Genomic DNA, 288,358 nt, shown 5'->3' with positions numbered 1-288,358 from the left:
AAGAAAATCAAGTGGAACAGCAGATTCAAGGCTCAACTCCCAGGATTCAACTCAAATACTCAAATTGCGGACCAGTCTGAATTGCTCAGCGACAGAGCTACAGCCTTTCTGAACATCCAGAGGTAGTTGGCTCAATTGTTGCTGTAAAGTTGAGAAGAACTGAGAGCTGATCGTTGGATTTGGTAACATGGAGGATATCAATGGCTTGGCAATGGTAGTTTCACTGAGTGTGTCAAAATAGATAGGAACAAGGAAACAGGACAATTGGTATAAGTAACTCTTGAGGAGGTTACCATACAACAAAGCAGATACATGAGGAAGTGGGAGACAGAAAGATAGGACATTTTTATTTTAAGAAGGGAAATATTAGAGCATGTCTGTATGCAAACGACAGATCCTGAAGAAAGGGAGGAAATAGTGATATGAGAGCAGTGGAGAAAACTAGAGTAGAAAAACCTTTAGTGGTGTCAGACAGATGGAACCCAGAGTCCAGAAGAGGGGTTGACTTTAGACAGGATCAGAGACAGTTCCCCTCTCGTGGTAGGTGGGAAAGCAGAGGGTCACGGATACAAGGGTGGTAGGCTGACTGATCAGGAGGTGGGAAGACATGAAAGATCTCCTCAGGTTGCTTTGTATAGTATTGTAAAAGAATGACAAACAGTCATCATTTGAGAGTGAAGACAGAAGTTGGAGGAGAAAGGTGTGAACAGCTGTCTGGGAAAGATAATTGGTTAGGGAATGAGCTGGGACTGCCTGGTAGAAGGGCACCCATGAGGTCACATGGGTGCAGCAGATCCGTCAGCAGAGCTGTGTTATTCCCTACATTCAGTTCAGAATAATGGTAATTGGATTAAGCCAAAGACGGGGCTTTGCTAGGAAGGCTCAGCAAAAGGGAGAAGGACAGGTGGCCACAATATATGGAAAGGAATCGTTTAGTGATGCTTCAGGGAATCTAACCTGGGCAAGAAAAGAAGCAAGGACCTGAGCTGTTTGATGGGAAAAAGGTGGGAATTCGCAGGAAAGAATTTGACGGCACCGGTTAAGATGAAAACAAGGATACCCTGTGGCATGGCCATGTCTTGCAGAAAAAAAAAAAAAAAAACAAACAAAAAAAATTTATCTGTGCATAGGGAAGTGTTCAAAAATGTTCACTGTAGCATCGTTTGAAATTGAAAACAAACAAATGGAAAAACCAAATGCCTATCAACAGAAATATGTGTTTTAAATAATGATGGTATTCACATCGTATAATAACATGTGGAAGTGAAAATGATGAACTAGTGTTGCAGGCCAGCAGGGACGACTCTCATATTATATCAAGAGAAAATAAAAGGAAGTCCTAAAGGAAGACAGTCTGTATGATCCCAGTAATTAGAAGTTTAAAAGCATGCAAACCTGAGCGGTATTGTGTAGAGAGATAAAAGAAAAAAAGTAATGAGTGAGAATGGTAGTTATTAATACAAAGTCTAGATAGTAGTTATCTAGGGGATGTAGTTGGGAAGGCTATGTAATGGGATTTAATGCTCTTGGTAATATTTTATATCTATAGTTAGATAGTAGATATACGACTGTTGTGTTATTCTTTATATTGTTCGTATGTGTGAAATGATTTTTGACATATTTCAAAATAATAATGATTTTTTAAAATAATGCCAATGGATTAGCAGTATCTGGGAAGTAAAGGTACTGTTGGAGTGGGCATATTAGGGAAATCCTGGAGTTGTAATCAGAGACAGGGCACTTAAAATGGGGATTGCTGAGGTGGTGCAGTTACAGATATTGAAAGGCCTTGAGAATATATAGCAAAGGTGTGGTGGAGAAAAACATGAGTGGACATAAAGGGGTCTGGGAACTGGGAAGCCAGGGTTTTGGATGGATAATCTACGTGGATGTTGAAGGATGTGAGTAACAGAGCTGGAAGTATAGCGCTATTCCTAATGTAAAATAAATTGACAATGAATGTTTATCAAAATGAACTGAATTTCTTCAAATAAATTATTGATAATCCTCTTCATTCTAGGTCTCTTTTTTATTTTTCTTCAGTGTAAAGTATCAAGGGTTGGTTGAACATTGTTCCACACACACAGAGACACACACATACACACACGTCTATTGGACCCTTGAGTCCTTCAGTAAAAATTCCTAAGTTATTTACTTCCCATGAGGGAAATAGTTACATGTGGATGTGATGGTATGGCTGACTGTCACCTGCATGCTTATGCCTACAATTTTAAATGTCAGATGAAAGCATCTTGAATGGAGAGCGAGGAGTCAGTGTGATGAGTGAAAGATCACTGGATTATTTGTACTGACCACAGCACCTATTTTTACAAAAATCAAAAAAAGAAAAAAGAAAAAAAACCCAAAACAACAAATCTCACACACAAGAGCATGTATGTGTGCTGGTGGCGAGGAGGGGTCAGTGCAGGAGGCAGCGTTTGGTGAAAATACATTTTAAAAAGCATATTTTATAAAATAAAACGCTCAGAGGGATAAATAAGGTAGAAGGTAGTTCTTTTTTTAAATCCAGACTGCTGATCTCCAAATGGTGATTAAGCTTTTTAAATCGGGAAATTCTCTTAATCAGGTCGTCATGGCTGGGTACGGTGGCTTATACCTGTAATACCTGCAATCTGGGAGGCTGAGTTGCATGATCACTTGAGTCCAAGAGTTTAAGATGCCTGGGCAACATGGTGAAACCCCTTCTCTACAACAAACAAAAATTAGTCGGACGTGGTGGCATGTGCCTATAGTCCAAGCTACTTGGGAGGCTGAGGTGGGAGGATTGTTTGAGCCTAGGAGGTTGAGGCTGCAGTGAGCTATGATCATGCCACTGCACTCTAGTCCAGGTGACAGAGTGAGACCCTGTCTCAAAAAAAAAAAAAAAAAAAAAAAAAAAAAAAAAAAGATAGTTATAAATCAAGGAGTACTTTTTTTTCTGAAGCTCTATTCCCTGAATCTATATTTTACTACAAAATCTGGAGATAGATACTGATATGGTTTGACTGTGTCCCCACCCAAATCTCATCTTGAATTCCCACATGTTGTGGGAGGGACCCAGTGAGAGGTAATTGAATCATGGGGGCAAGTCTTTCCCATGCTTTTCTCGTGATAGTCTCACGAGATCTGATGGTTTTAAAAAGAGGAGTTCCCTGCACAAGCTCTCTCTCTCTGCCTGATGCCATTCATGCAAGACGTGACTTGCTCCTGCTTGCCTTCCGCCATGATTGTGAGGCTTCCCCGCCATAATTGGAAAAGTATAATTTTCCAATTAAACTTCTTTCTTTTGTAAATTGCCCAGTCTCAGATTTGTCTTTATCAGCAGCGTGAAAACAGACTAATACAGATACATTTTCACCGACCATGAAGCCCAGCACCTATCACACCTTAACACACAGGTAAGCCGCGTCCATGGGCTTATGAAATCATGGGCAGGAAGGTTGCTTTGAAAGTGTGGAAAGTCTCTTCACTTACCACCAGCAGCCTCTCAATACTGGAACTTAGGGCAGCAGATTTCTTTTTGGTTTGATCTATCTGTAATCATACAAGGTGCGGTTCTACACATTACAGATGAAAAAAGGAGTGAGGGTACAAAAAGCTTGAGTGATTTCCAGTCCCTTGAAGGACTTAAAAGCTTTTCAAATTGATCTCTGAGCTTCAATTGCATCATCTGTAAGATGAGAGTCGACTGATCTATAAGATCTATTTTAGTCATAAAATACATTAAATTTTAAAAATGTAGCTGGGGGCACCATTGTTGAATAACTCAGGAAATTGATATATAGTATATACGGCTACACAGACAAGCAATTACAACCACATGATATAGGATAGCATGTGATTGCTAAATTAATGATACTCCCAGAAGTGCTGGAAAATAAACTTTATGAGTCAGACTATCTGGTATGATAAATATTGATTGCATATAACAGTTTCTTGGTAAATATTATACTAGCTTTAAAGATGGTTGAGAAAAGTTTCTAGATAAATATAGCAAAATCTTGTAGGATTATAAAAACCACTTCTTCTGACACCTCTACATGAAAAATTGTTTTATTTAATTTCTTTCTTTATTTGAGACAGGTTCTCACTCTGACACCCAGGCTGGAGTGCAGTGGCACAATCACAGCTCACTGCAGCCTTGACACCACGGGCCCAAGCAATCGTCCCACCTCAGCCTCCCAAGTAGCTGGGGTTACAGGTACACACCGCCACACGTGGCTAATTTTTGTGTTTTTTGTAGAGACGAGGTTCTGCTATGATGCCTTGGCTGGTCTCAAACTCCCGAGGGCAAGCAATCCTCCCGCCTCAGCCTCCCAAAGTGCTGGGATTAGAGGCATAAGCCACTGCACCTGGTTGAAAAGTGACTTTTAAGAATGCAAAAGATTCTCTAGCAACAACCAAGTAAGGAAAGGGCATAGCATTATTCCATAAACATCAAAGAATGATGGCTATAAAAAGAAACAGAAAATTCGGAAGTGCTATGGTTCCGCCTCCGGAAGAAGTACTAAGGAAGGAAGACCACTCCACGTTATGAGATTCTCATAATTCCCTACCATTCTGAGAAAAGTGGACTAAGGCTGATAAGACAGTCTTGGGACAAACCAAGGAAAAATTACTTAAGGAGTAGAAATCTTCTAAAAGTAAGAAGTCAATCCATATAGTCTTAAACTAAAGCATATACCTGTAGTTAAAAATACAGTGATCATTTATTATAATAATTATTACGTCTCCAATCTCACGTTTAGCAATTGTTTCAGTTTAATGTCAGTTTATTTTTCTTTTCTTTTCTTCTCTTTTCTTTCTTTTTTTTTTTCTTGAGACAGTCTCTCTCTGTCACCCAGGCAGGAGTACAGTGGCATGATCTCAGCTCACTGCAACCTCTGCCTCCCAGGTTCAAGTGATTCTTCTGCCTCAGCCCCCAGAGTAGCTGGGACTACAGGCACCCGCCACCACACCCGGCTAATTTTTTGTATTTTTAGTAGAGATGGGGTTTCACCATGTTAGCCAGGATGGTCTCGATCTCCTGCCCTCGTGATCCACCCGCCTCAGCCTCCCAATGTGTTGGGATTACAGGCGTGAGCCACTGCACCTTGCCTGTTTTTCTTCTTTCAAGTTTAAGTGAAATTGTGATTTTTTAAAAGTAAGTAGCTTCTATAGAATTATTTCATTTTTAAACAATCATTTGACTTGCTGGTTATTTATCTACAGATCTTTCTATCCATCCATTTATCTAACTGTCCATAACAAATAGCAGTGAGTAGGCTACACTGCAGCACTTTTAAACAATTTTTTTTTTTTTTTTTTTTTTTTTTTTTGAGAGAGAGAGTCTGGCTGTGTAACCCAGGCTGGAGTGCAGTGGCACAATCTCTGCTCACTGCAACCTCCACCCCTTGGGCTCAAGTCATCCTCCCACCGTGGCCTCCTGGGTAGCTGGATACAGGCTACTGCACCACCACCACCGGGTAAGTTTTGTATTTTTTGTGGAGATGCAATCTCACTATGTTGCCCAGGCTGGTCTCGAGCTCCCGAACTCATGCAGTCCTCTTGCCTTGGCCTCCCAAAGTGCTGGAATTACAGGCATGAGCCACCACACGGAGCTTTTAAACAATTTTGAGAACATATTTTTAAATTAGAAAGTTTCTAGTACGAAGGCAAATGTCTCACTTCTTCTAGCAGAACAGAAGTTCTGACAACACTGGGACCACTTTGCCTCTTGGCAATCGCCTGCTTTACCTGAGAAATACCTGTGCCCTCCGGGTGGGGCATGTCTTCTTCAGTTCGCCACAGTTGCCATCACTCTTCTTGTTCTCCCAGCAAGGAAAGCATTGGTTGCAATATATCATCTTGCTTGCACTGTAGTTTAAAAAAATTTTTGTTAGAGTAGAGAAATATTTCTCCATACCTTGTGGAAAAGCTCAAGGTAGACTGAAAGGATTCAGTGACTTTCCTTACATCAGTGTCAACCATGGAAATTCCTCTTGACTCCTGAAGGCACTTTAGTTTGCAATATAGGCTTACAGTGACATCTAGAATGATGTTCGCCAAGGATCAATCTAATTTTTTTTCCTTGGGGAGATGTGATTTTGTGGGAGTTGTTAGTTTCTTCTTTGCTCTTTCCTGCATTTCATGATTTTTCTTTATGGTGAAAATGCATCATTTTTAGTTTTCAAAATAGGGCAATATTAAATATATATATACACACACACCTGCATGTATGACTATATATATATGTGTTTATATAAATATACATATGTGCATACATAAATGTCTATGTTTATGTGTGTATATATACACATACACACATATATATATGATGGAAAGTGGTGAGGGAAAATTATTCAAAGTATTCTTATAAGAGAGAGGAGTACAGAACCCTTGGAGACAGTCTATGTACCTTCCCCTGAGTTAATAAATCGAGATTTTCCATTCGTAATCTTCAAATACAGCTCTAGGGAGTCTCCCACATGTATATGTAAAAGTAAATGTGACTCATAAATGGAGTATTCATTTATCAGGCATTACGACTTTTCAGGATTTCTGCAACAGCAGCAGGAAAACAAATGATTTTTTTTTTTAATACCACAGAAGGAAAACTTCTTAAAAAGTGAGATCTATTCCAGGGGAAACCACATCCAGGTTTGGGAGCTGTTTCTTCTTTTTTCCTGTAGAGAGACTGATGAGGAGCTCCATCTGAATCTATAATGAGGTTTCATTTAAGTTGTATTTAATCAATCTTCCTGGCAGTTGTGTTTAATTTACAAAGGTGTATCATTTACCCCCTTCAAATTATTCAATTCAGTCCCCAGACGCTGTCTCCAATGTACTGCAAGCCAGGAGATGATGAATGAGCAGAAGGAGGAAAGGTAGCAATTTCATAGCTGTTATACTTTCAAATTAGAGCTTTTCACTAGATTTTTTTCTTTTTAAAAAAAATCTAACAGCATTATTGACGTCTTTTACATTATAATTGACCCTAGCAACTTTAAACTACTCTAACTGTGCTGAAATAGGTAATCAATAAGGATCACAAAACACAAAAGCAACGAAGATTAAAATGTAGTATTTTCAAGAAATTATCTGCTTCAAAATTATACCAGCCAATCAAAAGCTGTTTCTTACTTTGAAGGCTATGGTGAGAGAGGTAGGGAGTGTTTGGATGGAGGCATAATGTTGTGCTTTGTAATCCAGTCTTTGCATTTCATTTCTGCACTTTCTATCTTGCAGATTGTTTTATCCATTCCTTCCCTTGTCAGCTGAGGGAGGGATTGTGCTTCTCACAGGGTAAGGACTGAATCATTGGTAACTAGTGCATACTAGTTCCCACGTACCATAACCTCCTTTGAGACAGAGTCTGGCTCTGTTGCCCAGACTGGAGTGCAGTGGCACGATCTTGGTTCACTGCAATCCCCATCTCCCAGGTTCAAGTGATTCTCCGAGTAGCTGGGATTACAAGCGCCCACCACTACACCCGGCTATATAACCACCTGTCTGAAAAGACAAATGTTTCTTTGTCCTGAATCAAAGTTTCGCTACAAGCTTTATCATTGCCTACTCAGCTTTTAGATGAATTCCTTAATTCCCACAATATATAACAAAGACGAAAGAAATCAATCATTTTTTAGCCACACAGGAATATTTTTATTATACCCACGAAGTAATTAATATATGAATTAACATAATAATTAAGCTATAATATATTAAGTGTATCTATGCATATATAATGAACCAATACATGTAAAGCACATATTGCTCAATTTGCATTAAGTACGATGATGATGATGATGAAGATGATGATGATTAATTTTTCATTCAACAAATATTTCTTGAGTTCCTACTACATGTCCTGCACTGTCCTACTGCGGGGTTTTATCAGTGAATAAAACAGACAAAAATTTCTGCCTTCATGGAGGTTATATTGTAATGAAGAAGTTAAATGATTAAATAAGTACATGATATAGGGTGCTGGGAGGTGATAAGCCCTATTGAGAAAAATGTTAAGACCAAGGAGGATAAAGAGTACTGGGGGACGGTAAGAGGTGGTTGGTTTGTAATTTTGAATAAGTGGCCAGAGGAGACCTGCTAAGAAGGCAAGATGCCAGCAGACCTAAAGGAACCAAAGGAAGGATCCAGGAAGGTATCTGGAAGAAATATGTTCCAGGCAGAGGGAAGAGCACGTATCTGGAACAGCAAGGAGGCCAAAGTGGCTAATGCTGAGGGAAAACAGGCAAGAAGTAGGAGGGTAATTCCTCTGCATTCTATGAAGGAAAAGGTTGTATAAATGCAACACCCACTGTATTAGTCAGATAGGGCTTCAATAACAAACACCACAGATGGCGCAGCTTAGACCACAGAGGTTTATTTTCTCACTGTTCTGGAGGAGTCCTAGATCAGGTGTCAGCAGAGCTGGTTCATTCTGAAGCCTCCCTCCTTGTCTGGTAGATGGCACCTTCTCCCGGTGTCCTCACATGGGATTCCCTGTGTGTGTGTCTGCATCCCCCTCTCCTCTTCTTCTAAGGACGCCATTTAGACTGGATTAGAGCCCACTCCCAGGATCCCATTTTAACTGAATTATCTCTTTAAAGACGCATCTCCAAATACGATCATCATCTGAAGCACTAAAGTTTGGGACTTCGACATAGGAATTTGGGGCTGGGTGACACGGTGCAGCACGGAACACTCATGCTAACTTTTCCTGTGGCCACTCATACTGTGGTGGAACTGCCCTGCAATGCGGCTTCCTTCTTACTTTGTGAGTCTGGTTACAAAACTCCAGTATCAGGTGACCCACTGCCTCACTTCCGTTCTGTGGGAATTGCTTAACAGCGTATACTTTCTGACTGCTGTTATCAAGGTTGCCAGGGTTACCAGGGCTCATCACAGGACCAGTTTTGGGTGATGAGTCAGCTATACAAAACGAAGTCATCACAAACATTTTCCTGAGAAATTGCTCAGAAAGGGTGAGGTGTTAGGTGCTACAAGGCATCTAGCCAAGTTAATGAAACATGTAAATCAAGAACTAGTAAAAATTAACTACTATTATCTATGGAAATATCAACATGAATGAAGCATTGACCAGAATAATCACTATGAACTTTCCTTCTTTCAGATATTCAATTGCTTTATAAGAAGTAAACTGTCTACAATTAAAATTATTTTTAGGAGCATGGCCCTCAGAAGGTATTTCTGAAAGTGGTATAGTGAGTGACAGAGCTGAATTCAAAACAAGGTCTGTAGTCTTCCACATCCATGATCCGTAAATCTAGATTTTTTTTTTTTTTTTGAGACAGAGTCTCGCCCTGTCACCCAGTCAGGAGTACAGTGGTGTGATCACAGCTCACTGCAGCCTTGACCCCCTGGGGCTCAAACAGTCCTCCCACCTCAGCCTCCAGAGAAGCTGAGACCACAGACATGTACCACCACACCTAGCTAATTTTTTTAAATTTTTATTTATTTATTTATTTATTGTAGCAACTGTTCTCGCTTTGTTGCCCGGGCTGGTCTAGAACTCCTGGGCTAAAGTAAGCCCCTCATCTTGGACTCCCAAAGTTCTGGGACTTACAGTTGTGAGCCACCATGCCCTGCCAAATCTAGATTAATTGTGGGGTAGTTATGAGGTTACTAAACAATGTATCAGACCTTCTGCTGGTGGCCCCGCCAGCTTCTAAGGCTATTTCACAGCAGTTACAGGGAAATTCGCCAGGTATTTCTAGCACAGTATGTAAACTGCAGGAATTCAGTGGCAATTATAGGTCCTCTTTTTCTATTATTAACATAGGGAATTTAAATAATCTGGGGGAAGAGATCAAGGTTAAGAGAAAATATTGTGTGATCATGAAAATTGTATTTATTGAACATTCATATGCCACTATGCAAACATTTAAAAAATGAGTAAAGACAGTTTCTGACAAGGTCTTTCCAATAGCTAAATATGGTTAAATCCATCTTCAGCAGGCACATTACTTTTCATCATATATGCTTGGGAAATCATTTGCAGGAATTAAGATCTTAGGCTGAAATGAAACTATGCAACGGGCAATCAAAATGAGGTGCCTCGCCAGACGACCCAGGTGCCAGCAATCTTAACTCATCAGGAATGATTTGTCTTACTTAAAAACTCAGCAGAATCAGAACAGATTTTTTTAAATGCTTCTGAAACTTTGATGTGACATTTTTTCCATAGGATCCAATTTCTTCGTGTTGTATTTGATCAACGTTGGCAACCCCCTAGGTTTATTAACAGGCGGTGTTGACAGGTTAATTACAGGAGGAAATTAGCACACATCAGAGATCTAGGTGATCACTCCTACTCACAATCGCCTTTCATTGTAAGTGACTTGCTGCAGCTTCTCACCCACGCCTGGGAAAAAGGGTTTGGACAACACAGAAACTGCACAAAACCCAGCTCCCTTCCCTAGGGAAGGAGCTGTGTCCTCACTAGACATTTGGCAGAGGCTTCTTTGAGTGCATGAAATATTGAGGATAACTAAACACAGCGTTCCGGTTCCCTAGGACTGCCATACCAAAGCACCACAGACTGGTTGGCTTAAACAATATAAATGTATTATTTCACAGTTCTGGAGGCTGGAAATCCAAACTCAAGGTGTTTGCAAGGCCACGTTTCCTCTAAAGATGCCAGGGAAGGAGCTATTCCAGGCCTCTTTCCAAGCTTCTCAAAATTACTTGGCTTGTGGCAACATAACTCCAGTCTTCATGTGCATTCTCTCTCTCTCTCTCTGTCTCTGTGTGTGTGTGTGTGTGCGCGTGTGTGTGTGCGTGTGTGTGTGTGTATGTGTGTTCAAATTTCCCCTTTTGGATGGGCGTGGTAGCTGATGCCTGTAATCCCAGCACTTCGGGAGGCTGAGGAGGGAGGATCACCTGAGCTCAGGAGTTCAAGACCGGCCTGGACAATATGATGAAACCCCGTCTCTACTAAAATGCAAAAAAATTAGCCAGGCGTGGTGGCAGGCACCTGTAATCCCGGCTACCTCAGGAGGCTGAGGCAGGAGAATCACTTAAACCCAGGAGGTGGAGGTTGCAGTGAGCTTAGATCGCGTGACTGCACTCCAGCCTGGATGACAGAGCGAGACTCTGTCTCCAAGAAAAAACAAAAACAAAAATAAATTTCTTCTTTGTACAAAGACACCAGTCAGATTGGATTAGGACCCATCCTAATGACAACCTCATGTTAACTTGATTACCTTTCCCTGTCTCCATATAAGGTCACGTTTTGAGGTACCTGGTATTAGGACTTCAACACATGAATTTTGGGGGGGACACAAGACAACCCATAATACACCCTGTTACTATCCAATGAATGATGGCTCCAGCAGCTGAAGTTGCAGAGCAAAGAGGCAGGCGCCATGCTGTGTGCTAAAACTACGGGTTTCAGCGTCACATAGACCTGGATATGGATCCTGACCTGTTCATCTATGATCTGCGCCCTTAGGGAAGTCACTTGATTAATTGTCCAAAAGCAGTTCATAATCATCTAGTGCATTTTAAGTGATTTTTAAAAATCCATTCATTTTATACACTTAACAAATATGTACTTTACAAATATTAATTTATATAATCCTTATGACAACCCAAGGGGTAGGTATGATTGTCACACAGAAGGTGCCCAGAAGTTGAGTACCTTAACCTCAGTCACACAACCAGCAAGAAACAGAGGCACAATCCCAAAAGAGTAGCCTTGCCCAAGACCCGAGGACTTAACCACTGTACCGTGTAGTACATCATGCCCCATGTAGCTTTGTTCGAATTTTTTTACTGGCTTCCCATTTGACTCAGAGGGAGAGCCAGGTCCTTAGAGTAGCTTATGAAACTGTAGGAGACATCACCCCTGCCAGCTGTGTGATCTCATCTCTGATCACTTCCCCCTCATCACCTCTGCTCCAGCCAAAACACAATCCTGAATACACAGGCACTCTCTGCCCCGGTGCCTTTGCACTTGTTGCTCCCTCTGGCTATCATGCTTTTCCACCAGCTTTCATAGGACCTGCTCTAGTTCTCTCCAGTGCCCCCGTGTCGTTACATTTTTGTGTCACTGATTACCTCCTGAGGTCATACATGTTTATTGTTTGCTTGTATATTGCTGCTCTCCCTTCACCCCTCCGGAACCTTCATGAGGGTCATGAATATACACGTTTTAATACAGGTAATGCAAGTAATTGGACACTCATGAGCTTCAGGAGTCTTTGCATGTTTGTTCACTGCTGTAATTCCAACACTTAGCATGCAGTAGTTACTCAGTAAATATTTGTGAATGGATATGTGAATTAATGAATTAGGTGACTATTACTAGGCCTGGTCTGTAGATCATGCTCAATAAATAATGACTGCGATTTTTTTTTAGTGAGGAAACCAGAAGTTGCTGAAAATAGCACAGAATGAGGTTAAAAACCAAAGGTTCTTGGTCGGGGAATTTTTTGTCTTAATGTTTAGGATGATGCATGTTGCTGAAATTCACCATGCATCAGGCTCGGGCACAGTGCCTGGGATGTAAGAAGCACTCCGTAGATAAGGGTGAGGAAAGCGGGGGAAAGGGAGGGAGAAAGGAGAGGATAGACGGGGAAGGGGAGGTAAAAGAGGAAGACAGGGAAGGGAGGAAGTTTGAACACCTGCTATGTGCTGTGCAGGGTGCTGTGGTGCTGGCAACACAAAGATGAAAAACTGGGTTGAGCCCAAGAGAAACTCTGTGTCTGGTAGCTGGGAAGTGTCCCATGATAGACAGTACAGTATGACAAAGCCACTCTACTGGGTGTGTCCATCTGACTGTCTGCATGGAAGTGTCCTCAGAGTGCTTCCGTTCTTCATTCCTTACTTATGAGGGGAAGGGATCTGAACCCCTGAACTTCACAACTTAGCTACTTTTTTTTTTTAGACAGAGTTTCACTCTATTGCCCAGGCTGGAGTGCAGTGGTGCAATCTCAGCTCACTGCAACCTCTGCCACTGCGCCCAGCTAATTTTTGTATTTTTAGTAAAGACAGGATTTCTTCATGTTGGTCAGGCTGGTCTCGAACTCCTGACCTCAGATGATCCACCCGCCTTGGCCCCCCAAAATGCTGGGATTACAGACATGAGCCACTGCACCTGGCCTGAACTTCACATTTTAAGCCACAATTGTACCAAGATCCACGTGAAACTTCTTAGACATGAGTGACCTTCAGAGACATTTTCTATCCTCAGGGATACAGGGTAGATTGCTCAGTCTGATGGCAATTCGTTTTCTCACTGCCTTGCAAAAGTCTAGATAAATTATTTTCTGAAGCACTTTTTTTGGTCTCTTCCTGCTGTTCTCAGCAAAGAAAAACAATAGCTTGCCAGGGACTCTGGGTGCCCATGTCACCTCTATAATAATAAACTATCACATGGAAAGGCTGGCAGAGGCAAACTCACTCACTCCATAGGAAATTCATTTTGGCTTGACAATTCCAGATGTTTCAAAGAAAAATAGGCCAAACTCAGGTTATAATGTCTGACTAATGAAAACTATGCCGACTGCTACTCTTCACTGGTCTGAAAGCAGAGCCAGTGTTAACTGGTAACTGTTCACAGGGATCCTTCGTCTACCCGACCCCAGCATTCTCCTGTGGAATGTGCTTATCAGCATCAAAAGTCACCACATTCCAAACGAATCTTTCTGGGACAGAGAGTGTAAAAGCGAAGCTACCATATAAGGTCATTTCCAGCTGCCACAGTGCTGTTTTCAGGGACAAAGCTCCCTGTGTCAGACCCTTCTCCCACCAAATCCAGGGCAAAATGGAGAGACTTCTTCTGGGATGACATAGTTTAGAGTCCGACCACAAAATGCAGAAATGAGTTGTCACTAATGATGTCTGACATCACTGTGCATTCAACATCTGAAAATGTGTGTCCTTTTTTGGAATCTAGAAAGCCAACCCTTTGGGGCACAGTTCACAAATGCACATTCTATGTTTACATTCATTACGGACTGTGGATTTCAGAAGGTGTGTCCTATGATGACTTAACTCTCAAAAAAAATGAAAGAAGAGGGAATTCTGATTTCTAGGTAGCTTTCTAGTGACTGTAACTCTTCGGACACTTGGCTAATGCTCATGCTACAGAAGATGGGTCAAGAGAAGAGAGAACGGGAACCAGCACCCATAGTGTTTGAGGTAGGGGGTGGGTGGGTTGAATTTACCTTCCTTGGAATATGTTTTTAAATTTAATACTAAAATGAATTTGCATTCTCGGGATATGTACCAACTCCTTGGTTTATCCAACCAACATTTATCTGACATGAAAGGATTGGAAGGAAAGAGAAAAGGAACAGGAAGAGAAAAAGTCATCCAGAAATGTCCTAAATGAAGTATCAAGGCATAATTAAGAATGGATTCGGCCTGTAATCCCAGCACTTTGGGAGGCCGAGACGGGCGGATCACGAGGTCAGGAGATCGAGACCATCCTGGCTAACATGGTGAAACCCCGTCTCTACTAAAAATACAAAAATTAGCCAGGCGCAGTGGCGGGCACCTGTAGTCCCAGCTACACGGGAGGCTGAGGCAGGAGAATGGCGTGAACCCGGGAGGCGGAGCTTGCAGTGAGTGGAGATCGCACCGCTGCACTCCAGCCTGGGCGACAGAGCGAGACTCCGTCTCAAAAAAAATAAAAAGAATGGATTCAACCTAAAATAGTCATTTTTCCATTTCCAACAAGAAAATGAGAAATGCACTCCAAATTATGAAGTAGAATAAATCTCTCAAAATAATAAAATATGGGTTGGGCGCAGTGACTCCTGACAATAATTTTAGCACTTTGAGAGGCCAAGACAGGAGAATCACTTGAGCCCAGGAGTTTGAGGCCAGCCTAAGCAACATGATGAAACCCCAACTCTACCAAAAGAAAAAAAAAATTAGCCTATAGTCCCAGCTACTTGGGAGGCTAAGGTAGGAGGATCACCTGAGCCCCGGGAGGTCAAGGCTGCAGTGGATCGCATCACTGCACTCCAGCCTGGCAACAAAATGAGACCCTGTCTCAAAAAATATATAAATAAAATAAAATATAGAAGAAAAGAGTTTATGATAGAAGGTAGTAGAAAATTAAAATTTGTCCCATGTAGTATCTAAAGTTGTTTTAATTTTTTTATTCTTAGGAAACTAAAAAATACATGTTTTTCCAAATCACTGAGCTGCAGAAGAATAATTTCTTAAATGTAGAGGGAACCATTCTTGTAATAATGGGATGCATTTGGATTTTTTCCCATTTCCTTTTATCCTCCAACTCAGCAAAAGCTTATTTTGATGGCATTCTCATGAGATCCTCATATAAAGCCATAAAACCAACCTATAATGTTTTCAATGTTAGAAAAAACTTTTTCAAAAGAAATTTTTAATATTGGATATATGTAAGAGTTATTTTTTTCACTCCCCAACTAAGCTTTTTGCAAGTGCCCCTTAATGAAAACAAAATAAGATGAAAATAAGTCTGAGAGTATACAGTCCATAGAACAGTATTAGGATCAAAAGAGAAGATAAAATAGGTTTTCAGAGTAGCCTATTAGCAACTTCTCAAGTCATTAGTAAAAGCTGAAATTGTAAGTATGGAATTCATCTCGGGATTCTCCAATACTATGGACCATGCTTTATACACATTCAAAAAATGTTTGTTTGTTTGTTTGTTTGTTTGTTTTAGATGGGTCTCCCTTTGTCATCCAGGCTGGCGTGCAGTGGCACAATCATGGATCACTGCAGTCTCCACCTCCCAGGCTCAAGTGATCCTCTTACCTCAGCCTCCCAAGTAGCTGGGATTACAGGTGTGTGCCACCACACCCAGCTAATTTTTGCATTTTTTATAGAAACGGAATTTCCCCGTGTTGCCCAGGCTCGTCTCAAACTCCTGGACTCAAACAACTTACCCACCTCAGCCTCCCAAAGTGCTGAGATTATAGGTGTGAGCCATTGCAACCAGTCTTGTTTGATTTTAAATAAAGAGAAATAAGCTTCTAGAGAAAGAAAAGCATGTGTTTGAAAATGCCTAGATTAAGAACAGAACATGAGAAGACCTATATCATTCAACCATGATTTATTGGCCATCTACTAACTTCCCTTCTCTGCTCTAGGCTTGTAAGCTACCAGGTCTCAAAAGAATGATGACGCATTCAATCAATGGCTCAGTATTCATCTCTAGGTTCATGCTTCTCAATCTGGGCTAGGCATGGCTTAGGTCAAGTTGTGTGCCAAGGATTACATAAGGCCAAAAAATGAATGTGAAGCATTTATCTGCAGTGCTCATTTTATACCAAGAATTTTTGGGGAAGGGTTATTAACACAATGGTGATACTATAAAGTAGAATGCAAAAGTCATGTAATTTTTAAAATAAAATGAGAAGATTTCAAATATATTCCAGGCATGAGGCAGACTGTTTGAAGCTACCTGTTTATTCCCTTTGGCTTGAGAGATGCTTTGGTGGAAAGTCTAAGAAGCATATCTCTGGGTCCCTTTAAATGAATCTGGAATGCCCAGTGGAAGTGCTTGCAGGATGCGTAAAAGAGAGCTACCTCAAATAATAGCCTTCTAGACTCCAGTCTCCAGGCTTTTTCAAAGCCTGCCCCACATGTGCATGGTTCTGATGCAGGACAGGTGAGCCCCAGAAGTGGAGCTTAGGCCACGCGAGTTCTTAGCTTTGCCCAGGAAAGAATTCAAGGGCAAGCTGGAGGTAGAAGAAAACAACTTTATTGAAGCAGCAGTGTTATGGCTCCATGACTGCTCCTGAAGAGCAGGGCTACCCCGTAGGCAGAGGGTAGCAGTTCAGGGCAGTCTTACAGTCATATTCATGCCCAATTTTAATTACATACAGATTAAGGGGCAGTTTATGCAGAAATTTCTAGGGAAGGGGTAGTAACTTTGGAGTCTTGCCATGGAAAGGGGAAGTAACTCCCAGGTGCTGCCATGGCAATAGTAAATTGACACGACACACTTGTGGGCTGTCTGATGGAAAGCTGCTTCTGCCCCCGGCCCTGTATTTGCTGGTCCTCGATCTGGTCCCATGTCTGAGCCCAGCCTCTAGAGTCAAGTCCTGCCTCCTACCTCAGTTTGACCCAATTCTCCAGCAGTCTTGGCCTCCATCTTTACAACATTTCTCATCTCTTAGGCCCCATCTCAAGTCCAGGCTTCAAAATCAGAGTGGGGATTCCCAAGTCCAACTTAGTCCATCCTCTCTATTATCTGAATATTGAAGGTAAATGGGTTTCCATGCCCCACCACAGCCGGGACAGCAGCCAGCTTCCTGGGCATGGTGATGAGACCAGCACAACCCTGATTTAGGCAAGCAAAGGTTGGGCTCTGCACCAGAACTTCTACCAGAAGGGCTAGATGTGTACAACATATAGCTTTTATGTTTTTCACTCATACAACATATAGCTTTTATATTTTCCTCTCAAATAACCTGACATAGTACACTCAAATTGTCTCATAATAGGTAAAGAGAAGAAAATGTTTGCTTGTAAAAATTGACAGTGGCTCATGCCTGTAATCCCAGATTTTGGGAGGCTGAGTCGGGCAGATCACCTGAGGTCAGGAGTTTGAGACCAGCCCGGCTAACATGGAGAAAACCCATCTCTACTAAAAATACAAAATTAGCCAGGTGTGGTGGCACATGCCTGTAATCCCAGCTACTCGGGAGGCTGAGGCAGGAGAATCACTTGAACCTGGGAAGCGGAGGTTGTGGTGAGCTGAGATCAAGCCATTGCACTGAGGCCTGGGCAACAACAGCAAAACACCATCTCAAAAAAAAAAAAGAGAGAAAAAAAGGATTGACAGTCATTACAACAAAAAGGCAGGGATTAGTCCGTTCTCACACTGCTATCAAGACATACCTAAGACTGAGTAATGTATAGGGAAAAGAGGTTTAACTGGCTCATGATTCCACAGGGTATGTAAGAAGCATGGCAGGGGAGGTCTCTCTACACATGCACTGCGCTAAGAACTAAGCAGTGGTTTGCATCTCACACACAGTATAGTAACAACCAAAAGTTATTTGTGGCACCATCTCACAGATGAGTAAACTGAAGATTCATATCCAGATCTCCCTGGCTCCACAGTCCAGATATATGATCTTTCTACATTGTATCACCTCTCCCAAAATAATTTTCTGACTGTTCTGGTGAGTTCATTTCAGTCGATGTTTGTGCAGATCCATTCAGGGCCAGGATTTTGGTAAATGCTTAGGAAAGAAAAATAAATAAGAGGGTATACTTTTCTTCTGTTTACAGTTGAGTAGAGAATTCTGAATTTTAAATGGATCTTTTTAATAAAGTTGCTCATTAAATAACTAAATTCTATCCTCCTGAAATTTTGACAACCTTAAGATGCCTTCTCAGATCCTCCAAGACTAGGTTTGGGGTCTCCTCAATGTGCTTCCGGAGTATCATAGGCCAGCCCCCATCACAGCTCATAGCACACCACGTGGAAATCGGCCATTTCTATTCTTTATCCGTATTCTACTTTACTGTTAGATTCTTTGAGACAAAAGTTGAATTTGATTTCTTCTTTCTCTCTAAGACCTATCCCTGTAAGACAGTTAGAAAGGACCAAAACATTTTGTCAAATGAATAAATACATTTTCTATTCACTAAATTAACTGTTCCAATTTATTTGTGAAACCTGATTTTCAGACCATCCCTCAACTCCCTATCACCACTACCTAAACTATCTATCTTTAAATTAGCTCTAGTTTCTTGTTATCTCATTTAAAGGAGACCTGAGACAGCACTCTAGCTATGTCCTAATAACGCACCCTATGTTATCCTCGGAGTTAAACTTTGTTTAGTAGCCAAGGCACTCTATGTGGGATTTAATGAGTTAGTAGTATTCATTGTGATTGCTGGGAATTATGAGCAAGAATGATAGTAAGTATGCATCAGTCCTGTGTAGTGACTGGCATCCTCTCTTCTGGTAGGTTCCAATGTCATTCTGTTGTAACAGATGTTAAATATGATTTGAACCAGGAAAGTATAATCAAGGTAATGAAGATGCCATGAACAAATAAGCAATTACTGTTTTAATAATTGACAGACTGTAAGGACCTTGACCACAAGAAACATTTCTTGTCATCTTTGGACTCCTGGCACAGTGACTGCTGCCTGCAAAGACATCCAGGCCTTGACCATTTCTGACCACCTCCATTGTGACATCCTGGTTCAAGCCACCAACACCTCTCCACTGTGTTAACACAAGAGCTTCTTAATTGGTCTTCTTGCTTCTGTCGTTGGCCTGTGTGATGGTTAATTATATTTGTCAACTTAACTAGGCCCAGACAGTTGGTCAAACCTTATTCTAGATACTTCCTTGAAGGTATTTTTTAGATGAGGTGAACATTTAAGCAGTAGACTCTGAATGAAGCAGATTGCCCCAGAAGCGTTCTTTTCCCTGAGATCTATATGGCTCTCTCTTTCATTGCCTTTGGACTGCTCTTGCCTCCCCAGGAAATTCTTCCTTAATCACTAGTTAAATCTCACATGTACTGTGCTCTCCACCAGCACTCTCATCCTTATTACGCAGCCTTATTTTTCCCTGTAGCACCTGTCACCTTCTCACATACGCTATCATTTATTTATTTCCTACGGGGCTCTCCTCACCACTACAATGGAAGCTGCATGAGGGAAGGGGCCTTTTATTCCCAGCCTGCTAGAGGCACTTGGTACTTATTGAATGAATGAATAAATAAATACCTTCTGCTCCCAGGAAAATTATCACTTATATGTTCTCTTTGCATCTTCAAATTTTCTCTTTTAACTCTTTTCTGTCAGCATTTTAAAAATCTGCAGGATTCCCCATTTTAACAAAACAAAATAAGACAACAAAGACCAACAATGAATTTTTTCTATGGTTTTATTGTTAGTTCTCTACGCTGTTCATCTTATACCATCTCCCTGGGTGACTTCATCAAGACCCTGGCTTTCAGCCATGATATGCTGATGATATCCGTATAAAGATGTCCGTATATAACGACCATATAGAGACTATGGTCTCTAGCCCAGCCCGCTCTTCTGGAGTTGTAAGTTCAGGCAGCTGACTAATATGCATCCTCTGTGTGCTTCACAAGCATCTCAAACTCAACCTTTCCAACATTGAGGCCAATAGCATTCCCCTAATCACCTATGCTTTTAGGCAGTAGCCTGTATATGACAGCCATGTCCAGCCAACTGGTCCAAGTCAGAAACCCAGGTTCCCTTATACCTCCTCCCTCTTCTTCACTCCAAAATCTAAATTTCTATGACATTCTTTCCATTTTACTTCCTAAATAGCTTTCAAAGCCATCTGTTTTCAAGGGCCAGCTCAGACCCTCACCACTTTTTGTTTCTATGACTACCCATCCTTTTAACAGTCCGTCTTTCCTCTTGCCTGTTCCCTACCATCTTAATCCATTACGGCTGCCACAAGTGATCCCTCTGAAATGCAAATCAGGTCCTGCCATACCTCAGCTTAAAACCTTTCCTTGGCTCCCACATAATTCAGAAGACAGTCTAAAATCTTCTATGATCCAAATCCAACCTACCCTTCCCACCTTGTTTCCTGCCATCTCCCTTCTGCTCTACAGTTTTCTTTTCTTTACTTTTTTTTTTGAGACAGAGTCTCACTCTGTTGTCCAGGCTAGAGTGCAGTGGCTTGACCTCGGCTCACTTCAACCTCTGCCTCCCAGGTTCAAGTGATTCTCCTGCCTTAGCCTCCTGAGTGGCTGGGATTACAGGCGCATGCCACCACACCTGGCTAATTTTTGTAGTTTTTAGTAGAGACGGGGTTTCGCTATGTTAGCCAGGCTGGTCTCAAACTCCTGAGCTCAGGTGATCTGCCTGCCTCAGCCTCCCAAAGTGCTGGGATTACAGGTATGAGCCGCTGCGCTCAGCTTCTACACTTTTCCCATGTCAAAATGAACGCAGGTCCCCATCCACTTCATCCCAGTAGTCGTTCTTGCTTTCATTCATGCTGACACTCTGCCTGGAACTCCCAACTCTCTTTTAATTGGCAAGGCCAGACGTACTTATTCTTAAAGACTCTCCTCATGTGACTTCCTCTTTAGGATGATTTAGAGACTCTTTCTTTGAGGTGTCACAGCATCACACACATGATGCCTCTAGTAGCTTCTATTACCCTGCATTGAAGTTGATTTACTTACTACCTCCATCTTTCTAAACTTCACATTTTTTGAGAGCAAGGAATATGTCTTTATACATTTTTTATTCCTCATTCTTAGCTCAGTTCCTGGCATAAAGTAAGTACTCAATAAATCTCATTTAATTGTAATAATGATTTTCTTGTCAGTTCCTAGCATAGCATAAAGCTAAATAGATCTTAGTTAAATGAAATAAATGGAATGTGACATGCCAGGCAGTTTGAGATCGAGGGAGGTGACTTCACTGAGAGCCTAGGAAGAGGGTTCTAACATGGGGATGGCGGATGAAGCCTCCTCTTCTGTCTCTGCGGGGACAATGTGGCAGAAATGAAAATTGCAATTCACTCAAGCCTGTAATCCCAGCACTTTGGGAGGCCGAGACGGGCGGATCACGAGGTCAGGAGATCGAGACCATCCTGGCGAACACCGTGAAACCCCGTCTCTACTAAAAAATACAAAAAACTAGCCGGGCGAGGTGGCGGGCGCCTGTAGTCCCAGCTACTCGGGAGGCTGAGGCAGGAGAATGGCGTAAACCTGGGAGGCGGAGCTTGCAGTGAGCTGAGATCCCGCCACTGCACTCCAGCCCGGGCTACAGAGCGAGACTCTGTCTCAAAAAAAAAAAAAAAAAAAAAAAAAAAAAAAAATTGCAATTCAGAGCAGTGACTGGGGTCACAAATGATGACGTGATGACGGGAAGGAAGGAAGGAAGGAAGGATTTTTGAAGCAAGAAGTTATGTCAACATCGAACCTCACATCACCCTAATGAAAGTTTTCATTTGCAGGGAAAATAAAAGAGTAGTTATTTGGAGATATTCCAAAGCTGTGGGATAGAGACAACAGGATCAGTGGCTACAGAGGAGAACTTGAATGCATGTCAAGGAGAATGCCTAGTCCACACCCAAGAACCCTTCTGGAGTAATGATAGAAATGGAGAAACTGAGATTCTGCTGGCTGAGGGCTGAACTGCCAAAGGTGACTTGTAATGTATACATACAAGTTCATGGATTAAATGTCTAAACAGAACATACCTCTTATTGGAATTCCATTGACATCACTTGTACTAGAGGAAGCTTCTCAACCACAAAGTAGAAGAGGATGTATGCAACTGTCTAAGTGTAGGAATTGTGTGATCAGCTAAACATGGGAATGATGTTATTTTCTCCAAGTCACTGGTCACATATTTGAATACAAAAAGTCAAGGACAGGGCCCTTTGCCACAAGACTGAGGCTTCCTTTTAGTTTGTCATCAATAGGGACCAGTGGTTCCACATACTACTAATTGGTCTGATTGTAATCCAGCCTTAGTTGCAAGATTATTACAAGAGACCGTATCAAATGCCTAGCTGAACTCCCTTTACCCTGTGTTTATGGCAGTGGGCTTTATGAAGTTCCGCAAAGGTGAACTGATAGCTATTCTAGTAGATCTCTGAACTTCTGTCTTATCCAGTAGAGTAGCTCTTCTAGAAACTTCTTTATATATTCAGATACGGGTAAACATCTCAATTTTTTTTTTAAGTACATAAACCAGTTATCTGTGACATCAACCAATTTAGCAATTTGACTTAAAAAGGAAACTAGGAGAGTTTAGCATACTCATGATTATGGTACACAGGTCGGTTCAGAGTCATCATGATTTCCTTTCTGAGGACAACCAGTAGTTGAATCTGGAGTCAAATAGATGTATTCTGTGTGCCAACTTTTCTGCTTACAAGCTATATCACTCCCAGGCAAGTTCCTTAAATTCCTCTTGGGCCTCAGTTTCATCTGTAAAATGTGTATAGCACCAGTTAATTGTATTATTGTGTGGATTAAACTAGATGTAAAATTGTAGAGGAATCCTGGCATATTGGAAGGTTTTTTAAAATTAATCCACTCTAAAATTTTTTTAACTGCTGACATCTTGCCTGCATGATGCCTGGGTATCTATACAAGTCAGAATCCTCATTTCCCCCGTTTTGAAATCAGAAAATTTCCCTGTTTTAATCATCTGGCCACTCTGTGTTCTCTGTTCATTTATTTATCTGCATATATTTACTGGGCACTTGCTCTATACCAGGCAGTGTTCTAGAAGCTGAAATACAGCAGTGAATGAAAGAGACCAGGCCTGTGCTCTCAGGGGGCTCGTCCAGTAGATAGATTAGTTCCACTTTGGAACAAGTCAAATGCCAAAGACTATCAATGATTTCATCACCGAGAAATGTAATTTATCTGCGGTCAGAGATGAAAACGTATTTCTAACACCTTGATATTCTCTTAAGTATCCTTTTCTTTCTTGAATTCAGTTTTTCTTGTGAGGAAATTTCTTCTCTCTTTTCCAGTTTTAAGATCATTCTTCTTTATAGAGAACAAAGACAAAATAAGAATTGCGTAATTTGATTTTCTTTATATTAATATTTTCCCAGCTTCCCTTGGCAGTGTCTGTCCTTTTTGGCTCTTCTTTGTGCTCTGAATATAGTTTTCAAAGCCCTTTGGCTTTCTCTACCTCATTCTGTTGTAAGAGTCCTGACAACAGCTAGTTATGTTTTTTCGTTGTTGTTTGTTTGTTTTTGAGACACAGTCTCGCTCTGTCGCCCAGGCTGGAGTGCAGTGGCACGATCTCTGCTCACTGAAACCTCCGCCTCCTAGGTTCAAGCGATTCTCCAACCTCAGCCTCCCAAGTAGCTGGGATTACAGGCACCTGCCATCATGCCTGGTTAATTTTGGTATTTTTAGTAGAGATAGGGTTTCATCATGTTGGCCAGGTTGGTCTCAAACTCCTGACCTCAAGTGACCCACCCACCTCGGCCTCCCAAAGTGCTGAGATTACAGGGATGAGCCACTGCTCCAGGCTTGTTTGTCCTTTGTGGTAGGCTCTTTGTAATCTGAATTTATGAATAAATATCTGAGTTTATCAGAGACCTCCTGGCTGGTCATAATGGTCAGTGCTGTAGCACTCCCTTTACTTAATTTAGTTATGTGGTAGGTTCTCTCTGTCTCTCTCTCTCTCTCTGTCTCTCTCCTCTCCTCTCCTTTAGATCTTTGCCTGAAGAACTAAAATTTTATAACTTCCTTCCTAAAATCTGATATCATAATAATTCTCTAGACCCATGCTGGCCAGTGGTAGCCACATATACAATTATAAATTTTCTAGAAGTCACATTATAAAAGTAAATAAAATAGGTAACATTAATTTTAATAGGTTTAATTCAACCTACTATTTTAAAATATTTACATTTCAACATATAATCAATAAACATCATTAATGATATATTTTGAATTCTTTTCTTTTTGTTCTGAGTCCTCAAAATCACATATGTATTTTTGAACTTACAGCACATCTCAATTCAGACCAGCCCCATTTCAAGGATTCAATTGCCACATGCACCTACTTAACACATCTCTAGACCCATCATGCAAAAGCTATTCATGCTACCCATTATTTCCTTTAATACTGAATTAATTATTTCTTGTTAAAGCATTTGGTTAGTAAAAACCATGACAAAGCATTAAAATCCCTTAAGTTCTAAAACTGAGCCAGTCTGAAGTAGTATCTGTCATATTATGTGCTCAAGTCTGTGACTTTTTCCTCGTCTCTTTCTCATAACTTGCATGTTAATGCACCTAACAATATCATTTGAAATACTTAGCATCTTAGTAGGGGGTCACTAAACATCTCTGCTTTCCATTGCTTTTCATCTGTAGTGTCTTAGCTTGTCATTAAAAAACATAGCAGATTAATTGAGCTTTAACGATATTCCACAAACAAACAAATTGCAAGATGTTTGATCGCATTAATAAGCAAATAAATGCAAAATGAAAGAACAATTGGGAGCCATTTTAGTCTATTAATTTAGCAATTTACTTTTAAATGACTACATCTAATGAGGATAAGACCTTGAAAACTGTTTTTCTGCACACCGTTAATGATTTTGTCACAACATTTTAAGAAAACATTTTGACAATATGAGTCAGTAATGTTAAAAATATTTATCCCATTGATTCTGTAATCATCCTTCATGGAATTTATCCTATAGAAATTATCAGTGATATTGACAATGATATTCATATGGAATGCTTTCTTCAGAATTATTTATAAAAGCAAAAAGTGAAAACAACCTCACTGTCCAAAATGGAAAATAGGATAAGTAAATTACACTGTTCATTAGGCAGCATATTGACTATGTATTAAAATTATAATAATGAAAAACTTTCAGGAATAATAAAAATATAAGAATAATATGTTAAGCGAAAAGCATATAATTAAATTACACAGGCCAGCTGCTGTGGCTCACACCTGTAATCCCAACACTTTGGGAGGCTGATGGGGGAGGATCGCTTGAGAAAATATTTGCAAACTATGCATCCAACAGAGGTCTAATATCCAGAATCTATAAGGAACTTAAAGAAATTTACAAGCAAAAAACAACTCCATTAAAAATTGGGCAAACGACATGGAGAGACACCTTTCAAAAGAAGACATACATATGGCCAACATGCATACGAAAAAGTGCTCAGCATCACTGAATCATTAGAGAAATGTAAATCAAAACCACAATGAGATACCAGTCAGAATGACTATAATTTAGAGGTCAAAAAATAACAGATGCTGGCAATGTTGTGGGGAAAAGGGAATGTTTACACACTGCTGGCGAAAATGCAAATTAGTTCAGCCATTGTGGAAAGCAGTTTAGTGATTTCTCAAATAACTTAGAATTACCATTCGACCCGGCAATCCCAATATTGGATATATACCCAAAGAAATATAGAATCATTCTACCATAAAGGCACATGCACTCGTATGTTCATCGCAGTACTATTCACAATAGCAAAGACATGGCATCAACCTGAATGCCCATCAACTGCAGGATGGATTTCAAAAAATATGGTACATATACACAATGGCACACTATGCAGCCATAAAAATGAATGCGATCATGTACTTTGTAGTAACATGGTTGGAGTTGGAGGCCATTATCCTAAGTAAACGAACACAAGAACATCAGAACCAAATGCCACATGTTCTCACTTTTAAGTGGTAGCTAAACTTTGACTACAGATGGACACAAAGAAGAAAACAACAGACACCGGGGCCTATTGAGGGTGGAGGGTGAGAGGATAATGAGGACCAAAAACCCATCTATTGGGTACTATGCTTTTTACCTGGATAACAAGATAATCTGTACACCAAACCCCCATGACATGCAATTTAGCTATACAAGAAACCTGCACATGTATCCCCGATCCTAAAATAAAAGTTAAAATAAAATAAATAAATAAAAAACATTGTGACAGCTCCAGTCCACAGAGGAAACATTTATTTGGTAAGAATATGACCATTGGTGGGAATAAAATGAGCAAAGGTATATTTTTCCCATTTTACTTTAACAGGAGTAATAACTAGCATTTTCATGAGTTATAATGAGGCAGAAACAAATCGACTCAAGTAAAAATTTGAAAGTTTCCAAGGGTCTTTCTAAATTAAATAAAGGTCTGAATTGAAGATTGGAAAGAAAGAATAGTTTGAATTTAATTGTAACTTTTTTTTTTTTTTTTGAGACAGAGTCTCCATCTGCTGCCCAGGCTGGAGTGCAGTGGCGCGATCCCAGCTCCCTGCAACCTCTGCCTCCCGGGTTCAAGCAATTCTCCTGCCTCAGCCTCCCAAGTAATAAACACTTACATGCTGACCATGTTACTGAATTCATTCTAAGCTCTTTACAAATATTAACTAATGTAATCCTCATAACAGCCCTATAAAATTACCACTATTATTATCCCCATTTTATACATGAGAAAACTGAGGCCCAGGGAGCTTCTAGTCACACAGCTTCTAAGTGGCAGATGCAATAATATTAGGTGATGAGCTTACTGTTTGAAGTTACATGACTGTGTGGGACTAACATTTTTTAAATGTTTTACAAAACATTTAGCTGTATTGTAAAAAAAAAGTATGTTTAAAATAGAACTTAAAATATTCCTGTATTAGTCCATTCTCACATTGCTATAAAGAACTACCTGAGACTGAGTAATTTATGAAGAAAAGAGGTTTAATTTATTCATGGTTCCACAGGCTGTACTGGAAGCATGGCTGGGAGGCCTCAGGAAACTTACAATCATAGCGGAAGGGCAAAGGGAAAGCAAGCACGTCTTCACACGGTGGCAGAAGAGAGAGCAAAGAGGGAAGTGCTACACACTTTTAAACCATCAGATCTCATGAGAACTCACTCACTATCATGACAACAGCAAGGGGGAAATCTGCCCCCATGATCCAATCACCTCCCACCAGGTCCCTCCTACAACATTGGGAATTACAATTCAACATGAGATTTGGGTGAGGACACAGAGCCAAACCATATCAGCTCCCAATACAAAAAAGTTATAATTGCTTGAGGTGATGGAAATATCCAAATACCCCAGCTTTATCATTACGCATTCTATGCATGTAACGAAATAATCACATGTACTGCATAAATATGTACAAATACTGTGTATCCATTTTAAAATTTAAAAATATGTACTTAAGAGAGGTAAAAAAATTACACACACACACACATTTCCATGAAACATACAAATCAAAGAAAAATGCTGAAGAAAATATCCAAAAATAAAAATAATGGTTCTATTTGGGTAGTGGGATGTCGATTATCTTCTGGATAGAGCCATATTCCATGTTTTAAAAAGAAGTATTATAATTGATTTAAATTCTAAAATTAATCCGTACACTTAAGAAGTCAATCGCATGATATGAAGGTGTTGCAGAAGCATATTTAGGTCTAGTTGCCCAAGAGAGGACAGAAATCCTGGTTCTAGCCCCTAATTAGCTGTGAGACCTGAACATACTTTATCATGTTTTTGGCCTCAGTTCCCTCATCTATAAAATGAAGAATAGAAGTCAATGATATTATACATTTTCCAGGTCTAATATTCTATAATTTCACAAAAGCACAGGCCAAAATGATCTCTATTGTGTTTTTGTAGTGAGCATTAAATCAGATAACACTTAGGAAAGCAGTTTAAAATATGAAAAGCATTACCATGTTACATTGGTTCTATTATTAAAGTTCAGCTCTGTAACTACACTATGTGTTGGATTTTGGCAAAATTAATCAAACAATATTGACCACTGACTTCTGAACATATTTCATTATGTCCTTTTTATTTATTTATTTTAAAAATTGTATTCACTTATTTTTATTTATTTATTTTTTTCTTTAGACAAAGTCTCACTCTGCTGCCCAGGCGGGAGTGCAGTGGCACAATCAGGCTTGCTGCAGCCTTGAACTTCTGGGCTCAAGCAATCCTCCCACCTCAGCCTCCTGAGTATTTGGGACTATAGGCACACACCACGACACCTGACTAATTTCTTTAAAAAGTTTTTGTAGAGTTGGGGTCTCCCTATGTTGCCCAGGCTGATCTTGAACTCCTGGGCTCAAGCCATCCTCCCACCTAGGCCTCCCAAAGTGCTGGGATTAGAGGTGTCAGCTGCCGCCCCTAGCCTATTGTGTCCTTTTTAGATTGGTTGACAATGGACAATGTTTTAACAAATCAATGTAGACAAATAACAGTGCTCCTAAAGAAGTGTGATTGCTCTGTATCTTGAATATATTAGCTTACCTCTTAGTTTACTGTTAGAATGCTATTGTGAGAATTAGACATTTTTGAGAATTTTTAGAAAACTATTACTGGTATTATTAGGCCATTTAGTAACAGCTAAAATTACATTTTTCTGTGCTTTTTTTTTTTTTCTTATTTGGTTATCAAAGCTTGGAGACTGTCAAGAAATACGTGTATACCAGCTGTGCCTGGAAGTTCAGCTTAGAAAGCAGTAGAAAATATTTGGCATCTTGAGAGTTTTAAATACTGAAAATAAGGGCCATATTTTTACACCTATATACCAATCAGTAAGACATTTATTCCTGCAAACTTGTAATACAAACTTTTGGTCTTAAATGGGTGAATTAATTTATTCAAGAGATGTTAGCATTCCAACCCAGTTGCAATGTGTCGGATACTCTTATAGGTGTTGACAAGAGAATAAAATAGAAATGATAACTCAAGCAGTTTACCATCCTGGGGAGGGGTGTGGAAAAACACTACAAGAGCCAAGAGATAAAGAAATTAAGTATGAATGTAAGGAATTAGGTGCCACAAGAAAAGACTAAGAAAAACGGGCTCTATGGTAGAGTGGATGCCTAAGGAGGGTCTCTCTGCATGGGTGACCACCAAAGCCAAAAGAATAAGAAAGAGAGGGAGCCGAATAATGCAGAGTTAGGACAAAAGAGTTGCGGGCAGAAAGCAAGCAGTGCACAGGCTCCAAAGGGGCAAAACTGACTTGTGCAAGGAACTGAGAGAAGGTCAATAGAGTTGGAAACTGCAGAGTGGGAGGAGGTGGGAGGAACGAGGTGGGATTTAAGAAATGGGAATGAGCCAGTTCAAGGAGGGCCTGAACCTCTGGAAAGAAACTTTTGTTCTGGATTCAATGGAAAGCCACTGAAATGTTTCTACCCTGCTTATTCAACTTTGAACACTTTTGTTTTGTATTTTTAAAAATAATACATATGAACCATAAATAATTCAAAAGGAACTAAAGGTTATAGAGTGAAGATTTAGCCTGTCCCATTTCTTCCCGTTCCTACTACTCCCAAGTCCTGTATCCAGCAGGTACAAATGTTGGCAGCATAAATCTGTGTAAAGGATAAGAGTAGAGATGTGTGCATACATATTTATAGTTTTTCTCAAAAGGTAGCATAATACACACATTGTTCTACAGTTTGCTTTTCTTTTTATTTAGTATATTTTAGCAACATATCAATACAATACAACACAACACAACACAACAATACAATGTGAGCAACCTTACTATTTTTTCTTTCAGTGACTCCATAGTGTTCCATTGAAGGCATATCTTACAGTTTATTGAATCTCTTCCTTATTTAGCCATTTAGTTTGCTTCCAACTTTTGCTGTTCCACATAATGACATAAATATCATTGTTCAAATTTTTCCCACATGTGAATATGTCAATAAGAATAAATTCCTAGAAATAGAATAAATTCCCAGAAATACGCATTTTTCATGTTTGATAGAAAGTGCCAAATTGCTCTCCAAATCGGTCAGACTAATTATTTTACTGTCATTAATAGTATATGAAATTAATTATTACTCAATATGGTCCTTCAAATAGTGCACATTTTTGTTGTTGTTAATCGTTTGTGGAAAATGGATATTGTGCAGAAGTTTTAGTTGGCATTTCACTTATGAAAGAGGTAGAACATTTTTCAAAGATGCCAAATTCATTCACATGTCTCTTCCTATGAACTATTTCATGTTTTTGTTCATTTTTCCTTTGAATTATTGGCCTTTTCTAAACGATATGTAGGTATTTTATCCATTTAGAACTCATTTTGCATGTTGTATTTTTTATCCATGCAATTTTTTAAAAATTTCTATGTCATCAAATTTATTAGTCTTTTTTTATAGTTGCTGAATTTTGTGTAGTGTTTAGAATGTGTTTTTTTAAACTCTCATATTATTAAAAATATCCAGTCTTTTTACTATTATTTTCATGATTTACTAAACATTTAAAAAATATTAAATATTCAATCAATCTGAAATTTATTTTGGTGAAAGGAGTAAGGTGGGGGTTCAAATTAATTTTTCTCTTGATTGGCTATTAAAACACTCCACTGTTATCTACTAAATAAATCATCATTTCTCTAGTGATGTGAAATTCAAATATTATTCTATACAAAGTATACATTCAACATATATTTCTCTATTTTTATACTCTGTAGTCTTGCCCATTTGCAGGGGTATATATTTGTCAATAATAAACTGTTTAATTATTTCCTATAATATTTGGAGTATGGACAGGAACAATTTATTAATCTTTCTTCAGAATTTATTTGTTTTTTTCTGGCTTATTTATTTTTCCATTGAACTTAGAATTAGTTCACTTAATTCCAAAAACAATTTTTTCTCTGGTATTTTTACTGAGATCACATTAAACTTGTGATTTAATGTTAAGAAAATTGAACTTTACAATATTGAATCTATCAGCTCAGGAATAAGGCATACCATTCTATTTGGATAATATTTTTACGTTACTCAGTAGCATTTGAAAACCTTATACAGATCTTATATATTTCTTCTATTTATTTCTTGTAATCTTATAGCTGTTATAAGTGGTGTCATTTAATGTTCTAACTGATTTTGATATAAGTAATTAACTGAAATTTGATATTACCTTCGTATCTTATCAAATGCACGTATTGTTTTTATGTTTTTCATGTGTACAATCATAGAATCTACAAATATCAATATAGTTGCTTCTTCCTTTCCTACTTTTCATTTCTCTTTATTTCCCCTGGCTCTCTTATACATGGTAGTAGCCCTAGAAACTTGTGTATGTTTGTTAAGAAAGTATTCATCTATTCATGATTTGTTAAGATTTTTGAAAGCTCAAGGAACATATCTAAAACCTCTACAGCATCTATGAAGATGACACGATGAATTTTCATCTTTGTAACATTAATATTGTAAAACATCAGATTGTCTAGCATGGAGCTATCATTGCATCACTGGTATGAACCCCACTTGGTTGTGCCTGTCATTTTTTAAAGACGCACTTTGGTTTGATTAACCAATATCTTATTTATGACATTTATATTGCCATAAGTGATAGATGATCTTAACTTTTATTAACTGAAAATCTCTCAGACTTTATTTTTAAAGGATAATTTTCTAGAAATAAGATTTTAGGCTGATAATTCAACTCTTTAAAGATGCTAGTCTCTGATAGGCTGTCTTGTATTGTTTTTAATGACACGTTAGTAGTCATTTTCTTAGTCTGTTTGTGCTGCTGTAAAGAAATACCTAAGACAGGATTATTTATAAAGGAAGAAAGATTTATGGCCAGGCACAGTGGCTTACACCTGTAATCCCAACACTTTGGGAAGCCAAGGCAGGCAGATCACTTGATGTCAGGGGTTCAAGACCAGCCTGGCCAATATGGTGAAACCTCATCTCTACAAAAAAATTAGCAACGTGTGGTGGTGCACACCTGCAATCTCAGCTACTCGGGAGACTGAGGCATGAAAAACGCTTGAATCCTGGAGACAGAGGTTGCAGTGAGCCAGGATTGTGCCACTGCACTCCAGCCTAGGCAACAGAGTGAGACTCTGTTTAAAAAAAAAAAAAAAAAAAAAAAAAAGATTTATTTTGCTCATGATTCTGATAGCTGGAAAAGTTCAAGATTGGCGATCTATATCCAGCAAGGGCCACAAGCTGGTTCCAGTAATGGTGGACGGAAGGCAAAGGGGAGCTCGTGTGTGCAGAGATAACATGGCAAGAGAGGACGCAAGGGGTGGTTGAGGTGCCAGGCTCTCTTTAACAATCAATTCTTATGCAACTAACAGAGGGAGAACTCACTCACCACCCCACAGAGAGGGCATTAATCCATTCCTGAGGGGTCTGCCCCCATGACCCAAACACCTCCCACTAGATCCCCACCTGTAGTACTGGGATCAAATTTCAACATGAGGTTTGAGTGGGACAAACATCCAAACTATAGCAGTAATTTTTACCTTTGGAAAATGTTCAGGCATTTTTTTTTTTTCAAATGTGTCCTCTGCTCTGAACTCTACTCTCCTTCTAGGACTCCAGTTACCACTTGATAATATTCAACCAACCACTGCAATTCTTCATTTTTAAGAAATCTCTCTTCTCTGTATTTAAATTTAGATTTTCTGTTGCTCTATATTTAAGTTTTCTGATACTTCCTTCTGCATGTTTCAATCTGCTATTCAGCCCATCCAGTGAATTTTTCATTTCTGACTTTTTTTAGTTCCAGATTTTCCATGTATTTAATTTTTACAGTTTTGATTTCTCTGCTGAAATTCATCTTTTCACTAAAAAAAAATGCTCATGCTATTCTTTTAATCTTCAAATAAATTTATAATACTCTTGAAAAATTTCTATTTCATAATTTCATCATCTGGGTTATCTCAGGTCTGTTTATTTCAACTTTATTTTCTCCTGGGTATTGGTCACATTTTCTTACTTCTTTGCATGTCTAGTAACTTTCATCGCATATGGGATATTGCAGCTGCTATGTTGCTGAGAGTTTGGATTTTGTTGCCTTTCTTTAGTGTTGAGTTTTATTCTGGCAGCAGTTAATTTACTTGTGAATCAACAGACTTTAGGCTTTATTAGGTAGTATTTACCGTATGGTTAGTAAACCACTATTTTTTAACAATTTGATGGTTTTAGTGAAATTATAGAATTGTGTCACCATCACCACAATCCTGTGTAAGAACATTTCCATCATCCCAAAAAGTTCCTTCACGCTATTTCCAGTCAATTCCAATTCTTATCTTCAGCCCAGACAACCACTGATCTGCCTTCTGACTTCATAAGTTTGCCTTTTCTAGACATTGCATATATATTTAATAGATTTTTGTGTATGGCTTCTTTCACTTAGCATTTTTTTTTAGCTTAATACATCTTATAGCCTATACCAGTAATCATTCTACTTACTTGCTGAATATATAATTTCATTGTATGGATACACACACTTTTTGTTTATCTGATCACTAGTTGATGAAAATTTAGATTTTTATTTGCTTTTGGCTATTATAAATAACTGAATTTACAATTTCATTGTATGGATACACAGATTTTCTTTATCTGATCACTAGTTGATGAAAATTTAGATTTTTACTTGCTTTTGGCTATTATAAATAATGCTGTGGTGAACATTCATGTACATATCTTTGTGTAGATATGTTTTTAATTCTCTTGAGTAGATTTCTAGGAGTGAATTTGCTAGGTTGAATGATAAATTTTTGTTTAACATTTCAATAAACCAGCAACATGTTTTTCGAAGTGGATATACCATGTTCATTTCCATCAGAATGCATGATGGTTCCCATTTCTCCACACCCTTGCCAACACTTGGTATTCTTGTTTCTTATTACAGGCGCTCCAATGGGTGTATAGTGGCAGATAGGCCACTGTTGTTTCAAGTCACATTTCTCTAATAACTACTGGTATTGAGCAAATTGTCATGTGCTTAACCGTTCATATATGTACACCTTTTTAAAATGAACTCTCTAATTCAAGTCTTTTGCTCACTTTTTAATTTGGTTGTCAGACCTACTTTTAAGGTGTGGCTTTTCTGTGATTTCAAAACAGAATGCCTGAGGTATTACGTGAAATGACTCCACTGTGCCTGGTCAGAACACCAATGCCCTCAGCACTGTGGAACCTGCAGTGTCCCAGTTCAACTCAGAGCCTCTTACAGCTCTTCTCTGCCAGAAATTATGGAGTTTCACATGTGCATGCCAATGACTCGAACCTATATGCAGATTTCTAGAGCTTCGTTTCTGTGCAGCTTTTTCCTCTCTGGATATGCCTGTTCAAAAATGATGGCTGCTTCAGTGGCCCTGAACTTTACTGTTCCCTCCACCCCGCAAGGCCACTGCTGTCAATCTGGGTGAACTCCTTGTACCACAGTGTGGAAAGTGCCCCAGGCAGAAAGCTAAAGGCAAGGTGTGCCTACCTGCCTGTGATTCCATTTTGAACGGCTACAGCCCTTTGTGGTAAATTGTCCAATGTCTGAAAACAGTTACTTCATCATATTTGTCCAGTTTGAGAGTTCATTGCTTTTCAGTAGCTAAATACAAAACCTGTTATTTAGTCATGTTCATAATCAGAAGTCCCTTCCTTTTTAATATAAAAATGTTTCTCTCAGAAATTTTACCTCTAAATATATATATTCATTGTGTGTGTGTACACATGTATGAATACTAAACCTTAGCCTGAAATGTGTAAAAAATATTTTAAAGACATCTACTGCTTTTTATTTTTAAATAAATAATGACTTATCCTAGGAAAATTTTATAAAGTTGCAATGAAATAATAATACATATCACTTTTCAGCTGAACCTTTTACTCTATAGGACAATTGCATATTGGCTCATAAAAGTTTTGATTTTATTGGTGGAATTTAAACGTATGGTATGAAGTGATTTTTTTCTATTCTAACTGCTTCAGAGAAACAGAAAATGCATTCTAAAAAGTTCCATCTGTGACAACAGATTGAGGCACAAAGGGCTGCATGCAGTTCAAATTTAAGAGGCAAACAAAAGGGAAAATGGAAGAAACCATCAATAGCTTCATTATGTTGATTGTAATGAAATTAAAATGCAAACATGGTCTGCCCAAAAGGGACTGTTTGCGAATGCCGCATTAATCAATGGCAATAAATATAGATCAAAATATACCATTTTTGTGTTCCATTCTGGAATACTGGAATGAAGAGAAGTTTGAGTGTGATGATACTATAATTGTTAAATAGGTGACAAAGAAAAGATTTTGACATTTGCACTAAAAGTTCTTCAAGATATTAATATCTAAATCTTTTGTCGGTAACATTCTAGGAAATTCCAGATCTGAGCACAAAATAGAGACTAATATATCATCTGTATTCTCAATACGAAGGCTTGGGGAAATCAAAAATCATCATATTTGCTGAAAATGCTGCTTACTGTCTCTTGAAGCCAAAGGAAAAGGCAATCCTCATCATCTAAGTGTTCCCCAGGTAAAACGATTTGACAGAATTCAAATAGTTCTCTTTTACATTCTGACAAATTGCTCCCACTTCCCCCAGAGTCAGTCTGTCTGTCTGTCTGTCTATCTATCTATCTATCTATCTATCTATCTATCTATCTATCTATCTATCTATCTATCTATCTATCTATCTGTCATCTACCTATATTTACAATGTGATTTGGCTTGGAATTCCTGCCACTGTAGTTCCTTAAAATAACGTTGAGTTTAATTATCTGAAATTCTTTTAAATTTATTTTTGTTAGCTATTCATTGTTCAAACTTTAGTAACTTCACACGGGCAAATACAAGCATAAATTCTATCCCTTGTTTTTGTATCTTGTATCTCAAGGGATATAACAAAATTATTATGATATAGTTAATTTGGGTTTATACATGAATATTAGAGGTATGTGCTACACTATGATTGTAGTGTAGATGGCTATACAGAATCCAAAAATGAGTTGAAATCACCGTCCCATAATTAAATGATCTTATCTTGTAAATGTGAAAAACCATGAAAGGTGGCAGAAAGATGAAAACTCAGGACATCTAAATTCTAGTCCAAGTAGGACAAGATTAAATTAAGTGATTAAACCTTTGTTATCTCAGTTAAACTTTTCATCTAAAAAAGAAGGGCTTTTATCTGAAAGATCACTGTAGAACATATCTCCAAAAACTCCATAATGTAGCTGGTACCCCAGACATTTGCACAGAATATTTAATAAACACAAGAGGATGCTGAAGCGAGTCTGCTCCGTGGAACAGCAGTCATATCCCTTAAATTTGCCTTTCCTTCTCTTTCTCTCGCTCAGTTCTCCTTCTGAATGTTTCATGTATCTAATTAACACTACAGAGGATGTTAGAACAGTAAAAACAACAGCTTTGTTCTACCTTGTTTAGGAATTCTCTCGTTCTCAAGTTTTCATGCTTTTCAAAAGGATTACAACTAGGATTGGTAGATTCCTAAAGTTTCTCTTGTTTCATTTTGGCTTAAATTTTTCCTGGAATTAAAAAAAATTCATTTTTCTTAGCTGTTCTAGTTGAAAGTACATTTTCTTTTTTTATACATAAGTTTTCTCCCTTTAAATGTCCTGTAATACAGACTCCTCCATAAATAATGTTATACTGCAGTTTAGTCTCTGGCATCATTTTTACTTCTTCACTTTAGGAAAATCAGGTCTCCTTCAGTGCTGAGATGTGCATCCTTTCTTGAGTCACTGGGGAGGGCCACCGTGTGACTGGACACCACATCCTGTAGTAGTCATGCACACAGTGTCACCCGCATTTGTAATCACAAAGGCATTCTCATGTTATTAATGACATCTTGCACAGTAGTGTTTATATATTATTAGGTAATTCTGCATTTCCTCACTGGATCTTCCTCACAAGACTCTTTTGATGCAGGCATGGCACGCACTATTCTTTAAGAAGGAAGGAATGGAAGATCAGAGATAGCAAGTCACAAAAGACCCAAGAGGGGGGATTGAGGGAAGAACCCACGTACTCTGGACCCTGGTCCAAGACTCAGTCACTACGTCACATCATCTTTCCTCTCCAAAGAAACAGTTCAGTTTAGCCCTGAACTAAGCTGAAAACCTTCTTTGAAATCACTATGAAACCTGGTTTCATATCAATTCATATGTCATCAGAACTTTTGCTGCTAGTTGGGGAATGGGGCAATAGATCTCTTAGAGTCACCAATAACCTGTCAGCTTTATGATCAATACACCTGTTATCTTTTTGCTTCACGTCCCTGAGGCATGACGGGAAGAAGCAATTTCTGAGTGTGATTCTTCATATACTTTATTTTCTTTTATTTTTTCTTTTCTTTAAATAAAAAGGAAATTTTTGTTTTAAGAAAAAAGAAGGAAAAGATGGTACTGATACCACATATAAATTATTTTCTATTTGACTTCTCAACATGACAAGTTCATGAAATTGATTTTTAGGTGCGTTAGTTGGCATCTTCAATTCCTTTCCTATTTCTCTTGCTATCTTTGTAATCTACTGTTAATACAGGAAGTGCTTGAAACTTTGGGCCCCATGTATGAACTTGTCTAATTTTCAAATCTTAGGAAAACATACTGATAATAAACTATAGAATAATGAATTTTGATATCTGGGTAATCAGCTTTCAGGAGAAGAAATATGAAGTATTCCATAGTTTCTATATCTCGACTCTGATCATACTCTCAAGCTATTTTGGCAAAGAAAATAGCTTCTCTTATTTGTACCATAAAATGCATTATTATGATCAAAAGAGAAAAAATGGGATTTTAAGATAAGTCGTCGAGATGTTAGCTTCCATGTTTTATGTTAGAAGAACTACCTCTACACTTTGACAAATACAAGCCCTCACCTTTGCAACTTGTATCAGTATAATGGCATCCAGGATAATATTCACATTTTCCTGTACTGACCATAGCCAGGGCGCCAATGTTTCAGCATTTGGGTGTCTGTTGTTTTGAGAATCTACTCAAAGTCTCCAGATACTTTTCTTTTGGATTACTTCAGGTCTCTGTAATAACAGATCTGATAGAGTTTATGAGCCAAGTTAAAACACCTGGCATGGTGGCATGCGCCTGTAGTTGCCAGCTACTTGGGAGGCTTAGGTGGGAGGATTGCTTGAGGCCAGGAGGTTGAGGCTGGAGTGAGCTATGATTGTGCCACTGCACTCCAGGGTCTCACTCTGTTGCTCCATCCTGGGCAATAGAGTGAGACCCTGTCTCTAAAACAAAATTTTTATTTATTTATTCATTTATTCATTTATTTATTTGTTTTTATTATTATTTTTTTTTTTGAGATGTGGTCTCACTCTGTCGCCCAGGCTGGAGTGCAGTGGCGCGATCTCAGCTCACTGCAAGCTCCACCTCCCAGGTTCCCGCCATTCTCCTGCCTCAGCCTCCCAAGTAGCTGGGACTACAGACGCCGCCACCACGGCCGGCTAATTTTTTGTATTTTTAGTAGAGACGGGGTTTCACCGTGTTAGCCAGGGTGGTCTCAATCTCCTGACCTCGTGATCCTCCCTCCTCAGCCTCCCAAAGTGCTGCGATTACAGGCGTGAGACATCGTGCCTGGCTCTAAAAAAAATTTTCCTTAAGTTACAAAAAAATAAACGTACGTATAGTCAGAATTATAAGACTGTCTGCATATTCAGAGCATGAGGTCTTACCCTGACAGATCTTCGTTGACCTATGAATCTGATCAAACTGCCATCATTGCAATAGAGCTATGTCTATCTTAATGAAATCACATGCTGTTTACACCTGTACTTGATATATCTTTTCAAGCCTATTCAGCATTAAGCAGCATCTACAATAAAAGATCCTTTGCCACAAATGAAAACAAAGATATGTTCATGGATTGGAATATTAATCTCGTGTGGATTTATAACACTGTAGAGTAAGACCTGAGGTGATCCACAAGGAAAAGAAGTTGTGGCTTCTTCTCATACATACTTAAGCCCAGAAGGTGGCTTAACACTATCACAATCTTTCAATGGAAATTTTGATGAAAGAAAATGATGTGGTGTTTATGAAATACAGGAAACACTGAATATCTTTCTTGTTTTTCATAACAACACATCTATTTATCATTACTTGTTAAGAGATTTAGAAACAATAATAATTTTGCAGAAACTGACAATTAGAGCAAATCCGTAGGTGATTTTTAAATAGTTAGTATAAACAGATACATTTTCTTCCTCTAAAAATATTGAATGCTTATAATTATAGTTTATAGGAATAAAGAACTCTTTCTCCCCAGTAGATGAAGATTGAAGTTTGTGAATCGCTGCAAATATATATGCCAAGAAAACAACTGAATTTATTTTAATTTAAAATGCTCATATCTCAGCTTAGCAAATATGGGCCTGTAGTTGGAAAAGAATATGCATGAAGAAAAAGTAAGATAAATACACAGTAGATGTGGGCCCACATTTTCCGGGGCCTCAGGCAAATATTTATCCATTCTCAGCCTCAGTTTCCCTAGCTGAAAAAGAGTGCCAACCGCATAGTATTAATAGAAGGATTAAATGAAAAAAAAAAAGTAAAGTGTTTAGCAGAATACCTGGCACACAGTAAATGGTCAGACATTTTAATAATTTTTTTATTTTGCAAATGCTATTCAATATCTTGAGTGCATATTGATATAACATGCATATAAGTGCATATTGATATAAAGCCTATTTAAAATTTCTACAAGATAAATGCTTTCCAGTCTTTCAAAAGAAAATTCATGTCATAGCTGTTTAGTTTCTCATGTTTTACATCTTAATTTTTGTTTTATATAGACAGGCTCATTTTTGGCAGCATTATTTATAAATAATAAATAATTAAATATAAATAATAAAAAATTATTTATAAGTAACTACTGTTGGGAAAAATGCCTAACATCACTGTAGATTTCTATTGAACTTTTGGTTTTGCTTATGTGTATTACATGGATACATTTCTTTTTTAAAAAACATTAAAACATTACTTGTAGGTGATACTGTTACTTGTAGGTGATACTCACCTTCATGGAACAATAGTAGTCATAATGATAAAAGCAGGAGAGCACCTTGGCCTTGAGCTCCTTGTGTTCCATGACTTCCATCCTCCCTGCTCCTGGGGATGAGAAGGAGCAGCTCATTACCTAATTGTTGGTGGTGACCACTGGCTCATATTTTTAAGGAGGGTGGAGCCAATCTATGAAAATGCTGTAAGATTGAGCTATCGGTCTCTTTATTTTCTGGCTCCAATCAATGTGAGGTTATGCAGAACTAAGCTCTCTTTCTTATGGACTGCCCCAAAGCTTAGCCTGCTGGCAGATGGTGTGGAGGGAATGTAGGGGAGCAAAAAATGATAGGAGATGAGGAACAGGACCACTGCAAGCCCACTTGATTATGAATCTAAGCCACCTGTTCCATTATCACTTTCATCAGTCACAAAGCTGACATTTGGGTCTCTCTCTATATATTAATCTGTTCTCAACTCAGGTAGAAAACAACTGTATTGGCCGGGCGCGGTGGCTCAAGCCTGTAATCCCAGCACTTTGGGAGGCCGAGGCGGGCGGATCACAAGGCCAGGAGATCGAGACCACAGTGAAACCCCGTCTCTACTAAAAATACAAAAAATTAGCCGGGCGTGGTGGCGGGCGCCTGTAGTCCTAGCTACTCAGGAGGCTGAGGCAGGAGAATGGCGTGAACCCAGGAGGCGGAGCTTGCAGTGAGCCGAGATCGCGCCACTGCACTCCAGCCTGGGCAACAGCGTGAGACTCCGTCTCGAAAAAAAAAAAAAAAAAAAAAAAAAAAAAAAAAAAAAAAAGAAAACAACTGTATTATTCATTTGCCTCAGAAAACCCCATCACCTCCTCAATGCCTGTCCCACAACCTTCAGCGTCTTTCCAGGGACGTCCAGAGCTACGAGCTACATGTATCATTCCATGCCTTTTCCTGTGCTTTTACATAGAGATATATGACTGACTCCATCATTCTATACTTCATTGTTTATGTCTTTCTATATTTTTAAAATAAATTGAATCCCATTATATAAATTTTTCTGCAACTGGTTATTTTATCTCAAAACATGTCTTGGAGATCCATTCATCTAGCTAACGCTTTCTTTTTAGTTCGCTTAGTATTCTAGAAAAAGGAAAATGCTATCATTTATTCAGACATTACTCTATTGAAAGGCATTTGGGTTGTTCACAATTTTTCAACAGAGAAAAACACCACACAATGAATTTTTTTCATTCATGTCCCCTTGGCAAGTGTTCCTCTAGGGTTGATGTAGGGAAGTGGGGATTGCTGGAACATAGAGCCTGCACGTATAGCTCTAATAAATACTACCAGATTGTTCTTCCAAGTGGCTCCATCAACTCAGACCTCCCTCTGCTAGTTGTGTCTGAGGACACTGCTTCCTCCACAGCTCCACCACACCAGATGAGCTTAGGTTCTTAATATTTGCCTACCTGGTTATAAAAACCATATCTTATTTTAATTTGCATTCCCCTCATTTTTATTAAAGGTGTACTTTATTCCCCGTGTGCCTGTTGTCCATGTATGTGTTTTTCTACTATGAGTTGCATATTTTTACATTTAAACAAATGTTTTTGTAGAGATGGGGTCTCGCTGTGTTGCCCAGGCTGGTCTCAAACTCCTAGTCACATGTAATCCTCCCACCACGGCCTCTCAAAGTGCTGGGATTACAGGTGGGCACCACTATGCCCGGCTCTTATTCTCACAGTTTGAACATTTTCCTAGTGTGTTGACTTTTCCCGACCAACTTGTAAAATAATTTAAATATGTTTTGGATGAGAATCCTCTGTCAGATATGTAAAGCAAATATTTTCTTCCCATTTAGTTTTTCTTTTAAACAGTTTTGAGGGTAGTACCAAAGTTTTGCCTCTTGATGAACTTGAATTTATGAGCCTTCATGATTTTGGGGTTTTGTTTCTTACCTGCAAGCCTTTTCCTATCTCAATGTATAAAGATAGCACTATACATTTTCCCTAGTAAACTTATAGCTTCCCTTTTTATACTTATACTTTGAAACGTTATCTTAAACATTTCAGATTAAAGTCACAAAATAAACCCAACACAAACACTTTCAAATATTCTTTATAAATTACTCAAATTCTTTTAAATATTTTACATTACATGTATAAATTTTATATATTAATATCTGATTATCTGAAGTACTTTGAATATTGACGTGGGAGACATACAAATTAATAACACATAACAACAAACAAATGTTACTAAACACAAAAATTCCCCCTATCATTTATCTAGCTTATTAGAAAGACACATTGTGGTTTAGAGTCAGAATTTCACAGCAAGAAAGGACATTTCATTGTCAGTTATTGTCTTCTGGTTTCAAATTTCTAACTTTGGTCTCCCCAAATTAATAACAATCAGTGCAATGATAATAATAATGAGGGAACTTTGAACATGTAATACACGCTACACAGCTCCTTTACTAAACACCTACATAGGATCTCATTTATTCACAGCGATTTCTGAGGTTGATATATCAATAGGCCCATTTTATAGATGAAGAAATTGAGGTACAGGAAGATATAATGACTTTCTCAAGTTTAGAAAACTTGTAGGTAGAGGAGGAAGAATAAAATCCCAAGCACAGTCTCCAAAGCCTGTGCTGGTAGCTACCATGGACATAGCCCCTTTGTATCATTTTATTTTTTTAATTTGTATTTTAGGTTTGGGGGCACATGTGCAGGTTTGTTATATGGATCAACTCATGTCACAGGGATTTGTTGTACAGAGTATTTCATCCCCCAGGTATTGAGTCTAGTACTCAATAGTTGTTTTTTCTGCACCTCTCCCTCCTCCCACCCTCCACCCACCCTCCACCCTCAAGCAGGCCCCAGTGTCTGCTGCTCCCTTTTTTGTGTCCCTGAGTTCTCATCATTTAGCTCCCACTTATAAGTGAGAGCATGCAGTGTTTGCTTTTCTGTTTCTGCGTTAGTTTGCTGAAGATAATGGCCTCCAGCTCCATCCATGTTCCTGCAGAAGATACGATCTCGTTCTTTTTTATGGCTGCATAGTTTTCCATGGTATATATGTACCACATTTGCTTTATACAATCTGTCATTGATGGGCATTTAGGTTGATTCCATATCTTTGCTATTGTGAATAGCCAAAAGCAATGACAACAAAAGCAAAAATTGACAAATGGGATCTAATTAAACAAGAGCTTCTGCACAGCAAAAGAATATATTAACAGAGTAAACAGACAATCTACAGAATGGGAGAAAATATTTGCAAACTATGCATCTGAAAAAGGTCTAATATCCAGCATCTGTAAGGCACTTAAACAAATTTACAAGAAAAAAACCAACCCTTTGTATCCTTTTTAAAAGATGGAGAATGTGTACCCTCTTTGGACATCGCTTTCTGCATTTACTAAATGGGGAGACTGGAGGAGTTAGCTCAAGCTTGCTTTTTACATCTGAAGTCCAACAGCTCTTAAAAACATACCCAAGACTGGTTGGGCGCGGTGGCTCACGCCTGTAATCCCAGCACTTTAGGAGGCTGAGGCGGGTGGATCACCTGAGGTCAGGAGTTCGAGATCAGCCTGGCCAAGATGGTGAAACCCTGTCTCCACTAAAAATACAAAAATTAGCCAGGCGTGGTGGCAGGCACCTGTAATCCCAGCTACTTGGGAGGCTAAGCAAGAGAATTGCTCGAATCCGGAGGTAGAGGTTGCAGTGAGCCGAGATCGCACCATCGCACTCCAGCCTGGACGACAGAGTGAGACTCTCTCAAAAACAAAACAAAACAAAACAAAACAAAACCCAAGACTTACAAAAACAAAAATTACCCAGAGTCAAACCAAATACCACTCTGACTAATCAACTGCTTCTAATCACTGCTTAACAATGTCACTCAGATACCCTCTTGTGCCATTTGTGAGTAACCTGTAGGTTGCCAGGCCATGATAACCATCCCTGATCCCAGCAGAACTGGAGATGCAGAGGCAGCTCACTAAGCGGCTGACGGGCTCCTCGCAGCCTCAGGAGGCTTCTTCGTTGTCTAATGCTGGTCTCCGGACAGGCCTGGGCTCTGTGGAGGGCCCAGCAGCGATCATCTGCAAAGCTCACTCCTCTCCGTGCCCATTCCCTGTTAGGTTGCACCAAGAATAAAGTTGACCCCAGAAGAGCCCAGGCAATGCGTACCCTCCCTTCCAGATGGTGTCGCGTCATCTACAAAGATCTCACACACTGTTCCGCCAGCTGACAGCCCATCTTCCCTTTGAGAATGCACAGAAAGACTCCACGTTTTCGAACTTTTAGAAAGAAGACTTCACATAAGCTGTCAGAGATGACCTGTTTGGTTTAATTGTTTTATTTCTGCCTTTTCTGGTTTTTCTGCAAAGCACTTAGGAAACGTTTTAAACATAGCACAGTATTTAAAAATAGGGTGTAAGTGGTTTTGAACGTAGTCACAGATACAGATCTGAGCGTGGACTTGCATGTGGTAAGTGATTCGTAAGTATTTGTTGAATGAATGTTAGTATCTCTTCTATTGGAAAGCATTTAAAATTATTGAAAAATTCAAATAACTAGTGCTAACATTTATTCGGATATTACTATACACTAGGATTTGTTAAATACTTTGCATACTATCTGTTTTTATCTTCCCAAAGGCCATCTCATGTCAGCACTTTTGCCCTAACTTAAAGATGAGAAAATTGAAGCGCAGAAAATAAATAATTTGACAATTAGCTGGTAAATTGTTTCCATATGCAATACTTAAAAAAAAATTAAGCTAAGGTTTTGATTTGACAGATAAACTAGAAAACATCATCACTATTTAATGGTAATTAGATACTAATATTAATATTCATCAGATACCAATTAATTATTAATTCAATATTAATAATATTGTTGCAATGTGTAGATTATAAGCCTTGAGACAGTTTTTGCAAATCTATTCTCTCTTGCCCACACCCCATTTAGTCGTAAATTCATGAGATGACTCATAACAGAGATACAATGTATGGTCATTGAAATAAACCTTGAACAGAGATTGAACTTAGGTTCATTTGCACCAGCCACCAGATCTAAATGGCCCCTAACTCTGGACCGAAGTAATGCGATGTACAGATTTTACAAATCGTTCATTTACAAATCATTTAAATTACATTACAAATCATTTACAAATACATTTGGCATGTATTCTACATGCTGAAGAAAGTTATTTAAATAGCAACGACAAAGACAACAACAACAGTACAAGTTGTAAGTGCCTCTAAGAGACAATACAAGTCCGTCATGGAACTATTTTATCTATTTCAGCTGAAATTCTAAAGATCATATGACTCTACCTGTAGCAGAAAGAAACTTGAAATGTTTTGTCGCCTGAATCCGTTGTGTCTTCCAAATGCTGCTTCTTTTTTTGAAGGATTTAGAAAAAACGACAACAAAGGGTTCACAGGAATTTGTTTAGTTACAAAACAAAACAAACAAAACATTTTTCCAGGATTGGTCCCTGGGGTCCCTGTGTCAGTTCTGATCTTTATCTGCATTTAAAGGACCTTCAGGGCACTGACCTGGGGGCACTAGGGTTGCTTAAGTATCAAAGAGGGTTGATGTACCGTATACTAAATATTTTACAACTATTTCCAACAGAGGCTTAATGCTTTCATTAAGCATTTAACTTCAGTAGTTAAGTGAAGTTTTTAATAATTTGGGTCTGATTTTTAAATAATAAATTTTAGAAATTATTTTATTTTTCTCCTCATAGACTATTTTTCGAAATTTGGTTTCTCATAATCGATATTATGAATTCAAAAGTTTCCAACCCTTATAGATTAGAAATAATGCATATTATTTCATTAGAATAGTTAACATACTTTGAATGAAGACTAGATTGTTCAATCAGTAATTATGATTGCACGTGGTTGAGTATAAATAATAAGTAGACTGCATGAAGTCGTAAACTACTTCTGGCAAATAAAAATGTTGAAGGAACAGAAAATGTCTTGCTGTGTAGTGAATGTATAGAGATATTCCAAAATAACTAAATTCAAATGTATTAAAGGGCACTACTGCTGAATCAAAACTGTTCTTAACATTTGACCCTACTGGGCAAAAATAAGCCTTGCTATTAGCAGAGAAAACTAAGCATGCCTGGCTAATTGACTGATCTCCGAGCTGGCTTTTCTTTCCATGACTGATCTCCAGGAATGTAGAGCCCTGACGTCTATCACCTATCATGGTTTCCTTAGATCTCATTTGGCAACATTCATAGGTAGCTAACTAAACATACTGTCTTTCAAGTGACTGAAAACAAATGAATGAAAGATGTCTCAAGCAAATTCAACAACATAACAAATGCCTATTGGTCTTCGCGAAATATCGTTTTCAAACCCACAAATATATGGACATCATAAAAGTTATCTGATTATTCACTTCTGCATTTCAGAACCAAAAGTCAGAATCAGACAAAGAAAAAAGTTACGTTATATATAGGGACCTCTATTGCCTTATACTGAAATATGGAATCATCTGCTAAACAGAACAAATATTTATTTTTCTCTCTTACACCTTTTATAGCTAAAATGTATAAATACCTTCATTTTCAAGTTCCTGTCATTGCCTTCTTTCCCTCACAAAGTCTGCACATAAAAAGCAGTACAATTTGCTGTCCCCTTCATAGGAGAAATATGTTTAAATAATTATCTTCTTTATAAAATGTAAAGGAAAATTGCTCCATTTCTTTTTGGAAATATTTCTGAAAAGATCAAACTCAGGAACTTTATAATATAATATGTTATGCTGTATTCCAACCATGTCAATAATCAAAACAATGTGAATCCATGCTCCACTGTCTTCCCTCCAATCTTTTAGCATAAGACACGTAACAAAGACATTTTTCTGAATAATGATTAAGAACTGAAATTTAATATACTTGGAAGTTTACATGTTTTATGCTTGATTAGAATTGTCACTTTGGATGGCTCTTTTATCTCCTGCTATTTAAGTTAAATGTTTCTTCACTAAATATTTTTATGGCTCCTATTACATCAGTTGTGAGAAAGGGCAAAGAAAAAGATTACAAAATCTATTATTTGTACAAATATGCATGGCACTGGACATACTCATTTCTGTAGAAAATTTAAATGGGATGTTTTATGAATACTAAATAGACTTTCACCTAGAAATGAATACAGTACAACCCAATTACCATAAATCATTACTGAAAATGCAGCATGGAACAGTAGGAAAAAAAGAAAAAGGACCCCATTTCAACTCCCAGCCTCACTACTTAACTAGCTTTGCAACCCTGAGCAATTTTCTCAACCACAACGTGAGACCGACTTCATATAATGCAATATCTGTTGTAATTGTTAAAATTAAAAATACTGCACTATATAAAATGTGAGTTTTTTATAAAATACTGTCATACCAACAGAGCACGACCTACAATCTCAAAATTTAAATCTAATAAGAGTATCTTGTTAGTTTAAGTAAGAAGATTTACCTATCTTTGAAAAGTCATTTATCAATATATCTTTGAGCCAGGAAAATTTCCTGTTTAATTTGAGGTGTCTTAATAATTACCTAAATCAGCTACGTTTTTTTTTTTTTTTTTTTTTTTTTTTTTTTCAGAATTAGGTTTATGGTCTAGGTGATGGGGAAATAAAACTTATCTGGATCCTTAATTTCCACTTTTCCATCCTTACCTGAGCATGCAGTCCTCAGTAACAATCTAGTTCCCAGTAACAATCTGGCACTTCAAAAGAATATTTGTTCAGTGTGCTGAAATAGACTCTTAATACAGCATCTAATGTACACCTCAGGGATGATGGAATGAGACAGGCCTAGCTTCTCAGAGAACAAAAGCAAAGTAATTAGAAAACTTTCGTTAAATGTCATGGGGACTTTTAATTTTAATTATGTCTGAAAGGCCAAATCTACAAAATGAACAAAACTCGATTCCCGACTTAGAGAAATGTCTGCCTAATCTATCTCTCTGATGATGGACTGTGGGTGGGTCATGGGTTTGAGTCCCAGGTTCTTCTCAGCTGCCTCTATCTACTTTCTCAGAGCAGATCTAGTTGTCAGAGTCCAAGCTCTTGGAGGTGGTGTCCATTCAGAGCTCGCTTGAGAATCAAGCGGAGGGGTGAACAGCTGAGCCTCGCCTCCCCAGTGATCCCAATACATCTTAAAGGATTGGCGTGAATCATACTAGAATGTTTAAACTTACAGTCTTCCTTGAAGGGAAATCACTATGTTCTTCCATATTTATGTGTGATTATTATGCAAATATGAGCTTTAGCTGTGAGCCATGAATTCCCACTAGCTTCTTGCTGTGAGGTTAATCTTAGTTTTACACAAAAATGAATGGGGACATGGTATTTCCCTCACGATAGCCCACTTTCTCTTCTTTCATAATCCCTGAACTCTCTCTCCTTCCACCAGAAAGACAACTTCTTTTATTATTTCTGCTCTGTGACTCTCCCTAGGTGTGTCCTTAGCTATTGTGAGGAACCCTTTAGATTATCCTATTTCCAGCCCCTCTCACAGGGGCCACGGTGAGCTTGGCCTCAGAGCCTGATGGCCTCAAAATGTGCTCTTTTGTCGGTATCTTCTTCAAGCCTGGAGTCCGATTATGGAGGATGCTCCTGGAATGCTCTGATCATGAGGTTACAGAGCGTGGTTTTACATAATGTATTATGAAATCATGGATTTCTGGCTGGGCGTGGTGGCTCATGCTTGTAATCCCAGCACTTTGGGAGGCTGAGGCGGTAGGATTGCTTGCGGTCAGGAGTTCAAGACCAGCCTGGGCAACATAGCAAAATCCCATCTCTACAAAACATAAAATAAAAATTAAATAACGTGTTTCTACTATCCCCCAGATTATGCTTTTTATTGGGAGACGGAGGGATGAGGGTGGCACATACTCAACTTTGTACGAAGCAAACTGCTGCTTTTTAGTACCCTTAAAGTTTCAATCCAAGTGCCAGGGCTTTTGCTTTCTTGTTAAATTGTCTTACTCATATTCAGCCCATCTCTCCACTTGGTTGAATCTTCTGGACACTGATCCTGATCTATTTGGGTCATCAGCCAATGTCTCCTCTATTATATTGAGTCTGCCAACTAAAAAGAAAGGATACTGTGGCACTGGGTCACTCGTGATTGCTTCCACCCTCCTCTGCATTACTTCCCTTTCCTCCTTACTTTTGTGTCCCGTGACTGCCTCACCCTCCCATAAGTTATTAACACATTAGAAAAGTGACGATGATGGTCTTTGAGATCCAAAGCCCGTGCTCCTTTCCCTATAGTGCTGTGACCCACTGAGTGCTCTTTTCACTTGACAAGCCCACCATACTAATCATCCTTAAATGAAATCCATAATATTACTGCAGCTTTGTCAGATGCCTTGCTGATTCCCAAAATGTGGTTTCTTCCCTTGGTCTCAATGCTCTTTCATGTTCCCTGCCATTTGCTTCTGTTTTGTGCTATTACGTCACACCATCCTGGTTTCAAATCCCAGCATCTGCATGGCAAGGTTTCGTCACATCTGTGAGTTGCAGCCTCTCCACCTATAAAACGAAGAGATAATCCTTCCTGCTCGGAATTACGTAAGATTATAGATGGCATGCCGTAGGGATAAATATAGATTGTCCTCCACAGTGCTTCTGTCTGTTCTGTCTCATCCACTATCTCTGCTTAACCAAGTCCCTTCAAGGCCATATTTAAATGTCTCATTCTCTTTGAAGCACCCCCTCATCAACTCAGCCAGGAATTCTTCTTCATTCATACTCCCGCTGCACTTGGTGGTACCTTCTTTTGCCATTCAGGATACCTTGCATCTTGCTGACTTACTCTTCTACTAGAACTGAAGCTCCTGAGGGACAGGCATCATTTAATTTGCATCAAATTTGCATTCCCAAAGTTTTTTTTTTTTTTTTTTTGAGACAGTCTCACTCTGTCGCCCAGGCTGGAGTGCAGTGGCGTGATCTCAGCTCACTGAAAGCTCCGCCTCCCAGGTTCATGCCATTCTCCTGCCTCAGCCTCCCGAGTAGCTGGGACTACAGATGCCCATCACCACACCTGGCTACATTTTTTGTATTTTTAGTAGAGACGGGATTTCGCCGTGTTAGCCAGGATGGTCTCGATCTGCCCGCCTTGGCCTCCCAAAGTGCTGGGATTACAGGTCCCAAAGTGTTTCTACACTGTATTGAACATCTGAGTGAATCCTCTTCTTCCACTTAGACTGGTCCCTGGCACATGTTCGTCTTAGACTTCATGACTGCTATTGTTGTTCTACTCCTTAGCATCATGTCTATTCTAAAGTCCCAAATCCTATACTTCCTTCAAAATACAGCAATCCCCAATATACACAAATCATTCTTTAACTTAAGACAATCACTTTCTTAACTTTCACACATTTTTTTTTTTTTTTTTTGAGATGGAGTCTCGTGCTGTGTCACCCAGGCTGGAGTGCAGTGGCGCGATCTCGGTTCACTGCAAGCTCCACCTCCCAGGTTCACGCCATTCTCCTGCCTCAGCCTCCGAGTAGCTGGGACTACAGGCGCCCGCCACCACGCCTGGCTAGTTTTTTGTATTTTTAGTAGAGACGGGGTTTCACCATGTTAGCCAGGATGGTCTCGATCTCCTGACCTCGTGATCCACCCGCCTCGGCCTCCCAAAGTGCTGGGATTACAGGCTTGAGCCACCACGCCCGGCCAACTCTCACACATTTTTAAAGTCTGTGGTTTCTATGATGTGGTCTATTGTCATGTCCTACTTTACATGATCTCTCATAAGCAGGCATCCTCCTCTGGGGCAGAAACTGTACCTTCTAATTTATTTTGGAGTTGGTTGGTACTTAAATTATTATTGGATTTTGGATGTCTGGGTGTTTTCTTCAAACCCAAGCCTGGTTCAGAAGACAGTGAACACCTAGGAGCAGATAATGTTTCTTTTATGCCTACAGTGCCTTCCATAGAACCTTTATACGCAAGGTTCCAGATAAACCTGTGTGTGCAAAGACTAGGAATCCAATATATTTAAGTAAATGCATCATGACTTTGAGATAACAGATGTTCCTTGATTTACCATGGGTTACATCCCAATGAATCTATTGTAAATTGAAAATATCCTAAGTCAAAAATGCATTTAGGCCGGGCACAGTGGCTCACGCCTGTAATCCTAGCACTTTGGGAGGCCGAGGCAGGCGGATCACTGGAGGTCAGGAGTTCGAGACCAGCCTGGCCAACACAGGGAAACCCCATCTCTACTAAAAATACAAAAATTAGCCAGTGTGGTGGTGTGTGCCTGCAATTCCTGCTATTCGGGTGGTTCAGGCGGGAGAATCACTTGAACCTGGGAGGCAGAGGTTGTACTGAGCCAAGATCACGCCACTGCACTACAGCCTGGGCAACAGAGCAAGACTCTGTTTCAACAACAACAAAAAAGCATTTAATATGTCTAACCTACTGACCATCATAGCTTAGCCTACCCTACTTGAAACATGCTCGCTTACATTAGCGTACAGTTGGACAACATCATCTAACAATTATTTATTTAAAGTCTAGAATATCTTGTGTAATGTACTGAATACAGTGCACTGTAGTGTGTTTGTGGTTACAATCATGTGGCTGGCTGGGAGCTTTGGCTCCCTGCTGCTGCCCAGCATCATAAGAGATCAAACCACATATTGCAAGCACAGAAAGAGATCAAAATTCAAAATTCAGAGTGTGGTTTCTACTGAATGCTTATCATTTCCACACCAGTGTAAAGTTGAAAAATCATTAAATTGAACCATAGTAAGCTGTGAAGAGTCTGTATATAATTCGTAGAGAAAAACATTTTGCTATTCTTGCTTTAAACCTTCTTTCTCCTTTTTCCCCACTTGGTAATGAGAGCAGGGAGTTATTGCCACTAAAATATTATATATGTATAATATATGTATATAAATATATATATATTACAAAATATATTTTGAATATCAAATGGGAAATTTAATATTTTAAGTCATGGGAAGTCACTTTGAGAGAAGGTTCTTTAGGTGATATACATCCTGTATTTAGAACTTATAGATGGTTTTTAAACAAAATTAATGAAAATCATCTCTCTGGTACTATTTGAAGTTGACTGCAAAATGTAAGGTGAAAACCAGAAAAGTCAAAAAGAACCCTGATGTTATAATTTGAACTGAGCATGCATCAAGATCTATTAACTATCTTGACAGTCTTCCAACAAAAACGATTATTTTCCATAATCCTTATTAAGTGCTATCACTTAAAATTCAGGTCAGGGATTAACTAGTAAGAAACGTGTTACTTATACTGTTTCTGTGAAAGGAAAATCAGGTCTATATATAAAAAAATAACTGAGAAAATTTGTACATTAAATACCATCAGTTAATTATCATTTCGAAAGAAATAATTATCATTTTGGCTTAAACTTTAGGGAATGAAAATAAGTTATTTGAATGCCCTTGATTTACTTTATAATACATTTTCATAAGCCAGATATAATAATCTTTAACTAGAAAAACGACCTTTGGTTCTTCAGCTGTTTTTTCCAGTACTTCTGATGATGACATTGCAGTGGATTCACACAAGGTATTGAAATTGTTACACATTAAAACTTTCACCTGTTTTGCTGATAAATTATCAGAGATTTACTATGTCATTGCACCCTAGTTCTCTACGGGCCTGGGTCTCCACACATGACGGTGCAACAGAATAAAAGTCAAATGTAGTTCCACCAGTTCTCTGAATTACCTTATTTGCAAGTCGTTTATATTTGGGAATATCAAGTGGACACTGCTCCTTGGGAAAAGACGACTTTGAAGAAATAGCACAAAATTATTATTCCCTTGTCTATTTTGTGCATGTGATTTCAAAGTATAATGGGTTGGATTTTGGTAATATTCTTTATAGAGCTGCATATTGCAAATACTAGCAAAATACTTGAAAGGTCACAGTAAAGTTTGAAAGTTGCTAATATTAAAGGTATGGGCATGATGCATTGAATTTTGAAAAGCCCAAAATAAGAATCGTGAAAAGTACAAAATAAGAGTAAGTTACATTACAGCATTATGAAAGTTTCAAGGGAACATCCACTCACATCACAACACTTGTTTTTAAGTACAGAAATTTTTTAAATTAAGAAAAATCTATAGAAACTAAAAAAACCTCAATGCTAAAAACTCCAAGCATAAATTTTGAATTTAGAGAAGTCATCTGTACTTCATTATGGAGTTAGGAATATGCTTATTATACTGCTTTAAAATTTTAGGCAATAAAAAGTTAAGTTCATGACACAGTTCCACATTAATTTTGAGAAATTGGACGGATAACAGACCTCATTTTCAACTACTATTACTGATAGGGCAATGCCATCCCTAGAGCAGGTATTTCCAGAATTCTTTCCAAAGCTATCTCAGAATATAAAATGTAGTTTTATCTTTTTTGGGAGAATTTTGTTACTTAATCTATGGAGATATGTAAATGCAAATTGAAGCATGCATTTAAAGCATCACAGATCCACCAGAGCGTGCTGGGACTGCAGCACACCTTGGAGATCCTAATTGAGATAAGGATAAGCAAGTTGAAATGCCAGGTCTTTGCAAAGTCACAGACGTGAAGCTGGGGTTGGCTAGCAGCAGGTCTCCAAACCCCTTAGTTGATAGGCTGTCCCCTACCTCTCACCCCGCAAATCATGCTGTTGTCTTACCTATTTTATGTCTCTGCAATCTTTTAAACAAGCCTTTAAAAATGTGAATATATTGACTTACTGATGTAGTAAGTATTCAAATTCCAACATTAAAACACTTTTCTCACAAACCTAGCATCTGTAATCATTACTAATGCAAATCACTGCAGTGGTAATTGGGGGCTCCCCATGCCCCCATATTTTTCTGAAGAAGGATGGCTTAACGTTCCAGGACAGGAAACAGTAATGTCTAAAGAGAGTCACTTAAGTAATTTAGAAGTCTGGATTTGGCTTTTCCATCATCTCAGGCCCTCTGCAGTTCAGTGCTGGACAAAGCTCTGTGAGTGTAACAGGATCAAGGGAAAGAAGAGCCCATAGCTCACGAACAAATCTGGTGTTGGAACCTGGAAATGCGGTTATACGGGTCTCATCTGAGCCAAATTCTAAGGACAATGGGTTTTAACTCATGTTCCCCAGAAATTTCCATACCCTCATTGAGGAACGTTGCCCATTTTAGGCTATATGCTTTATGTACGTACAGAAAGTATTCTTATATATTTAGTCTTCTAATAATAACAATGAAATGGCTTCTCACAAGTAAGAAAAATAGGTCTCGCAGTTGTATGGATTTTGGTTACAGTTTCGCATGGTAGAAAGGCGACTCAAGTCTCTGTTTACAAAAAAAACTAAGGGTTGAGGGGAGTGTGGAAAGAATGGAACCCAGAGCTATTTTCCAAATGCAGATCACTGACCACTGGATGATATGAAGAAGGCACAACTGAAGCAATGGTAAAGTCAGTAAACAATATTTTACTGAAACATTTCATAACACAGAAAATCTGTCTGAAGTGTAAAGTTACTGTCTTACATAAGGAGAACAGACCCATTTTCAAAGACTAATATGAATACAATAAATATGGAGTTTACATACTAATTTATACACAGAAACTCTGCCCCATAGCCATAAAATTTATATTTAACAGTGGAACATATAATTTAATCATTTGATTTATTTGACAGGTCTTCCTTACTAAACACAAATAACTACCTGGTTTTCATATACATATATAATATATTTTTATGTATATAGATATTCAACAATCTGTACAGTTTCTAAACATAAAGCTCCTAAAAGGCACAATTGTCTATACAACATGTACAAAAATGGCTGGAGCTGACACAAAACAACAATTATTGGTCAAAAGTTCATGATTGCACAAAGATTAGTCATGAGTTTATGTCAGAAAAATGTGCTTTAAGGAAAGGAGGGTTTTCAAAGAAACCTGTAAGTGTTATAAAAAAAAAAAAAGCAATAAAAAATAAAACCCATTAGGTTGCTATCACAAGCCTGTCCTCGTCATCATCACTGCTCACGTCGCTGAACTGCACAGTGGGCTGCCTCCGCGGCAGTACTGTGGGCCTGGGCACCTGTCTGTCTGGAGAGAGAGTCTGCTGGCCTGAGGGCTTTGTAAAAACGTCAGAATGTGCCTTCAGCAGAGGTTGTGACGTGGACACTGGTTGGCCCTGTACGGAAGTGGGTTCAGGCTTGGGCTTCACGTGATTTGCCGAGGCAGCCTTCTCTGTGTCCATTTTACTCAGGCTATCAAGCCTTGCATGGTCACCTGCAGGGGCAGGTGGATTCAGAACTTTTTTTGCGTTTTCCCGCTGGACTTTAGGTGACCCCTGAGGAGACTCGGTCCTGCTGACCTGGTTTGCACTGGCTACAGAAGTCTGCTTGGGTTGTGTCTCGCATGCTTTGCTTTGGGAAGCTGGCATTTCAGGAGCTCCCTGTGCATCGACGGTTACTTGGCTGACTGAGGGGATTAAGGTAGGCAATGCTATGTTCAAGATCTGGAGACCTGGAATGTGTGCCTGAGGGGCGGGGCTGCTTTGTGAGGAAGGGTTTGCAGTCAGAACCTGCAGTCCGACAGCATTGAGAGCCAGTCCTGGTGGATGGACTTGTGGGGCCATATTTGCATTGGCTAGGCCTACAATATTGACAGTTTCCATGCTTAACGAGGGGAGTGACTGTAAGCCTGGGGTACTTAGGTTCTGAAGGCCTGGCACGCGGATTTGGCCAATAGGAATACATGGTACAACACTGCTTAATTCAGCCACTCCAGCGGGGTTTGTAGGGCCAGACACTTCTTTGACCGTATCCCCGGGAGTACTCAAAGTTCTGTGAACGACACTGACAGCAGGGATCGTGAGCTGCACTGGTCCAGCCTGAAGGGGCACAAACGTGGAGTATGTGAGGCCAGCAGGTACCACGTGGATCCCCCCAACTGGAACCATATTATAAGGTGTCCTTGATTGCTGCTGGGAATGCAAAGGAAGGTGGCTAAACAAATGAGTGTGGGGAGAAGGCAGGCCTGGAGTCGGCTGTAGAGTTATTTGCTGCTTCTGTTCTTGAGGGTCAGGATGTGGGGAGGCCACAGAAGGCATCCCCGCCGCTGTCTGGGGGCTGTGCTCGGCTGCAGCAGGAGGAAGTCTTACAGGTGATGGGCTCTAAATGACAAGACAGAACAATCCTTTTATGACAGCTTTTTCATAATCCCCGAGCTATAAAGCTAGTACTAAATCTATTTCTTCACAATGAGATAAAAGTAAACATATTTGCATTGATAAAAATGAAGTTTGCTGCAATGAAATTATTTTTCGATTTTTAAAAATAAGTTTCCAATTAAAAAATTATTACATCTTTAATTTCTCTCTTTCCCGGTAGAAATAATGGCGATACATCTTGTATAGTCTTTTGCATGTCTCAAGCAAATCTCCTGGATTTTGTCATATTGTATACAGAGAATAACTCTGAGAAGTGGACACAGCTATATTCTTAAGCTGTTATTTTTGTTATTATTTCTGTTTCTGGCACCACTAGCTCCATCTTATTTTAGAGATTAAGAGTTATTGAGAAATTGAGATATAAGTTGGCTGTGACAACTCAATGGGGAAAAATGAAGTAAAGAATTATTTGTGAAGAGATGTTACTGAGAAAAAGGTCTCTGGCTGTTTGTCTATTCATTTGCAAGTTTATGAAATGTCTACTGAAAACCAGATTTCCAGGCACTGGTAAGTGTCTAAGAGGTTTTCGGATAGAGACGCTTACAGCACAATCTGTCACAGTTAGAAATAAATCCTATTGCAATATTCCATACGTACTGAGGTAAGAGAACTGTCAATGAGAGAAGAATGTATTCCTCCAAGAATTAATCATTTGTCACGAAACAGCCAGAGGTAGAGCAGGGACTCACTCGCAGCACATGGAGAGTGACTTTTCAGAGGCCTGTGTCTGCCTTGAGCTAGTTCCCGGGCAGAAAGCTCTCCCGAGCTGCGGTAGCAATGTGATCATTCAAGCAAAGTGAACTTCTTGATGTGTTTTCGGGCCACATTAACTTTGCCATAGAAACTGGTGGCTGTCTTGCCAATGGGGGCAAAGTGCGAAATGTTTGGATAAGTCAGTGACAACCCATCATCACATTAGCACCAGTGGAAAAACAGCTCAGAAGGGGCCAGCAGATAAATCAGTTGCGGGACTTGTGTTCACCACTGTCACTTTTTTTTTTTTTTTAATTTCAAAAATTTTTCAAAAAGCAAATAAAAATAAGGGGGTATATTTTTCAAGAACCATTTGGTTCTTTCACAGTTATAATAAAATATCTGAACCGCTTAAAATACTCAACATGATTCCAAAGGACAAAAATGTCCTCTACCCTTAAATACAAGAAAAAAAATAAAGCCAAACAGACTGATTTGAACTAAATAAATCACTCAGGTGCATTCTCTTCTTAAGCCATTAAGTTCTCCATATTTAATAGGTTAAAACGAAAAAGGAAATAAAAGAACAACCACCAATCATTTACCTGTGTTATAGCAATAGCTTTTCCTGCCACAGAGCTTCTCAGAATTTCTTCTGACTCAGGGTAGTCCACAGACATCTGATGACACGGGGACCTGGAAGCGTCTACAGACAGAGTTGTGTCGTTTCCATCTCTCGCGGCACGCTGCCTGGCCTTCCCCGGGGACAGTGTCTTCCTACTGTACTCAGACTGTGCTGTGCTCAGGATGGTCATTTTGGTGAGCAATGCCCTGGGCAGAACGTCCATTGGGTCCGTGTGTACCCCAGAAAAGCAATCGGTGATCCTGACGTCCTCATCAGCACTCACAGAGTCCTGAAGGCTACTTCTAGATGGAAGGTGCTGCGGGCTGGCTGTGACCGAGGGCGCGGCTGACAGGACTGATTCCGCCTGGCTGTCCTCATCATCGTCTTCATTTTCATTGTCATCCTCATCTGGGCCATCAGATTCTTCAAGATCATATCCAGATCGCTCATAACTGAATCTCTGTTTTTCATCTAATAAAAACAACCAAGAGAGTATGTGATGGAATGCTTTGCAAGTGCACAGAGGCTATTTTTAATTTTTTTTATAGGTTTGGTAACTCTGTGAGGATTATAAAAGACAAGGACCCTGCCCACAACGAGCCTCCGCCCTGGCTGAGGAGAAGGCCCTGGGGAAGAACAAGACAGGTGGCCACCAGGATTCAGAGGAGGGCAGCTCTGCAGGAGGGCCGGGTCAGGGATGAGGAATGGGAAATGACTCTCAGAAGGCGAATGAGGCAGGCGGAGGGTAATCAAGAAACAAGGAAATGAAGGCCTTGAAAATCTTTAGAAAATCTTTAAAACACAACTGAACTACATATAAAATTAATAAAGAGTTCAAAGCAACTCTTTTCCTGAGCTTTTTCTCTATTGTGTATCTTCCTTTTACTGAACAAATTAAATCAAACACAAAAAGCTGATGGCTGTTGGTATCTGTGAGCAAAATACATTTTCTTTAGATCTGAATAGTATCACAGATGAGGAAAGAAAAGGACTTTTATTTGAGGAATGTGGGCCCTTTCAAATTACTAGGCCCCAGAGAGGCATTAAGATGACACAGCAATCACATCCTACCCCCTACTTTACTGAAGCTGCTTCCCATTGCCACAGGTAGCTGCGAATTAACCTAGTAATGTGGCATCGGACACCATATCCCACACTTTATAGCTTAACCACGGACAGGCAGTCACTAATCACTGTTACTCCTGTATATCAATGAGAATTCCTGACAGAACTGGCTAACAGTCTACTCGGTAACACCGCCCTCCTCCCCCGCCCTGTTTTTTTGTTTTTGTGGTTTTTTTTTTTCTTTTTGCCTTTAAAAATCTGCCTGTAACAAAGGCCAAGCAAGCAGTTTGGGTGAGTCATCTGGGCAGCTGTCCTTAATCTGGCTCAAGTCAACTCTTTCAACCACACTTTGTGCTTTAGTTTCCTCTTTTGGTTGACACAGTCATGTTTCAATGGTCCTCCATGTTATCATATTCACCTAATGTGTAAGCCTTCTTATTTGCTGAGAGATGCTAACATTTGCTGTCAATTTCTGTGATATGATTCAACCCATTCCTCATAGAAAGGGGGATATTATCTAAAAGTCGTCAGTATCAGCCTCATAACATCATGTGAAACTGAGTTTAACAAGGAATCTTCAAGATGACCCAGGAAATAGTTTCAGAAATCTCATAAGCTCATGTGGAACTTTTAGACTCTTCACATTTTCAAAATCTTGCAAATTAGAGGTTCTTTCCCACAGAAAGTTTAATAAAATTTAGTTATGGGGGAGGAATGTCACTGAGATATAATAAAGATGACATTAGACAATGTACAGTTTAGCTGTGATACATTCTGCACTTACAGGCATTTTTTGAAGAGAGAAAAACACGTAAACAGAGCAACAAGCAATAGGCTGCCTTTCCCAAATGGCCTAGACGTTAATTTTTTACTACTTTTTCTTTGTATATGACAAAAATAAGTTCTGAGAGAAAAGTCTTAGAAGATCCATACAAAAGATTTGAGGGTGATTATTTCTAGGGGATGAAAAGAACTTGACATTTTACATTATTTATCACAAACGTGTGCTACTTTTATAATTAAAAAACTCAAAGATGAAACATGCATTTAGGTTCCGTTAGTATGTGATTTCATAAGCCTTTTGCTTTTAGGGTTCTACTGTTATGCTCTAAAATAAGTAATGAAATAAAATAATACCAAAATATTGAATGGCTCTAGGGGCCTAGGCTGGAGACAGAATGTGTGATTTCTGGGTAAATGCCCAGACTCCTGTGCCTCAGGTACCTCTCCACCTTGTCTGATGTTTGGCATTGTAAAATTCCAGTCATCCTCAATTTGACTTGAATTCGCCACATCAGTAGCAAATTAGGTATTTTTGTGTGTGTGTGGAGACGCGTCTTCTTTACAGAAGTAAAATTTGTAAACAGACTAGAGAGAAGGTAATGACTGGGAGAATAAGTTACTGGAGAGAAAGGATGATTTCATTCAAGGCTGATCTTGCCGTAAAGTCTAACAAGGATGTGACTGTTTGCGTTAAACACACACGCGTGCATGTGCATACACACACACACACACACACACACATATGCATGGCCTAACTTTAAACTTACAACTTTTTCCAAACCCATCAATAAGCCGAGGTCCGAGATAATCAACAGCCCAAAATCTAAAGAAACACAAGCTTGCGTCACCAAGGGCAGACACAACAGAACCCCGGTCAGGAGGGTCCTGCTCAAGTATCTGGTTAGAGTCAAGAGTGGGCTGCCAAGATTGTGTGAAACCTCTGGCGGTTACACTCTCACACAGGATCCATGCCATGATCATCACTCAGGTGCTCACAGGAAGGTGCGGTACGAAGTGGCCACTGCGTTCCAGATACTGGGGAGAGAAGCAGTAACCCAACAGGAGTGGCAAGGAACTACACCTGGAACCGTCTCCCCTGTCTCCACCAGGAAAACAAAAGACTTACCCTGTGAGGACAAGGGCGGCACGCACTGTTGTCCTTAGGACACTGGTGAAAACTCACTGCAGTGTGGATAGGGAACAGGAAAACCATACACACATAACCTGTCTCCCTGGGGAGGGACAGGATTACACAGAAACCCCTATAACACTTGGGGGACGGGGAGGAGAACTGAGAAGGCCACAGCCCAGAAACCTAAGAAAATGGTGCAGGTACAAGACTGAATCTCAATCGGAGCAGAGACAGCACCCCATCCTCCTCCTCGCCCCCCAGTGCCAAGCTAAGGAGCTTAGAATTACAGGTAACAAAATAGTGCTTGGAGAGAAACAGGAGAACAAGAACGTGCAGAGAGACCCTTTCTGAGGTACAGTGCAAAAGGAAGACCTAAAACTAGAACTGAACAGGTGACGTTCTTGTGATCCAACTCCCAACCAAAACACAAGGTATCTCTACAGGAACATGAAGCCTTTGCTGCAGTGAGGATGGCTGTAGTGACAACAAATCGCTCAATCCCAGCCCACTCCTAACTAGATAAACTCTAACTCCCACGCTAAAGGCCTCTAGGAAGGAGAGGCATGCCCATTTCTAGGCATACAAACAATTTCCATGGGTCTCTACTTTCTTACACAAGATGTACAGCTTTCAACACAAAATTACAAGGCATACAAGAAGGCAAGAAAAAAACATGCTTCAGAGAGACAAAGCAATCATCAGACCCACAGTGAGATATGACACCTATGTTAGAAATGACTGAGAATTTGAAGTAACGATGGTTAATATGCTGAAGGCTCTAAAGGGAAAGGTAGGCAATAACAGATGGGACTTTCAGCTGAGTGATGAAAACTACTACAAAGAATTCAATGAAAATGGTGCAAATAAAAAATACAGTCACAATACCAAGAAAACTGTCCAATCCAGAATTCTATGCCCATTGAAAATAATTTTCAAAGATGAAAGAGAAATACAGACTTTCTTAGAAAAACAAAAACTGAGGGGATTCATTGCCAGCTGCTTGACCTAGTGGACAATAAATGTTAAAAGGAAGTTCCTCAGGCAGAAGGAACATAACATCAGATGGAGGCCCGGATCTACACAAAGAAACAAAGAACAGTGAAAACAGAATAAATTGTCCCCATTTTTTTTTCTTATTTTTTAATTGCTCTAAAAGACACCTGAATGTCTAAAACAATGTCCTGTGCGTTCATAGTAGATGTAAATGTAAAAAGGTATGGCCACAATAGCATAAAGGATGGAAAGGAGGAGCTGTGTATATACTGCAGTAAAGTCTACAGGCTCCATGTAAAGCAATGTAATATTATCTGAGGTAGATAACTACAATTTTTAAAGGTATAAATAGTAAGTCAGTTGAGGAAATAGAGCAGAATCATAAAAAACACTCGATTAATACTAGAGAAGGCATCAAAAGAAAACTGAAACCCAAAAATGAAACAAACAGAAAACAGCTGCCAATATGGTACATTTTAATCCAATTACACAAATAACAACATTAAAAGGGGTGGTCTAACACATAAATTAAAAGACAGAAATGACTAGGATTGAATAAAATGCAAGTCCCATGTATATACTGTATATAAGAAATGCATTTAAAAATATTGATATAAAGACAAATAGGTTGAAAATAAAAGTTTGGAGAAAGATATACTATAAATCAATAACTAAAATACAGCTGCAGAAACTATACTAATATCAGATGAAGCGGACTTCAGAGCCAAGAATATTTGGAGGATAAACAGGAGCATTACATAATGATACTGGTCATCCCATGGACATAACAATCCTAAGTGTGTACGCAACAGAGCTTCAAAATAAATGAGTGGAAACTGAACAAAAATAAATAAATCCATAATCAGAGCTGAAGACTTCAATAATCCACTTTCGGTAACTGATGGAACATGTAATAAGAAAATCAGAAAGCACATAAGAGACGTGTAAAACACTATCAAGACCTAACAGACACTTACAGAAATGTTCCACTGAAGAGCAGAACATACCTTTCATGTAAGTGTATGTGGAACATTCACCAGTATATACCATATTCTGAGCTACAAAATAAACCTCAACTATTTTAAATCAGTAGAAACCATACAGAGTGTGTTTTTACATGAAAACAGAATTAAACCAGAAATCAACTAATTGGAAGATATCTGAAAAACCATCAAATTATTGCAGAATTAAAGAACATGTGCATGATACTGGTACAAGAACAGACACATAGATCAATGGAACAGAACAGAAAACCCAGAAATAAGACCGCACACCAGCAACCATCTGATCTTCAACAAACCTGACAAAAAGAAGCGATGGGGAAAAGAGTCCCTATTTAATAAATGATGCTGGGAAAACTGACTAGTTGTATGCAGAAAACTGAAACTGGACCCCTTCTTTACAATACATATAAAAAAATTAACTCAAGATGGATTAAAGACTTAAATGTAAAATGCAAAACTATGAAAACCCTTGAAGAAAATCTAGGCAATATCATTCAGGATATAGGCACGGGCAAAGATTTTATGACGAAAACGCCAAAAGCAATTGCAACAAAAGCAGAAATTGACAAATGGGGTCTACTTAAACTGCAGAGCTTCTGCGCAACAAAATAAACTATCAGAGTGAACACACAACCTACAGAATGGGAGAAAGTTTTCACAATCTATCCATCTGACAAAGGTCTAATATCCAGAGTCTACAAGGAACTTAAACAAATTTATAAGACAAAAAAATAACCTGATTAAAAAATGGGCAAATGACATGAACAGACACTTCTCAAAATAACACATACATGTTGCAGCCAACAAACATGAGGAAAAGCTCAACATTCCTGATCATTAGAGAAATGCAAATCAAAACCACAATGAGATACCATCTCAGGCCAGTCAGAATGGCTATTACTAAAGAGTCAAAAAATAACAGATGCTGGAGAGGTTGCAGAGAAAAAGGAATGCTTTGACATTGTTGGTGGGAGTGTAAATTAGCTCAACCATTGTGCAAGACAGTGTGGAAATTTCTCAAAGACCTAGAACTCTGAAGAAATACCATCTGACCCAGCAATCCCATTACTGGGTATATACCCAAAGGAACAGAAATCATTTTATTATAAAGATACTTGCATGCATGTTCATTCATAATAGCAAAGACATGGAATCAATCTGAATGCCCATCAATGATAGACTGGATAAAGAAAATGTGGTACATGTACACTATGGAATACTATGCAGCCATAAAAAGGAATAAGATCATATCCTTTGCAGGCACATGGATGGATTTGGAAGCCGTCATCCTCAGCAAACTAATGCAGGAAGAGAAAACCAAATACTGCATGTTTTCACTTATAAGTGGGAACTGAACGATGAAAACACATGGACACTTTGGGGGGAACAATACTCACTGGGGCCTGTCTGTTGGGGGGTGATAGGAATGTGCTGGGAGAACATCAGGAAGAAATGCTGGGCTTAATACCTAGATGATGAGATGATCTGTGCAGCAAACCACCATGGCACACGTTTACCTATGTAACAAACCTGCACTTCCTGCACATGTACCCCTGAACTTAGAAGTTGAAGAAAAAAAAAAAGAACACATCTCTAAATATTCATTGGGTTAATGAGAAAGTCTCAAAACTGTCAAATATTTTTAACTGGATGAAAATTAAACATTCAAACTTTGTGGGACGTAACTAATGCAGTAGTCAGTGGGAAATTTATCATATTCAACACTTTCATTAGAAAAGAAGGCGGCTCTCAGATAAATCTAAATTTTCAGTTTTAGAAATCAGAAAAAGAAGATCAAACTAAACTCAAAGCAAGGCGAGGGAAGAAAATAATAAAAATGAGAACCGAAACGATGAAATTGAAAAAAGAAAAATAGAGAAAGGCAATGAAACCAAAAGCTGGGTTGTTGGAAAAATTCTCTGGTAACACTAGCCAAGAAAGAAAGAGAGAAGATACAAATGACCAACATTAGAAAAGAAAGGGGGGATAAACATACACTTTTTTAAAAAAACTATTATACCTTAAGTCCAGGGATACATGTGCAGAACGTGCAGGTTTGTTACATAGGTATACATGAGCCATGGTGGTTTGCTGCACCCATCAACCCGTCATCCAGGTTTTAAGCCCTGCATGCATTAGGTATTTGTCCTAATGCTCTCCCTATCCTTGTCCCCCACCCCCCGACAGACCCCGGTGTGTGATGTTCCCCTCCCTGTGTCCATGTGATGAACATACAATTCTATGCATTTGCCAAAAACCACATACTATACACCATAAAGTAAATTTTGTTGTAAGTAAATAAAAACAGAATCCATTAGGATGTGGGGTGAACCTAAGAGGAATGCAAGCTGCGACAGACGGCTCTGACTGCAGCTGCATGAATGGCACAGCCACGCTAAGGGCACGGAAAGTAAGGTCCTGTCCCAGGTAACCTTGGCAAAGAGGGTTTTGAGTGGAGACAGTGAAGGCTAGAGACAAGAATGGCACACACTGCACTGTAATTTTAAATCTGTTTCTTACAGGAGTAAAGGTAAGGATTTTTGAAACTAGTTTATTTGTATACTAGAACTGAGCAAATACGTAAACATACTGTAGGTGCGAACCAGGTTTCTCACTGGGGGTGAAGAAGAGAAGGAAATGGAGAAGACTAGAATAAATTTAGTGGTGCTGGACTGGAAGTTATCGGTATGGATTCACGTCTTCACTTGTATATATGGAATACACATGTACACTGCAACCTCTACCTCCCAGGTTCGAGTGATTCTCTTACCTCAGCCTCCTGAGTAGCTGGGATCACAGGCGCCCACCACCATGCGTGGCTAATTTTTGTACTTTTAGTAGAGACGGGGTTTCACCATGTTGGTCAGACTAGTCTCGAACACCTGACCTCAAGTGATCTACCAGCTTCGGCCTCCCAAAGTGCTGTGATTACAGGCATGAGCCACTGTGTCCGGCCCGCTTTAGGGTCTTTTACTCTACTGATACCACTATTCTCTCAGATAAGCTTGTACAACAAGCACCTCCCTATTAGCCTCATAGTCAAATCAAGACTTCTCACAAGTACCTTCTGTCTTCCTATTGTTTAATAGGACATTATCAATTCTTGAAATCAATTTCAACACTTCTATTGGTTAACCGGGAAGCATAGGAAATTTCACCCCAATGCACTCTAACCTATATACACATTTTAAATTCTTAGTACCTAAAAGTGCTCTTATCTTGTATCTTTTTTTTTTTTTTTTTGCATTTCTTATTCTATTGTACATATGCTGACTAAATGGCTCTATTCCGGTTGCAACCATCCATAGCCTGGATCCTCAGCGCCACTCTGTACAAACCAATACTATTTGATCATAATTAAAACAAGGACTAATTAAGGAGTTGACTTTTTCTCAGACAACAATTTAAAACATGAAAAATGCAGTTAATTTCTTTTAAAGTGTTGAGCCCACAGCTCATAAATGTCAGAGCCGAGATTCAAACCTATGTTAGTCTACACCTAGACATTCCATTCAATCACATTTTAAAAATCTAACCACAGAATCATCAGAAAGGTCAACAATGAATTATAGTCAATAAGCTACCTTATAAATATGCATGAATTCAATCTTTGTAGGTACTGACATGAAAAGCGTCATATGATTATTTGATTACAAGTAACAGAATGTATAAAATGTAGTCCCCAAGGAGAACGTAAATAATTGAACTTTTAAAATTTCAAATATACTGCATTATATAAAAGTTTAAGAATCAGTTATATATTTCAAATTGTTATTAACATATATATTTTTCAAGAAGCATGCTGATTTCTTTTTTAGTATATGCAAATAATATGAATAATTTAAAACAAACACCGTATTTTTTGATGTACGTAAAAACTATTTGGAGTGTAAAACTATGTGGCTCCATTTTAATCTAATTTTGCCTTGATTATATCAAATTTCAGGTCAGGATTAGAAGGATGGGTGAGAAGACACACAGGGTGGCTTCTCTGCACCCTTCTCCCCTCCTGGGCAAGCCACACGCCTGTAGCTTGGAGAGGATTAGGAGGGGCTGGGATTGCTTTTCTGGGCTTCTTTCACTGAGATAAGCACAGAATGATGTTTCTGTCTCTGAATACATAGTATCTGAAATCTCTGCTAGAGGACACCACTGGCAAAGTTTAAAAACCTGCAAATGAATTTTGAATCATTACATATTTATTAAACAGGACTGATATTCTGGGTAACAGAGAAAAGATAAAATGGGTAGCTTAAGTGAACAGAAGACAATGGTATCCTTTTAAATATCCATGGCACCAAAACAAAGCACAGACAACTCTGCTCTCTGTTTGGATTCATACAAATAAAAGTCCTTTATATACTTCCCTGTCCCCCTTAACCTCTGCCCCTGACCCCCAAACAAGTCTACTGCTGCCAAATCAAAAGTCGTACTGATAAAAGACCCAGAAAGGAAAAGTGCCTTGCCTGTGAACAGCAAGCTTGTGAGGACAAGAACAAGGACTTGTCATGGATGCAAAACACTTGTCACATATGACTCTGTGATACTGCTCACTTTGCTGCTGCTGCTGCATGTTACTTAATGTAATAACTATGATACTATGTTGAGTAACTGGTTTTCTCGTTGTCTTTTGTTTTTTTTTTTTTTTTTGAGATGTCTCAGAGTCTTGCTCTGTCACCCAGGCTTGAGTGCAGTGGCATAATCTCGGCTCGCTGCAACCTCTGCCTCCCAGGTTCAAGCTATACTCCTGCCTCAGCCTCCCGAGTAGCTGGGATTACAGATACCCATCACCACGCCTGGCTAATTTTGGTATTTTTAGTAGAGATGGGGTTTCACGTGTTGTCCAGGCTGGTCTCGAGCTCCTGACCTCAGGTGATCCACCTGCCTCGGCCTCCCAAAATGCTGGGATTACAGGTGTGAGCCACTGTGCCCGGCCTGATTAACTGTTATATCAGGGATTGGCAAACTATGGTCACCAGCTAAATGTGGCTCTCCACGGGTTCTTGTGAATAAAGTTTTATTGGAACACAGCCAGGCTCATTTGTTTACATACTGTCTATGGCTGCTTTTGTGCAACAATCACAGTTATAGTATTCATGACAGAGAATATGCGGCTTAAATAAAGCCTAAAATATTCACTATCCAGCCCCTGACATAAAAGTTTGCCAACATCTATGCCACACCACCCTCCATGTTTAAACCAAACTACCACCCCATGACAGAGTTGATACCACACCCATCGTCCACAAGGAAGTTAAGACGCCTGTACTATAAATGATTAGAATGCATCAAAACCAGAATTCAAAAACAGGTTTCTAGGAACTTAAGAGCCCTGTCATTATGCCAATAAGATATACTGCTTTTCTGCCTTTCTATTACAATTGTTCCTTTCCTGGTGTGTATAATACAGACTAATACTTCAGGAGTGTAAGCACTGTGGCTTACCCCTTTGCAGCCATCAGAGACTCTAGAACAGACCTAAAGAATCTATATTTGCTTAGCAAATTCATAAATGGTCCAAAAAGTTCCATTTCATTATGTCCTCCCAGACACATTCCCCTCTCATTATAAACAAATGTTTCCAATACTCAATAAAATTTTATATCAGCACAACATTAATTCCTTTATTTTCTGTGAATTTCAATTCATGAGGGAAAAAGCAGGCATATAATGTAGCAACATTTTTGTCAAAAGTAAAGGTTTTGATAAATTTGTGTCAAACAACTTCCCTAAAGATATATCTTAAAAGTTATCATTTGAAGATGAGTCAGGTGAACTGCAACCTGCCCGCCCATTGCTGCCAGAGAGTGACACCTGCTGGAAGAGTCGGAGTTGCAAAAGCAGGAGGGGCTCCCTGAGAGAATGGGCCCCGAGGGTAGCAGCAACCCGGCCCACCTACACTCAGTCGCAACCTTCTTTTGTTGTTGAAGTTTGCCTGTTTTTGTTCTTCACATATGTTTAGAAATATTACTCTGAAAGCCAGATAAACAATGGCAACCTAGGGAAAAATTTTTTTTAAAGAACGTGAATACAATAATATATATATTTTAAAGATAAAAACACATTGAAAACATAATGGGGCAGAGTTTAATGTTTGTTCACTTTAGGAAGTAAAGCAAAAGACTGTGTCGTATGTGTGTCATTCAAAATAATATTAGCACTGCTTTAAGTATAAATCCTAAAGCCTATTATGGTTTCATATTCTACACATGGAAGTGTTTCTTAAAAAGAGTAATAATGTATTCTATAAAAATCCCGAGGATAATATATTCTACAGGTTTCATTTTGGAAAAAAAGCTTTGCTAGTAATTTTTAAAAATTCACTTAAATTATTTTTAAGAGTAAATGTGATATAGGTTTTAAAACCTGTGATCAAACATCATTCTTTACTGTAAGAACTGAAACTCCAACAAGAATAATGTTTCTCACTGCACTTCATCATATTAAATGGTTCTCCTAGCTGGCAGCTGAGGGTACACATTAACATTCCTTGCATTGAAGTCCGGCATTTGTTGACGAAAACATTCTTCGGATCAAAGGATGAAAAGCAAATTGCTGGCGGCATGATTTTTGACACAAAAGGTGAAAACCAAAATGTAGTCACTAATACTCCAAGAACACAAGAACAAAATTCCTGAGACTATATCATGTTTTATGGCAAGAAAACAAGGGAATGTGCAGTGGAGCTGAGGGATTAGGCTTCCCATGGGCATTTCTTATCATTGCAGCTCAAGTTGCTAGTTTTAAACTAAACAGAAACTTCTTTTAAATGCCTAATGTCCACATTTTAATGGCTGGCTTACAAAAATGTATAATTCCTCCTGCTTCATTAAAAGCAAACGTTTCCCAACATCCCCTAATTTATTCCACTGAGAATTAGAACATGAATTCCATCTGCTAAAAGATAAGACAGGTAACCACACAGCCTGCTGTTGCTAAGGGTGGTAAAGAATTCAGAAGGGGTCTGTGGCCTTTCATCACATCATTTTCACATCACCCTTTAATGAACACTCTTTATCAACCAGGGACCAGGCACAATATGATGGTGAATGATAACCTGGGTATGGTGTGGTTGGCAGAGTAGAAAACAGGTCTAGGATCCTTAAAGGGAAAAGACTGAAGATAATGCCTGGAAAACACTGACATTAATTAGAAAGACATCTGGAGAAAACCTTTAGTGAAAAACAAAACAATGCACACCTAAGGGAGTAACTCAGCACAAGCACAGCGTAAGATCTGGGCTTTTTCCAGAACGCTATGAGCTGACCAAGATATTACCAAGTGGTAATGATGTTTAGAAAGTAAATACTATACTGGGGTGCTTTGTAGTAACACTGTCTGACTGCCTCTAAGTGTTTAGCACATTTTGTTTAATGAATGAAAGCTCATGGGCCGGGCGCGGTGGCTCAAGCCTGTAATCCCAGCACTTTGGGAGGCCGAGGCGGGTGGATCACGAGGTCAGGAGATCGAGACCATCCTGGCTAACACGGTGAAACCCCGTCTCTACTAAAAATACAAAAAAAAACTAGCTGGGCGTGGTGGCGGGCGCCTGTAGTCCCAGCTACTCGGAGGCTGAGGCGGTAGAAAGGCGTGAACCCGGGAGGCGGAGCTTGCAGTGAGCCCAGATCGCACCACTGCACTCCAGCCTGGGCGACACAGCGAGACGCCGTCTCAAAAAAAAAAAAAAAAAAAAAAAAAAAAAAAAAAAAAAAAAGCTCAGAGACATTTCCTGGTGATGATTACATTTATGCTACAGAAAATATCTATTAAATGACTAAGCCCCCAAATGTGTTCTATAAACCTAAAAACACAATCCTTAGGTTTCTGGGTGCCGTTCTGCAAACTCTGGAAGGGGTTGTGACTTTTTAGATTTACCATCAGGTCTCCCAAATTTTGTCCTTTATAAAAAAGGTTTACTCCATTTCCCATGTCAGAGATCATCAAGACTCAAACATACAAGGCATGTTCTTACATATCCTATTAGTATCAATTTAGTACACGTCACTTTCAGAAAAGCATGCCGAGTCTAATATTCCCTCTTCACATGCTGCAGGACCCCACTATGATGTCACCACCACCCTGTTGTTAGGAAACAGGAAGTGTGCCTACCAAAACAGAGAAGACAACTTCCATATTGATCAAGACTTGATGTTTCACAGCACTGGTTCCTGAAAAGACACGTGGCTCCTGATGTGGGCCATCTTTCTTTCAGCACTAAATCTAACAGTCAACTATAATCTGTTAGCATGATGAAACAACATACTTCGACTGTGTTTGTGAGAACCAAAGGAATAAAGGAGTTTCCTGGGTTATTTTGGACTTTCAGTTTTCATATAGCTAGACCAGACATCCTTGATAACTGCAGGTGTGAAGACATAATGAAAGGTGTCTGAAAAGCCACCAAAATCACTATGTTTGGAATAAAAGAGGCTGACTTTGATACCTGCTGCGGCACCTTACTGCTGGCAAAACCAGAGGATTTTCCTGAATTTCTACTGTTGACACACAGCGAATGAAATCCCAGTGTGGTTTCTAGCAGTCTATTTGTGTAGCAGGACTAATATTCGAATTATGTTAGATTAAGAAGATGAGAGATGGTATCAAGACCCCATGATACCATAAAAGGTTGTTCACCATTAAAAGGAAAAGACAGCAAGTTTATGTGTTAAAAGATCCCACATTACACGATACAGTGTCCTCACTTATCCTTATCCTCATTTACTGGGCTAAGAAAATGGAGAATACACTGTCAGGCAGGACTCTCAAGAATGGCAGAGGCTCTACATAATGCCTCACTTCTCAAAAGGAGCCGCTGCCAAGAGCCTGATCCCCAAGAGGGGCAGGTGCCCCCTATGATGAGGGAGGTGGAGATGCGTCGGGGTGTGAAGAGCACACGGGGGAGAACCAGGAACATGAGTTCACTTGACAGTGGCCTCCAGGCCTCCCTAGCTTTGTTTTGCTGGGCTGTCCACTTCAAAACTTGAAACTGTAGTACCAGAAACATTTATTCTCCTTCACCATGTTTTAAGTCAGCCACTTCTTCTACTCCTACTGTATGTCTAATATAGTAATCATTTGCATTTTCCCTTGGAAAATAGTTAGTAAAATGAAACACTTTATAATACATTGCTCTCTTTATAACATCCTTAGAGAGTTGATTGGGGCAAGGTTTTAAAACATATACAGAAGCGTTAAAGCAGGACAAGTCGAGGCCTTATCTTTTATCAGAGGCTATTCTGTGGTGAAAGTTCTATACCACAGTGATCCTGGGCCAGAGCAAAAACTAATTCCAGGGGAAATAATGCTTCCTAGTTTCATAAATTGATAGCGATATTTCCAAATTAGTCATTATACATTTATACACAGACATAAAAAACAGGGTATCACAAGGGAAAATCATTTCAGACTTTCCATCCAAAATGTTAAACTCCATCTGGTGGAGAATGAGAGAGGCTGAAGTCCTGAGTCCTGAGATACTTCTTTTATAAAACACTCATCTACCCAGAAAAAAGGCTTCTGCTCTGTGAGAATATTAATACTATTGTTGCTGAATGGGATCATCCACTTAAGGAAACATGGTTCTTTCTGTCATTACTGTCTAAATTCCCACTACAAAACAAAACTGCAGCAACAGCAAAAAACAAACAAACGACAAACCTCAACAAGGAAAATTCAAGGGTCACAGATTAAAAGCCCTAGTATCTTTTATCTTGTCTCCAGAACATTTGAGAACATAACCCAAGATAAAAGTCAGATATATGTGGCCCTAAAGGGGCAATGGCTTTAAACAACTTCAGTTCAGACTTTTGTAATCAAAGAAACACTGTTATGTGTCACTGACTATTTAGAAAAATTAAAATACTCAAGAATCCTATCTAAAAAATAATAGTTTTCAAGTGTCAGAACATGAAGAAATGGGTATAAACTGACATGACAGGGGTGTTCATTGTATCCAGGCCCAGTGAGTAGAGTTTAAACCTGCAATGGCAGTTCTCACGCTGAAACTCCCCTGCACAGCATCTATTACTTGTCCACCAGCCCGCCTCCCAGCCTTGGGCCCTGTGGAACTCTCTTGTTTTTCTGTCCCATTCACACACTTATACCCTATCCCTTTTCCCCAACCTTTGTGTGTCTTTGGCCAAGCAACTCCTTGGTCTAGAATGCTTGCCCTTCCTTTCCCCCCTCACCAACAGTCTTCCAAATGAAGCAGTGTAGGGATAAATAAATGCCTTCCCTTCCTTCTGGGACCACTTTGGCCATCATTGGTCTTTCCCTGATTCTAGCCTTGGGAAATGAACCTTGCCAAATGTGGGCTCATGCCACATCATAACCATCGGCCAGGAGGTCCTGGACGATAGTAATTGTGCACACACTGAATAGGTGCCGAAGTGATACATAAAAAAAAAAAAAAATGAATCAAAAAGAGAATAAACTTTTCTCCTCTGGAGCTATTAAAACACAGAACAGATCTTTATCAACCTGGAAAGATCATTACTGAGGATGAGAACATGGAATAGTGAAAAAACTTGGGTTATCTTCTAGTCATCTGACCCAACAACCAATAAATAACAAATTAACAAACAAATGCCATTATCATGTTAACAATGCCTATACTGACTTTGGCCATATAACATAAACACTATTTATAAGTAAAGGTATCAAGTAGCACAGCTACCATTTGATTTTAGTGAAGGTATTTAATGAAAAACGATTATATCTAATTACTATCATTATTATTTTTTTGAGATGGAGTTTAGTTCTTGTTGCCCAGGCTGGAGTGCAATGGCGCGATCTTGGCTCACCGCAACCTCCGCCTCCTGGGTTCAAGCGATTCTCCTGCCTCAGCCTCCTGAGTAGCTGGGATTACAGGCATACGCCATCATGCCCAGCTAATTTTTGTATTTTTAGTTGACATTTCTATGTTGGTCATTTCTATGACATTTCTCCATGTTGGTCAGGCTGGTCTTGAACTCCCAACCTCAGGTGATCCACCTGCCTTGGCCTCCCAAAGTGTTGGGATTACAGGTGTGAGCCAATGCGCCCAGTTGACTATATCTAATTCTAAAATTAAAAATATTGAATTATTTCCTAGATTATAGAAAGCTGCTGCCAAGAACAGATTATACTGTCCTTTTTAAAAAAAGGTTTACCCCATTTCCCATGTCAGAGATCATCAAGACTCAAACATATGAAGCGTGTTCTATTAGCATCACTTAAGTATATGTCACTTTCAGAAAATCATGCTGAGTCTAATATTCCTTCTTCACATGTGCAGGACTACAGATTTTAGAGATTTTTTCCTATTAATTCAATAAACAACTATTTATTACCAACTATTTGCCAGGCACAATCCTAAGGAGCTGAAGATACAGCAGCAAGCAAAACATCACCTTTGCCCTTATATAATTTATTTTCTAGTTGGAATAAATAGATAATGAACACACACACACGTCCCTGGTGGTGGTAAGTGCTATGAGGAAAAAGAAAACAGAATAAAGGGCATAAGTGATGCTAGCAGTAAGAGGGTGAGGTGCCTTTTGTTTCTCTATATATTTATATTTACATATATTTATATTCAGGAAGGCCCCACTAATCAAGGGACATCTGCTAGAGAGCTGAAGGCAGGGTGGCGTAAGTCTCACAGTATCTGGTAGAGGGCATTCTTTTCCGTTTTTTTTTTTTTTATATACTTTAAGTTCTAGGGTACAAGTGCACGACCTGCAGGTTTGTTACATAGGTATACACGTGCCATGTTGGCTTGCTGCACCCATTAACTCATCATTTACATTAGGTATTTCTCCTAATGGTATCCCTCCCCCAGGTCCCCTACCCCATGACAGGCCCCGGGGTGTGATGTTCCCCTTCCTGTGTCCAAGTGTTCTCATTGTTCAATTCCCACCTATGAGTGAGAACATGTGGTGTTTGGTTTTCTGTCCTTGTGACAGTTTGCTCAGAATGATGATTTCTAGCTGCATCCAAGTCCCTGCAAAGGACACGAACTCATCCTTTTTTATCGCTGCATAGTATTCCATGGTATATATGTGCCATATTTTCTTAATCCAGTCTATCATAGAAGGACATTTGGGTTGGTTCCAAGGTTCCGCTATTGTGAATAGTGCTGCAATAAACATACGTGTGCATATGTCTTTATAGTAGCATGATTTATAATCCTTTCGGTATATACCCAGTAATGGGATTGCTGGGTCAAATGGTATTTCTAGTTCTAGATCCTTGAGGAATTGTCACACTGTCTTCCACAATGGTTGAACCAGTTTACACTCCCACCAACCGTGTAAAAGTGTTCCGGTTTCTCCACATTCTCTCCAGCATCTGTTGTTTCCAACTTTTTAATGATCGCCATTGTAACTGGTGTGAGATGGTATCTCACTGTGGTTTTGATTTGCATCTCTCTGATGACCAGTGATGATGAGCATTTTTTCATGTGTCTGTTGGCTGCATAATGTCTTCTTTTGAGAGGTGTCTGTTCATATCCTTTGCCCACTTTTGGATGGGGTGTTTTTTTCTTGTATATTTGGTTAAGTTCTCTGTAGATTCTGGATATTATTAGCCCTTTGTCAGATGAGTAGATTGCAAAAATTTTCTCCCATTCTGTAGGTTGCCTGTTCACTCTGATGGTAGTTTCTTTTGCTGTGCAGAAGCTCTTTAGTTTAATTAGATCCTATTTGTCTATTTTGGCTTCCGTTGCCATTGCTTTCAGTGTTTTAGTCATGAAATCCTTGCCCATGCCTAGGTCCTGAATGGTACTGCCTAGGTTTTCTTCTAGGGTTTTTATGGTTTTAGGTCTAACATTTAAGTCTTTAATCTATCTTGAATTAATTTTTGTATAAGGTGTAAGGAAGGGATCCAGTTTCAGCTTTCTACATATGGCTAGCCAGTTTTCCCAGCACTGTTTATTAAATAGGGGATTGTTTCCCCCTTTCTTGTTTTGGTCAGATTTGTCAAAGATCAGATGGTTGTAGATGTGTGGTGTTATTTCTGAGGCCTCCGTTCTGTTCCACTGGTCTATATATCTGTTTTGGTACCAGTACCATGCTGTTTGGTTACTGTAGCCTTGTAGTTTGAAGTCAGGTAGCATGATGCCTCCAGCTTTATTCTTTTGCTTAGGACTGTCTTGGCAATGTGGGCTCTTTTTTTCCAACTCTGTGAAGGAAGTCACTGGTAGCCTGATGGGGAGGGCATTGAATCTATAAATTACCTTGGGCAGTATGGCCATTTTCACGATATTGATTCTTCCCATCCATGAACATGGAATGTTCTTCCATTTGTTTGTGTCCTCTTTTATTTTGTTGAGCAGTGGTTTGTAGTTCTTTTTGAAGAGGTCCTTTACATCCCTTGTAAGTTGGATTCCTAGGTATTTTAATCTCTTTTTAGCAATTGTGAATGGGAGTTCACTCATGATTTGGCTGTTTGTCTGTTATTGGTGTATAGGAATGCTTGTAATTTTTGCACATTGATTTTGTATCCTGAGACTTTGCTGAAATTGCTGATCAGCTTAAGGAGACTTTGGCCTGCCATGATGGGGTTTTCTAAATATACAATCATGTCATCTGCAAACAGGGACAATTTGACTTCTTCTTTTCCTAACTGAATACCCTTTACTTCTTTCTCTTGCCTGATTGCCCTGGCCAGAACTTCCAACACTATGTTGAATAGGAGTGGTGACAGAGGGCATCCCTATCTTGTGCCAGTTTTCAAAGGGACTGCTTTCAGCTTTTCCAATCAGTATGATATTGGCTGTGGGTTTGTCATAAATAGCTCTTATTATTTTGAGATACATTCCATCAATACCTAGTTTATTGAGAATTTTTAGCATGAAGGGCTGTTAAATTTTGCTGAAAGCCTTTTCTCCATGTATTGAGATAATCATGTGGTTTTTGTCATTGGGTTTGTTTATGTGATGGATTGTTTATTGACTTGTGTATGTTGAACCAGCCTTGCATCCCAGGGATGAAGCCAACTTGATCGTAGTGGATAAGCTTTTTGATGTGCTGCTGGATTTGGTTTGCCAGTATTTTATTGAGGAATTTCACTTTGATGTTCATCAGGGATATTGGTCTAAAATTCTCTTTTTTTGTTATGTCTCTGCCAGGCTTTGATATCAGGATGATACCGGCCTCATAAAATGAGTTAGGGAGGATTCCTTCTTTTCCCATTGATTGGAATAGTTTCAGAAGGAGTGTACCAGCTCCTCTTTATACCTCTGGTAGAATTCGGCTATAAATCCGTCTAGTCCTGAACTTTTTTTGGTTGGTAGCCTATTAATTATTGCCTCAATTTCAGAGACTGTTATTGGTCTATTCAGAGATTCAACTTCTTCCTGCTTTAGTCTTGGGAGGGTGTATGTGTCCAGGAATTTATCCATTTCTTCTAGATTCTCTAGTTTATTTGCATAGAGGTGTTTATAGTATTCTCTGATGATAGTTTGTATTCTGTGGGATCAGTGGTGATACCCTCTTTATAATTTTTTATTGCATCCATTTGATTCTTCTCTCTTTTCTTATTAGTCTTGCTAGCAGTCTATCAATTTTGCTGATCTTTTCAAAACACCAGCTCCTGGATTCATAGATTTTTTTCAAGGGTTTTTTTGTGTCTCTATCTCCTTCAGTTCTGCTCTGATCTTAGTTATTTCCTGCCTTCTGCTAGCTTTTGAATTTGTTTGCTCTTGCTTCTCTAGTTCTTCTAATTTTGATGTTAGGGTGTCAATTTTAGATCTTTCCCGCTTTCTCTTGTGGGAATTTAGTGCTATCAATTTCCCTCTACACACTGCTTTGAGTGTGTCCCAGAGATTGTGGTATGTTGTGTCTTTGTCCTCACTGGTTTCAAAGAACATCTTTATTTCTGCCTTCATTTCATTATGTACCCAGTAGTCATTCAGGAGCACATGTAGTTGTTCAGTTTCCATGTAGTTGTTCAGTTTTGAGTGAGTTTTTAAATCCTGAGTTCTAATTTGATTGCACTGTGGTCTGAGAGATAGTTTGTTGTGATTTCTGTTCTTTTACATTTGCTGAGGAGTGCTTTACTTCCAACTATGTGGTCAGTTTTAGAATAAGGGTGATGTGGTGCTGGGAAGAATGTATATTCTGTTGATTTGGGGTGGAGAGTTCTGTGGATGTCTATTAGGTCTGCTTGGTGCAGAGCTGAGTTCAAGTCTTGGATATCCTTGTTAATTTTCTGTCTCTTTGATCTAATATTGACAGTAGGGTATTAACATCTCCCATTATTATTGTGTGGGAGTCTTAAGTTTCTTTGTAGGTCTCTAAGGACTTGCTTTATGAATCTGGGTGCTCCTATATTGGGTGCATTTAGGATAGTTAGCTCTTCTTGTTGAATTGATCCCTTTACCATCATGTAATGGCCTTCTTTGTCTCTTCTGATCTTTGTTGGTTTAAAGTCTGTTTTATCAGAGACTAGGATTGCAACCCCTGCTTTTTTTTTTTTTGCTTTCCATTTGCTTGGTAGATCTTCCTCCATCCCTTTATTTTGAGCCTATGTGTGTCTCTGCATGTGAGATGGGTCTCCTGAATACAGCACACTGATGGGTCTTGACTCTTTATCCAATTTGCTTGTCTGTGTCTTTTAATTGAGGCATTTAGCCCATTTACATTTAAGGTTAATATTGTTATGTGTCAATTTGATCCTGTCATTAAGATGTTAGCTAGTTATTTTGCCCATTAGTTGATGCAGTTTCTTCCTAGCATTGATGCTCTTTACAATTTGGCAAGTTTTTGCAGTAGCTGGTACTAGTTGTTCATTTCCATGTTTAGTGCTTCCTTCAGGAACTCTTGTAAGGCAGGTCTGGTGGTGACAAAATCTCTCAGCATTTGCTTGTCTATAAAGGATTTTTTTTCTCCTTCACTTATGAGTCTTAGTTTGGCTGGATATGAAATTCTGGGTTGAAAATTCTTTTCTTTAAGAATGTTGAGTATTGGCCCCCACTCTCTTCTGGCTTGTAGAGTTTCTGCCAAGAGATCTGCTGTTAGTCTGATGGGCTTCCCTTTGTGGGTAACCCCACCTTTCTCTCTGGCTGCCCTAAAAATTTTTCCTTTCATTTCAACCTTGCTGAATCTGACAATTATGTGTCTTGCGGTTGCTCTTCTCGAGGAGTTTCTTTGTGGTGTTCTCTGTATTTCCTGAATTTGAATGTTGGCCTGCCTTGCTAGGTTGGGGAAGTTCTCCTGGATAATATCCTTAAGGGTGTTTTCCAACTTGGTTCCATTCTCCCCGTCACTTTCAGGTACACCAATCAAACGTAGATTTGTTTTATTCACATAGTCACATATTTCTTGGAGGCTTTGTTTGTTTCTTTTTACTTTTTTCTCTAACCTTGTCTTCTAGCTTTATTTCATTAATTTGATCTTCATTCACTGATACCCTTTCTTCCACTTGATCGAGTCAGCTATTGAAGCTTGTGCATGCATCACGTAGTTCTCGTCCTGTGGTTTTCAGCTTCATCAGGTCATTTAAGGTCTTCTCTACACTGTTTATTTTAGTTAACCATTTGTCTAATCTTTTTTCATGGATTTTAGCTTCCTTGCAATGGGTTCAAACATCTTCCTTTAGCTCAGAAAAGTTTGTTATTACCGACCTTCTGAAGCCTACTTCTGTCAGCTCATCAAAGTCATTCTCCATCCAGCTTTGTTCTGTTGCTGGTGAGGAGCTGCAGTCCTTTGGAGGAGAAGATGCTCTCTGGTTTTTAGAATTTTCAGCTTTTCTGGTCTAGTTTCTCCCCATCTTTGTGGTTTTATCTACCTTTGGTCTTTGATGTTGGTGACGTACAGATGGGGTTTTGGTGTGGATGTCCTTTTTGTTGATGTTGATGCTAATCCTTTGTTAGTTTTCTGTCTAAAAATCAGGTCCCTCAGCTGCACGTCTGTTGGAGTTTGCTGGAGGTCCACTCCAGGCCCTGTTTGCCTGGGTATCACCAGCGGAAGCTGCAGAACAGCAAATATTGCAGAAAGGCAAATATTGGTGCCTGATCCTTCCTCTGGAAGCTTCGTCCCTGAGGGGCACCCACCTGTATGAGGTATCAGTCGGCCCCTACTGGGAGATGTCTCCCAGTTAGGCTACACAGAGATCAGGTACCCACTTGAGGAGGCAGTCTGTCCATTCTCTGAGCTCAAACACCGTGTTTGGAGAACCACTGCTCTCTTCAGAGCTGTCAGACAGGGACATTTAAGTCTGCAGAAGTTTCTGCTGTCTTTTGCTCAGCTATGTCCTGCCCCCAGAGGTGGAAACTACAGAGGCAGCCTGCCTTGCTGAGCTGCGTTGGGCTCTGCCCAGTGTGAGCTTCCCCTGCCTCTCTGTCTACCTACTCAAGCCTTAGCAATGGCGGACGCCCCTCCCCCTGCCAGGCTGCTGCCTCGCAGGTGGATCTCAGACTGCTGCGCTAGCAGTGAGCAAGGCTCCGTGGGCATGGAATCCGCTGAGCCAGATGCGGGATATAATCTTCTGGTGTGCCATTTGCTAAGACCGTTGGAAAAGTGCAGTATTTGGATGGGAGTGTCCCATCTTTCCAGGTACCGTCTGTCACAGCTTCCCTTGGCTAGGAAAAGGAAATCCCCCAACCCCTTGCGATTCCTGGGTGAGGCGATGCTCAGTTCTGCTTTGGCTTGCCCTCCGTAGGCTGCACCCACTGTCCAACCAGTCCCAATGAGATGAACCAGGTACCTCAGTTGGAAATGCAGAAATCATCCATCATCTGCGTCGATCACGCTGGGAACTGCAGACTGGAGCTGTTCCTATTCGGCCATCTTGGAACAGAATCCTCCTAGAGGGCATTTTTAACAGAAGAAAGGAGTGCAAAGTCCCTGAGACAGGGTCCTGCTGTGGGTGTTCAACAAAGAGGCAGGAGACCCGTGTGGTTGCAGCTGAGCACGCCAGGGAGGAAGGAGGGGGAGTTGAGCCTCAGGGAGATGGAAAGGAAGAAGACAGAGCTCCTGGTGGGTGCCTGACCAGTGCTCCAAATGAGCCAGGAAACCCCTGGGGCTTTTAAACAAAGGAATGACACAATTGTTACAAGGCCACTTTGGCTGCTCGGTGGAAGACAGTCTGTAAAGGAGCAGGGCAGAACCACAGAGACCAATCAGGAGCTAATCCAGAAGCAATGTAGTAGAGAGGATGTGGCTGGGGTGGGGTGGTGGAGGTGATTAAAAGTGGATGGATTCTGAAGATATTTTGAAGTATAGAGCCAAAAGGTTTTACTGGTAGATTAGAGGCAACCTGTGAGAAAGATGGGCATCAAGGATGACCTCAAGATTTTTGGCCAAGCAGCTGGAAGGATGGCAGAAGACTACAGGGGAAGTGTGCTTAGAGGTAAGGGGTAAACCAGGGATCTGGGACACATCAGACCTGAGATACTGATTAGACACCCCAGCAGAGACAGGTGGGGTAAGTCAGAAGGATACCCACGTCTGGAATGAACTGGAGCATTATCAGCACAGAGATGGTATCTGAAGTCAGGAGACCGGACGAGACTATCTACAAAGTGAGAGGACGAGACTATCTACAAAGTGAGCACAGACAGGAAGAGAAGAAATCAAAGGCCACAGCCCTGGGGCCTATGTGAGAGGCTGGGGAGGTGAGGAGGAGCCAGCACAGAAGACTGAAAAGGAACAGCTGGTACCACTCTGGGCTAGTGGAAGGCTAGAAACTGCACCCTCCAGACACAGCATCATGCTGCAGGCTTCTGGCTTGCCCCCTCAAACAGGGACATGGCCAGAATTGCTAAGCAAAATCGCATCTCCAGCTATCATCAGTTTAATGGAGTAAAAGTTTGTTTTAAAGAATAATGAGACCCAATCTTAGTATAGTAATCAATAAACCAGAAAGACAACAAACAAATCCATCAAATTGGCCAAAAATTTAAATTCTAACAATATTAGGTATAATTAAAGAGGTAAGGAAATGGAAAGTCTCTTCTTTCAATGTAAAATCTATAACAATGTAAAATTATAAAGCACAACATCTAGGTATCTACATACAAAGTGGTACTGTTTATGCAAATTTAAAATACAAACATAAAATCACATACTATTCATAGATATATACATGTACGTAAAATGAACTGAAAGGAAAACCCCCAGTGCAGCGAGAGTTCCTCTGCGAGGGAGAGGAGAGTGGCGAGGAGTGGGGAGTAAGGGAAGCTGCCCCTCAGCAGCAATAACTGGTTTTTAAAAACTATATTGAATTTGTGAAAAGAACTTGAAACAAATATGAGAAAATATTTATTATCAACTCTGCTGTGAATATATGAGTACACATAATAAAATACTTTGTATTTTTTTGTATTAAAAAAATCTCCAAATATGTTTTAAAAGCACAATAAAACAAGATCATCTGTTTAAAACAACAACTGTTTACTCTAATTATACCTACGCTGAAAGCCTGTAATAAAGCAAAAGGAGAGGAATAAATTCTGCTGGTGTAGCAACGCAGAATGTTAGGTCTCTAGCACAGCATGACACAGCACTTGGCAAAACTCCACCTCTATGTTCTGCTTCACTATTATTTGACAAACACTGTAAAAACAACTTTGAGCACATTACCCACAAATACGGTCGTTTAAAAAAAAAGTAAACTGAAAGGAAAAAGGTAAAACTACATTGTTTATCAGAAGTTCTAATCTAAATAGGGAATTAGGACATCAACGTTGAGCAATAATCTAAGACCAGGTTCAAATGCTTTCGGAATTAGATGAAAATACAACAATGAATAAATACATAGGTAGGTCAATCAATCAGTCAGCAAATGTAAACAATCCATGATAATTAATAGAAACTATAACTAATTCTCTTAAATATGCAAATTTAAGATATAAGTACTACCTCCCCTTAACAATTTAGATAATTCTGTAGACACATTAATTTTTATAAGATTCATCTTCTTGAAGAAGGTATACATGAGTATATACTATAATGATACCTTTATCTTGTCCCTTTTCTAGTCAGTGGGTAATAAGTATACTTGCTGAAACTCTTACACATTTTTCCTAACTTTTTACAACTGAATTGCTCTGTACCACTGAAAATGTGAGTAATTTCTCTTGTATATTTAGAAGTAAATCCAGGCTGATTCATTTCGTGTGTTACAGGGATTACATGCTTTTGAATTTTTACCTATATATTCAATGATGTCCTCATCACTTTCTCTTTGGAAATTTTCTCTAGATCAAACTAATACTTGTTAAGAAAAATATAGCAAGCAGGTAAATGTTTAATTCAGGGCATTTTAAAAAGCAGAATACTTTTTCAATTTTTTTTTCCTTTTGTCGATAAATCTTTGGGTTAAAAACAAGTTTCACAAAAAGATATTTCGATTCTCTCATGAGTTAGAACAGATGAACAGGTTTATTCTTCCTCAAAATTCGTCAGAGATAAATACTTAAGTTTGTTAACAATGTTTTTGAAAAAACAGCCATTTAACTTTTTCGGAATAATAAACACTTTGGAGAAGTAAACAAACGTTTTATTCCACAAATATGGAGCTGCCGTGCAGCGCAAGGCACTGCGCTAAGTGCTGTGGGTGAGCACATGTTACGCACTCACTGGCTCTGCTCATGACATGCTGAATCATTGTGGTGGGAGCTCAGGTGAGAGCGTGAATAATTTCAGAACAAGGTAGAGGAGGATTAAATGCTTTCAGGGAGGAAATTGTAAAATACTAGAGGAGTCCAGAGAAGAGAAGAATTGTTTCCTGAAAGAGGTATGGAAAAGGAAAATCAGAAAAGGCTTCATGACAGCAGTGGACTTGGCTGGATCTTGAAGGAAAGTGAGATTTTGATCAGGGCACTGGGAGCCACGTTTGTGTGCGTAGTGAGGGCTGGGATTTTAAGTGAGGAGTGTAAAGATGAAGAGTGATCAATGTCAAGTAGGCAGGAAATTCAAGCATGAGGGTAGGTAAAAGAAAGAAATGAGAAGGACAGAGGAGTAGGTAAGCAGCAGATTACAAAGGATTTTGATCAAGGTCAAGCGTTCACATTTTATTTTCTAGACAAATGGGAACCGATGAGAAACTCTGAGCAGAGGAGAGGTATGATCAGACACATGCTTCAGAAAGATGAACATCATGGGGGATAGGTGAATAGGAAGAAGGACAATCTAGACATGGAAAAACTAATTAGGAGTCCACTGCATATAAATAAGAGGTAATGAAAACAGGAATTAGGCAGTGTCAGTGGGAATGGAAAGGGTATGGAAGCAAAAAAAAAATTGTACATTATAAATAGCATTTATGAAAAATATGGTATAAAGCCTTACCTGATTCTTCTGTATCCTGTTCATCTATTAAACCTACTGAGACGCCTAAATCCACACATTTCTTGCTATGTGCCTTGGACTTCATGTGTTTTGTCAGATTTCCTTAAGGGAAAAGAATGTTTACTAAGCTTACATAGTATGATTTTGCTATTGCATTTGTAAACACTGGCAAATTTCATTCCTATTCAAGCCAAAGTACAGATTGTGGTCATACAATTCCAACGACTAAAATGTGAACAAAAGAAAATTTGGTATCTATCTGTTGTAACACCTTGTTATTTATCAGTTTATATTTTCTTTTTAAAATCTGCCTCCTCTACTTTGATAACATTTCCTTTACCTTATGTTTTCTATTCTCCAGTCCTTATTTCTTTCTGGGACATTTTATACAAACTTAAAGTCTCTTTCAGACTACACTGTGATCTGTAGTTCTTGGAGTGTGAATTCTCCACTTGTTATGTCTGCTGGCGTTTTCTCATTTGTTTCTTTGCATGCTTTTTACTTTTGGGTTTATCCTCAGCAAGATTGTTTTCCATGGAATCCTAAGTACTCTGGGTTGCAGAAACATCTCTATAAAGCAGTTTTCCAATTGCTTCTGCCTGGAACCTTAACAGTTTCATTGGTTTCAGACAAGGGACTCTGGACCAGTTTTTTCATTTGTTTTTGCATGGTATAGATACAGGGTTTTACTTTTAAGTGGATGGGGTTTTTCCCACATGGCCCAAAGTCACTGGACAGGAGGACTAGGCTTATTTCAGGAACCTCAGATGCTATCTCAGGACAGGCATGCCTGTAGGTATATATCTGGCCTCGATTCCCATAAGGCCTTCTAATTATTTTTGTTAGTATCTGTTCACCATGTTAGCTTTGAGTTTCTTATTTCTGGCACCTTGGAATTCACCTTTCAATGTTTCAAGCTTGACTATCTATGAAAAACTATTTTGGGTCATTGTAATTTTATAAACAGTATTTCTGGAGTAAGAAAAAGCATTTCCTGTATTCATTTCACTTCACATATAGAGGATAAGTCTCAAAATAGTACCAGTAAAGGAGTGTTTTCCTCTGGCAGCTGTTGTATCGACCTCTTTAAGTACGACCATGCTAGCTGAGAACCACTAGCCACACCTGCCTCAAGTGATCATTGAACCCAGCAGGGACAGCTCAGATTCTTCTCAGGATAACAAGCATCTCCAGTGGATAATGCCACACACAAAAACATTGCCAACAAGGGCAAGTCATCTTTTTTGAGAAACAGAAACAACTCTAAATGTTGAATTTAGTGGGCAAGGGCAAAGTAGTATTTGAGAATAAGTCTTTAGAAGAGCTCAAAATGTCTGAAACATTGGTCCAAATTTCAGGCTTGCAGTAGCTGAAGCACATGGAAAATAGCCATATTTATTCAATTTCTTGATGAATGCACTAAGCCTGTGAAACTGGTCATCCCTGTAAAGCTGATTTTTGCACTACATAGTACATTCTTGTCTGAGCCAACCGCGCAGGAACCCAGAGTTTGGTACTTAAGGAGGTCAGGCTTAAGAGGCTGCCAACACCAGATGATGACTAAGGTCCATCAAACCCTGACTTCTGTGATTCTGGAGATAACACCTAGATTAACACTTGGCTATCTCTGATATTTATGTTAAATATACTGAAAAAAATACGAAGCATATATGGCAAAATCTTAGCAATTATTAAAAGATTAGGGGCACAATGGTGTTCATTATACAGATCTCTACTTTTATTTGAGAGCTTTAAAGTTTTCACATTAAGAAATTATAAAAATGGTTTAGACATCTTACTATGGTTGAAATTTCCACTTGTAAGTCAAAATGTTTTGTGTGTTAATACTAACAATATTACAAACCAAATTATAAGGTCCACTAATAGTCCTTTTTTTTTTTTTTTTTTTTTTTTTTTTGTTGTTGTTGTTGTTGAGATGGGAGACTTGCTCTGTCGCCCAGGCTGGAGTATAGTGGCAAGATCTTGGCTCACTGTAACCTCCACCTCCCGGGTTCAAGCAATTCTCCTGCCTCAGCCTCCTGGGTAGCTGGGATTACAGGCACCTGCCACTGTGCCAGGCTAATTTTTTGTATTTTAGTAAAGATGGGGTTTCATCATGTTGCCCAGGCTGGTCTCAAACTCCTGACCTCAGGCAATCTGCCTGCCTTGGCCTCCCAAAGTGTTAGAATTACAGGTGTGAGCCACCGCACCTGGCCCTCTTCAAAATGTTTTTGCTCCCTAGATAGACAGCCATTGCAGGTTATTTACTTTTTAAGAAGCTAATGTATAATTATAACTAGACAAATTTGGAAATACAAGTTTTTAGTAACCATATTTTCTCTTAACTTTAGCTATTACTTATTATGAATCAACTTCCTAAATAATGTAAAATAAACAAAAATCTGCATTTCAATATACAAAATATTTAAAGTGTGCTTGAAATGCAAATTATCTCCTAGCAATTTTATAAATCTTGTGTGTTAATTTAATAAATAATTTTTCTGATAGATTTAATAAACATTTATCTGAATCCTCTGGAAAGCATGAGAGGTTTTGTTTCTGGATTCCTATAGCTACACACAGTCTAGCTTTCTGTGATATAAATGAGACTAAATCTTGAAGAGATACAAGCTCTCTATATATTTTCTGCTGACTGACCTTTAAAGCAGAATCGTGAAAACAAATCAATTAAAATTACTTTGAAAATGTACTCAGAAGGCAAATAATGAATTATGGATTTGTAAGCATTACCATCAGAAGCATCAAGTTTTAGCTCTACAGATTATTTGTCTGATAGCGTTTTGCTGTCTTTGCATACCGTATTTATACAGCATGCCATCACATCACTATTTCCTTCTGTTAGTAACCAGACACGTTCAATAATAAGTGGAGGATATAAAGTAAATCAGAGAAGGTGAAAATCTGGGGCCTAACTGAAAAAAAGGCCTACTATTATTTAACAACCTTTAAAAGGTGCTGTGGAATCTGTTTTACATAGATTCATAAAAAGTAGTCTTCAAAAAGGAAGCTGACCATAAAAAATGAGAAGTGTCATGCCAAGAATAAGGAAATCCTGAATTTCTAATATTTTTTCACCAGTCTCCTCAGCAAGGATAGCCTCCTTCAAATACATATTTATCATATAATTCCACATGACATCTTACAAAACAAAAAATTTAATGCAAATTCAGATATACAGCATATTAGAGATATGTAAGACACGAAAAGTGCTAACAGGCAATGCTCAATCTTCAAGGGTCGTTATGAACTGTCCACCATTTAGTTAACATTTATCTAAAATCTTTGAGTTATTTCACTAAGATTAACACTCTGTGACTCATCATATTTTTCCTTGCCAGGAAATCTCTGTAGTTTCATTTGGTTTACCACATCTAGGTTGTCCTTCCTTTTTTGCCCTTATTTCATAAATATTTTTTAAATACCCTGATTCCTTTTCTTCTTTCTATTGAGAAATACCCATTTCCAATTGTATGTTGCTCTTCTTGTATTTGATAACAACCTCTTGTACATGATAATCTTTTATTAGTATTATTAGCTTTCTAAATATACTTCTTGTCTGAAAGGAAGTTAATAGATGTTTCTTAATCATAGGATCAAAACAGGTGAAAAAGCAATAAATTCAGTTAAAAGACCAAAGTACTTTACCCTATCAGAGTCCTCCCTCAGGACCAGGAAGGAAAATCATCTTTAAACTCAACCTCCAACTACAGAGGGAGGTTCTACATCACAACTAAAGAACTGCATCCTGAGTATCCCTCCCAACCTCTCTCATTGCTTGAAACTTTTCTGAAATATTCAAAGCCACCTGAGGAATATTTTGCTTTTCCATCATTCTTGTTTCAGACACCATTGGCACTAAAAGAGCACTAATTTGAAGCATGTAGTTGTTACAAGTTATAACTCTCTTTAAATGCCCATAAATACTAGCCAAAAAATGTAATAAATTTTGCTAAGGAGTTGATCAATCTTTAAAACAAAAACTGCAAAGACAATCAACATACGAAAAAAGTAAATGTTAACTCCAAGGACAAAAGTTGTTTCTATTTTTAAAAATCAATTAAAATTTTTTTTTACAGATACTGTTTTCTCAGACATGTTTTCACAATTACCTTGCTTTGTTAAGATCCTTGGTTTTTAGAGTGGCATAAAAATCAAAATCTCAAGTAACAAATTGTTCCTGAAAAAGGAGCCTAACGGAAGAAGCAAACATTTAAAGTAGTATATCTATTACATGTATCAAGAAACTTGTACAGGGTAAAATTAACTATGAGTAAGGCTTATAAATAAAAACATATTTAAAAAACCAGAAAGGGTCCTAAATATAATTTTAATGATTAGTTCTGAGACTTCTTTATAAACATTAATAGAAACTATAGAAAATGTTTGAAGCTAAAATTTAACAGTATTAGTGTAAAAAAAAGCATCATGAAAAAAATGGCTATGTATGCCTAAAATTAGACAATAAAACAGAAGTGTAATTATTATAGAAGTTTCTGTAGTTATTATTTTAAATCTTTCTTCAATCTTTTAACACCCAGTGAATTTACCTGTGATCATGAAAATTTCTTTTTCTTCTTCAGCCCCAAATTAAATATTTTTGAAAAGGTATATTAATCATGTTGTACAACTGCAATTTAAGGAGTTAAGTTTTTTAAAAAGGGCAGTTGCTCTTTTAAAAATATTATATTTATTATATATTTATTCTAAAAGTGTACAATTAAAAATTTTCCAATGGTTCTAAAATTATATAAAGCAGTAAGACTACAACATTGACAAAATGTAATTTACATTAGTCTATTTAAGCTACTATTTCGTTGGTCAAAGAAAACGCATAGTTGGGTTTTAGCTCTAGCACCTAAATACACACAAAAAGGACCTTGAAGCAATGTGCATCTCATACCTTTAGTCTTAAAGGAGAAGTTACAGTAAGTGCAGTGGTAGGGGCGGACATCTGTATGGGTTCGTATGTGTTTCTTTAACATGCTAGGTTTCTTACAACGTATTCCACATTCTTCACAAATGTATTTTCCTCTTCCCCTGCCTCGGACATATACATACTCTTCATTTGACTTATATCTAATTTAAAGAAAAAAAAATGAATAGGGAGATTGGACACTATGTCTTTAAGAAAATAATGATGATTAAAACCAAAAATAAAACAAGGCACAACTTTTATACTCAACCAATAACAATTTTATGCATGTGTAAGTAACAGAATATTCCAACTTTTTACATCAATACTTAATACAGCTAATTCCAATCAAACAAACTTTTGCAATATTATACTTTGTTTTGTTTTTAGAGACAGTCTTGCTCCGATGCCCAGGCTGGAGCACAGTGGTGCAATCGTAGCTCACTGAAACCTCAACCTCCCGGGCACACATGATCCTCCCGCCTCAGCCTCCTGAACAGCTGGGACTACAGGCGCACACCACTGCACTCCACTACTGTATGTAATTTTAAAATACTTTCCTGTTTCTAAGTCATTGGTTAAATTTTTTTCTTCATTGCTAGATTCAATCACAATTTTTAAGTACTGAAATATTTTGGAGCTTTACTATAATTGGCTTTTATGATGTTTTTGCTCACAACGAAATACACAAAGATATCAAATGGGCAATGAATTCATCTGAGAGCAGATTCTCTAGGTCATTCCTTATTGTAAATCAATGTGAAAACCAAGGTTCACTCTAATAATTTAGTTTTCAGCTGCCTTCAAGGTTGTATAAGTACTTACTTCCCAAATAGTCATCATTTCTCCATCAAAATAAAATTATTTAACATAATGCTAACATATTTTGCTATGGAGATTCAGTTAATATGCTAAGAAACCTTGCAACATTGATATTAAATTGGCGCTAAGTCTTCATTCACATGAAAGCAAATGTACATTTAAAAAGTAAGTTTAAATGTACATTTAAGAAGTAAAATTTGTACTTGCCCTCCATCAAATATTTTAATTCTTCTTGGTTCACTTTTGATTAAGGAATTTTCTTTATCTTGCTCACTGTTAATTTCAGAGGCATCTTTATTGCTGAATTCAACTACTGTGGACTTTTGATTACCTAATGCTCTCTGAAAGGAAAAAAGAGAGAAACTAATTTAATAAAACTGAAAACACAAACATGCTAATCTTTCACCGGAAATTAAAACACGGCAGAGTACAGAGCATATGGTCAACGAAATGCATTTCAAAGTAGTAATAGGTTCAAAGGGCATTTGCTTTATCTCCTCCCTTATGAATCTGTCTCAATCACAGCAAAATGATAAATCTTATGTTACTTTAAAATTCCACCACAGGTCACTGACACCCCCAACTAAAGGCTTTACAACCTCCTACACCATGGTATTTCATAAGTTTACCAGAAACTTTTTTTAGTAGACTAAAAATTTTTTCTTCCATTTAACCAACCACTCATACTACCGTTTAAATACATTTCTTAAAAGAGTTTACTTTTGGAGATGGAAAACAGCTAGTTACCCCTTTTGGTAAAATGATGCCTCATACCCCTTAGAAACATCACTAAGTCTCCTTCAGCTTCAGTGCAGTATAAAGTAAAGCAGAAGCCCCATTTCCCATTATTTTACTTTTTCTTCCTCCACTATTTTAAATCATAAATCTTTTTTGAGATTGGGTCTCATTATCGCCCAGGCTTGAGTGCAGTAGTACAACCATAGCTCACTGCAGCCTCAAACTCCTGGGCTCAAGAGGTCCTCCCACCTCAGCCTCCTGAGTAGCTAGGACCACAGGCGTGAGCCACCACACCTGACTACTTTTAAAATTTTGTAGAAATGGGGGTCTTGCTCTGTTGCACAGACTAGTTTTATACGCCTGACCTCAAGTGATCCTCCCACCTCAGCCACCCAAAGTGCTGGGATTATAGGCATGAGCCACAATGCCCAGCTAAAACCATAATTATTTCTATCTTCTCAAAAGTTTACTGAATACTGTTAAATGTGACATCCAGGTCTAGCCAAAAAGTTAGGTTTTGGCTTGATAACAATTAAGTCTCTGGAAAAAAAAGGTAATGAACATCAAAATCAAAATGATAAAACAATGTGTGGTTTTCCTACAGGAACAATATAATAATATCACCTTGTGATTTTATGTAAGATTTTATGCTACCACCCCTTTGACGGTATGTTGTCTCACTTATGGTGCCATTCTATTTTCTCGGGTCCCTGTGAGGCAGGCAGCACAGGTGGACTATATATCCCAGTGAGGAAGGGCACTCTCAGGGTGAAGTTCCTAGGGCAAGTGTTAGGCAAACACTCAAACTCTAATCATCTGGCTGAATCCAATGCAACGCACAACTTTTCCTACCCAGGGCTTCTTTTATGCAAACCTCTCTGAAGAAATTATATGGTCAAGCAGACAGCTGTGGTGCTGAAATGACTTAATAATACTAAGAGATAAGAGTCTATTCATTATGGAGAGGGGTCTGTGTGGCCTCAGAATAATACCTTGGGAGGCCCATCCTTACACAGGCAGGAGTAAAGAAAAGTTGCTGCTCCACATTCCTCAAAAAGGCAGTGGGAAGAGCTACTGATGCAACCTTTCCTTCTCTTTTCCTGGCAAACAGATTGGCTTCCGCATAATTTGGAATATATGCACACACCTTCCTTTGACTTTATCCCTTCAACAGTAACCCTCTTTATTTTCAATATCAAATTCCCCTTTATCTTTTGCTCACTTTCGTACTATTAAATCTGGCTTCTACTTGCCAAAGTTATCAATGAGCTAAATGCCAAAATCTTAGTCTTTACATGCTTTAGCACTCTATGGATTATATGTTGAAGATGCCATGTTTCACCTAGAAATCCTTTTACTTCATAGCATCTATCTGTTCTTTCCCATTGTGAATCATAAATGCATTAACATTTGGGTTGTAGATAAAAGTCCAGTAATCCATCCTCCATAGCCACGTGCTCATAGACTCAATTCTCCAGTGATCTGCACAGTCCAGATATACCCATTTGCCTTCAACTTTATTTGACCTAACAACTCTCCTTGAATATCTTCTTCCATGTTTTGTGTGATGCCACTTTCTGCTCATTCTTCTCCTTCCTCTATGATCAATCTCTTTCAGTTTCCACACCGGAGTGTGGACTTTCTTCATCCATTCAACTTTTTAAATAGTAATGATCCCCAGGATCCAGTCTAGGCTCTCTCTTCTTCTTTATATCCTGAGCAATCTCATTAATCACAACTATGCGCTAAAGAATCTCTACTCTACACACTTTCACCCAGAGCTCTCTCCTAAGCTCCAAATCTAGATATGCATTTCCAGACATTTCTTCCGAGGCATTTGGTACTCAAGGAGAGCCACTTCTCACAAGCACTTCAGGAACATACATGGAGATTTGTTTAAATTCTAACGATTAGGTCTTATCTTCCAAGATTTAGTAGATTTAGAGCTTGAGAACTTAAATTCTACAGGTGGTTTGGATGCACTTTCCTTCACTGAGAAAGTATCATTGGTTCTCCACCACCATACACATGCTTTGGTTTTTACCTACGTTTCCAACTTTACAGCACTTTTTAACCAGACCAGACTCTTCAGAGTTCTTTAAATGAACCAAGTTTATTCTCATTTCCATGTCATTTCGTGTATTATTATTTTTTTTTATTCTTGCTGGGTGCAGTGGCTCACACCTGTAATCCCAGCACTTTGAGAGGCCGAGGTGGGTGAATCACCTGAGGTCAGGAGTTCGAGACCAGCCTGGCCAACATGGCGAAACGTGTCTCTACCAAAAATATAAAAAGTTAGCAAGGCATGGTGGTGGGCCCCTGTAATCCCAGCTACTCGGGAGGCTGAGACAGGATGATTACTTGAACCTTGGAGGTGGAGTATGCAGCGAGCCAAGATCGCACCATTGCACTCCAGCCTGGGCGACAGAGTGAGCTTCTGTCTTTAAAAAAAAAAAAAAAAAAATTATTCTTTTTGCCTGAAAAAATCCCTATCTTTTTTTAAAAAAATTTTGAACACTTAGCTAAAGTATCACCACCTTTGGAGTATCTTTGCTGAATTCTTATCTCTTCCACCTACTAGCAATGTTAGAAACTTCCTTCTTTAGAATTGTTCACACTTCTATGGTAATACTCATACTGCAATATTTTCCTACTGACAGATCTGTAAATGTTTATTAACCTGTGCTGCATGCTTATGAATCTGCTGAGGCCAAATACTTCTGAATATCTAGAGTCCAACGTGATATCCTTACCTATTATTCTAATCACGTAAATGACTTTCCCCCATTTTATAAAGCTGATAATTCTAATGAGACTGATTCCACAAATTACCCCAAATTATAGTTTCATGACCTTAAATTACTTTATAAATCTTGACCAAATCAACTTATCAAGTTGATTTGAATTATTTTGTGAAACTTCTCTCTTGTGCTAATGGCTCTCACAGCAACAATGGAAAAGAGTTGGAATGGGCATGGCAGGGGCATGTAGTTAATAAGCTCAAGACAAGTCTAAATGGCTTTCTGCTTATATTTCAGGATGAAATGCAGCTATCTTTGATTATCTACACCTGTTTCCCTGCATTAGCAGGAACAAAGCATAACCATGATTTCCTTTCACTTAACAAGAAACACAAAACCTTAATATAAGTAACACATTAAAGTAAAACCATGATCATCTGTACTACTAAATAAAGACTTACATAGTTAGCTGAGAAAAAAAAAGTGCTCAGGGTAAATTATTTCTAAAATCTTTCAAGACAGAATCACAGAAAGACTCCTGGTAACTTTTATCGATGTAACTCCTGGGGTAAATATATTACCCTGTCTTTCAAATAAGACACTTAAAGCACAATTTGCCACTCAAAATTAAAATATTTCCAGTTAAAATATTTAAAGGTATCAAGACACATTAAAACAAATTTGCACAAACCATATCTGAAGATAAATTATATTTCAAGTACCTTGCTTAAGTTGCTTTTCCACTTGCTTGAATAGACCAATAAATCTGACTTGGAGTGGGTAGTTATTGCTTGACAATATAGTGATTTTCCAGTGTTCTGTTTTGAATTAAGGAGAGAAAGTGCAACTTTTGTGGGCAAACCGAGTGGATTTGGATTACTGGAGCTTACTGTCCAATCAGTATAGGCTGAAGTTTTCTGGTCCTTCTGAGGTAAATGCAACGACTTCTGCCTTAAGAGATAACACCATGTAAAGTTGGTTGTGGTTTTCAGGCTAGGGAAAGCCAGCTGCTGGGTGTCCCTGATGCTAAACAATGAAAGAGAAGTGACTGGCCGTTGACTTTGCTCTTGGATGTTTACTTTGTCACCTTGATTTTTAATCCCTGGAGACTTCCTTTCTTGGTTATTGTCTGTACCTTTCAAAGGAGAAATATGAGTATTTTCTGAAGGGACAGGTGAATTTCGAACTGTAAGAGTTAATGATGTGGATGACTTGATGTTTTCAAATTCCTGCAATTCACTTATAGGTTCTATAACGACAAATTCAGAGCATCCTGTTGACGAATTATCAGCTGGCAAAACATTTGTCAAATTAACAGCCTCACTACTAATTTCAGGTTGAGAAAAAACATCCTTTTCCAACATCACACCGTCCAGGGGCTCTGTAGTACAAACCTGCCTCACTAAAACAGGCTTCTTCTGTTTACTAGCTTCATTAGCTCTCGGACTCAAAGGCTCTAAAGGGCTCACGTCTGTTGCACAAACAGCTCCATTTTCATCTTTGGCCCGCTTCTGGTGCTTTTCCATGGCGATGTCTAAACTATTTGCTGGGGAAAGCATCCTTTTACTCGAAGCTGAAGATTCTTGTTGAGGTGAAAGTCGACCAACAGATATTTTCTGAGTTATGGGCAAGGATTCTGATAGAGAAGAATTTTGGCCCATCTCTGAAAAAACATTTTCACGAACAAATTCCTTCTCTGGGTTTGGCAAAGCATTCTGATGACCTTTTTGCAATGTTGGCACAGAATTTTGTTCTTCACTGACTGGCACTACACTGTGATTAGTCTGGCAAATTGGCTGACTGGGCAGATCTTGGGTCACTAGTATTTGCGGCAGGGATGTGAGCGTAGCAAAACAGTACGCAGGAACATTACTCTGCAGGCGTACGGGCAGCATGAATGACGATGGCACCTTCTGCACCTGACTTCCAAGCGGCCTGAGCTCTGGTGGTGGCAGAGGATGCGAATTAGACATGCTATCAATCAATTTGGTTGGTAACGCTGCTGATGTCACACAACGATCTGGTCCAACTGGATCTGAAATAACTTGATTTGGCAAAGAATGCACAGGATTAGAAGAGCAAGACGGGCCTGAAGTGAAAACCTGACAATGCAATTGGTATTTGGGAGCAAAGCAATCCTCACTTTTAGAAGGCCCAGATAAAACAGAATTTTTATCTGGTTTGCTACCCTGTGTAGACACTTGCAGAGATAGCTGTGTGCTCTGGTGGCTAGGGGGTGCGTGGATTTGATTTAACAAATTGATGTCACAGAGCTGTTGAACAGGAAAGATGCTGGTAGAGCTGGAGTTTGACATTTCTGCCTGTAGATCCTTAACCTGAGTCTGACAGTGCAAAGTATTTGCAGAAAACTCAGCTAAAGATGTACTAGTGAGCTGAGGCCCCTGATATGGCACTGTGTTCACACTGGGAAGAGCAATATTTTGGAAAGATGTTGGGTTTACAGGAGACAGATGACTATCTGGGGCTATGTTTAAAGATATCTGCCGTACCAGTGGGCCTCTCCTTCTTTCTAAGAGAGGCACGTGCCCAGTCACTCCCCCTCGAGAAGGTGAAGATGGAGGCTGCAATTCAATAAGTGGTGTTGTCTGGGGTGGGGTGATGCTTCCACAATCAAATGATTTGCTTCTGAGATCAGACACCTCCATTGATGTTTGCGTGCAATTAATCTGTTCTGATGCAGCACGCCTCATTTCCCGGTGACTTCCAGGAACATTCAGCATGTTCAAGCCAGCTGGAATCATAAGAAACTCGGCTTTATTTAGAAAATCGATTTTGGGGGAAGCCTCTGTTTTAGAAATGTCCTCTATGTCTAAAGAGGCTGAGAAACTTGAAGTGTGAGATAAACTGCTCTCCCTACTTAGACTCCTGGAGAGAGTGGAATCAAAGCTCGATTCTGTTGAGGAATGTTCTATCTCAGCCAGACGGAGCCTTTTCTTTTTGGGTGGCAGCTTCTCTGTTGGCAATTTTGACAAGGTTTCACTACGCTGGGGCCAACTGAACTTCTCTGACTTTTCTTGATCGTGGCATTGAGCTTCCAGGTCCCGATCTGGTTCTTCTGTGACCAAAATCTCTGGAACTTGGATGTTGTGCTGCCGGACAAGTCTTGAGGGCTGTCCTAACACATGTCGTTCATTTGGACTCTTTCTGGAGCTTTCCTGAAGTTCTCCTTTGAGAGCGTCTGATAGTGCAAGCTGGTGAGGATGAGACCCGTCCCGAGAAGGGTGACCTTCCTCTTGGGAGATTCCTATCACTTTCAGAGACCCAGGCTTCCCTGTTCGATTCAGCTCCTGGAAGGAAACTGGGGAGGCTCTTTCAAAGGGCTCAGACTTGTCAAATGAGCTGGGCCTGCTCAGGGAGTTGGTGTGCTGGATGACGGAGATTCCAGTCCCGTGTCTCTGCAGTTCTATCTTGTCCTGGGCTGCTGAACTTATCTGTTGCTCCATGATGGTCGACAGCTTGGGATCCATGGTCTGTTCAGGGCCCCTGGCAACAAGGTGAATTTGGGAGTTTTGCAACTGTATATTTTTATGCTGCTGGTCACTTCTTATGGTAACATTATGTTTAGGCAAACTGGGATTAGAGCCCAGAGCATTCTGAAACTGAAGGCCTTCGGAACTTTTTGGAGAAGTTCCACTTTCATTTTGCTGAAGTTCATCATCATCCCCAACACTTTTCATTTTCCTCCTTTTTCTTATCTGGGGCGTCTGTTCCCAGACGCCAGAGGACCCAGCAACTCTGTAGTGTAGAATCTGCGGCTGCGGACCGCCGGGCACAGGGCTGTGCTCAGGTTCTCTCATGGCTACCTTTGTTTTTGGTCCATGTAACTCAGAACAGTAAAATTTCTTATGATTTTCAAAATTTTCCAGTTTCCTATACCTGTTTCTACAAGTTTCACACTCAAACATTGTCCCTCGCCCTTGATGAGACTTCTTTTTTTCTATATGTGGGCCTTGTGCCAATGCCTTGCTCCGTGCTGACATGGCTTCAGCAGCAGCATGGCATCCTTGGTGGCTCTCATCCGGGGATTGTCCAGTACCAAGAACATGACTTTCATTTGCTGAAGAATCTTCTATGGCTGCTTGTCTCACAAGTGTACGGGGATGTCCACTCTGGGGCACAGGAGTGTTAGGTCCTGATACAAAGACATCGTCATAGAAAGCGCCAATTTTGTCATCAAATGACTGACTTCCTCTTAGTGGATGAGGAGGAGGTATTATATTTGCAGGTACTGCTGAATAACCTGTGGTCGGCATGGAATTACTTCTTGTGATAGGTAAACAGTCAAGTGAAGGTACAGACAGAAGAAACACTTGCTTTGATTTTTCAGTAGGGGTGAAAGGGGACTTCGGTATATCAGAGCTTGAACTTGTTCTCCGTCCCACTGGTTTTAAATCAAACTGGAAAGAATCTTTAAATATGTATGATTTGGGGGAATCAATGCTTCCTCGTCTTGACAGTGAGGTTCTCCGCGGCTTCACGCTATCCAGTTGCTTGTCATCTACCAAAGCTTCGTTGTCTGAGATAAGCTTCGATATCCGCTCCTCAAGTGTTTTTGTGGCCAAAGGTGGGCGCATCTGACCTGGTAAAAGCAATGCCTTTTCCCCTGTGGGCAAAGCAGAGGGTGTTGACGTGGTGACAAGAGCTGCAGAGGGTCCGTTACTCCTTACAGACTCTTGTTCTGTGCTGGGTAATGTTCTGGCAAAGGGTGTTGGTGGACTCACTGTTTGATCGGCACTTTCAGAACGTGAAAAGTAACCAGAATCTGTACTTCCTAAACTTCGAGGACTCAGGAGCTTTCCTTGCTGCTCTTGGGAATAATCAGTAGCCTGCTGCCTTTGTAGCTGGGCGTGTATCGTTCCTATATGAGAGTCTTGCTTTCCTTCCAGTGGATTCATGTCACCTTTCTGGTGGGACTTCTCATTAGTCTCCAACCTGGAGACTCCACCCTGGGACACGTTGGCTGAAAGTGGCTGTACGTTTATCACCTGAAGGTCCTTCTGCTTTTGTGCACTAGGAAGTTCAGGCTTGGGATCCACGGCCTTTGGACTGTCAGTTCTTAAGGGGGACACGGTGACATGGTGGACCACAACTTTTGGTAACTCTGTCACAGCTTGTGATTCTGCAGATTTGTCCTGTAGCAAAAAGTCACCTACCACATTTTCTGGATTGCTTGGAGTGAAGCTTGATTTTAGTAAAGTTTCAGCATTTGACATCCTCTTTATTATGTGCACAGGCTGCAGCTCCATGGCACCCAGGTCATGCTGTCTCTCATCAGTGGTGCCTTCCTCCTCGCTCTCCCCACTGTCTTCTACGTCTGAATGAATACTAAGTGCTTTGGGGGACTCGTGGGACAAGAACAAGCCACCAGCATCTGGCTGCAAGACAAGACCCAGTTTGATAGTATGTGCGTGGGATTTCTTGTGCTTATACAGATTACTTTTAGTCTTAAATGAAAATCCACAAGTCACACAGGGATAGGGTCGCTCTCCAGTGTGGGAGCGGATATGCTTTAAAAGCACACTAGGCTTTGCACATGCTCTATTGCAATACTCACAAATATATTTTCCTTGTTTTTTTGGCTTCTGATCTTTCAGAAGAAGATTGCACATTTGCTCTACGCTTTGATTAACAACAGAGGCAACGTGAGTTGAATTATAGATTGGCGTGGGGGGCGACTGTGTAGAATTAGCTGGACTTATTGACAAAGGTGAAGCAGAATCCATTTGCTGGTTTTGAGGAGTAACCTGAGATCTACTGGAAGGTGAAGTTAGGCCTACAGATGATGTCACTGCTATATTATAAACCTGTTCAAGTTTGGCATTCTCTTGATTTTGCAGATTTGTCAGTGATCCTGTGAAACCTGAACACCCTGGAAGCTGTTGATCATGTTGGTTGGATTTGGGAACAAAGTGTTCATGTTGATGATACAAATGAGAAGCTGACTGCACTGCCCCTTGCTCATTCTTCTGAGCAGCAGACACATGGACTGTGTATGAGGTACAAGAAGACTGTGATTCAGCAACCAATTCTTGTGAAGTCTGATTTGGGGCATCCATTGAACTGTTTTTTAATTTGGAAGGGGAACGTGCAGTTTTATTTGGCCTCAGTTTTTCTGTCTTAATTGCACAAGATGAGCCCTTTTGTGACAAGGTGCTCAGTTCTGGCTCCATTGCTTTCAGTAAGACATCGAATGCGGTGTTTGTATAGGAGGGGGACGTAGTGCCACAATGAGAAGAGATGCATTCGCTATTGTCAGTCCTGGTTTTACTTGACAAGGAACTTGAGTCACATTGTTCATCGAGGACACTGAATTTGGCAGGGTCAGTGCCTTCGGATCTCCATCTGCGCAGTTCAGATGGATGCTGCAGAAACAAGGGCTTCTTTGGGGAGACAGATACTTCGGATTTTGAGGCTTCGGCAGTTATTCCAGGTGTTTCTCCGTTTTGTTTGGTAAACTGCTTCCCATTTTTTACAGGAATATAATTCTGTTTCTTGTGAGACTCCGAAGCACTATGAAGAATGGCGAAAGATGACTCTTCTGTATTTTGTTTATGTTTTGCCTGAAGAGGATTTCTCAGTGGGGATTTTGGTATTTTTTTCAGGTGATTCTCAGTTACGACCTTTTTGCGTTTCACACCTTTAAGGGATTCCGAAGTTCCTTTAACACCAGCCTCTAAGATTTCTGTTAAAAAAACAACAACAAACAATTGGTAACATTGTACATACACCAACTATACTTTTTTGAAAATTAAGATTATTATCATAAGGACATTATGACAAGTGAAGAAAGTAGTTTAAGGAAAGTCTATTTTTTAAATAAAACTGCATTTCTGCATTCCAGAAATTGAACAATGTTGCCAATCAAAATCTACTGAAACACTCATGCAAAGACCTAAGTGTGCATTTCTAGAATGCTTATGTTCCTTTCTTGAGAAATCAACATCCTGGAACCAGAGCTTTCAAAACTCAATTATCTTTCCCCTTTTCACTCTCACGCTTAAACAGTGCTCCACAGGGTTAAAGAAACTGATAACTAACAAGAAGTTTTGAGCTTGTCTTACAGCACTGCAGATAAGGAAAACAGCTTGTTAGAATTCCCTCTGCTTGTAACAAAACTGGTTGACTGGTTGAAGCCGGTTGGAACTAGTATGGTTGATGGGGATCTGCACAGAATAGACTTCTTGACAGATGAGGGACTTCCTGACATCACAGCCAGTATTTTCACCACAGGTTTCACACCAACTCCCTCCGAATTTGCAAAGGCAACCCATGAAGAGACAACTGTGCCTGCTCAAGGGACTTTCCAAACTTCCCCTCCCTTTCCAACAATCATTAACGAACCCCGAAACCCCTCCTCCAGCATCTCTTCCTTTTAGATACTGCTTTGAGCTGGTAAGGGAAGACAGAATTGAGCCCATCTCCTGCATGGCTGCCTTGCCATTAACCTTTCTCTCTATAAAAATCCAGTGATTCGGTGTTTGGTTTTTCATTGCGTGCAGGCAAATGGACCTAGACTGGCTTGGTAACAATACCTGAGGACTCTGTCTACACAACAGTCTGAGAAGGCTGGCCAAAAAGAAGAAAATTCGGCCGGGTGCGGTGGCTCATGCCGGTAATCCCAGCACTTTGGGAGGCCGAGACAGGTGGATCACGAGGTCAGGAGATCCAGACCATCCTGGCTAACTTAGTGAAACCCCGTCTCTACTAAAAACACAAAAACAAAATTAGCTGGGCGTGGTGGTGTGCACCTGTAGTCCCAGCTACTCGGGAGGCTGAGGCGGGAGAATGGCATGAACCCAGAAGGCGGAGCTTGCAGTGAGCCTAGAAAGTGACACTGCACTCCAGCCTGGGTGACAGAGTGAGACTCCATCTCAAAAAACAAAAAACCAAAACAAAACAAAAAAACAGAAGAAAAATCAACCCTTTAATGCTGAGTATTTGACGGTCTTATCTCATTAAGGATCTTTTAAAACAAACTTTTCAGCAAATTTCTAAGTATGCAAAACATCTTTTCATTAGAAAAAGGGCTGCTAATATAATTTCTAGAGCAGACCATAGTCAGGACAGCCACGAAGTATTGCTGATATAGCAATTGTATCAATGAACAGAAAATTATGAAACTAAAATAATTCACTTATTTTTGGTTTCTTACCAACAAAATTTAAAAGTCATAAGGTTGTAACGGGCCTTGGTTTAAAAAAATCACCATTGTAACTCAACAAAATATTCAATGGCTATGTGTCTTTGTCATTAGCAAAGGTAAGGCAGGTAGGCGGGTAGGGAGATAGGCAGAAAGAAGGTAAAACTTATTGCAAGAGAAATGAAATCACCTTCATTTCTAGCTGTGTTGGAAATAAATCAGTATTTAAGTGACAATGCCCACAATCTATCAACTACTGTATTTTTGAGCAACAATTACTTGCCATGATTTAGTTTGGTTTCCATTTGTTGGATTGTTGGGCATATGAATAAAAATTATTCAACCGTGTATTACTCTATTTGTAGAAAGCCAACTACTTAATTCTCCACTATTTTCAAATAGCTGTTGCAATGTACATATTTGAAATTCATGTTAGACCAAAATGTCTATACTGTAATAACTACTTATTGAGGATAAAATTTACATTAGAAATATTCTAGTCATATTCTGACCTCAGTTTATATGCTCTCATATCATAGTTTAATGGGAAAAAAAGCATACTATTCCATTAGAGATATATTTACCCTCCATAATAAAAAAAACAAAAGGGAGGTCTCATAACTAAAATATTTGAGCTAAAGAATAATAGAAAAAAGTATCAGTATTATTCACTTTTACAAAATGTTTTAACAAATCTTTTTTTATTCTCCAATTCACTCACTCATGAAATAGCGTTTTCCTACTGGTTTTCCCTTATTGAGATGAATGTAAGAAAGTCAGTGATATACTTTCTGACTCTCATTAACTCTATCAGGCAAGTTGGCAAAGTGAAAAATGATGCTCATCAACCTGGGGTGAGTAGTCTCTCTCTACCCACTTCCAAAAGCTAGATGTGGCTGTCATAAAGGTGAAAGCCAGTAGGCTATTAAAGTAAATACACAAACAGAGATGAGACACCCCCTGGATGAGAAGCTGGCAGAGCTGAAACACCATGGACTTAAAAATAATCTACCCATGTCAGACCCCATTCAGGACCTATTCAACCGGAGTCCTGGCCAAGGTAGGTATGCCTGTTTTGCTCTGTTTCACAAACATTTTAAGAGAAACTTTTATTTTTAGATAGAGTTATGTTATTTAAAATTAAACAATGTCTTATACTTCAAAGAAAAATGCAAAAATTCAACCCAGAAATACTATATGTGATTTAAACAACAACAACAAAAAATTTAACCTTGCACTTAAAAGAAAATGACATTGAAGTTAAGATAAAGGAACTGCTAAACCTAAGATCCGTATTTCTTTATAAGAGAAACTATTTCCTAAAAATCTACTGAGTGTTAAGAATTGGAAAAACAGGTATGTTAAACGGAACTTTTGAACTACATGTTTTGATTTTAGATATAGACAGACTCCTCTCTGATTTGTCAAAGCTTGTAACACTTACATTCTACCTGTATCATTGTTTACACTTAGTTCTCTATTTATTCTTAACACTTGAGTGGTGCTATCACCTTCAACACTTTGCATACTCCTTTGCTTTCTGGCAATTTGGTTTACACCTCAGAAACTTTTCTTCTATGATATCTTCATGTATGTTTTCTGGTCAACTTTTTTTTGGAATAAGGTTCTTTTCTTTAGGGACATCAATTATGTTTTTTCTGGATCACCCTAACGATAATTTAAATTGCCTTCCTCTCTTCAGGATTTTACCTTTTGTTTTTCCTACAATTTTCTAAAGCTTTTCTCTTATGTTGATAACTGAATTGTCACACCATTAAGTTCTTTACTGTTTCGTATTTATTCATTAGTTTTTGACCCACAGTATTTTGTTCTCATTTTGTTCCCTTAGTTCTGTATTTCCCATTTCATCTCATTTTATTGTCTCATATTAAGTTTGAGCTCTTGCTTAAACACATTTATGATCTTTAGATCTGCACTTAAAAACACTTCTGTTTCTGGAGTACTATTTCCTTTAAGGCAGAATTCGACCTGTCTTGCACATTCTCAAGGCTCTTCTACTGCCTGAGATTATGGGGAATGGTGATCTCACTCAGCACTCAGCTGAGAACATACTCCTGACAGTCTTTTTTGAGTTGTGTTCATTCTTCTGGATTTTGTTGGATCTTCTTTCTTTAACAGGTTCACTGTCCTTGTTCAAGGGATAAAGCCCACTCTACCACTGGTGCTTGGGAGGGGAGGAGGTAGTGAGATGACCCTGGACCTCGGATCAGTCTAAATTCAAGGACTTTTTTGTGATTGTAAGGAGGGGAGAGGCTAGTGGAGGGGCTGAGAGAGATGCAAACAGAGGGACGATAGCAGGTGTATGTAAGAAGAATACTGCACTATCATTTTAGAGGTGGAAGTGAAAGCAAAGTGCCTGCCTTCCCACAGGTTTTCACTCTCCACCCCTTGATTCTCAAGATCTGGGGTTGAATGGCTCAGAGTGGGCAGCTAAGCCGTCAGGCTAGGAATTATAGACAAATATCTTCCCTTGAGAGCCAAGGCCCTAGAGTAGAAGGCAGCAGACCCTTGGGTTTTTAAAGAATGAAACACCTGGAATAGTTTTTTAAACTTACCCTCATCTTGATTAGTTTTAAATCTATCTATTAGGCCGGGCGCGGTGGCTCAAGCCTGTAATCCCAGCACTTTGGGAGGCCAAGACGGGCGGATCGCAAGGTCAGGAGATCGAGACCTTCCTGGCTAACACGGTGAAATTCCGTCTCTACTAAAAAACACAAAAAATTAGCCGGGCGAGGTGGCGGGCGCCTGTAGTCCCAGCTACTCAGGAGGCTGAGGCAGGGGAATGGCGTAAACCCGGGAGGCGGAGCTTGCAGTGAGCTGAGATCGCACCACTGCACTCCAGCCTGGGCGACAGAGCGAGACTCCGTCTCAAAAAAAAAAAAAAAAAAGCAAAACAAAACAAAACAATCTATTAAAGAGTGACTGGAGTTATTTTCTCTTGTCCTCTTATCTATAGAAAAAAGCACAATCAACAAACCTTGTGGCTAGATCTACAACATAGTTAAGAGGATGCACAGACCATAGTGCTTCAAAGCAGAAATAAAACTGGTCTGAGAGGAGGAGACAGCTGTTCACCATCAGCACTTGTGCTTTTCCGTCATTTGAAAGGCGATTTGTTGTTAAGGTGAACTAAATATAAAATACATTAGAGGAAACAAAGAGAAAGACCAAGCAGTGGAAGGCAGCCCAAGGACTCACATGGAGCCTACGTAATGTGATCACTCCCCACCAACCCCACCAACCAGTGCCCCTGCCGACCCTCTGCCTCAGGGGAAGGACACTGCTTTCTATTCACCATCCTGATTCCAGAAATGCTGTCATTTTGTATGTTTGTTTGTTCTTACCAAGTTTGGACATACTTGGTGCACACCAGCATTGAAACACAACCCTCTCTCCTTACACAGGGAGGACTTACAGTCAGATTGGGAAGGGAGGAGAAAGATTCAAAATACGAGTCAGCCAGCCACTGAAAACTGTATTCTCCACTTGTCAGGGTGCGACTGGTAATGACTGAAAATCAGGCAGAAACTCTGAGATATCAACACATCAAAAATCCAAACATGACTTCATTTAACAGATACAAAGCACACTCAGGAGAGGGACCAAAATCAGCAGCACTGTCCCTGTCAGACCACTGACCTGGGCTTTGAAAGAAAAGCCAGCGCTCTCCATCAGTTAGGTAGTCAAGAACAGCTTAGAAAGACCACAAGGGCCACTTCATTTAAAAAAAGTGGAATAGTTGGGGAAGTATAAGTTAAGATTCCCGGGTTCTGTGTGAAGTCACTGACACTTTATTTTCCGAGGCACAAATCTATTTATTAGGGCTTCTATGTTTCTTTGAAGAAGAGCACCAAGGAGTTTGAAATATCACTGTCAGCTGTTTTTCAGGATTACTTCCAGAGAGTAACAGATTAAAAGCAAACAGATTCAAAGGCTCAAGAGTGCGTCTTAGTTGCCAATAAGGTGTGACAAAGAATATTCTTACGGTAAGTAGTAGGGATGATAAACCACAACTCAGAGTGTGTTTAAAATCCTGTCTTGATTGAAGGTGAACCTCCAAATAAATCTCTTTTCAGATTTACTCAGAGACATGTCAGTGTGGAAAACTTCAGATCCCTTTCAGGCGTTAGGAACACAAGTAGTACCTGTTTTCTAACAATTGAGATCATGCTCGGTCAGAAGGTCAAGAGGTCAGACAGGAAGACCATTCAGAAGGCTTTTTTCAGTAGTTTGTGCAAGAGTTAAAATGTTACCCTGAACTCAGGCAGTGACAGTGGGCCTCTTAACTGATTCAAAACAAGAAAGCCTGAGAAAGGTTTGCCAAAGATTCTGCTGAGGTTTCTCCTCTGAGCACTGAGCTAGCTTGGAAGAGAAAAAAATCCATTCACTTTCCATTCCACTGAATCTCAAACTCAACATACATGCACAGAATTGTAAACTGTAGCTGGAAATTCAGGACAAGATATTTTCAATAGGAAAATGGTTCGGCTAATTATGGCACAGCCACTTAACATAACATTATACATCCATTTAAAATAATTACAAAGATTACATAGCAATATGAAAATTATGATACATTAAGTATACGTGCACATTCTCTTTTTTTCCCACCAGAGAGAGGTCTGGGCTAGAGGCACAGATCTGGGAATATGCAGTGAGAGCTGTTTTTCTAAAAGGACATAAATGAGAAGCCAAAGAGAATATTCTGTGGAGACAGGAGGTCTGACATGAGAAGGATGGGTAATCCCTACACTTAGGGGTGAGCTAGAAACAAAAAGAAACAAGGGGAAATCAGAAAGATGGGACAAAACATGTCACAGCAAAACGGCCAGGAAGTGAGGGTTTAGAAACTTTTAAAAAGGAAGATGTGGCCAATAGTATTGAATATCACATTCAGATACACAGATGAAAATTAACAAGAGGTCCCTGGGCTTGGTGGTCACTGGGATTAGGAAGACATCATTATCTCTGAAAGCAGTGTCAGCGCGGGTCTGGAGGTACAAACCCTATCATACACTAGTAAGGGGTGAGGGAGGGCATGAGGACGCACAGGGCCTGCAAATAAAGGCGCTCTTCTGGGGATGTGGCTGTAAAGGAAAAGAGAAAGACAAGACGTCAGAGTCAGGGGAAAGGAGGGTAAGGGAAGGCTTCTTTAGGATATGGGAGGGTTGAGTGTGATTATAAACAGGTAGTGAAAGTTGGCAGAGAGAACCAGACTAAAGACACAAGACAGAAAATGTAATTAAATAAAACACATTTAAAAATTAATTAACAAATTAAACAAATAATGTGTGATAAACAGGTATACTCAAGAAGCTACCACATAGATGTGGGAACAATTGATGAAGATGGAGGTGAGGAAATGCCTAGGAGAAGTTTTGTGGCAGCAGCACATCTGACTGGAGCCTACAGTGACAGGCGGAGAGGGACAAGAACTTTCCAGTTAGGGAACGGCATGAACAAGGTGAGCAGGAAAATGCGTAAGACTCACCTAAGAGCAGGAAGCCAACCTTATTGTTCACCTATTAGTAGAGTGGGAGATAGGATGGAAAAGGTATTCTGGAACCTGGTTACTCTGGGCCTTGAACACAAAGCAGAAGAGACTGGAATTCACTTAGCAAGCAAAAGGAAGCTACATTCAGATCATCAATGTACATCAAGCTACATTCAGGTTCTTCCCATTCCTCATGGAATGTAATTCAAGCATCATAACGTGGCCAAAAGACTGCAGGCTCACCTGACTCGCAACTCTCCAACCTCCCTCTCCACCATCTCCCCTGACTCACTCTGCTTCAGCCTGCGGTACACTTTCTCCTCCTCGAAGTGGCCCATCTCGTTGCCGCCCCTGGGATTTGTACTTGCCATCTCCTCAGCATGAAAAGCCCTCCCTACACCCAACTCTTAAGATGACAGGGTCGTTTTCAACCTTTAACTCACCGCACCAGTGTTACCTCTGGGCTGTTCTTCCACTCTACCTAAAGTCGGTGTCCCTGTCCTGCCCACCCCGCCGTTCCTCAATTCTTTCCTCTTTACAGTCATAATCTAGAATGCCCTGTTTGCCTGTTTACATGTGTTCTTCTGCCTTTAAATCAGGATGGGCTGAGAGAGTCCACACCCACTTATAGGCTCTCTAACATGGGCCTGCACCAGGTGCTCACATGAGGGGCAGGACATGAGGCCAGAGAAGTGCCCCGAGCGTGCAGGCAGAGTGAACAGGCATGAAGCCAACCCTCCCTGAGCGCTTCCACCCTCTGAAGAAAGCCCTGGGCTTTAAGCTGATAGGGAAAGGGCAGCAGATGTCACCAAGGGGACAGACAGAAACACCGTGCAGCTGGGGGAAGAACAGAGAAGGACACCCTCTACCCCCAGGGGAGGCAGGAAATTGTCCTGAGACCAAAATCCCACACCAATAAAATTTCAGTCCCTTACCATGGGGGAGGGGCTAGAAACACAGGGACCGCCAAGACTGAGGCTGGACCAGAAGATGGAGCGACCCTCCCCTCCCCATCCAGAAGCCTAGCCCTGCGGGGGAAGCAGCAGCAGCCCATGGCTGGCGGGGGCGGTGAGGAGGTGGGCAGGGACTCCCCCAGCCCACGGCGCAGGAGGCGGCAAGCTGAGCAGGGGCACTGGCACTGAGAAAAGCCCCCAGCGTCCCAGTTCCCGCCATAAGCACAAGGAACCGGCAGGCCATCGCCGGAAGAATTAAAAGCTGAAGTGCTACACTGAACATCCAAGCCCAGTTCAACCCTGGATGGGCAGGCTCAGCTGCCCTTCTGATGACCTGACAGAACAGTGCCCACTGCCAGCCACCAGAAGCTACCCACTTCAGTAGTGAGAAAGAAAAGACACTTTTTCTCTGAGGAATGCAAGTCCTCTTTAATTAGCAGGCCCAGAGGAGGACTGAGATGTTGTAGTGTGCGACAGCAGCCCTGTCTTACTCTCCCTCTTGAGCTAAATAACTACCTTCTGAAGCCACCTGCTACGTGGGCTCTACACTAACCAAAGCCAAGTGCCATAAAATGCCACACGCCAGACACCCTAACTCATACCCTATAGTTCAAAACTGCACAGCCAATCACTAACCAATGTTCTCTGTAAACCAATGACAATTCCTGTCAAACAACTTTCTATCAGTCCACCCCTTTTCCCCTCGTCCCATTTTGCCTTATAAAATCTGCTTGTAACAACGGCCAGATAGCGCACTCTGCAAGGCAACTTCAAAGTGTGTCCCGGGCGGCTGTCTTCAACCTTGGCTCAAATAAACTCACTATATTAATTTTGCCTCAATTTCTTTCTTTAGGTCAATAGTTCCTACTGTTAGTAACAAAAATTAAAGTTAATACACACATACAGACACACACACACACACACACACACACACACGAGGCACATGCTTTCATTGTCAAAGCAATCACCTCAGCCAGACTCTGAGATGACCCAGGCGTTGGAAGTCTCAGAGAGAGACTTTAAAATGACTGTGTTTAATATGCTAAAGGATCCAGATGAAAAGGTGGATAACATGCATTCACAAATGGGAATTTAGGCAGAGAGAGGGTCAAATAAAATGCTAGAAATAAAAATCAGTGCAAGAGAGATAAAGAAAGCCTGTGACAGACTTATTAGAAGACTTGAGAAAACTAAGCGATCTGTAGGAAACTTACAGATAGCACAATACGAATTATCCAGTCAGAAACACAAAGAGGAAAAAAGCAGAGGAAAGAAAAAAAGAGTTAAGAAAAGGAAAGTGAGGGGAAGGAAGCAGAGGGAAGGGAGAAAGGTAAGGAAAAAAAAAAGAAAGAGAAAAGAAAGAATGAATGAAAACAGACAAATGCATTTGGGAGCCACAGGACAGTATCAAATAGTGTGACATATAATTGGCACTGCAGAAGAAAAAGGAAGAATAAACATGGTAGTAGAAATACATGAAAAAAATAAAGGTTAAGAATTTTCCCCAAATAATGAAAACAACAAACCATACATCCAAAAAGCCTAAAGTACTCATCTAGGATGATTAAGAATACGGATACGAAAGAATAAGCATGAAGAAATAAATATTCAGAAAAAGAAGAAAAGGGAGAAAAAGAATTTAGACATTATGTTCAAACTGCTGAAAACCAAAGATAAAGAGAAAATCCTGAAAGCAGCCAGAGGGTAGAAAAACATTACACACAGAGAATAAAAGATAAAAATTAAAGCAGACTTCTCAACAGAAAGCATGGAGTGATATTTTTACACTACTGAAAGAAAAAAAAAACTGTGCAACCCAGAATTTCATATTGAGAAATAATTTAGCTTTCAAAAATGAAGGCCATAGAAAGTTTTTTTTTCAGAAAAACAAAAGCCGAGAGAATTCATTGTCTTCAGACCCGTACTGAAATGTTAAAACTTAAAAGCGGATCTATACATACAAATGAAGAGCTCTGAAAATGATAATAATAAATTTTTAAAAAGAACTTTAAGAATTTTATCACTTCAAAATTTCACCAGTTTAAAAGACGATACAGTGTAAAGTTGAATTATCCAAGATGGCAGCACGGCAGGTGAAATAACGGCCCTGTAAAATGGCCACACCCCAACCTCTGGAACCTGTACATGTTTCTGTATGTGGCAAAGGCGATGCTGCAAATGTGATAAGGTTGTGTATTTTGAGATGGGGAGATTATCCTCGGTTACTGCAGGATTCTTTCGAATTTAATTACACAATCCCATAACAATGGAGACTCTCTTCTGGCTGAATTCAGAGGTACTGAACAACCGAAGAGGCAGGAGAGAGACAGGAAATGAGACCAGACCTGCCACTGCTGGCTTTCAAGACGGAGAAAGAGAGCTCCTATCCAAAGAACATTGTGGCCTCTGAAAGCTGGGAATGGCCTTCAGCTGACAGCTCACAAGAACATGATGACTACAGCTACAGGACTAAATTCTGCCAGTCACCTGAATAAGCAGGAAAACAGACTTTCCCCTGGAGCCTCCAGAAGACAGACCTGCTGACGTCGTCATTACAGCCAGGTAAGACCTGTGTCAGGCTTCTGACCTACAGAACCACAACACAGTAAGTACTGTGTCAACTGCTAAGTTTGTAGCAATTTGTTACACAGCAACAGAAAATGAATACAGGTATAACCTTGCTTTGTTGAGCTTCACGGATACTGTGCTTTTTACATGAAGGGTTTGTGGCAACTCTGCATGGAGCAAGTCTATCTTGGCACCATTTCTCCAAACACATGCACTCACTTCTTGTGTCTGACACATTTTTTTGTCATTCTTGCAATATTTCAAACTTTTGCATTATTATTATATCTGTCATGGTGACCTTTGATCAGTGATCTTTGTGTTTACTGCTGTAATTGTTTTGGGGCTGCATTAATTGTGCCCATGTAACACAGTGAACTTAATAAACGTTGTGTGTATGTTCTCACTGCTCCATCAACTGGCCATTCCCCAGTCTCTCTGCCTCTCCTTGGACCCGCCTATTACCCAAGACACAACAATGTTAAAATGATGCCTACAAGTTAATAAGCCTACAAGGGCCTCTAAGTGTTCAAGTGAAAGGAAGAGTTGCATGTCTCTAGCTTTAAGCCAAAAGCTAGAAATGATTAAGCTTACTGAAGAAGGCATGTTGAAAGCTGAGACAGGCTGAAGGATAGGATGCTTGTGCCAGTAAGCCAAGTTGTGAATGCAAAGGAAAAGTTATTGAAGGAAATTAAAAGTGCAACTCCAGTGAACACCTGAACGATAAGAAAGCACAACAGTCTTACTGCTGATATGAAGAAAATTTTAGTGGTTTGGACAGAAGATGAAACCAGCCACAACATCCCTTAAGCCAAAGCCTAATCCAGAGAAAGGCCCTAACTCTCTTCAATGCTATGAAGGCTGAAACAAGTGAGGAAGCTGCAGAAGGAAGGCTGACAGCTAGCAGAGCTGGCAGAGGTTGGCTCAAGAGATGTAAAGAAAGAAGCCATCTCCATGACATAAAAGGGTAAGGTGAAGCAGCAGGTGCTAATGTAGAAGCTGCAGCAAGTTATCTAGAAGATTTCGCAGAGATAACGGAGAAAGGTGGCTACAGAAAACAACAGATTTTCTATGTAGATAAACCAGCCTTCTATTGGAAGAAGATGCCATCCAGGGCTTTCATAGCTGGAGAGGAGAAGTCAATGCCTGGCTTCAAAGCTTCAAAGGACAGGATGACTCTCTTCTTAAGGGTTAATACAGTTGGTGGCTTTAAGTTGAAGCAAACGCTCAACAACTATTCTGAAAATCCTTAAGACCCTTAAGAATCATGCAAAATCTACTCTGCCTGTGCTGTAAAGATGGAACAATAAAGCCTGGATGACAGCACATCTGTTTATAGTATGGTTTACTGAATATTTTAAGTCCAACATTGAGAGTCACTACTCAGAAAAAAAAAAGATTTATTTTAAAATATCACTGCTCAATGACAATAAATCTTGTCATCCAAGAGCTCTGATGGAGATGTACAAGAAGACAAATGTTGTTTTCATGCCTGGTAATACAACAATGTCCATTTTTCAGCCCATGGATCAAGGAGTAATTTTTAATTTCAAGCCTTACTATTTAAGAAATTCATTTCATAAGGTGATAGTTGTCATAGACAGTGATTCCTCTGATGGAGCCGGGCAAAGTAAATTGAAAGCCTTCTTGAAAGGATTCACCATTCTAAATGCCATTAAAGCATTCATGATTGATGAGAGGAGGTCAAAATAGCAACATTAACAGCAGTTTGGAAGAAGCAGATTCCAGTCCTCGAGGATGACTCTGAGGGATTCAAGACTTCAATGGAGGAAGTCCCCACAGATGTGGTGGAAACAGTAAGACAACCATTATTGAAGTGGAGCTTGAAGATGTGACTTAATTGCTGCAATCTCATGATAAGGCTTGAATGCATAAGGAGATGCTTCTATGAATGAGCAAAGAAAGTGGTTTCTTGAGATGAAATCCATTTCTGGTGAAGATGCCATAAATGCTGCTGAAATGACAACAAAGGATTTAGAGTACTACATAAACTCAACTGATAAAGCCGTGGCAGAGTTTGAGAGGGCTGACTCCAATTTTGAAAGAAGTTTCACTCTGGGTGAAATGCTATCAAACACCACTGTATGCTACAGAGAAATCTTTCATGAAAGTAAAAGTCAGTGTGGCAAACTTCATTGCTTTATTTTAAGAAATGGCAACAGCCACCCAACCCTTAGGCACCACTACCCTGATCAGTAAGCAGCAATCTGCATCGAGGCAACACCTCTACCAGCAAAAAGATTACGACTGGATAAAGACTCAGATGATCATTCACATTTTGGGCAATATTTTTTAAATTAAGGTATTCACGTTGTTTTATTAGTCATAATGCTATGAAAGGCAATGCTCATCTACACACTTACAAAGACTACAGTATAGTGTAAACATAACTTTGATATGCACTGGGAAAAAAAAATCGTGTATCCTGCTTTATTGCAGTATTTGCTTTACTGCAGTAGTCTAGAACTAAATCCATGGCATCTCCAAGGTATACATGTTCAAGGAGCCACTAGGTACAGTGCCTATTGGCTACTGAAATTTTAAAACAAAGTATGCAGTTCAAAAAAGTTAAGAGGACATAGAAAGTATGTTCCCTGAACACAATAAAATTAAACTAGAAACAAATAGCAGAAAGATACCTGAACAACCTCCAAATATTTAGAAAGTTATCAATACAATTCTGAACAGCCCAGGGGTCAAACAGAAAGTCACAAGAGAAATTAGAAAAATCAAAATAAAACTAGTAAACTAAGAAAATATGATAAAGAATATCTCTCATGCCAATGATATGCAATAATCGAAACCAGATCCTAGGAAAATCTCCTCCTGCGGTCTGGGATAATAAGAGGATGCCTGCAATAGCCACTTATTTTTAGTCACTTCTGCAGACTGTTCAGCTAACACAACGAAAGAATAAAAATAAATGAAATATAAATGATGGTAAGAAAGAAAACAGCATTATTTCCTGATAATAAAATGGTCTCCTAGAGAACCCATAAGAAATCACCGAAAATCTATTATACCCAACAAAAGAGTTCAGTACAGGAACACACAAATATCAGTCTTTTTCCTTACGCCATAAATGATTAGTTAGAAAATACAATGGAAAATATTCTTTTATTAATATTAAAATGTTAAAATGCCATGAAATAATTTTGCACAGAAAATTTTGAAGTTTTTAGTATGAGTTTTTGTTTAAAAGTGACTTACATAATAAAGAAACACACCATCCCCCTGGAAAAAAAATCATATTTTGAATACGTCAATTTGCAAATATCCAAGTTTTATAAAATTTCAAACAATAAAAAATTTTACTCTTTTAAGAAATGTAACATGCTCCCATCTTCATTTGAGAAAATAATCATTCTAAATTGAACAATAAAATTCTGAAAGAAAATATGTAAAGACAACTTCATGGAAAAGATATTAAATGATTAAGACAATATTTTCTCAAAATCAGACCAATGGTTAAACCAAAAACCCATAGAAAGGCCCTATCATATATATACATATATGTATACATACTTAGTCAATGAAAAAGGTGCCATATTTCAAAATTTTTGGGAAAAGAGATTCAAGTCTCATACACTGGATGATAAAGTAGAAGCAGATCTTAAGCAAACACCATGTACCAAAATAAGTTCAATAATTCAATGTAAGAAATAAAATCACAAAAAGAACAAGAAAAACAGGGATAAATATTTAGCTCACCTTGGGCTGGTATTACACTTTCTAAGCAAAAAAGCAAGCAAAGCAATTTGAATACATAAAAACTAAGGAGTGTGTTTGAGAGTGTCTGTGTGTGTGTGTGTGTGATTTTCATTTTAAAAAGCAAGTGAGAAACTGAGAAAGTATCTGCAACGTGTAAGGCAAGGGTTAATATGATAATGTATAAACAACTTTTATAAGGGACTTATAGTAATTAAGAATCAAGTAATTAAGTAATTCAGATGATCCTCCTCTCAGGACAACAGATTACCTAGTCAAAATATAAACATGATCAGCTTGAAGGCAATTAAGCAACAAAAAGATAATGAAAAGTTACTGAGCCAAGTTCCAGGAGAGGATAAAAGTCCAAACAGGGCAGATCAGTATTTGGGGCTCATTTTGATTAGGGAGGGTTTGTCTATTCAAAAGAGCAGCTAAAAGACTGGGCAGTTCTGACAATCTAAAGGAGCTGAAGGTACAAATGACAGAATCCAGGGCATGCCACGCATGGAGTCCACATTAAAACCTGCCTGTTTTCAGCTGAGAACCTAAAGGGCTTCATTCTAGGAATAAGGGAGAATTGCATAAAGATCAAGCTTCACGTAAACTGCAACTCACTTTCAATGGCCCCCAAAATCTCATACTCCAAAACTCAATTAAGATGAATCTTAGATTGTTAGTTCTCCTAGAAGCCTGGCAGAAGAAAACTGAAATCTTTGAAGGAAGATACTGTTAACTTAGGTTTAAAACATTTCTATAATTTTAAAAATAAAATGTCCATCATCTACTCAAAGATAACCAGGCATCTGAGAAAATAATTCAACATGAAAGAACCAACATTATGAACAGATTTCCAGGGGTCCAATATATTGGAATGAATACACAAAGACTTTAAAATAAATGTGCTTACTTAAGGACAAGAATACTGAAAATTTCAGAAAACTGGAAGTATAAAGAGACATAGCAGATTTGAACAGCCAAATATAAATTATAGAATTGAAAAAAGTACCATAATAGAACTAAGATAGATTTAAGTTTGGATTAGAACAACTGAAAAAGACAGTTGCTGGGTGCAGTGGCTCACAGAGGTTGCCACTCTCAGCTACTCAGGAGGTTGAGGCAGGAAGATTGCTTGAGGCCAGAAGTTCAAGACCAGGCTGAACAATGTAGCAAGACTTTGTCTCTAAAAAAATAAAGAAAACAAACAAACAAAAAACCCCAGAAATATAATCTGGGTGCAGTGGTGCATGCCTGTAGTTTCAGTTACCTGGAAGGCTGAGGCAAGAGGACTGGCTTGAGCCCAGGTGTTTGAGGCTATAGTGAGCTATTATCAGCCTGAATGACTGAGCAAGACCCTGTCTCGGGGTGGGTGGGGGGAAGGAAAGAAAAGGAGAGAGAGAGAGAGAGAGAATAAGTCAGATGAAAACAACACAGAATAAAGTATCAGGAGACCAAAGGATACAACATCCAGAAAGTAACAAAACAAAGAAGGTGGAAAGATAAACAATAGGGCAGAGGCAATAAGTAAGGAGATAAAGTCTAAAAATTGTTAAAAATGAATGAAATGCATGAATCTACAGATTCAAGAGCACTCTAAACCACACGCAAGATAAATATAGAGAAATCATACCTGCATACATCACTTTAAAACTGTAAAAGTCAAAGACAAGGCCCAAAATCTTAAAAATAATTTTAAAAATTACTGGTAATTTTTAAAAGCCAGATTACCTTCAAAGCAGCAATAGACTGACACCTCTACACCAACAATGTACTCAAGAAAATAAAATGCCACGCTAGACTTCTATGCTTCCAAACCCAGCAAGAATATTTTCCAAGAATGAAAGTGAAATACACCTTTTCTAGTAAATGACACTTGAAAGAATCTGTCACAACAAACTTGCACAAATGGAAAGCTAAAAGAAACTCTTTAAAATTATGAGAATATTGTATTCTATTTTAATTTTAGACAACTTGAATAACACATAAAATTTAACTTAAATTGTAAATAAAATTGGCCCAAGAAAGCAAAAACTTGAACAGGTCTCTGAGGAAGAAAGTAAGAATACACTATTAAGGACCTACACGATACTTTCTCCTTCCCTCAAAAACACTCAAAACTTTCAAGTAACATATATTAAATGTTCCAGAATATTAAATATAACAACAGCTGCCTAATACAGTTAAGTCCAGATAGATTAAAAAAAAAAAATAGTAAGTCTCCATGTGTGACACAGTCATTCATGCAGCTGTCTAAACTAGAAACTATCCTGGACTTTCGCAGCGAGTTCCCACTTTGCTCACTTTTTCTCCAAATCATCACTGTTGACGCATGTCCTCTGTTGAACTCTGAAGACAGGGAAGCCAAGGTCTAGGTTCTCGCTCTGCCACTTTAGCTATGTGACCTTGGGTAAGTTCTATTATTGAGCCTTCATTATCTGCAAAACACAGATACTGGCACCTCACGGGGTTGTGAGAATTATTTGAGATAATGCATGCAGACAGATTGGCATTGTGCCCAGAACTTCCATTTTAGTTCATCATTATTTTTTCTGTTGATATGATTATTATTATCATTATTACATCATCAACACCATCGCTGGGTGCAATTGCAATACTAGGACAAAATGGCTACACCACTTTTTCAGCATGTATATTTCTATCATACTAAAGCGCCAGGATTAACACTGGTATTTTAGCTTCAGTGAAACCAAACGTTTAATACCCTTCTGATAAAAAAACTCATAAACATACATTTTATTTGATGTTTTACAATAACTTTCTTTAAAAAGCTATTATTCTAATTATTAAAATACAAAATATTTAAAGTATACTGAACACTATTAAAATAAAATGAACATAAAAAACCAAATTAATCATTTTATAAGTATGTCCTTAAGAACTGACAACATAAAAACACTGAGTCACAAGCATATTTCTGTACTAAAAGTTTCAGCTCTTTTTTTTTTGAGACGGAGTCTTTTTTTTTTTGAGATCGCCAGATCTCAGCTCACTGCAAGCTCTGCCTCCCGGGTTGATGCCATTCTCCTGCCTCAGCCTCCCGAGCAGCTGGGACTACAGGCGCCCGCCATCTCGCCCGGCTAGTTTTTTTTTTTTTTTTTTTTTTTTTTTTTTGTATTTTTTAGTAGAGACGGGGTTTCACCGTGTTAGCCAGGATGGTCTCGATCTCCTGACCTCGTGATCCGCCCGTCTCGCCCTCCCAAAGTGCTGGGATTACAGGCTTGAGCCACCGCGCCCGGCCAAGTTTCAGTTCTTAACATGCTCTGATTCTACCTTAAGAAAATGAGATCAAATGTATTTCTCTATCTTCAAATAATCTGCTTCTTGCTTGATACTTACAAAGATGCTTTTTACTTTGAGGGTTTTTTTGGAGGAACTGTAGTTGTATGTCAAGCTGTATTTTTGTTTCAAAGAAAATATTTCCAGAGGCAGTTCTCTTTGCTAGTTTCCTCATGTAGAGGGATTCAAATGCAGAATTACCTGTTATCAGTATGACAGCAATGTTCCTAGTCTACTTGTCTGGAAAGCCTTGGTGTCATTTGTACAACAGAAGTTCTGCTTTGCTGACTGACATTTCTCCTCCTCTTAGGGACAATGTGGGACTGGAAGAATTTTTTCACATCAGTACACTTCTGTTATTGATTTCTAATTTCATTCCATGGCAGTTGGAGCAAACTATATTATTTCAATCCTGTTTGATTTAATGATCAACTGTTTTATGGCCTAGGTGATGGTCTATCCTGAAGAATATTCCATGTATCTGAAGAATAATGTGTATTCTGTTGTTCTTGGGTGGAGTATTTAGGTCTATTTGGCTTACAGTGTTGGCAGTCAAGTCTTCTATTTCCTTGCTGACGTTCTGTCTAGAAGATTCCATCCATTATTAAAAGTGGGGTAATGAAGTCTCCAACTGTTATTGTTGAATTGTCTGTTTCTCCCTTCATTTTTATGAGTTTTTGCTTCATGTATTTTGAGGCTCTGTTGTCAGGTGGATACATGTTTGTAACTGTTATACCTTCCTGATGAATTGACACTTTCATCATTAGAAAATGTCTCTTTACCTCTAGTAACATTTTTTTATTTTAAAGTCCCTTTTGATATTAACATAGCCACTCCAGCTTTCTTATGCTTGCTATTTGCATGATATAGCTTTTCCTATCCTTTCACTTCCAATATATTTGTGTCTTGGATCTAAAGTGAGTGCCAGTGCAGACAGTGTATAGTCAGATCTTGTTTCTTTAATCTGGTGTGACAATCTCTGCCTTTGATTGGACTGTTTAATCCATTCATATTATTGGTATTATTGACATAGCTGAATTTATGCCTGCAATTTCACTTTTTGTTTCTGTATGTCTTGTGTCTTTTTTTTTTTTGTTCCTCTACTTCTCCTTTAATGTCTTCTTTTACACTAAGTGAATATTTTCACATGTAATATTTAATTTCTTTAATGATTTTTTCACTTATAGAGATTTTTGATTATTTCCCTTGTAGTAGCTCTAGGACTTACCTCACATCTTCAGAGTCTCTTTAGATTTATATTAACTTAATTCCAGTGAGATGTGGCAACATTATGCCTACATAGCTCTATTTTCCTTTTTCCTCCTTTTGTGTTATTACTGTTATATACATATTATACTTATAAATGTTACAGTTCAAAAATACACTGTTATCATTACTTAACATAACTATGTCTTTTAAACAAGCCACTGAGAAGAAAACCAAGTATATACTTAGAGTATTTGTTGTATTAACCTTCTTATTTGTCTTTTCAATAAGCACTTTGCCTGACTCCTGACAAGCACTTCACAGAAAGTGGTAAGAACAATTCTTGCTTGAATTGTAATTCAATTCTTGAATTGTAAAACAATTCTTGCTTGAATTACAATTCTTTGTAACTCAACACAGGTCCTCTTTGGCTATGATATAGCTGGGTTAGCACAAAAGGTAATAGAAAAGTGACAACTGATGTGAAGTGTCATGAAATAAATACATTTTCTATTTTTATAACTTGCTCTAATGTTGTATAGCATGGTTTGTACAAAAGTAGCAGAAAGCTGAAAGACAAACCTGAATGTTGCTAACAAGATAACTGACGCTGATGAGAAAACCAAATACATACTATCTCTCATCCAAAATGCTTGGGACCAGAAGTGTTTTGGATTTCTGATTTTTTTTCAGATTTTGGAATATTTGCATTATACTTGCTGGCTGAGCATCCCTACTCTGAAAATCTGAAATCCGAAATGCTCCAATGAGCATTTCTTTTTAGCATCATACTAGTGCTCAAAAAGTTTCAAATTTTGAAGCATTTTAGATTTCAGATTTTCAGATTAGGGATACTCACCCTGTATTCTGATGCTATTTTTACAGGTTTAAGAAAATCACTTAGAAGGTTGATTCAGCCTTCAACTAAAACACTAGGTTTACAGAATAGTAGTCACATTTCTCTCCCCTGAGTCTTTCGGATTTATATCCTCTTGCCTCACCTTCACGAGAAAGATTCCAAAGACTTCAGTGATTTTTCTAAGAAAGTTCTAGGATCTTTAAACTTAGGATTAGTGTCCAGTCAGTGTTATGTCTGTCTCTTACGACAGTATACAGTAGTTGAATCCACAAGAATATAGTATGATAATGATTTCTCCAAGCAATGTGTGCTGTGGACCACTCCACTACTAAATAAATATTCAGGAATTTTGCAAGCCGCAACCATTTGGTAGGTTGAAATCATCCACAGTGGGGAGTATTTTTACCACTTTAAAAAATGCTATAAATTGTTAACTCTCTCCCTAGCCAACCCCTCTAAGCCTGTCCCAGCTAGTTCACTAGCACTCCAACTGACCCTACATCAGCAAGAAAAGGTTAAATCCCAGGCAATACTGTCTATTACCAGAACAGGGAAATGTGAACTCCCCTTGATTAACATTTCTACCACCAGGACGTTTGAGTTGTAGGTTGTAGTGTTAACACCAGAAACCTGGAATCCTCAGGTCTTCACACTATCACAACCTCCCACCAGGTTTACAAAGATGTTATGATATTACAAAATAACTACACTGAGAATAGTCTCAGTCTTCCTGATTCAATGAAGTCATAAGAAAGGATTCATTAGGAGCTGTTAAAGAAGGAAGCTTTTATTTTTGTGACAGTGACATACACAAACTGTATACATCACTGCATTAGATAATTTAGTATGACGAAAGAAACAATTTACTTCAGAAAAGCAATCTAGATTACATATCTAACTACACTTAAGAAATCAAAGAAAGCAATAATAACACATTGTTTACAAATCCTGCCTGTTAAGTAAAGGAATCCATCCTTTCTGACACCTCTACCATCCATCATCGTTGATGCAATAAATGTTTGTCAAATGCCTACTGCATGCACTAAGAATTGTAGTAAGCGCTGCACTATGACTGTGGTCAAAACTGTGCAGGGGAAAATGTGAGGAGACCCCAGGCAGAGGTGAGAGGGTGAGGGTGCGGAGCAGTGAGTTGTATCTATGTTACCATGTTTTTTCTTCACATATGAGGGTCATGCTAAACAGTGACTAAATGGCTAACTACATGATGTGGGGTGGGCCTGCTGAAATAAACACACTCCTCCAGGCCAAAAACTCAGTGACATTTCCCTCCGGCTCCTGCTCCTTCACAGTGGGCTGGACTCCCAAAGCGTCCCTCGGGCTCCCGTAGTCCACCTCCCGCTGCAGATCAGGCCATGCATAAATGTTATTACATACATTTGTTTTCATTGCAATGCTTTTAAGTCCTCTTCTTGCCCTTCCCCACTCATCCACAGAATCTCATTTGCTACTTCCAACTCTTTTCTTAAATAAAATAATTTTACACCCCATTGCTTGGTGGTCAGGGAAAAATTCTAAGCTACATCCTTCAAAGTCTGATAAATTTCCTGCGTGTAGCATAGCTCCACAAAATACCCTTTGCATAGTGAAGCAATAAAAGAACCCCATATTTTTGGTTAAATGATACTTTGTTATTTCCATGCTTTGTTTTTTCATTTTTAAAAATTCATTTTCTAGACTTCCTCCTAGTTCTTTATCTGCCTTCAATTTATCTGCCTTCTCTCACTTTTATTTTTTACTATTTCTGCCCTCAAATTATATTCTTTAGGTTTACGCAACATGTCTGCCCTCTTCTCTGAGGAAACATGAGAAAAAGAACAAATCTCTATGTAGGCAAAATATATACAAGCTTACCTCTTTCTTTCTTTTTGGTCTTATATAGAGAACACAGTAGCAAACTTGGGGAAAAGCCTAAATAGATGAACAGCAACACATATTATCCTTATAAGTCACCCCGTGACATTATTTATATAGAAAATACTGAGACATACGGCATGAAGTCAATCACCTAAGAAGCAAAGTGAAACAAACAAAACCTGGGTTTTTCTCCCCATACCACTCTTCCATGAATCCGCAAATGAGCCTCTAGGATAATTTCAATCCTTTGTTTTTCACAGTACTCAGGGATGCTGTCAAAGCAGCTCAAATCCATATGCCATTATCTTAATTACTTTATCTTTCTTGTCAAAAAATGTACCAGTGGAGATAAATATGTATTTAATATAATGTAAGACAAATTTTAAAAAACACTTTAATCCCTCTAAAATCAGGATGCATCTTCTAATCAATTATAAGAGCACTGTGTCATAACTTAATTGGCAGTGACTTTTCTCCTTGCTAAAGGATGCATAAAATCATTGTGCATCTTGCAATCAATAGCATTTTGAAGTCAATGAAATATGCTATTAAGTATGCACAAGAATGTGAGTCTTTCTATGAATCATCCTATAAAATTAAAATCAGGTTAGCTATTTAAGTCTCTAATAAATGGCTCAATAGACCGTGATGAGTAACACTGTTAGGAAATGTTGAGAATTTTTGCTTTCATATTTCAAAAGGAGCAATGTTTGAACTTAAACACAGTAAGGACAGGATATTTGAAGACATTTATTTTACATTAATGTACTACAAAATGCTTTGTTTATGTTATTATGCAAATCATCTTTCATAAAGTTGGCAGTCTATCTGAAAGGCAATGATCTCTTGGGATTTGGGATTTTTAAATTTCTCAAAATATTGACATGGTTAACACATGATACCTTTAACTTACATAAATGACACAAATTATTAAAACAATACTAATTTCCCTGTAAGTCAAGCTCACAGCATTCACTGTCTGTTACACTAAGAGAATACTTCATAAGATATGAATATTTAAATTTGAAATTTTAATAGTGAAAAAAGGAGATGACTTTCTTTTCTAAAAAATAAAAAAATCTGTTGCTGTTTTCCCAAGGGAAATTTGTTAGGCACTGCTGCCAGTCTACCTCATGAATTTTTGCTCTACCAGTTCAGGATTTACGATGATTTGGGAAAGAGCTGGATTAAAGCTTGCGGGCTCCTTTAAGGTTTAGACTTTCTTTCCTATCTATTTCTCAGGGCAAAAAAAAAAAAAAAAAAGGCTGGTGCATCACAACAATTCACTAAATAAATCAACGAGAGGTACAAGGAAAAAACATGATAGGGCATTTAACATTAGGGCACTTAACATTAAGAGACTAGAATCTACAAATATTGTTATTTAAAATAAACCTCTATTAAACATTTTCATGAAAATATATTATTTCCTAATAATTAAGAAACCCAAAGACCACAACTGGATAAAAAATAAACTAGTTAATATCAATATAATATTAAAATAATAAGGCTGGGCGCGGTGGCTCAAGCCTGTAATCCCAGCACTTTGGGAGGCCGAGGCGGGCGGATCACGAGGTCAGGAGATCGAGACCAGCCTGGCTAACACGGTGAAACCCGTCTCTACTTTAAAAATACAAAAAACTAGCCGGGCAAGGTGGCGGCGCCTGTAGTCCCAGCTACTAGGGAGGCTGAGGCAGGAGAATGGCATAAACCCGGGAGGCGGAGCTTGCAGTGAGCTGAGATCCGGCCACTGCGCTCCAGCCTGGGCGATAGAGCGAGACTCCGTCTCAAAAAAAAAAAAAAAAAATAATAATAATAAAACTGCATTCCTTTAAAAATACTCTTATCATTCAGACATCTAACAAAAATACTACACTAGTCTTTCCTCTAGCCATATCTACATGAGCTTTCATTTTGTAAACTGTCAATACCCTTCTAAGGTAAGCCTATCAAGTTTTGTTTTATTGTACAAATGTTCTCCCAGTTTTAAAACATTTTCATCTTATCTTTTATGGTACTGATATTCTTCATTTTAATTTAATAAAATCTGTCCAACTTTTCTACTATACTACCTAAATTTCGCTATTACATAGGAAGGACTTTGTCATCCCTAATTACAAGAATATGCTCTTGTATTTTCTTAATTATACTCAGCAGAATGTTTAAGGAAGAGCGTCACTGGCAATAAAGCATGCCCTTATTAACATAAAATATTTATTTGAAATTAGCCTTCGTCTTAAAAAAAGTTATATGTGGTAATTAAAAAAATTTTTTTAATGAGAGTCACCATTTTTCACCCCTTAGAAACTCATTCACATTATCTTCCAAAAAATTAAAATTTTGTAATAATATCATTGTAAAATGAATACAAATATTCATTTTTTAATGTAGAAATGTAGGTAAGAAACTAGCATCTTTACTGACACATTATAGAGTTCATGATCCAGTGGAGTGCCACTCTCACTTCTGACTTAGTCTCGTTTTACACAGGAACCTAACTTCCCTCAAGCTTCCCCAGATAAGCGAAGCATATTTCAGGAAATAAATCATGCCTATGTTAACAAAAATCCCACGTATCAACTGATTTTTCAGAGCAAATATGAATATCATTCATACTAGAACAGATTTCCTTACTATATTTCTTAACCCATATAAACTACCTATATATATTTAGGCCCTCTTACTCTTACATAGATGGTGATACAGAAATTATTTAAAAAATAAAAATGTTCTGGGGCTGAAGTATATAATGTAAGAGTGATACCACTGCTGCTGAAAAGAAATTACTGGTAATGATAGTGGCAATTGTAGGTTCTTATTGTGAGACAGAAAATAATGTTAAAAAAATCATAATGCAAGCTGACCTAAAGTCTCCACCCTTCTCTATGGCCATTGTCTGAATCCTAACTATTTTATCCTGGATCATAACGTTTCCGTAGGTGACTGCTGTCATAATCCCATCATTCACAAGGGTAAGTTAGAACAGAAATAAAACTGTACCAGAAATTCAACTATCACTTTAACACAGATCTTATCTAGTTATACCAGGGAATAGTATCAGAATAGCACAGTCCAAGCCATGGGCTTCATTTTCCTCATGTACCTTCTGATTGCACTCCCTTGGATTAAGTTATTTAACATTTTTCAACTTCAGCTTTTTCATCATGGCAAAATGATTAATTTACTTAAGAAATGCTCAGTTTCTAACATAAAATCTATGAGTACTTTTATATCACATTCTCAGAAAATTTTGATTACACGCTATTCAGAAACAGAGAAGAAATAATTTTGGATATCCTAAATGGTTTTATAAAACAATTAACGACACAATGCAATTAAGTGAGAAATTACTAAAAAATAGTAAGATCCTCATCTATGTGGAGGAAAAAAAATCAAACATGATTTGGGGTGGGTGGGGGTCAGAGAAGAAACCAGCATAGAAAAGAATGAAACTAACAAATACAAAATTGTGTATGATACATCTAAGCAATACTTACAAGGAAATTAACAGCTTTAAGTGATGCCAATAGAGCAGAATAAAGGCTTAAAAATGAATGAGCATTCCAAGTTAAGAAATTTGAGTAACAGAACAAACCTAAAAAAAAAGACAGGAAAAGATAAAAAAGAACAAAATTTAATGAAACTAAAAAGGATAAAGCAAGAAAGTATCATGAAAACCAGATGTTGGCAAAATAAAAATAAATTAAAACAGAAAACTGGCAACTCTTATCAAGAAAGCAAAGAGAGGCACAAATGAATGACAGAAGCAATAAAAAATAGACATAACTACACACACAGCAGAAATGAAAGAGAGCAAGAAAATACTATGAATGATTTTTTGCCAATAGATGTAACTGTTTAGATAAGATGGATAAATTATAAGAAAAACACAACTTCCTAAAACTGAAGAGAAAATAGAATGTTTGGATAATCCTTACTGTTAAGTACACTGAATTGGGAGTTAAAAGTCTACCCTGCAGTCCCTCCCAAAAGTCAAAATATGTTGTAAGACTTGCCTACAAAGGTACAATTCCAATATCAAACAAACAGCTCCATGGGAATCAGAAGCATATAGCCCTCGAATCATCCAATCAAACTAGCATAACCTTAAAACAAAATCAGGCAGAGAAAATTATAAAAAATAATAAAAATATAAACCAATGCCTTGAACATGGATTCAAAATTCTTCAATAAAATATTAACAAATCAAATCTAGCAGTGATTAAGATTAAACATCATGACCACATTGGTTTAAAGACATGTAAGTCACTTTTAAACATCAGAATGAAAGAATGAAGGACATAGTAAGATCATCTTTACATAGAAACAAAACGTGATAAAAATAAAAATCAATTTATGATTTTTTAAAAATAATTTCAACAAATAAAAAATAGAAGATAACACCTTTAAGCAATTAAAAAATATACAGAATCTCTTCCCACAAAAAAAGATAGTGAACATTTTAATGGTGAAAAATTAGAAGCATTTTCTTTACAATCAGGAACAAGTCTTAAGAGACCAGTTTTACTGGAGCCGACTGAGCAAGATAAAAAAAATAAAGAAACAATGATTTCAAAATTAAGAAACACACTTTCATTATTCCCAGTTGATATGACAAGAAAATCTGAAAACACCAGCAATTTTCATAATGAATGAGAATCCAGCCAAATAGCTGGATATAAAATAAATATTCAAAAATATATTGCATTTTTATTTGCCAGGAGCTAGAAAACAATTTTACAAAAGAAAAAATTATTAAACTGAGGAAAACACTAAATTCTAAGAAATAGAGCAAAAAAAATTAAAGATTCATATGGAGAAAAATGATAAAACACTAAAGAAAACACAAGTATCAGAAATATACAATCTTTTTTGAATAGGAGGCCTGAAAACTCTGAATTCAATCAAATTTGAATTCAGTTTGCCCCGAATTCAATCAAACCCAAACAAAATTCCAACAAGCTTTTTAAAAACCTGACTGTAAAATTCAAATAGATGAGCAAAGAACTATAGGCAAAACAGTTCTGCAGGCAAATAACACAAGGAATCTGCCCTACTGTATACAGTGTATACTGGTTACTGCACACTGTATATCAAGACAATAAAGTGGCAAATAATTAACATATTGTGATATTAAAACATGGGCACACAAATTCATAGAACAGAACAGAGAGCTAAGAAACAAACCAACACAAAAATGAAAAATTGGCCGGGCGCGGTGGCTCAAGCCTGTAATCCCAGCACTTTGGGAGGCCGAGACGGGCGGATCACGAGGTCAGGAGATCGAGACCATCCTGGCTAACACGGTGAAACCCCGTCTCTACTAAAAAGTACAAAAAATTAGCCGGGCGAGGTGGCGAGCGCCTGTAGTCCCAGCTACTCGGGAGGCTGAGCCAGGAGAATGGCGTAAACCCGGGAGGCGGAGCTTGCAGTGAGCAGAGATCCGGCCACCGCACTCCAGCCTGGGTGACAGAGCGAGACTCCGTCTCAAAAAAAAAAAAAAGAAAAATTAACATGAAACAGTAAAAAGAAAACATACTAAATGTTTCAGGGACATTTAACAATATTAGCAATGGTTATCCACTTGAGAAAAAAAAGAAGCTTGAATCCTAACTTACACTACAATAAAAAACTAAGTATATTTTTTTAAAAAAACAAACTCCAGACGGGTTTTTAATCTGAAATGTGTAAGTCTTTTAGAAGAAAATATAGAAAAATATATATACACTTAAGACCTTGTGGTAGAGAATAATTTAAGACAAATAAAAATACAAAAAAATGAATCACAAAAGCAAGAAATTAATAGGTTGACAATATTAAAATCAAGAGCTTCCATTCGCTTTAGTGAATAGAAGGCACTTTAAACAAAGTAAAAAATAAATCTGAAAAATAAAGCACATAAAATGAATAAAGATAGTTATTCAAAATATATTAAGAAAAAGACAACTCAATTTTTACAAAAGGGAAAAATGATACTAGCAAGCATTTCAGTAAGGGGGAATACAAATGAAGACATGTTTGACATTCTTAAATTAAGTAAGCAGGAGGCCATTTGCCTGAGGCTGTCTCCTTACCTTGAGTTATGACCTAACAAACTGCAACCTAATTTAGTGTGCACACAAACAGAAACCTAATTTAGAGTATTTTTTTGTAACAAATCGCTACTTTGCAGGCAGTCAACTGATCAGATCATGCCCAAATACAGCAAACACTTCATCACGCCCTATCCAAAGAAGGCAGATGCCTAGTTGCAGCCAAACAGGTGACTTCTCACTTTGCTTCCGTGTTCAGCCTATACAAGCTTGCTGCTCACACTGCTCAGCAGAGCTCTCTGAACCTCTTCTGCTTCTGAATGATGCCTGATTCATGAATAATTCTTTGTTTAAATAAAATCCGTTAAACTTTTGTGTCTTAAGTTTTTCTTTTAACATTAGTAATCAGGGAAACAAAAACCAAAGCAGAATAAAAGAGTATTTAACATCTATTCAATTAGAAAAAGAATAAAAGACTAAAAATACCTTGCACTTGATGGTACAAAATCAATTCTTGGACACTGATGGTGGGAATGCAAAAAGATCCCCCCAAAAAACTCTGGAAAACAACATAGCATCATTTTGCAGAGCTGAGCATCCACATTCCCTATATATGCTCTAGAAAACTCACACATAGGCACCAGGATACAAAAATATTCATACCTGCATTGTTTATGATAGCAAAAAAGGTGGAAATAACTTAAATCTATCAACAGAAGAATGGGCCAACAATTTCATACAGTGCAATATTATTACAATAATGAAAAGTAACAGCTATGTGCAACAGCATGGGTGAACCTTAGGAACAACGTTAAGTGAAAAAAGCTGCAGAAGACTATGTACAATTATCGTTTCATTTAAAAGTTCAAATTCAGGCACAACTAGAAAATACATTGTTTGGAGATACATATTTATATGACATAATTGCTTTTTCAAAGGACTGAAATGAGTAACACAAAACTAAGGACAGTAAAACCTCTACAGAAGAGACAACGGGATGAATTGCCCATCAGCATGTGGGTGGATACAATGGTACTGGTAACATTTCCATTCTTAAATTGGGTGTGAGAATCAAAGACTACCATGTCTTTCTTATGCTTTGTAATTTAATATGCTACATATATTACATATTAATGTATATGTGTCAAACATTATAAGACAAAAACTTAAAACAGAGTATTAAAATTAAAGCTTGAGAAAGCCATGAAAGCTCTCCTAATCGATCTATTTATTTCTTCTCAGTTAATTTTATTCATATTCCATTACCACATCTGTGACAGTCACTATTTCATTTAAATCCCACTCAATAATTTTAAAAATAGTGTCAAGCACAATGCGTGTTATGAATCTGGAGAAAGCACTGTAAGGAAAAACATAATGACATTATGGAGACTTGTGTGAATGTTGCATCCTTGTATCTACCCCCAAATTGATTAAAATAAAAATAAATCAAATTAAAGTCATCTGATTTTCATTCAAAAGAGAAAAAGAATAAAATAAGTACATTAACATAATTCAGTGCATTTCTTTATTCTATTGGTGTATGATAAGCAAAGTCAGTTTCTTTATTTCCATATTACACTAAACAGATTTAATCCTCCTTAAATTATTAAAATACAGGAGGAAACGTCTTTTTTAATCTATTAATGAGGAAGTTGCTTTTAAGAGCCTACTACTATGCTAGATGCTTCTGAAAATAAATTAGTTACTTGTCCTAATAATTACAAAAAAGAGAGAAAGGGAGAAAGAGCCTTGAATAAGTTAAAGACCACAGAACCTTCAATGGAGACAAAGCATTAGAACTACAAGCAGTGTTTAAAAATAATTTTTTTAAAAAGCGAATGTGGCTAAACTTACAGGGGGAAAAAACCCAAAGTACATCAGAAAAACAATGAAAAAGAGATCTATTATAGATGACTTACCATAATCCAAAACGAATGACTATATTTTAAAGTATATTCTTTGATGAAAGAAATGAATATCCTTTAAAATAAAATAGGTAACAGCAAGAAAAGGTTTGAAAAACCTCAACACCACTGTTACTCAGACTTTTCATGTTGTTAAAGAGAAACTGATATTATTTCTTACTTATATTTGAAAGGGAAAACTATTTTATTTTTAATTTCTGTATAAAAATGAAAGCCAAGTAGTAATTCTATGCAGTGAACTGCACAGAACAATGCTCACTTGGTATTCATCCTAGCTCTTAAATAAGTGTAGCCTGCCAACTGTAGCCCAATCCATTATTCTGAACCTCATTATCCAATTTCTCTTTCTAGAACCTTTGTTTCATTTCCTCCTTCCTATCAGGCATTTAGTTCACTGCTCTGAAAACTCTTGCCAAAGAAGTAACAAGGAAAAGGAAGACAAGCTCACATTTACTTTGCTAATTGAAGCAGCTCTAAACCATGACTAGATGTAAAAAAAATAAAAATTTAAAAAAAAAAGGCTGGCTATAGACAAAACTTTAAAAGTACAGCCTCTTATAATCCGAGTGCCTTAAACGCCTTATGCGTTAAAGTCAGTCAGCCCTTCAAAGGGACAACGTGGTCATGGAGACACCTGTACTCTTTCTATCCTTGCTTTTCTGCAAGAACGTCATTAGAGGGTCAGAACTACATGGCCCTTCCAGAGTGTCCATGGAAGGAGTGTGGGGTGAGGAGAAGGAAGACATGAGGGGTGCCACACAGTACCCCATAAATGTAAGACCAACCCCAAACCATCTTGGAGGCTTCACAGGCTGGTCCAAGAGATGGAGAACTGGCATGGCAAGAAATTATTTCCCCTACAGACACCTACTCAGCAGTCTAACTAGATTTAAAAGCTATTTTTTGTAAAAAGGCTTTCAATTGGAATCCTATTTAGCTAAATTACTCTGTCAAAAGAGTCGGCTGTAACTCGAAGATATAAACAAGGCAAAATAAAAAATAAATCATGGAATACAAATGTCATAAAGAGAACCTAATTCTCCCACAATATTAAAAGCACATAATCAATTTTGCTCATTAACAGATAGTGTTTAAACACTATGCACCTCACTATGTGACCATCCCTACGTGATCTTCTGCATCACATCTATTTTCTTATATTACTTGGAAAGATAATCAGTGTTTTCTATGGTGAAAACCAATTTTTTCAAGTTTTTAATTTTAATATAAAATTATACACATTGTAACTAGTGAAATAATACAAAGGCATATAAATGAGTGGGTCATCTTCCCTTGCTCCTCTTCCCACTATTATACACAGTTCTGTGTATAAATCCTTTCCAACACTGTCCAATCTCATAGAAGCCTCTGTGTGTGTATGTACACATATATACACATAGATACTTGTACACACACTTGACTTTGTTAGTTTTCACCAAAAAATAAGATATTTTACATGCTACATTGCAATGTTGTTTTTCTTATTTGATAAGTCATCACCATCAACTAAAGTAATTAACATTTTTTCAAAGCTGCATGATATCCCAAAATATGAGTATACTACAAATTATTCAACTATTCTTCTACTGACTGGTATTCAGGCTGTTTTGGTTGTCTTAGGTTTTTGTCACTACAAAAACAGAAAACTGCATCACACGAATACACACATGAACACACATGCATGGACACAGCCAACTGTGTTCCTTATATTGGCACTTTCATTGCTACAGGACAGTCTCACAAACAGGACTTTCAACAGAGTTGCAATAACCTTTCACACTTCTACCAGTCATACATTAATATGTGGGAAACAAAGAATGCGCTATGTGGTCAAAATGTTTCATAAAGCAAAGTCCACAAAATGTTAAGTATCAATAACTTCAAGGGGATTTCTAATTTTGTGATATGTCTACATTGATTTATTTCATAAGGCTATATTTATGAGGTATATGTATAGGCATCACTGCAAGAATAAAGTTTACATTCAAGCTGATTTTAATTTACCTTTTTTTGAAACTTCTGCCCCATTAAGTTCTTTTTGTGCTTCTTCAATTTTGTCTAAGAAAAACAGAGAAAAATTTATAAATCAATTTACCTGAGATAAATAAGAATACAGTAAAACACACACACTACTTTTAAACAGTGTCAGATATACAGTAATAAATATGTGTTGAATAAATTATGATACAGACGTGTATAAACTGTTGAAGGATATATTCCCTTTTAAATTTATCATTTTAATAATTTCTTAGTCACAAGGACTATTTCCAATTAAAAAATGTTTTCATAATGCAAATAATTAGTGCACTTTAGATACTGAATTACAGCTTTAAAAGTTTAGTCATCTAATAAAAGTATCTAAAAATAATACTATCTTTACATTCAAAGTACCTAATAGGGATTTTAGAGATATGACAAATGCCTACTAGCTTAGAAACGACCAGATTGAGCAAAGCTAAGACCTAAGGCAGAAGACAGAAAAGGATGGAAAAACAGAGGCGAGGATGAGCTGAAATGTGGCATGGCAGGAAGTGTCTATCCCTTGCTGGCAGCACCGAGCTGACGGCATCTATGAAGTATGAGGGCAGAGCACTGCATTAAAGAGGTACTATATACAACTGACTGCAGAACTGCTACACATGTGCACAGTTTGGTCAGACAGATGTAACCCAGGAGCAATAACTAAGAGAGTTGGGAGCAGTGCCTTGCTCCTGCTGTTCTTTGACCTGGGGCTCTGGGCACAACTGGATTTTCTAAATATGTGCATGTTCTATTTCAATAATAATTAATTTAAATTTTATAAGGATATACATACTTCATGCCATGGGCAGTAATCAATTCCAAATTTAACACACTGGTCTAGGTACTTATTAAAATGGTAAAAGGAACAAATTCCCAGGGTACTATATTGTACTGAACTGAAGACAACACTGATAATTATGTAACATTCCAGATATCCCAAATGTGTAAGCACAATTTAGATAAATGCATCAGCCTCAGAAATCGTCTCCAATGCTGACCCTACCACTGCTCACTGGCCATGGAAGATGTAACCTCCAATATGGTATCCTACCCCAAATAAAAAAAAGGCAGACACCGCACACCACGGGCCCTTCAAACTCCGATCTACCTGCCTCTCTCCCTATCTTGCCAGAAAGGCCAGGAAATTCAGAGAACCTTCTATTTACAGATGAAACGTCCTTCGATTGCATATTGATCCAACCTGCCAAGGCAAAGTGGGAGAAAAGAACAAAGGAAGCAAGCTAGTTTGAAATATGAGACATTACATCTCAACAATAGTCAAAAAAAACTAAATTTTCATCCTGATAAATGTTTCGCCCACAGCAATGTCTTATTTGCTTCCTGCGAATTATCAGATCCAGAATATAATTTGAGAGTAGTACAGGCAATTTTTGGAATGAGACAATTTTTCTGATTTACAAACTTAAAGTTACTGCTCATGAAACGATGAGCAAAGTTGAAAATAGTCCTGGAAAAAAACACACATTAAACACAGAAACTGGATCCTGCATTCAGTGGTAGTTTTGCTTCAAAGAGAAAAATATGGAATGCTTGCATGAAATCTATATTAACACAGTATAAGTAACAAAAGGCTAAGGCCCACTTTTAAAAAATGAAATACATGAATTACCTGTAGATTTTCAAACTATAAATAATAGACAAATCACATAATATATAGTACTTGAAAAACACGTAAAAGGACTTTTATTACCAAAGCACTATTATTTCTATGCCAGTAATTCACCCAAACTTAAGAATCATAAATAATATGTATGTATTATATATTCACAGTAGTAACAACTGTGCTTAATAGTTTATGTGCACATAATTTTGCATTATATAATAAAAACTCTTCTTAATAGAATCAGTTGTGGCTTAAAGCAACAAAAACTCATGATTAACAAATACTTACAGAATAGCTGTTATTAAGTAATTGAAGTTTGGCCACTTTCTGTTTGCACTTCAACATAACAAAACTCTTACAAAAATAACCAGTTTATATTTGCTTACAAAATACTAGCCTCCATTTTTAAAATTTTCAATCAAGTTACCTTTTATCTTGATAATAACAGTATATAAATTCAGACTACTAATTTAGGACATCTACTACAATAAATATAATAAGTACCTCCTCAAATGCTTCTACCTATAGCTCCAGATCAATAGGTAAACAATCTCCAATTAGCTTGTAACAGCCATTATAAAAGCTTTTGCTTTGGGCAAGTTTTATTAAAATTCCTGTTTATATTTAGTGTGTTTTTATAATTCTCCTGGTAAATATGATGTGTTTTAAAAAAGACTCCAAAATTACAAAGAAAGCAGTCATTTACTACACGCTCTTAATTGATTCATACAAGACAGTTTACTGATATGTAAAGCGTTACTTATATTTTTTCACCATGACAGAGAAAAAATATAGTTTTACGTTTCAACTAATATCATACATGCATACATATTACACATACATGTAATTCCCTATTAAAAATGAAAAATCCTGCTCCTTTCACAACTACATTAATTTCAGGGCTCCCTGCTAGACTGTAAATCTACAGCTTTAAGTTCATCAATGTAAGAGGCAGTTTTCAACACATCCATTTTGCCAAACCTTTACCAAGGGTAACACTTGCCAGCAATCACATCTCTCACCGTAAGTCTTGATTTGGGGGAGGGGAGCAAAGGGAAAAAAATGGTACCTTAGATTCTGAGACATCCCCCAACATGCCCTCCCCACCATCACTGGGATCTGGGTTAATGATTTCACAAAGAACTACACATTGAGAAATAAACAATAGTTTCTCTGTTGCTGTTACCTAAAAACAAAAGTAGATATACAGACAAAAAGAATACTCATACCTGAAGTCAATAATATGCATTCTTACTATAATGAGTTATTACTGTATTTAAATTAACATGTAATGTTAATTCATTCAATTTTTACATTAAATATACTTGGAGGAGCCATAACTTGGAAAAAAGATCCCAGCAAACACACGAATGGATCCGTAATCTCTAAGATCCAGAAAGGCCAGTGGCTAAAACAGCAATAGGCTAGAAGAGAAGTAACTAATAGTATAGACTACATTTTTGTTCTGCAACTACTAAAAATGTATACATTTTTAAAGTTTTTCTTTCTTCTTTAAAACACAGAAACTGTTCATGATAAAGGCTATAAGAACTACCTTGTATGACACCTTAAATTTAAAATTGTGTGTAAGAAAGTGATTCCAAAAATATCTCATTTTCATCATTCCCAAATAATCATAAAAGAAGTCTCTTTATTAGCGAAACATAATCTGAAACCGCTGAACAAAAGGAAAAAGTCCTAGAGCCCTTAAGAAATAATCATCTTTCTTTAGGGGTTCTAGAAGAAGACTGAATTAAAAACAAATCACTTCTAAAAATTAAACAACCTTCCAATAAGGATTTGGAGTAACCCCTTGCTCTCTGACCATTCTTCAGTCTATGCTACAGTGTGTGGGGAGGGTCTTCCTCAGCATCTCAGAAGCCTGACTCTCATTCCCCAGGAGCCTTGGGCTCTAATGCACCACAGGTTGGAGGACCAGCCCACTAAGTTGTTAGGATTTGGTTCAATGAATGCTGTGTTTTTACTGTATTGAACACCTGCTCTGTGTCAGGCCTAATGTGAAGAGTTACAGGGACGAAGGCTCTCCCACAGAGGGGCTCCTACTTTAGTGTATCCTAACTATGATTTTAATATCAATTCGATGGTAAATAAGGCTCAAACTCCCCTGTGTGGTTAACGAGGTTCTTTGTGATCTAGTTGCCTCTTTGCCCTTTGCCACTTCCGTTCTCTCTTCCAGATCAGGCACAGTGAAGTCCAGGCTCAACCAGACCCTAGGACTTAACAGCCACTCTGTCCTCTTCCCTGAAGGCGCCTCCCACACAGTCTCTTCTCTGCGGGGCATCCTTTCAAGATGGGGCTTCTCTGGGCAAACTTCCCTAACACCCTTGTCCAGAGCCCATCACTGTCTCCTCTGTACCACCAGTGGACGTCGTGCACAGAACCCTGTTTCTCTAGAGCTGCCTAGCTCATGATCGCTAGTAATAATGGCAATTAGATGGAGCTGAGTGGTTTACTGATCATATAAACACTGACAAGACAATAACCTGCCAAGTGACACAGAATCTGCATTCTGGAAAGAAAAAGAGAAAAAAGCACCTACACACAAACTGAAAACTGGCACTGGGTGGTTTCACTTAAGAATCTACCATTTTATCATCTTTAACATTATAAATGATGTCAACATTTGGGAAGCTGTATCAGTACACTGAAAGCACTCGAGTCAACTATTACTCCCTTAGATCTGTAAGAGATTTAAGTCATGTCTCACCTACTTCTATCAGCTCATCCTTCTCTCATGCTGTTCTGCTGGGCACCATACAGCCTTTGCACTAGCACCCGTGCATCCTCCCTCTTCATTTAGCCTTCAAAACCCACACTGGTAACATTTTATGAAGTAAATCCTAATGAACTGTAAAAGGCACCTCTGTTTACTGAAAGAGGTACCATCTGATTGAAAAAAGATCACCATATGTAACTGCACTATTTTTACTACTGAATAAAACATAATTCCTACTTCCTCTCATTATATGCCAGTGCAAGTGCCTTACTCTTACTGTGAACTGTGCTATTTCAATAGCACTAAATAAATGACAATGGCATAAAATTAAAATTGTATCCAGCACACACAATCATTTATACATGCTCTTGTACGTGAAGATTATTCCTAGTCTTCATTACTAAGTAAACTGAGTAAACCCACCTTTACAATCAACCCATTTTAACCTACAAGTTTCACATCTCAAATACTTCTGGACTTACCTGTCTTTGAGGAAGACGACACGCTGTTATAATGCTGAAAATCACAGTCTAGACTAGCAGTATTTCAAACAAAAACACTGCCTGCAGTAAGTGAAAAAGAAACCAAAGACTCAACTTTGTGCTAATGAATTTGAAAATTGTGATGAACTAGTAAAATCCTAGAAAAACCTACAACTATCCAAACTGATCCAGAATGAGGGAAGCTTGACCAGAATAACCAGCACTGATAAAGCTGAGAACGTTGCCACAGCATTACACAGAATTTGCTTTTTTAAAAGGTTCCAGGCCCAAGAATTTTATTACCAACTTCTTTCCAATTTTAAAGAATAAAGCCTGTCCTAAACTGCTCCGGAGCCCAGGATAACACAGAAGGCATACTACATCATTGTATACAGCTGGCACGCCTCAGATACCAAACCCAGCCAAAGGGGCAGAAAAACCAACACCACATACGAACACAGCTTTAACAATCTATATCAAGAAGCACATTCACAGAAAAGAGGAAGCAAAGCTATTTCAATATTCAGAAGCAACATATTATCATTTGTCACAGCAATAGGACAAGGAAGGGGAGTAAAGATAAGTTAAATACTGTCCCAAATGTACTTGATTAAATCGTATCTATCTTTAATGTTTCAAAAAACCCTCAGTATTACATAGAGAAGGATATTCTTCTTCATACTAATCAAGTGTTATCCTAACAAATATCCTGAGCAAAGAAACCAGCCAATAGCCATGTTGTCTGTCCCCCTGAGCTCTGGCAGGGAGCCTTCCCTGACATCTCCCCGAAACTCCTAGAGTCTGTTTGCTTGCTTTCCACATTAAACTGTATCTTACTCAACATAGTGCATAGGTGCGAGGGTCACTAGACCCTTGACACATAGTTGTCTAATAAATTAATTGCTATTGTGACATTACTACAGCATTTTTGTCAATAATAACGTGGCAGGAATTCTATATACAAAGCAGTATGGAGTTGGTTAAACAAATACTTAAATATTTCTATACAGGAGAATATTGTTTAGCCAATAAATGTATTTTTTACAAAATATTCATTGATGGAAAATGCTCAACATATATTACGTTAAAAAGACACAATTCTAAACATTTTGTGCCATGAAGATGAACGTGTAGAAATGTACAGACACACACACACACGTGACAGACATATACATTCATATATCTACGAAGAAGGCCCAACTGGATATCTGAGGGTAGTACATTAACAGACAGTTTTCATTTTACCGTTTGTATCCTCTCCAATTACTAAAGTACCTATAATGAATAAATATCTTAATATATATGAACTGTATTATTTAAATTCAATAAAACCTAACAATGTGCTCAATTACCTTTTTTAAAAAATGTTGGCTATAGATTCTAAATTGCAAAGGTCCAATCATACGGAAAACTACAGAATAACTCCTAAAACATGGGAACATTCATACACAGAGTCCATTGCGCTCAGCATATATTCATTAGCTCCTGTGCGCCAGCACTAAGGATACTCGAAGATAAACAACCCTGCATGCAGGAACTTAGGGAAGTCAATAAGCAATTCTGAGGCACGCAGTAATGGTGTGACTATATCCAAAGAGTAGAGGGCACTCAGGTAGCGGGGCATTAGGGTTTGGAAAGGCAAAGAGGCAAGTTCATCAAGAACTCCAAGCAGTTGGATACCCGAATCTAGAGAGAGCAGAGTCTAGTGGTAAAGAGTTCAGGAGCCACTTTCTTACATAACTCGTAGTTAAAACCATAGCCTAGAGTTGGTAGAAGCAAAAATAGGGATTTCTATGAAAAAATTTGACCACAGGTATCAAGATCTTCGAAAACCGTATCTTTTAATAGAGTAATTCGGCCTATACTGAGACTATGAAAAAAAGTGAAAGAAACGCTGCCTATCAGAGTGCTTCTCATGATAGACAAAAACTGAGTAAGCGACAGCACCTGGGATATAGAAGGTGCTCAATGAATGTTTGTTGAATGAATGAATATTTAAGAAATGGTTACATATAATTATGGTACCTGCATATGACAGAATATAACAGAGCCATGATACTGCAGGTTTCTAGAAGGACATACTGAATCAGATACTCCAGGAATGACACCCCAGACTGTAGACATTTGTTTAAGCTTTGACAAGTGGTTCTGTTGGGTTAATTACTCTCCAATTAAGGCAGAATGGGAGGTAGTTCCAACTTTTAAGGAGCAAGTAGAGGAAAAGAAACCCCAAAAAAGAGGCAAAAAAGGCACGGTTAAAAAAAATTAGGAGAACAAAGTATTTTGGCCACAGAAGTCAAGAGAACAGCGTTTCGATGTCAAAATCAGTAGAGGATGCAAAAGATAAGGACTGAAAAAGCTTCTATGAATGGAGCGATTAAGAGGCCACTGGTGGTGTTTCCCGAAGCATGCAGGGTTTGGGGAAGCCTGGAGGGAAGTGGGCTGAGGAAGTGATGGGACAGGACAGAGGGGAGAGGGGAGAGAAGAAAGCAAAGTGGAACTGTCTTACAAACTCCTGAGCTTAAAATAAAGACAGTGAACTGCAAAAGAGTGGGGGATAGAGAAACACAGGGTGAAAGGAAAGTAGTTTTTGACTATCTGATTTGTTCTTCCAAGATGTTCATAGGCCCAGTGGGAGGAGCCAATAAAAGAAGAGTGAAAAGACAAGGAGGAGTAAGAGGTGTGGAACGGCAAGGTTTTGGAGAAAGCAGAGCAGAGCATTAAGAGTCCAGGCCCAGCACTGGTTTAAAACAGGGGAAGACCTAAGGCTGTTTTCTAAGGCCAGAGGGAAGGAAAAGAGGACAGAAGGAGTGTTAGGTAAAAGGAAAAGTCTGCTAGTGGAAAGGATGAATTTAAGGCAATTCATATCCAGCTGCCTCCACTGTATTGAGGTAAGAGACATGGTTGTCTACAAAGAAAAAGGAGTTTAGTGAGTGTGTAAGAGGCCACAGAGACTAGTGAAAACATGGCAAAGTGACTGATGGGAACACAGGAGCCAACCAAGTGTGAGGACAAAAGCATTGCTGAACAGGAACTAGGCAATCTGTGAATGTGGAAATCCATGCATTTTTGGTGTCTCCAATCTGCACAGTGGTTTCATCTACTCTTACAAACCTTGGCAACTCGGATGAAGAAGTGCAGAAGGGATGCCACGTTTGGATATTTCCAGGAGGAAAGACAGAAAATTCAGTGAGATGATGGTGCTAGAGAGGAGTTCATCTGATGGACCAAATATACAGGAGGGATAGAGGCTAGAAAGGCAGTGTGAAGAGTGACACAGGTACCAGGAGCAGATGGCTGAATAGGAGGGGGGAGCTGGAAGTTGGAGCGCCCAGAGATAGAGGGAGCTGCAGTTTTTAATTAATTTCTAGGTAATGTTTCAAGGGTTTTTAGAAGATCCAGAGTGGTTATGGATAAAATAGAGTAGAGATAAAAGTTAAATGGACACGAACAATGTCTACCCTAGTGTGATAATGAGCCGTGGAATAGCAAAGATGATTAGGAACAAAACATTCTACAATAAAATGTAAAATGTGAAATGCCTCATCTTGCTACACTTTTATGGTCTGCCCTTTGCAAAATTGTTCACTTATCCTTTTCAGAAAGCATGTTTCCATCGTGATACTGAAAAAACTTTTAAAAGTTCAAAGAGAAAAGTAGATAGGAGATCCACTATGCTTTTAAAATCATATATCAACTAAATGTTGTTTCTTCGTTATGAAAACCATCTTGATATCAAAACAGACCATGAAAATAACAAAATGTAAACAGACACACAACAAATGTGTTACACTGAGCCTTCTAAGGATTTTACATTATTTTGTCTCTTAGCATATCTAATTATTTATACATACAGTATGTATCAATCACCTGGTTTCATTTGGCAGCCTTGATCTGAGAACAGTGTGAGGCCACTGCCCTTAAACTGCACTTTTAATAGTGGGGGAAAGAAGTTCCCCCTTACATTAAATATCTTTTTACCCATAGAGGATGCTAGGAAGACCACTGTCTTTTATGGTTGACCACACATTCCCTAAGAAGGAAAAATAAAAGCAAACTCCCAAAGTCAAAGACTCCTTCCCAAAACCTCACACTATTTCAGAGCCCACAGGAGCCCAGGTGAGGGGCCAAGCTAAAAGTTCAAAAGCACCTTCTTTAGACAGGGGTCAAATCAGCTTAGCCCAAGAATGATCCCCTTAGCGCCACTCTTTTAGCTCCTTTTTTGGTGGCCCTTTAAACATCCCCTAAAACAGTAAAACCCAACTTTTGCTGCATACTTTTTCATACTTTTTTAAAGATTTAACTCATTTATTAATGAAAAAACAAGACATTACAACTCAAAGGAGAATTCAAAGACCAGAGACAGACAGAGATAGACGGATGGATGGATGGATGGATGGATGGATGGATGGATGGATGGATAGATTAGATAGATGGATGCCATCAGGAATGTCAAAATAAATTTGCTTAATTATGTGAAAATAAGCAACATCCACAGGGCAACAATCAATTGCATCTTCACCAGGCACAATTTGCATTTCTATAGACAAGAATCAAATCTGTTGTATTAATTTCTATAACATACAGAGTGGTTAAATAATTGCTGCATATTTGAGTCACTTAATGAGTCACTTAAAAATCTTGATACTCAGGCTGCCCTCACACCAATTAAATCAGCATTTTAAAAAGTTTCCCAGGTGATTCCAACATGCAGCCAACCCTGCGAATCAATGTTCTCTAAATTACAGATAGTATCTGGTCAAGATTCAAAATTGTATAAAATGCAAGTAGTTAAGGGAGAAAATTCTTATCAGCCAGCTCTTTGAAGCATGTTTTATCAAATACCAGGGGCAGCAGCAGCAGCAGCATCTGTCTGCCTTATCAAAGCTGCTGCTGATGTTAGTGGATACTGAGGAAGATAAGGAAGGAAAAGTTCAATGTGTACTTCATGGCTAAGGATGTCTAATTAAATTATATCTCTAAAATCCAAAGCCAAAGCCTATATTCTTAATAGGTATTAAACCGAAAATAGATCTAACAATGATTACGATCAGCTCTAAACTAGAATATAATTTTCCAGCTGAAAATTTAATGCTTGAAGATACAAAAACTATTTAAATATACAAACTATTGTTATAAAGATGTTGAAAATTGACAAGCTTTCCAATACATATTTCTAATAATATAGTTTTCTAATAATCACAACAAAATATGTTACCCACTGTGGGATGGACATAATTATTAGAGTATGGCAACACTGGTTTCCTCTTTCCACTGGATGATTTCTGATGTAGCGAATGGAAAGAGGTAGTCATCGTAACCATGGTGGGAGACAAAGAACAAGACAGCATTCTCACCCTGAGAGGCTACACGCCAGCATCCACTGAACCTGGGCTACTAATCCAGTATGGAGTCACAGATGCACACGCACACGCGCAGGGCACAGGCATCCACACCCTGAATTTGGGGCTAAGGATGCAGATTTACAGATGGTTGGGAGAGACCCAGGATCTCAAAGACTTAAAAACAAAACAAAACAAAACAAACTCACCGGCATGCTCCTCCAGCTTTTCAGGCAGGCCACTGCCCCATCCCTTGTCAGCAAATAATTACATCCATTTTCCCCTATAATAAATGTTAAAAGGCTATATATATATTTATATATATATGTGTGTGTATATGTGTGTGTGTGTAAACATACATATGTTTGTTGTTGTTGTTTTAAGAAGGACTCAGATACAAGGTGCTGCTATTACCTGGGGAAAAAACACAGAAACTAAGCCACTAAGTGTAGTGAACTCTGACCGCCTCTCCAAATCCGAGTCACTCCTCTTTCTGGGCCTTGTGCACTTAGCTCACTGCAGGCCAGGAACTGTGAGAACCATATTATGGGTTGGGGCAAATCCTTTTTGATATTTCAGATTTCTGGTTCTGTTGGAACAAGACGCAGTCTGAATAAAGCCTGGTCTACTGGTACTGGGACAGAGGATTTGAGCAACAAAGACAGGGCAGCACCAAGCCTGACAATGCAGACCAAGTCAAACAGAAACACACACCACCCAGACTATTCTTTCAGACGTTCTTAAATGCTAAGTTGTCAACTAGTGACTATGTTTTTTAGCTATTATAGCTGAGTCAATGCTTTGCTTGGCATCTTTCACATCCCTTCTCTAGGAGTATTGAGATCAACAGACCTGCCTGTCAGAGATTAATCCTACAGTCAATATTCACAACTGTCCCATTAACTTGCCATATGCATTCTTCTTCACCATCTTCTTACCTAAACAATGTCCTCTTCTTTTGTAATCCTTTCCAGAATCAGTAATTCTCTGTGGGGGAAATACAACAGCAAGCAAGATAGAGCCTCTTTTTCAAAATGGTACTCCATCACATCCTGTGATCTCAAATTACTACAGATACAAACACATTCATATTCTCTAAGAGAAAAAGGAAAGGATGAAGATTTAAAATGTGGGAGTTGCAGAAAAGAAACAGTGAAAATAATTCTCCAACCCCCTTGAGTAAGAAGAGGGAGACTTAGAAGCATAGAAGATGAGAAAGGGAAGAATGCCATTACATTTCTTCTAGAACTCTCAACAGAATGAAATGTCAATTTGAGATAAATAATAACACCGATACTTCAGTTTTCTACTATAGACCCAACAAACAGCTAAGACTTAAGACCTTCCAGCCCCAGCCGCTGGATTTATCATCACTGTGTAGGCACCTTGAACTGGTGGATCTCCAGCCCCATCTTTCCCTTGTAAGTTTCACACATTCCCTGAGAAGGCGCCTTACTTCAGGAAGCTCTCACTTCCCCATCACCTGCTACGAAAGGTGACAAGTGCGGATGACTTATGACAAGGACGCCAAGGACTTCAGAGGTCCTGTCCGGGCTCCCATGGCACGAGAGCACCCTCCTAGAGTCTTGCATGTAACCCTGAATAAAGCATCCCTCTGGACACAATGGCATTGCCACCAGGGATGACGTTAGCAGGATGAGTTCTGTATTGCCACTGATAATAAAGTTAGGCACATCTCAAATTAAATACCTTTTGCAGGCTATGCTGAAAACTTAATCTGATATGACACATTATTACTAAGGGCAAATGTGGTCTTGGCGCCAAACCACAGATTTAAAACTGAATTTTTGTTACATAATCCAGTTATAATTGAGGCCTCACTGCGTGTGACTCAGGTTCGCAATGCTTCAGATAATTCACTTAGGAAGAAAACTCTGTCAGTAAGAGAAGTTTCTGGGCTCTTCCTGAGGCTTTGGAAGTTGTAGTTTAGGGTCCTGGCTTCCTATTTGATATACATCATCCCTCCAGCAAGATCCACCTCTACGGAAAACTTACTCTAGGTGATCTATGCTCACATCACAGAGACTCTGAAAAGGCCTCTCTCATGTAACGTTAAGTAGCTGACTATATTCCAATTAAAAACGAAACAAGAATCCTCTTTCCTTCAGCCTCAATCACAAATTTGGCAGACACATTCACTCACTACCTATTGAACCAGTATGGCTATCTGCTGTGGTCTGGACGTTTTTGTCCCCTCCAAAATGCAGGTGTTGGAAACTTAACCCATAATGCAACAGCACGGGAGGCAGGGCCTACTGGGAGGTGTTTAGGTCATGTGGGCTCCACCCTCATGACGGACCTATGCTGATATAAAAAAGGCTTGCGGGAGTGCGTTTACTCCCTTCTGCTCTTCTGCCATGTGAGGACACAGGGTTTGTCCTTCTCTTAACCTTCTGCCTTCCTCCATGTGAAGACACAGCAAGAGGGCCCTCAGAACTGTGAAAAAGAAATTTCTGTTCCTTTATAAATTACCCAGTCTCAGGTGTTGTGGTATACCAAGCACAAACAGACTAAAACAGCATCTCTCTCTAAGCTGTTTTCAAAGTAATTTTATCTGATTTTGAATTATTTTTCCTTGTGAATTTTTATTTCAAAAAGTATACCATACTTCAACAAACATGTACTTAATTAGTAACCCATACAAGTCAAAGCCATGAACAGAGATATGTTGGGCAACAAATGTATATTCAAATATAATCTGATAATATTGAAAGAATATCTAAAAACTTAAAAGCAATCAGTTAAAATTCTTTAATAAAACATAGTTCTATATTTGACCATTTGAAAAAAAAAGACCAATGGTAAAAAAGCTGTAAGACAAACAGCTCAGTTCCTTTCACAAATAACCTGCAAAAAAAGCAAGAAGAGAACCGGAAAGGGTACCCATAGATCAAAAGAACACAAAAGATACATCAACTTACAAAATAGGTGGAACTTACTAGCCCTCATTCTAAGGAAATGTTTAAAAAATTACAATACTGGGGACAACTGGAAATTCAAATGCTGACAGGATATTTGACCATATTATTAAGGGAATTACTCTTCTTTATTTTTGTTTGTTTCATAAAGGTATTGTGATGACGTGACAAGATATCCCTTATCTTTTGGATCTTATATCATGAAAACCTAAGAACAAAATGATATCCCCGAGGTTAGCTTTAAAGCAATACGGGAGGGTGGGAGTAGCCAGAGCAGTAAACGCAACCAGACTGGACACCAACTGTTAATTACTGAAGCTGAATGATAGGTAAATGGAGGTTTATTCCACTATTCTATTTTGTAATCATTTTAAGACTTCCATAATCAAGAAAAAAAAAAGCCCAATCTGAAATTTTTTAAAAACTGAAAGATTACCAAAGTCTTATCACATGTTGTTGTAGTGCTAGTAATAATAAACAAGAAATGACATGTGACAGTGCAAGATGAGTGAGGCGAAGCATCGAAAGGCCAGCACAGTGTGGGCATTCAAAAAGGTCACTGCCCCTAAAAATCATCTGAGCCCAAAGGAAAGGAAACAATTTCTGAACTACCACTAGGAGTCAGGTTTGCACACACCAAAGCTGAAAAGGGTAACAGAATAGAAAACAAAATTTCTAGAAATATGACACCCAATGTTCTTCATTCCTTTTGATGGGATTGGGGGAGGGGGTCAAAGACCTCCCCTTTAAGAATCTGAAGATTGGAAAGCCTTCAAGATACAAAATCTAAAAAGCCAAACCCAAGGAGCAGAGCAATGTACGTGGTATATGTCCACTTGTGTCATGCACGTGTCTACGTGCCTACGCGTACGCATGAAAGGATACACGAGTCACTGCTGCAGTCAGCCCTGAGGAAAGTGACAGTGTGAGAAAGACATAGGTTTCATTGTAATTTTTTTCACTCTCTTTTCTGTTTGAATGAGTTAACTTAGTGAGATTTAACTTTAGTTTTAAACGATATATAATATAAGAAGAAAGTATTTCAACTATCCCAATTTGCCACTGTTAACATATTACCACATTAGTTTCCAGGTTATTTTTCATGTGTGTGTACATATACCCACATACTAGAAAAAAATAAAAAGACATAAGAAAATATGGATACATTCTTTTTATCTTTATAAATTACAACATCTTCATCATCCTATTCCAATATTGATCCATCACTTTTTCTATTAAAAAAGTGGGCTGGGCGTGGTGGCTCAAGCCTGTAATCCCAGCACTTTGGGAGGCTGAGGCGGGTGGATCACAAGGTCAGGAGATCGAGACCATCCTGGCTAACACAGTGAAACCCCGTCTCTACTAAAAAATACAAAAAAAAAAACTAGCCGGGCGAGGTGGCGGGCGCCTGTAGTCCCAGCTACTCGGGAGGCTGAGGCAGGAGAATGGCGTGAACCTGGGAGGCGGAGCTTGCTGTGAGCTGAGATCCGGCCACTGCACTCCAGCCTGGGTGACAGAGCGAGACTCCGTCTCAAAAAAAAAAAAAAAAGTGATAATTTTTTTAAAAGAATAAAACTTCAAAAGATCTCTACAAAAAAAAAAAATATCTTATGACCAGTGTAGAGCCTCTCAGGAGGAGAGACACGGACACGCGCGTGCATGCACGTACACACACACACACACACACTTTTTCATACAATTAAGAACTGCAGCAATCTATGGAGACCCCTAAACACAGCTTGAGAACCTCTGATACAGACCCACACTACACTAACACTATTCTTGCACTGTGAACGAGGATTCAAAGGTACATTTTTATGGTGCTATTGAACACTAACTTTTCTGCTCATTTTCATTTTTTTCAGTTGTTAAACTTCTCCCCAAATAATATAATAATATAGCTCTTACTAGCACACACTATTCTTATTTTAACGTATGGAAAAAATAAGTTTAAAAAGTAGGTAATTGAAACATATAATCTTTCCTTTTCTTAATTTCCCAATCCAATTTTTTTTTTTTTTTTTTTAAGACAGAGTCTCACTCTGTCACCCAGGCTAGAGTGCAGTGGCGTGATCTCAGCTCACTGCAACCTCCACCTCCCGAGTTCAAGTGATTCTCCTGCCTCAGCCTCCCAAGTAGCTAGGATTACAGGCATGTGCCACCACACCTGGCTAATTTTTCACATTTTTAGTAGAGACGGGGTTTCACCATATTGGCCAGGCTGGTCTCAAACTCCTGACCTTGTGATCTGCCGGCCTTGGCCTCACAAAGTGCTAGGATTACAGGCGTGAGCCACTGTGCCTGGCCCCTAATCCAATTATTTTTAACAACTTTCATAGAGTGAAAGACAGTAGACAGGAAAGAAAGAAATCACCGATGTCGGTGCATCAGGCATTGTGCTTGGTTGGCATAGGACACTCACTTCATCCTTGGAATCAGCCAGGTGCCAACCTTTGAGTAAGGCAGTATCCCCCATTTTGGAACCTAGGCTTCAGTGGAGATGAAAATATTTTAATCAAATAAAATGTTTTCACACATAAGTACCTATACCATACAGTAAACAATGCAATTTCTACAAATGCACAAGGAAGGAAGAACAGTGAAGTACAGCTCTCATGGTGCACACCCACTCCGATCAATCTACTTTTGTTCCCAGCAGCAGTGAGGTAAGGAGTGTGTGGTGCAGGGACCTCTCACCAGCTCACCTACAAACCCTGCCAGCCAACCGGGGGCACCCAAATTCACCAACCGAAAGGATCCCAGCGCCATCTTATTCTTCCGCCTGCCAGCTCTGGAGGCTTCCCAGAGTGTCTTAATCCTTTAACATGATGAAAATCTGGATGGTAAAGGTTCCCCAAGAATTTAATATCTACTCACTTAGGACTCAGGCTTCTGGTAATGGCAGAATAGCCTATATGAGACTAACCCTCCTTCTAATAACAATAAAATGTAGAGAAAATATATATTTCTTTTAATGAAAGTGCCAGAAAGTAACCAAGAGTTGACAGAAACTAGATGTGTTGACCCTTAAAGGCTGAGGTGCAAAGGAGGTGAGGTTACATTTAAATGGTCTTTCCGCCAGGGTAACGGCCAGTCCCCTAGGAACAGTGAGGCAGGAAGCAGTATTACTGAGCTGGAGGACACAGAGATGGGGTCTGGGACAGCTGGAAATTGGGAGGAGGTAGGTACAGTGAGCAGAAATCCCAGAAAAGAGGGAGACTCTGAGGAGGGAGTCTAGAATCTATGAACAAACCCTCAAATCCTTGGCTGTCATTTGAACTGCTTGTGGAGAAGACAAGGAACCCAAAGGAAAGCCACCCAAAGCAAGACTGGAAGAACCGAGCAAAATATCAGCAGTGACTCAATATGGGGGACAAGGAGCTAGGAACTCAAGTCCTGCCCAGATACAGTAGCCAAGCTAACATCTTGTATTTCCACTGAAACTTCAGACTACGGGCAAATCAACAGACCTACCCTAAAAAGCCTCAAACCAAGCCTCCACCAGTCTATAAAATAATCTGATAGTAATTTAACCGCCTGCGAGAAAACATATGATAATCTTCAGATGAAGATGACAATAGAGAGCCTCTAAAACATATCCATACTGTTCTCTATGTGATTAAAAACTACTAGGCATGCAAATCACAAAAATGTGACACACAAAGAAAGCAGTAGAAAGAATAAGACCTACACAAGACAAAGATGTTGGAACCAGCAGACAAGGGATGTAAAATAACTATAATATATAGGAAATAATTTACAGAAAAAAGATGGGTAAAGAATGAGTGAAGAGTAGAAGAATTTCCGAAGAGATATAGAAACTCTAAAAACAATGGAAATATTAGAACAGGAAAGTACAATAGCTGAAATAAAAATTCACTGGATGAGAATAACAGTAGACAGGGCACTGCTATTAGGAAAAGAGTCACGAACTTGAAGACAGGTCAACAAAATTATCCCACCAAAGCATAGAGAGAAAAGCCTAAAAAAAAATGAACAAACTGCGGAATCATATCACATAATCTAACATAGATGTAACGAAAGCCCCAGAAGAGGGAGCTGGAGAAAGGGAATAGAAGAATTTTCCCCAAACTTGACTGAAAACATCAGCCTGCAGATCCAGGAGGCTTGGTGAACCCAGGGAAGATGACTCTAAAGGATACTACACATAGACATGTCACAGCAAACCAGCAGATTAAAACAGGAATAGAGATGAGGAAAGGGAGGGGCACGAAGTGGGAGAGCGGAAGGGGAGGGAGAAGCAGCGAGGCAACAGAATTTAAAAATGCCTAACTAGAATTCTATATCTAGCCAAATTACCCTTTGAAAGTAAAACAAAGTGATGATATTTTCAGAAAAAAGTTGAGAAAATTTCTTGCCAATATTATAAGCAATGCTAAAAGGGGCTGATTCAGGCTAATGGGAAATGACAACAGATGGAAACAAGCACCATAGCAGGGGACACAGTACATGGTCCACAGGCCAACTCCAGCCTATCGCTGTTTCTGTAGTGCCCATGCATTATTACTTTAACTTGGAAAAACAAAACAAAACAAAAAAATATGTGACAAAGACGGCAGACTATAAGGCCCACAAAACCTGTAATATTTACTATCTTGTCCCTTACAAAGAAAGGTTGCGAAATCCCAACTTATAAGAAAAACTATATATTTTTCTTTAGTTCTTCAAAAGATAATTGTTTAAAGCAAAAATAACAATGAATGAAAGCATTTACAGTATATGTATAAATAAAACATTACAAAAAAATAACTCCTCTAAAAATGCCCTTGATCAAGCCCAAGGTCATCCCACAAATAACGAACTCATACAACCCTAAATCGTAGTAATATTAAATTATTTCAAATTATTTCTCAAAAGCCTTAAAACACTAGGCTGAAATGATTATTTTTTAATAACACAAAACTGAACTGAAATAGATGGTTTGCTCCCAATCTGTTTTCTAACACACACAGCAAATAGCAAGTATGTTATCAGACATGAAAATCTTTTGAAAAACTGAAAGCACCTTCTCTGCTTAAAGTGCTTCTTAAAAAATTAATAATTTGTTCTCTTTCAACCTGTTGAATATTGGCAAAGTGTGAGGGTTGACAGGAAACGCTTCTTTGAGGAAAGAACATGAAGAAGGGTATAAACAGGAAAAGACAGACAATATTTGTGCAACAATGGTGTGAGGCAGAAAGTAAATACACAAGGTAAGAGGAGAATGGTGAAGAGTTAGTGTATCAGGAGAGCGATCAGAGTCTCACAAGGCACAGAGGGTTGTGGCTGGGGGGCTGGAGGGATGGCAATGCCAACCCCCCAGTGTCAAGGAGGTGACCCACTTTCAATGCTGTACATGCAGCAGCTTGCACAATTTACACACATAACCGAGGGACGTGTCTGGAATCAATAGGTTAACGACTACATGAACAAAGGAAGAACCAGAAATGGTCTATTAGAGATGAGAAGTCAATGTGTACACATAACAATGAATTTGGAACATGAGAATAAGGGGTGGGGACTTATTCCAAGAGGGATGCTTCAAAAGAATGCTGGAATACAACACTATAGACTGATCAAGTCAGGACCTACTGATTCTGATTTGTAATTCAGAGTCTCAAGTTCTCATTTACTTTAATAGACCCTGGTTTGTGTTTTATCATGTTTGGTCACTAGAGAAAATTGGGAGCGCTTTGTTCTCATTCTATTTCAAAGGCATACTATGTAAATAAAACTATTATGAGTGAGAAAATTAAAAATCAGCAAGAAACTGACAAAGATACTGACCAGATGGATAGGAAATAAATGGTAACCTAAAATCATGGAGGCGGTTGAGTGGAGCCAAATTTTATAAATGGTCAGGTCACCAGCAGGTGTTTTCCTACTGGTAGAGCTTTTACTTTCAATTTAAGTTCAAACTATAGAAATTTGGGCAGCGACTTTTTTTTTTTTTTTTTTTTTTTGAGACACTCTTGCTCTGTCACCCAGGTTGGAGTGCAGTGGCGCGATCTCAGCTCACTGCAAGCTCCGCCTCCCAGGTTTATGCTATTCTCCAGCCTCAGCCTCCAGAGTAGCTGGGACTACAGGCGCCCGCCATCACGCCCGGCTAATTTTTGGTATTTTTAGTAGAGACGGGGTTTCACCGTGTTAGCCAGGATGGTCTCCATCTCCTGACCTCGTGATCCGCCCGCCTCGGCCTCCCAAAGGGTAGTGACTTTTTAGAGTATGAGAATCCTAATTTTTTTAAATAACAGACTTTCATATTAGTATCCAGTCATGTACTCCATAACGACATTTCAGTTAACAACAGACTAAATGTACAGTGGTGGTCTCACAAGTTTATAAATAGAGTTGAAAAATTCTTTTTAGTAGAGGCAGGGTTGCACCATGTTGGCCACACTGGTCTCGAACTCCTAACCCCAAGTGATCTACCCACCTCGGCCTCCCAAAGTGCTGGGATTACAGGCATGAGCCACCACACCCGGCTGAAAAACCCATATTGCCTAGTGACATTTGGGCCTTCTACGTCATAATGCAACACATTCTTCACGTATTTGTGGTGATGCTGGTGTAAACACACCCACTGCACTGCCAGTCATATACAAGTACAGCACATGCAATTATGTACAATACATAACGCTTGACAATGATAGTAAATGACTATATGACTGGTTTATGTATTTCCTATACTTTATTGTTATTTTAGACTGTACTCCTTCTACTTATTTTTTTAAAAAGTTAATAGTAAAACAGCCTCCGGCAGATCTTTCAGGAGGGATTGCAGAAGCAGCACTGTTCTCATGGGAGATGACAGCTCCATATGTGTCACTGGCCCTGAAGACCTTCCGTGGGACAAGATGTAGAGATGGAAGACAGTGATACTGATGAGCCTGATCCAGTGCAGGGCTAGGCTAATGTGTGTGTCTGTGTCTTAGTTCTTAACAACAAAGTGAAAAAAGTAAAATATAATAATTCTAAAAATAGAAAAAAACTTATAGAATAAAAATATAAAAATATTTTTGTACAGCTACACAGTGTGTTTGCTTTAAGCTAAATGTTATCATAGAAGAGTCAAAAAGTTAAAAATTAAAAAGTTATAAGTAAAAAAGTTACAGTAATCTACAGTTAATTTATTACTAACACAATTTTTAAAAAATTGAGTATATCCTGGCCAGGTGCGGTGGCTCACGCCTGTAATCCGAGCACTTTGGGAGGCTGAGGCAGGCGGATCACAAGGTCAGGAGATCGAGATCATCCTGGCTAACACGGTGAAACCCTGTCTCTACTAAAAATACAAAAAATTAGCCGGGTGCGGTGGTGGGCGCCTGTAGGCCCAGCTACTCAGGAGGCTGAGGCAGGAGAATGGCATGAGGGAGGCAGAGGTTGCAGTGAGCCGAGATTGCACCACTGCACTCCAGCCTGGGTGAAAGAGCAAGACTCCATCTCAAAAAAAAAAAATTGAGTATATCCTAAGTATACAGCATTTATAAAGTCTACAGTAGTGTGCAGTAATGTCCTAGGCCTCCCCATCCACTCACCACCCACTCACTGACTCAACCCAGAGAAACTTCCAGTCCTTCAAGCTCTATTCATGATAAGTGTCCTATACAGGTTGTATGAATTTTTTACCTTTTCTACTATACCTTTTCTGTTTAGATACACAAATACCATTGTGCTGTAATTGCCTACAGTATTCAGTACACAAACATGCTGTGCAAGTTTGTAACCTAGGAGCAATAGGCTATACCATATAGGCTATGTGTGTAGCCAGTTGTACAGTCTAGGTTTGTGTAAGTACACCCCATAGTGTTTGCACAGTGACCAATGACGAAATCACATAACGACACATTTCTCAGAATGTATCCCATTGTTAAATGATTAATGACTTTGTACATTACATAAGTCAATTTTTGTGTATGTGCACACATGTTTTAAAGAATAATGCTGTCATAGCTGCATTTCTGGGGAAAGTGACAAGAAATTGATATGGCTGATAATAAGGATAAAGAGCAGAGGCAAGTAAAGGGAGAAAACATCCAATTTTTATTGTATATGATTCTGTACTAGTTGATTTAAGTTCATATATTACTCATATAAAAGATATATTACTCATTTAAATCCACGGGTATATATAATATACACAAACGTATGTGTAAATATGGACAGCCAAATAAAAACAAACGTGGGTGTCTCAATTCCCTGAAAGTATGTAAGTCCCTGCTTGCTTATATGCTTAATACACATATTACATATATGTGTGAAGATTTACACATATATCTTCACAAATATGTGTGTACACATACGAATATATACGCATACTGTCAGATTCTTAAGTATTCTCCCTTAAACTCAATACATTATTCTATACTTCCAATTTATTTGATGCCTGTTTCCTCCTTCCAAATTAAGAATATTTTAACATCTACTAACTGACAATAATACTACTGTTTAAGTATTACAAAACATGATTCTTTACCCTTTACATTCCTTTAATTTAGTTAAAAGTGTTAGTCAAAGTATTCTAAGGTCAGGCTGGGCATGGTGGCTCGTGCCTGTAATCCCAGCACTTTGGGAGGCCAAGGTGGGCGGATCACCTGAGGTCAGGAGTTAGAGACTAGCCTGGCCAATATGGTGAAACCCCGCCCCTACTAAAAATACAAAATTAGACAGGCAGGGTGGTGTGCATCTGTACTCCCAGCTATTTGGGAGGCTGAGGCAAGAGAATCACTTGAACGCAGGAGGGGGAGATTGCAGTGAGCTGAGATCGCACCACTGTACTCCGGCCTGGGCAACAAGGGCGAAACTCCATCTCAAAAAACAAAAATAGTATTCTGAGGTCAGTTAAGAAGTCTGCTCTTTCATCTCAAAATCTACATCTCTTCTAAAGCACCGCCCCCTCACCAGCAAGAATCAGAAATTAAAAAGGATATGAAAAATAAAAGTAGGTTGTGGAGGGGAGAAAAATAAAATGAACACAATGGATAAAATCTAACAGCTTTAGTCATCATCTACAGATACAATCTTTATTTGGGAATTATAATCAAAATAAACCAACAAACACCCTAACATTTTACAATTCCTCAAGACTACACTGGGGGCCACTGATGTGTACCCCAGTCACCTAATACTTCCCTTCCCGTCCCTACCAGAGCAGTTGTTTCCTTTCATCATAACAGCCCCTCCCCAGACCATGGAGTGCATGGTCTGGGGAGGACAGGCAGGAACTGGGGACACAGGCAGGAGTTGCTCACCACATCCTCAGCACAGAGGTGGACACACAGCGGGCAGGGCACCCAATAATCTCCAGCTAGGCATCAGATAAATGCAATAAATCCTAACCATTCTACGCCATCGGCGCCTACTCAAAAGCAGGGAAGAATTAACATTTTATAACCACAAGAAAAATACATCTTAGAAAAAAAAATCCAAGCTCAAAAACTTTAAAATTAACTACACTGTTTAAATAGTCCTTATTATTATTTCTGTAAAATAAATGGCTAAACAGCTAGAGTCAACTTCCTTTAAAGAATTCATGAGAAAAGTTCACAAATTTTTCATAGTTTCACAGAAATAGATGAAATATGTAACATTCCAATTATTAATTTTCCATGCTATAATTTTAAATGTAAATGGTAGTAACTACTAAGTGATACACTTCAATAAAAATAGAAAATGGTTAAAAAATATAGAAATTTATAGGTAGCCAACTGCATGATCCATAATACTAACAATTAATCATTATTTAAAAGTTAGTTTTTTAATTAAACTTAAACCCTAACCCTATCCCTAACACTAACCCTAACCAGCCAACATATTCAGAGATATATTCCCTAAACTGATTTTCCAATGACTAATACTTAGAAAATGTATCACCAAGTCTGCTGATGAAAATACACTAAATTATATTTCCGGAAAACAAATTATCTGGAATCCACATTACTATTATTATTGTTGTTGTCCAAAGCCATTAGCCTAAATAAATAACAGTACATACATTTTGTATGTGTGTATGTATACATAATAAATGTAAGTGTATGTGTATATATATATACACACACCCAGTGTGTCTGTCTTTGTTTGAACTATATCTACCATCCCATTATACATAAACATGTATATGCCTTCTAGTTATTTGTTTTCACTGGTACTTTGAAGAAATAGCTCAGAGAAGATAATGACAATATTGGGCCCTTCGTACATTTAAGTGGTTCTGAACAAATATTTATTTATGATAACATTTATAATGCACAAAATTCCCAATCTAAATCTTCATAATCTAAGCAATCAAAAAAATTCATATGCTTTGAGAAATCATCACAATTCAAACAATGAACAAGTGTCATTTCTTTCACAAAGGAAATACTTGGCTAAGTCCAACACTTCCAAGGACTCTGGCCAAAAATAACAGTAATTAAGCTTGTAACTTCATATGTATGGATCTGAACTAGTCAAACCAAAAATAGCTTCCTGATCATTTATCAGCTGCTGCCATTTGCCTAAGAAGCTAACTGCAACACAGAGACTAAGACAAATCATGGTGAAAACACACAGAAATATAAGAGAACTTAAGACTTAAAGCTCTTTTCAGTTACTATATGGTAGCACAAGAGGGATGGCCATCAAGCAATTATTTGGATACTTAACGAGATTAACTATTTCTTGAACTCCCTAAGATATACGTAAAATACACAGCAAAACACAGAATTCACACACATGCACACAGCTCTTAAAACCAATGGAGACAGCACAAGTTATCTGTTCCGATCCAGCATAAGAATCCCTCCCCTTGAAAATCCTCCTCTTGAATGAACAACACTGCCTTTTAGGGATGCCCACAGCACACAGCTTGCCTTCCTTCCCCCACTGCTGCCTCAAGCTCATGGTGTTCCTTCTCATGAGAATTACCTCCCCAATGTTCCTTCACACCTGCTTGGGAAGCCCTCATTCTCCTCACTCACAGCCGCACCCTCGCATTTCAGGCCCTACTGGGGGAAATCCCAGTAACAGCTTCCTGTGTGCTGAGCGCTGTTCTGAGGACTTCACATCTACATGTGAACCAGTCAAACCAAAAATAGCTTTCTAATCGTTTATCAGCTGCTGCCATTTGCAGAAGCTAACTGCATCATAGAAACCAAGTTAGGAAAATCATGGCAAAAACACACTAAAATAAAACTGGACTTAGAAATCTGACTTCAAGCTCTTTGCAGTTATTATATTGTAACAACCACTCAATCCTCCCACACACACACACACACACACACACACACACAAAAAAAACCTACCTGGGAGAAGGAGACCACCCTTCACCTCCATTTTCCAGAGGAGCAAACAGTGGCACACAGAAGCAAATTCATAGAGCCCGTTGGGAAGAACCGGCTTGAACCCAGGCAGATTGCCTCCAGAACGTGAAGTTGTTAGTACAGTGCTACTCTATGCCACCTCCCTGTATTCTGTGTGTGCAACAAAACGGCGTCCTGCCTGACCTGGCAACTTCGCATCTTTCATGTGTGGGCATCAATGTCACATGCTCTTGAAGCTCTCTCCTGACACTAACTGGGAGCAGTACAGTGTGCACCAACAGCACCCCACCTCTTCTTGAGTTAAATGTATGTGTGTGACGTTGCTTGTTTCATGTCTGCATCATCCTCTAAAATCAAACGCCATGATCAGAATCTATCATAGTTATTCTGCTATCCGAGGTCCCAACATTTATCCACAACTCACCAGTTTTTCATGACACGCTTTAATCCCGGCTCTCAGAAACACCTACTAATGATTCCAGGAAAGTAACAGTTTCTTGCCTCCCTATACATTGCACCGACCTTTATCTAGTTCATACAATTTGGCCTTTAGTTGTATCCAATTTGTCCAACATGATTTAGGTCTTATTTGGGCCTTAAATGATCTATTATGTGTGAATCTCTTTTCCATTTGAGATGTTTCAGCTACCTGAAGATAGAAGAGCCAACCCACAGGATTTGTACAGCCCTAGAAACACAGGATGTACTCAATATGGCTGGATTCACGTCTGTGGGAGGGAAAGAACATACTGAAAATGTCTTCACTGCTTCATGAAGGCCCACTGGGAAGTCGGGATGGAAAATCAAATTGAAAAATTCCTTTTGCAGGGAAAAACAGAGCAGCCAATAACTGATCAACAGAAGTGTACTGGGAACGTGCGTGTATATGGGGTGGGGAGTGGACACACAAAAAATGAAAACTCCAAGAAGCTGTCAGGAAAGGTAGCCTCTCCCTTCTCTTCCCTTTTGTCTTCTCCTATGCTAGACCTAAGAACCAAGAGTTCTCAGTTCAGGCTCAAAACTGAAGTTTCATTTTACTATGGTAGAAATCACAGACAGACACATACATGCAGATACATACAATTTCACCAACATAATTTTGCAGAATAAAAAAAGGTTTTATCACCACTACTGAAATAATGAACACTAAAAGTGCCTTATAATACTATCATTTAAGTTGCAATGACAATTCGTGGTGATGTCACCCACGGCTGTTAACAAACGATCATTAAGTTTTGCTTACGATGACCTTATTGAAATAGCTCCCAAAACAGCCTGCCGAGGTTATTTGCTGAGACAGAAAGTAATTTCATCTGGTTTCCCTGAATGTTGTACCACAGAAAGAGTCTGGAATACTTTAGTCATTACCATTTACAAAATTTATGGTACATAGGCTGTTCCCACTATAGGGATGCACTGCTTCCAGAAATCTGTGAACCTCAAAATTGTGACTCAAAAACATTGAGTCACAATCAATTTATAGAAAAAAAATTATTTGGTGTCCAATGAATTATTTACTTTACAAGTAGATGCATTAGAGAAGAAAGCTCCAGGGTCAAGGCCAGAAACCTGGGTAGGAGCCAGCAGCGGGGCAAGAATCCAGGAAGAGGGAGTATTATATATTGTACCAAGGCATGCTCCTCGCCAAAATCTGAGATCTCTCCTTTCCCAAGATCACACCTCATCTTCAAACCAAGGCAAATCATGGAAGTTTTAAATGTGGGAGTCACTTGGCAGTCCCAGACTTAAGACCCAAGGTTTGCAGTGCTCAGGAAGGTCTAGGACATGCAATGATTTTTACCACTGCTAAGAAACATATGTGAATCTCATGCATGGTGAAGCTGGCACACAGGAGGTGCCACTTGGTTGGAGAGTCAGTCTTGCAGATTGTCCAGTGACCACCTCTCAAAACCTTCACTGTTCTTTATTCCATGCTGGCAAATGTGTAATACTCTGGCAATCCCCAAGTCCTCTGATTCTTCCTTCAAAAACCTCTTCAAGCTGCCCACTTCAACCACCCAGACCCAAGCCCCTCCTCTCCTCAAGACTTCCGCCTCTGCCTCTTTTCAGTCCTCTGCATCGCACCTGCTCCTGCCCTTCCCTGCCTTCCAACCCACATTCCGTGTGCAGCCACACCTGCCAACAAGAGCCAGCTCCTCCCTCCCTATCTTAGAGCATCTTCATCTTAGCCCTTTCCACCAATGCCCTCACCCCAATCTTGTTTAATGCCATATAACTCCACTAGCGGTTTTTAGGTTGGGGTGATTTTGCCCCCCGCATGTGGCAATGCCTGGAGGTATCTTGGGTTACAACTGAGGGAGAAAGATTGCAATTGGCATCTAGTGGGTACAAGTCAGGGAGTCTGTCCAATATCCTGTGACACACAGGACAGCACCCAAGACAAAGAATTATCCAGGCCCAATCATAAATGGAGCTCAGACTGAGAAACTCTGCTAGAAATCAATAAATATTTTAATGATAACTGAAAAAGCATTCAATATTACTTTAATCATATCCTCTTTATTCCTCCTTTTATTCCATTAACTGTTTCCAAAGAGAGTAAAACATAATTTAGATTAGCATGTTTTAAAATCATGAATAATGATACAAGTTAGCAATAACTACTACTAAAGGGGGAATCTTCACATTTAGCGCTAGAATAAAAGTACTCACATGTATTCTTCTAGTAAGTACCTATGAGAAAACTAAGTCATGAAGAGGTGTAACTTTGGTCACTCAGCTAAGACACGGAAAGCTGGGATTCCATCCCAGGACACCTGAACAGAAAGCTTTTCCCACTGTGCCAGATTACACTATACTTTTAATATGCAAAAAAACAGTAATGCGTGGGTGTTAAAAATTTCTCTCAGTTCAAATCCTGGTCTATCCCTTTCTTATCTTTATGACATTGAGCAAGTTACTTTACAATCCAAATCTAAGTTACCTCATCTGTAATGGGTTAGAAAATAGTACCTACCTCACAAAGTTGCATGAGATTCAGAAAAAACAAGAATATTTAGAGTAGCACTCGACATGTAGTTGGCACTCATTAATGATTACTTATTATTATCTAATAAATACTCAAATATTTTATTCCCCATAGCCTTTTGACGTGCATGAGTAATTGAAAAAAAAAAAAACCAATTTTGGCTTCCTTGCTGAAAAGATGTAACTTAGAATTAATTTAAAAATTAAGAAAAATAATGAAATGTTTAATTACATCAATATCTGTACCTAATAACTCATAAATGTTTATACATTTAAATATCATACTCAAAGAGTAAAGAAATTTAGTTTAATATACAACATTCCAAATAAAAAAGAAATGGAAGCTTTTAGGAAGCCGAATAAGGTTAACGTTAAAGGAATAGTTTTATATGTATAATCTCTAATATGTGTTAAGTAATTTCTGAAATACTTTAACTTAATGTAATAATTTCTAAGTAAATTCCATAATAAATTTGCACATTCTACAAATTTGTTCAGTGGCACTATGTAACACTATCACCTAGATTTTACCTAACACTATATTTTTAAAAAGAAAAGATCTGGCATTTATTTCACAGACTTAAGCAACTAGTTATTCTTTAAGTTGTAATATGCGTTAAGTAGTCAATGACTAACAACTTTACAATGTATTATTTCACCTAAACTATTTTTTACTCTACTATAAAAAAATATTAATATTTGGCTCTCATTCAAATTTCATCAGAAAACTAAGAAGTCAAATAAGTTTCTTTATATTTGGTAAATTTAATACATGATATGATTTCCTCATGAGAAACAGATTTTTACTTAAAAAATTTCTTTCGACAGTAGCTTGATGTGTAAGTTAAAATTACCAATCACATTAATTTTTAAACAAAGGCAATATCCACAATGATATCCACAAGAAAACAAAAGACAAATATAATCATCATATTCAATTTACCACTTATGTCAACAAAAGCCATAAAATGATCATACTATAAACTTGTTAGCAATTCTCTATTTGATGTAAAAGTATTTCCAATAAAATATACTAATAACAATGATTAAAATTCTCAAAATGTATCTCTTCAGATATAAGCATTTTATCTACAAAACATGCAAGTGATTTTCTTCTACATTTTAGGCAGGAAAAAATCTTATAACTTTCATTGATTCATTTTTCTTCTATTAGCCATTTACACTACTCTATAATATCTATATAATACTACTAGGTAGTAACACAGTCATTTCTGGTTACAGTTTAACCTACCATATTAGATTTTTCCAAGTGTATTAGTTCCACAATAATGTATTTGACCTGCTGCTGATTTCATTTACTTATATGCAAACATGCCGACTGAAGTTAGTCTCTTTTTATAACCAGGGTGTACACTGGTTTAATTGTTTAAACTCTTTTCATCAAATCACATCAAGTGTAGGAAATCACATCAAAGGGTGGGAACACATACAACATTACAATCCTTTCATTTCACATAGAGAATCCACAGGCACTTGCACAAACATATCCGTCACACCCAGGGGTATGTGCACAGTCACGTTACCAGCCATGACAGGTCGGCCATCCCCATTATCTGTGCCGCCGCGGCACACCTGAGCTCCCTGCCCCTTCACATCACATTTAGGAGCAGCTCTAAAGCAGACTCTCGCTCATGGGCTGCCTCCTGGAAGTCCTCCCCCACTACCTCTCCATGGCAACCGCAGCCACAGAGAAGCCAGTCCACCTCTTACGCAAATGAAAGGAGGCCACAAATGTCAGCAGTCACAACATCCCCATTTTCCCTCCCTACTTAATTTCCTTCTTAAAGTCACAGTAATGCATTCTTCTTATTCTGCATCTGAGAGCACCTTCGCAACCATTTAATGGCTAGGAAAGCAACTTAGGAAAATCAGAGTTAAAAATCCATCTGTGTGACCACTTACATAACATGACTGAGAATCCAAAGACGATTATGATTTGCTGAGCTTCATTTACCGACACAGTATCTCAGCAAGCCCCCTTTATGTCTGGGCATCCTAGTATTTGAGATATGAGTCCTTTAAGGTATTAACCATCCTGTAATTTGGCTTTCTTAAAAACAACAGAGAGAGGCCATTCATTATGACGCTCAAGAAACAATCAGTGCTTAATATGCATTGTTACTTTTGCAGATTCTCATATATTTAGAAAAGTCAAGGTTTTAAAAAAACATTTTTACTTTTAAACGAAATAGTCAACTATCTATTAATAGTTCTACAGGAGGGAAAAACTGAACAGATTATCATTCACTATTCACCTGTCATCAGGTTTAGTTTATACTGTAGTTGTCTAAAGTTTTATTTCCTAGATATACATTTAAAGAAGCAAATACAATGGCTAGCTTACACTTCATGTGGCTACAGAGATTGGAAAGCAGATGTCAATCCCCATTAACCAAATCATGATTACAATAACTGTTTAATATATAGATGTCAGATTTTAAAGTATGTTTTAATCCATGGGATGCACCAAAGTATCAAATTCTGTAAGTGGTTATAAACATGTGATGGTCTAATAATAAGAATTCCAATTGAAATAGCCTGGAACAAGATACTACTGGTGAACAATATAAATGTGGTGGGTTGAATATCCCCCAAAACATGTATTCTCCCAAGGAAAAATAAACTGAAATCCAAAACAGTTATGTTTACATGAAAAACAATATAAGAGAATAATTAGAACATTAAAAACTACATATACATGTATATATGTATACGCATACACATTTTTTAGTTGTCTGATGAAAAGGACAATTTAAAAACTTGAATTCTTCAGCAAAACATTTACTAAGTATCTACCAACATGCTATGTACCCTACAGTTTAGGGACATACGGACATGAGGCATTTTCATGGAGGGACTCTCAGAGGCGGCGGGAGCTGTACCTCAAGCAGTCCCAACTCATCCCAGCTGATGTTCCGGGAGGCTTCCCAGAGGGACAGGAGGTGAATCTCAAGATAAAGTTTCAGTCCACAGCAGAAAAAGACTCAAGAGACTCAGCACAAAGCATGATGGTTAGAAACAGCACAGTAGGCAAGGAGAACCGCAGGTAGGTGGCAATGCAAGGAGCACCACCAGAGGGATATGGCAGGAGAAGCAGACAAGATCATGGACCCAGTAACAAGAAAAGAATCTAAGCCTTTATCCTGAGGTTTAGAGTTAGAGTATAGTGTTTTAGATAACACAAGAACACAATCCCATTTAAACTTACTCAAATTATTCATTGCTTTTGGTTCTAAATGTTTAGCGGGAATCCCCACCCAACCTCTGTACCCCGCCCCCCAAAAAACATAGGATAAGAAAGTATGAATGTCAGCTGGGTGCGGTGGCTCACACCTGTAAATTCCAGCACTTTGGGAGGCTGAGGCGGGCAGATCACTTGAGGTCAGGAGCTGGAGATGAGCCTGGCCAACATGGCAAAACCCCATTTATTCTAAAAATACAAAAATTAGCCAGGTACAGTGGTGGGCACCTGTAATCCCAGCTACTTGGGAGGCTAAGGCAGGAGAATTGCTTGAACCTGGGAGGTGGATGTTGCAGTGAGCCAAGATTGTGTCACTGCACTCCAGCCTGGGCAACACACAGAGTGACACTCTGTCTCCAAAAAAGAAAAAAAAAAAAAAAAAAAGCATGAATGTCTATGTCTATGCGTCTCACATAAAGAAGCTGTTAACTGCACAGAGCAAGGTACTAAATCAATACATATGTACATACTTACATATATATTTACATGCATACATGCATGCCTGGTAAAATTTTCTTTTGCGAAGTTTACTAGGTCAGTCCCATGTGACTTGTATCAAGAGACCAGGGGTCTAGTTCCAGCAATGCCATCACCATTACGGAGCTGTTTGCACCTGGCTGCTTGCCCAAGCTGCTGGAGCCACACCCAGGAAACGTGGAAAATCTACCCCCTGCCTAAAGGTCCCATTCCAGAACTTACTACCCCAAAGTAACGTAGTTGTTCAGGTTGTCTGTCTTTCAGGCTAGACTTTAGGCAAGAGCCATATTTTATTCATTTTTATATCTCTAATATCTAGCACAATATTTGTTCCAACAACAACAACAAAAAACACATTTTGAACCAATGCTCTCCAGGTTCCTTTCAGCTGCAAGATCAATGATTCTAGGATTTTAAGAGTCAACTTCAAAAGAGCTAGCCAACTGGGGGGTGGAACTAAAATGTAAATGACATAATCAACTGCTTTCTTTAACTTTCTTTTGACAATTTCTATTTCTCTAAACACATGACTGGGTGAATGCTATTTTCTAAACACTAACATTGTCAGAATTACCACTAAGCACTTTATAAATGCAGTATATATAAATTTTACACATTTTTTTTTTCCCAAATCACTGGCAATATTGACACTGACAAACACTCTCAGACCAAAGGCCCCTTACAGGACAGCAGCATTTTGGTTTGAAACAATCAGAATCAATCTGATTACCTAGATGCCTTCCTTCTCACACTAAAGCGATGTGACAACTCAACATGCTGGCCTCAGGGACTTATGTACTCTAAACCTAATATTCTTCACATTTTACAGTTACTGTATGATTACTGATTATCAGAAAGGATTCTACCGACTCCCCTCCCATTGTCCAAATAATTATTAAATTTTATATTCATCATTCTAATCTATTTAGAAAGAGTTATAATATCAAATATTCAAGAAAGAAGTCTCTTAACCAATCCTGAGCATACCAGAAGATGCTACTAACTAGAATACCCCAGAGCATCAAAGTCAGGAGATACGAACTGATGGTGAAGCTTTAGAATGAGTTACTTCATGAGACTATAACACAGTCATCATCTCTGAGAGTCTCTGATAAACAGAAAACAGAACAATGGAGGTAACCTCTTCAAGTTCCTCTTATTTTTGAGATTGTGGAATCTGCAGATTAATATCAAGATCATCTCTAGACCATATACCATATACCCATAAGCAAAACTACCAAAAAAGGGGTAAGGAGGAAAATGTGTATTTTTTTAAGTATCTAGATTACCAACTGCCAACCATTTCAAGCATGAGGCCTTCCTTTCAACAAAGAATTCTATAGTCCTCCAGTTGACAGTAGTTATATTTTTATTATCTGTTGATTTAGCAAACATATCAATAATAAAAATATAGGCAATACTTTTAAATGCACCTATATTTCATTAGTCACAACAGCATCTATATTCATTAATTTATTTAAAATATAGTTGTACTCAAGTATATAAAAAGACTGAAATATCATCACCAAGTGAGAGCTCAAGAACATAAGGATAGCTTGTTATCAGAAAAATCTCTGCTTACAATTCATTATACAGAGATATTAAACCAAAACACTGATAAAAATTCCATACCCAGACTAGGCACATGGTGAAACCCCATCTCTACCAAAAAAGAAGAAAAAATTAGCCAGGTGTGGTGGTGCACACCCGTAGTCCCAGCTACTCAGGAGGCTAAGATGGGAGGATCACTTGAGCTCAGGAGGCAGAAATTGCAGTGAGCCAAGATAATGCCACTGCACTCCAGCCTGGGTAACAGAGCAAGGTCCTGTTTCAAAAAAAAAAAAAAAAAAAAACCAAAAACATACCATTATTTCCAAAATACTCAGAAAGTTATGATTAGAATAATTTCCAAAACTATGTAAAAAATATCTATGAGAAGCTAACTTGTATTTAACTGTGAACTACCAGTAGCATTGCCATTAAAGTCAGGTTTTTACTGGTGATAGTATTCAATACTTCACTAGAGTCCTGGACAATGTAATAAAACAAGAAAAAATTTAAAAGATGCATAAAAATTGTAAAGAAAGAAACAAAATCGTTTTATTTGCAGCTGATATGATAATCTAATTAGACAAATTCCCCCAAAGTCAACTGAATTGATAAGAATTCAGTAAAGTGGCCATATTCAAATTCAACTTACAAAAACTGATCACTCTAATATACTTTCCAATGTACAACAAATAAATGAACAAAAAAGTACATATACGGAGATAAGGCAAATGTGGCAAGATGTTAACTGCTATGAATTCAACTGAAGGGAACACAGGTTACTATTATTAATCTTTCCACTTTTCTTTAAGAACATCACACTAACTCAGTCTAAGGCTCTATACAACGTAATAAGTAAATTCAAGACACTTCCCTCATCTTCAAACCTCACACTGCCCAGTCACTCACTGGTAATTTATTGACCCTATTTCAAGTCCAAATAAATCCCAAAGACATTTAAACTTATTTTCTGCTCCAGACTCTTCACTTCCGGTTCTTCATTAATCTTTTTTTAACCTTAGTTTATTCCAACCTTTCACCAGATCAAGGATAAAACTAGGACCCCCTAGAACAAGTGCGTCGAGCCATTTAATCCAATATATGACTTCTGCTACCTAAGTTGCTGAGCAAGCGCATATAAAATAAAAGGAGCAAATAACAGCTCATCTTTTCCACGAATATTACATATAGTACAGTTCCCCAAAATGATGCACACTATCCTTCCACATCTCACTGTACTCACTTTATAACAGCACTGGCTTAATAGAACACTTGTCTTGGGCTTTATGGACCAAGCACGTTTATCTCTATCATTTTGCTGATTTTGTTTAACTTGCTTTGTGAGCAGAGAAAGGCTCTTTTAATCACAGTGATGAAATCTCGTGCTTCAAATCCAGGATGCTGGCAGAAATAACTCAATTTGTACCCTGAAATTTGCTAGCTTAGAAAAAAATTCCAGCTCAGAAATCAAACATACAACCAAAAAGGATTAAAGATTTCTTCTCCTCTAAGCTGGATATTGGTGAGAGAAAAACATATAAATACAATGTCCATATTATATCCTCTGGTTTGTGGCAGCTCATCAGATAAGGAATCGAGGTTTTCTATTTCAAATAGAAACAACAAAAGATGACAAAATAATGATTTTAACTGAAGAATTTTCTTTCCTGTTTAGATTCCTCAAGCATACATTCTAAAAGCATACTATAACTTTAGGTTTGTAATGTTTATTACAAGTATAATTCTATAATAATGTATTAATTATTTAGTGTTATACTTTCCCACTAGGCAGTAGGCTCTACAAGAGCAGGAACGTGCCCATCTTGTTCTGCACAGAAGTCTGACTACCTAGCGAGAAGAAATCTACATCTCACGAGAAACTGAATGAAAGTAGATCAAACTGAAGCTAACAAAGGTAACTTTCTAAAATGAGTATTTAACATGTAGATAACTTTTTCCTTCAAAGTATTTCAGGATAAACATGCAAATGAATACCACCACCCTGAATTAGATTCTCAAATGCTCAGATTTTGTAATGAGCAAGAAGCACAACATCAAATAATATGCTATGTCATGAAATCATGTATGTTAATCAGAAAAGTGAAAAAAGAGGTTCCACAATAACCAAATAAAATGGAAACAAGCTAACCTTACAACAGCAAAAAAAAAAAAAAAAAGTTAATTATGGTGAAGTCATGTGATACAGTATTATGCAGTCATTTGAAACTGATGTCTACAGGGAATTTTAACGACACTGAAAAATACTAGTAATAGAAAATATTAAGGGGAGCATCTCAAAAGATACACTGTATGATGCCAACTGTGTTTTAAAATTCATGTATGTGTAGTTATATATTCATATGTATATGTGTGTAAATGTGCATGTATACATAGTCTAGATACATATGTAGGTATATGCATATATATCCATATGTATACATATAAATGAAAGATATCAAATTGCTGATAGTAGTTATTTCTGGACGGTACAGCTATGAGTGACTGTAACTTCTGTATGTGGATCTTCCGAATTTTCTGCAACAGACATATAGTATATGTTTTTCTGTAAATATACCTACAGACTATATACTGTTTTTCATACCATAGTTTCCACAGCATAAACCTTGGTATCAATCCAATTATTTGCATACTCATCAGGCAAATGAGTGAATCAAATGTAATAATCCCAAATATCTCAAGTTGGCATCACAATTGACAGATTAAAGTAAATAAACACAGAGCGGGCATGTATTACATGTTGCTGGGAGTTATGGGCTATGCGAGCCTGAAAGCAATTAGCTTTCAAGTATGACAGACTATTTGAAGTGGAGAAGGGAAAGATAACCTATTTTACTGATACTAACAAGTTGTAGCTCACATTTCCACATGGAGAAGGATCAAATGTACATTCCCTTTCTGCTATCCTATTTGTCATATTCTTTATTGAAAAACAATAATGACCTTAAATACAAGATACATTATGTACCAAGATGTTCATCCTATTTATTATGGAAAAGGGCTGAAAGCCACCATATAACAGAGCTTGGCATGTTTATCTCTACATTTCTCTTGTCATTTTCTGTTTTGTGAGGGAAGGGGTTTGATATGATTGGGAAAGGAAAATTAATGTTTTCTTTTCTCTCCAAATATATACTGGCTTAAGCAGTACAGAGTCCCCCACAGAGCATCCCCCTACCCCACCTCCACTTTGGTTTCAGTCAAGACATGGAATCAATTCTGCCCTTACCTAGGGCTGTAGACTCAGAACTCCCCCACACCATCTCCACAGGGCCTCAGAATATTTCTATTAGTCTTTTGCCCCTTCAGACTCATAGGTACCTATTTATGTTTTTTTGTTATATCCTAAAATTTTAGTTAATTTTAAATTAATGGTGTTTTCTTATAATAATTTTCCCATGGCTTATAATACATTTCTGTACTGCTTCTCTTATTTTTAGCCTTGGTAAACTTTATCTTGTAACTTGACTAGAAAAAAATCCCACTCTTCTTTTAAACAAACCACAAATTGACAGTCAGGACATCTCAATGTTTAAAGAGCAGCAAATAAGATTTGGCTATCTATGCCACAAAATATTCCTACACACACACACACACACACACACACACACACACACACACACACACACACACACAGAGGAACAGCATATTGGGAAATGTTTATAATAATTTTATACCTTATCTACTGCAAATCTTTATAATGGAACACCATATACTATGGACACATGTGTTATATTTTCCCCAAAACAGATGTAAATTAAAGCAGTTGCACAGAAAGTCTTCCGATCTTGAAGAAAATTATAGCTACGAAGTGTAAAGGCAAATACTCCAATTACAGGAACTACACAGCTTTGCAATAATGACAATCAAATTATTTTAAAAACTGTGATGAGAATCCCCTCCCAACCCAAGAAATTACTTTCTGAGCATTTGCTACAAGTCTCCAAAAGACAGCATTTCCTAACCATTTTAGCCTGCATTTTTAAAGCATAGGAAAGATTGTCTCATCAATTAAAATTTCTAGTTTACAGGTGGTTACTTAGTTTAATCTGGTGAAATTAGAACCTCAGACTTCATTTTAAGACAAGAAAAGAAAGTAAATTGAGGTAACAAGGTACACTGGGAATAGTAAGGGTTTGTTTTCAGACAAACTGAGGCTCAATTCCTAGTTTGGCCATTTACTAGGTACATGATACAAGGCAAGAGACTCCAACTCTCCAAGTCTCAGCCTCTTTCATAACAAAAAAATTAAATAGTGCTATCTGCCTCATAAGATAGTTTTAATTCCTGAAAGAGATGACTGATGGAATATACCAGACACAGAGTAGATACTCAATGTTAGCTCTTACAGCCTTTTTCACAAATACTACAAATTTTTCAAACTGATCAAGTGACTTTACACACATAAGGTTTGGACACTATTGTAACAGTTTCATGTACTATTGGAGGTATATTTAGAACATTAATTTTTTAAATGGTGTTTAAGAAAGTTAAAATATATTAATAAAAACCCTCATGCTCTACAAAGCTACCTCTAGGTGGCCCTCTAAGTGGCTTACTTTGGGTGGTTCCAGTAAGATGCATTTCATTATTTAATGTGTCCTTGTTAAGTAAATATAACGTAAAGTAAAAGAATCAATACATTCATAATCTGCCTGTATATATATATATGCCATGGTCTTGATTCCGTAAGAAGACATGTCTTTATTCATCTAAAGCCATGTACAAATGGAAGTAGAATTTCCAAAGACTGCTTTTAAAATTAAAGGCATGTTTCACAAGTTTGCAAAAGCTGTTGCAGCCTCTTAGATTTGTACTGGCTAACCACACACCATGACATGCTATCCTCAGTTGGAAAGTCCCCCCACACAGTATTTGAACTCATTTTGAAACTGGTGAGAACAGTTCCTCCTATAACTCATCTGGGCAAGTTTATATAAAAGAATAATTTTTCAGAAAGCCACAGAGGTTCTCTCCCAAGATTACTGAAGTATAATTATGGACAAGTGTAAATATGGAAAGAGAAGCTAACTAAAAGTAAAAAGCATAGTGAATAAGAGTTTATGAAGATTTATATAAAAAGAAACAAAAACAAATAAAAACTTCAGCCCACCTAATAAACTAATTTTAGTAATACCCATTCACGCACCACCCTCCCCACCACCTCCCTTCCCCAGAAAAAAAAAAAGTTTAAGACTGCATGTTAACATGTAAAGATACCTATAGCTACGTATTTATATTTTACCTATATATTATATAGTATTTAATTTGGGTGAAATAATATGTACAGATTATATAGTATTTACGTATATACACTATGTATACACACACAAAGTAAAGGCAAAAATGGAAAGATAAAACATAGTAGTCTTAAATGGTTACTTATTGGAGGAGAGAAGGCAGAGATAGAAGATGGACTTTTTTGACAGTATCTTGTTTTCTAGATGCTAGAGTCATGTAAATATTTTCTGTGATTGTAAAACAAAAATTTTAAATAAAAACTCCTAAAAATCAAAAATAAAATGTGACAAATGAATTTCACACGTATTAGGTGGTAGCACAACCACACAGAGAAGAATGACTGACAGTGAAACACATTAATCATATATCCGTAGTGGGACATACCCTAATGACAAAAGAAAAATGGTGGTAGTGGTGCTGGCATTAGAAGTCTGAACTGCTGTGTATATAAAAGCAAGTAAGTAGTTCTGTCATTCCAGGAGACACTGAGTACAGTCTTTTTCGCTGTGAGAGAAAGGAGACAGAAGTATAAGATCCAAGAGGGGAAGTAAAAACCCTGTCATCCTGATATTTATTTATTTATCTATCTATCTATCTATCTATCTATCTATCTATGCTCTTGTGTATGTGCTGCACACGTGCACACAGCATCCACTGAACAGGCCTGGGGGCAACTGCCAACCCAGTAGCAATGAGCATGCCTAGCGCCTGGCCTGTGGTTCCCCAAAACCATTTCCCACCACTTCTACCTTCATCAATACAACATTTCAATAGGTGGAGACTAAGACCCCGAAAAAGTAGGAGCAAAGATGTGGAAGCAGGAAAGGCCTACTTAGGATGAGCAAATGGCCCACCAGGCCAAGGGCTAGAAAGCAAGGGCATCTGCAGTGAAACTGGCTGGAGGGGCCTGGCAGGGCCCGACTGCGAGGAGCTAATCTTGAAAGCAAAGAAAGCTGTTTATGATTCTTGATGAGAGGGTGGGAGTCGCCCAGCTGGCCCCATGGTGTTTAAATTATTATTATTATTATTATTTAAGACAGAGTCTTGCTCTGTCGCCCAGGTTGGAGTGCTGTGGCCGGATCTTGGCTCACTGCAAGCTCAGCCTCCCGGGTTCACGCCATTCTCCTGCCTCAGCCTCCCGAGTAACTGGGAGTATGGGCGCCTGCCACCATGCCAGGCTAACATTTTTGAATTTTTAGTAGAGAGAGGGTTTCACCATGTTAGCCAGGATGGTCTCTATCTCCCGGCCTCATAATCCACCCGCCTCGGCCTCCCAAAGTGCTGGGATTACAGGCGTGAGCCATCGCGCCTGGCCAATGGTGTTTCATTTTTACAGTGCCCATGTGTGGCAGGCATGAACTCTCGTTATTTACAGACGAGGATGCTAAGGCTTACCTGGCAAATAGAGCATGTGGAACAGTCCCAACTCTAAACTCAATCGCAGTTTCCTAATACAGGCTTGTTTCCACTGGGCTGGCGGAGTAGGTGCCTGGCATTTAGGGCAGGTAATGGTGTCAGTGTAAGAACAAGTTAGAGAATCATCGACAAAGCTGATCAGATAGGAGGCTTCGACTTTCTTAGGAGCAAGAGGGGCAGACTCTGAGCACCTCCGGATATACATGCTCCAGAGAGCCCACATCATCGCCAGCAACACCCCAGAAAGTGACATTCATTCGGTGAATACCTTGTAATTTTTCATCCTCATTTTAATGTTACAAACCAGTTCATCAAATTCTAACTCTTTCTAACAGTTACATCAAAAAGGAAGCAAAATTTCACAACAGAAATATTCCCTCATTACATAATAAAAATTGCTGAAATCCCAAATAGAGCACACTAGAAAAAGGAAGTTTGTTTAATAAAAACTACGCAAATGTGCCATCAAAGTATAAGCTTATTAGTGGAAATCTACAAATTTAATTTGTTTAAATAAGTTTGAGTCATCTGTAAATCATCCCTCCATCTTTCTTTCTACATATAAATAGCATGTATTATCTGAGCAAGTAGATAGAAAAATATCTTCTTTAGTTATTTGTGAACAGAGAACTGGACGAAATTTAAATAATGAAGAGCCCTCCTTCAACTTTAATATCCTATAGTCATTCAAAGAGACACGTCTGATCAGGCGGAGCAACTGGCATGATGGTCCCCGACTAGTGCAAGGTCTCGCACACTCTGCCAAACACAGAAAGCCAGTGCTGTCGCCCCACAAGCTCCCTGAGGGGCTAAAACACCACTCAGATTCCCTTTCTCCAGATGCTGACCCACTCGGCAGCCAAATCTTAGAGAGAGGGTCAGAACCCTGCAGAGGGAGGCTGCTCACAAGGGGGCATGCCAACAGTACCTGCACCTTAAAAACAGGTGAATCCTGCCACAAGAAATGTTATTAATTTCAAGCTTCTGTGTACCAAAAAGATTTCAACATATTAGCACCTGTTTCAAGGGTGCTCCTGTTATTTGGTAACCCACACCCCATAATAAATGTTATTATGATTATAAATGGCTTGGGAGTATCACCCCATAGACTTCCCCCCGCCCACACCCACCTTTTGCTGCATTCTCACCTCTTTTATTTTCTTTTGCGTAAGCCAGAGTTGGCTACACTTTGGAATCTAAAATCTTATAATGCCCAGTGAGTAACTATCTCCACATTTTCTTTTACTAACATCATATTAAAATGCATTAAGCAGCCAGTGTGCTCAGTGGACACCACATAAACACTCTGAGGCTTGATTTTGGTTTGAATTGTACAGACTAGTGGAGAGAAAATAACATGAAACAGTCCCCAAGCAGAAAGAACAGCTTTACCATTCTGCTCAAAAGTGAGCCAGTTAACTGGAAAGGGTCACAAAACAAGCCTGTATTTCAGTTTCACAAAGATTGAATAATTTTATATAACTAATAGTAAAAAGGAGACAATCTGGTTTTAGCCCCTACGGTTCTTTAAACTGGAAAGGTATTTTTAAAAACAAGCATTCTGTATTTGCCCTTAAATGATGAATTTTCAATTAGAGAGTATATCCAGGTACCATTAACAACAGATTGTGCGTGTTTTTAAATGCCCTGTGACTCACAAGTAGAATCTTGATTACTAAAAAATAAAGTTTAAAAATGGTAAGATTTTGGGGTAGGATGATGGGCATATTGGTTGGAAGGCCAAGAATGGCTGGAGAGAAGTAGAGTGTTGGAAATGCATGCCATCTCTTCTCAATTCTAAATGATCATTTCATGTCTAGGTGACAAAGTTTAGAAAAATACGATCCTAACTTTTTATTCCAGCAAATGTTCTTTCCCTTATCTAAAGGAGCAAGAAGGTGTCCACTCTCCAGCCTTGTCACACACTGCTGCCGCGGACGGGACACAGGTGCCTTCCCAAGGCCTTATGCTTCACCATGGCCCACCTGCTCTTACCACTGGGCCCAATGGCAGCTAAAATGTATGACTTTTCAAGGTGGGACAAAGAACTGGCTGAAATGGAGAGGCCCACTTCACAGAAATCTTGTAAGAAGTTGAAACACCCGTGGTCCTGAAAGCTGGTGAAAAACAGAAGAGTCTAGATGCATCTCTAACTGCAAAATGGGAACAGCAAGAGTCAAGCATACAGCTCACTTACAAATTCAGAGGGCCTCTAGGCACACGCCAAAACCATGCGAACTGCTCAGTACTCAGATGTGAAAAGCAAGGAGGGGTACTGCTCTGAAAAGACAAGCGCAACGAACCCAAAGTAAAGGTCTGAAATTCTTTCCCAACCCGCTTACCGAGGAAACTAAGAGGGTTCCATGACTGCAAGTGATCTGTCACGATGCAAATACCACTAAATTAAAAAGCTTTCTACCAGGTGTATCCACAGGAAAAAGGTGCCCTTAGAAGTACCTAAGAAATGTAAGGATGAAAACCGAAGGAAACATCCGCACCCTTGGCCAATCCCACCCCAAAAGCACGGTGAGGGAAAGGCCAAACTCTAACAGCAATCAGCAGTGTGACAGGATGGAAAGAAGGTGTGTTTGTGGCAGAACCCCTGCTTCTGAGCAGCACCTCTGCCCCAGTGGCTGTGAGACCCGGGATAAGAGACCTGGGCTGCCCAGAGCTACGACGATCCTGTCTCCCAGCACCGTGGGGATCACGAGGTAGCAGCACATGCAACAGCACAGTGCCTGGCACAAAGCGCACATGCAGGCAAATCAGCTTCCTCCCTTCACCCAGTTATGCCTTCCAAAACCACCATTACACCCACTGGCCAACCGTCCAATTTCCTGATTCCTCTGTAAAGACACTGGCGAATTGTCTCCAGTTGTTTAAAACTGCATGGTCTTTTAATGCCTATGTGCATCACTGTACAAGGGCTACACTTGACATTAGCATGGTCCCAAAATGTTACAAGACTTACACGTATTTGTAGGCATTCAGAATTATGTCACTTATTTAATGTACAAATTACTGCTAAAAGCATTGCAATAGTATTTTATGCCTTTAACAATGTGGTCAGCTGGGCGCGGTGGCTCACACCTGTAATCCCAGCACTTTGGGAGGCTGAGGCTTGCAGATCACGAGGTCAGGAGTTCCAGACCAGCCTGGCCAACATGGTGAAACCCCATCTCTACCAAAAATACAAAAATGAGCCGGGCGTGGTGGCGGGCGCCTGTAATCCCAGCGACTCGGGAGGCTGAGGCAGGGGAATTGCTTGAACCCGGGAGGCGAAGGTTGCAGTGAGCCAAGGTCACGCCACTGCACTCCAGTCTGTGCTACAGAGCGAGACTCAAGTCTCAAACACACACACACACACACACACACACACACACACCACACACACAAAACAGTGTAGTGGCAGTAAGAAGAAGTTTAAAGCTTTGGATGAGGCCACCCAGAATTCTTTTTTTTTTTTTTTTTTTTTTTTTTTTTTTGAGACGGAGTCTTGCTCTGTCACCAGGCTGGAGTGCAGTGGCACAATCTCAGCTCACTGCAACCTCCACCTCCTGGGTTCAAGTGATTCTCCTGCCTCAGCCTCCCTAGTAGCTAGGACCACAGGCATGTGCCACCATGCCCAGTTAATTTTTGTATTTTTGGTAGAGACAGGGTTTCACTATGTTGGCCAGGATGGTCTCAAACTCTTGACCTTGTGATTCACCCATCTCAGCCTCCCAAAGTGCTGGGATTACAGGCGTGAGCCACTGCACCCGGCCGGCCACCCAGAATTCTAACTCCAACGTCTGCTCTGACATTCACTTCCTGGGGGACTGCAGCTTCTCACTTCTATAGGCCTTAGCTTTCCTCTTTCTGAATTGAGGACAACGAACACAGCAATGTGCCACAAGACTTTTTTGCAGTGTTAAATGTGGTAATGAGATTTGAACAGGTCCAGAAATGCAATAAGAACTCAATAAATGTTGGCCATTATCCCTAATAACACAGACAAAATATTACCATATGGTTAATTTTTAGATTGCTACTCAAGTTTAGAATATCAAAGTGTTTGCAAACACATAAAATTATTTTTTGAACATGAAGTCTATAAAATCTACAAAGGTAATTCAGATACTTAAAACAACCAAGGTGTAATGTTTCTCATTAGTTTCTATATTGCTAAAATTATTAAAAATTTTCTCCCAGTGAATTCTGGGTGATTTAAATTACATGAATCTCATCTCTTCGCTTGACATTTCAAACAAGATACTTAACATTCTTTGGAGACTCACATTCATTCATAAAAAAAATTTCAAGTATTAAAAATATAAACAGCTGGATTTCAAATGGGTAGAATTTTAAAGATAATTATAAAGCATAATTTAAAGATAATTATTGGTTTCCCAATACTTGGGACTATTCATTATTATCAAATTTTTATTAGGCACGTATTCACCACTGCAGATGTAATGGAGAACATTTTAACAGGCATACATTGTTAAAATTATAAGGCAATTTTAATTGTCATTTAATAAATGAGGTTTGAGCTTTGTCATCAGAGGCGTTTATGTGCTAAAATCACCATGCTAACAAATCTTCCATGGCACCAGTAGGTTACAATCAATCGCCTCTAACAAACATTCCCTAACATAGCAGGGTACGCTTCATTACCAAGCATTAACTCAACATGCATTTACTGAAGAAATTAATGGGCTATCTCAAGGCTGTGCCCACTGCACAATCCCAGGGGACACCATTCACAATGTATTCTAAAGCTGGCGGCACAGTGGTCCTGTGCCTCCTTTCTACCCTAACAGCACCTTTAAAAATGTGCTCAACTCATGGGATGTTAAAGGAAATATACCAACAAATACATCTGCCCTGACATGTCAACATAAACCCCACCAAGCTCCACCCTCCTTTCAGCTGAATCTAACGTTTCAGAAGCCAATACCTGGCGTGAAACAAAGCTGCCCTGCCTCTCCATCCAGTGAGCAACACATGGCACCCTCCCAGGACCCAGGTGACGAGCTGCTTCTCTGAGATGAACGGTGGAGGTATTTGGATCCACACACACATTCACCCAAGCCAACTTCTGATCAAGCATATGAATAAAAATGCCCAGTAGATGGCGAGGGTTAGGAACAGAGCTGAATGTGCTAGAAGACAGCCAAGATCCACACAATGTTTCATCACCCTGGTGATCTCATTAGTCTAGTGTTCTAAACAACTCATCTAAATAGCCACAGAAGCCCTAGAACCAGAAAATAAACATGAACCTTCTTAAAAAGCAAATTTGACTTAGCTCTATCGATGGGTTACAGGCAAACATCACAGTGGAGGCTCCAAAATGCATACACAGGAGGGATGTGGGTACCGTCTGCTTCAAGAAGGAAGGAGGAACTGGCTGAGGCACTTCACTGCAAACACACATGCACAGCAAGCCCGCAGCTGCACATAGGTGCGCTGGCTTTGAGGGGGGCACAGCGCGCCCTCAGCTACACAGGTGCGCTGGCTTTGAGGGGGGCACAGCGCGCCCTCAGCTACACAGGTGCGCTGGCTTTGAGTGAGGGACAGCAAGCCCGCAGCTACACAGGTGCGCTGGCTTTTGGTTGGGGGACAGCAAGCCCTCAGCTGCACGCAGGTGCGCTGGCTTTGACTACTTTGAGGGGCGCTAACAGGGCAATGGGATGGTGAGGGGGTGGGGAAGGAAAGCTTCCCAAGGTACCCTTTGGTGCCAACATAGAGTCCTTAACTTAAAAGCGGCTGTTTTAAAATTCAACTGAAAATATTGTGTAGAAATTAGAATATATTTTCCCCCTTAGGAAAAATTATACATTGGTTGCTGTCTTGACCAGTCCATAAAAGTCCACAAATGGACCCCTAAAATAGTAAAATATTAACACAGAACCCAATCATTGATTATAACAGTGTTCTATGGGGGTGGGGGAGACTCACTTAGAATTCTTACTCAGGAGCCCAGAAACCCATGTGTGCCGTGCCATTCAGGGCTTTAAGATGGTGGTCTCCACAAGGGCAGGCTCACTCCAAAGGAAGCATCATTTACACATGCAGGGCATTGAAAAAAATAAACATTCCCAATGGATATTTTAAAAGACAGCCCAGAATAATCCCACATTCACATGCTCCCCATCTTCAACGATTCTCCATATACTCCTCCACACCCGAGATCCACTCCTCAGATGATTCTGAAGCAAAACTCTGTGGGAACTTCTATCGTAATGACTGGAATGCCACTGGCATCAGAGGGCAGAGACACTAAAATTGCTAGAAATCCCACAAAACCCAGACAGTCTCTAAACAGAAATTACAGAAGTGCCACTAACAACACAGCAAGGCGACGCTGATCAGCGTCTTGTTCAACGAGAACTTCTGCACTTGATGCTGAAGCCACTAATACCCACCGAGCTAAGAACAAACCCAGGAAAATCATGAACCTTCTTAAAAGACAAATTTCATGGCGGGGCACGTTGCCTCACGCCTGTAATCCCAGCACTTCAGGAGGCCGAGGCAGGTGGATCACCTGAGGTCAGGAGTTTGAGACCAGCCTGACCAACATGGTGAAACCCCATCCCTACTAAAAATACAAAAATTAGCCAGGTGTGGTGGCAGGAGCCTATCCTGTAATCCCAGCAACTTGGGAGGCTGAGGCAGGAGAATCACTTGAACATGGGAGGTGAAGGCTGCAGTGAGCTGAGATGATGCCATTGCACTCCAGCCCGGGCGACAGAGCAAGACTCCGTCTCAAAAAAAAAAATTCACTTAGAAAGTGGAAATAGGAGAAATGCCATTATATGAACACTCATGTGCAAATAAATATCATACAAAATGCCTGCCTGGATCAACTCATTTTGTAAGTAAAGACAGTAGGTAAAAACAGAGACTTGAGAATCAAAAGTTAGGATATTTCAAGTAAACATTAAGAAATGTTTAAAATAAAGAAGTCTAGTGAAGGCAAGCTTACCCTTTTGGAATTTAGAACTTAACTAAAAAGCCACTGTTGTCAAAAGAGTATAGCACAGGAACAAATAAATTAGTGGATCAGGCCATGAGTCAAAGCATATATCAGAAGTTACCATACGGCAATTCTGCGAGAAAAGGATTCTTCATTTAGTAAACAATACTGAGAAATTGGCTTTATTTGTAGGGGGAAAAATGAACTCCATAACCTCATGACATATACAAAAATAAGTACAAATGGATTAAAGATCTAAGTGCAAGAAATACCAATTATGCTGAATTCAAAACATCAATTATAACAGAAACCATTATTTTATGTATCACTGAAAGAAGAAGTACTATTAGCTAAGTCATGATACACTATTATAAGAAATAACTTCAGAGATACGAAAGTTTTTTTTTTTTTTTTTTAAAAAACTATATATTTTGGAATCAATAAAATATTTGATAACCTAAACCTACTTCTATCAGAAGTATTAGAAGAAACTTTAAGAGGGCTATTTGTACAATTGCAGGTTAGAATAGAAAACATGTTGACGGACTCAACTACAAAAAAGCTTTAAAATTCTGTATGATAAAGGCACCATTAATAGAACTAAAATACAGATTAAGAGAATCACTGTAAATAATATATATTATAAAAATAAGGCCGGGCGCGGTGGCTCAAGCCTGTAATCCCAGCACTTTGGGAGGCCGAGACGGGCGGATCACGAGGTCAGGAGATCGAGACCATCCTGGCTAACACGGTGAAACCCCGTCTCTAATAAAAAATACAAAAAAAAAAAAACTAGCCGGGCGAGGTGGCGGGTGCCTGTAGTCCCAGCTACTGGGGAGGCTGAGGCAGGAGAATGGCGTGAACCCGGGAGGCGGAGCTTGCAGTGAGCCGAGATCTGGCCATTGCACTCCAGCCTGGGTGACACAGCAAGACTCCGTCTCAAAAAAAAAAAAATAAATAAAAAAAAATAAAAGCAACAGGTAAATAAACCTACAATCTCATAAAAATAATATATATTATAAAAATAAAAGCAACAGGTAGAGTGTGTTGGCATACACCTACAATCTCATCACTGTAAATAATATATATTATAAAAATAAAAGCAACAGGTAGAGTGTGTTGGCACACACCTACAATCTCATCACTGTAAATAATCTATATTATAAAATAAAAGCAACAGGTAGAGTGTGTTGGCACACATACAATCTCATCACTGTAAATAATATATATTATAAAAAAAAAAAGCAACAGGTAGAGTGTGTTGGCATACACCTACAATCTCATCACTGTAAATAATATATATTATAAAAATAAAAGCAACAGGTAGAGTGTGTTGGCATACACCTACAATCTCATCACTGTAAATAATATATATTATAAAAATAAAAGCAACAGGTAGAGTGTGTTGGCACACACCTACAATCTCATCACTGTAAATAATATATATTATAAAAATAAAAGCAACAGGTAGAGTGTGTTGGCATACACCTACAATACTATCACTGTAAATAATATATATTATAAAAATAAAAGCAGAGTGTGTTGGCATCACTACAATCTCATCACTGTAATAATATATATTATAAAAATAAAAGCAACAGGTAGAGTGTGTTGGCATACACCTACAATCTCATCACTGTAAATAATATATATTATAAAAATAAAAGCAACAGGTAGAGTGTGTTGGCATACACCTACAATCTCATCATCACTGTAAATAATATATATTATAAAAATAAAAGCAACAGGTAGAGTGTGTTGGCATACACCTACAATCTCATCACTGTAAATAATATATATTATAAAAATAAAAGCAACAGGTAGAGTGTGTTGGCATACACCTACAATCTCATCACTGTAAATAATATATATTATAAAAATAAAAGCAACAGGTAGAGTGTGTTGGCATACACCTACAATCTCATCACTGTAAATAATATATATTATAAAAATAAAAGCAACAGGTAGAGTGTGTTGGCATACACCTACAATCTCAGCAGTCTGGGAGCCCTGAGGCTAGGGAGGTTGAGGCTGCAGCGAACCATGCTCGGGCCACCGCACTCCAGCCTGGGCAACAGAAAGAGACCCTGTCTCCAAAAAAAAAAAAAAAAAAGCACACGAATATTAATGAATGGAATTTATGTACAAAGGCTGTAAGGATGTTTACTGCAGTCGTTTGTAACGGCAAAAAATAAAAGTAAAACTGAAAAGAAATAAACAAAACTGGCCAGGCACAGTGACTCACACCTGTAATTCCAACACTTTGGGAGGCCACGGCGGGTAGATCACGAGGTCAGGAGATCGAGACCATCCTGGCTAACACAGTGAAACCCTGCCTCCACTAAAAATACAAAAAATTAGCTGGGCATGGTGGCACGCGCCTTTAATCCCTTCTAGTCGGCTGAGGCAGGAGAATTGCTTGAACCTGGGAAGTGGAGGTTGCAGTGAGCCGAGATCGAGTCATTGAACTCCAGCCTGGGAGACAGAGCGAGACTCTGTCTAAAAAAAAAAACAAAACAAAATAAACAAACAATTAATTTGTTCTGTCAAAGAAATAACTGAATTAGGTAAATTCTTATTAGAGATGATATAACAGATTAACAAATTAAAATCTGCATGTAATGACCTGAAGGACATGAAGGATGCCTACACCAAACTCTTAAGTGGCGGGGGACGGGGACACGTAAGCTAGAATGTAATGTATACAGTAGCCCATATTAGCAGCTAACCCACTCTCTCCAGCTATGTCTTTTTTTTTTTTTTTTTTTTTTTTTTGAGACAGAGTCTCACTCTGTTGCCTGGGCTGGAGCAGTGGTGCCATCTCAGCTCACTGCAAGCTCTGCCTCCCGCGTTCACGCCATCCTCCTGCCTCAGCCTCCCAAGTAGCTGGGACTACAGGTGCCCGCCACCACGCCCAGCTAAGTTTTTTGTATTTTTAGCAGAGACAGGGTTTCACCATGTTAGCCAGGGTGGTCTCGATCTCCTGACCTCATGATCCGCCCGCCTCAGCCTCCCAAAGTGCTGGGGGATTACAGGCATCAGCCACACTGCGCCTGGCCAACTATTTATTTCTAAAAACAGAAAGATGCAGGAGAGAGAGCAAACTGTCAATAGCTCAGAGGAGAAAAAGGGACAAACAGACCGACTGATAAAGTCTGGATATTTGTCCCAACCCAAATCTCATGTTGAACTGCAATGCCCAGTGCCGGAGGTGGGGCTGGATCATGCGGACACATCCCGCATGGCTTGGTACTGTCTTCGTGAGAGTGAGTTCTCCTGAGATCTGTTTGTTTACAAGCGCGTGGCATCTCCCCCCACCACTCTCACTCCTGCTCCTTGCCATGTGATGTGCCTGCTCCCTCTTCACCTTCCACCATGATTGGAAGCTTCCTGAGGCCTCCCCAGAGGCAGATTCCTGTACCCTGTAGAACCATAAGCCAATTAAACCTCTTTTCTTAGAAATTACTCAGTCTCAGGTACTGCTTTATAGCAATTGTAAGAATGGCCTAATACACTGACCAACCTGACATGACTTTTATCTTCAAAAATTTAAATCACACAAGTTTTGTGCATAAAGCAAAAAGTTATCAGAATTGGGTGTTTCTAGCTCCACAAGAGTGTGTGAAACAATTAGTATATTGAATATATTACTGTTTTTCCCAGTCATCGAAGTTTCTTTCTACAAAAAACAAAACAGTAGTATAGTCTCAAAAATCTACAGATAATTAAGATCTGTGGTCACAAATTTAAATAGGTAAATCCACCTGTATCTTGATTAAAGACAGAAGGAAAGCAAGAATCAGATCAACAATGCTTCATGTTGTGTGATAGAACTAAAGAGAAAATGACACAATTTTAAATTATTCTTATCTTTTGAGGATTTAACTTCTATGAACATCATAAAAGATTTGCACCACCTGGTGGAAAAGCAAAGATTCAAACACAGTTAAATCTCTTTATTACAGAGTGTTTCTTAACTCCTGGATCAAAAGACCTTTTGGGACTTTGATGAAAGCCCAGATCCCTTCCTCTCCAAACTGCAGGCATATGCATGCACGCCCACACAGGCACACACACATACACAGATAATAAGCGGTTCCAACAACTGCCGAGCCCATCTATAGAAAACCTTCATCTGTCGTTGGGCTTACATTTCCCCTCGACCGCCCAGCATCAGAATCCTCGCCCCACAGTTGGGGACGCCACCGCTGTTGAGTCCTGCTCAGCAGGGCAGCCAGGTCAGATGCCCGCCCTGCCTGAACTCTGGCCAGGGAACCACTGCAGATGCTCACAGGGGTCCGGTGCTTCCTGTGGAAGCAGCATCCAAGATCCAGGCTGTCCATGGGTGGTGATCTCCCCTGTCATGGCGGAATAGCTTCCCCTGGTTCCTCACTGTCTTTTAGACACAGATATCCACCTGTGTTGGGGGTTATGACAGCAACCTGACACCCCTTCCAATGAGGTTGTTCCCTGAGTCAAAGAGGCTACTTCTACTCTTTGCAATCAAGAACTCTGACTTTATGCTTCTACTTCATTTTAAGCCTCGGCCAGGACCTCCCTCTAATCTCCTACACACAAACCAACGCTATGACCTTCTAACCAACTTGGTGTCAACAGAACAAATGAGGTTTAAAGAGCTACTGGAACTGAAGGTAAGGACAGAGGATGACCACTGAAAATACACAAAAATATCACTTTCATGAGACCTAAGGCAGGGTTCCTACAACCCAACCCCCAAAAGAGGCTTGTTTACCTGCATAGCTTCCACATGGCTCTGACTAGTATTTAAGGCAATTAAGTAAATTGTCCTTTACTTTAAGTCATGACCTTGGATAAACAGCATGGTTTCAACCAAATCCAAATGTGACTGACAAACATTTAATGAGACAAGACTGGTAGAGAAAAGTTAGGTGGCATAGACACAAAAGACAATGCCTGTTGATATATGCATGTCTTTAATCAACAAAAGTCAGCTTAGCTGATCAAGCATTCCAATTTGAAAAAAGGTAATCCTAGTTTTTTATATAATCACAGAGTTTTTTAGCTGAAGTAGAAATAAACAAATCTAAATCCTTTTAGTTTAGCTAAATATGTAACAAAGACCAAAAAGTGGTAAGTTATTTGGCCAAGGACATAGCTTGTTCATGATAAGAGTAAGGACCAAAGGGGTAACAACATTCATCCTATGTGCCTGTTACTCTGCCAGGTATATTATATAAAGTGTCCATTTTAACTCCCATCACAAGTCTGTGACAGGCGTATTATACTCGTTTTATAACATAGAGAATGACACTCAGAAGTAAAACGTCCCATCCACAGAGCTCCTAAAAGGCACAGTAGAGATCCAAAACTCTATTTGTTAATTTCTAAAGTTAATCTTACTCCTTTCCTGGCTTTAGGGTTTGGGGAATGGAGGATGATTCTTTGTTGTTGTTGTTGTTGTTGTTGTTGAGATGGAGTCTCACCCTGTCGCCCAGGCTGGAGTGCAGTGGTGCAATCTTGGCTTATGGCAACCTCCGCCTCCCGGGTTCAAGCAATCATCCTGCCTCAGCCTCCCAAGTAGCTGGGACTACAAGTGCATCCCATCATGCCCAGCTAATGTTTGTATTTTTAGTACAGACAGCATTTCGCCATGCTGGCCAGGATGGTCTCAATCTCTTGACCTCGTGATCCCCCCGCCTCAGCCTCCCAAAGTGCTGGGATTACAATTGTGAGCCACCGCATCCAGCCGGAGGATGATTCTTAGCTTTTTCTGTGTACCCTGTATGCCTCCACAGTCTAGTCAAATTGATGGACCCCTTTTCAGCATGTTTTTAAATGCATAAAATACACAGGATTAAAAAGAAAAACAATTATACCAAAATACATTCTCAAATATTAAACATCACAGTTGAAAAATAGTAATATCTGTGCTTCTTTATGGAAACATTACATAAAATCTAATAAAGCACCTAATAACTATTGTTCCTTGCCTTCAATAGAAAGGACATCAATAGATCAAAACACTAAAACATACTGAATTTGTATTGTATTAATGTCTAACAGATATATCATGTTCCTTAATTTTTCCTGCACAGGATGTTTAAAAATAAGAAACAGAAAAACCACAGACTGGGTGCAGTGGCTCATGCCTGTAATCCCAGTGCTCTGGGGGGCCAACACAGGAGGATCACTTGAGGCTGGGAGTTCAACACCAGCCCGGGCAACAAAGTGAGGACCTCCCCTTCCCTCCACCAAAAAACAAAAGTAGCCAGGCACACTGGCATGTGCCTGTAGTCCAAGCTATCTGGGAAGCTAAGGCAGGAAGATTGCTTGTCCCCAGAAGTTTGGGGTTGCAGTGAGTTATGACTACACCACTGCACTCCAGCCCGGGCAAAAGAGCAAGACCCTATCTCAAAAAAAAAAAAGGAAAAACCAATAAAGAGTAGAATTATCATTTAGATTTCATTCTCCATGTTGAAGAACATTTAAAAACAAAACAGGAAAACAGTCACTGCTACTACCTCATATACAAAATTTTTTTCCACAATACCCAGCATAACCTCTCAGCCACATACAACTACATTATCCACAAATATGTTTATATTCAACATAACCTACAGCCCAGCAATAAAATGCAGAAAGAAATCTGGTTTCATAGATCAGGAGTCAGAAAATCTAATTTTTGCCACCGATGCACTAAACAGTCTCAGGAAAATCATCGCTGATCAATATATGAATGACCACAGTAGCAAACACACAAAGAAATTGACAGACACAAATATCTGTTTTGATTCTACATACTTATGTTTACTAAAGAGCCAGGCAACCAAAAAAGGTGCTCAAAAATTATGAGAATGTGGCATGACTAACAAAACAAATAACGCATACTGAACTTTGAAAGGCGAAAAAGCTGCAAGAAGTGAAAATGAGGCACTCCTCTCCGCCCTAAGTAGGACATACACACACCCACTCCAAGACCGGGGCCTCAACACCCACTCCATCCCCTCCATCACTGCTCCTGTTAAAGTCACCCTGAGATAACTTGGCCCTTGTAAATATCCACATCCTCCAAAACTTGAACATCACTCCTATATTTCCATGTTTGCCTCCGTTCAGTCATCCTCCACCCAGATGATCTGGCCACTCCTATTCATTCTCCAAGCCCAGCCCTGACACCTTCTTCTCTGGAAGGCTGCTTTTTTTTTTCCTTTTTTCTTTTTGAGATGGAGTCTCTGTTGCCCAGGCTGGAGTGCAGTGGTGCAATCTCGCCTCACTGCAGCCTCTGCCTCATGGGTTCAAGCAATTCTCCTGCCTCAGCTTCCCGAGTAGCTAGGATTACAGGCATGCGCCACCACGCACGCCCAGGTAATTTCCATATTATTAGAGAGATGGGGTTTCACCATATTAGCCAGGCTGGTCTCAAACTCCTGACCTCAGGTGATCCACCTGCCTCGGCCTCCCAAAAGGCTGGGATTATAGGCATGAGCCACCGCGCCCAGCCAGAAAGCTGCTCTTTCATACTGTGTTGTTAGCTGTTTACGTGCCCACATACAGGACCACAGAGATCATGTAAGGGGCTGTGCATCCCTGGGGCCTACAGCAGCGCTCAGAACATAGACTGATGAATTAACTGAAGAGTCACAGAGCAAATGATCGATTGATGTCTGAAATTACTTAAAATTCTCACATTGCTGTCGCCCTAACAAAAGTATTTCCACAAAGATCATATAATTGTATATTCTATACACATATGGATTTTTATATATAACGAATATTTTTTATGTTTCCACAGGATTTCAAAAATTATCATTTTTAATGTCTGCCGGAGCATAAGATCGATTTACTAGTCTGCACTGAAGGGCATTTAAGGCACTTTCCACTGCTTTGCTATTAAAGATAACACCAAAATCAAGATCTTTGACCAAATATCTTTTTGCTTCAGCTGAATTATTTCCTTAAGGATAAATTTCAAGACATAAAATCCTTTGAAGCTCTACTATGTCATCAGCAATAAATGAGTATACTTGTTCCACACAACCTCGGCAGCCCTGGGTGCCATTTCTTTAAAACGGCAAATGCATTGGTAAATAAAAATTATCTCCACATTGTTTCCATTTTCTTTTTATTACAGAGAATGATGTTTCCATATAATACTTTAGCATTTGTAATTCCCTTTGTCCATTTACCTATTGTACCTTTTCTTACGTATTAGAAAAGGCTACCTTTTTCACACCAGTTCTGAAATAAGCATTTTATATTTTTCTATCCGTCATGCTTGTTTCTGAGCTGTAATTCTCTAAGCCCTAGAATGTAATCTCAATGTTTTTCTATATTTCCTACTTTCTATATATTGATTTTCTACATATCTACTCAAAAATGTATGTTGATTTGTGGAATGACTTTCAGTAGTTTCCCCTCCAAATATCCACTCAGTTAATCCCAACATCATATTTAAAAGATCCTTCCCTGCTTATGTGTCTGCTTATGTGGGTATACGAATAATTCTAAATGGTTAAATGTTAAAAAATAAGATTCACTATAGAAATAGATTTTAGAAACAACAAATTTTGCTGATATACACACACAGGTTCAGAGGGCAAGGCATATGTGAAAGCAAAATGTACTATGTGTAATTTTTCACTGAAATTAGATTTTTCTAGAAAGACCCACCTATCAATGGGTCCTGACACTCCACTACTCTGAACTATTCTTATTTCATTAAAAAAGAAGAAAAAGCATGATTGCAGTGTTTTCCTAAAACAGTATGCATCTAAATTTGAAAAAGATAATGCATCATTTAAATGACACCTGGTCTTTACCTCCAATAAGTCCTCTCTGCAGAATCCGGTCAGACAAATAAGGATACATTTAGAAAGACTAATCTGTGACTCCTGAACAGATACACTCCAAGTTTATTTTCAGGCAACTGAGGAATACACTGAACAGCTTTCTCTGTCACAGATTAAACTCATAGATCAATTTTAGCCAAGACCATGTGCATATATATACGCACCATATATAGATTCTGGTACATACACATACACATTTTCCAGAACCAGAAATAATAACATCCGCATCCATGAGGTGTCAGTAGCTCTTCATACATCTGGTACCAAGGGCTTGATTTACACAAATGGTATTCTTCCCAATTCTAACATGCTGCCAGCCCCAAGCTTACCCGCATTATTTTTTCCAACTATATTTCCGTTGAGATCCTGCACTTCCAGGCTGTTTCAGTGGCACGTCGGATCAGGATGCCACACACAGCCTGGTACAATGCCCAGGTCAAGAAACCACACTATTTGACCAGGTTACTCTCCTTACCCAAGTCTCTGACCCCAAACACCTTTTTCCTCTCTTTCAAGTACTCACAATGAGAGGAAATCAGAAATATATGCATAGGTTTTATGAAACTGCTGACTTAGAGAATTAGTTCAACATGGGCATAGAAAGTAAAGAGAATTCTTGGGGTTGAGGGGGTAGCTTTCACATGCAATCAGAAAACACTGTCTCCCTTCCCAGTCTCTCCTGACAGTTTTCATTGTTCCACGGCCCTTATCACTTTGCACTTGTTATAGTTTTGGGCTTGTCTTATCTCTCCTATTGAACTGCAGCGTCCAGGGTCCCTGAGGCTACGATGGATGCCAGAGTCACTCTAGCATCCTCCACAGCATTTAGCAGGCACAGTGCCTTGCAGGGCTATTTATCAAACATTTGCTAAGTGTACAAGAAAAATTATCCAATCTGCAAAGAATAAAAGGTCTAAACTTTCACTTTATTTAACAAAACTCATAGATTCTGTTGCCAAAAATATGATTTTTAAAGCCTGAGAAACAGTAATCATTTTTATAAATCTGTTATAGACCAGCCTCAAGAGAGACATTTATATTAGTGTTTAACAGAAGTACAAGATTCAGACCAAAATGCATACATACATAATTTCTCACTTGATTCTTGCAAAAAACGGCAGGTGCTAAAAGACCATTTAATGTTTATAAAATCCATTATTTAACTACAGCACTTCGGCTCTATCATGTATGTTACTGGCATGGGTGGGTTATTAAGTCAGACCGCATTCCAGACAGCACACCGCTGCAGTTCAGGATGAGGAGACTGCCTATAAAACATCTGCTTAATCCCATCCAATCTTTAACCAGAGACTTCCTGATTTCACCTTACAACAAACGAGCCCTGAATCCTGACTTCCTATATGTCTAAATTCTGCAGCGCCTATGTTGCGAAATTTAAACCTATCCACCTACTTTAAGAATTACTCTTGATAAACACACTATCCACAACAAATGTACTCTTCAGGGGACAATAAGGTTTCCAAGGATCCAGAGATGTGGCTTTTAAAAACTTAATATTTTTTAAAAAAATTATTCTAGAATAAGGTACTCTTGTCAGTTAAGTAAAATAGTAAGATAAATTATACAATTCTCAGTTCTAAAAACCCTATGAAAAAATGGTATTATGAAGAGGGTTTGGACACATTGGAGTCCAGCTGTGTCCACCCCAAAACGAAAGGTGACATTAAAACCTGATGTAACCAAAGTTACCACTTCTTCCATATTAACTTCAATGTCACAGAAGAGAACCACTGAGGTTGAGCAGAGTGGGCTGTGGTCCAGCAAGGTCCAAGAACGTTTCTCAGTAAATTATTTGATAATCTCTCTTAGAGACCTTGCTTTGCCCCTTCTAATCATGGCCTGAGAATGTCTACATAACAATGCTACTGCCTCTCATTGTACAGATGTTCCATAGGATAATCTTTTACACACACACACACACACACGCTCCTCTACTTATAATGGGGTCATGAACTGATAAACCCATCATAAATTAAAAATATCATAAGTCAAATGCATTTAATACACCATAACCTACCAAACATTATGACAACCTACCTTAAACGTGCTTAGCACATTTATATTAGCCTACAGTTGTGCAAAATCACCTAATACAAAGGCTCTTTTACAATAAAGTGTTAGATATCTCACGTATTGAATACTGTAATACTGAAAGTGAAAAACAGAACGGTTGTATGGGTCGAAAAATCGTAAGACAAACTATTGGTTAAGTCAGGGACCATCTATATATGAGTTCATTCACTGTACAATGACAGTGAAGTTTCATCATCACTTGTAAGTACATGAAATTTATAATTTAGAAAGGAAATCACTATGAAATGTTGGGAACTTCTGGATATCTGGAAAGAGCATTCAACCAAAATGTACCCTGAAAGAAATACATTGTATGTTTCAGTTACTATATAAAGTAGCAAAATTATTCTACAAAAAGAGGAGAAAACGTTAAGAAGCAAAGCTAGGTAAACCAAGGAGAAGATAAATCTGGTGAAGAAAAAGTTACCAAAAACACACCCACAACCACAAACGTTTTGGGTGGGTAAACAAATATTTGCTGAATAGCTACTAAATGCCAGTTTTACGTATATTTAATTTTCAAAATAACCCATAAGGCAGCAATATTATATCCAATTTAGGGTGAGAAAACAGGTTCAGAGAGATTAAGTAACATTCTGTCAATCACAGACCTAATAAGTTGTAGAACCAGGATTCAATCCCAATTCCATGACTCGAAATTCCAAACTCTTTGCTTTTTTCCCCACTAAACCACACTTTCAGTAATAGAAGTTTAAATATAAAAGTTATCATGGCCGGGAGCAGTGGCTCATGCCTGTAATCCCAGCACTTTGGGAGGCCAAGGCGGGCAGATCACGAGGTCAGGAGATCGAGACCATCCTGGCTAACATGGTGAAACCCCGTCTCTACTTAAAACCATACAAAAAATTACCCAGGCATGGTGACGGGTGCCTGTAGTCCCAGCTACTAGGGCAGCTAAGGCAGGAGAATGGCGTAAACCCGGAAGGCGGAGGTTGCAGTGAGCCGAAATCACACCACTACACTCTAGCCTGGGTAACAGAGCAAGACTCCGTCTCAAAAAAAAAAAGTTATCAGTGAATGAACATTTACTTCAATAGTATGGATTTTAAATATCCAGAATGCCGGCAACAGTATTTTAAAAACACAATCATCACACTACTTGCATCTTTTAAATAGCATCTAGATTTTCTGCCAGCTTGATGGGTCTCTACACACAGTCTTAAGCAAGAGGCCTGTTAAAACACACTGTGCAACTTGATGTTATGAGGGCCCAGGACACTGCCTGCTGCAGGAGGACAGCATGGTCCACATTCATGGTCCACAGGAGGACAGAATGGTACACATTCATAGGAAATGCAGCAAGGACAAAGTGAGGAGCGACAAATCCTCTCCACAAAACACAACCATAAAGCCACACAAAACTGTCAAGAACAACCACTCTCAGCGCTCTGGAAATCAACCAAAGCCATATACACGTGGAGGGGCATTTCTTCGTGGAAAGTGCTGAACTTCAGGTAAGACCAGCACAGTGGCATTTTTTGCCCGGGGCTGTTCCTGTCTCCCTATCCCAGCTCTGTCAGTGCCAGGGTTCAACCGAGAGGGGAAAGCTGTGAAAAGCTGCAACTTCACAGCTTTTGCCAGGCTGGGTTCACCAGATTTGGAGCACAGTCAGTTAAAGTAGCAATCCCAATAGCAAGAGAACTCAGAGAATCAATGGCTCTGTCCGCCCAAGGCTGAGGTCCTGTTCAGGGCAAGCAAGAGACTAGGAGACTAGTCAGGGACTTACTATGGATTTCTGGTAGGTGAGCCACCTACAGTGTGCTGAGTAAACTCTCCACACGTATGCCAGGTTAACCAGAGACTCTGCACATGTGTCACCGACACTAGCGCAGTCTCCTAATTACCTGCACACCCCTGGGACACAGAGCCTGGGCATACACACACAAAGAAGACATAAGGGGGTCCAGTTGAAAGTTAAAGCCAGGACAGATGTGAGAACTGCCTGTGTGTGTGCTCCCCAGCCCACACACAGATCCACAGGCAAAGAGTCAAGGCTCAGACTGACTCACAATTAAGCTCTGATCTACCTTTGGCTTGAAAACAAAACTACACAGGGTAACCCCCTAGGAAACTAGGATTTAAAGTAAAACATAGGAAAACAAAAAAACAAACAAAAAAAAGCCAACCTGGGCAGAGCCATCAACAGCCACACAACATGAGAGAAATAGCCTTCACATATTTAGTCCAGAAAAGTTACTAAACAAAAAAACAGTAATAACTCACAAGGGAGCAAGGATCAGAATCCAGAGTTGCTACAGTCTATTATCTTAAATGTAAAACATTCAACAAAAAGTTGGAGACATGAAGAGAATAAGAAAGTGTGACCCATACTCAGGGGAAAAATTGAGTCAATAGAAAGTATCTCTAATATCCCCAAATGCTGGGTTTAATAGGTTGAGATTTCATAGTAGCTATTATATGTTCAAAGAACTGAAGGGAACCATATTTAAAGTATGATTATAACAACAAATAGAATCTCAATAAAGTGAGAGAAATTATTTTAAAAAGAGACAGAGAAGCAAATAGAAATTCTAGAGTTGAAAAGTATAATAAGTGAAATGAAAAATGTACTAGAGGGACTCAACAGCAAATCTGAACCCATACAAGAAAGAATTCATGTATCTGAAGATAGCTCAATGAAAAGTATCCAATCTGAGGAATAGAGAGAAAAAGATTAAAGAAATATTAACAGACCCTCAGAGACCTGTGAAACATCAAACATAAAATGTGTGATTAGAGAAAAGAAAGGTACAGAAAAAAAAATGAAGAAATAATGGCCAAAAATTCCCCAAATTTGATGAAAACAAAAATACTAATCTACATATCCAAGAAGTTCAATAAAACTCCAAATAAGATAAGCACAAAGAAATCCACAACTAAGCACATCATATTCAAATTGGAGAAAGATGAGAAAAAAAATGGAAAGAAGCATGAAAGAAACAATTCATCTTGCAAAGAAAACAAACACAATTAACAGCTGACTTATCAGAAGTAACAGAGGCCAGAGGACAGTGAATGTTCACAAAGAAAAACAACAAAACCTTATCAACCAAGAATTCTATATCCAGAAAATTATGCTTCAAAACTGAAGGAAAAATAAAGATATTCCATGAATATTAAAAAAGCAGCATTGCTGCTAGAAGACCTGACTTTCAAGAAATGCTATATGAAATCTTGCAGGTTGAATAAAAGTGGTACAAGATGATAACCTCAATCCATAGGAAGAAGTGGACAGTGCTAGAAACAATAAATATGGAGGTATATGTAAAACCTATTAGTATTTTTCTCATTTCTTCTCTTAAGTTATTTTTTAAAAAGATTGTGTAAAGGAGTGATTTAACACTGTATAACCAGCTTTATAATACAAAGGGATCAAGCATATATTACAATAGAAAAGGAGACACCAGAGAAAAGTTTCTATATTTTACCAGTTTTCAGTTAGTATTATTCTCAAGTAGGCAGTGATACATTAAGATGCGTATTATAATCTCTAGGGCAACCACTAAGAAAATTAATCAAAAGTATAATAAAAGAGAAATCAAAATCATACACTAAAAAATTTAACACAACAGAAGGCAATTGAGGAAGTACAGAGGAACAAAAGTATCAAGCAAACAGAAAAGGCAAAATCACAGATATAAATTCAATAATAATAATAATAATAAATTACATCGATGTGATGGAATAAACACCCACCCAAAAGGCAGATTGTCGGACTGGATGAAAAAGCAATTGCAGCAACATGCTGTCCACAAAAGACATACCTGCAACAGTGGCAGAGGTTCAAAGAAACAAAAAGTCCAACATGAAAGAACAGGAAAACACATGCCATGCAAACAAAAACCCTAGTGTCTATAGTAATATCAAGTAAAAGAGATGTTAATGGCCAGCTTGACCTGAGACTTATAGAACACTCTATGTAACTGCAGATGTGTACAGGATTGTTTACAGCAACATTATTCACACAAGCCAAACACTGAAAACAATACAAATGTCCATCAACGCGTGAATGAATCAATACAATCAGTGCATTCGTATAAGAGAATATTATGTGGTAATAAAAGGTAAGGAAGATCCTGATATATGCTACAACACAGATGAATCTCAAACACATTATAGTCAATGAAAAAACGCTATAAGTAAACACTATATACTGTATGATTCTACTTATTAAGTGTCCAGAAAAGGCAAATGTGAAGAGCCAGAACACAGACCAGCAATTGCCTGTGGCTAACAGCAGGAGCAAGGATTGGTTGCAAATAAGCTCAAGGAAATTTTGGGGGTGACAGACGTGTTCTAAAACTGGACTGTGGTAAAGGTTTCCCAACTCTATAAATTTACTAAACACACTGAATCGTACACTTAAAATGGGTGAATTTTATTGCATGTACATTATATCTTAATAAAGCTGTAAAACAAATACACTATAAAGTAGTATGACTAAGGCAGTAAACTGGAGACTGAAAAAGATAATCTTTCCATGAAAGAGCATATCCATCAAATGCAACTTACTGCAAACCCTAGCTCTTCCAAGAAGATATTAACATGAATGTTGAATATATAACTTATCACACATATGGCACTAATTCCATCAAAACATGGTAGATTAACCTAAACTGTCAACATACAGAAGGATAAATAAAGCATTTAACCCCTCGGCTATGCTGTCATATGTCTCCTTATATATGTTAACTGAGTATTTCCTTATATGCTCACTCATCAAATACTTGTACAGCTGTCTAGACTTCCATGTGAAGCCATTATGGCCTTTATGTCTTCAACTATAAATTTCCTGGAAGACAGGAACAGAGGTGGTGAATTCCACAACATGTCCAACACCCCAGAGCCAGGCCACAGAAGTCCAGATGGGCTTATAAGTGACAGCCACCAAAGTGGCCCTCTGATTCTACCATACTTCATGACCACTATGGGCTCTTCCTGTTCCTGAGAAAGGAAACATGTTAACAGTTACTGATTTCTCATACTACTTTGAGCCACGTGCTAACACCAGCATGGACCAAAATAAAGAGGTTAATGATCCAATTCATCTGTGGAGAATTAACATTGCTTTCCAAAGTATTCCCCAAATAACTCAACAGTTATGATGAGCTCAACTGAACCTATCCTTAAATTTAAACTTAAGCAAAATAAATTAAAACAAAACCATAACACAAAAATATCATTTACCTACTCTCATCCCAGTACCCCAAAACCACCAGAAACAAAGAATTATTAGGATATTACAGAAAGTGTTGTAGGGACTACTGAGAATTCAAACGTATTGGATGTTTAAACATGTTTCCCACAACCTAAGTACAAATTATAATGCTTAATGTGCTAGTAGCAATTATTAATCACTCAGATGACCTGGTCCCATTCTCAAGACCTGGCACTCCACTCACAGGGGAAGACCTTCCTTGTAGGGCTCATTTGTCAGAAGGCGCTCCTCTCAAAGACAGTTCTATTTTGCTGAGGAACAGTCCTTCCCAAGACGTTTGATGTACGGCATTGGAAATGGATTGCCTGCAGTAGTTTTCTACCAAGTTGAGTTAAATACAAACGTGACTAGATGGAGACAGTACAATTTAAAAAAGGAGAGTACTCTACCTGACTGAACAGTTGGCTCCTTAACAATCTAACCCTTTTGGGTTGAGACCCATGACCTTGGTATCAAAAAATCAAGAACTAAATATTTCTGGCAAGACTAACTCGACCTCTAAGGCTTTCCTTTCATTTTTAAAACCACAAGTAAATGGACTCCTTCCCAAACAAATGTGAACTCCCTTATGCTTGGCAGGCAGCGGACCCTCACGTACTAACTAAAGCTAAGTACACCTAGGTTCCCCTATAGTAATTCATTCCTACAGCAATCCTCTACAGAAAGACAAAGCATTCTCGTTTATTCCCAACCAGAAAAGGGTTTATAAATAAATGTGTTACCTCTCCTTTATTTCCCAGACAGGATTCGGCAAACTTTTCTGTAAAGCATTAAATAGTAAGTATTTTAGGCTTCATGACCACAAGCAGCCACTCAACTCTGCCACTGTTGCATGAAAGCAGCCATAGTCAGTATGTAAATAAATGGACATGGCTATGTTTCAATAAAACTTTATTTACAAAAACAGGTGGAAGATTGGATTTAGTCAGGATTTACTGACCCCTAGAATAACAGCCATTTACAACTAAAAAGTAAATTGTAGACCAACATCACCCCTACCAACCCCTGCCCACCTTGTTCTCTAAGAAGAAACTAAAGATATTTGCTCAAAGCCATATTATTCTTTTGCTGTTTATTCATATACACGATGATCTTCTGAAATAGGAAAAAACATTCTTTTAACCTGTTACCTGGTTTCCTGGTTGTCAACAAATCATATTGCCCTTGGGTGAAGGCTGTTTTTTAACGTTAACATAAAAGATGCTGCCGAGCCACTGAACGATCTTCTTTAAATACTTATGACCTTATGACCCACCTGGCAGTATAAAAGACCTTGACCTGGTAATTTTATAAATACCATAAACAGAAACCAAACACATGAAATCTAATAAGTTTCCTTTCCTCTTTGCTTCCTTAGAGCTTCAGGTTCACTGGGAAATCCACTCTATCTAAGCAAACTAAACCAACAATCACTTCTGCATAATTTCTTCCCCGTTCATTCTTCTACCAAAGTCTAAAAACAACTTATTTTCTCTGCCAATATATCCTTCCTGTCTTTAAAAACCCATCTCAAAACTCCTCCTCATTCAGGTTTTCGTTGAGAAGAAAGTTGACTCCTCCGCGAGGTATTTCCTCATTGCTTTACTCCACTTCAATTATTTTTTGCTCCACTTTCCCTTGGGGAATTCCATACTGCATATACTAACCTGAAATTATATTTGTTCCTTTATGTTGCTCTTAGATCTTTTATTTTCCTGTGTGTGGAAACGCAATGTATTAAAAACTCTTAAGAGAACAGGTACAAGATTTTTTGTCTAGGCATAGCCTACTAGTATTTTCACTGCTCCCAGAAGACAAATAGAATTCTCTAACTCTGATCCCTTAAAAATGGTTCCTTTTTTTTTTTTTTTTTTTTTTTTTTTGAGATGGGGTTTCACTCTTGTTGCCCAAGCTGGAGTGCAATGGTGTGGTCTCAGCTCACTGAAACCTCTGCCTCCCAGGCTCAAGCGATTCTCCTGCCTTAGCCTCCCAAGTAGCTGGGATGAGAGGCACCTGCCACCCAACCCAGCTAATTTTTTTAGTTTTAGTAGGGACAGGGTTTCACCATGTTGGCCAGGTTGGTCTTGAACTCCTGACCTCAGGTGATCCACCTGCTTTGGCCTCTCAAAGTGCTGGGATTACAGGCATGAGCCACCGAGCTTGGCCAAAAGTGGTTATTTGCCATTTGCCTGCAGTGTGGAAGAAGAGTGCCCATACATCTAAAATAGCATGCTTTCTCTATATTCTACCGTACCTACCACATGAAGACAAATTATAGAATGTTATCTTCTATATTTTGCTTAGAATTTTAATGTTTTCACGTTAGTTTCCCCAGAAATATTTTCTAAGCCTTCATGTCCGAAACTTCAACTGTTAGGCGGAGATTCCCACACTGCCATTCTCCATTTTAAGTAAAATGTTTTAAGTAAAACATTTCTACTTCTAACCATATAACTAAGCAAATCATGTAAGCAAACGTCTTGGATGAGACAACTATTCTTTCTCTCTTGAAGAGCCTGGAAATTCCCTAAACTGTATGTGATACCAAATCTAACTTGGAGTAATATATACATATACAACTTGAAATAGATTCTGAACAATTAAAGGCTTAAGAAAAAAAAAAATCCTTCGAATTCTGACCTCCTGAATAACCTCAGCTGTGTGTGCTGTGCTTAGCAAGTTAACTGGGATGGAGAGCATTTCCAAACTCTTACTAATCAGGAAAGAGCTTTCTACTATCAACATCAGCAAGTATAAGCATGATGGTTAGGAGCAAAAGCACTCCAGACTCCTAGCTGTGTGACACTGGGCAAACAGCAATCTTTCTGTGCCTCATTCCCACACCTATAAAATGGGAATCATAAAAGTACCTGTCTCAGGTAGCTGTAGGAATCAAATGAGAAAACATGAAAAGCCCTCTGAACAGAGCCTAGCAGAGACCTGTGGTAAGGTTTGCTCTTTTTATCATCATAAGACCCATATAAAACCACCTCCCCCTTGCCACTGGGCATTCCCATCTGCACAATGAGCAGGCTGAACTCAATGACCTGCAAGGTCCATCCTTCCTGCCGTAAAATGTGTGTAATTCTCTCAGAGAGGCGCACAAGAACCCAGCAACATAAGGAAGCGCCTTGGTTCACTCCTGGCATGGCTTAACCAACCACTTTCCAAGTCCCGGTGTATCAGCTCAGTTTATTTTTTTCTTTATCTTTAAACTATCAAATACCACCCTAATTGTATATTTAACCTATTTCCATCTGGATACTATAACTATTAAGCAGTTGTATGCTCACCCTATCTTTTTCTTCACCGGCAAATCTGAAAGAGTTTGAAGATAAACGTATGTAAGCACACTTCAAAGTACAAAATAATAAGTATGTTTGGTTAAATTCATACTCTAGTCACACAGGCACACAGAAATTCTGTGGACAGAAACACATAAGGACCATAAAAATCAAGCTTTGTATTAAACAGATAAAACTCTTTATTTTTTATTTTTTATTTTTTTTGAGACAGAGTCTCGCTCTGTCGCCCAGGTTAAAGTGGCGCATGGTCTCTGTTCACTGCAAGCTCCGCCTCCCAGGTTCACGCCATTCTCCTGCCTCAGCCTCCCGAGTGGCTGGGACTACAGGTGCCCGCCATCTCGCCCGGCTAATTTTTTGTATTTTTAGTAGAGACGAGGTTTCACCATGTTAGCCAGGATGGTCTCAATCTCCTGACCTCATGATCTGCCCGCCTTGACCTCCCAAAATGCTGGGATTACAGGCTTGAGCCACCGCACCCGGCCAAGTAGGTGTAACTCTTAAACGGTGTGGTTCCATTTCATACTTAGGGACTGCTATCTAATTACATGGTAGTCAACCATTTTGTTATCACTTTCTATTTTTTCAGTACTTTCGCATCACAGCACAGCCTTAGAATATTTTCTACAACAAAATTCATCATAGAAAATTTCTAAAAACCTTCTGACAACTTCTCATTAAAATTGTAAAAAAAAAAAAACACACAAAATCAAAATCAGCGCAACTCTGTACCAAACGTAAGCCTACAGCCTCATGATCAAAAAGAGCTTCTTTCTCAAAGAATGACTTGAGCACTGAGAAGAAAGGTCTCTATTTGTTTATAAGTTTTTGTGCTACAGTGAACAATGGTTAACAGTATAACAGCATCACCTGTAATGAACATAGTATTAATATGCAGAAGAGTACTGCGAAAATGTTTTTAAAGAGTTAAATATGCAAATGAAAAAGTAAAGCCCTTAATTTATTCATAAAATATTTTTCTGCATAATACAAGAGTCAACTTTAGCCCAGACTTGCTCAAATTATCATCATTTTAAATGTGAAGCTTAAGAATGTTTTTCTATGATAGGAGATTTTACACAACTTATGTATTTTTCTATTCTATAGTAAGATAAGATTGTACCTCATCAGAACATATTTTGTACAAAGATGTTCTAAAATAAAATCATTACTCTGGTTAATCATATTATTACATTCTGTATTTGCTTTTAAAAAGAAACAAGCATTTGGCTAATGTTAATAAGCATTCAGAAAGCATCAAATAAGCTCTCCACATGAGCTGAAAAATAATTATCTGCAAAAAAAAAAAGGAGGCTTGCTATGTTAACTCCATTTTCACATTTTTATCCTGCTCAAACTAAATAATGTCAGCCATTTACATGATAGCTCCTAATAACTTTTCCACCCATATTAACAAAAACTATGTTTTAAATTATGACTTACTTCCTTTCTTGCTACAGTATAGAGAATTTCTTTTGTTTTTGTTTTTGAAATAAGCCATGGGGTTGTTTCCACTACAAGATTTTTGATTTCTCAAATCTTAAGGCTGTCAGCATGGAACTGCTGACCTAACATTCAAATGTGAAAAACGACGCTTAAACAGCTGGAATTCCATCTGAAAATCATCAAAATTAAACCTACTCCACTTATAAGCTCAACAACATAATCCCTACATAACAAGTAAACATAAGATTTTATTCATGGTAGTAGACTTTGTAAAACAACCACTGGAGTAGGCCCACAATTGATAGCAAATGAAAACATTCATCTTAATCAGATTAATTCTGAAACCCCGGCTGGGCTTCTCTTGGGTCACACAGAAGCGGAGTAGGGGACAGGGAGATGGCTGCCATCTCGGACCCTAAGGAGAGCACTTCACTTCATCCCGCGTGATCTGTGATACCGACATTTTTTAAAAGAGTTCAACAGTAAAATAGAAGCCCTCAGAACCTGTTTCTTGAGAACTAAATGAAGACAAATATTCTGTTTAATCTCATCTAACACTGTCAAAAAACGAGGCAAGGCTTGAATGAGTTTAAGTGGAAAAATGGAGGGAGCAGCACATTGGGTAAGAATATTCCCAAATTATTTTCTGCGCTGACCTCTCTCCCCCAGATCCCAACCTTTGAGTAGTCAGAACAAGAATGGGACATGTCAGGAATCAATACTGAGGACATGTGCAGCCTAAAATACATTTACAGATTTTATGTAGATATTCCTGTTTCCTGTGTTTATAAAGCATATGTAACCCAGGAGTCTGACATAAACCAGTTTTTCATAGAAAGCAGTAGCTCTCTGGATTGAGTGTGTACCCTGTGTCAGGCACTGTGGCAAATGCTTACATTTGCCGTATCATCTCATCTTCACACATTATCTCCATTTGACACACAAGGAAACCAACCACATAGCAAGTCAGTGACTGCATGAGGCCAAACTCTTTACCTTTATAGTAATTAAATGTACCAAAGGGATAAACTATAAAAATCTTGTACATGAAGTAAAATTTCATATAAAAGAAACGTTAACAATAACCACCTGGTTTATCTGTTCAGGCAATTAAAATTATCACAAGTTTTTAATCAGAAGCTACCAAATATTGGAAGAAGCATTTCCTACTCGAGGTTCAAAAATGTAAACAAATTCCCTGAGTATAAATCATCTCAACCTTCTAGTTTGCTAAAATGTTAATACAACCAGGCCAGGCAAAGTGGCTCATGCCTATAAGCCTAGCACTTTGGGAGGCCAAGGCGGGTGGATCACTTGAGGTCAGGAGTTCAAGACCAGCCGGGCCAACATGGTGAAACCCTGTCTCTACTGAAGATATAAAATTAGCCGGGCATGGTGGCACATGCCTGTAATCACAGCTACTCGGGAGGCTGAGGCAGGAGAATTGCTTGAACCCTGGAGGCGGAGGTTGCAGCGAGGCAAGATAGTGCCATTGCACTCCAGCCTGAACAACAAGAGCGAAACTCTGTCTCAAAAACAAAAAGTTAACACAACCAAATATTCTTCTGTTGCACACGGATGACCAAAATGGTCTCTTCTGACATATTATAATCCTGCTAAGATAAGAGACCTGGAGAAGAATGATTATGATGTAATATCGTAAGTACAAGAAGGCACATGTGGACACAAGCAAAGGAGACCCAAGGCACGTCTGTGGAGGGGAGGAGGGTACCTGACAAGAGAACAGAAAATAAGGAAAAAAACTCAAAGAAGAGGTGACATCTTTAGCAGAGACATCTCCCATACAGAGTAAGAAAACAGTAGAAATGGAAAAGGAGAAGAGGTACCTTCCAGAAAGATGACCAAGCACAGAAATACTGGATTTGCACACTGAGCTCCTGAAATGGCAAATGACTATGCACAAGATGCCGTGGAGAACAAGAAGGCCAACGGTGGAAAGCGACCCCATGTGTCAATCAAGGCCATCATCTGATCACATTCCTCAGTGCTACTTCTCACATTTTAAGGAATCTGGGCCGGGTGTGGTGGCTCACTCCTGTAATCCCAGCACTTTGAGGCGGGCGGATCACCTGAGGTTAGAAGTTTTGAGATCAGCCTGGCCAACATGGCGAAACTCTGTCTCTGCTAAAAATACAAAAAAATTAGCCGGGCGAGGTGGCGGGCACCTGCAGTCCCAGCTGCTCAGGAGGCTGAGGCAGGAGAAGGACGTGAATCCGGGAGGTGGAGCTTGCAATGAGCCAAGATCGCACCACTGCACTCCAGCCTGGGTGACAGAGTGAGACTCCGTCTCAAAAAAAAAAAAAAAAATTCTGGTTCTCAGACCAGAAAAGAGTTCTCATGTTTTGCAGGGTGTTCAGAGCCAAATGAACTCAACCAATAAAAATGAAAAACAGCTACACCAATTTTCAAAACATGTTTTGCAAAAGGTTAATACTTAGTATTTTCCACACTGACTTCCAATCTTAAAGGAAATGAAGCTTTGAAACCCTAGGCCCAAACACAACTAAAATAAGTAACGCCTCTTTTCCTTTTTTTCAAAGCTTTGAAAACATATTCATAATAATGGGTGGCAAAACACAAACAGAGCCCTTTATCACGACAGAAGTGGCATGGAACCCCCTGCAAGCCACCAACTCCTCCATTCCACGTTACCCAAGAATCCAAGCGAAGACCTGAGAAGGTGATGGAGACAACCACAACCCCTCCGCAGAGCAGCGATGAGTAAGGAATGATGGCTGGGCGACACAGTGCTGCCCTGCTGTCAACTCACCAAGACCATGCGGAGGAGCCACCTCGTGCAGTCCAGTGACCCTTCTCCACCGAACCTAGGACAACATGCTAAGCCTTTCTTCTGAACACCAAGTGCTTCTCTCATGCTCTTTCAAAATTCTTCAACCTCACAAGGGATAGGTCGGTGTAAAAACTGCACAGGCCGTTGGGAAACAGGCATGGACAACTGATTCTATCTGGTTTAACGCTGGGCCAAGGGTGAAGAGACTGAATTCAACAAAACCACAGTCCTACACAGTATACAGATCACCCATCAAGTCAGACACTGTCTCATTTATGTCCCCAATTTGTTTCCTGCCCTTAACCTAACAATTCTTCTTATGCTTTTTCTACGAAAGAACCTCTAGGAGCAAAAAAGTATACACTCTATCTCCTTATGAAAGCAGTCTGTGCCGGCCTAATTTTCAAATCCATGCAAACTTTCTATATTCTTCCATGATAGATCCTGGTATTGCACATTTTGACGCTTGTCTAATACTTTAATATGTGTATACGTGTGCACACACAGACAAGTATATGTATTTTTCCCCCAAGTAAAATTCACATTCCTGAAAGATACATGTTACCCTGTGGCTTTGCACATCCCTAGGGATATATCTGTCCCAGCAGGAGAACCAAGAATAAATCAAAGAAAGATTACATTCTAAGAGGTGAAACTGCCATGGAAGCATAAGAAAAATATAATTTGAGAAAGTATAAGGTATCTGTCTTTTAATACTGACTTAATTACCAAGCACAAGACAAGTATTTCAGACTATTCCCCCCAGGAAGCCGAAAAAGAGGCGATGGGTTTCCTGAAAACTCCTGAGCTAACGGCAGAAACAACAGGGACAAGCAGGGCTGTGACTGCTCTTCCGGTCTCCCAATTTCCTCTCCCCGCATTTCTTATCTCATCGCATTAGAGATGTCTTCTAGCAAAGCAAAGCAGTGGATCACAGGTAGGGCACAACAAAGCTGATATTCCAAACTGTCACAATGAGATATTAAAGACACGCTCAAAAATTAATGTCAGTAGCTGACAGTTACCTGCTTACTCTAACCCCCACATCACTCCCAGGGTCCTCACAGACATTGTGAGAAGGAAAGCAGAAGGTTCTGTGTGTCACCGCTTAGCATCATCCCCTCTGTCCCTTTGCTTACTCAGGGTTTCCCAGGGGCACCTCGAGTTTCACTCCCATTCCCCACTGCTGAGTGAGCTACACTGGCTCAGAAGCCGCCTCTTCCCTGAAGTCGTCCCCTTCCCCATCAGAAGTCCCACTGAAGTGGCTTGACTATGCTTACTAGGGCTGATCTATTTCGATCTTTTCTTTAGTGGCTGAGAGTTCTTAACTACCTTAGTCAAGCAACTTTCTAGACTCTCACAGACAAGTTAGACCAATTTATTTCAAGTTCTCCTTGAAAACTCTAAAAATATCTTAATTTCAGGAAAGAAGCAAGTTCTCTTATGAAAACTTTTAACTCTACATATGAAATGCAGGCTCAAATCTGAGGGCCTTTCCTGATCTGATTCCTCCTGATTCTCCCACTCCAGCCTCCTGCCTCTCTGTTGCCCTCTTGTCTCTCCTGAATAGAACTTCTCATGCTGTAGAAATGGAGAACAATTTAAAGTTGCTCAGAGTCCCCAAGTTACTTCACAAGCTCCTAACCCAGGATGAAATGCACTCACTTTGCCTCGTCAGCTTCGCAGATAATTTCCCAGCCTTAAGAACCAAATCCAGGTGTTAACTTTCCTTCCCTAAATCATCATTCTGCTTGACTCCAAACTGCGCCCCCTACAATGGAGACAAAATCATGACTCCCCACCTCTGTGGAATCTTCCTAGTGTTCATTTCTCACCACAGTACATAGTTATGTGTTTCCCTATCACCTCTCCATACTCCTTTTGGGATCTGTGTTTTATCATCATTTTATTGCTATCACAGGAACATGAAGTACATGAAGGTGGTAACAAACATGTGCTGAGTTGTACATTTATTTGATACAGAAAGGAAAAGAGCCTATGGCCTGCAAATCTGCATTTCTCAGGATAGTCATTTTATCTAGAATGTTATAAATATATATTTTAAATATGAAAAATGTTTAATATTTATGACCTAATAAATAAGACCTTAAGATCAATCATGTACTCCTTCCTTCAACAAACATTTGGGCCGCCATTAGCTGCCAGAAACTGTGCTGGGCTAGGGCTGCTGCTTGCCTATATGCTGCACTTGTGCAAACTAGAACAGGGTGCCCTCCCTGGACAGATAAAGCAGGGCCCATGTTTCCAAATGCCCACCTCAGCTGGCACCCTTGGGTCTGGAGGCTTTTCCTACCGTAATAAATGAGAGTGAGTCTCTGGGGAGTTCAGATTCTAGTGACGGAGACAGGCAAATACACATTCAATTTTCAACGTTTTCTATACGACTGTAAAAAATCTGATTTCCATAGACTACACTTAATGTTCTCATGTAAATCTCCACCTCATTGAACACTGGTTACTATAATCATCAATTTGAACTTGGGCTGAGGCACCCGCCTGAGGCAACAGAAATTTCTAGACAGGAAACAAGTACTATTTCCAGATTCACAGAGGCCATAAAATTGACTACATTTTCAAAGATCACCTTATGGTAACTAGTCAAATTGATTTTACCAAGAAACATTTCAAATTAATCTATCTGATTTTTAAGTCACTTTTCCCCCTACATATACTTCAGAATTTTTTTTTTTCTGTAATGATAAATATTTCATAAAATACCATACTCAGTTTGGAATTATTTGCTTTAATAGCTCTTTTTTTAACACTACTACCTGCTTATCTCCTGAAGTTTAATATAAAAGATAATTGCTATTCACCATTGATAAAACACATGAGAACAATACAAATCTTTTTAAACAATAAGCAAGAATACACTTACTTTTCTACTATTAAAAGTATTCGCAGTTGGGGGAAAACACACACTTTTCTCTCTCTATGTGAAATGTGTTATCATATACACATTTCTGAGCCACTGCTTCTTTGTGGAAAATAACTTAATTTGCCTCTGGCTTCTGCAAGTAACGGTCTGAGTGAATGCCTACAATTCTCTTCACTTCTTATCTTGTTAATCTAACTGATGGAGCAGTACAAAAATAAACCTCAAAAGAACTATGGAGGAGGAATGGAAAAAAAACATAAAATTCACAATGATCCAGTTGGAAAAGAATATTTAACCATTCATTTCAGATTCCTTGACCCAAATATGGTTCCTATCAACAAACAGCAACTTTCAGCCTTTAATACCCCATCTAATGGTCTGGAAGGAAGGACTGTAATTTCATCAAATTCAATTAATTCATTCAACAGATATTTATTACGTATCTCCTGAGAGACAGGAATTGTGCAGGACTTCATGTGGAATTGTTCATGTGGAAATGAACAAGAGAAACAGAGCTCGCCACCAGGCAGGGTCAACATCTAACAAACTGCCAATCCCGTCAACAAAGAGATACTTTACTAAAAGATTTACGGCAAGCCTTACTTCTACTTAATGCAAAGCCTTACCTCTTAGATTTCTGGGATGAATCTGTTTAGTTCGAGGCATCTTCTTTGAATCAGGGGCTTCTTTTTCTTCTTAAAAACTCTAGATAAAGCAAGTCACCAAAAGGCAGCTCCATAAACTCAACATACATCAATTAATCCATGTGCTAAAAAAAGAAAAAGAAAAAAAAAAAACAAAGAAGCACATTTTACTACCTCAGAAGAGAAAGATACTTTAAAAGTTATTGCCTAGCAGGGCACAAACCTAAACTCAAGAAAAAGTAACCAAGCTGGGCACCACTGCAAAAGATTACTCACTAACTTTTAATTAAACAGAGATCATTTTGTCAATATCTGGGACTTCTCATTAAGAAAACAGAAAAAAATCACAGTATCTTTATCCCACAAGAGTAGAAAAACTCACTTTGTGTTTTAAAACGACAATACCAGGAACAAGTAAAGTATCACATCAGGCTACAAAAGGATTATGTTATGCATATATAGCAAATCTGCCCATTCACAGGGGCAGGGACGATGTCTTGTTCATCTTCTTTTAGTTAACTCAGTTAATACAAGGGGTTCCTACTGTGGCTGCTCCAGTTATTCAAGACCTCTAGGTTCATGGTAGGACCACACTTTCTGCCTCACTGTGTTTCCCAGGAACGTGTGCGGAATTGTAGCTAACGACCTGTGAGTGGATGAGACTTCACTTTCAGGCTGGAGCATTTAGTTATTATCACAGCATGATCCTCCAGAGTTCTTCTCTCGCTGCCATGGGATCAGGACTGCTCCAGACAGCAAATCTGACACCACCACAAAGTCGAGCTCCAGCTAACCCATGTAATTGCACAGCATATGCCAGAAACACTTTCTTGCTTGCTTAAGTGAGGTTTGAGAGTTATTTGTTACTGCAGCATAACCTAGCCTGTCCTGACTTACACATTTTAAAACACGGTGATCTGAAATACAATAGGCCAAGACAAGAATGACCCAAAACAGGATCACCCATCTCCCCAAATCAGCCACCTCAGATTCTTCCACAAGATTCTCAAGGATCTTAAAGCTGAAATTTTAACTTACTGCAAGAAAACTGATAAGCAAAGCCTACTGTCACTGTTAAACATGAAACAATGTTTACTCATTAAGCAAAGACACAAGAATAGAACAGTAGGGCTTAAAGCTTTTGTTATATGTGGTACTGTACAAGAGAACACTTATGAGCACCTACTATGTGCTTATGTACTTTCTACACATTCCCTAATTTAATCTGTTAACTAGGAACGTAGCTATCATTTACTCATTTTACAGATTACAAAAAAAAAAATAGGAGGATAAGTAATTTGTCCAAGATCAGCAACTAAAGAATGTGGTACTACATGACTCAGTTATATCCAGTGCTTATTTCTTTCGTGGAGCTGATAACATCTACTTTCAGGATTTCTTTCAAGAGGCACAGCAAGTCATGACTACTTATCTTGGTGTCAAACCAGAGTGGGTTCAAAGCCAGGCTTTACCCCTTACTGTGTGGCCTTGTTCAGGTTACTTAACCTCTCTGAAGATCAGATTTCCCAACTGTAAAACTAGGAAATACTATCCACCTCAGAAGGCTGTTATAAGGACTAAACTAAACATTGTAGACGCTTTGCCTGTCACACAAAAACGCTGAACTATTAATTCTCCCTAAGAAAGCCTATATGGGAAGAAATGCATCTAACATCCCAGTATAAGGTTTTAGAAATTTATGGTTTCGTTATAGCAAAGAAATAGAAGGTAAAGAACGTTACAATTAACTTCAGTATTTTATCCCTGATCTGGCTGTATGTCAGCTCAGCACATTATTATTTGCAATTTTTAACTACATGGGAAAATAATACAAAAAATGATGGTCTAACTATTTCATCTAGCATTGTGCTAAGTGATCTATAAAAGATATGGTTTCTCAACTCCTTGCACCAAAGAAACATCCACTATCTAATTCAGGAAGGTTCTGATTCAATAAAGAATTGATATACATCTGTACCAAATAAATTGTATGAATGCTTAATACGTTCCTTATTAAACTTAAAGCTTTTAAATGGTAACGATATTTGGAAGTTTTTAAAGCGTGAACTCTGACTGTAATCCAATCATGTGATCCCATGGGATCCGGAGCATAAATGTAAAATATGCACATTCCCTGTCCGTAAAGGCTTTCTGCTACCCCGTTCACCGCCTACCCACTGTCCCTAGCTGTCCATCCCCTGTTTAAATCCTTGTGGGGGTAAGTGGATATTTCTAAAGACAGCAGCATTGTAGCGACTAGGACGAGTGATAAACCGTTCCTTTAAGGGAAAGAAATAAATTCTACATGGAGCAAAAACATGACACGATCAAAAAGCGTAAAGACAGTTGCAAGGAGAAAAAACATGAATGAATGTGGAGGGCGGAGCCTGGGAAAACCCCTCTGCAACGCTGCACTGAACAAAGCGCTTCGCATGCCAGGAGGAGGGGGGAATGGAAGTGCCAGCTCAGGAAGGAGCCTGGAGTGGATGCAGAGAGCTGAGGAGGAGGAGGACGAGATGAGGCGAGCGCGGCAGCCCTGAGACTCCTCCTCGCCGCCAGCGCCGCCGCCGCCCCCTCCCCTCTCCAGCCAGCAACTCCTTCCCGAGCCCGACCCCAAGGCGAGCCCGAGCCGACCCGCGCCCCAACCCACCGCCCCCTTCCCAACTGCTGCAGGCGCGCACTCCCAACCCGGAAAGAAACTACCCAGGTGGCCGGGAGTAAACAGGCACTTAGAGCAAAGAACGAAAGGGAAAGAAAGCCACAAAGCCGGGAGGTTGGGATGCCGAGGCCTGGTCTCCCTCACCCTCCACCCCTCTTGCAAAATGCGTCTGCGGCTGGAAGGCGGCTGGGGAGGCTGGGTCCCTCTGTACCTGCTCGGCTCGCGCGGGGCGAGGGCGCCCAGAAGTGCCAAGTGTCTCCCGCACGCAGCCATCCCCTCTGCAAGGTCGGCGGTTGCACACACACGCACACACACACACACGCGCGCCCGCACGCCCCCCGCCCGCCGAGGGGATGTGCTCCTGCCCCCCTCCCCGCTCCGCCCCGCCGCCCTCCCCAGCTGCAGCGCCCCCGCCGCGGAGCCCGCGCCGAACCTGCTGCCAGGACGCCCGGCGGAGCCGCTGCCGCTGCAGCCGGCCCTGGAGCTGCGCTGCTGATGGCGGCGGCCGCGGCTCGGGATCTCCGCGACCCCCGCGCGGCGGCGGCGGCGGCGGCGCCTGGGATCCCTCCTTCACTTGACAACCCCAAACACAAACATAACCTCCTCCGGCGGCCGCCGCTCCCGGGTCCCCCGCTCCGTCCGCCACCCCGCCGCCGCCCAGCAGCCGCCACGCTGAAGGCCGGCGACTGGCGCTCACACCACCCAGCGCTGAAATATTAAACAGGGGAGCGGGCCGGGGGGCGGGGGGGGAGCGCGGGGCGCGCGGGCGGGGGCCGCAGCCGCCGGGCGGAGGAGGCGGCGAAGCTCGCCGGCGCCCCAAGCCACGGCATGATCGCGGCCGCCAGGGAGCCGGGCAGCCGGGCTGGGGGGCGCGCGCCGCGGCAGGGCGGGCAGGCAGACTCTGGGGCCGCGGGGCCCGGGGCCGGGAGGACGGGCGCGGGCTTTACCTCTCCCCCAGGGCAGAGTAGGGCACGTTTAGCGTCTTTGGGGCCGGCGGGAGGAACGCTGGCCCGGCGGCGCGGGGGAGGCAGGGCGAAGGTCGGAGGCTTTCCCGCGGGTGGGCGGGGCGGCAGGGGATCCCCGGGGGCGGGAGGAGGGGAGGCCGCGGGCGGCGACGCGCGGGCGGGGGAGGGGGCGTCCCCGTGGTGGCTGGGGTTGAGGCCGGGGCGAGGGGCGGGGGGACGCCCAGGCGCCGGGGCCCAGCTGGGCCGGCGCGGCCGCCAGCTCTGCCCGGAGGTAGGGGCAGGATGGGCGCCCGGCCCGGCACGAACCCGGAGCCAGTGCCCCGGGTCTCCCCGGCGGGGCGGGCCCCAGACCGCGCCGGCCCCGCCACCCACCCGCCGCTTCGCCCCTCCCCGCCCCGCCCGGCCGAGCCGCCGCAGGGACGGGAGGGGGGAGCGGGAGGAGGTGGCGGCGCGGCCCGGGGGGGAGGGGCGGGGTTAGGGACGCGGGGGGCGGGAGCCAGGGGTCGCGAAGCCTGGGGAGCCAGCACCCGGCGGGGGCGGAGGGGCGGACCCGGCCAGTCACGCGGTCCCGGGAAGGCCTGGCCGGGTCGCTCAGTTGGGGGCGGTTGGTCCGGGAAGAGGGGCGGGGCGGGCGGGGCCGTAGTTTCTCTTTACCGTCTCTTTACTTTCTACAGCAGGATGTGGGCCGGCCGCTGACGTCATGGGGTCTCCCGGCCCCGCCCCTCGCCCGGGCCGAATGGGGGAGGGGGAGGCTCAGGGGCGGGGGGGGACCCCAAGGGGGTTTCCTCAGCAACGCGTAGAAGGAAGGGGAAAGTCATTGTGAAACTTGAAACTCATTAACTTTGAAAAACAACTTTTAAAAAAAGGAGGGGGGCGGGGTGTTGGTTTGGAGAGTGGAAGGGGACGTATTATTAACCCTGAACTGAAACCACTTTTTGGTGGCGGATGTTCTATTAAAAGAGCGAGGAAAGCCAAGGTTATTCCAGAGGCCGCTCCAAAGCCCCGCTGGTGCTTCCCAGTGCCGAAGCTGCGAGCGCAATTAACCCCTGCCTGACAGCCTGACAGCTTATAGGGCCGACCCGGGAGGGGACTTCGGGGACAGAAAAGGGGGTGCGGGGCTGGTCGTCGGACGTGGGCTCCAGGGACGCAGGGGAGAGCGTGAAAGGGGAAGAGGGAGTAATTAGCATGAACCAGGGTGTGACCCCGGCTGCTAGAAAGCAGTAGAGGAAGCAAGGAGTGGAAATCCATGGCAAAGCAGTGAAGAGGGGCTGAACCGGGGTTACGAAGAAGGTTTTCAGGGTTGGACCTAAAGAACGTTCGCAGTTTGGGGCACAGAAATTCAACACGTCCACCTCAAGAAGCAGGCAAAAGTGGCTGGTTTAACGGGCCACCTCAAACTTGAGAGGAATAAGGTGAAACAAAACTGATGCAAAAAAAAAAAAAAAAAAATCCCTGATGAAACTAAACTGTTTTCCCCTTTTAAGGAATAAAAATGCTAAACGACCATACACCCACTAAGACAGCTGGCCATCTGTGCAAACTTGAATTGTTTTGTTCCCGTGGGCTTCCATAACGACGTCTAGGTTTTTCCTGCTAGAGTTGACCCCTAAAATTCCCCTGAGGAAATCGTACCTCTGGCTCATTTGAGCTAAGAAAAGCTCAAACCACCAGAATGGGAATGATTAAAAATGGAATACTCAGTAATGGCGAGTGTGTAGCCAAAAATAATACCATGTAAAGGGAGAAATATGCCTACTACAAAGTAAATTTGGTTATAAAAGCAAAGATCATCCAACTGTGTACATGTACAATTATGTCTAGCATACTAATGCTAACCCTACAATGAAATAATTCAATTTTTATTTTCACTGTGATATAACCATCTCTCTTTTGTGAAATGAAACGATATCCAATAGGTTGCAATCACCAAAAAAGTATATAATGTAACTTCCCAACTGGGTTATTTGAATCAAAAAATAAACATGCGTTTAACTGTGAACGTATAGCTATTAATCTGTCAGGAGTAAGGTAATTTGATAATGAGTGGAGTTTGTATCACTTCGGAAGTGAAAAATGCTAACTGAATGAATAACGTTTAACCCAAGAATTGTTGAGCACAACATACTGTCAACACAATGTTTATGTAGGATTCAGCATTACTACGAACTTTCCAACAAAACATCCATGCAATTTTGAATTATAATAGGTAAATTTTGACATTTCAACTATTTCCTTGAGCAGCAAACAGATATTAAACTTTTATTTGAAATATATACAATACAGAATAGTTTCCTAGTAAGTTTTTGAATTTTCTAAATGCAGTTGTTTTCCTAATTCTGCCTTCACTTCTTCCTAGATATCAGGATGCAGGGAAATCTGGCTATACTATAAAGTAGCTTCTTTAGGCTTAATTGTTTTGTGGCAAATCCAATATATTTTCTCAAAATTTATCAAATAAACAGAGCGTGGGAAAAAAATGAAGCAGAGGGTGAATGTAGAGGATGAATGTGAATGGTAAACTGCAGTTTCAACTGTCAAAAATCCTGGGACAATGGGGGAGCGAGTGACCATTCTCTGCCCCCCAAAAAGAGGGGGCTCCAAGGGAACCATTTCTCTATGGCTCCATCCCCACCGGCCGCGTGAATGCTTCTGGAGCCCCCCTTCGGGAAAGTGGGGTTCGAGGGAGGACAGTGTCACTGAAAAGCTCAACACACGTTTTTCTTGGCGAACAGTTTGGAGACGGCACAAAGTCCACCCCGGCCCCGCGTCCACTGGGCCCGCGCCACCCTGCCCGCCCCCGCCGCTGCGTCCCCGGCTCCGGTTCCCACGCGGCCGCCCGGCCCGGCCCGGCTCAGGCTCCCCCCTGGCGCGGCCCCGCGGCCCCGGCCCTCCGCCCAGCGCGCGGCCCGGCAGCGCCGCCGCCACCACCACCGCCACGCGGAGATCCCGGAGGTTCCTCCCCGCCGGCCGCCGGGTCACGCCGCCCGTCCCTCCCCTCGGCCCTCCGCCCTCCGCCCTCCGCGCGTGCTGGGCTTTCCCGTCCACCGGCCGAATCCCCTCCTCCTCTGGACGACCCGGCGACAAAACCTTCCCCGCACGCCCTGCCAACTCTGCCCCACGCCCAGGCTCTTCCCAAGCCAGGCGTTAGACAAAAGAACCGAGAGAAAAACTTACCCGAACTGCAACGCAAAAGTCTGATCCAAAGCTTCCTGGGTTTAACTTTTAATTTTAAAAACAACAAAAGCAGAAACCAAAAGCCTCCTAGGTTGCAAGTGGGCGTGAGAGGAAATGCTAGAGGGAGGCGCTTCATTCCCCGGGCTGCCTGTGCCCCCCTTTCTGGCCCCTGCCCGGGGCTTTGATGTTATCTAGTGCACCGCCTCCATCGGTTTCTACCTTGGGCTCTGCGCCGCTGAGAAGATAGACAGATCTTCCGCACTTCATATGCAGGTTCTGAGAGAGGCAAGCAGGTAGTCGCGGCAAAGGACCCACACTCCTTAGCCCCGCAATGAAAGAAGAACATTTGCACGGGCTTCCCGTTGCTACCTGGACTGAAATGAACAATACCCCTCTAGTGATCCTGGAGACTTACACCATGTGGTCTTTCCTGTTAGACGCACAGAGGGAGGCCTCCTACATTAGATTCATTTTCCCTCCACCCGTAGCACAAACTTGTAAGATGGTGGTGGAGTATGTTTCCTGAGGCTTTGTTCGGGTTTTAGATCTCAGTTTGGAAGGTAAATATTATTTCCCTTCTGAGACAGTCCTGCAGCCTTGAAGAGACAAGAATAAACCTCTAAAAGCAACAAATTCTGTAACATGCTTCACATACACCATAAATTCCCTTATGGGTCAAAATATCCGCACACCTTTCCCCTCACATTAAGGAAAGCTTGTAACTGTTGATTTTCTCTTGTTTGGACACTAGCAGACACTGGATATAGTTTTTCATTAGGTTAGCAGTCTCGGGACCATCACTAACAAAGCACTACAAAGGATTTTTTTTTTAACAGATTAGTAATAAAGAAGGATGGCAGCGTCTAGCAAGCAGGCTTACCTGTGCCTCCACTTTACACCAACAGAAGCTTGTGTTCAGGCCTTGCCCTCTGGGAGATTACAAATTAATGGATACAGGATAAACACATGGAAAAATACCTAGAGGGAAATAAAAGATTCAAGAGGCTTATAAACAGAGCCAATTAAAGTTATACAGTTATTTACATGACCGCTGAGAGGCTTCCGCTTGAGTAGAGGACAGGGTGAGCAGAGTCCCATCCTGAGGGTGAGTTCTCAGTGGGATATTGAAGGAGAGAAAGTTCACGATTTGGCAGTGGTGGAAGTACAGCATTCTAGAGGAGGGGAATAACTGGAAGGTGAGAGCAAGTGAACTTGTGTGTGATGGTTTTTCCACCGAGAGCAGAACGTCTAAGCAAATGGGAAACAAGTAACACCCACACCACGACACTTTTGAGACTGAAAGGGAAGGTATTAATAATTATACTTAGGGCCGGGCGCGGAGGCTCACACCTGTAATCCCAGCACTTTGGGAGGCCGAGGCGGGCGGATCACAAGGTCAGGAGATCGAGACCATCCTGGATAACATGGTGAAACCCCGTCACTACTAAAAATACAAAAATTAGCCAGGCGTGGTGGCGGACGCCTGTAGTCCCGGCTACTCGGAGGCTGAGGCAGGAGAATGGCGTGAACCCGGGAGGCAGAGCTTGCAGTGAGCCGAGATCGCGCCACTGCATTCCAGCCTAGGCGACAGAGCCAGACTCCGTCTCAAAAAAAAAAAAAAAAAAAAAAATATATATATATATATATATATATATACACACACACACACACACACACTCAGATGAGAGGTGTACACCTGAATTGCCCCAGGGCCAATGGGAAGGATGGGTTCTCTGGTAATGAACTAGGAAGATAGAATGGGCAGGCAACAGGCAACCAGAGAAGAGCTTACTCAGTCATCATTTGGAAGGAATTAAGACATGATATTACAAACAGTTCGTAGCCGTTTGGAGACATCTGGCCTGAGAATGGTCTTTTTAAGGACAGTTATTGTTACTGATGGATTTAGGATCGATATGGAGGCTGGTTACAAAAACTGCAGTAACATTAGCAGTTGTAATAATGGTAGTGGTAGTAATCAACAGTTATCGAGAGCTTGCGACTTGCCATGTTTTCCTATATGAACTCATTGAATCCCTGCCATAAACCCACACTGTAGATGAAGCAACAGAGGCTTAGAAATGCTACATAGTCTTCCAGGAGCTACAGAGCTGGTAAATGATAGCCCTATGGTGGGGATCAAGAAAATATTCAGATGCTCAAAGTTTAAAGATTATATTTTGTGAAAACCAGATTTCAATAACTGTATAATATTCTACATCAATGGAGCAAATAAGAAAAGGGAATTTTAAAAAGTTTTTCAAATTTCAATGTGTCATGAAAATGACGGTCATCCTGACATGGTGTGAGGCTTAGGGGAAAGCAGATAAAATGTCTTCAATTTTAGCCATGTCTAGTTTTTAGAAAGATGATTTGATTCACATTTATGCCAGTACTGATACTGTTACCTGTAGGAGACATACTATTAGAGGAAACCACGTCTCATTGAAAAGCCTCTCTTTCAATGACAAGTAATGACAGTTTAATGGGTATTATTTGGTGTACTATCTGTAAAGAGGGGGAAGAAAACTAGATGTGATTGATACTTGCAGTTCCTGAAACAATTCCTCATAATCTATGTCCACAAGTGGCATAGTGGCATACTGAGGAACCCTAGAAGAAGAATAGCATGCAATGAAAATGACCCAACCCTATCTGTAATCTAACAAGGTGGTATTTTTATTACAGTGGGCCCTGAGCTAACACAGTGTCCCACAGTTCTAGAGGCTGGGAGTTCAAGATCAAGGCATCAGCAAGCTTGGCTTTCTCTGAGGCCTCTCTTCTTGGCTTGTAGACTGCCACCTTCTCCCTGTGTCCTCACATGGCCTTTCCCAGATGTAGTGCATGTACAGAGAGAGGGAGGAAAAAAGAGAGAGAGAGGGAGAGAGAGAATGCGCACACTGGCTCTTTGGTGTCTCTTCTTTTAAGGTCGCTAATCCCATTAGATCAGGACCCCACCCTTATTACCTAATTTAAGCTTAATTACCTCCTAAAGACTCTATCTCCAGATACAGTCACGTTGGGGGTTAGGGCTTCAACATGTCAATTGGCATGCTGGGGGAACAAATCAGTTCATAGCAGATACCAAGAGTATATTTACATAGAATTTTAGATAGAGTTGATGCCAGCCTAGGAAAGGGGCTTGTCAGTTGCTTGAGGAGGAGCTGAAGGACTTCATTCTAGACTTTCTTATTTCCATGAAGAATTACTCCTAAATAACTTGTTGTGTAAATATTCTTTCACATTTTTAGTAAAATGGTTCTCAAACTTCTTGTGGAAAGCCGTCTTGGTGCACACCTTTATTGCGCTATAAATAAAGTGATTTTGTCGATTGCCGAAGGATTTAAGGGTCTTATTTTCCCCATTGTAATCACAATCTGAACACAGGTAAATTAAACATGATCTGTCCTATCTCAAGTGTGGATACCCCCTCCCCTACCCCATAGTCTCCGCCTCATCCTTCCATTAATTTCCTTTATAAAATCGCACAGTCTACACTTATCTTATTGGTTTCCATGTTTATTATCTCTCAACCCTCCACTAGACTATGAGGGCTGTGAGTGTAGTGGCCACGCTTTGTTCCTCTCTGTCTCCCCAGCACCTAGAACAGTGCTGAAATAAATGTGTGTGGAATGAATGTTGTAGTTTGAGGCCTGCTCACCTTCCAGTTTAGTTGCTAAGCCTTTCATATCAACTTAACTGCTTTCTTGCTTTTTCATTTTTCTTTAAACATCCTTTTTAAAATTTCTGGACTCAAAGTTATTATATATAACAGAGTTAAAGGGGATCTGCTCATGTTATAGACTGGGAAGCCAATATAAGGAGTAGTCATGTGAAATAAATGACAGCATCACCAGGTGGTTCCTGGCAGAGCTTGACTAGAGAGCTCCCAGTCCATCCTCCCTCTCCCTTTCTTCCTGCTCCCAAATCCTTCCCCTTTTATGCCTTTCGTAATTGTCACCAGAAACTCCATTGCCTTTTGCTTGCTCTTAATCTTCATTCCTAGATTTTTAAAAAAAGTTTCTTCTCTGCTGTAGTTTTGATAGAGGTTCCATGGCTTAAACATGTAGTATGGATGGAAGGAAAGAAGGGAGGGAGGGAAGGAGAGAGGGAAAGAGTGAATATATGTGTATAAAATTAAGAAAACGCCAGGCACAATAGTTGACGCCTGTAATCGCTGCACTTTGGGAGTCTAAGAGGGGCCGATTGCTTGAGCCAGGAGTTTGAGACCAGCCTGGGCAACATGGGGTAACCCTGTCTCTAAAAAAAATACAAAAAATTAGCCAGGCATGGTGGCGTGCACCTGTAGTTCCAGCTGCTTAGGAGGCTGAGTTGGGAGGATCCCTTGAGCCTGGGAAATCAAGGCTGCAATGAGCTGCGATTGCACCACTGCACTCCAGCCTGGGCTACAGAACGAGACCCTCTCTCCAAAAAAAAGAAAAAAAGAAATTAAGAAAAAATATGGCAGAGTAAGGGTTCAAAAAAGTGATTTATAAGAAAAACTATGAAACATGTACTTCTGGCTTATTCAATCCGCATTCCTTACCTTTTCTGAGTTGCTATAATATTTTATTTAAAGAGGGTTAAAAATCAGGCATATTTTCAGTAACTAACAGAGAACTACTTAGTAATATTCTTCTGCCCTAGAGACAATTTACCAGTTCCAGAGTCTCCTACTAATAAAGAGTATATATTATGCACATACAAAGAGGCAACATCGTGACTAAAAGCATGGGCTTAAGAGCCAGCAAGCCTGGGTTGAAGCCCAGATCTGCCAGCTGCATAATTTGGGGCTATTTTTTTGACCTTCCTGTGCCTCCGTTTTCTGATCTGTAAAGTAAATGCAACTGGAGTCTTCACAGAATAGCTGTGAATGAATATTAGATGAATTGGTGTTTGGAAAGTGCTGAAACAGTGTCTATCACATAGTTACAATGATCCCTCAGTGTTGACCAATTCTTTATTACATGTTTCGCACCAGACTAAGTGTGCTTTACATGTGTTATGCTTTAAACCTTGAAATAAGTCTCTGGAGACTTATCCCGAGAGGACCTGACAACCAAATCTAACACGATCCTCGATGGGATCCTGGAATAGAGAGAAGACATTAATGGAAAAACTGTTGACATCCAGATAAAGTCTGGACTGTAGTTAATAGTAATGTCCCAATGTCAATTTCTTATTTTTGACAAATGTATCCTGGTAATGTAAGATGTTAACAACGAAGTAAACAGTAAGGGCATATGTACAGGGCTCTCTGTACAATCTTTATAAATTTTCTGTAAAGCTAAAATTATTCCAAAATGAAGTTTATTTTTTAAAAGCACCAATAACCTGCTGCTACAGACACCATTACCCATGTGTTACTGATGAAGGAACTCAGGCTTGAGTTAAGTACCAAGCCAAAGGTACAACTAGAGCTGGCCTCACAGGGACCCTGATTGTCTGCAGAGAAGACCACATCCTAAATCCCTAGGCTACCCCACCACCCGGTAAGTCTGAGATTTCTTTTATATTCTCATTTGTGGCAGGCTGGGATCTGGAAAAGCAGGTGTGACCTAAACACAGTTATGAAACAAATAGTGTTTTTCCTTAAGCTCCCTTTCTCTTCTATCAGATTCAGTTCCCACCCTGATGGCCTGTCTACTACAACCTGATTTCAGGTTTAAAAAAAATTATATATGTACATATGAAAAAAATACATGCACACATCTATGTATAATTCACCTTTCTATAGTTTCAATTACCCACCGTTAACCACGGTCCTAAAATATTACAGTATTTTAAGAGAGAGAGAGAGAGACCATATGCATATATGACTTTTATTACAGTATATTGTTACAATTGTTCTAGTGTTAGTTATTGCTAATTTATAACTGTGTCTACTTTTTAAATTAAACTTTATCATAGCTATGTATGTATAGAAAAAAACAGTATATATGGGCCGGGCACAGTGGCTCATGCCTATAATCCTAGCACTTTGGGAGGCCGAACAGGCAGATCACCTGAGGTCAGGAGTTCAAGACCAGCCTGGCCAATATGGTGAAACCCTATCTCCACTAAAAATACAAAAAAATTAGCCAGATGCAGTGGTGCACACCTGTAATCCCAGCTACTCGGGAGGCTGAGGCAGGAGAATTGCTTGAACCCAGGAGGCGGAGGTTGCGGTGAGCCAAGATCATGCCACTGCACTCCAGCCTGGGTGACAGAGCGAGACTTTGTCTCAAGAAATAAAAAGAAATCAAAAAACAGTATATATATATATATATATATATATAGAGAGAGAGAGAGAGAGAGAGAGGTTTTGGTACTATCTGAGGTTTCAGGCATCCACTGTGTGTCTTGAAACATATTTTATAAATGAAACTTGAAACTGTTTTATATATATATATAGAAACTTTGTGTATATATACACACATACACACATATATGCACACACCTATATTATATGTTTATGTATGTACATATATTTTAATAAGGGTTGTGTTTATATGTCTATATTTGTGGGATTTCAGCCTCAGTAGATGGGTATACTGGGCACCTGGACCAGACTACAGGACAGCATTCCACACAATTCTAAAGCGTTTCAAATTTCCCATCTAAATCATTAATTATAAGTAACCTTTCCTTGTTGTTAATAAACTCCCAACACCACAACTTCACCTCCACTAGCTTTACAAGTACCCCTTTTTTTGCAAACACATCTCAGTTCCCAATATCTACCTCCTACATTAACATCTATTTCCCCAAACCTTACCAGATCTCAAACTCACCAGCTTCTGACTCTGTAAATATGTTGCCAACATAAGAAGCTTCCTCCAAATGCCTGCTCATTGGATCAAATTTTGCAGATGAATTGTTTCTGGTAAACAACACTTAAACCACTCATTTTTTCCCTTCCCTAAACTTTCTGCTATACTATTCCATACTACTTCATTTGTAAAAGCACACAATTAAATTTCCAGTTTTCAATGTATTGGCATCTCTTTTTCATGGCAGTTCCTATTGTGCCAAAATGTCTGTGGACATCAATATAAAGGAACCCACGAGTCTAGAGTCAAAGTCCAACTTGGGAAAAGTTGGAGAAAGGGCAATAGATAAAACGGACTTTCTGGAAGCTGAGGAAAATGAAAGGGACATGAATTCACAGGTGAGAGAGATGAGCCAGAGAATGGAAGATAAGAGTAAGCCACTAATAACAGGATGAGAATAGCCTATGGTGAGCTTTAACATGTTCTAAGCTCTTTTTAAATTTCAGCTGTTTTAATTTCTGCCAAAGGAGGTGGAGCTTGATTTATGGTAGATGATTGAAAATGGAACTAGCATTATAATAAGGCATCTAAATAAGGCTATCTGTGTGTGTGCGTGTGTGTGTGTGTGTGTGTGTAGTGCATATCAGCTAGCCAGATGGCTGTCTAACCTAAAGACAGTGTAGATGTTACTTGTAAGATTTTTTTTGCTACTAATGGGTTATGCACATGAGGTTCGGTAATTATAAAAAATATTGATGCAAGCAGGAAATCTTGGCACGGCGGCAGTGTGTAGTTCTCAGAGCAGGAGTAACAGGACACACACATTTGTCTTCAGCTCGCTACTCATACAACTGTCGTTTCCAACTGTTGTGGAACCTTCTGGTTGCAAAATTCCATCCCTCACATAGTAACAAGAGAGTCAAAACAGTCCCTCCCTCCGGAGCTTTGATCACACAACAGTTTTGTAACCATGTTCTCTCAGAAAGTTCCATAGTCCACCCGTCTGGAACAAAATAAAGTGATTTCCAGAAAGGTAAATCAGACATTCTCTCACGGGAGTTTTCTGCTATTTTTATTATTCTAAAAGCGTAGTTTTCTATTGCCTCAGGTTTGATTTGGGGGAGTAGGATGGCTACCCTATGAATGTTCTTCAAAAAGATTTTTCTACTGTCTTAATAACCATTCCTTTTGGTATCTAGTCTGAGCAACTGAATATCTTGTATCCAGTTTCATACAATGAAAACAAATTCACACAATTTAAAATGGAAAACTCTAATGATATTTCTTATTAAGAAAGCTCCTAATTTCTTATTAAGGGAAAAAAAGTATTATCCCAAATCAATTATTATTCAAAAAAGTTTCCAAACATAAGTTGTTTTATGACAGTGACCCATGATTCATATTCCCCAAAGGCCAAACTGCCATTCTGCAATAAATTACAACAAAACATTTTGTGTCTGTGTTCACAAATGCAAAGAAAGCCAGAATACTATTGGGCAGTACTTAAATGAGAAATTCTGGGATGCTGCAGAAATAATAGCAAGTGTCAAATCATATGGATTTCTTGCACTAAAATCTCCTTGAAGCAAGCTTGATTTTTCCTGGTAGCCTAAATCAATAGTAATATTGAGAAGTCATCATGCAATATTGACCAGTTGCATAGCAGATACGTCAAAGGAACGATTCTTCTAAGTTACACTGGAGGTCCTGAAAACAAAGAAATATTAATGTTTCTTACCACTGCAAAATTCCATCTCAGATACATTGCTAATTAGCAACCTAAGTTTAATATGCAAAAATACCAAATGACATTTGACAGTGTCCCCCCAGCTGTAAAATGGGGCGATAATAACCTACTCCTTAGGAATACTTTGCAAAAGAGCAATGAGTGCTTATTAAGTAATCTGGAAGCATCTGTCGCTGTGAGTATCTAAATAGCTCCTTTCCTTTGTATCTTTCCACTATGTGTAATGTCTCCTTTATTTATTCTTCTATGTCTCTTCATTATATCTTCCTTTTGTTTTTCACTGATTAGTAACTGGATTTCTTTTTAAGCAAGCTTTTATTTACATACTTGTAACTACTTGCCATTCTACTGCTCTATTTTCTTTTTTCTTCTTTGCTTCTTAATTTGAAGTGAATGACTTATGTTAAACCCAGGACAATATTTTTCTAGATGCTATGAAGATGGTGAATTGGATAGCTACCCTCCTAAATTCACTTACAATTACTTCTATAAATATTGATAGTTAGAGTGGCTTTGATTTCACTGGATGAAAATTACTACACACTCTCTCTTTCCTCTAGTTTATATTGCCCTGACACCTGGCTTCTTGAATATAGATGATCTGATTGATTAAAATCAGAATTATCTCTTTACAACCACCCATTACCTACAATTCTGACATCATTCCCCAAAACATTTTTATAATCCCTCTGTTTTCGCCTTAACCAAGGCCTTCCTGCCTATTTTCTCAATTCTAACTCATTGCTTTATTTCATTTAGAAAATGTGAGATCTTATTATTATGACTCTAAAATGTAGAGGTCCAATGTGACATATTTTAAAACTTTTCCTCGCTCTTCTTTGAAAAAATTGCTGAAGGTGAAAAGCAAGTATATCTCGTATTACATTTCATAAAAACTACTCAACAGATTCTTCCAGTGTTGCCAATATTAACATCTAAGAGTGTCTGGGGAGAGAATGCAGTTGTCTACCATGACATCAACTTGGAAAAGATAGGGCTAGAGTCCAAACATTCCTAGCTTCTCTTAATCAGGCATACCACCCTAATTATCTCCTAAAAAGAATGCTGCCATCATGTAACTCCCGCACTGAAGAAACCGAGTCACTTCCCTCTGACTACAAGATACACATTCCCTAGCTGGTCTTTAAACCTCTATATGATGCAAGCAATCACCTGAAAACATTGTGCTTACTTGCTTCCCTAAATGAAGCCTTCACTCCAGCTAAACAGCTTCACTCACTGTTCCTGCAGTAAGTTTGGTGCTTCCTTTCTACATATTTCTGTTTCAGTCACCATCATTGCACAGAAGGCTTGCTTTCCTCCTCTTTGCTCATCCAAATGCTCTAAGCCATTCTCTCTAAGATCTAGGTGAATTGGACCGTTTCTAGGAGCACTTCATGAAGTGATCCACGAGGCTCAAATAAAATTGGCAGGCTGGGTGCAGTGGCTTGTACCTGTAATCCTGGCACTTTGGGAAGCCAAGGTGAGTGGATCGCTTGAGCCCAGGAGTTGGAGACCAGCCTGGGCGACATGGTGAAACCTCATCTCTACAAAAAATATAAAAATTAGCCAGAGGTGTTTGTAGTGCCAGCTACCCACGAGGCTGAGGTGAAAGAATCACCTGAGCCCAGGGAGGTCAAGGCTGCAGTGAGCTGTGATCACGCCACTGCACTCCAGCCTGGGTGACAGAGTGAGACCCTGTCTCGAAAAAGTAAAAATAAAAAATAAAATAAAATTGACATACTCCCAGTTAATCAATTATGCCTGTCCCTTTAACTGCTATCGTTTCACTTTTTCTAGGTTTCCATTTTCTGGTCTAAATTGTTTAGAACACACAATTCTATCTTATACATACAGCCTTTCCTTCCCTTACGTCTCCTTTATTCATTAATTACTAATCAACTCTACATGTTATCCATGAACCGTCCTTCCAGGGAAATGAGATCCATAGTCTATTGATTATTGTATCTAGGGTTTTTAAATGTGTTTGTTTGTTTTGTTCCTGTTGAGAAATATTGATAAGTGGTACCTTCTATTGCTAACATTGACACCTCATTGGGTTTTACTTCCTACCTGCAAAGTGTCTGCGTTAGAACTGCTCACTAACGTCCACTCTAGGTTAAAGAATCTGTGGTTTGGTTGGTTCTACTTCAAAGATTGGTGAATATTTTCATCAAATACTTTGAGAATATAAAACGTAATCACGAACTTCACCTTTTTAGATTTTAGTTGCCTTTTCAGTTGTCTCTTGACCTCCAAACTTCTTAAAAGCTTAATCTCTAATAGCCCCCATTCTCTCTGCATCAACGTAATGCCCTTTCCTCTGGCACAGTAGTCATTCTTTCAAGCTTCCACTACATCAGAAATGTCGTAAGTCAACCACATTGAATGTTTGTATAACTCTTCATTTTCCAAAATGCTTTCACATAACTTTGTGTATCATGGTGGATTTTAAGCTCCACTCCTGGCTATGTGTTATGTCTCTCTTGCACTTCTCTCTTCTTTTATCCTCACATCAATTTATCCTGCCTTAACATATTGACATATCCTTGAGAGTTACCCAATACCCTTTAGACAACAGGTGAAGTATTTGCAAAAACTATTCCTGATTTTACTGAGGAAATTGATGCTCATAGAAGATGTCCTAGGACTTGTCCAGATCTCCACACCCATTACATGACAGAGACAGGATTTAACTCAATTTTTTCTGACTTCAAATTTACTACACTTCCATAAAATCATGGCTTGCTTCTGCAGTAAGTGGTCTGTTTCTTCCTTTCTAATTTAGTGGTTAATGGATACAACTCAGGCCTTTCTTTTTTTTTTTTTTTTTTTTTTTGAGATGGAGTCTCACTCTGTCATCCAGGCTGGAGTGTGCAGTGGTTAGATCTTGGCTCACTGCAAGCTCCACCTCCCGGGTTCAAGTCATTCTCCTGCCTCAGCCTCCCCAGCAACTGGGACTACAGGCGCACGCTGCCACGCCCGGCTAATTTTTGTATTTTTAGTAGAGACGGGGTTTCACCGTGTTAGCCAGGATGGTCTCGATCTCCTGACCTTGTTATCCGTCCGCCTCAGCCTCCCAAAGTGCTGGGATTACAAGCGTGAGCCACCGCACCTGGCCGCCTTTATTTTTCATTTCTTTCTAACTGACCCGACACCTCACAAGCTTCCAACCTGTCCTAAACTCAGCTGTCAAAATTAGAACCATCACAATCTTCTCCTCAAATATTTTCCTATTTACTTACAGTCTAAATTCTAAATTTAACATGGAATTCAAAGCCCTCTGTTATCAACCTCTAACTATCTTTACAATCTTACCCATCCATTCATTGGGCAAATGTTTATTGAGTATCTGTTATATACTAGGCAATGTTCTAGTATTGGGAATGGTGAATAAGGCATATTCTAGGCAATAAGATGCCTGCTCTCTTGGAGTTAACATTCTTATTCTTTGTTCTTCATTATAATTAATGAATTGCAACCATCCAATCATGCTGAGACACTTCCTATCTTCATAGTTTTCTTCATGTTGGTCCCAGCTATCTGGTCTACAAATTTCCATATTCAACAAGCGGACTTCTGGATCTTGTTTCTCTTATACTGTTGTATGTATGTACTATCCTTTCTCTCTGCCCTAGTTCTTTTTTATTTATTGATATAAGCACACAAAACATATTTTAAATATATGTCATGTTCACTTGCAAGCAACGTAAGGAAGAAAATCATGGTATATTCCTTCCATATTTACCTTTCCCATGGAACTTTCCATGTGGTAATCATTCAATAAATGTTTATTCACACAACCCTATGAATGAATTAATAAGTAGAAAGGTATAATCATTATCAGATAAGTTATCTACCTCAGCCATAGCACCTAAAATGGTTCGCCCAAAGATTTTAGGAGTATATCTTTTCATCTCAATGTTTTCTTTTGTTTTTCATTTACATCAATGTATAATATTTCATCAGAGTTTAAAGAGTCAGATTGTTTTATGGCACATTAAGAAAAAAATGCTGTTTCTTGCCATCTCTGCTGTCACTATTTCCCACTCCCTAGACAAAAATATTTTCAACTCTTTTACCAATTGTTTAATATTTACATTTGCATCTCTAAATAAAGTGTAATTTTCGACTTTTCAATTTTAGATTATCTATTGCCTTCTCACTCTGAAATGTGGAGCTTTAGCTCTCTTTTTGTGCCGCTCCCTCTGTTTCCAAGCACACACAGTTACATTGCTGTCCCCTAGTGCCCCATGTAAATTATTGCTTTGGTTGGGGCAACAGTCGGTGTTTACAGGTCCATTATCACCGAGACTAAGAATACTATTCACAGCTAAGCCGTACGATACACTGTGAGTATTTTTCCCTTTTTGTGGTTCCATAAAGAGCATCATTGCTTAGTTTGTGTATCTGCTTGGCTTTCTGTGTACACCACACAATGACATTTCAGGCAACAACAGACAGCATATACGACAGTGGTCCCATCAGATTGTAAAGAAGCCGAACAATTCCTACCACCTAGTAATGTCTTGATGATCGCGTGTGTGTGCAGGCCAAGGCCAATGTGTGTGTTTATGTCTTAGTTTGTACCAAAAAAGTTTAAAGAGTAAAAAATAAAAATAGAAAAAAGTTTATAAAATACAAAGAAAGAAAATATTTTGTACAGCTGTACAATGTGTTTGGATTTTAAGCTAAGTGTTACTCCAAAAGAGTCAAAAAGTTAAAAAAAATTAAAAGGTTTATAAAGTTAAAAAGTTACAGTAAGCTCAGGTTAATTTATTACTGAGGAAAGAAAATTTTAAAAAATGAATTTAGTATAGCCTAAATGTCCAGTGTTTATAAAGGTCTGAAGTAGGGTACAGGGATGTCCTAAGCCTTCACGGTCACTCACCATCATTCACTGACTCACGCAGAGCAACTTCCAGTCCTGTGAGCTCCATTCATGAGAAGAGCTCTATCTAGGTGTATCATTTTTAAAACCTTTTATATTGGCCAGGCGTGGTGGCTCACGCTTGTAATCCCAGCACTTTGGGAGGCGGAGGTAAGTGGATCACAAGGTCATGAGATGGAGACCATCCTGGCTAACATGGTGAAACCCTGTCTCTACTAAAACTATAAAAAATTAGCTGGGCATTGTGGCTTACGCCTGTAATTCAAGTTACTTAGGAGGCTGAGGCAAAAGAATCACTTGAACCCGGGAGGCAGAGGTTGCAGTGAGCTGAGATCGCATCACTGCACCCCCGGCCTGGGCGACAGAGCAAGACTCCGTGTTAAAAAAAACAAATACATACAACAACAACAACAACAAAAAATCCTTTTATACCATATTCTTACTGCACCTTGTGTTTGATTAGATAGGTTTAGATACACAAATACTTACCCTTGCGTTCCAGTTGCCTAGGGTATTCAGTACAGTGACATGCTGTCCAGATTTGTAGTCTAGGAGCCATAGGCTGTCACATACAGCCTAGGTGTGTAGTAGGCTCTACCAAGGACACTCCATGATGTTAGCAGAACAAAATGGCCTAATGACACATTTCTCAAAATGTATTCCTGTCATTAAGAAACACATGACTGTACTTAGTAATTCAACCTAAGATCAGTAAATGTCATCTCAACACATTCAAACTAACCTAATACAGTATTAATTGGGTCCTATCCAATAGCTCTCCCCTAGAGCTTTCTGACCTGTATTCTCGAGTCACACCCTAGGCCTGACTCAGCGGTGTTTATGGGATCCCTTTCACCATCATCCCTGGGGTTGACTTCTCCCATTTCTCAAGTGGGTCACAATTTCCCGGATCCCATCCCTTCCTTCTTTCTGAGATTATTCCCTCATTTTAGGTGGTCCCATACTCTAGGGCTTCCTAACAAAGGGTCCACAGCAAACAAAACATTTTGAGGTCTTGGAAATCGGAGAATGTCTTTATTCTACCTTCATGCCTAATTTATAGATTGGCTGGATAGAGAATTCTAGAATAAAATGAATTTTTCCACATAATTTCGAAGGCATTAAATTCATTGTCTTCTAGCTTCCAATATTTCTACTATGAAATGTCAAGTCACTATGAATCTTGATTCTTCTTATAAAATCTCTTCTTTCTAGAAGCTCACAATATATTCTCTTCATCTCAGAGTTTCAAAAATGTCCTAATGATGTGTCTTAATGTTGGCGGGCTTTTTTGTTTGTTTTTTGTTTTTTGAGACGGAGTCTCGCTCTGTCATCCAGGCTGGAGTACAGTGGTGTGATCTCGGCTCACTGCAAGCTCCGCCTCCCAGGTTCATGCCATTCCCCTGACTCAGCCTCCCAAGTAGCTGGGACTACAGGCACCCACCGCCAAGCCCAGCTAATTTTTTTTTTTTTTTTGTATTTTTCTGAAGAGATGGGGTTTCACCTCGTTAGCTGGGATGGTCTCAATCTCCTGACCTCATGATCCGCCCACCTTGGCCTCCCAGGCATAAGCCACTGTGCCCGGCCTTAATGTTGGTTTTTAAATTATTTCTGGTGCTGGATCCGTGTGGTTTATTTTGATCTAAAAACTCATGTTCTTTCATTTGGGGGAAATGTTTTTGGATTGTTTCACTGATGATTTCCTATTCTCTATTTCTTGAGTTGTCTCTTTGTGGAACTCCTATCATATAGACGTTGGACCTGCTGGACATATCCTGTATTTTTTTCTTATCTTTTATCCCTTATTTTTTATTTTTGCTCTGCTTTTAGAAGATTTCCTCTAATTTATCTTCCAACTCTTCTATTGCTTTTTTTACTTTCACAATTCTATTTTAAATTATTTTAAAGTTCTTCTTCCTCAAAATATTCTTTTTCTAAAATAGCACCCTTTTCTTGTCTTTTACATGCAATATCTTATCTGAACGTATTAAGGATCATTTTCAAATGTTATCCTCCCCTCCAGGTTCTGTTTTCTCTCATTGCTTTTTTCCCTGACTGTTTGTTTCCGTGTCTCCCATATTAGAATCCCAACCTAGTAATCCTTGTGTGGCTACTCCTACTAGGCATGCGTGCACTAAAAACCGATTAGAGGCCAGGTGTGGTAGCTCATGCCTGTAATCCCAGCATTATGGGAGGCCGAGGTGGGTGGATCACCTGGGGTCAGGAGTTTGAGACCAGCCTGACCAATGGTGAAACCCCATCTCTACTAAAACTACAAGAATTAGCCGGGCGTGGTGGCACACACCTGTAGTCCCAGCTACTCAGGAGGCTGAGACAGGAGAATTGCTTGAATCCGGGAGACGGAGGTTGCAGTGAGCTGAGATGCACTTCAGCCTGGGCAACAGAGCCGGCTGGGTCTCAAAAAAAAAAAAAAAAAAAAAAAAAAAAAAGCCGACTGGAGGAGGAGTGTGTGACTAGTTATTGACCAGGGACTTCACTGTATCGTGGCCTGCCTACTGGAGCCCTCATTGGCAATATTTTCAGATCTTTTCTATTGGGCTGGTCAAATTCCCCAGAGAAGACTTCTATTCGTCTGCCTAGGGAATATGTGTCTGTGTATGCTTGTGTATGCACTCACAAGAGTGTGTGTACTTAGCAAACGGTGTTCCAACCTAGAAAAGGTTAAGAAATATGAAGAGTTTTTGCAGTTAGTGTGTAAGCTCAACTGCCCAGTTTTTAGTTCGAACCCTCTGTGTCTGTCTCCAGGAAATAAATCTCTTAGATCTTCTGCTAAGATGGGTAGCTGACCTGTTTCATGAAGTGGGGAGGAGATGAGAAGGGCCAGCTGCTTCTTCAGCAACCCTACTTGCAACAGAACTTCCAGAGATATCTGATGATGCTCATTCTTGGATTTGTACTTGAAATTAAAAACAAAACAAAACAAAAAATCAGTCTGCTTCTCAGCTCTCTCTGAAGTTGGCTGAGAATCCAGCTTTCTCAGATCTCCTCCCAGCTTCCAAGTTTCTGTTGCTGTTGTCTCCATTCTTGTTTATTTTGTCTTTGTATGCTGTGTCTTTCAAAAAAAAAAATTATTGTCATTCAAGCAGTAGCATTGAGCTAAATGCTAATGGTTAATCTGCCATCTTTAAATATCCTAGAGTATCTATTTGCAGTGGAAAAAATACCTGGGTTATTGTTTAATAATAAGTTATTTTTGAACATGAGCTTTCATAAAAACAGAACTTTAAGAAAAATGTAATTGTTCTTGTAATTTCTATATTGTCTGGGAGAAAAAATGATTGCTAGACAGTTACCATCAATGAGTAAAAATGTAAGAAAAACAAGTAATGTTTAAAATTTTTTAAAAGCAGAAGAAAATCATTTTTCTTAATCTTAAATTTTTTTATTGTTAAAAAACATAACTTCATTCTTGTTTTATTCAATCTGTATCCTGTTAAACTGGTCATTCTGAATCTATGGCCTTTCAGAGGGCTGGCATTGCTATTCTAATATATACCTGTGCCTCTGAGGTTCCTGTAGGTTAGTTTTTGCTGGGCAGAAAACTGCCATTACTAGCACTGAATTTCAATGACTTCCTGCAGGCAAACACCTGGAGGCAATTACCTGTACTTGTCTGCTAGCGGATGCAAATATGCTTTAGGATAGGAAAACTATGTCTGATTTTTAAAAAATGAATCCACTTCCTTTGTGTAATGTTTTACTTGTGTTGGAATAAAATGCTAGCTTATCCAGTCCTGGAATTTATCCATTAACCAATTACATGTTGGTCAATCCACTTTTTCAGCACAGAATTTCCAAACATTAGTGATTTTCTATTACCCTTACCCACCTTCTGATGTCAAAGCTCTTTTGCTGTCTTACAGGATATGGGTCAGTGACAATGTGGGAAGAAACAAGAAAAATCAATAACCTACATTTTAATGTGAAATGACAACATGTTCAACTTTGACTACAGACTTCCCAGGCATGGTTCAGGAGAGAATGCGAGAACATGTAAAATACATCATTCTTTATATTATGTTGATGCATAAGTAATTGTGGTTTTTTTCCATTAATGTACATGTGGACTTAGTAATATTTTAATTTAATTTAGATTGATTTAATTAACAAATTTATTTATCTGTTAGTTTCTTTTTTAAAAATGGAGTCTTGATCTGTCACCCAGGCTGGAGTGTAGTGGTGTGATCATAGCTCACTGCAGCCTTGAGTTCTCGGGCTTAAGCGATCCTCCTGCTTCAGCCTCCTGAGTAGCAGGACTACAAGCACGTGCCATTATATCTGGCTAATTTTTATTTTAATTTTTTTGTAGTGGCAGGACCTGGCTATGTGGCCCAGGCTGGTTTCAAATCCTGGTCTCAAGTGATCCTCCTGCATAGGCTTCCCAAAGTGTCGGGATTATAGGAGTGAGCCACTGCACCTGGCCAATATTTTATACACCTAGATACAATCTCTGGAGAAAATCTTGGGGATGACTGCTACTTTAGCTAAGCCATGAATGCTCTGCATTTAAATTTAAATGTAGAATTAGGGCCAAGCATGGTGATGCACGTCTGTAATCTCAGCTACTTGGGAGACTAAGGTGTGAGGATCCCTTGGGTTTAGGAGTTCGAGATAAGCCTAGGCAACCCAGTGAGACCACTGTCTCATATTAAAAATGAAAAAAAAAAAGAGATAAATGTAGATTTAAATTGCACTCTTAGAAATATCAGACAATAAAATACTTCTAAGATTTAAAATTATTTGTATTAAATAATAATGATTTATGGTTTTGTAGACTACTGCAGTTAGGGCAGACCAATCATTATGCATGCAAGAAGACCTGTTGTTCTTTAGTGCAAGTTCAAAGTTTCACATCTTTCTAATTTTATTCTTATTCAGACAAAACTATAGATGACTACCACACTTTAAAACTTCCTTATTTTCAGTATAACCAAACTATTACATAAATTTTGATGGAAGTTTCATTTCTTTCCTTCATTCTTCTTTCTGTAATATCTCTCATTTTTACATTTAGTGAATCATTTTTTAAAAATTCTTATTTTTTTCTGCTATTTATAAGTACAGCTTCCTAGAGCCTTTAATTCTTGTTTTATAGATATATCTAACAATTTGGTTCCCCCGAGGATATCTTTCAAATTTCTACTGTACACATTACTAATGTATAAAATTTCTGTTTTATTATACAAGGCCTTCTAAGAGCACCTGTCAAAAATACTGCTGTAAATAAATCCTGTTTTTTATAGTTTTAGTGTTACAGTTAGCTATTGCATTCCAAAGACTTGATGTTTAATAAAGCAAGCACTATGACCAACAATATGCTGTGAAAATGAAACTATGCTTACAGCTTTCTTTAATGACTTAAAATACTATCATATTTTGTTCTAACCTCTACAGAATTTTAGAACCAGAAGGAACCTTAGAGATGATGAGAACTTAACACCTGGATTTCACAGGTGAGAAATGGAGACCTTGACTGGGGAACTTTCTCGGGTCACACAACTAGTTATCCACTTTCAGCTTGGTCTTCTTTCAATTTTCATTTGCCTCCTAAATAAAAGATCTGCTGGCTCAGACTCAATGTTTGGCCCAATGTTTCAGGTTGAAATAGCCTCCATCTTTGGTCGGGCGTGGTCGCTTACGCCTGTAATCCCAGTACTTTGGGAGGCCGAGGCAGGCAGATCACCTGAGGTCAAGAGTTCAAGACCAGCCTGACCAATGTGGTGAAACCCCGTCTCTACTAAAAATACAAAAATTAGCCAGGCATGGTGGCGCACACCTGTAATCCCAGCTACTTGGGAGGCTGGGGCAGGAGAATCACTTGAACCCAAGAGGCGGAGGTCACTGTGAACCGAGATGGCATCATTGCACTCCAGCCTGGGCAACAAGAGCAAAACTTCATCCCCCACCCTGCCAAAAAAAATTTAAAAATAAATAAATAAATAAATGAAATAGTCTCCATCTCCTTCCACCCCTCAGCGGAGTCTCTTCTCATTCAAACTCTGCCTTTCCTTGACGATCAGATGCTGCCCCTTGGTTGAAGCATTGCCTGATCCCATTCTCCTCTGAATTCCCGGGAAATTTTAGTCACACTTTCAGTGGTTAAGTGGTTAAATACAAATTTTAGTCTTTTGCTATTTATAAGGCACCTAAAACATCATGATGTATTAAGTGCAAAAATGTAAAAATGAGTAAATACACGCCAGGTGAAACTTAATTTAAGGAATCCTAGTTGGCAAGAAAAAAGGCAGGAAGTACTGATAAATGCTACAATGTGGACATAATTCAAAAATATTGTGTTCAGTGAAAGAAGCCAAGCTTACATGTTGTATGAGCTCATTTATATGAAATGTCCAAAAGAAAAAGGCAGACAATAAGAGACAGAAACTGCATTACTCATTGTCTATGGCTGGTGATGGAATGGAGAGTGATGGTGTGAAGTTTCTTCTTAGGATGATGGAAATGTTTTAAAATTGGATTTTGTTGATGGTTGCACAACTCCTTAAATAGAGTAAAATTATTATTAAATTGTACACTTAACACAGGCGAATTTGATGATATGTAAATTATATCACAACAAAACAGTTTTTAAAAACATCAGTTAAAGTGATAAACATAAAATGGGACCCAAATAGATGATTTTATACTGGTATAATAAAACTTTGAAAGTCATTAAGTGTTATATGCTAAGTAGCATTGCCTGAAATATATACATTTAAAAATTAGAAAAATTCACCTTCAAAGAAAATTATGGAATTCATACCTATAGCATGATTCCTTTTTTTTTTTTTTTTTAAACCTCAATATTTATTTGTATGCATCTGTTAAAAGACAACATTAAGTTAACACTTCAGGAGGAAAGAACAGGAGGGGGCCACTTGGGCAAAGATGTTAAAATTTTCTATCATCTCTTATTTAACTTTTACAATGAGCTTATTACTGGAGTAATTAAAATAAAATCCTCATCAACTCAGTCTTTAAGTTGAGCCAAGCAAAACATCAAGCAGACAGTAACAGAAGCATGAATGTGAAGGATCAAATAGTAAAATTAGTACTGATGGTTAATGGACATGAAGAAAAACTTTGTTCCTTAGAGAGACCTACTTTTCTGGCAGCTGCAGAATCACAGATTATTTACATCAGTTATGCAAATCGGGCCACCAGCTCTGATCTGTCAGAGAGAAATCCTGAGCCTGCGCTTTCCCTCCGGCTGGATACCAGATAAGGCATGGCCTCAAAGATGTCCATCCTGTGGGTGCAAAATAGAAATAAAATAAAACGACGGTTGTTTTTATAATTAGTTCCCAACGTTTTTGAGCAGGCGTTTTTGGAGAGCGCCTATGTTTCCAGAACATTCATTTGAGAACACGCATTGTGGAATGTGCCCCCTCCAAGGCCAGGTCACTCAGCGGGGGTTACAGCTGGGCAGGCGCCTTTAGGAGGTGGGTGAGATGGCTGACTAGTACCATCAGTTCTATCACACGAGTTACCAATATTTTACCACCCCTCCATCCCCCACAGGCTGTGAAGCAAAACGGAACAGCTGGGCACGCACAGGGAGGATGTCTGTACCGCTGTTCTAGGTTTGTCAGCCGGGGCGGGAATCAAGGAATCCAGGGGCTAACTTGTCCTGCTCCAAGAAGCAAAAGAGCCCACGCCATTGCTGACTGTGGCGCTGTGAATTTTGTTATCTTCACTCCTTTCCAGAATGGACGTTTTCTTTGAGAGTGGCCTCAATAAATCATAGTGAAGCTAATTTGATGTTGGTTATGAGTTGTTATTGTTAAGAATTATGCCACTCTTAAGGTTAGTGAAGAAGAACTAGAGATTAAATTTGGAAACTAGGACCCATCCAGAGAACCTATGACAGCCTATTTCAGAGGAAAATTTTTCAGAGAAAAATTGTAATACACTTCCCACAGCGGAAGTGGTATAGATAGTTTTTTAAGACCACAATGCTATAAATGCAATCAAAGATTTTAAATTGGAAAAAATCTCCAAAACTGTTCTTTCTCCCCCAAATCCAACTATTTGAAAATATCAAGACACCCTCCTAAATAAGACTTAAGTCAACAAAGGAATCAAATATGCCATTATGGATTTAAACATTATTAATATATTCAGATATTGGCATAAGGAAAACATTCCTTATCAATATAACAAAAGCTATATTCTGAGAAAAAAATCATTTTAAGATGTTGGTCAAAGGATATAAAGTTTCAATTAGGCAGGATGAATAAACTTGGGAGGTCTAAGTTTACAAATGCCATGGCAGCCTCAGGAAGTTATCCTATATGGTCTAAAAAGGGAAGGCATGAATAATCTGCCGCTTGTTTAGCATATACTCAAGAAATAACCACAAAAATGGGCAACCAGCAGCCCTCAGGGCTGCCCTGCCTATGGAGTAGTCATTATTTTATTCCTTTACTTACTTAATAAACTTCCTTTCACTTAAAAAAATAAAAGTTTGGGAGGTCTAGTATTGTATAGTATGGTGACTATAGTTAATAAAAGTGTATTGTGTATTTAAATATTGCTAAGAGAGTAGATCTTTATTCTCACCACAAAAAAAGTATATGAGGTATGGATATGTTCAATAGTTTGATTTAATCATTTCACAATGTACTTCATAACATTACTTACAATGTATATCAAAACATTACTTACATTGTACACCACAAACATAATATATACAATTTGTATTTGTCAAGTGTACCTTAACCAAAAAAGCATCTTAAATTTTTTTAATCAAAAAACCAGAAAGATTAAAACTAAAAAATAAAAATAGAAAAAATTCTAGTGTTTAACTCAAGAAGCTGATATCGCAATAAAGTAAATCTAAGAAAGGGAAGAGGAAATAATTATTAGATGTAAAAGTGTAATAATAAATTAGAAGGATAGAAAAAGTGATAAATACAAAAGATCATTACTTAAACAGTCCAATAAAACTAATAAATATCTACCAAGGGCCGGGTACGGTGGCTTGTGCCTGTAGTCCCAGCACTTTGGGAGGCCAAGGTGGGCAGATCATGAGGTCACGAGATTGAGACCATCCTGGCCAACATGAAGAAACCCTGTCTCTACTAAAAATACAAAAATTAGCTGGGCTTCGTGGCACATGCCTGTAGTCCCAACTATTTGAGAGGCTGAGGCAGGAGAATCACTTGAACCCAGGAGGCGGAGGTTGCAGTGAGCCGAGTTCGTGCCACTGCACTCCAGCCTGGCAACAGAGTGAGACTCCATCTCAAAAAAAAAAAAAAAAAAAAAAAACAAACAAACAAACAAACAAATAAACAAAAAACTACCAAGTTTGGTTAAGAAAACCAAAACAAAACCATAAATAACTAAAATTAGGAACAATAATGTTGAACCACAGATTAAAAGGAAATTTAATGAGAATGTAGAAGACAATATTCTCTTAGTTTTTTTTTCTGAAATGATGTTGATGCATCCTAAGGGATGATCTATGCCAGAATGGTATGCAAATAAAATATTGGGACACTTATTTTTATGTTTTTTATTTTAAAAATGGAAAATAATCTGTCCAGATACTGAAACTACTGTTTCACAGTGGCCCCTACTCAGTTCCTAGGCCAGGCCTGTGTTCTCCTCGGTAGAGGAGGGAAGAGTGGGGTTTCACTATCCTGAGGAGTTGATGTTTATGCTCTTGGTTCTTTAGCTTGTTGGGACATATATACTGAGCTAAATAGAATGCAGAATAGATTATTTAAAATAATAGAATGTTTAAAATTAGCCAGGCATGGTGGCGCACACCTATAATCCCAGCTACTTGGAAAGCTGAGGCAGGAGAATCGCTTGAACCCAGGAGGCAGAGGTTGCAGTGAGCTGAGATCACACCACTGCACTCCAGCCTGGGTGACAGAGCGAGACTTCATCTAAAAAAAATAAAAAAGAATGTTTACAATTCCCTGAAATGAGATGAGGAATTAGCAGGAATATATTTTCCATGGAGATTCGCTAGCTGTGTTTTGTCAAACAATTTTTAAAAGAATGTTTTCCCCCCCTATCTTCAAGCTGGGCTAAATGGAGACTCTTTAAAAAGGCATACAATGTGGGTAGCTTCAATATACGTGACACAACTTTGGTATATACTCTTCCCTTCTATAATGTGGGCTCTCTTTTCCCTTAGCTCACCTTTCAAAGTAAACCTTTTCCCATTTAAAAAAAAGAAAGTTGAATTTGTGAGGATGTTGTGGGAAACCAGCCACTCCAGAATGCCACTGTTTTTCTTTACAGTGCAGTCCCTTGGCCCCGCAGAGCCTGGCAGGTAGAGAGCCTGGAAAGGTTCAGTGAACAGCATCACTGATCACCACAAAAGATTTACCCCTCACCGCTCCTAGATTTTACCATAGTGGTATCTGGCCCCATAATGTGAGGTGCCTCCAGAGAGCCAAACTAAGGGCCTTCTGGGAATATTGTTTTCTTGGAGCCTTCCTTTTATGATTAATCCACGGATCAATAAAAGTCCACAAGTTTCTAGTATTTCACTCTCTTATACATAATTCTTTTTGAAGATACAGAGGTGTGTTCAAAGCAGTCTTCTTACCTTGGAGGATCATCCTGAAACCTGACATTTCCAAGAGGGGAATGAATGGCAGTTGTCTTTTACAACCTCTCCTTTAACTACTCAAAACGATTGGCAGAAAGTGCATTGCTCTCCGAGGGAGAGTTTGCACCCGCAAAGCAAAGGGGGCATTGGTAAAACACACTGATGCCAAAAATAACCGTCTTTTTTTCTCATTTAAATGTAAGCTGTTTTCTTCAGCTACTTTCAGTTCTCCTCCCAAGGGTGTGACATTGACTGGGAAGAAAAACATCTTCAAGGAACAAGCAGTGCAGATTGGTGATACCATTTGCTTTAAAAGTATCTGGGGGCCAGGCGCGGTGGCTCAAGCCTGTAATCCCAGCACTTTGCGAGGCCGAGACGGGCGGATCACGAGGTCAGGAGATAGAGACCATCCTGGCTAACACGGTGAAACCCCGTGTCTACTAAAAAAATACAAAAAAACTAGCCGGGCGAGGTGGTGGGCGTCTGTAGTCCCAGATACTCTGGGAGGCTGAGGCAGGAGAATGGCTTGAACCCGGGAGGCGGAGCTTGCAGTGAGCCGAGATCGCGCCACTGCACTCCAGCTTGGGCGACACAGCGAGACTCCGTCTCAAAAAAAAAAAAAAAAAGTATCTGGGGTCCAAATGTTTCAAATGATAGTAATTGTTTTTTTTTTTTTTTTTTTGGATTTGGTATGTATTATTCAATTATTGGTTAAAATATATTTTATCAAGTCAAATCTTAAAAATATTTTGTTCTTTCTCTAAATTGTTTACATTTTCTGCCTATTACTAAACATTTTATGTTATGTAATAGCTGCTAGAATAGTTATTTTTTAGCAGTGTATAACACCATTCATTGATTACAGAAAATGTTTGCTAATAATGCAAACAAAATTAAGGAAGCAATTTTTGGATTTTTAGATATGATTTTTAGTTAACTATTCCAAAAAGCCAAATACCAAAATTCAATACATAAGATGCACACACATATAATAAATATCATGTTTTTATGCTACTCCTCCCTTCATAATAACGTCACTTTCTCTATATATTACATTTTTTATTAGAAATTATGATATAAGAAACAGTACAGATTTACTCTTGCTTTTTAACTTGTAAAGTGGATAATTTCATTATATTGAATCTACACAATTTAAATCTTAATCACTTTTAGTAAACTGCATTGCAAAATGTGCTCCATAATTTATTTTGCAGTGTTTTCATCACATTCCTTGAAATATTCACATTTATGTACATGTTATTTATAATATGTGTAAATAAACACTGACATTTATTTGAATTGAAAAATGCAGTGAGTGATTTTCTGATGCGAACTAAATCTCTATTAGTTGATAGATTTCAAAATGAGAAAAAGCTTTGCTAATTAGGTTTTCAAAGCAGACATTTTCCATAAATTGAATGCTCTAAAGCTATAACTTTCAATAAATTGGTTCCATTATTAGTTCTAAATATATAAAAATACATATTTAAAGCATTTGATAAGGTAAAAGGGATCATTACAAAGATATTCATTAGAAAATTTTTGATGTAAAAAGTAATTTGATTTTCTTAACCCCTTTTTAAGAATAAGCTTTTATTTGGAGTATAACATACAGAAAGAGTCCTTAGGTTATGAATGTATAGTTCACCGAATTATCACTAGGTAAACTCATCTGTGTATTCACCACACAGATAAAAACATAAAAGAAACACTACTAGCATCTCAGAAACCTTTCTCATCTGTCCTCTTAATCTGCCAATTTTTTTTTTTTTTTTTTTTTTTTTTTTTTTGAGACGGAGTCTCGCTCTGTCCCCCAGGCTGGAGTGCAGCGGCGCGATCTTGGATCTCAGCTCACTGCAAGCTCCACCTCCCGGGTTCATGCCATTCTCCTGCCTCAGCCTCCCGAGTAGCTGGGACTACAGGCGCCCGCCACAGCGCCCGGCTAATTTTTTGTATTTTTAATAGAGACGGGGTTTCACCGTGGTCTCGATCTCCTGACCTTGTGATCCGCCCGCCTCGGCCTCCCAAAGTGCTGGGATTACAGGCATGAGCCACCGCGCCTGGCCTTAATCTGCCAATTCTTTTTCATATATTGATTTGAACAAGTTATTGCTAAGTGAAAACTAGATTCAAAGCAAATCAATATATACAACAAGAATAATAGCTAATAGGTGTGTTAGATTAGATTATTCCGCAAACATTCACTCCCCCATCTCACACATCCATGGTAAGAATATTCATCGGCCTCTTGATGCTGGACATGGTCTCTGACTTTCTTTGGCCAGTGGCCATGTGCTCGTTCTAAGAAGTGTAGGCTTTAAAGATGTACCGTGTGCTTTGATCCCTGACACAAGGAGTGTATGCCTCAGGGAGCCACTGCGACTTCATCCTGGACCCCAGAGTGAGACACACGGAACAGGCTGGAACTGACTTGCAGCCGAACCCAGGTTTGCCCCAGTTCACCTGCATACTTGCTAGAGAGAAAAAAACCTGCTTTTTTTCTTACATGCCACTCAGATTTTGTTGGTTGATTACACAGGAAAGGCTGACTCATGTAACAATCCCTTGATAAATCTCAACGAAGCCTAAGTGAACAAACTCTAACCACTGAGGAACACATTCATTCTTTGCTTTTGTCACAATTGAAGAATGAATTAGAATTGTCAAAAGATAGATTATTAGCTCGCCTCCCGGGTTCACGCCATTCTCCTGCCTCAGCCTCTCAGAGTAGCTGGGACTACAGGCGCTCGCCACCACGCCCGGCTAATTTTCTGTATTTTTAGTAGAGACGGGGTTTCACCGTGGTCTCCATCTCCTGACCTCGTGATCCGCCCGCCTCGGCCTCCTAAAGTGCTGGGATTACAAGTGTGACCCACCGCGCCCGGCCTAGAACTAATTTCATCAGTCTCTGCAAATAACCTAGAAGTAGGTAAATACTTTGGGCAGCAACAAAACTTCCATTTCTGTCTATTTATATGACCAAGGTTTCTCAGGGCTTACATCTAGAAACATAAAATAGATGAACAGAATTGATGGGAGTGCTGTCTCATTCAAATAATGAACAATATTTATCTAGGGGCAAATGAAAATAACCTGACACCATTAATCTCATTAAGAGCTTTCTTTTTGATAATTTAAAAATTGTTGTTTAATGATTATCTATGAAAATCTGTAATGTAGTTACGTTGTTTTGACTAATTATGTACTACTAACAGTCGCAATGATAGCTCTCTCTAAGAGGCAATTAACACTTAGAGCCTTATGTTCACAGGTAATTAAAAAATATTCTTTCAATTTATATGCATATTTTAGTCATAGAAAATATTGATGATTAACAGAGTTTCAAAAATAAATATATACTAAATACATTCTTGGGAAGGGGGGCTTGAAGTGGGATAGGAATAAAAGTCCACGAAGAAAAAGGGATAAAGTACAATTTCCCATTGTTAGATAAAATCTGATACATATATTTTTAAGAATGGACAGTGTGGGTGTCAAATTGCCGTGGTGTTGGAATGTCATTGAATATGATGGGATTTAAGGTTTTTTTTTAAATGTCTCTGGTTACCAAATTCCACAAATTACATCTTTGCAAACTTGTAAACTTCTGATAACAATTATGAGATGGCTACCTAAAAAAAATCAATGAAGAATACAGAGAATTTCATTTCCTCTTGCAGGATATCTGGGATTCAAATTTGAAGAAAAATTTTAAGCTATTTTAATTTGTTTACTGATTTAAGCTATTGGCGAGTTATGTATGTGTCCTTTATAGAGACAAGCGTCCCAAATTAGCTGATCATTTCTGTGATGGTAAATGGCTATCAGTTGTATCAACCCAGCCAACACTGAAAAAATATTAGCACAAACTGCCACTCAAAGGTAAAAGTGATACGCTTTTATAAAGAAATAGAAAAAAAAAAACTGGCTTTTTAAACAAACTTCTGCAATGGAGACAGCATTTTGAGAATAATTGTTTGGAAATGTTCCCATCACTATGTGATTTTGCTGCTGAAAACAATATTTGTCATTTACAAAATTTCTTAAATCTGCCTACTCTAAAAACAGGACCACAAAATATATAACTTGCTTTGTAACCTGTGTACAGTCCCAGTGGTATTTAAACTCACTTGTTAAAAATTTAAAAATTCAACAGCTTCTGATTGACATCAGGAAAAGCAAATATTTTCTAATATTTCAACCAATATCTACATGATTAGTAAATGGGACTGAAAAGAATGCATATAATGACTTAGTAAGAATGACAATGAAGCACTTACTTTTTCCAGTTTGGACCTGTGTGTATTTGTGAGATATCTTTAGAGCTAGGGCAACTTTTTAAAACAAATACCAAAAGAAATTGAATTTAGAAAAATATCTTTGATCACTATGTCACAAATTATTAAACCAAGATTTAAAAAAATAAAACCTATTTAATGACATGATTCTTACTAAAATATTAATATTAAGACTATTTTTAGAGAAGCAACAAGTTTTTTATTTCATGATTGAACTAAACATAAATTATTTCTAAATAGTTTATTTCATCTTTATCTTATCTTTAAAATTCTTCTATTTACAAGAGTGTTTTATATTTTATGTAACCCACGAGTCTAGTAGTAAATACATGCAATTATTAAATAAGTAAATTGGGGTGCCTACTCAAGCATTTTTAACTGATAGGAGGTAAGAACAAAACATTGGAAGCTACTTCTCTATAAAACTTTATGCAACTGAGTGAGAATATCTTGATGAAATAGATTGTCTGCCTGGAATATATAAATAACCAAAATTGGCTCAAAATGTAGAAGATCTACCATGAATAAAATTGAAAAAGATGATAATTATCCCTTCAAATTTGCCAAAACCAGATGATTTTATGGATGTTATTTTAGACTCTGAAATTATAGATTTCTTTTGCAATTTAAAATGTCCCGGAGAATAAAGATGGAAATCTTCCCAGTTTATTTTAACCTCATACCAAAACCTGATAAAATTATCACAATGAAAGAAAACTATAGCTAAATTTCACTTATGATTATAGAGAATTAAAAAATCCTAAATAAAATCATCAACCCAGATGTATTAAAAGAGCAACAAATTTTCCCCCATACTAGAGTTTATTATTGGAATCAAGGAGTATAAAGAAATTTATTAATGTAATAGATACAAATGATTTTTAAAAGATAGTATCAATAGATATCCTCCAAAGGTATCTAATTTAGTTTAACAACCAAGTTTGACAGAGTATTTAAGGAAACTAGAAAGAATATTCCTTCAACATTTCGTATATACATAGATAAATACATACATATCAAAATGGATCTCTCTGCCTCTCTCTCAGATGTATGCCATTGGAAATCACAAACACTTAGTGTAAACAGTTACTACTATTTTGTGAATCTTGACCAATATAATGGGAAAAGCTAAATTAGTTTCAAAAAACACAAAGAAGTATCAATGTTTGCAGTTGATTTCTTTAAATAGGAAAGTTCAATAAAATGACCATTTACAAATCATACAGACATTAATTTTAAAACAGTTTTCTAACAATTAATATCAACTGCCTAGACATACACTTAATTAGGAATGCCTAAAATCCATTAGAAAGCATTAACATTTTCCAAGGGACATAGACAACTACAAAAAAATGGTGCTGCAGATAAGACTCAGTATTGTTAAGATATCAGTTCTGCTAAATTAATTACAAGTTGTCAGAATTTTAGTGAGTTTTCTTAAAAAATAACTTGTAACAGTGATTCCAAATTTCAACTAGAAAAATAAACATATTGCAATAATTTAAATTTTTGAAAACTAAGAATGAGAAGAGATTTGCACTAATGGTTTTCAAAATATATTATCAAAATATAACCAATTAAAACAACAGTACTGGAATAGATAGAACAATGAAACAACAATGAAATCCTAGGAGGATTTCAAGCATACTTAAGACTTTAATATATGCTAAAGTGATCTTTATTAACAATGAGAAAATATGTATGTTACTTAACAATGGTGCTGGAACAGTTGGTCTGCTTTGAAAACATAGGACGAATTTCCCACCCTATACCATAATCTAAAATAAATTCCAGATAGATTAAATATTTCTTTTTCTTTCTTTCTTCTTCTTTTTTTTTTACACCCAGGTTGGAGTGCAGTGGCACAATCACAGCTCGCCACAGCCTCAACCTCCTGGGCTCAGACGATCGTCTCTCCTCAGCCTCCTGAGTAGGTGGAACTGCAGTCAGATGCCACCATGCTTGGCTAATTTTTAAAATTTTTCTTAGAGACCATTTCTCCCTGTGCTGCCCAGGCTGGTCTTGAACTCCTAGCCTCAAGCAATCCTCCTACCTTGACCTCCCAAAATACTGGGATTACAGGCATGAGACACTGCACCTGGCCTCGAGATTAAATTTTTTGAACACAGAAAATGGATTATGTTTATAATCAAGAATTCTCTAAGCTGCAAAGAAGGGTTGGATACAGATTTTGTGGGAAGCAAGCTTAATCAATTTTAGAACTTTCATTAAACGAAGTAATGTAAAAACATAAATGCAAAATTAGAAACAAAACTGGGTATCTGCTTAGAATGAGAAAACAAGAGCTGATAAATACCACAGACATCACAAAATTCCAGAAAAATAACATAGCATTTTTATTAGCATACTCTACAATATTTTTTTCTAGTTTTTTTGGCTGTCTGTTTGATTGCTTCCTCCTATGGCAATGATTTTGTAATATTTTCTAAAGAGAAAAATAAAAAGATCCACCAGTCCTTTTTGTCGTGGTTAATCAAAGCACTTTCTTTAAACTGATAGACTGGAAATCTTTCTTACAGCTTCACAACTCATAATAGATAATGTCAGGTAAATTTTTAGTGTTGTGGCTGAACTGGGAAAACCTCTAGCAAGTTTCTTCATATATGAAGTGGAAGACCTTGGAGCATTTCAAGTTCTCCTCTATAAAGTCTAACCTTAAGGCATTCTTTGAATTGGTGACACTAATTTAACAAACTGTCCTGGGGGTATTGTAATGTTGTATTTTTTATGCTATTTGTAGTATTTTATCTTTCTTGATGTTTGTATCTCCTGACAAATTAGTGAAAAATGTATTTTGTTTTCAGTTTGTTGCACTCTTCTTTATTAACTGGAAAATCAAAGAATTCTATGGTGTATTCACCACTTATATTTGAAATTTATCTCTTTATTTTAATGAATTCTGTTTTCAGTATTGGGTGAGGGTTTTTTGGCTATATTTTGCTTCTAAATACCAGAATTGTTTCTACTATTATATTGAAATTCATAGCACACACTTTTATTGTATGGACATATACAAAATTATACATACTGCATTATCAAGTTGGAATTATTTTTGTGCATTAACGGAAGAAAATTTCTGTTATGACTAGGCATTGATGAAAACCAAACCCTGTGCTTACAATTTTGCAGACTAGCTCCCAGGTCTGTACATTTCCAGCATATTGTACCTATTTCTGCAAGTTATTGTTACAGAGACATAGCTAGAAAGAACTAAATTGTACTCAGAAATGACAGCAAACCACATACATGCATCCTACTACACTAAATGTATCTTAAGTTCAATTTCCCTTAGTTAGACCTCTAACTGCCTTTAATCTGTGATGTCATTTAACATGAAGTTTAGTGTAATGGACGGGAAGTAAAAGTGAAAAGAAACTGAATGTTGTTAAAGTATCTGACTTTTGGAAGATTTATGACCAGGATAACACATGACTCAGAGCCTTGAAAATGGCCCATATAACTGAGGATCCCTGGAACCTAAAGTTTGTGGTAACTCTTTCTCTGACACATAAAGGCAAGCTGGTAAAGAAAATATTGATCAGTTAAATAAGATAAGCACTATAAACAACAGTAACCCAAGTATGCCATTTATAGTTAAGAGGCAAATGACAAATGAGGGAAGTGACAAATACACACACACACACACACGCATACATACACATACGTGTGTGTGGCAAATACATAAATATATATGACTTTTTAGTATATATATGGCAAATCAATATACATGACATATATATGCTATGTATATATAGCAAATATATAAACATTTTAGAAGATCTTCTTGTATCACAATGAAATGCAATTATTTACTATTATTTATTTTAAGATAGAAGTGGTAAGATATGGTTGCCTTTAAAATTTCAAATTACTTGAGAAATTACCAATGTGCATTTTTTCTAAGCAACATGTATAAAGTAATAGATAAACCTTACTATAATTGTGTTTGAACATATTGTCCAAAAATGATGTATCGATAATGCTGACATTTCCAAATGATCATCTCGAAATTAAGCCAGTGTCATATAGACAATAACATATCAAAAGAGAAGGGGAAATAAACAAAGTCACAGAGAATAAATGATAGGAAATGCATTTTAGGGTTGGACACAGTGGCTCATGCCTCTAATTCTAGTATTTTGGGAGGCTGAGGCAGACGGATCACTTGAGGTCAGGAGTTTGAGACCAGCCTGACCAATATAGTGAAACCCCTTCTCTACTAAAAATACAAAAATTATCTGAGCCCATAGTGCACACCTGTAATCCCAACTACTCAGGAGGCTGAGGCAGGAGAATCACTTGAACCCAGGACGAGGAGGTTGCAGTGAGCCGACATCCGCCACTGCACTCCCGTCTGGGCGATAAGAGCAAGATTCTGTCTTGGAAAAAAAGAAAACAGGCAGTTTAGGAAGATGCAGAAAAAAATCATCAGACACAGGGAATTGAAGGAAGTGGAACAGATGTACACCAACCAAACTAATCACTCCGCTGGTCCCAGCGTGGCCAAGAGGTGTCATGTCTGAGATCAGAGTGAGGGCCAGGCCTAACCAAGTGTGGCGATCTGTGTGGTAAAGAACCCCATACAAAAACTAAAAAACAAATTTTGGGAAAAGATAGGCCCTGAACTGGGGTGAATGGTAGCATGCAGACAATTCTTTTCTTTTTCTCCATTGTTGTTTAAGCCACTCCTTTTCCAAATATTTGCTTCGTGTAAATCCTGATTCCTCCCTGGATTAAGTCTTTTTACTATATATCATTTGGTATTGTAGGGAGAACAAATGCTGCAATTGTAGCATTTGGAATATGCTTTTGTCATGTTTCATTGTCTATCATCTCTTCCGGTTTGAGGATGCTGATAATATTACCTTTTCCCACAAGTAGTTTTAATGTTCAAAGGAAGAAAAATGCCAGCCAAGTTATCCTTATTTAATTCAATTAGTTCCTTCTATTCTACAGGTACATGCTGAGGCCAAGAAGTGTCATGTTCTTTGCTGGTTTCTGGGGATACCTAGAGTAGGTCTCCCTGGCCATGTGACAGTTACGTACACTAATCGCAACACTGTATGATAGAAACTATAATGGAGATATCTAATCAATTATATGACAAATCAGATGAGAAAAGTGTTGATTCTCCCCCAAGGGACATAGTTGAGCTGAGTGGAAAGAATAAGACATCATATGTCCACTGTGGAGGAGAACGGGGCAAGCAGGAAGTGAAAATATCAGAAAAACATAGAGAAGTGGCTGATCACAGTGCACTCAGGGATGGATCTGGTATGGACAAAGGAAAAGGGCCCGCATTTGGGGCTAATCTCACTGTCCTCTGCAGAGGTCTTTCTCTCAACTCCTAGAAAAACTAAAGGCACAGAGAAGCTACTTTCAGAGAAACCGTGGAGGCCAGAAAACAGTGCTTCGTTCTCAGAGGGAAATGTGTTACACTGACTTCTTTTCTCCTGGGAAGAGGCGAGCAAGGGAAAGAGGAAGATCTCTCTTGTTCTCTATCTGAAACCTGCTAGGGCTTTTCTTTGCCTTCTAAATATAGTTCAGCCTCCTGAACAGCACATACAAATCTCTTCATAATATGAAACTAGCGTAGTATCTATTTGCTATGTTTCCAGGTTTATTATGGCACAAGAGTCATCGTTTCAAGAACTTCTTGGCAGAAGCTGAGGTAATAAATAAATAAATAAATAAAATAAAACTTGTAGAGTTGAAGATGCTTGCCTTTAGTAAAAACACCAAATTCAAGATTAACATGTTATAAAACCACGGTTTTTGCAAGTTGAGGCGCTTGAACACTTCAGACTTGAGAAATGACTGAAATTGGGAAGTGCCGGGACAACACCCCCCATTTCGCCCTCTCCAGAGGCAAGAAGGCAGTGGACTGGGAACTCCTAACTCTAAACATACCAAGTGCAGGTGAGAGCCCTGTTGCTGAGGCAGGTCCTTTGGCTTCTGAGAAGAGAAGCATTGTGGTGCATCTTAACAAAAGACTAATTTTTATTGCGTTGTTAGCTTGGAGGACAAGAAACCTTAAAAGATTTGCAAGAAACAGGTCAAGGAAAATACAATTCGGTAGGGAGCTGAAGAAGGAAGCTGTGACTTTAGCCCTGGCAGCAATCTGAATGTGGTCAAAGAAGCAGTGACTCTGCAGAGCTCTCACCACAGAGGAGATGACAACCTTCGGCGAAGACAGAAGTTAGAACAGCTGCTTCCTACTCTGAGGGGACAAACAGCCACATGCACTGAAGGACACATACAAAGTCCCCTGAGACATGAGTAATGTGTGAACGTGTGTGTGTGGCATATGAAAGATTTTGTTTCTTTTCTTTTTTCTTTTTTTTTTTTTTTTTTTTTTTTTTTTTTTTTTTTTTTTTTTCTGAGACGGAGTCTTGCTCTGTCACCCAGGCTGGAGTGCAATGGCGCGATCCCAGCTCACTGCAACTTCCGCCTCCCAGGTTCAAGTGATTCTCCTGCTTCAGGAGTAGCTGGGATTACAGCGTGCGCCACCAACACCAGCTAATTTTAAAAATTTTTTTTAGTAGAGACAGGGTTTTACCATGTTGGCCAGGCTGGTCTCAAACTCCTGACCTCAGGTGACCCACCAACCTCGGCGTCCCAAACTGTTGGGATTACAGGTGTGAGCCACCACGCCCAGCCTTGTTTCATTTTTATAACAGTAAGCTAGATGCCAAAAATGCATGCTCATGTCAATGACTTTCTTGATAAGTCAATGTTAAGGCCACTCTTGGGGCCATACATCCCACATCATCTTCATCATCATCTCTAGAACTCACAAGTGAGCTCGTCATCACCCCCTTAGTGCTCATTCTTGGGGGTACATTGTCATTCCCATCACAGCAAACAGCTCCACGGTCTACACAGTAAGTTGGACCAGAAACCCAGAAGTCATTCTAGACATCTCTTTGCGTCTTTACTTTAACATACAGATTACAGTTTACATCTATGTCTTTGTTTACCTTTTTCTGTAGAAAATTGATATAGCTACTCCATCACCAGAGCGTAAGCTCATTGAGAAAAACCCTTAATCCCATTTCTGTATGTCTAAGACTTCATGCACCATCTTGAACACAAAACATGTTTGTGAGCTGAAATAATACTTTTACACCCAAAAAGGTTTAATTATATACCACATAATGTATGTAAGCATTTAAGCATTTTCACGTTGTTTTTTCTTTTATAAAGGTCAAAGATTTTAAATGTTCATAGTCAAAGATCAACACTCCTGTCCTTTATAGGATGGTTTGTTCTATAATGGCTATGCAGAGTAAAAAGTTCTATTGGACTCTCCTGCAACACTGACAGGTCAGATATTTTCACTCACTGGCAGTAACACCTCAAAGTGTCATTCAGGCCTGAGGATGGTGCCTTTTCTAGTTGGGAGGTGTTCGGATCATCCATATTCTCAAACAAGCTCACTCAATAATTACACAGCACTATGTATCTGAAGGCAAAAAAATTAATAACTCTTCTAATTAGTGCAAAGAGAATTGTTTCTAGATTTATCCACCAAATGGTATTCCATTACACATAAATAAATCACGATTTTCATCCTTAAGAGTCTCCTATTCTAAAAATAGAAAAGACTGACACACCTAGAGATAGATAAGAATGTAGACAAACACAATGAGTATTTCTGACTTCATTCCAATGGAAACATTCCAAACTAAATTAAGAAATTTCTAGTTCTCTACTCTCTTCTTTCTTAAAGCTTCCTCCCTCTTTTTTTTTTTTTAAGGAAAGAAATAATTATTTATTTTGATCTTATCTTTTGATTAATCCTATTCTTCCATCATTCTTTTTCTTTCATTACTGTCATGGCAGTAGGAGATTAAGGGAAATTTCTCAATGCAAATGATGGTGTGGTAATTTTCCATCTAATTTTGACACTTTTTTTAAAAAAAATAAAAAGGTTCCTTATCACTTAGAACCATCCTGCATTTTAATTTTCTTTGTCTTCATTCCTATTCACATGTCCCCTTGAATCAAACTTTTTTGAGAAATTGAAACCACTACTTTTCATTACACAATCACTTCATTGCATTTGGTTTGAGTGGTTGATCTTTGCTTGTGAGTTTCTTGAGCCAGGCTTCATGTGTTGAGCGTAGTTTATGCACAGGGCTCCTGAAACATGAAAACACCTTCCCTCTCACACTATGTCAAGTTTTGGCTGCCATCTTTCTGTAAGGTTAGCTGTAGACAACTGCTTATTTAAAGGTAAATGTCCAACAGCGTAATTGCTTGATTGTTTATGATTGATTAATTTCCACTTAATCATTGAAACCAGAACCAGATGCTTAAAACTGTGACAAAATGGTGTTTTACTCATTTTCTAATGAGTCCAATGTAGTTATTTCTTTTTTTGATGAAGTAAAATGTCTCTGATGAAGTTGATTTGTAACATGCATTTATTGCTTTGTTTTCTCTTCAATGCCTCATTTATCTCGGTGGTAGTATAAATGGGAAATACATGGAGACCCATTGTCTAACCACTTATGGTGCTCTGAGGGTGAGGCTTAGTACCAATGAACAGAGACCCACAGGTGGCTTCTTCAGAAAGAGAGAAAATGATTTGCCTTTTAGATTTGCTCAGCTTGCATTTCATTTATTCTGTAAAGAGCCAACAATTACACATACACTTTGGTTCAAATTTAATTTATGCCATTTGTTGTTAAAAATGACACAGTATCTGTTCTATTTACCAGGGGACTGTTGAACAAGGCTGGCCAGTTTTCTTTGAATTCCAGTATTTTCACGCTATGGGGAATTAGGTGTTTAGCTCAGATTCGTGTTTGCCCAATGCCCCGCTGTCAAGACTGGACATCCCAGGACACTCCAACAAACATCTGGTCTGAGGAGGCAGTTCTGTTAAAAATAGCAACAACAACAACAACAATCTGAGGAGTAGCCGGTATTGCAGTTCCACTTTCATGTTTGCTGACTGTCTCAGGTGGCGTTCTCTAGTGCACCTGAGACGAAGACATAGAAGACAGTTTGCTGAGTCAACCCAGGAAATACACATGAGGGCAACGGGAAAGGGACGGATGGCAGTGGGGAAGGAGGAAAGAGAGGAGTCATGCCCTGGGTAGCTAGGGCATTTGTCCCCCTACCCACACCCTGAGGGTCTTATATGTCCCCAGCAGTCCCAGCTGCCTAGCATGCTGGCTGGGCAAGCTGGCATATCTTGGGCACCTGAGAAAAACCCAGGCAGGGCCGCTGAGAGAGAAGTTGCCAGGTGCTCAGAAATTGACCTCCGCCAACGTAGAAGTGAGCTCAGGTACAACGGACATAGAGCATCTGCTATGCTAATGCATGAAGCTTCCTTGCAGAAACCTGGGTAAGCCTTGTTCTTAGGGCAACTGCTTTGAAGATACTGCAAATTGGATGTTAGCTTTACTGGCGTTCTCATCTGAGAAATGTCTGTCCTGTCTGGAAAAGAATGGCATTGCATCCCAGGCAAATTACCGACAGTGATGAGTAGCAGTATGGTCTTGCAGGGAAGAACACAGGCTCAGGGGCCTAACTGCCTGAGTGTGAATGCTGACTTTAACACTTACTACCTGTGTGATATTGAGTCAGTTACTGAATATCTTAGTCCCAGGTCCACATCTGTAAAGCAGAGAGAATTAGAGTGTCTGTCTCTCAGAGCTGTTGGGAGGACCAATGGAGATCCTAAATATAAAGCTCTTAGCACGCTCACTGGTACACTGAAGCAAAGATGAGCTGTTATCATGATGAGGTAGTAACGTCTGCTGCTACTTCTCAGCTGAAGGGATGTACAGTTGAGAAACTGGTTTTATTGTTAAAAGCATATTGCTAACAAGCCCCCAAAAGACAAATACTGCATGATTCCACTTATGTGAGGTACTTAGGGTAGTTACATTCATTGAAACAGAAAGTGGTTACCAGGGGCTGGGAGGAGAGGAGAATAGCTATTGGTTAACGGGTATAGAGTTTCCATTTTGCAAGGTGAAAAAATAGTGGAGATTGGTTTCACAACTTTGTGTGGAATTGGTTTCACAACTTAACACTACTAAACTGTACATTTAAAAATAGACAAGAAGGTAGATTTTATGCATTTTTTTAACCACAATAAAAGGTTAAATATTTTAAATAACATTTTGTAGAGGGGCTGGGTGTGGTGGCTCACGCCTGTAATCCCAATACTTTGGGTGGTCGAGGTGCATGGATGACTTGAGCTCAGGAGTTTGAGACCAGTCTGGGCAACATGGAGAAACCCTGTCTCTACTAAAAATACAAAAATTAGCAGGTCATGGTGGTGAACGCCTGTAATCCCAGCTACTCAGGAGGCTGAGGTGGAAGGATCACTTGAGCCCAGGAGGCAAAGGTTGCAGAGAGCTGAGATCGTACCACTGCACTCTAGCCTGGGTGACAGAGCCAGACTCTGTCTCAAAAACAAAACAAAACAAAACAAAACAAAACAAAACAGAAAAGCATATCATTGATAAGCTTCATCAGCCATCATTTGGACATTATATTTATCAAATGGAATCTGTAGTCTATTGTGAGCATTGCTCTCATTTCGTGGTCATCTACTTCGACACTGGAATCTGGAAGACATTTCAGATCACCCTGTGTGTAGAATCCATGTTCCCCAAAATGCCATTAAAATGATTCATGTGGGGCACGCAATTAAAGACTCCAACCAGTGAAGAGCTTCACTGCCTGCCACAGAAAGTCAAAGCAGTTGTTTTTAATATAAATGCTGCCTCTTAAACAGTAAGGTTCCAATAAAGTCAGGAGGATACAAGAAAAACAAAATTCAGGAGCTTCTGGATAACTGAACATGTGGAGGTTCCTGGAGGATGGCAAGTCCAGGGAAGGCATGGAGACCCTGCGCCCCTTCCTGCATTCCTTACCCTGTGCATCTCTTCATCTGCATCCTTTGTAATTCCTTTATAACAAACCAGTAAAAGTAAAACAAATGAACAAACAAAATTCAGAGGGTTTGCAGATTGAGACAGATAACTCTGCGTTCAGTCAGCATTCACATTCAGGATAAATTCAATTTTCTGACTGCAAATTTAGGAATGTGGAAAGCCAATTCTTTAAAAAGAAAGATCAATGTACAAAAGATGATGTCAGGCCAAGCGTGGTGGCTCCTGCCTATACTCCCAGCACTTTGGGAGGCCGAGGCAGGTGGATCACTTGAGGCCAGGAGTTCAAGTCCAGCCTGGCCAACATGGTAAAAGCCCATCTCTACTAAAAATACAAAAATTAGCTGGGCATGGTGCGCGCCTGCAATCCCAGCTACTCTGGAGGCTGAGGCATGAGAATCACTTGAACCGGGAGGCAGAAGTTGAAGTGAGCCAAGATTGCACCACTGCACTCCAGCTGGGTGACAGAGACTCTGTCCTCAGCCTCCTCCCCAAAAAAGATGTCATATAAATTCAATCAGAATAAAGTCCAAAACTACCGAAGCAACCCGGGGCAGTGAAGCCCCAGGAGTTGTATTCTAGCTGTAGGTCCCAGGATGAGAAGACCTGCAATCCTGTAGAACACTTAAGTGACTAAGAAGGAAGTAAATTGTAGGCATGACCCATTATTTACTAGTATTCTCACTTTTAAAGAATTTTCTCCGAGGGATTTTTGCAATTAGCAAGATCACGATGATATCAGAGAAGTACAGAACAATCTCTCAAAAGTGTCCCTTGAGATGGTAATGCCTGGGCGTGGCCCCCATTTCCCAGGCCTGGTTCTTGGTTTCAAAATCCAATTTTTTTACTTTCCAGTTCTTTCAAATCTAAGGACCAGACTCTGAGAAATGACATGCAATCCTCTAGGTTGTCAGTAATATTGGACTGTAGGATTGTAGGATTTTTCCTAGGTGATTATACATATTTTCTGAAACTGACTTAGGTTAATCAAATTTATAAAAGACTGATATATACAGTAGACTTACAATTTAATAATTTGCCTGGAATCCAGACCCCAATTTCTTTTCCTTCCTTCCTTCCTTCCTTCCTTCCTTCCTTCCTTCCTTCCTTCCTTCCTTCCTCCCTCCCTCCCTCCCTCCCTCCCTCCCTCCCTCCCTCCCTCTTTCTTTCTTTCTTTCTTTCTTTCTTTCTTTCTTTCTTTCTTTTCTTTCTTTCTTTTTCTTTCTTTCTTTCTTTCTTTCTTTTTTTCTTTCTTTCTTTTTCTTTCTTTCTCTCTCCCTTCCTCCCTTCCTTCCTTCCTCCCTCCCTCCCTCCCTCCCTCCCTTCTTTCTTTCTTTCTTTCTTTCTTTCTTTCTTTCTTTCTTTCTTTCTTTCTTTCTTTCTTTCTTTCTTTCTTTCTTTCTTTCTCTCTCTCTTTCTCTCTTTCTTTCTTTCTTTCTTTCTCTTTCTCTCTCTCTCTCCTCCCTCCCTCCCTCCCTCCCTCCCTCCCTCCCTCCCTCCCTCCCTCTCCTTCCTTCCTTCCTTCCTTCCTTCCTTCCTTCCTTCCTTCCTTCCTTCCTTCCTTCCTTCCTTCCTTCCTTTCTTCAGAGTTTTGCTCTTGTTGCCTAGGCTGGAGTACAGTGGCACGATCTTGGCTCACCACAACCTCCGCCTCCTGGGTTCAAGCGATTCTCCTGCCTCAGCCTGCTGAGTAGCTCGGATTACAGGCATGTGCCACCACACCCGGCTGATTTTTTGTATTTTTAGTAGAGATGAGGTTTCTCCATGTTGGTCAGGATTGTCTCAAACTCCCGGTCTCAGGCAATCCACCTGCCTCGGCCTCCCAAAAAGCTGGGCGTGAGCCACCATGCCAGTCACAGACCCCAATTTCTTATACCCAATGTCAAGATATTAATTGGAAGACTGCTTATGTACGTGGAATTAGAAATAAAGAGGGTGGGATAATCTTAAGACCCATATGAATCAGAAAAAAAAAATCACCCTTATCTTCCAACAGCCTATACCTCTCTAGTGATTTTAATATATGGCTTCAGTTGGCAGTATTAGATTAACACTAATAAATTCTCAATCTCTACTATAATATCCCCTTTTGAAGCTCCAGTCAGACCATCTTCTCTTAATACATTTGCCCAGACAGGATAACCTCATTAGGCTCCAGCTTTCTTAGTTACGATCACATTCTTTCCCTGCTTTCTTTAGATAACAATGAGACGGACTTTTTGGGCTTGGATCTTGCCCAAACTCTCCCATGTATTTACTGGAAATCTCTTGGCTTCTTTCTGCTGATTCCATTTGGGTCAACTGGTCTACTTTCACTTTGGATGAGAACAATTCCTTAGGATGTCTCACTTAAGAGGATCAAACTACGACCATTCTTGAAGTTTGCAAAGGCTTCTGCTGTGCAGCAACAGCAAAGGAATTAGCATAGGCATCAAATAGGACTGTTTTGCTACCTATGGCATTTCTGATATCTAGCACAGTGCCTGAAGCATAGTAGGCATTCAGTAAGCCTCATATGTATGTTGTGATTGCTGCTACCATAGAAAGTTGAGTTCACAGAAATCCCTGCTTCCCCTTACTATTACTCTACAATGCATTCCCCTGGATCATGGATTACAAAGCAAAATGAAGCAGATAACTTCTGAATAGTACCTGGTATGCAGTAGGAGCTCAGGACATTTTCATTCAATAGACTTGGTTTACTCATCATGGAGTCATCAGTGCCTCTGTTAAATAAGCAAGGAGCCATCAGGAAATAGCACGGCGGGTGATGTCAATTGAAGTCACTTGAATTCTAATTCTAACTCTGTCACTTCACTAGGTATGAAAAGATGAGTCATTTATCCATTCAGAGTCTTCTCAATTTCTGCATTTGTAAAATGGAGATGATAGTACCTAATTTTGCAAGGGAGTTGAGAAGAAAATGCATGGCAAAGAACCCTGTGGTGATACCTGGTAAGATACAGGAACTCAGTAAATACAAGTTCCCCATTGTTACTTTCTGTGGTTTTCCTCAGCTGTTCTGTGGTCCTCGATCTTCCCAGCTGTCCTGTCCACTTGTTGTTGGATCCCAATGAGCCAACTCAGTAGCTCTTAGCATTGGATCTCAGTTGGGCATGTTACTTCTAGTCTCATTTCTCCTGCCTGGCCTTCCCAGTCCTGACCTCTTTTACCCACTGAATGTCAGATCTGGAAGAAAGTCTGAAGTCATAGAACCCTGACCCCTTAGGGACTGTGGGGTGTTTCCTCTTCCTCTGCTTGCTCCTCTCAGTACCTTGCTGGGTCTGGGTGAAGCAAATATCATGGGGTACCATAGTCACAGAGCAGCACTACCAGTGCTGAGCTTAGAGCCTGTAGATCCAATTCTACCCCCACTAACTTCTAGCACAGCTCAAAAGATTGAAAAAGACCCTGTAGTTTTAGGGTTTTCCAAATATCCAAGGATCTGGATCTGGATTTAGATCTGGCACTCTAAGGATTTCTATGTTATTTTATAGATATCCGAGATGAAGAGAAAAAAATATGAATTTGAAACATTCAGCATCACCATTTTAGGCTGTCACACCAATGTTATTAGTATTAATTCCTCTAAAGAAAGAAAGAGGTGGCCGGGCATGGTGGCTCATGCCTGTAATTCCAGCATTTTGGGAAGCTGAGGTGGGTGGATCACCTGAGGTCAGGAGTTCAAGACCAGCCTGGCTAATATGGTGAAATCCCATCTCAATTGAAAATACTAAAAATTAGTTGGGCATGGTGGCGGGTGCCTGTAATTCCAGCTACTCGGGAGGCTGAGGCAGGAGAGTCACTTGAACCCAGGAGGTGAAGTTTGCAGTGAGCTGAGATCACGACACTCACTCCAGCCTAGGTGACAAAGTGGGACTCCGTCTGAAGAAAAAAAAAAAAAAAAAAGGAAGAGGATTGAAAGATCGAAGCAGGAATTCCTGGCCTTGCCGGGCTACTGCATATGTTTAATTCTTTCTTTCCATAAAAGTAAGCCTTGACCAGTCCCAACCTCCTCTCCAGAGTCCAGACAAATGGGAACCTAGTGTGTTGGATCCAGACTGGGATTCAGAGTTCAGGAAATATCATCCTGGCCCTGGGGTCAGGAAAGTGGGGAGAGGGTGGTTTCCGGTGAGGGGATAGTCTGCTCTTTGTGTGGCAAGTGAGGAGTCATGGATGACCTAAAGAGTAGCAGTGTGTGTGTAAGGAGCCAAAGCCCAAACACAGAAAACGCCCAGCCCAGTTGATAGTCAGAGGAGCTAAGGTGGAAGGTAGAAGATGAACTAGGGAAAAAAGACCACAAGACAGAAGATTTGGAGTAAAGGAAAAAAGGTGGAGCCTGTCCTTCCAAGAGGCTGCAGGAACACTTTGTAGCTACCTTCTACAGGCCATCTACCTTGCCTGAAAGGGAGTTCCAGAGCTCAATTGTGAAGCACCGATTGTTATCAGCCAAGAGCATCTGTATTAATTTTCTCTTGCTGTGTAACATATGATCACAAATATGGAGGCTTAAAACATGTGATGGTTAATACTGAGTGTCAACTTGATTGGATTGAAGGATGCAAAGTATTGATCCTGGGTGTGTCTGTGAGGCTGCTGCCAAAGGACATTAACATTTGAGTCAGCGGGCTGGGGAAGGAAGACCCACCCTCAATCTGGTGAGCACCATCTAATTAGCTGCCAGCTAATATAAAGCAGGCAGAAAAACATGAAAAAGAGAGACTGGCCTAACCTCCCAGCCTACATCTTTCTCTGGTGCTAGACACTTCCTGCCCTCAAACGTCGGACTCCAGGTTCTTCAGTTTTGAGACTCGGACTGGCTCTCCTTGCTCCTCAAGCTTGCAGACAGCCTACTGTGGGACCTTGTGATTGTGTAAGTTAATACTTAATAAACTCCCCTTTATATCTCACATATATATATATCCTATTAGTTCTGTCCCTCTGGAGAACCCTGACTAATATGAAACAACACCCATTTATTAGCTCACAGTTCTTCAAGTGGAAAGTATAGCACAGCATAATGAAATTCTTTACTCAGGGTTTCCCAAGGCTGAAATCAAGATGTCAGGCACATTGTCTTCTCATCTGTAGGTTTTGGGTGAAAATCCCCTTCCAAGCTTGTTCTTGTTGTTGACAGAATTCAGTTCCTTGTAGTTGTTGGACTGAGGTTCTCATTTCCTTGCTGTTGTCAGCTGGTGGTCACACACAGGCTGTCCTGAGATGTGACCCCCTCCGTCTCTAAACCAGCAACGTATCCATGGAATCCTTCCCGTGTTTTGAATCTCTGGCTTCTTCTGAGAGGACACTGGAGAACATTCTTTTCTAAAGGACTTATGTAACTAGGTCAATGCCACTTGGACAATTTCCCTTCTTAAAGACAACTGCATCATATATCCCAACCTTATCACAGAAGTAAATTCCATCACATTCACAGCCCCAGGGATTACATACGAGGTATATATGGAGGATGGAGGGAAAGGAAATTTGGGGGACTATCTTAGACTTCTACCTATTAAAGCATCTCATATGATTTGTTTCATCAACAGGATACTTCCAGCTATTATTGACATATGAATCTGGGCTACATTATGCAAAAATTCATATATAAATATGTGTCAATGGTAATTCAGTTTGCTATTTTGAATTTGTGTCTCACCACAAAACTTGAGCTGTTAGGGCCAGGCGCGGTGGCTCAAGCCTGTAATTCCAGCACTATGGGAGGCCGAGACGGGCGGATCACGAGGTCAGGAGATCAAGACCATCCTGGCTAACCCGGTGAAACCCCGTCTCTACTAAAAAAATACAAAAAACTAGCCGGGCAAGGTGGCGGGCGCCTGTAGCCCCAGCTACTCGGGAGGCTGAGGCAGGAGAATGGCATAAACCCGGGAGGCAGAGCTTGCAGTGAGCTGAGATCTGGCCACTGCACTCCAGCCTGGGCGACAGAGCGAGACTCCGTCTCAAAAAAAAAAAAAAAAAAAAAAAACAAAACTTGGGCTGTCTCTGGACATATCAATTTCCTTTTGATGGCTGATAGAAAATCCAGAGTAGGGCATTAGCCAGGCAAGCCAGGGTCAGGGACTGGGCCTCAAAGAGCTTGAAATAGAGCAGGGCATGCAGCTCAAGACAGCCAGGAGCTCTGGGGGAAAGTCCTAACCAAGTTAGTAGTGAATACTGAAATCCAGTCAGAAATCAGAATCCAAGTACTAGATCCAGAATCTAAGAGGCTAGAAAAGGGACCAAAATATGAGATGAAGGCAAAGGGCAGGAGCTTGGAAGCATAGAAATGGAATAGAGCAGCTAGAAGCCAAACACAGACAGGGGCAAGGTGATTGCTTCAAATGCCACTGTCTGTCTGAGGGAGTCGAGGTAGAAAGAGATGTGGCTTCTGCCTCCTTGTGAAAGAAAAGGGCACCTACAGAACGGATCACTGACCATATTGACAAAGGAGCATTTGATGTCATCAAGGGACAAGGTCCACAGTAATATTTGCTTCTGACTGTTCTGGTCCCATGCAGGCAGTCAGCTCTTTTGCAGTCTGTCATGTGAGCATGTAGAATTCATAGACAGCACATTGCCTCATATTGTGACTGCCCTTTACCATGGCTGAGCTAGCCAAGCTCCTTTCTTCTCCTACACTAAATCCCATCTGCTCTGATCTACTCCTGCAGTTCTCTCCCTTCTCTCTCCTCCATCATTTCCCCCTTCTTCTGGGTTATTTTGCATTATTTCTGTTGCCTAACAAAAGCCTTCTCTTGACCTCCCTTCACATCACTCGCCCATTTGTTTGCTCCCGTTGGCAGCAAAACTCTTTGAGTTATTGTTACTCTCTGTCTTTCATTCCTCCCCCTAGTTCCCTCTTTAGCCCATCTGTTGTCATTTAAATGTGTCTCTCAACAAGCATGTGCAGGAAACTCAATCTCAATGCAACTGTATTGAGAGGTGAGGCTTAAAGGGAAGAGTGTAAGTCGTGAGGACTCCATTCTTATGAATGGATTAATGCCAATCATAAAAAGGGCTTGGGGCTGCAAGTTCAATCTCTCTCTTGCCTGCTCTCACCCTCTTGTCTTCCACCATAGGATGATGTGGCAAGAAGGCCCTCACCAAATGCCAGTACATTGATATTGAACTTTCCAGCCTCCAGAACTGTGAGAAATACATTCTTTTCTTTATAAATCTGCCAATCTGTGGCATTCTGTTGTAACAACACAAAACAGACAAAGATACTATCCGAATAGGATTTCATTCCCAGTCCCCCTCTTACTGAGGTCATCAGTGACCTCTACATTGTGAAATACATTGGTTGGCTCTCAGGCTTCATTTGACTCTGCGAATCACTCCACATTCTTACACATTCCTCACCTGCTGTTCAGGACTGCACACTCGTTACCCTGGGGAGGGCACCAAGCCATTCATGAGGGATCCACCCCCATGACCCAAACACCTCCCACTAGGTCTGATCTCAAGATCACATTTCAACATGAGATTCAGAGAGACTAACATCCAAACTATATCACACTCCTTGATATTTACCCAAGTCAGTTGAAAACATGTCAACACAAAAACCTACATAGGATGCTTCTAGCAGCTTTATTCATAATTGTTAAACTTGGAAGCAACTTAGATGGTCTTTGGTTCAGGATAAATGAACTGTGGAACAACCAGACAATGGAGTATTTTTCACAGCTAAAAAGAAATAAGCCATCAAGTCACTAAAAGACATGAAAGAAACTTAAATGCATATTACTAAGTGAAAGAAACTGTATTAGGGTTCTCCAGAGAGACAACAAACAGGTGATAGACTGATAATAGATTTGATGGATGGGATAGATAGATAGGTAATAGATTTGATGAATGGAATAGATAGATTAGATGGATAGATTAGATTGATTAGATATATAGATAGATAAATAGATTAGATGGATTAGAGAGAGAGAGAGGCAGATTCGATGGATGGGATGGATAGATGGATGAATAGATAATGGATTATATGAATGGGATAGACAGATAGACAGACAGACAGCTAGATAGATAATAGGGGATTTACTTTGAAAATTGCCTTGCATAATTATGGTGACTGAGAAATCCCACAATAGGCCATTTATAAGTTGGAGAACTAGGGAAGCTGATAGCATGGCTCAGTCCAGGTCCAAAGGCCTCAGAACCAAGGAATTTGATGCATAACTCTGTTAGATGCCAAAGGCCTGAGAAACTGAAGGGTTGCTGGTACAAGTCCCTAAGTCTAAAGCTTATAGAACCTGGAGTTCTGATGTCCAAGGGCAGGAGGAGGAGGGTGCCCCAGCTCCAGGAGAGATAGAGAGAGACAGAGAGAGAATTCACCTTTCCTCTGCCTGCTTGTCCTATCTAAACACTGCCCTCATTGGTGAGGGCAGATCTTCCTTAGTCTACTGATTCAAATGCCAACCTCTTCTGGAAACATCTTCACAGACACACCCAGAAATAATGCTTTATCAGCTATCTGAGTATCCCTTAATCCAGTTGAGTTGATAGCTAAAATTAACCATCACAGAAACCAATTGGAAATGGCTGCATACTGTATGATTCCAACTCCATGGCATTCTGAAAAAGTAAAACTATGGAGACAGTAAAAATTTCTGTGGTTACCAGAGGTTGGTGGGGGAGAAAAGGATGAATAGGTGGACCACATAGGATTCTTCTTAGGGTGATGAAACTATTCCATATGATACTACAATGCTAGATACATGTCATTAAACTTGTCAAAAAACACAGAATGTACAAAACCAGGAGGGAACCTTGATGAAAACTGTTGACTCCGGGTGATAATGGTGTGTCATCACAGGCTCATTGACTGTAAAACATGTACCACTCAGGTGGCGGATGCTGAAAATGGTGGACACTGAGCATGTGTCGGGGCAGAGGGTCTATAGGAACTCTGTGTGCCCTCTGCTCAATTTTGCTAAAAACTTAAAACTGCTCTAGAAAATAAAGTTCATGTTTAATAAATAAATGAATAAATATAGTATGTTTTTTTAAAGTCTCCAGACACTGCCAAATGTCACCTGAGGCCAAACTTGCCCCGGGTTGAGAATCACTGAATAAATTTTAGGCAAGTGATACAAACAGCAGTTATAAATAGTGACGCGGTGATAAAGGAGACAGTAGGTGATGTGATCAAGAGTTAAGCGAGTCACTTTATGCAACATAGTAGCTAACCCTCATTTAAGGCAGGAAATATTTAAGCTGAGGCTTGAATTCTAGAAGGAGTTAGCCATAGGGATAGAGAGAAGATATCCAGGCAAAGGGAGGAAACTTGCAAGGCTTTGAGGCAGGATGGTGACTGGGACAGCTGAGGTGCTCCCTGTAGAATAGTGACAAGTAGGGCAGCAGGAGATCAGGCCAGAGAGGTGCCTTCTGAGTCACATCAGGCTGCGCCATTTCCAGGCATGATAGGGGACTGGAAATTTAAACAGAGTGATGGCCAGCCCCAGAGGGTGTTAAATAAAGAATGTCATAATCTTACTCACTTAAAAAAAATGAGGGATTTAACATTGAAACCTTGACATGATGATCAATTTTATGTGTCTACTTGGCTAGGCTGTAGTGCCTAGCTTTTGGGGCAAACACTAATCTAGATCCTTCTACAAAAATTATTATTATTTTGAGATGGAGTTTCACTCTTGTTGCCCAGGCTGGAGTGCAATGGCGCAATCTCGGCTCACTGCAACCTTCACCTCCTGGGTTCAAGCGATTCTCCTGCCTCACCCTCCCGAGTAGCTGGGATTACAGGTGTGCTCCACCACACCCGGCTAATTTTTTTTTTTCTTGTACTTTTAGTGGAGATAGGGTTTCACCATGTTGGCCAGGCTGGTCTCGAACGACTGACCTCAGGTGATCTGCCCTCCTCTGCCTCCTGAAGAGCTGGGATTACAGGCATGAACCACCGCACCCGGCCTATGAAAATTATTTTGTAGATGTGGTTAATATCTACAATCAGGTGACTCTGTGTAAGGGAGATTGCTCTCAGTAACGTGGGTGGGCCTTACCTAATTGGTTGAAGGCCTGAAGAGGAAAAATGAGGCTTCCTAGAGAGGAAGGAATTCTGCCTAAGACTCTAATATAGAAATTCTGTCTGAGTTTCCAACATCTGGGCCTGCCCTGCATATTTTGAACCTGCCAGCCCTCCCAATTGTGTGAGGCAATTCCTGAAATTAAATCTCTTAAGGTATATTGTTGGTTCTGTTTCTCTGGTGAGCCCTGACTGATGCACTTGGCTGCAAAGAAATTGTGGCCAATGATTAGATTTGATAAGTCCTTCAAGGACAAGGCCTGTGGCTTATTAAGCCATGAAATTTCACCTCTTCTCTTAGCAGCTTGGATAGATGAAGCTGACATTGAGGCCTGGATCCTGGGAAGGCCTGGAGGGCTAATATTTGGCAGCTAGAGAAATTGTGTAACCCAAATGCTCAGAGTTCGGAGACTTTGTGAGACTTTGAGACTCAACCCTGCATTCTGGGGCCATGTCTCTTTGTCATCCACTGCTCTGATGTGGAGCGTTGTATATCACAAGGGATCAAGAGGGAGCCAACTCCCAACTCTACGCCTGGTCCACAAAAGAGATCAGCAAATCTGCAGCACTGTGGACTCATTCAAAATCCGGTTCTTTCAATGGGTTGCTGGCCCAGTTATTTTTTCCACTGAGGCTGCATTTACCTTAGGCATGCAATCATTTATTCACCCTGCCCATCTTTCAACATATTTCTGCGGTACCTGCTGCTTGTAAGGTTCTATTCTAGGTCCTCAGGATCAGAGTAAACAGAAGAGAAGCCCTACCCTTATGAAGCTTTCATTCTAGTGGGGGTGACAGGTAGAAAAGAGGCAAACCAAAAAAACAAACGAAATGATTGCAAGTTGTGGCAAGCACTGTAAGGGAACCAAAAAAAAAAGGGCGAGAAGGGAGTGGTTACAGTGTGGTTAGAGAAGGTGTCTTCAATTCACAAGTTGAAATCTGGAAAACAGGGAGAGGTTTGACCACGTGCAGGGTGGAGGAAGCATTCCAGGCAGAGGGTGCAGGGTTAGAAAGGCTCCAAGGGAAGAAGCAGCTTCTCACTGTGAAGGATCTTGTGGACATAAATGAAGACCAAGCAAATGAGAAAAACAAAGGCTATTTATTCCAAGCTTGTGATAGCAGGGAGTCGGCTACCATCACTTGAGTTTTGGCAGAGGCTCAAAGGCAGGCAGAGGAGTGGGGAAGCTTTCATAGTGGAGAAAAGGGAAGGCTCTGAAAGTGTGCTGATCGGAAGCTGTTGGCGTGGGAAGCTGGAGGCAGCTCACTGGAAGTGGGGCATCTATGGGATGGGTTACAGGTGCACACCTGGCTTTCTCCGGTTGTTCCTCTGTTGGAAGTAGGGACAACAATTAGGGAAGCTGTCAGTTACTCATCAGTCAAGTCCTGGCCACTTTGGTCCTGTTATTGAGGGGTTCTTTTTTGGCTTCCTGGATCAGTTTCTAGAGACAGTGGTTTGGCTTCCTACAAGTCTAGCTTCTAGAGAGCAGGCTGGCTTCCTGGGCTGGTTCCTCCGGATAATGAACTGGCTTCCTGGGCTGCTTCCTCCGGACGATGGGCTGGCTTCCTGGGCTGCTTCCTCCGGACGATGGACTGGCTTCCTGGGCTGCTTCCTCCGGACGATGGGCTGGCTTCCTGGGCTGGTTCCTCTGGATAGTGGGCTGGCTTCCTGGGCTGGTTCCTCTGGATAGTGGGCTGGCTTCCTGGGCTGGTTCCTCTGGATAGTGGGCTGGCTTCCTGGGCTGGTTCCTCTGGATAGTGGGCTGGCTTCCTGGGCTGGTTCCTCTGGATAGTGGGCTGGCTTCCTGGCCTGGTTGCTGCAGGCTGTGGGTTAGAGTTCTGTTTTTTGTTTTTTGTTTTTTGTTTTTTTTGAGACGGAGTCTCGCTCTGTCACCCAGGCTGGAGTGCAGTGGCGCGATCTCCGTTCACTGCAAGCTCTGCCTCCCGGGTTCATGCCATTCTCCTGCCTCAGCCTCCAAGTAGCTGGGACTACAGGCGCCTGCCACCATGCCTGGCTAATTTTTTTGTATTTTTAGTAGAGACGGGGTTTTACCGTGTTTGCCAGGATAGTCTCGATCTCCTGACCTTGTGATCCACCCGCCTTGGCCTCCCAAAGTGCTGAGATTACAGGCGTGAGCCACCGTGCCTGGCCCAGAGTTCTATTTTTATTTATGGTCTGGCCATTGTCCATTCGTATAGTCAGATTCTCAAATCTGAACGCACACCTCTGTGTCGGGGAGTCTGAAGGTCTGGGGAGAGGGGCACTTGATGAGGCTGGAGAGAAGGCAGGGGCCCGATCATACCAAACCTTACAAACCGGTTACAAGTCAGGGCTGGAGTTCCTTCTCATATAATGGAGAGCTACTGAAGGGTTTTGAATAGAGGAGGGACCTAACTGGATTTGTGTTTTAAAAGGAACACTTTTGCTGCTGGGTGCCTTATGAATTTGAGAGGCAGAGACGGCAGAGAACAGTCATGAGGTTGTTGCAAGAGTGCAGACATAAGACAACGGTAGCTTAGACTAAGGTGATGGTATCTCAGCTGCACAGGTGATTTGTGACCGGGAATCTTTTCTGAGCAGTTAATCATTTGGATGTAATTTAGCTACCTGTCTCTCTCCTATAGGGGGTGATTGAGCTGCATGTTGACTTGATAGTTCTATTTTGTATTATGAATGAATAAGTTGGCATTGCAGTGCACACATAAATCTGTCATGAGTTTATTTAGTATGAGCCAGTTGCTAATCACCATGGGTGCATTTACAAAATTATCATTAGATCCAATCAGAGCAGCACAGACACGGTGGCCACATTGTGTTCCTACCACACTGTTTGTGCAGCCATTTGGCTTCCCGAGAGGGCCCTGTATCTATCCCTATATCATCATTTGTATCTTGAAATCACACAAATAATAGTTATTCCTACTAACCTTCTTCTTGCTAGGCATTCATATCACTTCAGCATAGTTCTGGGTCCGATTATTCTGGCTTGTTTACTTTTTCATTCACTGAACACCTACTACATGCCAGGTACAAGGCTCAGCACTGGGAATATAATAGTAGACAAGACAGACACAGTTCCTGCCTCCCTTCAGTCTATATGGGAAAGTGGGGGTTGGGGAAGGGGTCTACATTAAACAAGCATACACTCAAGTGAATATATAATTATACATGTCTGTAAGTGCTATAAAGGAAAAGATCAGAGATCAAAATGATGGAAGTGGGGCTACTTTTTAGATTGCGTGATCAGGGAAGCAGTCATTGGTAAATATTTAAATTGAGGCATGAATGCAGTACAAATTTGGGGAAAGTGGGCATGAAGTCTCTGAGGAGGGAAGCGGAGAGAGAAAGGAAGCAGCGCTGGCTTGGTAAGTAAGGAGAGCAACTTACGAAGAAGGTGGAGAATGAATGTGTCTGGGCGAGAACTGCTGTCTTGAGGGTCAGCGCGGCACAATTCCCTTAAATAGAAATGGACAAGGCTATTTAAATTTTTAAAAGATCGCTGTGGTTGTTATATGGATGGGCTGGAGGGAAAGAAGTGAAGGCTGAGAGAAAGTTGTGAGGTCATGGTGGTTGTCCTGGTGAGACGTGTTGGTGGTAGGAGCAGGTATTGAAGGTAGAACTCCGTAGAAGGATTTGAGAGATGTTTTGGAAGTTGAATTAATGGAGATGTGAGGGAGAGGGAAGGGAAATAGAAAATATGATCCCCAGTTTCTGGTTTGAGCAATGGGTGGATGGCTGGAGAATTCTGTTTCTAGACTTCCCACATGGGTTTTCTTACGGAATTCAAAGACTTGCTTTTAAATGGTGTGATCATAGCTTCATCATTATCCGCTGCTTCTCAAGTATTTCCTCTAGTTTTGTGTTAGTTTTGTAGACTTACTCTGTGATTTTCACGTTACTTAATAGTTTATTTACACCTGGCTTTGTAGAACTGATCTCTTGCTTCTTAATTTAGTCTAATATTTACTTCCATGTGTACAAGAAATGCATTCACATAATTAAATTTGTTTTGCTTTTACCATTGCAATTTAGTGAACTCTAGGAGTGTGGTTGCGTGAGTTCACACCACCATATGAACAGTTAAGCTATTAAAGGGAGCTGTGTGGACCACTGGCCTCTTCCTCCCTACTTTGCCTTCCAACATAAAATTATATAGATATTCCTTCCATCAATTTACCTGACCTATAGCTCAAGGAACTGTGTTCATTCACATTTTCAAGCTTTACCAGAAGAACCTATTCCTTAATTTAATCTTAGATTAAATCTAAGATTAGTTTAATCCTAGATTAAATCAAGGAATACATATTTTTGGTTGCATATTCTACTTTTAGCCCATTTTTCCCCTTTTAAGGTTGACCTTAAAAGTTGAACCGAACAGCTATATTTACATAAAGCTGCTCTAAATCATATAGAAGCTTATTTTTTACTTTACATTTTTAGTTCCATGTATCATAAATGAATATATTCCCAATGTAAAAATTCAAACCAAGAATTATATGAAACAAATCTAAATTAAAATATGTAAATTCTCCTTTGTCTCTATATATGTATGCGTGCAAATATATGCATGTAATCATACTCTATCAACTGATATGCAACTTGTTTGTTACACACACAGCAAAATATATTGAAGATCTTTCCATAGCTATACATGTAATACTATCTCTTTCTTTTTTTAATAACTGAAAAGTATGTCAACGCCTGGATGTTCTATAGCTTTTTATTAGCCATTCTCCTTTTAAAGAATATTAATGCTGTTTCCAGTATCTTGCTGTTACAAACAGCTCAAATGATCTTTCCCATACATGCTTCTTTTGTACACATCTGAGCATTTTTGATAGATTCATAGAAATTAAGTTCTTTGGTCAAAAGTTATGTGCATCTTATCTACACCAACAATCTGTGTGAGTTTTTGATTTCATGTTCATACAACTGTCAACCCTGAATATGAATAATCGAAACATTTTTGCCAATTTAGGGAAAGCATCTGTGTTGTTTTAATTTGTATTTATTTCTTTATTAAGGATATATATATTTGATTATATACATTTACCATTGCCTTTTTGTTTAGTAAATTGCCAATTTGTATTTTTTCCCCATTTTTCTGTTGAGTTGTCTTTTTATTTATAGAAACTTTTTATTTATTTTATATTCTAATTGATCTTTATATACATTAAAATGCTGTCAGTCTGTTCCACATCTTCTAATTTGTATATTTTATCATGTAAACATTTAAAAATTTTATGAAATTACATTTTTTCAGTTTTTCTCCTTAGACCTTGCAGGTTTTTTAATGCTAGGTAGAAAACTCTTTCCCAACTTAAGATGATAAAAAACCATCCTCTAGCTATTATTAAAAAGTCAGAAAACAACAATGCTGGAAAGGCTGCGGAGAAAAGGGGACATTTATTCACTGGTGGTGAGAATGTAAATTAATTCAGCCACCATGAAAAGCAGTTTGGAGATTTCTCAAAGAACTTGAAACAGAACTTTCATTCTATCCAGCATTCCCATGACTTAGTATACATCCAAAATAAAATAACTTGTTCTACCAAAAAGACATATGCACTCATATGTTCATTACAGCACTATTCATAATAGCAAAGACGTGGAATCAATGTAGGTACCCATCAGTGGTGGACTGAATAAAGAAAATGTGGTAATAGACATCATGGAATACTATGCAGCCACGAAAAATGTATGAAATAATGTCCTTTGCAGCAACATGGATGCAGCTGGAGGCCATTATCCTAAGCAAGCTAAATCAGGAAAAGAAAACAAAATACTGCATGCTCTCACTTATAAGTGGGAGCTAAACATTGGGTACTTGGGGACATAATGATGGCAACAAGAGACACTGAGGACTAATAGAGGAGGGAGGGTGGGGGGAAAGGTGGAAAACTAGCTGTTGGATACTATGCTCATTACCTGGGTGATGAAATCAGTTGAACTCCAAACCTCAGCATCACACAATACACCCAGGTAAGAAATCTGCACATGAACCCCCAGAATCTGAAATAAAAGTTGAAATTATCAAAGAAAGTCCTTCCGTGTTTTATCTTAATACTTTTTATAGATTAAGAAACGACTTAGCTCTTTATTACATTGGATATTTATTTTTGTACGTGGAGTTGGTTGGAGATCAGATTCCTGTTTTCAAAACATGTGGGCATTTAAATATCTGTTGAATAAATAAATGAGCTTAATTTTTTCCCAAAGGATTCAGATTATGCCAATACCATTTATTGAATAGCAAACCATTTCTTCACTACATGAAATTATCCTCAATATCCTCTACTAAATTCCCAGAGAGAGATAAGTCTGTTTCTGGCCCTTCATCATGTTCCATTGATACCTGCTTGTGCTCCTATGTTACCATTTTAATAGCTGTAGATTTCAAGTATGCTCTGATATTTGCTAGGGCCAGTTATTAAAATTCCTTTAGCTATTCTTACATATTTTATCTTCCATATGAACTTCAGAATCCATTTATGAAGCCCTATATAATTTGGTGAAGATTTTAAAGTTGGAATTACATCAAATTTATAGATAATTTGACATCTGTTTTATCTTAATTACTCTTGTTGTCATAGGACCACCATTATAATTAGAGATGTTTGATTCTCATTTCTGGAAAAATAAGAATGCTTGTCTTAATATTAGTGCTTAAGAATTGCTTAAAATAACTGGAAGTGTGTGTGTGTGTGTGTGTGTGTGTGTCTTGTGCGTCGTTAGATGTCTGTTAGTATGGTGCCTAGCAGAGAGAAGTCATTCAATCATTACTTGTGAAATAAATGTTATTATTGATTAAAATCTGCAAATTATTACAACTCAGTCTTTTTTGCAGCTTTTAAAATTGAAATAATTTTAGGCTTAGAAAACAGTTGCAAAAATATTCCAGAGAGTTCCTGCCTATCTTCACCTACCTTCCACTTATGTAAACATCCTATATAACCACAACACAATTACAGAAAGGAGGAGATCAACACTGATGTGACACAATTAATTGCTTCACAAACCTTCACACTTCACCAGTCTGTTTCACTAATGTCTGTTTGGATCTTGGACTGTATGGTATTTAATTGTCGTATCTCCTAATCTCCTTTAATCTGTGACAAGTTCTCCTTGTTTCATCGCGGCCTTGATATTTTTGAAGAGTGCTGGTGGGTCATTTTGTAAACTGTCCCTTATTTTACAGTTGTTTGTTATTTTCTCAGCATTAGATTGAGATGATGCATTTCTGGTATGAATGCAGGAGTGATATTGCGTCCTCAGTGTAACATACCAAGACATACATGATGCTGCCGTCTTATAACTGATGATGTTAACTTTCAATACTGTATAAAGGTGGTTTTTGCTGTGTTTCTTCAGAGTAAAATTAGGATGTTCTCTTTTTAATTAATAAATATCTTGTGGGGAGATATTTTAATGCCACGCAAATATGCATCTCAGTTTCTTTTCATGGTCTCGCCCAATAATTTTATCATTCTGGGGTTGTTCTTGTGTTTGCCTAATGGTCATTTTGTGTGTCCCTCATTTCTTTTATGTTTGTGAAATGAAGTTCCATTGTAAGGAAGAGTATTTTTTTCTTCCCTATTGATTGATTAAGTATAGATTTTAGATATTTACTTTATTTGATGGGTTATAATCTGATGTTATCATTGTTTATTTTGTCACTCAAATTGTTCCAGCTTTGGCCATTGGGAATTCTTACAAATTGGCTCCTCTGTTCTTTTGACATGGTTCTATCATTTTTCAAATGTGTCTTTATTTTTTGGCACCACAAGATGTTCTGGGCTCATCTTATATCTTCCCTGCCAGAGCACTGAAATCAATAATTTCTCCAAGAAGTCTTTATTCTTTTTATCAGGGAATCATATTTAGAACCAATATCTTGGCTCTAGGTATGCTAATTGCTACTGGGTTGTCATTGTTTCTAGGTTTTTTTCAGCAGACAGAGCTAGGAAATATATGTTTGTATATTAATCTGTGCATAGGCACATATCTATATATCTTTGCTTATCTGTATATATATACATATGTACATATGCATATATACATATGCAAATATATGTGTATATATACACATATATACGCATGCAAATATATGTGTATATATACACATATATACACATGCGTATATATGTGTATATACACATATATACACATGCGTATGTATATATATGGGTATATACACATATACACATATGTAAATATATGGGTATATACACATATATACATATGTAAATATATGTGTATATATGCATATATACATGAACCATGAATTCATACTAATACCTTTAGTTTTAATACCATACCACACAGTTCATTCTATTCTCCCCATTTTCGTTATTTGTAACTTCTTTTCTCCAAAAGTGAAAAACCCATCATTGTCCACATTATATTTACATATTTGTTCAATCCCAGCATAAACTTAAGTAGTATTATGGACTTTTTTATTTAAAAAAACCCTCGGGTATTATTTGATATAATTCCTTTATTTTACAAATGAGAAAATCCAGGCCTGCAGTGATTAAGCCACCAGAGGGAAGAAATAAATTACCAGAAGAATTATAAATGTCAGGATTTTAAATTTTAATATTGTATATATTTTACAGGAGAGTTTAGAAAAGACAGGAAGTGTAATGTCAGGTCACTGCTGAGAAGAGGCATTAATTTATTTTTTTCCTCTACCGTTGCTATTTAACTGAAGCCATTCTAGTTAACACAGTAACGCATTTGGTCAGCATGGCTTGTATGAATAAAATAGCCAAAGGTCAGAAAAATTAGACACCCTACTCACGTGGTGTTAAAACAGCCTCCGGAAAATGGAAGAACCAGTGTTCCATTATCATGTCTAATTTCCACAATTATAAATACAGTTTAATCCACAGAGGTCACTGAGGTTTTCAGATCTGGTTACGTGAAGTAGATGTAAAGCAGGGATTTTATTTCTTCTTTCTCTTATAACTATTATCAGCATCTTCTCTTTCATGACTCTATTTCAGTCACAGCAATTGAAAATTGTAAAGGTGAGATGAAGAGTATGCCTCCTGGAATACTCTTTTTTCCAACCTCTTTTTGGACAACCTCCAACTGTCCATTTTTCCAACCTTAAAATGGACAGTTATATGTCATGTTGAAAACCCTTCAACATGGGTTTCAACTTTAAATCCCTTCAGTGTCTCATCTCTCCTCTGCTATGGAGATTTGGGATCCTGTCTTAATGATGCATTAGGATTCGGATTTTCTTTGAGGCTGGAGGAGAGGAAGAGTGTATGCTCACTAAAAAGTGGGCTATGGAAAGAGGTGCTCATGAAGCATCTGGGAATTGAAAACGTGAAACTTGTTTCCCCGTAAAACAATGGCACATGTGATGATCAGGCTCTACTAACTGTTAATAACACAACGTATATATCTTGTGGGTTGAAACTTAAATTCCACATATATTGTTATTGCTGTGGGAAAATGTTTCCAAACAATCAACTTGGAATTCAATTCATAATTGGTGACACCCTGTTGAGTTTATGTACCTACAGAATTTCAGCAATTCTATTTTACTGTATTTATAATTTGTTATTCCTAAATCTTTTTTTTTTTTTTTTTTTGGAAATAGAATCTCACTGTCACCCAGGATGGAGTGCAGTGGCATGAGCTTGGCTCACTGCAACTTCTACCTCCTGTGTTCAAGCAATTCTTCTGGCCTCAGCCTCCTGAGTAGCTGGGATTACAGGCACCAGACACTGCACCTGGCTAGTTTTTGTATTTTTTAGTAGAGATGGGGTTTCTGCCATGTTGGCCAAGCTGGTCTTGAACTTCAGACCTCAGGTGATACACCCACCTTGGCCTCCCAAAGTGCTGGGATTATAGGTGTGAGCCCCCACGCCCAGCCAAATTCCTAAATCTTAACTCAAATTCTAGACACATTTTTTTTTCTTTTGTCTTGGCTAGAACAAGACCTAGGAAATGGTAAACTGGATCACTGCCTTGAGTTTTGGGAGCTCTGCAAAGCTGGTAGAAGAGCCTAGCTATTTCCAAGGAAAGTTAAAAAGACCTCATGCGTCTACAGTAGTCTCACTGATAATCCTCATCTTCTTCAAATCAACTACTTCTCCCCAGTTTCAGACTTGCATAGTTACCCTTCCGAATTTTTTCTCCGTCATTTTGCATTTGATATATTTTTAACTTCATGTCATCTGTAATGAAATATTTAAGTGGAGATGAGTATATGGTATTATTGTAACCAAGACTACACTCTGGGGATATGAGTTAGTCATGAATTTTTATCCTGATTCAAGATATTTATAAACATCAAAATTAGAGATGTGGAAAATATGATCTTGCTTTGTGTGTTTTAAAGAACTGGAAATTATTTCCGAATTGTTTGATTGAAAAGGAGATCTATAAAATTGCCACCTCACAAAACATTGAAGGGTTTACTGCTTAATTACAAAATAAAAATTCTTACCATGGAACAAGTAGTAATCTCTTTAAAAGGGGTCTTCATATTGCAGAAGACATTATAATAAATCCTCTTTAGAAAATATACTGATTTTTTATGGTTGGTATTTTACTGAATCCCTTTTCTTATTTGTCAAGGACAAAAATAGTTCTCAGAGGATGTTTTCTTTCTTTCAGTCCAAAAAAGTAAAAATGTTTATAACCAAACAAGTGAGCTTGAGACAAAAACAAAAGCAAAAACAAAACAAAACAAAAACCCCAGATGCTGTTATTTTGAGGAATGCACCAAGGGGAATTGTGGAGGGTTGTGAAGAACTGATTTATACTTGTATGTTTGCAATAATAATTGAACAAAAAATTATACTCCAAATCGATTATATTTTATGTGTTTTCTGTTTTCAAATGTGTTAAGATGAGAAAGTTTCTCTTTAAATTTACGAGGATTTTGAATGCTTAAATTGTTCCCATGACTCACATTAATACCAAGTGGCCTCATGGTGAGAAAAGAATAGTTCCTAGAGTGTCTAAATGACATTCTGAAATTGGTCCTATCAATTTTACTATGTCACTACTCTTCTCATTTTTTATCTATTTCACATTTGAAACAGGAAATGAAGTTATGGTAAAAAACATTTGTAAAAACCAGTCTACCTGTTGAGGATGAGTGTAGACCCTTGAAAAGCTAGAGCTGGCAGGGCACAGGTCATTGAAAATATTCAGGAAGACAACATGGATAATATTTCCAGTCTTTAAGGGAAAAAGATTTTGCCCTAGGAAAAAATCAAGATACTGGAATGAGAAGTCAGGTAACATTTTACTTTGTTACCAAAGAATCTTACATAGAGCATTTCTTAGAAAGTTTCTCTCGGAAACAGACCTAAGTGACTGACCCCTCCACAATTTATATTAAAAAGGACTTGCTAAGATTCTAAGATATTTCAAGTAAAATGTAACTCATTATCATAATTTTTCTGTATTTTACAACAGTGCTACCTACAAATATGATTAAACATGCAGGGCTAAAATAATCTATGGGTAGTGGATCTTTATATATGTCCCCCAAACTCAAATTCACAGGTTGAAGCCCTAGCCCCCAATGTGACTGTATTTGGAGATAGGGCTTTTAGGATGTAGTGAAGGTTAAATGTGGTTATAAGGGTGGGGTCCTAGTCTGATAGGATTGGTAGCCTTATAAGAAGAGGAATAGAAAGAGTTATTTCTCTCTCTTTGCCATGTGAGAACTCAGTAAGAAGATGGCCATTTGCAAGCCAGGAAGAGAGCCCTCACCAGAAACTGAATCAGCCAGAACCTTAATCTTATACTTTCAGGCTCCAGAACAGTGAGAAATAAGTTTCTCTTAAGCCACACAGTCTACAGTATTCTGGTGTGACTACTTGAGCAGATGAATGTAACTTCTTTAGCAATATTTCCAATAAGTAGCCAGAACTTGTGATTTAAACTATTTCTGACCCAGCTTCTATATGTCCATATGCAATTCACAGTTCACAGTGTAAGGACCAAACTGTGATGCAGGCTGAGTTGGCTTTTGGAACCATGAAGCTCCAAGCTTTCTGACTTTTACTTTCGTGATGTTTCACCTCAGCTTGATTTCAAGCTACATTTTACCTGAAATATCAAATAAGGGTCTGTTACCAACAAGTTTCCACTTGAGGACAAGTAGTCTCTCAGCATTGTTCTTGCTTTAAGTCTCTTAAATTCAAATTTTTAATGAAAGGCTAACAAAATGGTGGTTGTAATTGTTTTTGGTTGTTGTTTTTATAAAGGTGGGTTGTTTTACCATTTGTTATCATGGAAATCATACCACTTTTTCAGGAAGGACTTAAAGGCTAATCTCATGAGTTGTTTTAGAGTGATGTGGAGACTGAGGTATCAGAAGATAGAGGGCTTATTTCCATGTGCAGCTCTGCTCTGCTCTTTCTGGAATAATAATCTTTGGGCTGGTCCAGCTGGATTTATTATAAGCCTATTAACAGGAATGACGAGAGTGTTGAGGTATTGCTCAATGTTTTGTCTGTTTATTTTTGAGTTCCAGCCTCAGGATTAAGAGACTGCTTTACCTTGTATAAGTGTTTCCTCAATGCCAGATTTTTTTTTCTCCTTTTCTTTCCCCAAGCACCAAGACCAGCTGTCTTCTTTTACACTCTTTTCTTCCTCTGCCTCCTAAGGCTCAGATTCCAGCAATTAAAAATTCATTATTTACTGTCTCCTCTCTCTTTACAGCATGGAGTTATTGCTATAGATGTCAGAGGCAATTTTTCAGTGATTGGATCATCCATTGCTTCAGGCCCATTGATATCCAGTGTCTTGGTCTGTTTGGGCTGCTATAATAAAATACTTTATTTAGGCTGAGCAATTTATAAACAACAGAAATGTAGTCTTCACAGTTCTGGAGGCTGAGAAGTTCAAGATCAAGGTGCTGGCAGATTCAGTGTCTGGCGAGTGCCCAGTCCTCGTAGACGGTGCCCTCTATGTGTGTTCACATAGTGGAAGACACAAATAGGTTCTCTCAGGCCTCTTTTATAAGGGCATTGATGCCATGAATGAGGGCAGAGCCCTCATGACCTAATCACCCCCCAAAGACCCCACCTCTTAATGCTATCACCTTAGGAGTTGGGTTTCAGCATAGCAATTTGGGGGGGGACACCAACATTCAGGCCATGGCATCCAGGACATAAGAGAATAACCTTCCTGGATGGTACTGAACAATGATGTTCTCGTGAGCGAAGAGTAAGCCGTGTCTCTAGATCCAGTTTTATGGTCCATGGCTTGTGGGAAATATTTGTTAACTGACTGGTTAGGTAACTGATGCATGAACAAAAGTAAATGGGTGGGAAACAGCTAGGTGCTGCCTAACAGCCTCAGCAGTGAGGTGGAAATTGGACAGAAGAAAATAAGCTCAGTAAATATGAAGAACCATAAAAACCAACATTCCTGGAACATAGGGCATTGTGGGTAAACAGGAGCTCCCAGAATTCTCTATAGAATTATGTAGGACTCCAGGTTATTTTCTGGGGAATGTGGCTATGTATAGATGTGTGCAAATACCAATGTATGGATCACACTGCGCAGAACATAAGAGATATGAGTTACAAAAACCACCCCAACCGTGAGAAGAGATAAGCTACAAAGTGTGTTTTGAATCTGTAAGAGTTATATTGATTGTAACCACTTAATTCTCTAGTAATCATGAAGCATAATGTCATCTATGTAAAGCGGTAATTCTATTGTGAATGATAGAATACTAAATTACATTGAGCAATACGTGCTTTTTATTGTGTATTATGCAGGTAGCAGGGTTTGGTGCCACAAATTCAAAAATCTATGTGGATATGATCACTGACAAGTCTCCTATGCCACAATGCCTGACACATAATAGATCTTACTAAATATTTATTGTTGAATGAAGTTGTAGGCAATTACGCAAAAATCTTCAACTATGGAATTTTAGTAGCATTGAGCCACTTGTGTTCTCTCTTAATCTCTGACAAAATCACTTGGAAAACATTTGCATTAAGATAGGTACATTTTTCAATAAGATTTTTATTTTTGTTCAATTTTTGTCTCTTTGGCCAACCTAAGACAGGAATTTGATTATTATCAATAGTGATCCAAAGGAGTTGGAGATTTAAAAATATGTACTGTGTATTTTTGCAGTGAGAGAAAATTCGATAGCCTTTTTAATTTATTTTTTTCCAGCTTGATTAAAGTATACTTGACAAAAAATATTTGTATATATTTAAGATGTACAACATGATGTTTTGGTGTACACATACATTGTGAAATGATTACGACAACCAAACTAATGAACATATTCATCATCTCACATAGTTACGCTTTTTTGTGTGTGTGTTGAGAACACTAAAGATGAACTCTCTTAGGAAATTTCAGATATACAATATATTATTATTAACTATAGTCACCAGGCTGTACATTATTACATTTCCCGGTACTTACTCATTGTGCATAACAAAACCTTAACACACTTTGACCAACATCGCCACATTTGTCCCAACCCCCAGTTCTTGGTAACCAACATTTCACTCTGCTTTTATGAATCTAACTTTTTTAGATTCCATATATAAGTGAAACCGTGCAGTATTTTTCTTTCTGTGTCTGGCTTATTTCACTTAAAGTAATAACGTCCTTCATGTTCATCCCATGTTGTTCCAAATGGCAGGATTTCTATCTTTTCTTTAAGCCAGAATAATACTGTATTATATGTATATATACATATATGTATACAACAACTTATTTTTAATTTAAATCAGAGAACAAATATAACGAATAGCCGACTAAGTGAAAGGTGCATACAAGATAATTTCTGGGCCGGGCGCGGTGGCTCAAGCCTGTAATCCCAGCACTTTGGGAGGCCGAGACGGGCGGATCACGAGGTCAGGAGATCGAGACCATCCTGGCTAACACGGTGAAACCCCGTCTCTACTAAAAAATACAAAAAAAAACTAGCCGGGCGAGGTGGCGGGCGCCTGTAGTCCCAGCTACTCGGGAGGCTGAGGCAGGAGAATGGTCTAAACCCGGGAGGCGGAGCTTGCAGTGAGCTGAGATCCGGCCACTGCACCCCAGCCTGGGCGACAGAGCAAGACTCTGTCTCAAAAAAAAAAAAAAAAAAAAAAAAAAGATAATTTCTGTGCTCAAATCCAAGTCTGGGTAAAAAAGACATAAAAACAGTCATGTGTCACTTAACGGAAGCGAATACGTTCTAAGAAATATGCCACTGGGCAATTCTGTCATTGTGCAAACATCATAGAGTGTACTTATATAAGTCTAGATGGTAGAGTCTACTACACACCTAGGCTAGATGGTACAGCTTATTTCTCCTGGGCTACAAAGATGTTGCACAATATGTTGCTATACTGAATAGGATAGGCAGTTGTAATCGGTGTTAAGTATGTGTGCATCAAAACATATTAAACATAGAAATCATGTGTTGTGTTATGACATTATAACGGCTATGATGTCACTGGGTGATAGGAATTTCTTAGTTCCATTGTAATCTTATGAGACAATAGTCATATATGTGGTCCATCATTGATCAAAGCATTGTTATGCAGCACGTGAATGTATACGAAAAATGACTGCTAAACACAAAGGGCGAGGGGTTCAGGTTAGAGAGCTGGACCTAGATCACATCTGAATCAAAGCAGTGGAAGACCAATACTAAGCTAGAAAAGTTATTGTAAACAGGAACAGAGAACACGGATGTGAACTCTAAAGGCGCAGCATCAGGTCACAAAATTTACCACCTCCTTTCTCCTAGTGAATGACTTCCCTCACTGCACTCCACAGAGAGAATAGCTTTCACGCAGGAGGTCCTGCAACTTCCCACCCATTCGAACCATTCTGAGTTCCAAATACAATGATTATAAGCAATCCATTCCTAGGTAATAGTACACATTTTTTTTAATTTCACAGATAAAGAAAATAAATTCTATAAGCATGAAAGCAGAAGAAAAAACCTAGGTAATGGTAACATACTATCTTTGGTTTCTCAATAGGATGTGTGTGTGTGCATGTGCGTGTACGTGTGTGCGTGTGTATGTGTGTAAAGAGATTTATTATAAGAAATTGAGTCAGTGGACTGGAGAATCAGGAGAGCCAATGGCTTAAGTTCCAGTATGAACTGAAGACTGGCAGGTGTGAGTCCCAGGAAGAGACGTACTTTAGTTCAAGTACAAAGGCAGGAAAAAACCACTGTCTCAGTTTAGAGGCCACCACACAGGAGGAATTCTCTCCATTACTCAGGGAAATTTTGGGGGTTCCAATCAGGCCATCAAGTGATTGGATAAGGCTCACCCACAAAAGGAAGTGTAAATTTTGCAACAAGTCAGTTTAGTGATTTAAATGTTAATTGCATCCAAAATCCCCCTCACAGAAACACCCAGAATAAGAGTTGACCAAATAAATGGGTAGTCTGTGGCCCAGTCAAGTTGACACATAAAATTAACCATCACACATACAAAGGCTAGTGTCAGACTTTGTCTCCATTATTCTGTATATCAAACAACAATAGTCACACATTTGTGAGGGAAAAGATTGCAGTCTAAGAATTCTGTATCCTGCAAAGTGTTATTCACATGTGATAGCAACAGAAGGGATATTGTATATATGTAAAGGCTCAGAAAGTACCCCTGAATGCATCCTAAAAAATTTACTCAAAGATATGTGATAGCCAACTAAGACACATGTAAAATCCAATAACTCAGCAGTTTGAAATACAGGGTAAACAAGCACTGTGAATAACTATTACAGATAAGTGGTTAACAATCTTAGTGGTTTTCAGAAAGACTGAACAGCAAAAAAAAAAAAAAAAAAGGCACTAAATCCTCAAAATATGACCAAATAAACATTGCTCAGAAAGACCTAAAATCCTATTTAATATTATATATAATAAAATTAGAATTAAAAAATTGTTACCTGTCAAATAGGAAAATTTTAAATATGAATAAGATCTAAATGTTGTGAAACAATACCTCTTATTCCGCTTGTGAGTATTTTTTTGAAAAGCCATTTGACAAAATGAATTAAAAGTCATAAAACATGTTCAAATCTTTTTACTCAACATTTCCATTTTAGCAATTTATCTCAAGGAATTAATGAGAAGTATGCCCAAAGATGTCAATGTGAAGATGAAAAATTAGAACCAAACCAACTAGCTGATAATACAGAAATGGTTATTTAAAATGGTCCATTCATATAAGATGTTATGCAGCCCTTACAAGTGATATTTTGAAGACTAATTAATGATCTCATACAACACTTGCTCTACATTATATGAAAAAGGCAAAATAAAGGTCTCAATTTTGTTAAACGTATTTAATGAGAGAGAGTTTGAAGACTGGAGGGCTAAATACCAATATGTTGCCAGTCCTTAGATATAGGAAATATAATTAAAATTATTTAATTCTTCTTCCTTGCATTTGTATATATTCCTCAACAATTTTTCATTGGACTTTTATTTAAAAATACTTTTATTTAAAAAATCAAATTTTATTTAACAAAGATTATTTCTTAGAATGTCCATTAAAAACTTACTTTATTAAAAAATCTAACAATCTCTTTTAATAAAAGCAAATAGTTTGTCTCACCGATAAGCCTACAAAGAAAGAGAATATTTACACTGCTACTGAGGCAAGAGAGAAAGGTGTAAATAACCAAAATTTTTGTGGAATTACATTTAGAAATTAGTAAAACATAGTTTTAAAAGAATTTACTCATTTTGACATAGCAATTCCCTTCCTTCCTTCCTTCCTTCCTTCCTTCCTTCCTTCCTTCCTTCCTTCCTTCCTTCCTTCCTTCCTTAGACAGGGTCTCACTCTGTCATTTAGGCTGGAGTGCAGTGCTGCGATCACGGCTCACTGTAGCCTCAAATTCCCCGGGCTCAGGTGATTCTCTCACCTCAGCCCCCTGAGTAGCTGGGACTACAGGTAAACTCCACCACATCTGGCTAATTTTGCCTTTTTTTTTTTTTTTTTTGTAGAGATTGGGTTTGCCATGTTGCCCAGGCTGGTCTCGAACTTCTGGGCTCAAGTGATCCTCCTACCTTAGCCTCCCAAAGTGCTAGGATTACAGACATGAGTCACTGCACCCAGCCTGAACTCTGTCTTAAAGGCATAAAAATGGACTTTTGCTTAAAAAGATTTTTATACATGGATGCTTATGCAAAGCATTTGGAACAACCTAATTGTTAGCAGTAAAGGAAAGGTTAAACAAAATTAGTAGAGTCATTTGTTGTAATATTGGTCACGCATTAGAAATCATGTTGGCAAAAAGTATTCAATGATGCTGGAAGATACAGTATAATAGTAAGTAAAAAATGTAGAATATGCAAATTGAAGTAGGATAAAAATGTATAAATATGTAAATAATGGAAGAAAATACTCCAGAATATATTTGGTAATTCTCTCTAGATAGTGATAATATAAAAGCTTTTAAAAAATATTATACTATTTTTAAAACATATATATATAAACATAAAAGCGATAATCCTTTTATTTTACTCTCAATGGCTTAAAAGATTCTCCAGATTCCTTAACATGACACACAGGTCTATTTCCAATCTATGTTCTAAATACCTCCAGTCTCATTCCCCATCACCACTGAATATTACCTAGTACTCTTACCAAGCTGGTATATTTACAGCTCTCTGAGAAGTTGGGTTCTTCTCTTGCATGACTTTGGGCTAAATTGCTTTGCTTCCAAGAATAACCTTCACCCTTTTTCAACCCATTCTGGTTAATGGTTAAATAAAAACATCAAACATCAGATTAAGTTTCACCTTCTAGGGAGGCCTTCTGGATCTTTCCACAGAAGGGAGGTAAAGTAACCTTACTCTCTGATCTAATATTACCATTTACATTCCTTTTATAGCACTTGTCACACTGTCTTAAGATTAGTTATTTGTCTGCTTCTTTCTCTCATGTGTAAAAGCCTTGAAAAAGTAGCATAAAGATTTTTTGTAGGTACTGTGGATACTCAACTATAGCACTCAATTAAATAGTTTTGAATTAATGGATATCTGATTACACACACTTTAAATTCCTAAAAACATAATCACCCATCAAATCAATCACCAATGAAAATAATTCGCAAGGATTCAATATTATATCAGAATTTTTATTTAGAATGTAAATCAAATTTACCAACCTATGACATATTTATTAGTGTCACAGAGATATTTACATGTATAGACTTATTGAATGAGATAGACTTTATACAGTACAAGGAAAAAGAAACTTTTTTTTTTCATTACTCCTTCTGCAAACCTTGCCATGTGGGTCCATGTCTTCCTGCACCTTGGTAAAGTATCAGCACGCCCTAGAACTATTGGTTTCTCTCTCAAATAATGAGTCCTTTGTCTCTTCCAGATGGAAGAAAGTCCAGGACAATGTGATGTCAAAATGCCAAGCTTTCAAACAACTTGGAACTTTTCCTCCTTCCTTAGTTCATATCTGATTACTCAACCAATTTCTAATTTCTCTTCTTTCCCCAGGTCAGGTCTAATTGACCAGATAGTTCATGAGCTTCCCCTACCTGTTAAAATAACCAATTTTCCAATTACCTCTCTTGCAATTGGGCTGGGGCTATGTGACTAGTTCTGGCAAATGGGCTAGATGCAGTTAAGAGTGATGTGAGTTGCACATGCTCTTTCTTCCCCTCGTGCAGCTCCATGTTGAGGTGGCAGCATCACAACATGGTGGAATACTCATTATCCTGGATCCACCTGAATGAATCAGTGGAACAGAGTTCCTGTCTAATAAGCACTGGATACATAGCATGAACATATAATAAATCTTGGTTGTGTTAAGCTATTGAAATATGGGTGTTTATTTGTAAACATGAATACCTTATGCTATCTTTTATTTTTTTCTTTTGAGACAGAGTTTTGCTCTTGTCTAGGCAGGAGTGCAGTGGTGCAATCTTAGCTCGCTGCAAACTCCGCCTCCTGGGTTCAAGAGATTCTCCCTCCCCAGCCTCCCAAGTAGCTGGGATTACAAGCACCTGACACCATGCTCAGCTAATTTTTGTATTTTTAATAGAAATGGGGTTTCACCATGTTGACCAGCCTGGTCTTGAATTCATGAGCTTAGGTGATCTGCCTGCTTCGGTCTCCCAAAGTGCTGGGATTTCAGGAGTGAGTCACCGTGCCCGGCCCCTTATTCTGTCTTGATTAATTCAAATAGAATTGATGAATTAGTCTTCACTCTAATTGTAATTAGCTGGAATTTGACCTGTGATCCTTCCTTGTATTTATGTCTGCCTTCTTCCTCTTTTCCCTCACTCTTGTTGCTACACTGGGTTATCTTTTTCTCCTTCATGATTTTCCCTGTCTCATAACTCCAGTCACCAAGATCATCAAACTTCTTTTGATCCAGTCCTACTCATTTAATGCTACCCCATCACTCTGCCATGTTGCTGAGCACCTCTTTTTGTAATGACTAGATTATTGTAATAAGCCTTCATCAATCCATTGCCTCTTTTATCCTGTATACGGTGCCACACAGCTTTGATTATACAATTTGCTCAGAAACCTCTTGTTCACCTATGTAATGTCTGAACTCTTCTTAGGCTGACATTCAAGGTCTTTCATATCAGTTTCAATCACTCTGCAATAATAACTCCTGTTTTCTCCTACATGTTCCTGCTATCTCTGATCCTCCCCACAAATACGTCATTTCCAGCCTTTGCTCACATCAGATGCTCTCTGGCTAGACTATCCAAATCCTGGCCACCTTCTGAGGACAGCTCAGGTGTCTCCTCCTCCAGGAAGGAGCCCTGCTGGCCCGGTGCTCTCTCCTTCCTCTGAACTACTCATGTGTACTGTCTAAAGCACCTGTTTGATTGCTCACCTGTGTGCTGCTTTTTCACATTTCAAGGTTCCAAAACCTGCCAAGGAAATTGTGGGTTTTTTTTTTCAAAAAATTGTTATAGATGCCCGCATTCAGATTCTAAGAAATAATCATTTCATCTGTCCCATGCTTTAATAATAGTCTTAAGAAATAAAATATGTAAATCAAATTTAATTTTCTCATCAAAAGCAGCAATCGATGATTTAGAAAAGGTAGAAGACTGAACAATAATACTGAATTGTAAATGTGCATTACCAAGTTCTATGTGTTATTTCATTTATGAACTCAGTTTTTCTTTTCACTGCTCTTAGATACCTGAACAATTCAGTCTCATCATCAAGGTAATTGAATTGACCTCTCTGAACAAAGCCAAGGCCCATGAGCTTATTTAAAATTCACTTGCATAACAGAGGAGTCGAAAACCGAAAACCGTATGTTCTCGCCTGTAAGTGGGAGCTTAGCTATGAGTACGCAAAGGCATACAGAGTGATATAATGGACTTTAGGCAGTCAGAAGGGGGAGACTGGAAGGGGGGTTAGGGATAAAAACTGCACATTAGATACAATGTACAATATTTGGGTGACTGGTGCAATAAAATCTCAGAATTCACCACTATGTAATTCATCCATGTAACAAAAAACCCACATGTACCCCAAAAGCTATTGAGATAAAAAAAAAACCTCACTTGCATTGTTGTCAATTTACCAAATGAAATACGCTTATGTTTTTTAAGAAGCCAAGCATTATGAATTGAATTGTGTACCCCAAAATGATTTGTTGTTCAACAGATAGGAGTACTGGGGGTATTCCTAACCCACAGTACCTCAGAACATGACCTTATTTCAGAATAGGGTTGTTGCAGATACAATGAGTTAAGATGAAATCATCCTGGAGAAAAAGGTGGACCCTTAATGCAACATGAGTGGTATCCTTGTAAAGAAGGGAGAGACACAGGGAGAAGGTGGCCATGGAAACACAAGGCAGAGATTGGGGTGATGCTGCCACAAGCCAAGGGTGGCTGGCAACAATCAGAAGTGAGGCTGGCGGCATGGAACAGACGGCCTCCCTGAACTCCCAGAAGGAACCAACTCTGCCAACACCTTGATTTTGAACTTACAGCCTCTAGAAGTATGAGAAAAAGTAAATACATGTATTTATATATTATACATGTATATGTGTGTATTATGTATTTTAATTTATTATGCTATCAATATGTTATATATTGATAATATAATATGTTATACATTGATAATATAATAATTTGTATATAATTTATTATATTTACTATATAATTATACATTTATTATATTTAATGAATACATTATAATTATTATATTAATAATATAATAAATGTATAATTATATATATATTTGTTGTTTTAAGCAATCCAATGGCATTTTGTTACAGCAGCCCTGAGAAACTAGAGCACTAAGTATTCAAGATTACTGTTTTTTTTTTTTTTTTGAGACGTAGTTTCACTCTTGTTGGGCTGGAGTGCAGTGGCGCAATCTCATCTCACTGCAACTTCCACCTCCCGGCTTCAAGTGATTCTCCTGCCTCAACCTCCCTAATAAGTGGGATTACAGGTACCCGCCACCCCGCCCAGCTAATTTTTTGTATTTTTAATAGAGACAGGGTTTCACCATGTTGGCCACACTGGTCTTGAACTCCTGGCCTCAATTTATCTGCGTGCCTCAGCCTCCCAAAGTGCTGGGATTACAAGCCTGAGCCAACATGCCTGGCCAAGATGATTACATTTAACAGTGATGCTCTATCACAGGGGGAAAGTGAGCTGTGGCCTGTGCATCTAATTCTGCTTGTTACCTGTTTTCATAAATACAAAATTATTGAAGCACACCCATGATCATTACTTTGTGAATTATCATGGCTGCTTGCATGCTGTAATGGCAGAGTGGAGTAGTTATGAGAGGGATTATCTGGCCTACAAAACCTTAAAATATTGACTTTCTGGTCCTTTGTAGAAAAAGTCTGCCAATTCTTGATATATGCTACTAAGCCTTTCATTAAAAGGTTGAAATGTATAAGAGTCTAACTGGATTTTTGGTTAGCTCTCAAAACTGAAACCCATTTTTCTCTGTTATTAGGACAGTCTACGCTTGCTACAGTAAATAACAGCTCCTAAATTTCAGGGGTGTTTTACTTTATTTTTATTTTTATTTTTATTTTTTGAGACGGAGTCTCGCTCTGTCGCCCGGGTTGGAGTGCAGTGGCCGGATCTCAGCTCACTACAAGCTCCGCCTCCCGGGTTTACGCCATTCTCCTGCCTCAGCCTCCCGAGTAGCTGGGACTACAGGCGCCCGCCATCTCGCCCGGCTAGTTTTTTGTATTTTTTTAGTAGAGACGGGGTTTCACCGGGTTAGCCAGGATGGTCAGGGGTGTTTTAAATACAGTAAAAGCTTATTTCTCACTCAGGTAATGTCCACTATGGGTCTGGGAAACACTGCCCAATGCAGTGATTTGCAATGGAGGTTGCTTCAATCTAAAGTCTCTATTATCTCATACACTCCTGTCAACCTCGCAGATGTAAAGAACTAGAGAATTGCTCAAGGTTTTTCCATGCCTTGGCCTGGAAGTGACACATTTCATTTCCTTTCACATCCATTGGCCAGAAACAGTTATGTGACCCTGTCTAACTGCAAGGAGGCTGGAAGAAATAGAAGGACGAATAGAATATCCATGAGTACTGTTATCGCTACCCTGCTAATACCTTGACTGAGTATTATTATTATAAAATTAGCACTTCAATGACTTCTGGAATTTAAAATAGTGAATATTGTTGTAACAGTGAATATTGTTGAAGAGTCACAGGTAAGTACTCTTATTATCAGGTAATGTCTTGGGAATCTCTATTAGCCATTTTTAGTAAACTTGTGATCTTTATAAATGCTGAGACTGATATTGTGTGAAACATCATAAATGATATACATTTTTCCCTTTTGTTATTGTCAAAGAAATACCTCATGTGGCTTAAAAGGCATTACTCAAATTGAGAAATAAAAAAATGTGAATATGTACACCCTGGCACTAGGCTGCAAGCGTGTTTAAGCACTATTGCTAATCTCTGCCCCTCTTCATACATGTGAAAGGAACTGGCTCCAGAAGTCACACACTTTATTTGTATATGCAGAGAGAGATATTCCATATTTAGTTTAGTTTTTTTGTTTGTTTGTTTGTTTGTTTTTGAGACTGAGTTTCACTCTGTTGCCCAGGCTGGAGTGCAGTGGTGCAATCTTGGTTCACTGCAACCTCCGCCTCCCGGGTTCAAGCAATTCTCCTGCCTCAGCCTCTTGAGTAGCTGGGATTACAGGCGTGTGTCACCACACCCGGGTAATTTTTGTATTTTTAGTAGAGAGGGAGTTTCACCATGATCCACCCGCCTCGGCCTCCCAAAGTGCTGGGATTACAGGGGTGAGCCACTGCTCCCAGCCATATTTAGGTTTTTTTTTTTTTCATAAAGAAGAGTAGGTTTTTTTTTTTTTTTTCTCTTTTTGCTGGACACAAGCAATTAAATAAAATGAAATAAAAATAAATAAATAAACCTTTGCAATCCCAGCAGTTGCTCCTTAGCTGGAAGAGAATGAAGGAATGAGACAAGGACTCAGGAGAGTGTTGGGCCATCTACCCCCTCCTTTACAGAGGGAGTTGTCAAGAAGAGATCAGCAGGTGCTCCGGAGGGAAAGTGGCTTGACCAAGGTTCACAGCCCGCGGTGTTCAGATACCATGTCTGCTGGACTTGTTCCCCCTATAGCGGTGGGGGCGGTTCAGATGTTGTCAGGATAAGGAAGTTCCTTATTTCCCTGTCTTCCGGCCACTGGACACTCTCAAGCCGTTCATGCTCTGTCCCCGCTTGTTCCTCTGCTCCGCTGGCAACTGCTCCCTTTCCCTGTCTGTGTGCCAGCCTGGCAGACCGGAAGGGACAGTTTGGTTCCTTCTGTAGTATTTCTCCAGCTCTCACCAGCATCCATCCTTTCACGGTGTAGCCCCAGGGAATGGATCGGGGACTCTGTGGTCTTTGTCTTCGTTTAAAAAGTTTGTTTTTGCGTGTCCACTGGAGCCGATCATTTTCTCCTATTCGCCTTGGTGACATCTTAGCCTTGAGGTTTATCTGAAATGTGATTGCTGCTGATTGATAGCTTCTAAACATGCTGGTGCAGCCATTTGAAAAATTAGTAGAGTCAGGGTTTTTCTTTTGTTTTGTTTTGAGGACAGTCAAACCAGTTTGTGCAAAAGTATAATTATGTACTTCAATTTTCCTCATAAAAGCTCAAAAGCATGGTGTAATCACTTGCACCATTAAGCTATCTAAATGTGCTTATTCAGACCAAGTGTAAATAAAGCCAAGAAAAGAATATGCTGGAAAAAGAAGTAGAACTGCATGACACATAAGACTATCTATCCCGCATGATGATTGCACATAAATAGGTATTAAATCTACGGAGAGACACTGTGAATTCATGCTTCTTACAGAAGGCAAGCTTTTAAAATATAAAATCAAGTTGTGTAGTAAGTATTGCAATGCAGATTCATTTGAGCCACTGAACTCAATAGATTTTTAAATTGTGTACATTTATGGAGCAAAAAAATTAAGTGGATCTCAGCAGCAGATGAAATTAGTTACACTTACATGAATTTGACGAATCATATATGCATGGTTGCAAAAAATCGACTACTTCCCAACTCAAATTTAACTGCTGTCAATGCTAGAATCTATAGGACCAAAATTATAACTTTATAGTTTGTAAACTTTGTCCATGTGCATAATCTCATTGATCTGCATTGATTTCTTACGAGGCAGGTATTATGATTCTCGTTCTGCAGGTTAAGAACCTGAGGCTTCACAGGGTTTGTGACCTCCCTAGGATCACCTGAACATTAAATGATCTTGGAGAAAAAAATCAAAAACCTCAGCCGGGCGCGGTGGCTCACGCCTGTAATCCCAGCACTTTGGGAGGCTGAGGCGGGCAGATCACGAGGTCAGGAGATCAAGATCATCCTGGCTAACACGGTGAAACCCCGTCTCTACTAAAATGCAAAAAAAATTAGCCGGGCGCGGTGGCGGGCACCTGTAGTCCCAGCTACTCGGGAGGCTGAGGCAGGAGAATGGCGTAAACCCGGGAGGCGGAACTTGCAGTGAGCCGAGATCGCGCCACTGCTCTCCAGTCTGGGGGACAGCGAGACTCCATCTCAAAAAAAAAAAAAAAAAAAAAAAAAAAAAAAGAAAAATCAAAAACCTCTACTGTCAGTTCTTAATTAGCAACCACAGCTCTTTGTTCATTGAAATGTTGAGATATTTCCTCATTTGAGCATTCATAAATGGTTCTAAGTGTATTTTCTCAGGAGTTACTGTACGTCAATCACTGTTGTAGGAAAATTTCTTATACGTAATACCCACATCTACTCTAGGGGTCAATCAACCATTCCATGTATTTTGATCTTGTTCTTAGGTATTTTTCATTGGTAGGACTTTGGGGTAGGCTTTTGGTTTGCTTTAGGCACAGTTTAAATGTACAGTTTATAATCTCAAACAGGGAAGGAATTTAATCATTTCTAAATAAAAAAGGCTAAGGAGGTTTCACTTTCAGAAAGATGAACTTTTATTTTTTCATAAGATTATTCGATGCTTTCCTTTTTACTACAAGTACCCAGTGTATGTTAAAAAAAAAAAAAAGGTAGTATGTGGAATCAATATTTATTATCCCAAGAAAACTGTGTAATTATAAATGGAAAAGGCCTCTAATGTAGTAAAATAATAATAAAAATCTATTAATATGGGAGGCTGAGGCAGGCTGATCATGAGGTCAGGAGTTCAAGACCAGCCTGGCCAATGTGGTGAAATCCTGTCTCTACTAAAAATACAAGCATTCACCAGGCGTGGTGGCACGTGCCTGTAATCCCAGCTAATCGGGAGGCTGAGGCAGGAGAATCACTTGAACCCAGGAGGTGGAGGTTGCAGTGAGCTGAGACTGTACCATTGCACTCTAGCCTGAGTGACAGAGGGAGACTGTCTCAAAATAAAATAAAATAAAATGAAGCAAAGTAAAATAAAATAAAAATATAGGACCTAACATCTCTAAGTTTACAGTCGCTGTTTCCAGTGTACCTTGGCAAAATTTCCTTCTACCCTGGCTATCAGGAAGCTCAGAGTCTAATTTACAGCCTAAATTTGCACTAACTACATCTTAATATCTTTCCTGATTTCTTCTGCAAGATTTTCCCTGATACTTTGAATTCGATACTGATGGGATATACATTTTCATTATAATTTGTGTCTATTGCATTAAGGAAGTTGGTGCAATTTGTTCAATATTATTTCAGCATTTATTAATCACCTACTATCTACACGATCTTAGGATACAGATATAAGTAGAACAACAGCTTCTGCCCTCAAGCCAACTATGAATTCCCATATAGACAACTAAGCAACTAAATAAATA

General features: G+C 39.2%; 2 protein-coding genes and 1 long non-coding RNA gene across 20 annotated transcripts; 1 reads left to right on the top strand and 2 right to left on the bottom strand.

Moving 5' to 3' along the window:
* Positions 1-54,698: 54,698 nt before the first annotated feature.
* On the bottom strand, positions 54,699-212,151 carry HIVEP1 (HIVEP zinc finger 1). 7 transcript variants are annotated; one of them, XM_050789568.1, is made up of 9 exons: positions 211,799-212,151; positions 204,983-205,125; positions 131,402-131,455; positions 94,000-99,980; positions 90,006-90,139; positions 88,965-89,140; positions 84,044-84,145; positions 57,772-58,262; positions 54,699-56,416 (listed from the first exon to the last, which is right to left on the bottom strand). In XM_050789568.1, the coding sequence occupies exons 2-9, from the start codon at positions 205,020-205,022 to the stop codon at positions 55,238-55,240; spliced, it is 8,157 nt and encodes a 2,718-aa protein (XP_050645525.1). In that variant the 5' UTR covers positions 205,023-205,125; positions 211,799-212,151; the 3' UTR covers positions 54,699-55,237. The 7 variants fall into 7 exon arrangements, with proteins under 7 accessions (XP_050645525.1, XP_050645527.1, XP_050645528.1 ...); XM_050789570.1 differs by lacking the exon at positions 211,799-212,151 and adding an exon at positions 208,607-208,712; XM_050789571.1 differs by lacking the exon at positions 211,799-212,151 and adding an exon at positions 208,093-208,350.
* Positions 212,152-212,691: 540 nt separating this feature from the next.
* Positions 212,692-279,742, bottom strand: LOC126953878 (synapsin-1-like). 12 transcript variants are annotated; one of them, XR_007725389.1, is made up of 9 exons: positions 272,170-272,286; positions 266,986-267,069; positions 264,445-264,512; positions 254,795-254,899; positions 253,667-253,740; positions 232,311-232,455; positions 227,997-228,105; positions 225,678-225,850; positions 212,692-212,776 (listed from the first exon to the last, which is right to left on the bottom strand). XR_007725389.1 is itself a non-coding variant. In XM_050789606.1 (4 exons), exons 1-4 carry the CDS (start codon positions 272,223-272,225, stop codon positions 248,884-248,886), a joined length of 312 nt encoding a protein of 103 aa, XP_050645563.1. In that variant the 5' UTR covers positions 272,226-272,280; the 3' UTR covers positions 247,909-248,883. The 12 variants fall into 12 exon arrangements, 4 of the variants coding, with proteins under 4 accessions (XP_050645563.1, XP_050645561.1, XP_050645560.1 ...); XR_007725388.1 differs by lacking the exon at positions 212,692-212,776 and adding an exon at positions 218,889-220,257 and having other exon boundaries at positions 227,997-228,261; XR_007725387.1 differs by lacking the exon at positions 212,692-212,776 and adding an exon at positions 218,889-220,257.
* Positions 219,498-232,955, top strand: LOC126953886 (uncharacterized). Its single transcript, XR_007725395.1, has 4 exons — positions 219,498-219,583; positions 229,073-229,202; positions 230,604-230,662; positions 232,728-232,955. It is a non-coding gene; the product is annotated as an uncharacterized LOC126953886 (long non-coding RNA).
* Positions 279,743-288,358: the final 8,616 nt, after the last annotated feature.

The sequence above is a fragment of the Macaca thibetana genome, chromosome 4, assembly GCF_024542745.1.
Source record: "Macaca thibetana thibetana isolate TM-01 chromosome 4, ASM2454274v1, whole genome shotgun sequence".
Lineage (NCBI taxonomy): Eukaryota > Metazoa > Chordata > Mammalia > Primates > Cercopithecidae > Macaca > Macaca thibetana.
The sequence above is the reverse complement of the archived record's forward strand: the minus strand, read 5'-3'. Positions and strand labels throughout refer to the sequence as shown.

Excerpts from the sequence above, each read along its gene's own strand:
- HIVEP1 (XM_050789568.1), bottom strand. The coding sequence starts at position 205,022 with ATGCCTCGAACTAAACAGATTCATCCCAGAAATCTAAGAG. Across the intron at positions 90,140-93,999 it reads GGAAAAGCAACTTAAGCAAG|AGAGCATTAGGTAATCAAAA; the intron begins GTACTTGAAATA and ends TTTTCCTTTCAG. Across the intron at positions 58,263-84,043 it reads ACAGGATACAGAAGAATCAG|ATGAAAAACAGAGATTCAGT; the intron begins GTAAGGCTTTAT and ends TGTTTTTATTAG.
- LOC126953878 (XM_050789603.1), bottom strand. The coding sequence starts at position 272,225 with ATGACCTGTGCCCTGCCAGCTCTAGCTTTTCAAGGGTCTACACTCATC. Across the intron at positions 267,070-272,169 it reads TCTACACTCATCCTCAACAG|ATTCTGGGGGTTCATGTGCA; the intron begins GTAGACTGGTTT and ends CTTTTATTTCAG. Across the intron at positions 264,513-266,985 it reads CAACTGATTTCATCACCCAG|GGAATTGTGCCGCGCTGACC; the intron begins GTAATGAGCATA and ends TTTCTATTTAAG.